Source organism: Spermophilus citellus, assembly GCF_964194105.1.
Source record: "Spermophilus citellus genome assembly, chromosome: 1".
NCBI lineage: Eukaryota > Metazoa > Chordata > Mammalia > Rodentia > Sciuridae > Spermophilus > Spermophilus citellus.
The window spans coordinates 191,283,510-191,569,935 of NC_138182.1; the positions used below are offsets into that span (position 1 = coordinate 191,283,510).

The 286,426-nt window shown below is 42.2% G+C and overlaps 11 protein-coding genes and 1 long non-coding RNA gene across 49 annotated transcripts; 8 read left to right on the plus strand and 4 right to left on the minus strand.

The window, feature by feature from the left end:
- Positions 1 to 36,503: 36,503 nt before the first annotated feature.
- On the plus strand, positions 36,504 to 44,286 carry STING1 (stimulator of interferon response cGAMP interactor 1). Of its 4 annotated transcripts, XM_081290404.1 has the most exons (8): positions 37,131 to 37,263; positions 38,102 to 38,200; positions 38,859 to 39,085; positions 39,212 to 39,395; positions 39,595 to 39,703; positions 41,477 to 41,715; positions 42,422 to 42,608; positions 43,135 to 44,279. In XM_081290404.1, the coding sequence occupies exons 3-8, from the start codon at positions 38,859 to 38,861 to the stop codon at positions 43,326 to 43,328; spliced, it is 1,140 nt and encodes a 379-aa protein (XP_081146530.1). In that variant the 5' UTR covers positions 37,131 to 37,263; positions 38,102 to 38,200; the 3' UTR covers positions 43,329 to 44,279. The 4 variants fall into 4 exon arrangements, with proteins under 4 accessions (XP_081146532.1, XP_081146530.1, XP_081146533.1 ...); XM_081290407.1 differs by lacking the exon at positions 39,212 to 39,395 and having other exon boundaries at positions 43,135 to 44,281; XM_081290405.1 differs by lacking the exon at positions 38,102 to 38,200 and having other exon boundaries at positions 37,137 to 37,263; positions 43,135 to 44,281.
- Positions 44,287 to 44,856: 570 nt separating this feature from the next.
- On the minus strand, positions 44,857 to 118,622 carry SMIM33 (small integral membrane protein 33; the record flags this gene model as incomplete). 24 transcript variants are annotated; one of them, XR_014021518.1, is made up of 4 exons in its annotated part: positions 66,671 to 66,832; positions 67,869 to 67,932; positions 116,760 to 116,851; positions 118,391 to 118,437. XR_014021518.1 is itself a non-coding variant. In XM_081290493.1 (3 exons), the coding sequence occupies one exon, from the start codon at positions 46,994 to 46,996 to the stop codon at positions 46,619 to 46,621; it is 378 nt and encodes a 125-aa protein (XP_081146619.1). In that variant the 3' UTR covers positions 44,857 to 46,618. The 24 variants fall into 24 exon arrangements, 9 of the variants coding, with proteins under 9 accessions (XP_081146619.1, XP_081146620.1, XP_081146614.1 ...); XR_014021520.1 differs by having other exon boundaries at positions 116,760 to 116,846; positions 118,391 to 118,435; XR_014021522.1 differs by lacking the exon at positions 118,391 to 118,437 and adding an exon at positions 117,440 to 118,366 and having other exon boundaries at positions 116,760 to 116,846.
- On the plus strand, positions 57,671 to 66,906 carry ECSCR (endothelial cell surface expressed chemotaxis and apoptosis regulator). 3 transcript variants are annotated; one of them, XM_081290458.1, is made up of 10 exons: positions 57,688 to 58,049; positions 62,064 to 62,114; positions 62,273 to 62,332; positions 62,809 to 62,940; positions 63,234 to 63,347; positions 63,953 to 64,066; positions 64,449 to 64,547; positions 64,748 to 64,784; positions 66,297 to 66,393; positions 66,574 to 66,906. In XM_081290458.1, the coding sequence occupies exons 1-10, from the start codon at positions 57,989 to 57,991 to the stop codon at positions 66,580 to 66,582; spliced, it is 774 nt and encodes a 257-aa protein (XP_081146584.1). In that variant the 5' UTR covers positions 57,688 to 57,988; the 3' UTR covers positions 66,583 to 66,906. The 3 variants fall into 3 exon arrangements, with proteins under 3 accessions (XP_081146585.1, XP_081146584.1, XP_081146586.1); XM_081290460.1 differs by having other exon boundaries at positions 57,712 to 58,049; positions 63,288 to 63,347; XM_081290459.1 differs by lacking the exon at positions 62,064 to 62,114 and having other exon boundaries at positions 57,671 to 58,049.
- Positions 74,011 to 103,272, plus strand: DNAJC18 (DnaJ heat shock protein family (Hsp40) member C18). The gene is made up of 8 exons (XM_081290446.1): positions 74,011 to 74,143; positions 76,079 to 76,265; positions 85,075 to 85,220; positions 87,683 to 87,868; positions 89,371 to 89,480; positions 91,538 to 91,647; positions 92,378 to 92,550; positions 99,190 to 103,272. The coding sequence occupies exons 1-8, from the start codon at positions 74,104 to 74,106 to the stop codon at positions 99,312 to 99,314; spliced, it is 1,077 nt and encodes a 358-aa protein (XP_081146572.1). The 5' UTR covers positions 74,011 to 74,103; the 3' UTR covers positions 99,315 to 103,272.
- Positions 110,806 to 116,753, plus strand: SPATA24 (spermatogenesis associated 24). Of its 2 annotated transcripts, none has more exons than XM_081290621.1 (6): positions 110,806 to 110,991; positions 112,319 to 112,384; positions 112,602 to 112,732; positions 112,821 to 112,891; positions 116,400 to 116,502; positions 116,584 to 116,753. In XM_081290621.1, exons 1-6 carry the CDS (start codon positions 110,875 to 110,877, stop codon positions 116,741 to 116,743), a joined length of 648 nt encoding a protein of 215 aa, XP_081146747.1. In that variant the 5' UTR covers positions 110,806 to 110,874; the 3' UTR covers positions 116,744 to 116,753. The 2 variants fall into 2 exon arrangements, with proteins under 2 accessions (XP_081146747.1, XP_081146748.1); XM_081290622.1 differs by having other exon boundaries at positions 110,808 to 110,991; positions 116,614 to 116,752.
- Positions 118,621 to 123,377, plus strand: PROB1 (proline rich basic protein 1; the record flags this gene model as incomplete). The annotated part of the gene is made up of 1 exon (XM_081290401.1): positions 118,621 to 123,377. One exon carries the CDS (start codon positions 118,621 to 118,623, stop codon positions 121,651 to 121,653), a length of 3,033 nt encoding a protein of 1,010 aa, XP_081146527.1. The 3' UTR covers positions 121,654 to 123,377.
- Positions 123,378 to 123,531: 154 nt separating this feature from the next.
- Positions 123,532 to 126,164, plus strand: MZB1 (marginal zone B and B1 cell specific protein). Its single transcript, XM_081290643.1, has 4 exons — positions 123,532 to 124,206; positions 125,035 to 125,159; positions 125,484 to 125,594; positions 125,699 to 126,164. Exons 1-4 carry the CDS (start codon positions 124,006 to 124,008, stop codon positions 125,853 to 125,855), a joined length of 594 nt encoding a protein of 197 aa, XP_081146769.1. The 5' UTR covers positions 123,532 to 124,005; the 3' UTR covers positions 125,856 to 126,164.
- Positions 126,165 to 127,891: 1,727 nt separating this feature from the next.
- SLC23A1 (solute carrier family 23 member 1) lies at positions 127,892 to 159,253 on the plus strand (the record flags this gene model as incomplete). 2 transcript variants are annotated; one of them, XM_081306993.1, is made up of 16 exons in its annotated part: positions 127,892 to 127,973; positions 129,576 to 129,637; positions 130,262 to 130,396; positions 130,802 to 130,959; positions 132,007 to 132,095; positions 132,250 to 132,317; positions 132,475 to 132,656; positions 132,793 to 132,913; positions 133,170 to 133,326; positions 133,749 to 133,896; positions 134,419 to 134,524; positions 134,757 to 134,886; positions 134,990 to 135,133; positions 136,140 to 136,235; positions 142,512 to 142,777; positions 159,138 to 159,253. In XM_081306993.1, 15 exons carry the CDS (start codon positions 127,892 to 127,894, stop codon positions 142,757 to 142,759), a joined length of 1,926 nt encoding a protein of 641 aa, XP_081163119.1. In that variant the 3' UTR covers positions 142,760 to 142,777; positions 159,138 to 159,253. The 2 variants fall into 2 exon arrangements, with proteins under 2 accessions (XP_081163119.1, XP_081163118.1); XM_081306992.1 differs by lacking the exon at positions 159,138 to 159,253 and having other exon boundaries at positions 142,512 to 143,617.
- LOC308653712 (small nuclear ribonucleoprotein G-like) lies at positions 139,450 to 140,904 on the plus strand. Its single transcript, XM_081302383.1, has one exon. It carries the CDS (start codon positions 140,481 to 140,483, stop codon positions 140,709 to 140,711), a length of 231 nt encoding a protein of 76 aa, XP_081158509.1. The 5' UTR covers positions 139,450 to 140,480; the 3' UTR covers positions 140,712 to 140,904.
- Positions 147,652 to 164,838, minus strand: PAIP2 (poly(A) binding protein interacting protein 2). Of its 2 annotated transcripts, none has more exons than XM_081307017.1 (4): positions 164,681 to 164,838; positions 152,944 to 153,107; positions 150,377 to 150,556; positions 147,652 to 148,009 (listed from the first exon to the last, which is right to left on the minus strand). In XM_081307017.1, exons 2-4 carry the CDS (start codon positions 153,079 to 153,081, stop codon positions 147,953 to 147,955), a joined length of 375 nt encoding a protein of 124 aa, XP_081163143.1. In that variant the 5' UTR covers positions 153,082 to 153,107; positions 164,681 to 164,838; the 3' UTR covers positions 147,652 to 147,952. The 2 variants fall into 2 exon arrangements, with proteins under 2 accessions (XP_081163143.1, XP_081163144.1); XM_081307018.1 differs by having other exon boundaries at positions 164,647 to 164,800.
- Positions 164,839 to 185,812: 20,974 nt separating this feature from the next.
- Positions 185,813 to 218,979, minus strand: MATR3 (matrin 3). Of its 7 annotated transcripts, none has more exons than XM_081306923.1 (15): positions 218,804 to 218,962; positions 207,109 to 208,195; positions 202,019 to 202,080; positions 200,846 to 200,887; positions 200,447 to 200,559; positions 200,067 to 200,119; positions 198,712 to 198,837; positions 198,087 to 198,212; positions 197,777 to 197,944; positions 195,355 to 195,486; positions 194,781 to 194,824; positions 194,310 to 194,685; positions 191,447 to 191,813; positions 190,838 to 190,959; positions 185,814 to 187,293 (listed from the first exon to the last, which is right to left on the minus strand). In XM_081306923.1, exons 2-15 carry the CDS (start codon positions 208,018 to 208,020, stop codon positions 187,243 to 187,245), a joined length of 2,694 nt encoding a protein of 897 aa, XP_081163049.1. In that variant the 5' UTR covers positions 208,021 to 208,195; positions 218,804 to 218,962; the 3' UTR covers positions 185,814 to 187,242. The 7 variants fall into 7 exon arrangements, with proteins under 7 accessions (XP_081163055.1, XP_081163049.1, XP_081163051.1 ...); XM_081306925.1 differs by having other exon boundaries at positions 218,837 to 218,908; XM_081306924.1 differs by lacking the exon at positions 218,804 to 218,962 and adding an exon at positions 218,573 to 218,722.
- A 12,013-nt stretch (positions 218,980 to 230,992) lies between these two features.
- On the minus strand, positions 230,993 to 237,553 carry LOC308656203. The gene is made up of 5 exons (XR_014023626.1): positions 237,063 to 237,553; positions 234,990 to 235,097; positions 234,414 to 234,451; positions 232,635 to 232,732; positions 230,993 to 231,361 (listed from the first exon to the last, which is right to left on the minus strand). It is a non-coding gene; the product is annotated as an uncharacterized lncRNA (long non-coding RNA).
- Between the last annotated feature and the right edge of the window lie 48,873 nt (positions 237,554 to 286,426).

Consider the following 286,426-nt stretch of genomic DNA (forward strand, 5'->3'; position numbering starts at 1 on the left):
CATATCTCCTCTCAAGAATGCCAAGAGAACCTGGGTCCATGTGTCAGCTCCCTTTTCTGTAGCCTCAAGGACCCACTCTTCTCTGCTGGGGTTTTTGAGTTCCACCTGTACCATCCAGGGCAACTGGAGATGGCATCATTAAAATTCAACAGTACCTTGTCTTTATTTTTTTTATATATCAGAGAAAAACTGACCTCAGTTTAGTCAAATGACTCATTATACCCTCAATAAAGCCACAGGTCAGGTTCAGGTAGCAGAGCCAGTTCCTGCCCAACCCACAGGCAAGGTGCTAGAAAATCAGCCAGCAGATGGCCCTCTGGAGCCAACACAGACCACTGATGTGTCCTGGGCATTCCCTGACCTCCACCCTCAGGGATGTCTCCATTATAGTTAAGGATTGTGGAAAGGACTCAAATTGAGTCTTAACTAGAATAACAATTCTAATAGCAGCTATGGTTCTTATCTTTCTCCTTCTTCTTCTTCAGTACTAGAGATTGAGCCCAGGGATGCTTTACCATTGAGCTACATCCTGAGTCCTTTTTATTTTTTATTTTGGGACAGGATCTCACTAAGTTGCTTAGGTCTTTGCTAAATTGCTGAGACTGGTCTCAAATTTAGGATCCTCTCATGTCAGCCTTGAACTGCTGGGATTACAGGCATGTGCCACTGGATCTGGCACAGCTATGGTTTCTATTGAATGCACACTGTGTGCCAAACATCACTTTAAGTACTTGACATCTCTTACACTTCAAAAGAAACTGAGATTCTGAGAGGTTTCGTCAGCCCATTCACTTGGAGGGATGGGTACAAAGAGAGTGATTGGGAGGGGGGACCTGTGTGGAGACACACACTCCGTTTAGGGTAGACAGAAGTGCAGTTCTTCAGTTCCAAGCAAAGGATGTACAGAGGAGTCTGTGATGATTACACTCCCTGACTGCCAGGTGGAGGTGCTATGCTGGTTCCTCTAGGCTCCATACCAATTGCTCCTTTCCTCTGTGTTTCTGTCTTAGGGTGTTGAATGCTGTGGTCCAAGGCAGTAAAGCTGGGAGTTCTGGCCCTGCTATAGTCTAACTGTTGGAAATTAGGCAGATTCTTGCCCTCTCTGGACCTAAGTCATCTTCTATTTATTTATTTCCTGTGGTGTTGGGGTTTGAACCCATGGCCTTGGACATGAGAGGCAAACACTCAACCAACTGAGCTATATCCTCAGCCCCTAAATGTCTTCTTTATGAACCACATCTCCAGCCCTATTTTGTATTTTATTCAGAGACAGGGTCTCACTGAGTTGCTTGGCACCTCGCTTTTGCTGAGGCTGGCTTTGAACTCGCAATTCTCCCGTGTCAGTCTCTTGAACCACTGGTATTATAGGTGTATGCCAACGCTCCTGTTTTTGATGCTGAATATTAAACTCAGGGCCTTGTTCGTGCTGTGCATGTGTTCTACTGAGCTACACCCTCAGTATTCTCTTTCTGAAGGGAGGGCTGCTCAGGTATTTCCAGCCCAGCTCACTGGTCTCTCTCCATTCATAACTTCAGAGCAGGATTAAACCCAGATGCAGGAACAGCTTTGACTTTAGCCCTTTTCCCCAAATAACTTCTTCTCCTGCTTCACAGGTGCCATTAAATACAAAACAAAGAAGCAAGAGTTAGGAACAAGCAAGCAGATCCCCTCCTGTCTGTACATCCCTCAGTAGATGAATTGTCTAGTCTCTCCTGAAGTCCTGGTCAGTACTCTTGGTGGGTCCCCAGGCCCAGACAAACAACTACTCCTTCTCCTTTCTCCAGTCATTCAGTCAGGCATTGTACTAGGTCCTGGAATACAGACATGAACCAGATGGATAACTATCTCTCTTAGTCTACTGGCCACCAGGTGTCACTAGTGCCAGACACATGGCCTCTCATAGGCTTGAGAAAAGATGGGCTGGGATGGAGAAGTGTTCATGAGTGAACTTGACCTTCTCTGCTCAGCCAGCCTGAATCAGAAGCAAGTTCCTTAAGTGAAGAAAAAAAAAAAATCATCCAAATCTCCCTCTCGCCCACCACAAAGACACCCTGGCGACCTCCTCAACAGTCCAGGTGTCCTGGGACCTTGGGACTTCATGACGGGGGATCAGTTTGGCATTCTTTGTGCAGGACTACCCTCGCAGAGAGTCCACGTGTTTTACAAACTCCTTCACTGAAGGCAAAATACCAAAACAGGGACAGACCTCATAGATCAGTGATGCTTTTTATTACGCAGCAGAGGGGCACATTTTCAGGAGAGAAAATGGTGGTAGGATACAACAAGGGTTTGAGTTTTATAGGGTTTAGCAGAGCCAGGTCATGGGATGAGTTGGTTGCCTATTTTTGGCAGGCTAATTTAGGGTGGGACAGGAGGGTAGGTAGGGAGGTTCCCTGGGGCCTGTTGTATTTGGGTCAGCCAGTTCAACGCAGGCATGTGTGTATGTGTGTGTGTGTGTGTGTGTCTCCTCAGGTGTGAGTTCCTTTTTATGTTCTCTCCATTTTCCCTTCCTGCCTTCCCTCTGGCTGAAGCCTGGGCTTCTAAATAACAAAAGCTCCAATTTACCACAGACATCTCCTGCGCCCATGAGTGCGCGTGCTCTTGCACACACACACACACACACACACACACACACACACACATAAGGCAGGCAGGAAGGTGGATGGGGGAACAACTCTAAATAGGGGAAGTGTCCTGGAGTTTATTCTCCATGTCCTTCATTTTAGACTCTGAAAGTGGTATAATGACTTGAGGTGACATCATCATATCTGTCTACTTCATACTGAGAAAGAGCATAGCTGGGGCATCTTCTAGAGTCTGAAAGAGGAACATAGTTTTCAGGTGGCCCTGGAGATGGTGGGGATACATTCTGTTAGAAACTTTTGGAAAAGATCAATGAAACATGGAGGAGGGAGAGAGATAAGATAATCAGGAGAATGGGGGTCACAATGGGCCAAATCTAGGTTGGGAGTCTTCCCCTTCCCATCATCCAGGGGAGGAGGAGGTGGTTGCTAGGTTAATGGCTTAGTTTTTATTTTATTTTGTTTTTATTTTTATTTATTTATTTTTTGGTACTGGGGATTGAACTCAGGGGCACTCGACCAGCCTATTTTTTTGTATTTTATCTGGAAACAGGGTCTCACTGAGTAGCTTAGTGCTTTGCCATTGCTGAGGTTGGTTTTGAACTCATGATCCTTCTGCCTCAGCCACTCAAACCACTGGGATTACAGGTATGTGCAACTGTGCCAGGCGGCTTGTTATTTTAGATATTTTTTTTTCTTTAAATCTTATCTTTTACTATTCCTGACTTATTAACAGAAAGGACTTCCTTTTTCCATGAGAATTAAATCTAAGCCTTTCTGTTTTTGAAGGACAGCAGCAGCCAGAGAGTCCAGTTGATCTTGGATGTCATTAATTTGGGAAGCTATATGGTCAGGTAATTCCCTAACTGCTCTGGAAAATTGCTCATATTTGTCTAAAGATACCCCAAGACCAGCTGCTCCTGTGGCCGCCCCATGAGTGTTTCAAGAACTGCAAGGATGGGAATCAGGCCTGGGTTCTGCTGGCTGCAATAGAGAAAATGTGTAGTAGAGATAGGGAATGATGAAGGTGTCCAGGTATAAGATAAAGGGGGAGCTGCAAATGCTAGGGTGCAGATTCCTTCCAATTGGAGGGAAGTCATAAGTAGGCCCAATCCATCATATGAAGAATACTCCCTGCTTAGATTCCAGGCATCCCCAGGAGGTGACAGAGAAGTAGTTCTACTGAAGGACATGGAGAGTAGGCCCCAGGGCACTTTCCTTATCTCAGCTGTTCCCCCTATCCTCCTTCCTGCCTTGCACCCTGGGTAGGAAGATGTCTGTGGTAAATTGGAGCCTTTGCCCTTCAGAAACCCAGGCTCCAGCCAGAAGGAAGACATGGAAAGAAAAATGGGGAGAACACAAAAGACACTCACACCTGACCCCCACCTGACTGAACTTCTGACCCCAGTACAATAGGCCCCAAGGAAACTCCTTTCCTGCCCTCCTGTCCCACCCTAAATGAGCCTGCCCAAAGTAGGTAACCAACTCATCCCATGACCTGGCTCTGCTAAACCCTATAAAACTCAGACCCTTGTTGTATCCTGCCACCATTTTCTCTCCTGAAAATGTGCCCCTCTGCCGCTTAATAAAAAGCAGCACTGATCTGTGAAGTTTGTCCCTGTTTCAGTTATTTTTGCTTTCATTTTGGTGCCAAAACCCAGGAATGGGATTTTCTGGGGTTCCTTTGACCCCTCCCCGTTCCAACAAACCTCCATCCTCCACCTCTTTTGCCTTTTCACTGGACAGTCATGTTAAAATTGTGTCTGAGACCTGAGAAGTGACCACTGATTGTCCGGTGCTCCTATGATTCTCTGAGGTCAGGGAAGCCCCCAGCGACGGCTCATGTGGCCACAGCTGAATTCCCATATTGTCTTCTACTCCCTTTTCTTCCCACCTTTTAGAAGGAGACCCTTCACACTGTCTGAAGTGCACTTTGCCTAAATGGCAGCTGGTATTCATCCCAAATCGGACCCCATTCTTGGGCTCAGATTTTGCTGTCTTATTGCTACATGGATGGAGCAAGGATCTGTATCAGGTCCTTTATTGGTGTTGGAGGCATCCTCCTTCTAAACCTCTCCTTTCCAATCTCTCTTTGTTCTTAGACCTCTTCCCTGCACCTAAGACCTCCAGATCAGAGACTGCTTTCTGCCATTTTGTTCCTGCATGCAACATGGGCCTTCTCATTCTTCCAAGAGTTAAGATCCCTTCTGGTCTCTTGTAGAGGTGCCCTCCCTGAGACCCTCAACTTTTGGCACATCTAACTTCAGGAGTCCTCCACCTGGGGTTGTTGTAGGGACAGATGAGGCAAAGCACCGAAGATAGCAGGAAACGGTTTTATTTGGCTGCAACCAGGTTCAGAGGGCACAGGTTTTGCTGTAATCAATTAATCCCCTGAATTCCAAGTTCAGGTATTTTCAGAGTTTTATACCTAGCATGAAATAGGAGGGGCTCAGAAGTTCACAGTCTGTAGAAGTTCACATAAAAGCAGCTTTTTTTGGGGACTGGGGATGTGGCTCAAGCGGTAGCGCGCTCGCCTGGCATGCATGCGGCCCGGGTTCAATCCTCAGCACCACATACCAACAAAGATGTTGTGTCCGCTGAGAACTAAAAAAAAAAAAAAAAAGCAGCTTTTTTCTTTCATTGTTTTGGGCAAGTTAACCTTTCAAGGATAACACCTGAGAAGGGGAGAGCTTTTCTCCCCTTTATTTCCTCCCCCTGCCAGCTGTTACCATGAAGCCCAATTGGTAACTTCTCTAAACAATGTAGACATTTCTGTGAAGCCCAGCTCAAGGCCAGAGGCCTTGTTTGCACATTTCTACAAACTACTATATTGGATATGTTTGTGAAAAACTAGTAAGGGGTGTCTAGTGTGGGAGGCCATCCTCGCATGTGATTTGAGTTACCTCCCTGGCTGGGTGAGAGGCGCTTAGACACAGCTGTGTCAGAGCTTTCCCCACCCATCTCCAGGTCCAAGAGCTTGTCCGTGCAGAGGTGTGTCTGGCCACTGCCCGGAAGACCCAATTGTCGCCCCTGACCTTGGGATGCTGTCCCCCTTAATCTTCATTTGATGGGATTTTCCCCAGAATTTCTTGTTCCCCAATAAAAGTCTACTCCCTGGCGTGTTCTCTCTCTCACACTAGCCTCTTCAGTAAACCTCGCTACCGCATTAGGTGGTTGGAGGCTGGAGCTAGGAGAAGCCGTCCTAGAGCTGGTTTTAAAGGTAATTAGAGTCTTGTCTCTTTAATTTAAAACTCCCTAGCATTTTCTCACGATTCAATCCTTCTTTCATGAAGCCAGCGCAGGTCGTGGGCTAGAGTCCAGCACCTGGAGTGCTGATTTTTTTCTCGGCCAGTGGCCAAGTAAGATAGGACAATGTGAAAATAGGAAGTTTATCTACATTGAACTCTTTTGTAGAGACTCTTTTGCTGACAGTCCTAAAATCAGCCATGGTGAAGATTTCTGGAGAAGCCCAGTTAGGACTTTTCTGTGTAGAAAAGGGGTGCCACTTCAGGGTCAGATTGTAGAAGAGGATGTCCTCTCATTCTCCTGTGGAGCTCTGTCTGTTGACAAGAGATGTCAAGGGATACCTTGATCTCGACTGCCACCCTGGCCAAACTTCTCCAACATGGGGCCTAACAAGTCTGTCCCACAGGACTCCTTCCTAGGTTGTCTCATTAAAAACTCAAAATCCCTCACCTCCAAGATGAACTCAAAAGCAAACTCCTCATTAGGCTTAGTACTCTGATCTGGACACAATATTTATACAATCTGCATTGGTGACCTGAATTCAGGACCTTTGATCAAAAAATTCTCCAAGATTTGGACAATTTCCTCCAACAAAATGGCAAATGGCAAATGGTCTGAGGTTCTCTACCTCTAAGCTTTCTTTTACCTTTGCTCAAAGCCTTAATTATGTCAGCCCTGCTCCACAAATAATCCTTGTGGACTTACAACTTTCTCATTCACTGCCCCTGAAATACCAGGCAAACTATAGACCCTAGGGTCCCTGTGCTCCCTCATCCCATCCCCTTCCTCAAATCCCACACCCACACTTCCCCTACCCCTTGCCATCACCTTCCCTTACATAATCTAAAATTCTTCCAATGAAATACATGTTCCCTTTCCTGGAGTTGGCAGGGGCTGAAGGGATGATCAAAGTTCATGTTTCCGTTTCTATGACAGATATGTCCCATATGGAGGACAAATTAGTTTCATTTTCTGAAAATCTTACTGCTGAGGCTATTACCAAATATATCATCCTAGACCTCAATACTCCCGCTGGTATTCTCTTTCTCCATGTTTATCGGCAGATCTGTACCTGATACCCATTAAAAAACTTAAAACAGAAAAGCATCCCAAGACTCATCAGTAGCAATTTCTAAATGCTGCTTTCAAAGTCTTTAACAATCAGGAGGATGAGACAAAAAAAAAAAAAAAAAAAGGAGAAAGGAAAGCATCTCAAAGCTCAATATCAACTTCTGTCCTCAGCCATCCATAACCCTAAAAAGCCCCCGCTGCTCATGGCCCCACCAGAACCTCTAATACACTCTTAGGGCCTATTTCCAATGTGGGTAGACAGGGCACTGGGAAAAAGCCTGCCATAGCTCAAGGCCCCTTACCAAGCCCTGTCCCAACTATGGACAATGGGGACACTAGAAGTAGAGCTGTTCCCAGAGAAAGACACCCCTCCCCTCAGTACAATCTACTTTCCAAGCCCTATATACTGAATTACTGGAATTGGGGGGCCCAAAATCCACTGCCCCATCACCTCATGTGATATATCCGAGGATCCCCAAGTTACAAGGATGGTAATTTCCAACATTGCTTAACACCGTCTCCCTAGTCAAGTCTAACTAAAAGACCCCACGAAAACCTGGTCTGATTACCAACTGGGGAATAAAATTGGTCTCTAGGGTAAACATAAATTACAGGACCACACCTAAAGAGACTGATCTTAGATAGGAAAAGTGGTTGAAATGCCCTAGGCATGAGGTTTAGCTTAAACAGCAGATTCTCTTGGCTTCTGCCAGATCTCTATCTTGCCAAGACTTGCATTGTAATGTAAATTTCAGAGGCCTCCCAAGCTTATAGGACTTGGGAACAGAGGGAAAAAAATGTACCCCTTTTAAAACTAAGCCACTTGTGGCTGGGTATCTGACCAAGGAAAATCTGAGGGAAAATGAAATTGTCAATTCTTCTTTACCTTGAGAATCCTTATCTAAGTACAGAGCTCTCTCTTATTCTTTCAATATCTGAACTCACGATTAGAGTAAGCCAAAAATAAACTCTGATCTGATAAATATATTCTGAATACTCCTCTACAAATTATAGCCATATTATTATTATTATTTTTTCTAGGACTCTTGTTTTTTAAAATTCTGTCTTTTTGGACTCATGGTTTTATGGTGAATTCACATTTGATCCTGCATGCCTAAATTCTAATCAGTCTTATTTCATCTAATAAGGTTTTACACTGTTTTTTTCTAAGGCCCAATTTTCAGGGGCTAGCTCTCAATCTGATAGAGGCTTTAATAAATATCTGTAGCATTGCAATGCTGATCTACCTATAAAAAGCTACAAGATCTTTGTTTCTTGTTTTTTTTTGGTGTGTGTGTGTGTGTGTGTGTGTGTGCACACCTGTTGTCATTTCTACGTGGGCTTGTGTCCCTATATCATGTATATAATATCAAAATTGGCATATAGATAAATGAGCACTCATAAATTAAAATTTAAAAGAAAAATGGATCCAAATACCTTTTAGTTTACATGATTTAAAAGGTTCAATTTAGCTGGTGCATGCCTATATCCCCAGCGGGGAGGCTAAGCAGGAGAATCCTGAGTTCAAAGCCAGCTTCAGCATATGTGAGGCACTAAGCAACTCAGTGAGACCCTGTCTCTAAATAAAAATACAAAATAGGGCTAGGGATGTGGCTCAGTGGTCAAGTGCCCCTGATCCCTGGTACCAAAAAAAAGGTTCAATTTAAGTTAGGTAAACAGATGAGAATAACTATTCTTTAAAATTACTAACTCATAAGTTTTTCTAGGTGATCAGACAATAGATAGTTGTCGGGAACTGCCCTGGATGCAGACGCCTTCAAGTCCTGGTGCACCGGGGTTCTGAACATTTATTGCCTTTATTCTGGCAGAGTAGTGCCAGGTCACAGTGACTTGGGTGTTCCCCCAGCTCAGATAACAAGGCGTGGCTCCAGGAGAAGGTATCACCCACTGGGGTTGAGTTACACTCACCGGTTCCTATGTAATCCTACCTCTTTGCCTTTTTTGGAATAGAATGTTCCATGGAAGCTCCCCTTATGTGTCCCCTATATAAGAATAAAGAATTCCAGTGGCTCTTTCTCTTTCCATGGACCCTTATGGTCAAAGAGCTGTCACAGATTTTGAAAAGTTACTTCTATGTATTTGCATGCTTTCTTTGTCATTTTCTTAAGTTATTTAAATAGTCAGATTTTGTGAATCCAGCATTAAGTCACCAGCTAGGATAGATGGTGATGGATTGTTAATTTCTATAAAATGTCTAAAATGTAATATTCATTGTTTCTAGGATTTTTTTCAACAAGGAAGAGATGGCTACTGCTGTTAAAAATACTTGTCTGATGTCTTGGTTTTTATAGTTAGGAATAAATAAATTAGATTAAACATAAATGGGATTAATCTTCATAAATTTGCTTGTTAGAAACATCTGATTAATTTACAAAGTTAAGGGCTGGGGTTGTGGCTCAGTGGTAGACAATTTGCCTAGCATGTGTGAGGCACTGGGTTCAATTCTCAGCACCGCATATAACTAAATAAAGTCCACTGACAACTAAGAAAATATTTAAAACAACAACAACAAATTTATAAAGTTAAAGTGCTAAAACATCAACTGCTAAATATAAAATCAAGTACTCTTGACCTCTTAAGTTTGATAAGGTAATATATTTAAACATTATATGTGTTTTCATAAATGGGTAAATGGAAAAAGGTTCAAGATTGTCTTATGTCTGTTTTTTCACTAAAACAAGATTACTAAGAGTCCAGATTCTATCAGATGTAATTTATATGCAGAGAGAATAAGAGGTTTCAGTTGGGCTTCAATTAAAGTACCATAAAAACAAAGTATTTCATCTTATTAAAGGGTAATAATTTGTCTAAATTCAGAAATAAGGATTGTTTCAGAATGTGAATTAAGAAAAGGGTGAATAATCACTAAAGAGATAGAAGAAGGTTCTAGATATGGAAATATATTTTAGGTATTGAAAGTGGAAAGAAAATAAATGTTTCTGGATAAGAACGTCTTTTGTATGGTAAAGTAAAATGTCTAAGCAAAAGTGTTGTGGAGGGCAAATTTCAAAAAGTTTGTGTGTAACTAAGTTAGTTATATATATAATTAGCATAATCAGTTAAGACTATTCAAGGTTTTTTCCCTATGGTCAAATAATAATGTACTTATATAAACCAAAGTTTAATCCTCTATGGGTTAAAGTAACAAAGATTTCTTAAAACATTAATCTACTCTTATCTTTTTTTTTTTTTTAAAGAGAGAGTGAGAGAGGAGAGAGAGAGAGAATTTTTTTAATATTTATTTTTTAGTTCTCAGCGGACACAACATCTTTGTTGGTATGTGGTGCTGAGGATCGAACCCGGGCCACACGCATGCCAGGTGAGCGCGCTACCGCTTGAGCCACATCCCCAGCCCCTAATCTACTCTTATCTATCAATATAATTTCTTGGGTCTGTTAAGTTTTTATTCTTTAGAGGAATTAGTCTTAAAGTAATTAGAGTTTGTACAACTCTGGTTAAACAACAACTACTATTCTATAGTATTACACTATATTACTGAGTCAAAGTTTTTCTTTAAAAGCTAAACTTGGTTAATATGAGAATATCAGTGTAATCAGAGTGTAAAAGAGAATTTTACCAAGCTGGTGTTTTTCAAGCTAAAGTTTAAAGTACAGGTTTGGGATTATACATTTATATTTCTTAGTTCACAGTTATTATACAAACTTAATGTTTTTACTCTTGTTAATTTCATTTTGTATTTTCCTTGTGAACTTTAACTGTTGTCTGTTAGTGCCTTATGGAACTATAACATTTAATAAAACAAAATCTACATTAATTTGAGGTAATAGGCCATTATCTATAGACAGGATGTAAGGCTAACTTTCAGTAATAATAGAGGCTCTAATTAAATAAAAGAGATAAATAACTGTAAAGTTATAGACATGAAAGTTAAAACCCAGTATTCTTACTTTAAGACTGTTAAACTGGCTTAGTGTATGTTTAAGATCTAAACTTGGAGATTAAAGTTAAGGAAGTAAAAAGTTCAAGGAAAAAAAATAGCCAATATTTAGTTTTTGACTTCTGAATCAGCTTGAACCCAGGGAATAAGGGGACTTCTCTAAGGTCTTTGCAACTCTGGGCCACAGGACCTCTTTATCAAAGGATCACCGAGACCCTGGAGAACAGAATGCCAGTGTACATGCTGCAAATGATGAGGATCATTGGAGAAGGTAGACATTCCTGATGCTTCTAAGGGAAGCCACATCATCAGTAAGACCTTGACCTATCCTGCAGATGTGACTAAAGGAGCTAAAAGGATGCTCTCAAGTTCCCCAAGAGTGATCCCTTGATGGAACTCAGCTGACTCTTCATAGATAGGAACAAGACCATTTTGACCAACATGGTCTTGAACACCCAGCAAAACAGTTATAACAAAAGTACAGTCATACCTGGGTTTAAAAGAAAAGACAATAGTTCTTTAATAGAACTTAAGACTACACTTGTGTTAGCCCCACAACCTGGGTGCCTTCCCCAAAATTCTGAGGCATTTTTTTCCTTTATGAGTTTCATATTTACCCCTGCCTACCAAAATTTGTACTGGCCTCTGTACTTTTAGTCTTCCTTATTCCTCAAATTTATGTTTTACCTAACAACCAAAGTTTGCCTATCCTGGTAATGGTGCACATCAGATATAAGAGAGCCCTTCAGTTTATTCCCTTACTCATAAGACTAGAGATATCTGCCAGGATTGGCACAGAAGCAGCAGGATTAGGAACCACTATTCACTACTATAAAAAGTTGTCAGAAAAGGCTATTGAAGATATTCATAGTTCACCAATTCAGATAAATTTACAAGATCAATTGGATTCCTGGCATCTGTCATCCTACAAAGTTGTCAGGGTCTAGTTCTCCTTACTGCTGAACAAGGTGGCCTCTGCCTCTTCCTCAGGGAAGAATGTTTCTTTTATGTCAATCAATCAGGACTGGTAAAGGGATAAAGTTAAATAATTACAGGACTGGGGCTGGGGCTGGGGCTCAGCAGTAGAGCGCTTGCTAGCACGTGTGAAGCCCTGGGTTCGATCCTCAGTACCACATAAAAATAAATAAAATAAAGATATTGTGTCCAACTACAACTAAAAAATAAACATTAAAAAAAATAATTACAGTACTGATTGGAACAACAGAGGCAAGAACTCGCTGGTGGTCCTCATTAGAGTATCAAAATGGTGGACTCCCTAGTCACGCCCTCCTTTTATCTCCTTCAATATTCATCTTCCTCATAATAACATGTCTTCCCTATATCCTTAACGTCATACAACATCAAACTGCTTCCCAGGGACACATCAAAGCCATTCTCATCCTGCATTTAAGACTGTATTCCCAGAAACCACCATGAGACAAGATATCCTGCATTAACCACTTTAGCCACAATTGCCAGAGTCTCTGTATCCTCTTCCAGGATTCTGAAAGGGAATTTCTCCACAACTTTGCCCCTTCTCAGCAGGAAGTAGCAGATATTATGACATCATCCCAACTCATTATACCCCTATCAGAGTCTAAAATGAAGGATATGGAGCATAGGCTCCACTTCCCCTATCTATAACTATTTTCCTACAGGCCTTTCTGCCCATGTGGGTGGGTAAACTGGAGCTTTTGTTATTCAGAAGCCCAGGCCTCAGCCAGAGGGAAGGCAGGAAGGGAAAATGAGGAGAACACAAATTGAACTCTCACCTGACCCCCCCACCTGACTGAACCTGCTGATTCCAGTCCAATAGGCCCCAGGGAACTTCCCTACCTTCTCTCCTGTCCCACTCTAAATGAGCCCAACTTTTGTTGGGCTGACCAGGATAGGGCTATAGCTCAGTTGGTAGAGTGCTTGCTGAGCATGCACAAGGCCCTGGGTTTAATTCCCAGCATCACCAAAAAGAAAACAAACAAAACAAAAGTAACAGACCAATTCATCCCATGACCTTGCTTTGCTAAATCCTATAAAACTCAGACCCTTGTTGTGTCCTGCTGCCATTTTTTTTTCCTTGAAAATGTGCCCCTCTGCTGTTTAGTAAAAAGCATTGCTGATCTGTCAAGGTCTTCACCATTTCAGTTATTTTTGCTTTCATACTTAATCTGCAGGCAACTCATGGTGATAAACTAGCAGGGTGGTGCTTAGATGTGCTGCTGTAAGTGGTTGTAGTTTGGTGTTTGCAGTGAAGGGAATAGGGTGTTCAGAGGCAAGTCTTCCCATGTTTTAGTGGAGAAAGAAGCAGTAAGGGAAAGAGGTGGGAAGCCCTACACAATCATTGTTTTGAAAAGATTTCGTGTAGGATAACCCATAAAGTGAGATCTCCTGGTTTGTGGGGGCTCGACTTGACAGAAGGCTGATATTGTAGATGTGGTTGGCCCTGATGTAACCTGAAATTAGGTGTTTTGAAGTGGGTAAATGGGTGTTATTTGCAGCCATCCAGCTTGAGATCCTCCTGTAGTGATAGAATAGAAGTTCTTAAGGGTAGAGGAAGTGGGAATAGTTATGGTGAGAGAGCAGTTTAGGTAAGCACTCAGGATGTTTCCTCCCAGAAATGAAGACTGAGAGATGCAGAGTGGGGTTTGTGATTGAGGAAGACATCAAGTGATTATGGCTGAAAGCAGGGAGCTTCATCTGGAGAGTGAACAAATGGAGGGAAAGAGAGGAAGGAACGAGAGATGGGTAAATAAGAAATGAAAGGCTGACGGCTGGGGATGTGGCTCAAGCGGTATCTCGCTCTCCTGGCATTCATGCGGCCCGGGTTTGATCTTCAGCACCACATACAAAGATGTTGTGTCTGCCGAAAAAACTAAAAAATCAATATTAAAAAAAAAAAAAAGAAATGAAAAGCAGAGACCAGGCAGAGATACACACACACGAGAGTTTATTTGTCAGAGCTGACAAATAAAGGCCATCTCTCTATAGCAGAGAGAGGCAAAACAGGGTTGGGTTCCAGGACTTTTATGGGGCAGGTTCAGGAATCAGAGCCAGGCAGGTCCTAATTCGGGTGGTTAAGGGTTGGGTTGGTAAGAGGAAGTGGTGAGCCTTTCTCAGAAATGCCCTTGGGCGGGAAAGTTAAACTTTTTTCTTAAAATGGCAGCTGTCACTTAAGGTGGCTGTTCAGATGCTAAGCAAGGACCTTATAACAAGTATGAGTTAAGTTGCTGGGTGAAGATCTGGAGAGCAATGTTGGCCATTTTAGGGGCATTATATTGGAATTCTCTTGAAGAGAATACAGAACCCTTAGATTGATGGTGATAGAGCCTCATAGAACTTGTAGCCCAAACATGGGGGGTGAGGGGTGAAAAGCCATTTGTTGGAAGGGGCCTGGGCTCACATCCAACAGGTTGACCACTCTGGGTTAGCCTCAAAGAGGAGGGTGGCTGAGGAGTTGAGGAAGGGTAAGAGAGAGTTCATAGCTGCAGCCACAGAGCCAGGGTGAGGGGTGTGGATGAAGCTCATCCAAGTAGAGGATAAGAATGAGACAGAAGGAAAAGAAAGTAATTGGGGGGAGAAAAGAGAGAGAGTTCCTTGGAACCATAAATCTGTAATCCAGGACTGAAGAGATGTAATGAAGTAGGATGTCCTTTGAAGAGTCGGGAGAGGAAAAGAGATTAGATCCATATGAATGGCAGTTAAAGAGTAGTGGAATTCTTAAAAGTGAGAGCATTTAATTGTTGGCTTCTTCCTGTTCAAGTATGGGGGGAAGATTTCCTGTTTCCTTGAAGAGTTTGAAGCTTAGCCTGTGGGAATAGATTGGCAGTTAAAATGGGCTAATCATGGGAGTGGGCATATTTCCAGAGGGTGGTCCTGAGGTGGGTTAGGAGGAGATCCAGGACATCAGGAGGAGTGTTTGGTGATTGTGGTTGAAAGGTGGGTGGGACAAGAGGTTGTCCATAGAGGAGTTCAAATGGGCTAATCATGGCAGGGTTCTTGAGTAGAGCCCTGATTCAGAGGAAAGCCAAGGGGAAGAACTTAATCCAAACTAGATGAGTTTCTATGGATAATTTGGTTAGGGTTGTCTTTAGAGTTCTGTTTGTCTATTCGACCTTCCCTGAGGATATTAGGGAATGTGGAAGTTCTATATTATATGTAAAAGTCTAGTTAATTCTTGGGTAATAGAGGAAGTAAAAATCAGGGCCATTGTCAGACTGCAGTGAGATAGGTAAGCCAAAGCATGGGATTATTTCTCAGAAAAGTAAGGTTGCATCTGTTGAAGCCCTTTTATTTGGTGTTGGAAAGGCCTCAATCCATCTAGTAAAAGTGTCCACCAGGACAAGGAGTTATTTAGTTTTCTATATAGGAGGCATTTGAGTGAATTCCAGCTGCCAGTCCATGGCCAGAAGGACTCCTCTAGCTTGGTGTGTGGGGAATAGAGGCAGTCAAAGTTGGAGTTGGGAATTCGTTTTAAGACAGGTAGCACAAGACTGGGAGATTTGTTGGAGGTGAAGTAAATCAGAGACAGATTTATGAATTCTTTTTTATAAATATTTTTTAGTGTTGATGGACCTTTATTTTATTCATTTATTTGCATGTGGTGCTGAGAATTGAACCCAGTACCTCACACATGTGAGGCAAGCACTCTACCACTGATCCACAACCCCAGCCCCAATTTATGAATTCTTTAGGAAGACGTGAAGGGAATGAAGATTGGGGTGAAAGAGATTGTGGAGCTATGACAATAGAGGTTTGGTTTTATCAGGAAGAAGATGAAGTTTTGTGAGGGTGGAATATAGGACCCGACTTGGGTATTTGATGATTGGCAGTGGTGACCAGAGAAAGCAATTTGTTTGACTAGTTGGTCAGCTTCATTGTTACCTAAGGAAATGTATTGTTTATTGCTTTGATGTTCTCAGCAGTGAAGAATAGCTGCCTACGGGCTGGGGATGTGGCTCAAGCGGTAGCGCGCTCGCCTGGTATGCGTGCGGCCCGGGTTCGAGCCTCAGCACCACATACAAAGATGTTGAGTCCACCGAAAACTAAAAATTAAATAAATAAATAGTTAAAAAAAAAAAAAAAAGAATAGCTGCCGGTCTCTACTAATCTTTTATATAGCTCGCATTGAGAATTGGTGTTCCCTTCTGATTGAGGAAACCTCATTATCTCCAAATCAGGATGTTAGAAAGAATGATGTTATAGGTATATTTGGAATCTGTAAAAATGTTGATTGATTCATCCCTGGCTAATGATAAAGCCTGAGGACTACTCTTTGGCCTGTTGGGAGGTTATGCCTGGGGGTAGGGGGGAGTCTTCAATTATTTGGGTTACAGTGAAGGGGGAATTTTTTTTTTTAATATTTATTCTTGGGCTGGGGATGTGGCTCAAGCGGTAGCGCGCTCGCCTCGCCTCGCATGCCTGCGGCCAGGGTTCGATCCTCAGCACCACATACCAACAAAGATGTTGTGTCCGCCGAGAACTAAAAAATAAATATTAAAAATTCTTTCTCTCTCACTCTCTCTCCTCTCTCTCTCTCTCTCTCTCTCTCTCTCTAAAAAAAAAAATTTATTCTTAAGGTTTTTTTTTAGGTGGACACAATATCTTTATTTTACATTTATGTGGTGCTGGGGATCTAACCCAGTGCCTCGTGCATGCTAGGCGAGCACTCTACCACTGAGCCAAAACCCCAGGCCCCAAGTGAAGGGAGAATTGAGAGTAGTTTTATCTTGGATTATCCAGAACCTGTGAGGTAAGGGGGCTATTTTTGGAAGCTTCTGTCAGTAAAACAATCTGAGGAGTCGAGAAGTAGTTGGTCAGTTATATGTAAAAAGGCATTCATTAAGAAGTTAAGGGTATCAGGACAGGAGTGCGAAACCGCAGGAGCAGAAGTTTTGTTTTTTTGTTTTTTGTTTTTTTTTGCCAGGAGAAGAGTAAGGGGTTTAATGAGGAATCTTGCTGGAAGAAAGTCAGGCATCCAGGAGGTGTGCGTGCAGTAATCAGATTCTGGCTGGGGGAAGGGAGAGGATTGAGTGATGACTGAGGAGGTCTGAGAGCAGGTATATGGTAAGAACAGTGATAGGTTAATACAGAGCAAATTTGTGGGCTTCAGGGATGAGGAGAGTTGCTGTAGCTAAAATCTTGAGGCACTGGCACCTGCTGATAGACTGAGTCTAGTTGTTTGGATAGGAAAGCAATGGGATGGGGGGTATTGTAAGCACATGGCCCACAAATGATGGAGGCAAGAGACGGGAAGCAAACCTCAGATCAGCAAGCTTTCCTTTATTCTGCAGCAAAGTCAATCCAACAGCCATTTCCCAGGTTATGGCCCCCAGGTTACAGAAGGAGTTGGGGTTTTATAGTTTGCAATGAGGGTGAATTAATCATTAGAGACTATGATGTGCAGTTTGGACAGTCAGGGAACTAGTGGTGCAAGTTAAAATTTTAACTCAGGAAGGCAGTTGTAAAAAGTTTGAAACTCCTTGTCACTGGGAAAAGCTCACAACTTGGTGTTCATTGATTATCTTCCTTCCTCTGAGACCCATTGTTAAGAGCTCCTCTATTTGCTTTTCTCCTCCTAGGATTCATTTGCAACGGGGAAGGGTGAAACCCCAGGGCCCAGTGTTTCAGTGTTTGCCTCCTTCCTTCAGGACCCATTGTGGTTAAAAGCGGTAAATTTTTTTTTTTTTTTTTTTTTTTTTTGGTGGATGTCGGGAACCATCCGTGGGCTGTGTGTGTGAGCTATGCGCATTTGAGAGGTATGAGGTGAAAGGAAAATGAAAAAGCAAGAGATGGCGAGTGGGAAATGAAGAATGGAGACCAAGCAGAGATCCACATGAGGGTTTATTTGTCAAAGCTGACAAACAAGGCCATCTCTCTAAGAGTGATCAGATTTCTCGGAAGCCACCTCCCAGGCCAGGAAAGTGAAATTTATCTCATTTGATGGCAGCCTAACATTTAAGATGGCCGTCAGATGCTAAGTTAGGTCCCTATATGAGGGGACTGGCCTGATATTGCTGCCTGATTGGGCTGTGCAAGGTATGTGTGCCTTTTCTATCACTCTGATCCCACGCAGCACCTGAGGTGGGTGTGGCCTTCCAAGATGTCAATCAACCTACTGACCACAAGACATCACCAAGAAAGACTCCACCCTTTGAAACCCAATCCCTTGCCTTATTTGGGTGGAATGTTCTATGAATGGCTTTTCCCCAATAAATAGGGGGGTTTCAGGCGTGCTTTCTCTTTTGCATGCCTCTCTTGCTCCCCTTGCCTTCTTCCCAGCATGGCAGCTGATCTTTGAGGTTGCAGAGCCATCCTGATCCCAGCAATTGAGAAAAAGGTATATTCATGTTTGTATGGTTTTTTTCGTTGCCAGCCCAATTCACTTGGAGTGGCCTTACTTCCATCACCGAGTTGGATGAGGGCGACAGGTGAAGATGCTGGGGATGAACCCGGGAAAGGATGAAAGTTTGCTTTTTCCTCAGGGCCCATTATTACAAGAAAAGGCTATATTGGGAGAGATTTAGTGTTTGGCTAATTTCCCTCTGTCCTCCTGAGCCACACTGTCCCTCTGTTTTTCTTGGAGAGTTATCTTGCAGAATATTATTTTCCAAAATAATAGGACTCCTACGGCTTGGCCATGTTCTTTTCTGGACAGGAAGAAAGGCTTTTGCAGTGTTTGTAGATGAAGAGTTCAGGATTTGAGAAGAGAGTTTTGAAGAATGGAAATAGTAGAGGAAAAGGAGCAGGAAGACAGAAGAGGTTCAGAAAGATCCCCTTTTGAGGCTTCACATAGAGGCTTAGCTATAAGAGAGAATTTGGGGATCCAGATACGAAAGTAATTGAAAAGGCCTAAGAGGGAAGGCATATCTTTTTTAGAGGAAGTGAAGTGGCACCTGCTTTCTCCACAGAAAATCTTAACTGGGCTTCTCCAGACATCTTCACCATGGCTGATTTTAGGACTATCAGCAAAAGAGTCTCTACAAAAGATTTCAATGTAGATAAACTTCCAATTTTCATGTTGCCCTGTTTTACTTGGCCACTGGCCGAGAAGAAATCAGCACTCCAGGTGCTGGACACTCCCTTACTAGTTTCTCAGAAACATGTATCCAGTATAGTAGTTTGTAAAAAGTGCAAACAAGGCCTCTGGCCTTGAGCTGGGCTTCACAGAAATGTCTACATTCCTAAGACAAGAGAAGTCTACCAATTGGGCTCCATGGTAACAGCTGGCAGGGGGAGGAAATAAAGGGGAGAAGAAGCTTTCCCCTTCTCAGGTGTTGTCCTTGAAAGGTTAACTTGCCCAGAACAGTAAAAGAAAAAGCTGCTTTTATGTGAACTCTTGCAGACTGTGAACTTCTGAACCCCTTCCCTTACATGCTGAGTATAAAATTCTGAAACTAGGGCTGGGGATGTGGCTCAGCGGTAGCGCGCTCGCCTGGCATGCGTGTGGCCCGGGTTCGATCCTCAGCACCACATACAAACAAAGATGTTGTGTCCGCCGATAACTAAAAAATAAAAAATATTAAAAAAAAATTCTGAAACTACCTGAACCCGGGGTTCAGGAGATTAATTGATTACAGCAAAACCTGTGCCCTCTGAACCTGGCTATAGCCAAATAAAACTGTTTCCTGCTATTTTTGGGGCCCTGCCTTGTTTGTCCCTGTAACAAAAGGTAAAGGAATATCCTTTAGAACCTGAAGTCTTTCTGGGGGTATGGTATGGTGGTGGGGGTTAAGAGGGTGCCTAGGGCTGGGGATGTGGCTCAAGCGGTAGCGCGCTCACCTGGCATGCGTGCGGCCCGGGTTGGATCCTCAGCACCACATACAAACAAGGATGTTGTGTCCACCGAAAACTAAAAAATAAATATTATAAATATTAAAAAATTCTCTCTCTCTCTTAAAAAAAAAGAGGGTGCCTAAATATTGCACCTGAGGGTACTGAGCTGGGCTTTAGATTGAGAGACCCAGTATCCCCAGGAGGCTAGGGAATTGAGGAGAATTATACTATGATGTTTCAAGAATTCTAGTAAGGGGCTACAGAGTAGAGGGAGTATATTACCAACATACTGTATAAGGTGGCTAGCAAACAAATCCAGGGTGAACAGACAGTGCTGGAGAGGTTGGCCAAAGTAATAGAGGCTGTCTTGGAAACCTTGCAGGAGGACAGTCCAGATGAGTTCTTGAGAGAACTTAGTGTCAGGGCCAGTCCAGGTAAAGGCAAAAAGAGGGTGTGAAGTGGGATGGAGATGGAGGGTAAAGAAGGCATCTTCTAGGTCTAATACTGAGAAATGGGTGGTGGAGGAGGGGATATAAGAAAGAAGAGTATAGGGATTGGGTACTGTCAGGTAGGTGGGGACAATTGCCTCATTGATTTTTTTCAGAGGTCCTGACTAGCTGAAATTGTCCATTAGATTTTTTGGCCCTAGATGGGAGAGTTGTCAGGGGAGTGGTTGGTGTGAGAAGATGAGCCTATAATAAGTGGGAGATAATGGGCTTTAAACCCTTGAGAGTCAAGGAAGTTAGAGGATATTTGGAAACGGTAACATAGTGAATGTTAGAGAGTGTGCAAGAATCACAAACCACCATGCATGTTAAGCCAAATTGAAAGGGAAAAAAGGTCCTTTAATGAGCATGCCAGGCAAGCAGCTGGGAGAAGGCTAATGCCTCAAAGAACTCCCCAGCACCTGAATTTTGGAAGTACAGAATTTATAAAGGCAAAATTCACAAGAACAATTGGGGTACATGTAGGTCAGAAAGAAACTATTGAGACAGATATTCCAATTACATGAGAGAATTGTTTTGATTATATATTTCAGAGTCATTTTGTTATGTATCAGGGTGGTAGTCAGGGACATAGGAAGGTTCTACTGTACTGTCAACATAAATACAGCTCAGGAGGCTGAAAAGAAAACATTTTACAAAGGAGTCAGGTCAGAACAAAATGGCTTTACTTTGTTTCTTTTTTTGAGTATGGATTTTTAAAAAAAAACATTTTTAGTTGTAGATGGACACGATACTATTTATTTATTTATTTATTTATTTATTTATTTATTTATATGTGATGCTGAGGATTGAACCCAGTGCCTCACACACATTAGGCAAGTGCTCTACTTCTGAGCTACAACCCCAGCCCAAGTATGGTCTTTTAATTGGATTTGGATAGGGTGATGGTGCTTACCAATGTTGGGCTGAGATTAACTGTGGGGTTGATCCCAGTTAGTAAGGGATGATCAGGAGGCTTAAGGGGTATAGGAAGTAGGTCCAAGCTGGAATGTACTAGACAGATAGTGGTAGATTGTAAAGGGGGAATGGAGATGAAAACCTTCAGTTAGTGAAGGAGGTCTCAGCTCAATAGGGGGATGGGGCAATTTGGCATGACAATGAAAGAGTGGGATAGTGAGAGAGATCCAAATGCACAAAAGAAGGGAGGTGTCTTTAGAGGACATACAGGGGTCCCAGAGTCTGCCATAAAATGAATATTTGTTTTAAAAGTAGGTCCATGCCATTGTATCAGAAGGGAAACACTAACCCACTGTCAGCCACAAAAGCCTGGCTATTCACCATCCCTGTAGCCCAGGGCTCCTGGAATGTATCACATGAGGGGCAGTGGAGTCAAGGTCCCCTCATTCCATTGACTCAATGTATGGGGCTTGAGAAGCAGGATGTACCAAGGGGAGGGGTGTCCTTCCCTGGGGACAGTGCATCTTCCTATGTCCCCATTGTCCACATTTGGGACAGGGCTTGGTAGGGGGCCTTGAGTTAGGGCAGGCTTTTGCTCAGTGTCCCATCTACCCAAGTCAGAAGCAGGCCCTAGGAGGTAAATTAGAGGATTTGGTGGGGCTATGAGCAGTGTGACCTTTTTAGGGTTAAGGATGGCTGAGGCCAGAAGTTGATATTTAGCTTTAAGATGATTTTCTTTGTGCCTTTAGCCTCATCTTTCTTATTGTTAAAGTCTTTGAAAGCAGCATCTAAAAGTTGCTGCTGGGGAGTTTTTGGGACCCTTTTCTAATTGAGATTTTTTTCAAATGTGAAGGGCAGAACCACTGATGAATTGAATACGGAGAAAAAGAGTATTGATGGGGGTGTTTGAGATCTAGGGTTGTATATTTGGTAATGACCTCATTAAGTTGGGCCAAAAACAGGGCAAGGTTTTCATCTGGGCCTTGAGTGATTTCCCTAATTTTGTTCTAGTTAACCTGAGTATGACAGTTTTTTTGTCATGCCTTCAAGGAGGCAAAAAATCGTGAGTTGGAGTCTAGTAACCCTGGGGTCTTGAGGTTGGTATGTCTAATTAAATTCAGCCACAGGGAGGTCAGTACCTGCTCCAGGATTAGTATGGGGGTTTGGGGTATTGAGGAGGTCAGCATGTTCTCTAGCTACTTGCCAAATGCATGCTCATTCATCAGAGTCAGAGTAGAAGTGAGAATATAGTAAACATCTACCCAAATAAGTTGATGGGCCTGAGACAGATGTATGAACTCCTTCCTAAATATAGTAGGATTTTCCTTAATGTGTCCTTAATTCAGGACACATCTGTCAAAGAGAAGGGAACATGGACTCAGACTGTCCCTACAGCCCTGGCCACCTCCTGAAGGGGAAACATGTACTTTGGAAGAAGACCATGTGGTGGGAAGTGAAGGTATGGGGGATGGGAAACAGGAATTTAAGGCTTGGGGAGGGGGCTGAGATGAGGAGGCAGAAGGCCCCTGGGACTTGTAAGTGGTGGTGGTGGGGGTTATCTGCTGTTTCAGGGGCAGCAAAATGAGGAAGAAGGCTGGGGGATCAGGACTTGATCTAGGGGCTTATGGAGAAGGATGTTGGCGAGAATTAATTGTACAGCAGAGCAGTGCTGACATAATGAGGCTTTTGAGCAGAGGTGAAAGAAAGCTTACAGATAGGAAACCTCGGGCCATTTGCCATTTTGTTGGAGGAAATTGTCTAAATCCTAGAGAATTTTTGGGTCAAAGGTCCCTTTTTGGGCCATCAATTTAGGCTAATTTATATTGCAGCTAGATCTGGGTACTCAGCCTAATAAGGTATTTGCTTTTTTAAAATAACTTTTATTTATTTATTTATTTTTATGTGGTGTTGAGGATCGAACCCAGGACCTTGCATGTGTGAGGTGAGTGCTCTACTGCTGAGCCATAACCCCAGCCCCTGCTTTTTTTTTAATATTTATTTTTTAGTTATAGATGGACGCAATATCTTTATTTTATTTTTATGTGGTGCTAAGGATCGAACCTAGTGCTTCACCCGCACTAGGTGAGCGCTCTACCACTGAGCCATAGCTCCAGCCCCAAGGTATTTGCTTTTGAGGTTAGATTTGGAGGTGGAGGATTCTGAGATTTTTAATGAGATAATCTAAGAGGGAGTCCCGTGGGATGGACTGGTTAACCCCCATGTTGGAGAGGTTTGACCAGGGTGGCAGTCATAATCAAGGTGTCCCTTGACATCTCCTGTCACCAGACAGAGTTCCATGGGAGACTGAGAGGGCATCCCCTTCTATAATCTCTATGGTGGAGGATTCCGAGTACAGATGAGCCAAAAGGCGAGGGTCTCAGGCAGGGCACCTCTGCAAGAGACCCAAAGGGATCCTTACCTCTCCAAAGAATGAGAAGGCCAGTTTTGAATACAGGAACAAAATGGCAGAAAGCAGCCTCTGATTTGGAGGTCTTAAATGCTGGGAAGAGTTCTAAGTACAGGCAGGGATTGGAGAGGAGAGGGTTAGAAGGAGGATGCCTCCAACACCAATAAAGGACCTGATACAGATCCTTGCTCCGTCCATGTAGCAATAAGACAGCAAAATCTGAGCCCAAGAATGGGGTCCAATTTGGGTTACAAACCAGCTGCCATTTAACCAAAGTGGACTTTGGAGAGTGTGAAGGGTCTCCTTCTATAAGAGAGGAAGGAGGCATGGGAAGGAAAGTCTGGGAATTCAGTTGTGGCCACATGAGCCATGGCTAGGGCTCTCTTGACCTCAAAAAATCATAGAGCACTGAACAATCAGTGGTTATTGCCCAGGTCTCATCAGCTTTTTTACATGACTCTTGGGTGAAAAGGTGAAAGTGGGGTGGGAAGGGAGGTTCATTGGAATGGGGAAGGGTAAAAAGAACCTCCAAAACTCCCATTCCTTTTTTTTTTGGGGGGGTACTGGGGATTGAATTCAGGGGCACTCGACCACTGAGCCACATCCCCAGCCCTATTTTGTATTTTATTAGGGCAGGGTCTCACTGAGTTGCTTAGTGCCTTGCTAAATTGCTGAGGCTGGCTTTGAACTTGCAATCCTTTAGCCTCCACCTCCCGAGCTGCTGGGATTACAGGTGTATGCCACTACACCCAGTCTCATTCCTAGGTTTTGATACCAAAATGAAAGCAAATGTAACCGAAATAGGGACAGACATCCACGGATCAGTGATGTTTTTTTTTTTTTTTTTTTTTTTTTTTTTTTTTTTTTTTTTTTTTTTTTTAAAGAGAGAGTGAGAGAGGAGAGAGAAAGAGAGAATTTTTAATATTTATTTTTTAGTTCTCGGCGGACACAACATCTTTGTTGGTATGTGGTGCTGAGGATCGAACCCAGGCCGCATGCATGCCAGGCGAGCGCGCTACTGCTTGAGCCACATCCCCAGCTCCAGTGATGTTTTTTTATTAAGCACCAGAGGGGCCCACTTTTGGAAGAGAATATGGAGGAAGGATACAAGGGTCTGAGTTTTATAGGCTTTAGCAGAGCCAGGTCATGGCATGAGTTGGTCACCTATTTTGGTGGGCTCATTAAGGGTGGGACAGGAGGGAAGATAGGGAGGTTCCCTGGGGCCTATTGTATTGGGGTCAGCAGGTTCAGCCAGGTGGGGGTCAGGTGAGAGTTCCTTTTGTGTTCTCTCCATTTTCCCTTCCTGCCTTTCCTCTGGCTGAGGCCTGGGCTTCTAAATAACAAAAGCACCAGTTTACTAGACATCTCTCCCCTCCTCCCAACACACACACACACACACACACACACACACACACACACACACACACATATGCAGGAAGGTGGGTAGCCAAACAGCTGCACATAAGGGAAGTGCCCTGAGGTTTATTCTCCATGTCCTCTAACCACTGTATACTTCTTCAGTAGGCAGCCTATGTTATTAGAAGATTCTTCCTGATTTCAATCCAAAGTTTGACACTCACTTTGACTTGTCCTACTTCTGCCCTTTGCGGCTAAAAAGAGGAAGGCTCATATCACCCACACAGCCCTTCAGACATTCGAAGAGATGGCTCAGGTCCCCTGAATTTGTTTGTTTGTTCATATACTTTGTTAGTTTGTTCACTCATTTTTGACTTTGTAAGTGCATTTGCTGTGTGTCAGTCTTGGGGCCACAGCAGAGAGCAAACAAGGTTGCTCTTCTGTGACCAAGAAGCCAACAACCAAACTGGTAGGAATAATGACTCATGCACCAGACCAAACAGGAGAGATGGGTCTGGCCTGGAGCAGGAAGCCAGGCCAGTCCTCCTGGGCATAGGGCCTGGGAAGGCTTTCTGGGGCTTTCTCTTTATGGTCAGTTAGACAGTAAGTAACTCAGCTCTGTTCAAATATCATTTTTAAGACAAACTGAAAGGACTGGGAATATAGCTTAGTTGCTAGTGAAAGGCGAGTGACTCACCCGAGATGGAGATTCAACCAAGAGATTTTACTGCGGGGAGGGGTGTGCCCGAAGGGGAAGAAAAGGAGAGGAAGAGAGCAGACAGCAGAGGAAAAGAGCAGAGAGCAGAGAGCGTGAGCTTGCAAGCTTTACCTTAAGAAGGGTTGCTTGGAGACTTGGCAGGTGCTGATGTGTCCCGCGGGGATTGACTTTGACGCCCTTTGGAGAGGAAGGGGAGGGTTAAGGGATTAAGTGATGTTCTTCTTATGAAAAGGAAACTTAACTTCAGTGAGGAGAAACTGTTGGGGGAAATAAAACTAAAATGCAAGGCTCCCACACACCCAACAGCTAGAACACTTGCCTAGCATGCACAAGCACTGGGATCAATCCCCAGCACAACAAAAAAGAAGAAGTGAAAGGTGCCCTGAGCTTATTCTGCTCACTGTGAAATATAGGATCATGGGTAGTCGGTATGTTTGGGGGATAGAAGAAAGACAGAAGAGCCACCTAAGGAATGAGAGAGAGCATGGAGTGTCTTGCTGGAGTGTATGACTGACGAAGGGCTGTGAGGCAAGATGCCCCAGAGTGAAGGAAGGTGCATCTTCCAGCCCTTGAGACCTTCTGGACACTAGTGTTCAGTGCTTAGCGGTTGTGTGCTGTAGGTCATGTTGGGACCACAAGGTCACTTCCCTTGATGTAGAGACTACATTCCCACCAACATGATCCAGAAAACAATCAACCTTTGGATGATGATGACTTGCAGTGCATTTGTGACATTCTAAAGCCTGTAAAAATTCTTTTAGGGGGTCAGGTGTGGTGGCCCACACTTACAATCCCAGTGGAAGGCAGACTGAGGCAGGAAGGATCTCAGGTTCAGCAACTCAGTGAGGCTGTAAATATAAGGTCCTTGCTTAGCATCTGGATGGCCATCTTAAATGACTGCCATTTTAAGGAAAAAGTTTCGCTTTCTCGCCCAAGGGTATCTGTGAGAAAGGCTCAACACTCCCTCATACCAACCCATCCCTAGCCACCCATATTAGAACCCCGCTCTTATACCTGAGCCTCCCCCATAAAAGTTCGAGAACCCAAGCCTGTTTTGCCTCTCTCCGCTTTAGAGAGATGTGCCTTTATTTTTCAGCTCTGACAAATAAACTCTTGTATCTATCTCTACCTGGTCACTGTCTTTCATTTCTTGCTTACCCGTCTCTCGTTCCTCACTTTCCCTTCATTTTGGTGCTAAAACCCAATCCCATCTTCGAGGGTCACTGAGCACCCCTGGGCCCCAATCCAAATTCTATCGTGGGACCCAGCCCTCCATTCTGACGAATGCCCTCTCTGCATCCACCACTAGACATTCCAGGTAAGACCCCTGTCTCCAGTCGGCCTGAACAACCTACAGGTCCCAGGAAATGACCATTGAATGTCCGGCATTCCCAGGGTTACTGTTTGGTTGGGACACCTCCAGCCACAGCTTTTACAGCTACGGCTGATCCCTACTGTTGGCCAACTCTACAGGTGGTCTTTTATTTGGGTCCTGGATTTTGAGAAAAAGCCACAGAGGGTGATGGGGAGTTTTTCCTGGTGATACCTCTTAGCCTTGGGTTAATCTCTACAGGCTTCTGCCCCTTCTACAGGCTTCTGTACCTACTACTAGTCCTGGCTGGTTGCCCAAGTGCCTCTATAGGCTCCTGCACCGATGTTTACCCAGCAGTGGTGATGACCCCCTGAGTGTAACTGTCCTCTTGAGAAGGTGATACTAGAGACTGGGGGATGCCCCACCTCTAACCTTACCTTCCATAGCTCATCTCATCCATTCCCTCCCATAGTACCCTAGGCTGCCTCCTGGCTAACCTAGTGTCTCTCTCTCACACCCTGGACCTAAACCCTGAAAAACTTATTTACTTGTGCAATCTGGCCTCATTATCCTTTGGATAATGACTCTAAATGGCCGCTTAATGGCACTCTAGATCCCAATATCATCAGGGATCTTTTCAACTACTGTGAGCATTTGGGAAAATGGAATGAGTTATCTATCATACCTTCAGGCCTTCTCTTCTCTGTGTTCTAAGCCCTCTCTCTGCAAGTCTTGCTCTCCTGCAGGAGTCCTCTTAGCTTTCATCTCTCCTGCTTCCAAAGGGATAGAAGATCCTATCCAAGACTCCTCTTGCTTCCACCCAGAAGATGAGCCTCCTCTATACCACATTCTCTGATGAAACCACCATAGCAACTGTCCTCTCAGACCCTCCACCCTTCTCTCCTCCTGCCACACACTCATGGACGCATCTCTGTGTCCTCTACTCGAGGTGACTGGGGTAGATGGTGTAATCAGGGTTCATGTGCTTTTCTCTTTATCAGATCTTTCCCAGATAGAAAAGTGACTTGAGTCCTATACTTCAAGTCCCACCACATATATCAAAGAGTTTCAATATCTGACTCAATCATATGATTTGATCTTCCACAAAGTCCATATGATCTTGTCTAACACCCCCCTGCCTGTGGAGTGCAGGTGAGTTTGGGAGCAAGCTAGAAAATATGCTGATGAGGTACATCAGACCTCCCCTGCCCATCCAATTGGCACTGAAGTGGTCCCTGATCAAGACCCCAATTGGGATTATAATTCGCCTGGAGGAGTCACTAGTAGGAACCAATTCACTACTTGCCTCATGGCAGGACTTAGAAAGGCAACCCATAAAGCTATCAGTTATGAAAAGCTCCAGGAAATCATCCAAGATAAGAATGAAACCCTTCAGCATTTTTAGACTGCCTGCCCAAGGCTTTATTACTAATCTGGACCCTGAGACTCCAGATGGGAGACAACTACTAATGACCTACTTTTGTTACAGGAATACCAATCCCTCACCAAAATTGGGCCTCTGGAGGTAGCATTCCAATTACATCCTAAACCTCTAAGGAGGGATTCAAACACTGCCCCTTCCCAGCAGGAAGCAGTTACAGAAGATTGACCTATGTCTCTGTTCCCTAAGGGGCCCAATAAAAACAAAAGAGGGGGGAGAATATAAGGTCCTTGCTTAGCATCTGGATGGCCATCTTAAGTGACAGACACCATTTTAAGGAAAAAGTTTCGCTTTCCGCCCAAGGGCGTTTCTGAGAAAGGCTCACCACTCCCTCATACCAACCCAACCTCTTAACCACCAGAATTAGCACCCAATCGGCTCTGATTCCTGAGCCTGCCCCCCAAAAGTTCCAGAACCTAAGCCTGTTTTGCCTTTCTCTGATATAGAGATATGTGCCTTTATTTGTCAGCTCTGACAAATAAATAATAATATCTCTGCCTGGTCTCCATCTTTCATTTCTCACTTACCCATCTCTTGTTCCTCGCTTTCCCTTCAGTAAACAAACTAGTGAGACCCTGTTTCAAAATAAAAAATAAAAAGGGCTGGGGATATGGCTCAGTGGTTAACTGTCCTCGGGGTCAATCCCTGCTACCAAAAAACAAACAAAAACAAAAACAATTCTTTTAGGCATTGGGGTTGAGCCCAGGACCTTGCCTGTGCTAGGAAAGGGCTACAAGGATTTTTTGTTCAAAGTACATAAGCATCCTCATGTAGGGATCACACAACTGGGCTAATGAGCCTCAGGCTAAGTTTTATTTCCATTTTTCTCTTAGTCTTTTCCTTTTCTCTCAGGCTTTTTTGTTTTTTTGGTTTTGTTTTTGCAGTGCTGGGAATCAAATCCAGGACCTTACTTATGTTAGGCAGGTACTCTACCACTAAATAACACCCCAGTCCTTTTTATTTTAATTTTGAGACAAAGGCTCACTAAGTTGCCCACTCTGACTTTAAACATACAGTCCTCCTACCTCAGCCTCCCAAGTAGCTGGGATTACAGGTTTATGCCACTGTTCCCATTTCCATATATATTCGTTTTAACAAAATATTTAAAATGCAATAAACAAAATTAAAATCTCTAATTACTATATATAATTTATTTATTGTTGTGTAACAAATTATTCTAAAACTTAGCAGCTTTAAACAATAAGTATTCATTACCTCACAGTTTCTCAGATTCAACAATTTTATTTATCTATTTATTTATGGTACTGGAGATTGAACCCAAGGTGCTTTTTTTTTTTTTTTTTTTTGAGACAGGATCTTGCTAAATTGCTTAGAACTTCACTAACTTGCTCAGGCTGGCAATCGTGCGTTCTAGTTGTTGTGATTAGAGGCCAGGATAACCACACCTGGCTCAGATTCAACAATTTAAGACAGGCTTGAATTGTTCTGGCTCAGGGTTTGTCACAAGATTGCAACCAGGATGTCAGCCAGAGCTGCAATCTGAAAGTCTAACTGAGGTTGGGGTTTTCCTGCCAAGGTGACTGATTCATACACCTGGCAAGATATTGCTGATTATTGGTAGTGACCTCTTTATATGGTTGCTTGAGTGGCTTCATGACATGGCAACTGACTGTCCCCAGAGCAGGTAACCCAATAGAGAACAAAGATGAAGCTGCAATGCCTTTTATGATCTATTTACATCTGGGAGAGGAATTAGGCTCCACCTTTTGAAGGGAGGAGTATCCAAGATTTTATGGCATCTTTTTTTTTTTCATTTTCTTTCTTTTTTCTCTTTCTTTCTTTCTTTCTTTCTTTCTTTCTTTCTTTCTTTCTTTCTTTCTTTCTTTTTCTTTCTTTTTTTTTTTTTGAGATGGAATCTCACTAAGTTGTCCAGCTGGCCTCAAACTCCAGATCCTCTTGCCTCAGGCTCTCAAATACTTGGGATTATAGACATGCATCACTATGTCCAGCATTTTTAATCATAATTTTAGAGTATAATCCTACTTCTTAAAATATTTACTATAAAACATGTGCTAAGTTATAACAATATCAGCCTCTTACATCTCATTTATGCCTTCTCTTGATTGTATAATTTTCTCCCATTATTTATTTATTTATTTTTGTTTGTTTTTTTTTGTTTGTTTGTTTATTGTACCAGGAATTGAACCCAGGGGTGCTTAACCACTGTGCAACATCCCCAACCCTCTTTCATATTTGATTTTGAGACAGGGGCTGACTAAGTTGCTGAGGCTGGCTTTGAACTCACGATCCTTCTGCCTCAGCCTCCCGAGTTGCTGGAATTACAGTTGTACACCAACACACCCAGCTTTTCTCCCATTTTTTAAATTTAATCTCATGTTTTGTTCATCATGGCTTCAATGTGTAAAAAATTCACTACCAGGGGCTGGAGTTGTGGCTCAGTAGAAGAGCGCTTGCCTAGCATGGATGAGGCACTGGGTTTCATTCTCAGGACCACTTATAAATAAATGAATAAAATAAAGATCCATTAACATCTAAATTTTTTTTTAAAAAATTCACTACCAAAGTCAGGCAAAGACCATTTTGAGTGATTAACCTGGAAATTGAATTAGAAATAATTAAAGACTACAAAAGGCTGGGTGTGGTGGTGCAAGCCTATAATCCAGCAACTTGGGAGGCTGTGATTGGAGGATCACAAGTTCAAGGTCAGCCTAAGCAACTTAGTAAGACCCTGTCTCAAAAATAAAGACTACAAAAGTAGAAAATAGTGATGGTCATTGCTAATCAGACAGGTGTATTTCCTTCCACATAGCTATGATCTTGAAGAACAAAAATAAAATGATGAACCTGTTAAAGATTCTGCTTCATTGAACACAGTGAGACTAACAAAACTTTGGGAAGGGAGGTATGAATAAACTTATAATGTCCTGGATTGGAGACTAGACACAGAAGATTGGAGACTAGACACTAATGCCTTTCATTACTATGATAATCACTGCCAAAGGAAAAAAAAATGTGTCACTAGGGATTGAACCCAGAACCTCACATATGTGAGGCAAGTACTCTACCACTGAACTACACCCTCAGCCCAAAGCAAAGTCCTTGTGATATTGAAAGAAAAGGCTGATCTTGCCTCCCATACTGAATTTTCTTCTAGCTTTAGGTCGTTTGAATAACTCAAAAATCATTATTCATTATATGATGTGAGAGTAAGTGAGAGTAAGTGGTGAGTCTGCAAATGCTGATGTGAAGGCAGCTGAAGAATTTTGGGAAACTCTAGATAAGCTGATTGCAGAGGAAAATTACTTGCCAAAGCAACTCTTCCATATGGATGAAAACTTGTTATTCTGGAAATAGATGCCTGAATGGACTTTCATGTATAAGGAGGTCAAGTCAATGTCAAGTTTCAAGGCTTTTATTTATTTAAAAAATTTTTATTTTTTTTAAGAGAGAGTGAGAGAGAGAATTTTTAATATTTATTTTTTAGTTTTTGGCGGACACAACATCTTTGTTGGTATGTGGTGCTGAGGATCGAACCCGGGCCGCATGCATGCCAGGCGAGCGCGCTACTGCTTGAGCCACATCCCCAGCCCTATTTTTTAATTTTTTTGTGTGGTATTGGGCATACAACCTCGAGGTTAAACTGAGCCACACTCCTAGCCTTTTTTTCCCCCTTTCTTTATTCTCTTCCTCTCTCTCTCTCTCTCTCTCTCTCTCTCTCTCTCTCTCTCGGTACTGGGGATTGAACCCAGGGTTCCTTAACCACTGAGTCACATCCTCAGATCTTTTTTATGTTTTATTTTGAGACAGGGCCTCACTAATCCTCCTGCCTCAGCCTCCTGGATACCTGGGACTACAGACTTGAGACACCATTCCCAGCTGCTTTCAAAGCTTTTAGGGATAGAATAATAATCTTGCTTGGAAGATTATTATTACAAATAATACAAATTGAAACCCTTCATGATCTGGCATGGTGAAACCCCAAGGTCTTCAGGTACAGCAATAAAACACAGTGCCAGTCTACTACAGGAGCAATAAGAAGTCACATATGACCCAACTCCTCTTCCAAGATATCCTTCTTAACTGCTATGACAGAGAAATGGAGAGGTGCTGTTTAGAGAATAAGAAACTTTTAATATTTTGCTTAATGTTGGTAATGCTCTTGCACACCCTTCCTTTATTGGTGATCTCTCTCTCTCTCTCTCTCTCTCTCTCTCTCTCTCTCTCTCTCTGTCTCTTTTTAAAATATTTTTAGTTGTAGAGGGACATAATACCTTTATTTTGCTTATTTACATGTGGTACTGAGGATTGAATCCAGGGCCTCACACATGCTAGGCAAGTGCTCTACCCCCAAACTCCTTTATTGGTGATCTTAATCTCAATAGTGAAGTGCTGTTTCTCCTTCCACCTCTTCAATTCAACCAAAGAATTTAGAGTAGCTTCTAAGGCCTACTACCTGAAGAGGGCCTCACCAGTGTATTGCTACACATAGGAACACACTGATGTAATTCTGGGAAAAGTGTAATGTCTATGACTGCATCAAGAACTTTGCTCTGGGGCTGAGAGATAGCTCAGTGGTAAAGCATGTTTAGCATATGCAAAACCCTGGGTTCAATCCCCAGCATTTGGAGAATTTTTTTTTTTTTTTGCCTGGGCTTGGTGTTCATGTGTCACCAAGGAATATATGAATGATATCTGGGAGAAGATACTCAAGAACTTCATCCGTGTCTTCAAAGGATTTACCAAGGATGAGGAAGTTGCAAAAGTCAACAAGTTTGTTATTAAGATCGTAAACAATTTTAACCTGTGGATGAGGATGACATTGAGGATCTCCTAAGAGTGGTTCTGAGAAACAGACTAATAGGAGTTCGAACTTGTACAGGAAGGCATAGCTGAAAAAAGGAAAGAGAAAGGGAAATTGCAGGAGAAGAAAAAGAACCCTGGGAAAATTTACAGAGAAAGGTTTGGAAGAAGGTTTGCAGACTTTAATAAGCTCCTTAAAAAGTTTGAATATAGAGAAGGACATGTAATCCCAGCAACCTGGGAGGCTACAAATTCAAGACCAGCCTTAGCAATTTAGTGAGACCCTGTCTCAAAAACAAACAAACAAAAAACTGGGGATGTGACTCAGTGGTTAAGTGCCTCTGGGTTCAATCCCTGGTACCAAATAAATAAACAAAATAAATAAATAAATAAATAAAATAGCAGGAGGCAGAGTGGTACATGCCTATAATCCCAGCAGCTCAGGAGGCAAAGGCAGGAGGATCATGAGTTCAAAGCCAGCCTCAGCAACTTAGTGAGGTCCTAAGCAGCTCAGTGAGACACTGTCTCTAAATAAAATACAAAAAAAAAAAAAAAAGGCTGGGGATGTGGCTCAATGTTTAAGTGCCTGGGTTCAATCCCTAATACTAAAATAAAATAAAATAAAAAAGGGTGAAGCATGAAGCTTGGTGGTAATTGCCCTAGGATTTAATCCCCAATACTGTCCAAAAAAAGAGAGAGAGAGAGAAAAAAATGCTCACTATCTCCATTTAAGTATGAGAAAACTGGGACTCAAAGAGGTTAAATAACCAGGCCAATATCACATAGCTAGGAGATGCCGAAGCCAGACTGGATCACAAGTCTACTGTAGATAACTGGTACTTAAATCCCCCAATGTCCTGTTCTAACAAGATTAAGGGATATGAGGTTGTGGGCAAAAAAGGGGCTCTAAGTGACCAAAGGCCTCCCTTCACACCCTGTCCAGGGCCCAGTTCTCCTAAATGAGTGTGTGGAGCTTATTAATTTTCCAGGAACACTGATGACTGGTACCAGAGAAGACAAGGAACTGTAAATGGGCTGGAAATAGAAATAAGAGACTGCCCAGACCAGCACTTCTGGGGTATCTGGAGGGAAGAAGTAACTACTGGGACTTTGGCCTGAAAATAGCAGCCTGGAAGCCAGGCAGCCTGCAACTTGGACCTAACTTCCCTCCATGGCCCTCAGCTTCTTCCTGGATGACCAGATGGTCAATCTGGAAGAGCTTCAGGCAACTTGCCTGTTATAGAGCTGGTCTGAGTGTTGAGAAGAATCCCATGCAAGCAGCTGTCATGATGCTTCCCAGGCTCTGAGGCCCTGGCCACATCTGACAAGCGTCCCACTCATTCTTCAGTCCCCTCCTTATATCACTGGCCTTGTTAGGGATTGAATTGTGTCCCCCCAAAAAATATGCTAAAGTCCTAACCTCCAGTACCTATATCTTAGTATGTTTCTGTTACAAATAATACAATACCATAAGCTGAGTAAGTTATAAAGAAAATAGGTTTATTTTACTCATGACTCTGGCCCAAGTTTGCAGGGCCTCATTTATTGATAGCTTTCTTGCTCACAGAGTCCCAAGGTGGTGCAGGGCATTACATATCAAGAAAGAAGGAGCCTGTATGTATCTCCACCAGTTTTTCTCCTTCTTATAAAGCCACCAGGATTCAATCATAGGAATTCCACCCTGATCACTTTATCTAATTCTAAGGATTTCCTAGAGGATTCATCTCTAAACACTATAATTGGATTAAATTACTAACCTCTTAATACCTCACAATGGGTATTAAACTCCAACATGAATTTCAGAGAGAATAAACCATATTCAAATCATAGCAACCTAATCCCAGCTATTTGGGAGGCAGATGCAGGAGGATCACAAGTTTGAGGCCAGCTTAGGCAACCTGGCAAGATCTTTTCTCAAAATATAAAACAATTTTAAAAGACTTGGGGTGTAGCTCAGTGGTAGATCATTTCTGGGCTCAATCCCCAATGCCACACACACACAAAAGTCCAATACCCCCCAAAATCTCACTCTTGAGTGCCTATTCTCCTCCTTCCTTTCTTTGAATGCATATCCTGCTCCATTGCTTGCTTTCCTAAATAAATCTCTTGTGCCTCTTTTGACACATCCTGAAATTTCTTTCTGTGGCACAAATCAAGAACCTTCCAGGAGCTGGGTGTGGTGGCACATGCTTGTAATCCTCGAGATTCAGCAGGCTGAGGCAGGAGGCTCACAAGTTCAAGATCAACCTTGGCAAGAGAATGAGACCTTGTCTCAAAATAAAAAATAAAGAACTGGGGATATAGCTCAGTGGTAGAGCACCTCTGGGTTCAATTCCCAGGAGCCCAATCCAGTGACAAGCTTAAATGGCACACTTTCAAGGAAAGCTGGACTTTTATATTCCAATTTCCCCCTCTCAGTTGCAAGCTCAATGTATCCTTCATAGCCTTCATCCCATCTGTATTAATTACTTATTTGGATACTAATGTTATATCCGTTTCCCCAACTGAAAGCACCATGATCACAAGGCCTGGCCTGTGATACATTCACCAACAATCCTATCCCATGCCTAGCACAGTCCTAGCACAAAGGAGAAAGACAGGACATGTGTGCATGGCATGCATGGATAAAGTCTGTGCAGAAGAAACTCCCCACCTGACATTTAAAAGACCCAGACAGTGGGGCTTCTGTCCCCTCAGAGACCTTCTCTCTCTTGCCTTCTCTACAGGACTTTTTCTCCAGTCAGGCTAGCTCATGAACTGGCCCACCCATCAGGCTCTGGCTGGCCTCCCTGATTACTTGGTCTCCATCATCTCTATTCCTGACATCCAGGTTACAACTTGCTCTTTCTGGCCCCAGTGCCTTCTGTGTCTTCAAGGCCTCCATTAGAAAAAGTCCAAACAGGGAAATGATTCAGAGAAACAGGGGACAGGAGCAGAGGGGAGAGAGGACAGAGGTAGGGGAAGGCATTCCCAAGGTAGACACAATATTGAGGTTTTCTCTTTTTAGTGCACACTTTAAACATTAAACAACATAGGTTCAATATAATGAGCAAAAGGGGGAAAATAAAATAAAAATCACCCAGATTCCTACTGCTTAGAGTAATCATTTGTCATCTATCCTTCCAGACTTTTATGTAGCCAATTATACAGAAGAAAAAGCAAAGGGAATTCCCTATAGTCTTATTAAGTAATTTTCAGAAACCAGGGAGTTTCTAGGAAGCTAAATTGCACCTTGGGAAAGCAAAGGTAAGACTTTTCCTATGTCTGCTTCTTCTTCTTTTTTTTTTTTTTTTTTTTGGTATAGGGGATTGAACCCAGGGATGCTCACTGAGCCACATCCCTGGCTCTTATTTTAATATTTTATTTAGAGACAGGGTCTTGCTAAGTTGCTTAAGACCTCGCTAAGTTCCTGAAGCTGGCTTTGAACTCATGATCCTCCTGCCTCAGCCTCCCAAGCCTCTGGGATTACAGGAGTGTGCCACCAAGCCCTGCCTGTGTCTGCTTTTGATATGGGGAAGGTCTAGGTAAGGCCTCTGACCTGGACAGGAATGACTATTGCTGCTCTGTGGGTACTACATTAACCCAACTCCCCAGGCCTGCCCCCATCCTCAAATCTAGCAGCTTGCCTGGCAGCAGCCAGGGTCTCTCCCTACACCAAGAGAAGCATGAATGAAACTTGATTCTGGTATTTTCCATCCCCACCAACCTCCCGCTCTTGAAATCAAGGCACAGAGCAAGCTGAGCTTTGGAGCAACTCACCAGACTCAAGTCCTTACTCCCTCACTCAGGCAAGTTATTTCACCTCCCAGGGCCTTAGATCACTCATCTGTGACCCAGGGATAGAATAATAGGTACCTGACAAGGTAGCAGGGAGGACTAAGGGACATGATACACATAGCACTTGGCTGCAACGGGGCAAACGCTTCAGCACTGTTACTATCCACGTGTGGCTTTTCTGAGCACTTTCTGAGAATTCACAGGCGTGGCCACTTCTGTGCAGAGCAAAAAAAATCACTTTTTTCTGTCTGCAGGCCTCTCTCACCAAGCCCTTTGCTAAGAAGGAAGTAACTGTACTCATTTCCCCGCCCCTTCCTGATGTCCCAGTCTTCAGAAAAAAAAGGATCTACAACTGGAAATCTGCTTTAAACAATTAACCAGCAATGCGTGTGTTGCCTTTGGCCCTTGTGTGGAGTCCTGCTGGGTGTTTTGGATCCTGGGGACTTGAGAGGAACCTGGTGTTCAGGGTTGTGGCTACAGGTGCGTGTCTTTCTTTCTTTCCTTCTTTTCTTTCTTTCTTCCTTTCTTTCTGGCCAGACTGCGGTGGCATACACCTGTAATCCCAGAGGCTCAGGAGGCTGAGGCAGGAGGATCGCAAGTTCAGAGCCAGCCTCAGCAAAAGCAAGGCGCTAAGCAAGTCAGAGAGATTCTGTCTATAAATAAAATGCAAAATAGGGCTGGAGATGTGGCTCAGTGGTTGAGTGCCCCTGAGTTCAATCCCCGGTACCCCCCCAAAAAAAATCTTTCTTTTTAAATATTTATTTTTCAGTTGTAGTTGGACACGATACCTTTATTTATTTACTTACTTATTTATTTTTATGTGGTGCTGAGGATCGAACCCAGGGCCTCACACATGTTAGGTGAGTGCTCTACCACTGAGCCCACAACCCCAGCCACCAAAACTTTCTTTCTATGCTGGGGATTGAAACCAGGAGTTACACTCCTAGTTCTTTTTATTTTTTACTTTGAGACAGGGTTTTACTACATTGTTGAGGCTGGTCTTGAGCTTGTGATTCTTCTGCCTTAGCCTCTTAAGTCACTGGTTTTACAGTTTTGTGCACCACCGGCCCCCACGAGTGAGTGATTTTTTGAACCCACTCAGTTTTGGGATATCAAGACTATCAAAGGAGTTTTCTCAAACCTTACCCCCACTCTAAGACTCAGAACTGGCTCATCAGATCTTTGGGCACAGGGTTCTTCCTCCCTTCCGGAGGGCAGGAAATACCCTACACCCCCTCCTAAAGCTAAAGTCTGGCAAGGTGCCCAACTTTGGGCGTTGCTGAGAAAGTTTCAGTTATTTTGAACATTTGTTTTTTAGGCTGTACCCAGACAGGTTTCATTGGCTGCTGGTAGTCGCTGTGCCTGCCCTTCAACGTCTGTCATCTACCAGAAAGGACCTGTGTGTAGGAGGCAGAAGGTAGGATAAGGAGTGGCCCAGCCAGAGCCCCAAGGCTGGGGTCCTGGATCCCAGATATGAGACCCAAAGGTCACCCTCACTACCTGAGCTCTGGTGTTCTACTTTACTGATTAAGGTCTTCCCTGGCGTGCGTTCTTGGTACAAGAAAGCCCAAGTCCCCAAAGGTCCTCCGGTGGGTTGGGCAGCTCATGTCACTTTTGAGTCTGGATCTGGGGATAGTTACTCCCTGCTTCCTTCCTTTTCTTTTTTCTTCTCTCTCTCTCTCTCTCTCTCACTCTTTTAGACAGGACCTTGCTAGTTTGCTGAAGCTGCCCTCAAATTTACAATCCTTGTGTCTCAGCCTCCTGAACCCCTGGGATTACAAGCATGCACCACTGCACCCAGCTTCTGCCTGGTCTCTTTTCCACACCTGTGGTCTCACTGGGGCTGGGTGGAGTGTTTGTGTGCAGGCCTTGGTCTGTTCGCCACAAATCTGTCCTAGACAATAGCTGTGGAGTGCTGTGTGCCTGAGCTATCCCCTAGAGATATCTTTAAGACAAATCTGTGAGAATGACTGGGCGCCAGGAATGGGGACACTAGAGGAGGTGCCATCCAGGGCCTTAGTCTCAGAAGGGCAGGAGAGTGACAGAGCATGTCATGGATTTCTTGGTGCCCACAGATGCCATGCTCCAGACTGCATCCATCCATCCCATATCCCAGGGGTCACCGGGCCCAGCAGATGGCCTTGATCCTGCTGGGGGCCTGCCTGGTGGCCCTTTGGGGACTTGGAAATTCTCCAGACCATACTCTTCAGTACCTGATATTCTACTTAGCCTCTCTGCAGTTGGGACTGCTGTTAAAAGGGATCTGCTGTCTGGCCGAGGAGCTACGCCACATCCAGTCCAGGTGACTTCCTATAATCCTTGTGGCAATTGGGTTCCCCACCAGTGTCACTCCCTTGACTTCCAATCCCCTCCTTGAACATCTCTGGCTGAACTGGGCTTGGGTCTGGGTCTGGGATGTCCTCTGCAGGTACCAGGGTAGCTACTGGAAGGCTGTGAGGGCCTGTGTGGATTGTCCCATCCGCCGTGGAGCTGTGCTGCTGCTGTCCTGCTATTTCTACTGCTCCCTCCCAAACCCCACTGGCCAGCCCCTCAGCTCGATGCTGGCCTTCCTGGGCCTCTCACAGGCCCTGAGCATCCTTCTGGGTCTCCAGGTATGGTGCAGAGGGAGATAGAAGGTCTGGTCGAATTAGGGCATGGTCTTGTGGGATCTGCCTAAGCTTAGAGCTGGGAGTGGAGTCTGTAATGTCCTGGGATGGTAGGTTCAGTGGTGTCAGAGAAGTGAGCAAGTCATCAGCAGGTTGGAAAGCTTCTTGGAAGAGGAGAGCTCTGATCCCATCTTGCTGCCTACAGGGCCTGGCCCCAGCTGAAGTCTCTGCAGTCTGCGAAAAAAGGAACTTCAACGTTGCCCAAGGACTGGCATGGTCATATTATGTTGGATACCTGCGGCTGATCCTGCCAGGTAGGCTGCTTTCTGTGCACTCATTCCTAGACACCATAAGACACATAGCCTCTTGTGTTCCTAGAATGCACTATATTTTTCAAAGCATTTTTATGTCTATCAAATCATTGGATTCCCAAAGCATCCTTGTCAGCCTGAACAATGTTGTTACTATGCCTGTTTGGCAGTGAGGAATGTGAAGCCGGAAGCCATTCGGTGACTTGCCTAAGGTCATCTGTGAATGTTTTTTTTTTTTTTTTTTTTGATAAATATTTACCCTATGCCTTGTGCTTTTCCTTTTTTAACTCATATCTATGAGGAAGAGATAGTTATCATCCCTGTTTTTTTTTCTTTCTCTCTCTCTCTTTTTTTTTTTTTTTTTTTGTATTGGGGATTGAACCCAGGGATGCTTAATCACCAAACCACATCCATCCCCAGCCCTTTATATTTTTTGTTTTGAGACAGGGTCTTTTTAAATTGCTGAGACTGGCTTCTAGCTTGTGATCCTCCTGCTTCAGCCTCCCAAGTAGCTGGGCTTAGAGGTGTGAGTCACTGCACCAGGTTTATCCCTATTTTAGAGATAGGAAAAGTGTGATTCTGAGAGATTAGTGACTTGTCCAGTGTTATACAGCTTAGTGGGCTTAGTGAGAGGAGGAGATAGGACTTGACCCCAGCTCTGTCCAGATCTGAACCCTTGACCCATTCACTGTGGAGCCATAAGTCTCATTCCTTTGACGTGCAGGCCAAGCCTGCAGCTCTTCCACGTCTTATGGCTGCCTGCCTTTCGCCCTAGGGCTTCTCCTAGGAGATGGTTCTGAAGTTAGAGGCGTGGCTCTCTGTCAGAAAATGTTGGCAATTTCACCTCCCAGAGCTCTGGCCACTTCTGAGAGCTCTGAAAGCTGTGATGGGAAGGGGAAGAACTGGCACTGAAGTCTGTGAAAAGGAGAAGGAGAAACAGGATGGTGGGTTTAGGAAGAAGACCACTAGGTACTCTTCTCTACCGTTCACTGGCCTCCTATACTATGAGATTGGACTTGAACTGGACATGGTGGAATGGCTGTAATTCCAGCAACTCAGGAGGCTGAGGTAGGAGGATTACAAGTTTGAGGCCAGCCTCAGCAATTTAGTGAGATCCTATCTCAAAATAAGAAAATAAAAAGGGCTGGGCCTGGCATGGTGGCACATGCCTGTAATCCCAGTGACTTGAGAGGCTGAGGCAGGAGGATATCAAGTTCAAAGCCAGCCTCAGCAAAAAGTGAAGCACTAAGCAACCAAGTGAGACCCTGTCTCTAAATAAAAATATAAAATAGGACTGGGGATGAGGCTCATTGGTCAAGTGCCCTGAATTCAATCCCTGGTACCAAAAAAAGGGAGTGTGGGGGCTGGGACCGAGCATGGTGGTGCACACCTTTAATCCCAGCAGTTTAGGAGGCTAAGGCAGGAGAATCGTGAGTTCAAAGCCAGTCTCAGCAATTTAGTGAGGTCCTAAGCAACTCAGTGAGGCCCTATCTCTATATAAAATACAAAAAAGGGCTGGGGATGTGGCTTAGTGATTAAGTACCCCTGAGTTCAATCCCCAGTACCGAAAACAAAACATACGGCTGAGGATGTCACACAGTGGCAAAGAGCCTCTAGGTTCAACCTCTAGTCCCAAAGCAAACACACAATGAGAGTGGACTAGACCCTCAATTCTCTTGTACCCATAGACTAAGGGGGGACAATGGCCTTGGTATTAGTCCCGGATTTCATGGGATGCAGGGTTTACAGAGATGACTTCTTGACTTCCCTACCCAGGACTCCGGGCCCGGATCCAAACTTATAACCAGTTCCACAACAACATGCTACGAGGTGCAGGGAGCCAACGGCTGTATATCCTCTTCCCGCTGGAGTGTGGGGTGCCTGATGACCTGAGTGTAGCTGACCCCAACATTCGCTTCCTGCATACGCTGCCCCAGCAGAGTGCTGACCGTGCTGGCATCAAGGGTCGGGTTTACTCCAACAGCATCTATGAGCTTCTGGAGAATGGGAAGCCGGTAAGCTCACAAGGAGGTAGGGGGTCCCTGGAAGATCCCTAGGACCCTGGGCTCTGACCAAGCACTGATAAAAATTCAAGATGCTTCTCTGAGCCTCGGTTGGTCCCAGGGCTAGCAAGATTCAGTTCTGAATGGTAATAGTAAATAACATTTCTTAAGCATTTACAGCATGCCAGGTGCCATTCTGAGTGGATCATATTACCATTCCATTGAAACTCACCATGTCTCTGGGGATAGGGACTGTTACGATGCCTACCTTACAAAAAAAAAGAAACTGAGGCTCAGAGACAGTGAAAAAGTGGATGATTTCAGCTTGAGTATAGTATGCTCTTGATCACCAAGCTGCCCTAAATGCAGGCTGTGAGACCATCTGAAGAGTTTCCTGTAGGTATGGAGAAACCCAGACCATAGTTGGAGCCCAGAGCCCCGCACCCAGACTCCACTTCCAGCTGGAGCAGCTGCTGTAGGTCTTGCCCTGGGATCTTAGAAGGATCTGTGAAGGATAAGATTTGCCCACCCTAGTCCTGATTTCAGGAGGGAGGTGTCAGGTGAAGGCAGATCAGAGAGCACAGACAGCATCAGTGGCCACCTCCCAGAACTCAGTCTCTGCAGACTGAGGGAACGGGGCTTCAGCCCAAAGCACTGCAGTCCAGAGTCTGTCTGCCTAGACAGAAACTCAATCTGTTCTTTCTTTCACCTCCTCCAGGCAGGTACCTGTGTCCTGGAGTATGCCACCCCCTTGCAGACCTTGTTTGCCATGTCACAGGATGGCAGAGCTGGCTTTAGCCGGGAGGATCGGCTTGAACAGGCCAAACTCTTCTGTCGAACACTTGAGGACATCCTGGCAGAAGTCCCTGAGTGTCAGAACAACTGTCGCCTCATTGTCTACCAGGGTGAGGGGGTGATAGACTGGGGGGCAGGAGGAGTCAGGGTCTGTAGAGAGTCAGAAGGCAGCAGTGTTTCCTGAGCCATCTCAAGTGGTCAGGGAGGTCAAACCCTGCCCCTTTCTTCTGTGGGAAAGGTTCCCCTACCAACCTGGGACACTAGATTGCTTTCTGAGGTTTTTGGCTATAGACACTGGGTGGAGCCTGAAGAGGTGGGTTCTGGGAGTCCCTTGTTTTATCTAGGAATGCCATAGGAAGCAGAAAAGTCCTTGGCTAGAGAATAGGGAGCACAAGAGAAGAGGGCTGCAGCCTCAGCTCTACCTTGACTGTGTGACCTTTTGTAGCATCATCTCTAAGACCAAGAGAATGGAATTCCATGACCTCTAAAACCACTTCTAACTAGGATTCCATTGAGCCTCTAGCCCCAGAGGCTGTGGGTGGGTGGGAAGAGGGGGTAGGGAGGAATGGGGGATCTTCTCTAAGTATGTTCCAGTGGGTTTAGGATCCTAACTCCTGTCCCATGACCCCACTCCAGAATCTGCAGAGGGGAGCAGCTTCTTGCTGTCACAGGAAGTTCTCCGGCACATGCGGCAGGAGGAAAAAGAGGAGGTTACTTTGAGCAGCATGGGGACCTCAGTGGTGCCCAGTTCCTCCACCCTGTCCCAAGAGCCCAAGCTCCTCATCAGTGATATGGAACAGCCTCTCCCACTCCGCACTGATGTCTTCTGAGGCCCAGGGTCATCTTGCCTGAGCCTTTGAGAATCAAAACTGGAGCTTGCTTCAACTGCTGGATGTTCAGCAGAGCCATGCCTCCCAAAGAGGACTTTACAGAGAAAGTTTCTGGACTTGACATCTCCAGATGAGTCCTGTATCCATGGGCAAGCCGTAATCTCTTCTACAAAATGGGATTATTATTGCCCTACCTCACAGGGTTGTTGTGAGGACTGTGCATATGTAGAAGTTTTGTCTAAGCTCTAAGTACCAGGTAAACTTAAGGGGTATGCCAGTTATTTTCCATTAGACCCTCTAGTGCCCAGGGACAGATTTGTCTGGGTGGCACAACAGACTCCCTTGTCCTTGGATTTCTGGTCATGTTTGGTCAATGGGGAGCTTCAGCAGGAGAATGGAGGGAGGAAGAGGTTGGGGTGTTTATCCCAGCTCCCTCCTGGCAGTTCAGAAGTTGAGTGGGCTCTCTTGACAAGTGACCCTCCTGGCAAACCTGTCCATCTCCAGGTTTTGGGAACTGCCTCCTCTCCTTACCCCTGGCAGTGGCATTGGCTCTCCAGTAGAGGCCTCACCCTCACTTGTGGTTTCCTTATGTCCTGCCCTTTCTCAATGTCCTTTTTTATTTGAAGTGGTGGTGGTGGTGTGTGTGTGTTGGGGTGGGGGGCGTGTACCAGGAATAGAACCCAGGGGCACTGGACCACTGAGCCACATTCCCAGCCCTATTTCATATTTTATTTTGAGACAGGGTCTCACTGAGTTGCTTAGTGCCTCCCAATTGCTGAGCCTGGTTTTGAACTTGCAATTCTCCTGTTTCAGCCCCGCAAGCCTCTGGGATTACAGGCCTGCGCCACCACACCTGACTCTCAATAGTCATTTCTCTAGTCCTTTTTTGAGCTCAGATTACCTACTTTGAGTATGTCATCATTTTGCTGTTAGACTTTGCCAGATTAAAAAAAAATGTGTTTATCTGCTCTGATGTTCAGACCTAAGTCCAAGCATGCTTCCACGCACCTCTCATCCTGTACAGGGCAGTGTGGGGTGGGTGCCACTTCAGTCTGGGCAGAGCCTACCAGTTGGCAAAGAGCATAGAGTCAGGCAGTATCCCCCTAACCTCTCTGCCTTTTCAATGCCCTTTCAGTATCTCCGGTGAGTGGCTTGGGGAGCAGGGGCCAGAGGATAGGCTGAACCAGCACACAGATGCCATGAGTGGCATCCTGGGAAAAGGAGCAGGGCCCACTGAATAAATGTCCCCAGATGAGAGAGCCTGTGATAGGATCAAAGAGGAAGAGTTTGTGTGAGAAGATGGAACATCCCCTGGGATGTCTTGGACAACACAGCTAGTCATCATGCCATATGTTATAGCATCATCCTCAGAACGGAGCCACTGTGGTGGCACAGTTGCCCCTCACTGGGGGGGAAGGCAGCCTGTTTCTACTAGTTCCATCTGGGATGACTTGCTCCCTCCCTCCTACCTTTGTTGCTTTTCCAACTTTGTTTTTTGATTCATAGGGTTTTTGTTGTTTGTTTTTTTGGTACTAGGGATTGGACCCAGGGGTGCTTTACCCCTGGACCACAATTCCAGCCATTTTTATTATTACATTTTTTTAAATTTTGAGATAGCATGTCTTTAATTTGCTTAGGGCCTTGCTAAATTGCTGAGGCTGGCCTTGAATTTGTGATCCTCCTGCCTCAGCCTTCTGAGCCGCTGAGATTACAGACATGCCACGGCACCCAGCTCCACCTTTGTTTTTAAATTTTTTTTTTTCATTTGTAGATGAACACCATATCTTTATTTTATTTATTTGTTTTTATATGGTGCTAAGGATCAAACCCTTTGCCTCACACATGCTAGGCAAGTGCTCTACCACTTAGCTACAACCCCTGCCCCTCCACCTTTTTATTTTTATCACAAATGCTCAATAAGCATTTCTGAGTAAAGCATCACTTTGAAGAAATGTTCCGCACAGAGAAAACCAGCTACTCCTATGGACAACAGAGTCAAGGGAATCAAGGGGGAAACTATCCCCTTGCTCAGCTGTTCCAGCCATATTCCTTCCAAGACCTGAGATTCTTCCATCATGTCAGTTACTCTTACACCAGAAACCAGTCCAGAATCAAGGGCCTCGGACTTGACCTTGCTCCACCCATCAGCGCCCAGCATGGTGGCCAGTTTGTAGAGCTTAATGGCCCCAAGTCCAAACCCTGACTCCAGGTCAAGGATGTGGCTCAGTATACAGTGCTTGCCTAGCATGTATGAGGTCCTGGGTCCCATCCCTACCCAGTACTATAAAACAGGTAAATAGATATAATGTCCTGACTCTACCACTTGGTATTTGCATCTGTCTGGGTGTTTCTTGTTTGTTCGTTTGTTTTGTTTTGTTTTAGTACTGGGAATTGAACCCAGTTGCTCTACCACTGAGCTATACTCCTAGCCCTTTTTTATTTTTTATTCTGAGATGGACTCTCTAAATTGTGCCGACTGACCTCAAACTTGCAATCTTCCTGCCTCAGCCTCCCAAGTAGCTAAGATTGTGCCATTGTGCCTGGGTAGGAAATGTTTTGGGTAAATTCTAGGCTTATTTCTACAGGTCCATGTGGATAGAAAGTGGGAGATGATGAGAATCCCCAAATTCCCCCATCACATCCTAAGAAGGCAAGACAGAGTCAGTGGGGTCCATTCAAAGGCAATCTTTGAACTATAAATGGTGCTTGGGATTTCCAAAGGCTTTAGACATTGTCAACAAAACCTAGGCCCTGCACCAAGATTTGCTCCATCATGGGTGAAAGGCAACCTTTCCTTCCTTGAGTCCTCAGAGTCTCAGAAAAGGCAGATCAAGGGTTCTTTGCTGTGGCTGTCCCTGACTGGACTTTAATAGGATCTGGGCACTCTATGGAGCATCTGACATTCCTGATTAGAATTGAGGTGGGTGGTGGAATCTTTCACAGTGGATTCACTTTACCCCAAAAGGGAAGGAGATTAAGGGTGATGGTGTGGGCAGGGACTCAGAGCTTAAGGGTCAGGAGCTCTGTGAAGGGAGGTAAGTCTTCATAAACCTTAGACCCTGGGGACACCCACAGCAGCAGGCCTCTGCGCAGGGCCCTGCTCTCAAGCTTCTTTCATTTTTCCTGTCCATCAAGAGCTCTTTTCAGAAACATTTGGAGAGGGCAGCTCCTGCTCAGTCCAGTATACCCATCTACAGCTCTGATGCTTAGGCTCCAATTTGCTTTTGCTCTAATTCTCAGTCCAGTTTCTTGTGCTGAGCCAGATCAGATTAACTTCCCAAATCTCCCTCTTACAGATATGTTACTTCATCAATACTGGGCCTGGGCCCTTCTGGAGTAGGATCAGATCCAGGGATTGGAGGTCCCTGCTGGTCTTCTTTATGACTGTCCTGGGGGCCCAGCAGCCTCCAGTGGATGAGGTAGATGCCATACTCTGGCTTTGGGGCTGGTGGCTCTGTGGAGAGAGTAGCATGGCCTTGGTGCAGCCTTGGCCCAAAGTGGACTGCCACCACAATACAGACCGCAAGCAGGACAAAGGCGGCAACAATGATGGTGAGTGGTGGCAGCCCGTCTCCTTGAAGTGGTTCCCAGGCTCCACCCAGCACCTCTGGAAGCTGCCTCTGGTGCTCCTGCCCCAATGAACCATTCACAGCTGGAGGAGGAGTCATCAGTCTGGGAAGGAGGAGAAAAGAGAGGCTGAAGTAGGCATGTACACACAGAAAAAGGCCAAAATGGAGTTGGGAGTGATGGTGCATGCCTGTAATCCTGGCAACTCAGGAGGCTGAGTCAGGAGGATTGCAAGTTCAAGACCTGCCTCAGCAATTTAGCAGGAAATTAAAAAACAAAAGGGGCTTGAGAGGGCTGGGATTGTGGCTCAGAGAAAGAGCGCTTGCCTCGCATGTGTGAGGCACTGGGTTTGATCCTCAGCACCACATAAAAATAAAATAAAGAGACTGTGTTCATCTATAACTAAAAAGTATTTTTTTAAAGAGCTGGATGTATCTCAGAAGTAAAGCGCCCCTGGGTTCAATCCCTAGTGACCCCCTCCAAAGAAAAAGACCAAAATAGAAAGAGATTGACACCCAAAGGAAACAGAGAGAGAAACTCAGAGAGGAAAACACACACACACACACACACACACACACACACACACACACACGAGACAGAGAAACAGAGATAATCACACACATAAACAGAAAATAAAAGACAAAGACAAAAGACAGAGGGGGATACAGAGAGAAAGATACACATGGGAAAAGGAAAAGAAAAGGAGATAAAGATGGAGACTGAAATAAAGATGAAGACAGAGACAAAGAAATGGAAAGACAGCAAGTTAAAGTTGCTCAGAAAAGGGCGAAGAGAAGGACATCATTATAATCTGGCCAATAGTTTGGTCCCAAGTCCCTTCCCACTGCCTGCCTGCTTTCCCCAGGACTTAGCAAGATTCCTAAATAGGTCCTGTGTCCTGGGTCAAGAATCTGAGCATGCTATGGGCTGCTGTCCCACGTCCTGGGCAGTGGGCAGTGAACAGCTGCTTCTTAAAGTCCTGGAGAAAGGGAATCATTGTCTGGCCTCTTAGGCTCCCCTACTCCCACTCACTGGAAGGCAAAAAGGTGTTCCTCTGAGGGAGGAAAGGGAGAGCATAAAGAACCCCAGAAGCTTGGGGTGAGGCGGGGAGGCCTCATTCTATACTATGTGCCCCTGCTCCCAGGCCTCAGGGTCAAGTTCTGGAGGCTTGAGGGGGCAGTATCCACGGTGTATTCCTGGCTCTGCCAAGGACAAACAGGAGATTCAGTGCCAGTCCCCCCCTGTCAGGATCTCTGGGTTCTACCAAAAGCATGGGGACATAATCCCCACCTATCTCTCTCCACCCTGATGGATGGTAGTGAAGGAAACAAAGCTCAAAATTGTAATCCCCAGAGTGAGGTCATCACAAGCCTTCCCCTTCCCAGCAGGACCATGCTACAGACCCTAGGGGGAGGGGCACCCTTCTAGCCTTCAGCCCTGCCCTCCTCGTGGGTAGGCAACTGGGGCTCAGGAATGGCTTGCCCCAACTGTCTTCTGTCACACTGTCCTTTCTATCCCATCTCCCTTTGCATAATGTGGAAAGCCCAATACTCACCGCCCCTCCTTGAGTTTTCAGGGACCAGCCATAGGGCTTCCAGGGCAGAGGACAGGAAAGCAGCACCGGATGTAGGGGGTTGGTGGGGAAGCCCAGGACTGGGAAAGGCTTGGGGCCCCTGCAGCGAGTCAGGCCAGGCTGGCAGGAAGGGATGAGCAAGAGTCTACCTGGTTCATTGTCCGGGACTGGTGCAGGGCTCCCGTGGGATTCGAGGCCAGGTAGGCAAAGGCGAGTTGGCTGCCCCCGCTCAGCCCCTACCCGGAGCTGCCACGTCTGCAGGGCTCATGGGGCACACACCCTCTGCACACAATTTTACTACTCTTTCCCGCGCTTGCACTTCCGGGAACATTTGAGCTACCCTGGGCCAGTCGTTAACTCGGATAGTTGATCTTCCTCCTTGGCCCCTCCTTTCTGGCTGCCTGCCAACTTCAGGAGCTGGGTCAGCCCGTCCACCCCTCCTCCACCAGATCTCAGCCCCTGCCAGGCTCCCCCTCTCCCGCACCAGGATATGCACTCCCTACCGCCACCTATTTCCTGAAGTTACAGTCCTTTGATCTTCTTTTTATATATTATACTTCAAACTCAAAGGAAAATGTAGGTTAACATACACTCCCTATGTAACATATTGTATATATAATAAATCTCTATCTATGGCCCAACCTCCGGCTCTGTTCCTTTCTTATTAGTTTTCTGATATTTATTTATAAAATGTTAAGAATTAAAGTTTATTTTAAAAATCTATTTTTACTTCACGCCTGTAATCCCAGCACTCAGGAGGCTGAGTCAGGAGGATCACAAGTTCAAGGCCAGCCTCAGCAATTTAGCAAGACCATAAGCAACTTAGTGAGACCCTGCCTCAAAATATAAAATAAAGAAAAGGTGGGCTGGGGATGTGGCTCAAGCGGTAGCACGCTTGCCTGGCGTGCGTGCGGCCCGGGTTCGAGCCTCAGCACCACATACCAACAAAGATGTTGTCTCCGCCGAGAACTAAAAAATAAATATTTAAAATTCTCTCTCTCTCTCTCTCCTCTCTCACTCTCTCTTTAAAAAAAAAAAAAAAGGTCTGGGGATGTGATTCAGTGGTTACACACCCCTGGGTTCAATCCCCAAGAGAAAAAAAAAAATCAATTTTTACTTTTAGTTAATTTGGTGTGCGGTGGTGCATGCCTATCATCCCAGCTACTCAAGTGGCTGAGGCAGAAAGATCCCAACTTCAAAGCCAGCCTCAGCTATTTAGCTAGACCCTGCCTCAAAAAAAAAAAAAAAAAAAAAAAAAGAGCTGGGTACATAGTTTAGTGTGAGAGCACCCCTGTGTTTAATTCCCAGTACTGCAAAAAGAAAATCCATTTTCGCTTTTTATTTATTATTATTGTTGTTGTTATTATTATGCAAATAATACTGGGAATTGAACACACACGTGAGGTAAGGGCTCTATCACTCAGCTACTTCCCAGCCCTTTTACTATTTATTTATTTATTACATTTTTTGGTACTGGGGATTTAACCCAGAGGCACTACTGCTGAGCTACAATCTCCAGCCCTTTTTGTTTTTTATTTTGAGACAGGGTCTCACCAAGTTGCTTAGGGAATCGCTAAATTGCTGAGTCTGGTTTTGAATTTGCAATCCTCTTCCCTCTGTCTGGAGTTGCTGGGATTACAGGCATGTGCCATGGCATCCAGCAAAAAAAAAAACAAACAAAAAAAAAAACAAACCCAAACATTCCTTTTCTTTTGGGTTCTCTCTCTCTCTCTCTCTCTCTCTCTCTCTCTCTCTGGTAGTTGTAGATGGACAGAATGCCTTTATTTTATTTGTTTATTTTTATGTGGTGCTGAGGATCAAACGCAGTGCCTCACTCATGCTAGGCAAGCGCTCTGCCTCTGAGCAATAGCCCCAGCCCTGGTTTTTACAAATATGAATTTTATATCTCTTTGTATTTATTTGAATGTAACTTCAATTGCAAAAGTGTTTTATTTAATGTGTCAAAGTCACAAAAAGTGTCCAACAGAGTGCTCTCTAGTTAGTTATTTGTTGTTTTTATTTTATTTTATTTTTTAAAGAGAGAGAGGTAGAGAGAGAGAGAATTTTAATATTTATTATTTACTTATCGGTGGGTATAGCATCTTTTTTTTTTTTTAAAGAGAGAGTGAGAGAGGAGAGAGGGAGAGAGAGAATTTTTTTAATATTTATTTTTTAGTTCTTGGCGGACACAACATCTTTGTTGGTATGTGGTACTGAGGATCGAACCCGGGCCACTTGAGCCACATCCCCAGCCCCAGTTGTTTGTTGTTTGTTTGTTTGTTCCAGGACTGGGGATTCAACTCAGGGGCACTGAGTCACATTCCCAATCCTTTTTTATTTTTTATTTTAACACAGGGTCTCGATAAATTGCTGAGGCTGGCCTTGAGGTTGTGATCCTCCTGCCTCAGACTCCCGAGTCCCTGGGATTAACAGGTGCATGCCATGCACCCAGTTCAGAGACAGTTTTTACAAGATTTTTTTTTTTTTTCTGGCTGGCTTCACGGGACCAGCCATTCTTCATCCTGCCACCTGATGCACATGCATTATTACCAGAGAATATAGGTCACTGGAAGAGGGTTTCCAAAGTGTTCCCAGAGAGGGCAGAACAAGTTCCTGAGTCAAGCAAGCTCAGGATAAGTGGGGTCCTTGGTATATGTGACAGAAAAGAATTTCAGTACACATCAATACTTACACGGAGATTTATTAAGAAAAACAAGTAATGCACATTCAAGGAGAATGCAGAGAGACACAGTTCTGGGTTCTCTGACTCTTCTTTTAAAGGAAACTTGGTGAGGGGTGGACATGAGTGGGTATGCTAGGATGGCATCAGTTTGGTTCTTCTCAGTGTTCTTAGGCTGTCCAGGTCTTCATTATCTCATCAGTAGAAAATATTGGAAAGTCCTCTAAGTTGTACGTTTCTATTTATTGGGCTAATTAACAGCGTGAAAGGTAATTTTCCTAAGTGAGTCAATTTACAGTAAATTTAAGATTTACAGATTTCCCAGAAATTTGGGAGGGACCTGCCTGGGAGAGAGAGTGGCTCAGAGAGTGACAGGCCTGGAAAGGTATGTCAAACCTCAGATCAAAATTATATTTCCTCATTGGACGCAGTGGTGAACTCCTATAACCCCAGTGACTCAGGAGGCTAAGACAGGAAGATTGAAAGTTCAAGACCAGCCTGGGCAATTTAGAAAGACCCTGTCTCAAACTGAAAAATAAAAAGGATTAGGATTGTAGTTCAGAGGTAAAGCACCCCTAGGTTCAATTTCCAATACCAAAAAAAAATGTTTTTGAAAAGAGGAAATGTTTCCTTTTCCTTTTTTTAAAAAAATATGTTTTTAGTTGTTGATGGACCTTTATTTTATTCACTTATTTATAGGCTCAGAATTGAACCCAGTGCCTCACACGTGCTAGGCAAGTGCTCCCTCACTGAGTTACAACCCCAGCCCCTCCTTGTCCTTTCTTTTATATATATATATATATTTTTTTTTAGTTGTAGTTGGACACAACACCTTTATTTTTATTTATTTATTTTTTATGTGGTGCTGAGGATCAAACTCAGTGCCTCATGCATACTAGGAGAGCGCTGTACTGCTGAGCCACAACCCCATCCCTCCTTGATGTCTCCTTTCTACTTTTTTTTTTTTAATTGTACTGAGATTAAACCCAGGGACCAACTGAGCTACATCCCCAGCCCTTTTTATTTATTGTAGAGGCTGGCCTCAAGCTTATGATCCTCCTCCCTCAGACTTCAGAGTTGCTGGGATTGATTCCAGGCTAGTGCCACAGCACCCAGCTGTCTACCTATTTTTTATGTCTTTTATCCAACTCCAACCTCAGCACCACTCTGTCTTTCAGATGGGAGACCAGGAACGCCCCCCTTACCCAGTGACTTGATGAAACAGGGTATAACCTCTTGGTTCCTTGTCTCTTAGCCAAACAGCCTACACCCTGACATGCAGGGAGTCCACTGAGCCCTCCATGATCACTTGAGCCCAGGTACCTTGAGCTGAACTGACCCTTGAATTACATGAGCATGGTTGCTGGTTGATTCTGAAGCCTCTGGTTAGCACTTGCCCATGCAATTAAGGGCTCTGGTCATCCTCTGCCTCCTACTCTGATCCACTTAGACATTAGCCAGTGGGAATCTGGAGTGTGTCCCAAGTCCAAGGTTTTAACCACTGCTTCTTGCCTCCCCCCTACATGTGACAATGCTCTTATAGGCACCTTCACTGGGGCCTTGGGTCAAAAAGCTCAATTTATAATCCTTCTGATGGATATATATATATATATATATATATATATATATATATATATATATATATATTTATTTATTTATTTATTTATTTATTTATTTATTTCATCAATACTGGATCTGTCTCTTAAAGGGGTCCATGGAGGATAAGAAGGTGGAACTTCTCCACCACTTTCCTATCTCCACACTCAGTATTGTGAATTGCCTTTCCCCATTCCTACCCTCTAAACCTTAACCATCAATATGGCTTAATTCTAGTGTCACCTCCTTCCAGAATGTATTCTACCACCCATTATACTTGAGTAGCCTTCTTTCTTTTTCTTTTCTTTCTTTCCTCTCAGTACTCCCTAGTACCAGGGACACTTTATCACTGAGCTACATATCCAGCCCTTTTTTTATTCTTTGTTTTGACATAGGCTCTCACCTCTAACTAAATTTTTGAAAGTCTCACTAAATTGCTGAGGATGACCTCGAACATGTGATTCTCCTACCTCAGCCTCCTGAGTTGCTGGGATTACAGGCATGTACCACCATGCCTGGCACCTTCTTTCTTTTCTTTAAACCCTATAGTAGTTGGTTTCTCATCAGCTTTTAATATTTGTTACATTTTTATTATTTGGTACTGGGATTGAACCCAGGGGCACTTAACCACTGAGTAACAGCACCAGCCCTTTTTAAATTTTTTTATTTAAAGACAGCATCTCGGGCTGGGGATGTGGCTCAACTGGTAGCGCGCTCGCCTGGAGTGCGTGCGGCCAGGGTTCGATCCTCAGCACCACATACCAACAAAGATGTTGTGTCCGCCGAGAACTAAAAAATAAATATTAAAAATAAAAAAATAAATAAATAAAAAATAAAGACAGCATCTCACTAAATTGCTTAGGGCCTCACTATGTTGCTGAGGCTAGGGGATCACATGTTGCAATCCTCCTGTCTCAGCCTCCTAAGACACTGAGATTACAGGCATGCATCACCATGCCTGGCCATTTTATTTTTATTTTAAGACAGGATCTTACTAAATTACTGAGGCTGGTCTCAAACTTCAATCTCCTGCCTTGGCCTCTAGAGTCACTGGGAGCAGAGGTATATGCCATTATGACCTTCTCACTCTGCAGGAGGTGTGGGATTTCTTTTGGGGGTAATAAAAATATTCTAAAATTTATTTTAGATGTGATGGTTACACAAGTATCTGAATATACTAGTGCCACTGAATTGTACATTCTATTTTATTTTATTTTTTGATACTGAGGATTGAACCCAAGGGCGCTTTACTACTGAGCTACGTCCCCTGTTCTATTTATTTATTTATTTAGGGGAAGTACCAGGGATTGAACCACTGAGCCACATCCCCAGCCCTATTTTGTATTTTATTTAGAGACAGGGTCTCACTGAGTTGCTTAGCGCCTCACTTTTGCTGAGGCTGGCTTTGAACTCAAAATCCTCCTGCCTCAGCCTCCCGAGCTGCTGGTAGTATAGGTGTGAGCCACCATACTGGGCTTATTTTTAAGTTTGAGACAGGGTCTCACTAAATTGCTGAGGCTATCTTTGAATTTGAGATCTTGCTGCCTCAGACTCCTGAGTTGCTGGGATTACATGAGCCACCATAACCAACTCTGAATTACACTTTGACTGAGGATGATTGAAGGTGATGAAGGTATCCATACAGTGGTGGGATGTCTAGCACCTGAGTGGGATGAGGAAGGCATCGATGAGGCAGGGTGTGGAAACAGAGACTGTAGAGTGGTTACTGAAAAGGAAGTGATCAAATAAATAAACATATCAAGAATATGTGAGGGCTGGGGTTGTGGCCCAGCGGTAGAGCGCTCGCCTAAGCATGTGCAAGATCTTGGGTTCTATCCTTAGCACTACATAAAAAACAAACAAATAGGGCTGGGGTTGTGGTTCAGTGGTAGAGTCCTTGCCTAGCATGCATGAGGCACTGGGTTCGATCCTCAGCACCATATAAAAATAAAATAAAGATATTGTGTCCACCTAAAAACTAAAAAATAGATATTTTTTAAAAAATAAATAAAATAGAGTTATTGTGTCCAACTACAACTAAAAAACAAAATATTTTTTTAAAAAAGAATATGTGGGGCTGGGGTTGTGGCTTAGTGGTAGAGCACTCGCCTAGTGTGTGCGGGGCGCTTGATTCAATCCTCAGCACATCTATAAAAAAAAAAAATAAAGGTATTGTGTCCAACTATAACTAAAATAAAACATTAAAAAAAAAGTATGTGAGCCAGTTGGGCAGTGGTGCACACCTGTAATCCCAGTGACTTGGGAGACTGAGGCAGGAGAATTCCAAGTTTGAAGACAGTCAGGGCAACTTAGAGAAATCCTATCTTAAAATAAAAAACAAAAACAAAAACAAAAAACCTGGGATTGTAGCTCAGTTGTAGAGCGCATCTGGGTTCAATCCTCAATATTACATACACACACAAAAAGGATATGTGAGTGGGTCTGCAGTGGCATACACAGCTCCAGAGGCTGACACAGGGGGATCACGATTTCAAAGATAGCCTCAGCAACTTAACATCTAAGGAACTCTTGGAGACCCTGTCTCAAAAGAAGGGGCTGAGGATGTTGCTCAGTGGTTAAGTACACCTAGGTACGGGCTGGGGATGTGGCTCAAGCGGTAGCGCGCTCGCCTGGCGTGTGTGTGGCCCGGGTTCGATCCTCAGCACCACATACAAACAAAGATGTTGTGTCTGCCGAGAACTAAGAAAAAATAAATAAATATTAAAATTCTCTCTCTCTCTCTCTCTCTCTCTCTCTGTCCCCCTCTCTCTCACTCTCTCTAAAAAAAATAATAATAAAATAAAAAAAATAAAAATAAAATAAGTACACCTAGGTTCAATCACTGGTACAAAAAAAAAAAAAAGATGCATGAGTCAGATTTCAGAGAATGGCCTGGGAGAAGCTACCAGTTTCACCATCTGCTTGTAAAAGGAACTAAGTTTCCTTGGAGAAATTGCTGATTCCAAGACTAGGCAGGTTACACAATAAACTTGGAAGATCTCATTAAGCTAGGAAGTAAAAACAGTGCTCACGATGGAGCTTTGTCAGAAGGACTCAGAAACCAGCTTGAAGGGGCTCCCACTGGCCAAAAAGGGATCAATTGGAGCAGCAAAATCATAAATTATTATGATATATTATAATCCATTGAATAAAACAGGAATGACTTCATACAAATATGAATTTAAAAATAAAGTTGAAAATTTGTTGAAGAGTGAAATATTTAGATAGTTTCTAAGTATCTCCCCACAAAATACCCACTAATGATACAAAGGAGAAAAGTATAACTTTAGTATAGAGAAAACCAGCTGATTAGTGACCTCCACCCTCACTCCTCACACTCCCTTCCCTACCGAAAGATATAACCCTTAGAATTTGTGAATGTTACTTCTTTGGAAAAAAAAAGAGCCTTTGCAGATGTAATTAAGCCATGGTCCTTGAACTGAGATGATCATCTTAAATATGCAGATGAGTCCTAAATTCAATGGCAAATGTCCTTCTAAGAGACACACAGAAAACAGGGAGGAGAAGGAGATGTAAAGACATAGGCACAGATTAAAGTGATGTGGCATAAGCCAAGGAGTTCCAAGGAAAGACCAACAGCCACCAGAAGCTGGAAGAAGGCAAGGAAGGTTCTTTCCTAGAGCTTTCAGGGTAGAATGGCCTTGCTGACATCTTGATTTCAACTTCTGGCCTCCAGAATTGTGAGTGGTGCTGGGGATTGAACCCATGAGTTCTCTACCACTGAGCTACATTCCCAGACTGTTTGATTGATTGATTGATTGATTGATTGATTGACAGGGTCTCGATAAATTGCCAAGGCTGTCCTGGAACTTAGGCTCCTCCTGCCTCAGCCTCCCAAATCAGTGGAATTACAGATGGATACCACTGCACCTGATAATTTCTGTTGTTTAAAGCCATCGCTGTGTGGTAATTTGTTAAGAAGACACAGAAAATGGATATAGTGGTAGACACCATCTCGAGCAAGTGATCAATGTGAACACCCTCAGTAATGGAACAAATCAAAATCATGCATCACTAAGTAGAATATGAAGGCAGGACACAGCACTGCTTCTGTGATACTCCTGCCAAAGACATAAACCTAAATCTGATCATGAGGACACATATTGAGGGACAGTCAACAAAATAACCAGATCAAAATCTTCAAAAGTGTAAAGGTCTTAGAAGTCAAGGAAAGCTGGGCACAGTAGTACACACCTATAACCCCAGCAACTAGGGAGGCTGAGGCAGGAGGATCACAAGTTCAAGGCTAGCCTTAGCAACTTGTGAGACCCTTCCTTTAAAAAGGGAGGTGGTGGTGGTGGGAGGAGGTCTCAAAATATAAAAGAAAAAGGGCTGGGGATGTGGCTCAGTGGTAGAGTTCCCTGGCTTCAATCCCCAGTTCTACAAAAAGAAAAAAAAAAGCAAAAAATATTTCTATTTTTAATTTTTTAAATAAATGGTGTAGGGTTGAACCAATGCTCCTAAAATTGTTGCGTTTACTTCAGTAACCTGCCATATGGGAGGCATTATGCCAGGTCCTAGGGGTACTGAAAAAAGTAACCATGCTGGTCTATAGTCTGCAGGAGAGAATATCATGGGATGCAGATGAGTGATAGATGGAGGCTAAGGACAGGGTCCTGCCAGAGCACAGGGAGCACCTAACTCCAATGGGGTCAGGAGGCAGAGGGAGGGATGCTTAGCACGTGGTGTTCTTGCTTTTCTATTAGGAAAAATAATAATATTTATAAATTCTCCTTGAAAGATGTTGGGAGTCCTGTCTGGATTGGGAGCCCTGAGGAGGAGAGGAATGTGGAGAATTCAGAGTCTACAGAGCATGGGCGGCTAGTGGGCTCAGCCTCAAGCTCGATCCTGGGAGAGGAAAACCTGGTCTGAAACAGCCTGCTCCAGGAAAACCTCCAAGTAATATATGGAAGGACTTAAAGGACTCCCTAGGCAAGGAAGGCAGAGATGTGACCAGATTGCTATCATTGCTCATCGGGCCCTAGAGCCAACCGGAGGCACACTGGCCACAGTCACTGCTGCTCAGCATCACATCCTCATCTGGGCTGCTTGCTGAACAGGGCCCCTGGAGCCGGTCCCAATCTGTTTCCTTCTATTCTTTGACAGGAAGCTCCTGGAGAGCCAACCCCCACCCCACACCCCGCCCCACTACTCCCTTTCTCTTCTCCACTATGGATAGAGTCTCCACAGAGCAGCTGCCTGCTGGCCACCTACCCAGCTGACATGGGGACCATAGGAGCCAGGCAGCTGTGCTGGGCGATCCTGGGCTTGCTCTTCCTCCAAGGTAAGGAGCGCTTGCCACTTTCCCTTAGTAATTCCCACTCATCCCTCCCCTGGGACACGCCACACATGCTCTGCATCCATGGATCTGCCTGAGGGAGGGAAATTCCAGACTCTTTCCACAATGGGGATCAGTCCGACTAGGGGGTGGGTTAGGCATTACCAGGCAGGGACAAAACAGAGATACTATTAAATCCATTTGTGGAAAATTTTTCAGGGAGAACTGGGTCCCTCATAGAGGTAGGCCCCCTGAAATGTGAGAAGCAACTGGCTTGGCTTGAGCTTGAGGCTGGAAAGCTCCTTCCAGAAGGTACACAGGCAAGAAGAAGCCTGCAGCTGTTCCATCCAACCTTTTTCTTGGGTCTGGGTGCTATGGTCACCCTATAGATTGTTGGAGTACAAAATTGTGTCCGGGCCTTTACAGATCACCTTTCTCTTTTTTTTCTTTTCTTTCTTCTCCTTCTTCTTCTTTTTTTTTTTTCCTTGCTGGTGAGAAGTAAGAACCTAGGATTTCTAAAAGCTCAAATCACAGCAAGAAGGCCTAAGGTTAGACACAAAGAACTATTTACCAAAGCAGTTGTGTATAACATTCTCACCCAGGGGGCTAGATGAGATGACTTTCAGAAGCAACGCCTCTCAGACAGGTCTCTTGCCAGCTCATGAAGGAGCTCTAATTAGGGAGCAGTTGCTGGTAACCGTGAGAAGTCCAGGACACTCTGATTCACAGGGCAGCAACTTCCCTTTGGTCAATCCACCCCCCTCCCCACCTCCCAAGTCCTCTATGGAAGATTTAGGAGGTTGTGTTCAAAGCAGCAGAAAGAGAGAGTGCAAGAGCACTTTGATAGAGAGAGGTGACTGCCCTGATTGGTGGTAGGATGAGAGGGCCTGAGTACCAGAATATTCTGCCTCCTAGAGATATCCGACATTTTTCTGAAAGCCACTGGCTGGGAATAAAACTCTAACCAGGCCTCTCTGCCCACATAGGACAGAGTCAGAGATTTGATCTGGGGCTGAAGGGGAGGCTGTAACAGAAACTGCAGGGGGAGACTCATGAGGCATTTTCTTTCTTTCTTTTTTTTTTTTAAAGAGAGAGTGAGAGAGGAGAGAGAGAGAATTTTTAATATTTATTTTTTAGTTCTCGGCGGACACAACATCTTTGTTGGTATGTGGTGCTGAGGATCGAACCCGGGCCGCACGCATGCCAGGCGAGCGCGCTGCTGCTTGAGCCACATCCCCAGCCCTCATGAGGCATTTTCAAGGGCCTAGACTTCTCCCAGTTTTCTGACCCACTGCCCTGTCCCAGGCACATACCCAGGCTTTATATACACTCTACCTAAGTGACTAGCCTCCTTGGGTTCCCTAAACCTCTCATCCTCAGAGCTCTGGGCATTTGCTGTCTCCTTCATTTTGGTAAACCGAGGAATCCTTTTGAGCATATTCATGCCCACAAAGAGACTTGACTGTGGCTACAGAGTCAGGGCCGACTTGTAACTCAGAGGATTTGAGAAAGTGGGGCAAAAATTAAAATGTCTAGCGTTGATTGAGCATGTACTGTCAGGCACCGTGTTAAGTGTTGAACATGTGTTTTCTTTTCCTTGCAACAACTTATACGATACTAACATCTCATGGTTTTTTTTTGTGTGTGTGTTTATTTATTAATTAGTTAATTTTGGCCCTGGGGATTGAATCCAGGACTTTGCCCATGCTAAGCAAATGAGCCCCACCACTGAGCCACACCCCTATCCCCTCATAAAAATTGCATTTTAAAGAAAACTGAGTCCGATGTCAGACAGTGAGTGAGTGACAAAGGCAGGATTTGAACCCAAGCTTGTCAGACTGTAAAATCCATGATTTTACCTACTAAACATGCAGCTCTGAGGAAAACAGAGGGATAGGGAAGTGGTAGATTGGGAGGAAATGAAGCAGGGAGGGGTTAGGGAATGGAGACCAGGAAAATCAGAAATTCCCTTGGCCACAGTTCTTTGGGTGTCTACATGCCGAGTGATCAGAGGTACCTGGCCTGATGAAAAAAACCTGACTCTAGTTCCTCCCTTAATTGCAAGTGAATCTTTGCAGGTGAATCTTTACAGGTGACAAGTTGAGGGAGCAGAAGGGGACAGGAGTCAAAGAGAAGGCAGGCAAATGAGACTTGAAGCTTGTGACTTTGGAACTCCTTCCAAGATGCTAGACAGGTTTCTTTCTAGGTAAATGCTGAAGTTGGTGCACCGTGACCACTTCTTGCAGCACTTCGATGATATGTAAGATACGCTGGATCAGTAACTGATAGTGTTAAGGTGCGCTATGGGTTGAAAGTCTTCCCCAAGTTATCCCCAGCTAGAAAGGCTTCTTTCTAGCCTGGGGTTTCTATAAGTTTTAACTCCTCTCTCTATCCTTCACCCACAAAGGAATGGGGTTGTCAGATTGTGCCCTGATAATACATGGCCTAGGGTTTGGGCAAGCTTGGGCTTGGAAACAATTAATTCCACACTCTCTAAGTGATAGCCCCATGGAGGAAGGCAGTGGCTTAAGAAAAATAAACAAACCAGCAGGCTGCCACAGGCGGGGGTGGGCTCCTGGCACCCAGCCGCCTCCATCCACCCAGGTTTGGGCTGTTGCTTCCCTGATGATGATAGGCCATGGGAGCAGAAGGCCCAGGCTGAGTAAAGGGACGGGAACCCAGCTGGGCGGCTCCACTTCCCCACGTTGTTTTCCTTTCACATTGTTCACAGGTTTCAAGAATGATTTCATTATGGAAAGTGAGCAAACCCAACTGACCCTTGAGGGCCCATATCCACAGCAGGATACAGATAGGGGACCATAAGCACACACACATCTGTAATAAAAAACTCACAGACACACACATAAATGTACTAAATGGCTAATGAGGGCTTCTGACCCGGGACTCCTAGTAACTGACTCCTCTCTGGGTTTGGTCAATAATGACCATTTCCAAAGAAGCCTCTGCCTGTGAAAGTAAACTGGTAGGTAGCTCCTTATAGAGCTTCTTTGCCTCCTGTACACACCTCAGAACCTGCTTCCTGTGCAGGCCCCTACCACTGGCTGGGAAGAGGGGAGAGAAAGAGAGAGAGAGAGAGAGAGAGAGAGAGAGAGAGAGAGAGAGAGAGAGAGAGAGAGAGAGACCCTAATATAAGCATTATATCTCTGTGCCCTTCTCTTCTTCTCTATATCTGGCATTTTCTGGTCTTTCTTCCTACCCATTTCATTCATTCACCTTCCCATCTCCTCCCCTTGGGAGAACAATCTTCACAGAGGAAAATGAATGGCCTGAGCAGTAGTATAGGGTGCACATTAGCCTAGAGACCTGGAATCCTGGGTCCTTGTCCAGTCATGCCAGGCTACTGACTCTCTCTCTTTGAACATGCCATTAGTTTAAAGTAACCTTCCTCTGGGCTGGGTAGAGTGCTTTCCTAGCATGCATGAGATTGGGTTCAATCCCCAGTACCACAAAAAACAAAACCAAAAAATCCTTCCCCTGATCTTGTGTGAGGTTGGTACCGTACCCATAGATTAGTCAAGAGCCAGGAAAGGACTCTGGGACTCTGGACCATGAGGTGGTGGTAATGATGCAATTGAGTCCCATTTCTAATGGAAGCCAACACCATGAGCTGGAGACCTATCCTTTAGCCCTCTGCCATGTGCACCTTCCTTCCAGTCCATGAAAATCCAGACTGCTCAGGGTAGGATCCAACTTGTGGGTCCTATTCTAGCATCTGGGCCTAGAAGCTTAGGAAAAGTGAGAGGAGCGCTAGGCCAGTTTAGCACTGACCCCAGGGCTCTGGGGCTGGGGCCACAGTTCTCAGTGGCTCATCTAAGGCTGAGCTCACAGAGGGATATTTTTCACTTGGCCCAGCCTAACATGTCTTGAAAGAGGGGAGAAATGAAGGGGGTGGAGGACAGGTAGGAAGAAAGACCAGAAAATGCCAAATATAGAGAATAAGAGAAGGGCACAGAGAGCTAGGAGGTAGCAGACCCTTCAACCTCAGATGATCTGTTTCAGGACCCTTTAGCAGTTTAAGTCTGGTCACGGAGCCAACTTCTCCCAATACAGGTGAGTGAGTGTGCTTGCCTGGGGGCCTTCCCTCTCCCCATCCCCTTCCCCAGCCATTCAAACCTGTTTAAAGCTCCAGAGTTCTTGGATGGGCAAGGGATTGGGGTGTCACCAAACCTGCCTAACCCCCAACTCTCCATCTGCCTCCATCCTTGCAGGAGAAAAATCTTCCTCCGAGTTTGGCAGCCCAAGGCTTCTTTTCAGCTCCAGTATCCCAGGTACTCGGCCTTTGATACCACAAATGCTATCCAGGGAAGAACTGGGGAGGACCCAGACACTGCATCTTCTCTACAGGAGACTATAGACCAGTGGGAGAAGGGACAAGCCTACAAAGCCTCACACTAGCAATTTTTATGAAGCAGGGGGAAAGTTCATGGGCAAGAGTAAAAAATGCTGTAGAGGCCAGACAAATATCAGCCTTCAGACTTGGGGTGCCAGGGATGATTCCCAGAGGCATTGGCCTCCAAAACTGACCCAAGAAGGAGTTATGAATAGGTGAAGGTGGTGAGGTGGAGGATGATGGGGTATGTGCCAGGCAGAATGAACATCAAGGGTACAGGCCCAGAGGTGAACCAGAGAATGGCCGCTTCTGGAGTTGTAAGCAGTAAAGAAGAGGATTTTGGACTAACAAGCCCTCTCTGTGCATGGGCTGCCTGAGGCCCTGAGCAGGCCATTTGTGTTTCCTAATGCACAGCAACTTCACAGAAGACCCCACAAAGCCCCCTGGGATCCAGGAACCCTGTAACAGGGAGATCAAGCGTCACAGATGGGCACTCCTTTAAGAACCTGACTCAGGCCCAGGCACAGAAGCACACAGCGGAACTTAGTGAGTACCCAGGGTGGGAGGGGCAGGGGGTGAAGAACCCTGGGTTACATCTGGGTGGGGTCCTTCTTCCCCTCCTTGGGAGGCACAGGTGTGGGGGTCTTGAGGCCAGGAGCCGCATCAGTTGCACCTTAGTTTGGAAATAATGAAAGAGATCTGGAGAGGAGTTGAGACAGGAAGTTAGGCCTGGCCACAGAGAAGGCAAAATGAGACTGGACCTGGGACCAAGAAAGGCATAGATGAAGAGAAGAAGGGGCTGGAGGGCAGAAAAGGTCGAGAAAGGCTATGCTTCTCAGACAAGGCTGGGGAGGGTGGACACCCTCTGTTGTGGCCACCTGTTTCCTGCACAGGCACTGGAGCTCCACACAGCAGTAGCAGCAGTGGCGGAGGCGGCAGCAGCGCAAGGGGAGGTATGTCCTGCATGGCAAAGAGGGGGGTTGGAGATGTCCTGTGGCCCTTTCTCTCAAGCTGTCCCGTGGCTCTTGGATATTTTACTCTCCAGACTTATTTGGGAGGGGGGTGAGGAGAGATAAGGAAATGGAACAACAGTCTGGCCTGAGATACAATTAGTTGAACAGGGGAGGAGTGGAGTGACATGCCACTTTTTAAGAGGGCCCAACACCTGTACTGTCTCCTTAACTGACAACCCAATTTGTTGAATCATTTCCAATCCTTGGCAAAACACAGACAACTCTACCTAGCCTGATCTGGCTTCCTAGCTCTAAAGCATAAATCCTTTTCCTGTGGGCTCCAAAGAGTAGTGGGAAACATCCTGAACCTTCTGGAATCCTCTGAAACCAGTAACGTGAGCAACTAGCAGTGCTGTTCAGATGAGCCCACATCTTCACAGTGCACATTTCCAACCTCTATCCCCATGAGATCTGGCCAGAGCGGCAAAGAAGTCTTGTAGGGTGTGGCTCTGTAGCCTTGTATATGGGGAGCAGGAGAGAAGCTAGCTGTCTTTGGTAGCTGTGTCAGCACCCTTCACTGATACATCAAACCCACTCTGTTTCAGAAACATCTCAAAATGATACTTCTAATTCAGTCACCATGGACTCAAGTATGATGGAAGACTTGACCATCCTGCCTAGCCCCACATTAGCAACCGTGCTCACTGTGGCTGCCTTTGGTGAGAAAGGAAGGGAAGATTAGGATGTGGGGGTAGGATCTGGGTCTGAGCACACAAATTCAAATCTTACCCATTTGTTCCAGGAGGGATTGGCTAATGAGCAAGGCACTGATGGAAGAAAGATTCCATTGGCCCTCTAGCCAGCTCTTTTTGGCTGTGCTGGACTCCATGTTCTTATGACAGGAGGGAGCTAGGCTGTAAAGCCCACTCCAGCCAGGGACAGCAGGCTGATAGCTCCTTTGTTCAGCAGAGAAGTGAAATTCACTTTGTTCCCCAAGCCTGTCTATATAGTACTTAGCCAGGAAGGGTATTCTGGACTCTTGTTGCCCCCTCTTGTCCCCTGTCATCATCTTTCCTTAACCCCATTCTTTTCCCTGTTCAGGTGTGATCAGCTTCATTGTCATCTTGGTGGTTGTGGTGATCATCCTAGTCGGTGTGGTCAGTCTAAGGTTTAAGTGTCGGAAGAACAAGGATTCAGAAGGTATATGTCTTTCCCCTGTGCTGGGGGACCTGGAGCCCAAGGCCAAAGTGGACACCCAGTTCAGGCTGAGGGAAGGAATGGCACAAGCCTATAAGCCCCATGGATGAGTTGGAAAGATCCCCTTGGGTGGGCTTTGAGGGGAGGGCTGAACTTCTGAATTATAGCATGTGACCCTAATGTATGTCCTTGCATTTTTATAGATCCCCAGAAACCAGGGAGTTCAGGACTATCTGAAAGGTAAGACTGTCAGAAGTTCAAGGGAGGCATCTTCTATCTGACCCCCTTTTTCTCTACTCCAAAAGGAAAACACTTCCTGCCTCACACACACATGCGTGCACACACACACACACACCACATCACACGCCACACACCACGCATCACGTACACCTCACACATATATATATACACCCCATACACACTCACCATACAAATCACACATCACACACCACTGACACACACACACCATAATCCTGCCGCCTTTACTGAGGCCTGGGGTAGGTGTAGGAAGGCCAGTGGCAGACCTGAAAAGAAACAACCAAGTGACACGAGATGGATGGGAACTCTTCTTTTTTGATACCAGGAATTGAACCCAGTGCTTAACCACTGAGCCCCGTCCCCAGTCTGTTTTATGTTTTATTTTGAGACAGGGTCTCCCTAAGTTTCTTAGGGCCTCGCTAAGTTGCTAAGGCTGGCTTTGAACCTGTGATACTCCTGTCTCATCCTCCTAACCTGCTGGGATTCTGGGAAAATGCCATGCCGCCCCCCCCCCGCCCCCCCACGGAACTCTTCAGCTCCAGGGCTAAGCCCTTAATGATAATTATAGGAATGCAGATTCTAAGATAAGACCTCTCCTCTAAGTTTAGGAACCTCTTATTGACTGGGCCACTCGTAATAGTATGTAATGTGCAATAGGAGCTCAAATCCTTTCAACAATTCTCCAAGGTAAATATAACTTCATTTTATATAATTAAAAAACTGAGGGGGTCAGCTGTGGTGGCACATTCCTATAATCTGAGCTACTTGGGAGGTTGAGGCAGCAATTTAGCAAGACCCTGTCTCAAATTTAAAAAATAAAAAGGGCTGGGGTGTAGCTGGGGGTGTATCTCAGTGGTAGAGTGCCCTGGGTCCAATCTCCAATACCAAATATAAAAAATAAAATTTAAAATTGAGGCTGTAGGGAAGTTGTAACTTGATCAAGATCAAATCAGTAATGGGTAGTAAATGCAAGTCTTTGAAGCTTCAAAGCTCACTCTTTTTTTTTTTTTTTTAAGAGAGTGAGAGAGGAGAGAGAGTGAGAGAGAGAGAGAGAGAATTTTTAATATTTATTTTTTTAGTTCTCAGCGGACACAACATCTTTGTTAGTATGTGGTGCTGAGGATCGAACCCAGGCCGCACGCATGCGAGGCAAGCGCGCTACCGCTTGAGCCACATCCCCAGCCCCAAAGCTCACTCTTTTTTTTTAAAAAAAATTTTATTTATTTTTTCGTTGTAGTTGGACACAATACCTTTATTCCATTCATTTAGTTTTACGTAGTGCTGAGGATTGAACCCAGGGCCCCACGCATGCTAGGCAAGCGCCCTACCACTGAGCCACAATATCAGCCCCTCAAAGCTCACTCTTGGTTCACTATGGTACACCCCCTAAATATAGATGTTTTTGAAGCGCACCCCCCCTGCCCCTGCTGGGTTCCTTGCCTCTCATTGCCCTTCCAGATTCTTTCTGTAACACAAAGTTCCTTCCTGTCCCAGCTGCTCCACAGCCAATGGAGAAAAAGACAGCATCACCCTCATTTCCATGAAGAATATCAACATGAATAACAGCAAAGGCTGCCCCTCAGCAGAGAAGGTACATTTATCTATTTCCTTCCTTCTCCAAATTCATATTTCCCTCCTCCTGCTCCTATTTTCAGGCTCTGGTTCTTGGTCAGCAAGGAAATACTTCCAAAGACCCATGTTCTTCTGCCCTTTCCCCTTCCCTCCCCTTCCTAAGAAGTTCACCCTTCCTCATTATGTATTCATTTTGCAGGTTCTTTAAAAGTGACTTTGGTCCCCATGGGTCCAAGGATGATGCAGCTGTTCCATGACAATAAGGAGGAAGAGATGAAATTGATAGAGGCAATAAACCATATATAAATTATTTTATTGTTTTGTGTCTGCTCCTGGATCTAAAGGACACTGGCACTCCTCCAGATCTGGCAGCAAGCTTCCAGCATGAGAGACTGCTTCCCACACAGACAGAAATATGGCCTGGTCCTCTTCTTTCTAGAGTCATATGAAGGAGCAGCCTATAAAGCATGAAGAAGGAAAAATACCGCAGTGGATTGATCCTTTATACTTGCATTAAAATTATTTTCTAGTCTGCAGTTCAATTTCTTTTAAGGTCTATGTTTCTATGCACATTTCTTCCTCTTTGTGTGTGTGGTACAAATACAGGACCTCATACTTTCAAGCACTTTATCACTGAGCTACATCCCCAGTCCTTTTTGTGTTTTGAGACAGGATCTCCCTAAAATGCCCTGGCTGGCCTTGAACTTGTAATCCTCCTGTATCAGCCTCCTGAGTTGCTGGGATTACAAGTGTGCACCACCATGCCTGGCTCCCTTGTACATTTTTTAACATTCCAGAAGCTTTCCAGCTTTCTTTGCTAGGCCAAGCATGCATACCTCTTTCTGCTTCTGTGGGAAGCTCTCTGAGAAATGTGGGAGAGGAACTTTTTATTCAGTCTGCCTTTGTTCACCTATTTTATTAAGTGGGGTTGAGGTAACTGACTGACCTACTCAACAGAAATGAGACACAAGGGACTGTAAACAGAGACCAATCATCACCAATAAAAAGGTTGTTTTTTGAAGTGCTGGGGATTGAACAGTCACCTTACCACTGAGCCACATTCTCAGCCCAGGCAATACAAAGTTTTAAATCTGTAGAATAAAAACAAGGGAAGCACAATCCATTTTGACTAAGAAACTCCAGGAGTGAAAGCTGAATGAAATTCAAGTGTCCTCTGCCAGCATGGATACACTTCATTTTGGCTCTGAGCATGAGATGAGGCACTGGGAAGATTTACTTCAAGGATAGGTCTTTAAGGTCCAAAAACCCACACATTTGACCTTTGACTGACATTGTGTTTGTGTCCTAGAAACATAATAAAGGATTGCAGACATACTGTGAAGTCATTAAAAAGAAAGGAAATATCTGTTTTCTTAGTAATAGTCATGTCTACCATGTCATTGGTTTGGAAATGAATCAAGACAAGTCATCTGTGTGTATCTAATCTACTGCTAATCGGCAGTTTAGGACACAGGGAGAATGGAGCTTACTCACCTGCAGGAACAGTATGCTATTTTCTTCTGGCTTTGACTTCATAAAGTGGTATGAGACAGAATGTCTAGAACAAAAAGTTTTGTTTTATTTGTCTCAGTTAAACTATAAAATACTAGGCATGGTGGTACATGCCTATAATCCCAGGAACTCAGGAGGCTGAAGCAGAAGGATTGCAAGTTCAAAGTCAGCCTCAGCAATTCATATAGGCTCTCATCAAGTTAGCAAGGCCCTGTGTCAAAATAAAAAATAAAAAGGACAGGGGGTGTAGCTCAGTAAGGTGCCACTGGATTCAATCCCTAGTGCCCAAAACCCCTCCAAAAAACTATTAAAGTGGGCTAGGCACGGTGGCACACACCCATTGTCTCAGTGGTTCTGGAGGTTGAGGGAGGGTGGAGGGAGATACTAAAGAGAGCTTGTTGGGGACTAAAGGTGTGTAGCTCAGTGGTACAGCATCTGCTTTGCATGTACAAGGCTGTAAGTTCAATCGTTAGCACCAAAAATAAATAATAAAGTGAGGTGGCTGGACTACTTGGCTTTCACTAACTTCTTTTGTTTTATATCCCACAGTTCTGTGAACTCTAGATCTAAGAAAAAAAAAAAAATGAATGAATGAATGAAATGAATCTGTTGAGCAGAGTTTACTCTGGTGGGAGCCAGAGACACAACCTAGGTGTCACTGGCAAGTCTTTAACATTCTTAGGAATTCCTTCTCTCCTCACAAGCTACTGGGTAGGTAAAATGAAATAACAAGTGGAGATACTTGGGAAGTAAAGTACTCATCAGCAATTGTAGCAGACAGTCTAAAGCAGTACCACCCAGGTCCCACTTCAGGACTAAGATATTTGTTCCCCAATTGCAGCAGTGTGCTGGCCGCAGAGAGCTTTTGGCTGCTTGATGGCTGGCTGGTGGGGGTGAGGGGAGGGATGAAAACCTGGACCCCTTGCCTCAATTTTCCCCCCTACTCAATCCTGTTCGTCTTACTCTTCACAACTGTAGTTTTCAGAAGCATCACCAATAAACCCTCAGTAGGCAAATCTCAGCATTTCAGTCATTTCCTAGAGGATCCAACCTATGTAGCAATACTACAGCATTTTTTAAAAAATAATTCACATACATTTGATTTATACCACACTGCAAAAGGCACATGACTTACTAGTCAGTTCCAATACAAAAATTATCACTGGGATAGAACCCTCCAGGTGACATAACAATGTATAAAAAAGTCTTGGATTCTGTTTAGGGCACTTATTCAAATGCTTAGCATACTGAACTAATTGGTCAAGTGTGTGGGTCTCACTCTAGATAATTCAGTCAGCGTCTCCATTATAAGGCCACAGATTTCTCCTGACTCTGGACAATGTCCTGCAAATATGAGCTGTTAGTCATAAGGTATTTATTTGTGTGGGAGAAGGGGTGAACTGGTATTAATATCTTTGGGTTTAAAAGTCTCTTACCCTACTGCTGAAACTGCAGTACCACATTAGCCATGTTGATTTTCCTGCTGCTAAGTAAACTTTATACTTTGGGAAGGGGTTGAGGATGAACTCAATGCTGAATTCTGCTCTTGAGCAAACTATGTTAGAGGGGGTTATTTGGGAGGATACTTTTATTTATGCAAATACAAGACCCCACCTCTGACAGGAAATCCGAGTGTAGCCTTCTGCTGCCCTTGCAGCTTCCCTAAGACCACATCTCCTCCTTGTTGTCTAGACAACAGGATGGTGGCTATTTACAAATGACTTCCTCCCTTTTCTGATATAGGACTACATGGTCCTAAAGCAGGAGCAAGTGGTGGGGTGGGGAGACTTATGTAAAGTGTCCTCTCATTTATTCCCCAATCCTATGGGAGGGCAACCAATACACCAGCTCAGGCACACAGGCCCCATGGACGGGAGGACTGTTTTCCCAGTATCTTTCTTTCAGGCCTGGATGGGGCAGAACTCAGTCTTACAGGGCACATCGAAAACCTCTGGATCAACAGGAAAAATTCACTACAATTCAACAAGTATTTTTTTAAAGTAAGTGTAGAAAATGGGAAAACCTGGCTGCAGGCCTCCTTGGCCTAACTTTGGCACACAATTTCCCAAAATCAGGCTATTCCTAAAAAATTCTATGTGAATCTGTCGGAAAACATTTATGACTCTTTTTACCAGTCTTTCCTGGGTTTGTGGATATCCTCCTTTTTATTTTATTACTAGGGGTTAAACCCAGGGCTTTGCACATTCTAGGAAAGTGCTCTACCACTGAGCTATATTCCCAGGACTTTTTATTTTGAGACAGGGTCTCACTAAGTTGCCAGAACAGCCAAAACTTGCAATCCTCCTGCCTCAGCTTTCCCAGTACCTGGAATTACAGGTGTGTACCACTATACCCAGCCTTTCTTCCAGTACCTGGATTCTGCTCCTAACTAGTTTCTTTATTCATGGTACCCCTTCTCAATCCTGCACTCCCCCTCTCAGCCAGATACCCATGACTTCATGATATTGAGACATCTCTGAGTACCTGTAGACTTTAACCATGTGATTCTGGCTCCAAGTTGCAGTCCATCTCAGCTGGCCATCTTCTCAAGCAGGCTGTCTACCCTCCCAGCACCAAAAAAAAAAAAACTTCCTTATATACAACCACCTGCTGGATGTTACTGATTAGGTTCCTGAGCCACAGATCACAAGTAGCTCCTTCAGGATCTAGATTTCTGTAATCACGCTGCTGCCTGGAATATATAAGCTGGTCATAGGCCCAGGGTCCCAGCATAGAGCCTTTGACTCATCTTATGGTTTGGGTACCTCCCTTGCCACTCAAGAGTATAACAATCTAATTTTTTTTTTAAAGAAAGAGTGAGAAAGAGAGAGAGAGAGAGAGAGAGAGAGAGAGAGAGAGAGAGAGAGAGAGAATTTTTTTAATATTTATTATTTTTTAGTTCTCAGCGGACACAACATCTTTGTTGGTATGTGGTGCTGAGGATCGAACCCGGGCTGCACGCATGCCAGGCGAGCGCGCTACCGCTTGAGCCACATCCCCAGCCCCACAATCTAATTGTGATGGACATTTCTTCTCATATTTTTGTCATCTTCTGCTCTTTCTGAAATATGGGATAATCACTGGCTTTGGCTGCTGGTTCAGTGGTTAGGGTGAAGGGAAAAGCAGCTTTCCCGCCATTCTTGGTAGTGTTATGCTCTTTCCTACTTGTAGTAATTTTGCCACATATATATGTTCAGGAGTCCAGTTAGTCATAACCATGACCTTATGACATACTCCAGTATAGACATGCCCAGTATACACTCCTACATTTAAAAAAATATTCTTCTTTAGTTGTAGATGGACACAATGACTTTATTTATTTATTTTTAGGTGGCATTGAGGATCAAATCCAGTACCTCACCTGTGTTAGGTGAGCACTGTACCACTGAGCCACAACCCCAACCCTACATCCCTACTGTTAATTTGCTATAACAAAACACACCAAAAAATGATTTCTTGCTGGGCACAGTGGCACACACACCTGTAATCCCAGCTACTCAGGAGGCATGAGGATCATAAGTTTGAGGCCAGCCTGGACAATTTAGTGAAGCCCTATCTCAAAATAAAATTTAAAAAGGGGCTAGGGCTTGGCTCACACTTGTAATCCCAGAGGCTCTGGATGCTGAGGTAGGACTATTGTGAGTTCAAAGCCAGCCTCAACAAAAGTGAAGCACTAACAACTCAGTGAAACCCTGTCTCTAAATAAAAAATATAAAATAGGGCTGAGGATGAGCTCAGTGGTCAAGTGCTCCTGTTTCAATCCCCAGTATCCCCTACCCCCCCCAAAAAAAAAGGGCTGGGGAAGTAGCTCAGTGGTAGAGCATCTACTATCATATACGAGGTCCTGGATTCAACCCCCAGAACCACACACAAACACACACAAACACACACAAACGTTTCTCTTTCACCAAGCTAGTTCATAATGGTTGGCTACAATGTATTAAACACATACTACATGCAATATAAGATACTAAATACAAACACTCTTATTATATTCCATAACAATCTTATTCAGATCTCTCAACAACTATGCTAATTCTCCCTGCTCAGTCAAATGAAAATGATCCAATATCAGTGCTTATTGGGATTGGGGGCACTGCAGAGCATTATCTTAAGGACTTGTTTTGTAATTGATGCTACAAATGACACAAGCATTTAGTGGTCAATTAGTTTGGTAGTTTTCAAATAGTGGGTTTTTTTTTTTTTCCTTTAGTAGACCACAAAATGTAAGCCAGAAAAAAAGCAGAGCTACTTTGATTGAAGAAGCAAAGAAAGGTAAGATGCTAGAGCCTTCCCTGATGTGCCTTCCTTCCCCTTCCCACTCTCTATATAAGATCCCAGAGACAGGGTTGGGGATGTAGCTCAGTGGTAGAGCACTTGTCCAGTACTGCAAGGCCCTAGGTTCAATTTCCTGCACTGCAAAATAAAATAGATAGATAGATAGATAGATAGATAGATAGATAAAATTAAAACCACCAATCTAATCTAATCTAACCTCATACGTGAGATGTATGTGAGGACTTGGGTTCAAACCCCAATATAATTCCCATCCAAAAAATTCTATAAGGTGGAAATCATCTTACAGGTAAGAAAACTGAGGCCAAAGGAGAAGAAGGGAGTTGGCCAGGGCCACACAATGATTTGTTGCAGGGAATTGCTGAAATTGCATGCCATTTGGGACTTTTCCTCTTCCAGTTCCTATCCAGGGTTATCCATCATCACCACACCTACCCCACTCCCCCAAAAGCCTAAGTAGCTGCTGCTATCATAATTGATTTAGTCTTCTTGGGTGAAGCTCTGAATGAATTCCAGTTTTTTTTTTTTTTCAGGTGTATTTTTGTTTGTTTTTGAGATGACAGTTTTGCCATTTCCTAGATCTGATCTTTGGACATTCCAACCCACCCACATCTTCCTGCGTGCATGAGTCAGTGAATGAGGATACTGTAGCCAATAGAGCCATCCAGACCTTTTTCTTTTTTTTCTTTCTCTCTTTCCTTCTCTCTCTCTCTCTCTCTCTCTCTCTCTCTCTCTCTCTCTCTCTCTCTCTCATATTTATCTTTTAGTTGTAGTTGGACACAATACCTTTGTTTTATTTATTTTTATGTTGTGCTCAGGATAGAACCCAGGACCTTGCATGTGCTAGGCGAGTGCTCTACTGCTGAGCCACAACCCTAGCGCCTCTCTATCTAGCGCGCTCGCGCGCTCTCTCTCTCTCTCTCTCTCTCTCTCTCTCTCTCTCTCTCTCTCCGGGGATTGAACCCACTTGCTTTACCACTGAGTCACATCCCAGCCTTTTTTAAAAATTTTATTCGTTTATCTTTGTTGTTGTTGTGTTGTTTATGTTTTTTGGTACCAGGGATTGAACACATGGGCGCTTAAACGCTGAGCCACATCCCCAGCCTTTTTTATTTTTTTGAGACAGGGGTCTTGCTAAATTGCTTAGGGCCTCACTAAATTGAAGCCGGCCTTGAACTTGCAATCCTCCTGCTTTAGCCTCTGCAATAGCTGGGATTACGTGTGAGGCCCTGGGTTCGATCCTCAGCACCAGATTTGGTACTTCAGAAAAGGAACCGGCCAAAGAAACGCCTGCGTGGGAGAAAAGTCTCGAGCACTGGGTTCGATCATTAGCACCACGTAAAAATACACAAATAAAATAAAGGTATGCTGTCCATCTACAACTACAAGCGCGTTTCTACTTCATTTTTCTAATTCTAATTTCGTGGCTCTTAAGCTCCCCCAGAACTGGAGTGTGCACCCCACAAACCATCTCTAAATCTCTGGGGCCCAACACAGACTTCACACTGAACAGGAATTGGTGTATTTTAAAAAGGACATCCTGAAGAGTAGAGTCAAATTGACACCCTCTACCCTATAGATTGCGAAGCTCTTCGCAGGCAGGACGCTCAGTTGCGCCTCCTTGGATGCACTGAGGTAAAGGCAGGGCAGAAGCCGCTACTCGTCTCTACAGGTGAGGAAGTGTCGGTAGCTGCGCAGTGGTCGTTTAGCCGCACCCGCGCTATTCTCTAGGTCGAGCCCCTTGGTCAGTTTGCACCTCCGCAGACCTTTCTCGTGAGGCCTGCCGGGAATTGTAGTCCGGTGCCCCCTGTAGCCCATACAGACAACTACAATGACCAGCGTGCCCCGCGCTCCGTGCCCCCCTTCTCTTTCAGCCTCGGGCGCCCAGGAGGCTGCAAGCATCTGCTGACTGGGAACGGATATGGCGGCCACTCTGGGCAGCGGGGAGCGCTGGACCGAAGGTACCAGGTCCTGGCTTGAGGGTGGGATAAGGTGGCATTCCGGAGAAATCAGGGATGGGGCTCCTGAAAGAGCATAAAGGTTGAGATCCTGAGCTCGAGATGAAGGATGGAGGCCTGTAAGAAGATGCTAAGCTTAAGCAGCATTCCGAAAAGGGTGGAGGACCGCCCAGGATACAGGCCAGAATCCCGGAACGGGAACTCTGGCCTGAGCTAGGGCCCCGGCGGGAACTTAGAGTCACCGGTGACGATTTGTTGCCTCCGGCCCCCCAGCCCCGCCCTGTCCCGTGCCCCGCCCAGGGCCCCCGCGGCCATCCTGCCCCTCCTTCACCAGGGTAACTGGAGGGTCCCCGGGTGCTGCTGCTGCGGTCTCCTGCAGCTTGCTATCTTAACCTTATCTATTACCCCATCAAACTGGGCCGCACGACCCTCAGTCCTGGTTTGATCTTGCCCCTGCAATATGAATCAGGACCTATAGGCTGCCCTTTTCCATCCTATAGCCAAGCAAAAAGTATTGATCCATTACTTACTGTGTTGAACCTATAATGGGGATTTGACAGACATGGGCCTCTGAGCCAACAGAACTGTAGGCTCAATGAGAGAGTTTGAAGGGTTATCTACTAATTACAAAACAAGCCCAGTAAGCCTTGGGCTAACATAGCAAGGTTGGGGGTTTGAAGAACACTGATAAGGCCCAGCATAGCCCTGAGTGTCAAGGGAGGCTTCTTGAAGTAAATGTTACAAATGATGGTATGAAGGATTCATTGGAGTTAGGCCCACTTATAGGAGGAGTGTCAGGGAGCAATGGGTAGTCACTGAAGGATGTTAAGCAAGAAATGATGTTTTTAAAGCCTTTCCCGGATTCTCCAGACAAGACTATGAGGCTCTGCTCTCTTTGAATTCATGAAACTCTCTTTACATTCTGCTGGTGTTATGATTTATTGAATCCTCTCCTATTAAACTAACCTCTTTGTGGTTAGAGTAGGTCTTATTCCTACATTCCCCCCTGAACTATCTAGCCAAGTTTCTTGGTATATATAATTGTTAGTTTAAAATAATTGAATTTCTCTCTACTTTAAATCTTAGAAGTAAGAGGCATTGCAACAAAAAGTTTCATTTTCTGAGCAATGTTGCTTCTGACCATGGAGCAGAGAGAAATAAATTTCCCCCTGTATTGCACTAGAAGCAGGGTTTTGAGTAGATGCCCCCTTTTCTGACTTTATTTGATGATTGACCATTGTTAAGTATGGTAGACTTTCTATACTTCATGTTTCTTTTCTTTGTTCCTCTTTTTCCCTTTGTAGTACTGGGGATTGAATCCAGGGGCACTTTATTACTGGCCTACATCCACAGCCCTATTTATTTATTTACTTTTTAGTTGTTGATAGACCTTTATTTTATTTATTCATATGTGGTTCTGAGAATCGTACCCAGTGCCTCACACATGCCAGGCAAATGTGCTACCCCTGAGCCACAGCCCCAGCCCTGCCCTTTTTATTTTAAGGCAGGGTCTCACTAAGTTGCAGAGGCTAGCCTGGAACTTGTGATCCTCCTGCAGACTCCCAAGTTGCTGGGAATATAGGCTGTGCTTCATATTTCTAGCATTTCTAAGTTTTTCTCAGCTGCTTTCTCATATTTTCTGTAATAGTTTTCCAGGAAAGATGTTTATTCAGCTTTGTGTAGATACTCAAAAGTCAGCATGTTGGGTATATAGCTTATATAAAGCATTTGCCTAGCGTGCTCAAGGCCCTAGGTTCACTCCCTAGGACCACTCCCCTGCAAAAAAAAAAAAAAAAAAAAGTCGGCATAATGTCCTTTGCCTCTTCCTAATACCTTCCTTCTCTTGTCTCCAAGCAACCTCTAAAAGAGTTAAGGCATATAGCAAAGTTGATTTGCAGAGTCAGGCAGAGGCCTTATTGAGAAGCTATTACTTTGCAGCTTATATTGATGCAGTTAGAAGAAACAAATACCCAGAAGACAAACCTCCTGAGAGTCATGACCCCTGTGGTTGCTGTAACTGCATGAAGGCACAGAAGGAAAAGAAGTTCGAGAATGAGTGGAATCAGAATCGACAGGGTGAAGGGAGCTCCACTTATACTGAGGAACAACTGCTTGGGGTACAAAGGTAAGCATGTGGTGAGATGAAATGAATGATTGTATGTAAAGTGCTTAGAAGAATGCCTGGCACAAAGGATGTTCTGTGTAAGTATTGACATTATTATTTCTATTTTTAAAGCACAATAGCTTCTTGATCTCATAGGAAAGACTGGGTAGAAGAGGAATATTGAATATCGGGTATAATGTGAGCTGTCTGCCCTGCTATGGCTTTAAGAAAGGCAGAGGAAACCAGCTAGACATTACAGATATCTATTAGAACATTTTATCTAACAACCAGAGAATACACATTCTTTTCAAGGATACATGGGATTATTCTTCGGAATGGACCATATCTTAGGTCAAAACAAATCTCGATAAATGTTAAAAGATTGAAATCATAAGCCATGATTTCATGGTGGTGGGATGCACACCTGTAATCCCGGTTGCTCAGGAGACAGAGGCAGGAGGATCGGTGGTTGAGTGCCCCTGGGTCAATTCCTGGTGCAAAAAAAAAAAAAAGGAAAAAAGAAAGAAAGAAATCATACAGTGTTTATGCTGCGAAATTGATAACAAAAGGAAATTTGGTATACTTACAACCAGTGGAAATTAAACCACAAAGTCCCCAAAAACAATTATGTCATGGCAGATTAAAAAATCCCTGTTTTGGGGGGTGTGGTACTAGGGATTGAACCCAAGGTCTTGAGCATGCTAGGCATGTTGTACCACTGAGCTACACACCCAGCCCCTAGAAAATGCTTTAAGATGAATGAAAATGAAAATACAATATACCAAAACTATGGGATGCAACTAAAATACTGCTTACAAGGAAATTTATGACTATAAAATTATGAGTTTTGTTTTTTAGTTGCAGTTGGACACAATACCTTTATTTTTTTTTACTTTTATATGGTGCTGAGGATCGAACCCAGGTCCTAGAATGCGCTAAGTGAGCGCTCTACTGCTGAGCCACAACCCCAGCCCCTACTTATGTGTTTTTTTAAAAAGACCATAAATCAGTAACCTAATCTTCTACCTTAAGAAACTAGAAACAGAACAAACTAAACACACACAAGCAGGATAAATAGAATAATGTAACATAGAAATAAATGAAGTAGAGAATGGAAAAACAATAGAGAAAGTCAATAAAATCACAAGGTAGTTCTTTGAAAATATCAACAAAATTGACACATCTTTGGATAGACTGGCCAAGAAAAAAAGAGAGATGGCTCAGATAACTAAAATCAGTAATAAAACAGGGGACATCACTACTACTACAAAAATAAAAAGGATTTTTTTTTTTTTTTTTGGTACCAGGGATTGAACCCAAGGGCACTTAACCACTGAGCCACATCCCCAACGCTTTTTATTTCTTTATTTTGAGACAGGGTCTCACTAGGTTGCTTACAGCCTCACTAAATTGCTGAGGCTAGCTTTGAACCTTCAGTCCTCCTGCCTGAGCCTCTTGAGTCACTGGGATTAGAGGTGAGCACCACCACTCCTGGCTAAAAAGGATTATAAGAGAATACTATGAACAACAAATTAGATAACCTAGATGAAATACACAAATTCTTCTGTCTGGATTGAGAAATAATGGAGGAGAGGGTGCCAGGAAGGGTGGGCACTATTAAAACACAATATGTGCATGTATGAAAAACATCACAGTGAGCCAGGTCTGGTAGTGCATGCCTATGTATCCAGCAACTCAGGAAGCTAAGACAGTAGGATCACAAGTTTGAGGACAGTCTCAGCAACTTATTGAGACCCTGTCTCAAAATAAAAAGGGCTGGGGGTATAGCTCAGTGGTAAAACACCTCTGGGTTTTATCTCCAGTACCACAAAAAGAAAGAAAGAAAGAAAATGTCATTGTGAAACCTGTTAATTTATATGATTAATATTGGTTAGTATGTATTTTTTAAAAAATTAGAAAAATTAGCTTGGTGTAGTGGTACATGCCTATAATTCCAGCTACTTGGAAGGCTGAGGCAGGAAGATCACAAGTTCAAGGCCAGCTTGTGCAACTTAGTGAGACCCTGTCTCAAAATAAAAAATAAAATGAGCTGGGAATTATCATGTGTGAGGCCTTGAATTCAGCTGACTTCACTGGTAATTCTACCAAACATTATTTATTTATTTATTAGTACTAGGGATTGAATTTAGTGGTGCTTAACCACTAAGCCATATCCTTAGTCCTTTTTATTTTTTATTTTGAAACAGCATCTCACTAAATTCCTAACCACTAAATTGCTGAGGCTGGTCTTGAACTTGTAATCCTCCACCTCAGCTTCCCAAGTGTATGGGATTACAGGTGTGTGCAACCATATCCAGTTCTACCAAACATTTGAAGAATTAATCCTTCATAAACTCTTACAAAAAAATTATGAAGTTAATACTTACAAACTCATTCTGTGAGGCTAATGTTACCCAAACCAGACAACACACACACACACACACACACACACACACAAATAAAACCACTGGGGCTGAGGGTATAGTTCAGTGATAGAACCCTTGTCTAACACACATGAGGCTCTGGGTTTTATCCCCACCACAAAAGGGGAAAAAAAGGAAAGAAAGCAAATCTATTAATCATTATCCCTTTAGATATAGTTCCAGAAATCTTTAATAAAATACTAGCAAGCCAAATACAGCATTTTGTAAAAAGAATTATGCACCTTGACCAACTGGAATTCATCCCTGTTTAGAAACATTACATAACACAAAAATCAATCAGTGTAATATACTGTTAATAGAATAAACAACCAAAAAAAAATGCACACTCATTTCAATATTACAGAAAAAAATATTTGACAGACTGGGTATAGTGGTGCATGCCTGTGATCCCAGCTACTCAGGAGGCCCAGGGAGGAGAATTGCAAGTTTGAAGCTACTCAAACTGTACAATTTAGGGAGATCCTGTCTCCCTAAGGGAATGTAGCTCACAAATAGAGTGCTTGCCTAGTATATGCAAGATTCTGGGTCCATTTCCTACTACTCCACTTCCCACACAAACACAAAAGCATTTGACATGATAAAAGCTCTCATATTAAGAGAACTTCCTCAATCTGATAACAGTCATCTACAAAAAATCCATAGCAATATTATATTTAATGTTAAAAATCTCTGTTTTCCCACTATGATTAAGAAAAAAGACAGGTAAGATCTACCCATTACCACTTCTTTTTTTTTTTTTTTAAGAGAAAGCAAGAGTGAGAGGGCAGATGGGGGCCACACTCACTTTTTTTTTTTTTTTAAGAGAGAGTGAGAGAGGAGAGAGAGAGAGAGAGAATTTTTAATATTTATTTTTTAGTTCTCGGGGGACACAACATCTTTGTTGGTATGTGGTGCTGAGGATCGAAGCCGGGCCGCACGCATGCCAGGCGAGCGCGCTACCGCTTGAGCCACATCCCCAGCCCCCCCCCCTTACCACTTCTATTCAGCTTTTTTTTAGAGGTACAGGCCAGGGCATTTAAGCAAGAAAAAGAAATAAAAGCCAACCAAATTGGAATGAACAGTAAAATTATGTCTGTAGATAACAATATCTTGTGTATAGGAATCCTAAGGAATTGCATACACATAAAAATACTATTAGAACTAATAAGTTAAGCAAAGGTGTTAAGATATAAGATCAATATGCAAAATTAATTGTTTTTTATATACTGGCAATAAATAATCTAAAAATTAAGTTAAAATAATTTCATTTATAAATGCATTAAAAAAAACCAAAATGCTGGCCAGGAGTGGTGATGCACACCTCCAATTCCAGCAATTTAGAAGGCTAAAGCAGGAGGATCAAAGGTTTGAGGTCAGCTTCAGCAATGTGGTGTGGCCCTACACAACTTAGCAAGACCCTGTCTTGAAATTTTAAAAAAGGGCTGGGGCGGGGCGGGCTGGGGATGTGGCTCAAGCGGTAGCGCGCTCGCCTGGCATGCGGGCGGCCCGGGTTCGATCCTCAGCACCACATACCAACAAAGATGTTGTGTCCGCCGAGAACTAAAAAAATAAATAAATATTTAAAAAATTCTCTCTCTCCTCTCTCACTCTCTCTTTAAAAAAAAAAAAAAGGGCTGGGGTATAGCTCAGTGGTGGAGTACCCTGGGTTCATCCCCTATACTAAAAACTTTAAATAAAATAAATAAATAAATAGATATATAAGACTTGTACATTATGAACTATAAGACTTCATTAAAGAAATTAAAGAAGACCTGAATAAAGTAGAAGATATATTTTCAGAAATTAGAAGGCTTAACATTGGTAATATGAAGATAAGCACCATGGCTCATATCTATAATCCTAGCAGGTCTGTAGACTGACGCAGGAGGATCTCAAGTCAAAGTCAGCCAGCCTCAGCAACTTAGCAAGGTCCTATGCCCTTAGTGAGACTCTGTTTCAAAAAATAAATAAATGAACAAACAAACAAACAAACAATTAAAAAGGGCTGGAAATGTGGTTCAGTTGGTTAAGTGCCCTGGGTTTAATTCCCAATACCAAAATAAAATTTTGATAATATGATAATATTCCTCAAATTGATTTACAGATTCAATACAATTCCTATCAAAATCCTAGCTGTCCTTCTTTTTAAATATGTTTGAGTTGTTGATGGACCTTTATTTTATTTGCTTATTTATACACAGTGCTGAGAATCAAACCCAGTGCCTCACACATGTGAAGCAACGCTACAACTCCAGCCCCTAGCTGTCTTTTTTAATTTTTGTTTTTGGTAGTATTGGGGTTTGAACCCAGGGACTCACACATTTACTAAGCAAGAATTCTACCACTGTGCTACATCCCCAGTCCCTTTTAAATTATTTTTTTGAGGTGGAGTCTCACTAAATTGCCCAGGCTAGCCTTGAATTTGCAATCCTTCTGCCTCTGCCTCCTGAAAAGCTGAGATTACAGGGGTGCCACCACACCCAGCTCTATCTGTATTTTATTGAGAAAATTGACAAGCTGATTCTAAAATTCATAAGGAAATGCAAGGGACCCAGAACAGACAAAACTATTTTGAAAAAGTGGAACAAAATTGAAGGACATATGCTTCCTGATTCAAATCTTAGCACAAAGCTACAATAATGAAGACCATGCAGACTGATATAAAGAGAGACATATACATCAATGGAATAGAAGTGAGAGTCCAGAAATAAACTTTCATATTGATTTGGTGGGGGTGGGGGGGTGGGACGGCACTCAACCACTGAGTCACATCTCCAGCCCTTTTTGTATTTTATTTAAGGTTTCACTGAGTTGCTTAGTGCCTCAGCAACTGGCTTTGAACTCTAGATCCTCCTGCCTCAACCTCCTGAGCCATTGGCATTACAGGCATGCACCACTGTACCTAGATGGACCATTGATTTTTTTTTTAAGTTGTTGATAGACCTTTATTTTATTTATTTAAATGTGGTGCTGAGAATCGAATCCTGTGCCTCACACATGCCAGGCAAGTACACTACAGCTGAGCCCCAGCCCCAGCCCACTGATTTTTTTTTTAAATATTTCTTTTAGTTGTTGATAGACCTTTATTTTATTTATTTATATGCGGTGCTGAGACTCAAACCCAGTGCCTCACACATGCCAGGCAAGTGTGCTACTGCTGAGCCACAGCTCCAGCCCCTTGGACCATTCATTTTTCACAAGAGTGCTAAGACATTCTCATGGAGAAAAGAGTAGTATTCAACAATATTGTTGGAGCACCTGGATATCCACTTGCAAAAGAATGAATTTGGATTCCTACCTTGAACCATATACTTAAATTAACTCAAAGACCTTAAGACCTAAATATAAAAGCTGAAACTATACAACTCTTAGAAGAAAATATAAATGTAAGTCTTTATGTCATTGGATTAGGGAGTGGTTTTTAGATATGACAACCAAACCTAAGTGACAAAAGAAAAAAAAATAAATTAGATTTCATCAAAATTTTAAAACTTTTGGACCTGGGGATGTAGCTTTGGAGTAGAGTACTTGCCTAGCATGTATGAGGCCCTGGGGTTCAATTATCAGACATGGGGGGGGGAACTAAAGCTTCAAAGGATGCTAATTTAAAATTAATATTTCATCTTTTTTTTTTTAAAGAGAGAGTGAGAGAGGAGAGAGAGTGAGAGAGAGAGAGAGAATTTTTAATATTTATTTTTTAGCTCTCGGCGGACACAACATCTTTGTTGGTATGTGGTGCTGAGGATCGAACCCGGGCCGCACGCATGCCAGGCGAGCGCGCTACCGCTTGAGCCACATCCCCAGCCCCAAAAAATTAATATTTCAAAGAATGTTATCAATCAAAGCCATAGCTGGGTGTGGTGTCACAGGCGTATAATCCTAGCAATTTGGGAGGCTGAAGCAGGAAGATTGCAAGTTTGAGGCCAATTTAGCAGGGCCCTATCTCAAAATAAAATAAAAACGGTGGGGGATGAAGCTCAGTGGTAGAAGACCCTGGGTTCAATCCCCAGTAACAAACAAACAAACAAACAAACAAATAAATAAATAAGAAATTTGGAGTCCTGGGTTCAATCCCTAGTAATCAATCAATCAATCAATCAATAATTTGGAATAAGCAAATCTACAGGTACGGAAAGTAGATAAGTGGTTGCCAGGGGTTAAAGGAAGGGAAGATGATGTGTTATAGTCCAGCCTATTACTGATTTACTATGCATCCCTCAACAAAATTGTGGGCCTCTGCATACCTAAGTGAATTATATAGTAGCCAAAGATTAGAGGCATTTTAAATGCTTGTGATTATGGGCTGGGGATGTGGCTCAGGTGGTGGCGCGCTCCCCTGGCATGGATGCAGCCCGGGTTCGATCCTCAGCACCACATACAAACAAAGATGTTGTGTCTGCCGAAAACTAAAATGTAAATTAAAAAAACAAAACAAAACAGTGTTTTAAAAAAAAAATAAATGTTCATGAATAGGGATGTATATGCATCCATACTATACAAAAAGATGGATTAATGCTTTTTTTCTGTACCTGGGATTGAACCCAGGGGTGCTTAACCACTGGGCCACATCCCCAGCCCATTTTTTGTATTTTATTTAGAGACAGGGTCTCACTGAGTAGCTAAGTGCCTCGCCAAATTGCTAAGCCTGGCTTTGAATTTTCAATCCTCCTGCCTCAGCCTCCTGAGTTGCTGGGATTACAGGCATGTGCCACCTCACCCAGTTGACTAATGCTTTTTGAAAGAATGAGGTAGGGGCTAGGGTTGTGGCTGAGTGGTAGAACACTCACATAGCACTTGCGGAGCTGGGTTCAATCCTCAGCACCAAGTAAAAATAAAATAAAATAAAATAAACGTATTGTGTCTAACTACAACTAAAAATATATATATTGAAAAAAAGAATGAGTAGATATATAATACTTAATGTTTAATATTAGATGCTATTAATCACTTTGATAAATGCTTTATTTAATCATAGCACTAACTCTCTGAAATATGAGTATAATTTTAGTTCATTTTGGAAGGCAGCACTAAGGTACACAGGTTAAATATACAGGAGGATCAGATTCAAACCAAAGTATTTTGACCTTAAGTTCATATTCTAGTCCAGTAGTTCTCAAAGCATGGCTTGGGAACTCCCAAGACCTTTCCAGGGTGTTCTGTACATTTAAGACTATTTTTATAATGCAAACGTGTTACTTTTCTTTTTTACTCTTATTTTCTTATGATTATACAGGGAAGCTTTTGAAAGTCTATATGGCATAATTATATCATCACTCTATTTTTAAATATTTGTTTTCAGCCAGACACAGTGGCTCACTTCTATAATCCCAGTGATTCGGGAGGATGAGGCAAAAGGATTACAAGTTCTAGCTGGATGCAGTGGTGCATACCTGTAATCTCAGCTACGTAGGAGGCTGAGGCAGGAGGATTGTAAGTTTGAAGCCAGCCTCAGCAATTTAGTGAGGCCCTAAGCAACTAGCAAGACTCTCTCAAAATACAAAAGACTGAGGATATGGCTCAGGGTTTAAGCACCCCTGGATTTAATTCCCAGTACCAAAAAAGGGGAGTGGTGTGCTAGGGGTGTAGCTCAGTGGCAAAGTGCCCAGTATTTTTTTTTTAAGAGAGAGAGAGAGAGAGAATTTTTTAATATTTAATTTTTAGTTCTCGGCGGACACAACATCTTTGTTGGTATGTGGTGCTGAGGATCGAACCCGGGCCGCCCGCATGCCAGGCAAGCGCGCTACCGCTTGAGCCACATCTCCAGCCCAATCCCCAGTATTTAAAAAAAAAAATACCCTGCAAGATGAAAAAAGTGATGATGTTTCCTTTAGGCAAGAAAAAATGGGGTGGTTTAGTTGCATATTCTCTCTGTACATAGAAGTCACAAAAAACATCTAATGGTGGTTTTCCCTAAAGTGGGGTACAAGGGAACCAGAAATGAGGGAGCAGGAAGATTTTTCATTGTATATACTTTAGTACTGGTGGCTATTTTTTTTTTCTGTGTGTATATATTAACTTTTTACAAACACAGTTTAAATAGATAGCCATAAGGGAAATGAGAGAAGGGACCTAAATAAATAAATAGGGTAGTTAGCTATTTCTTCTTGCTTTGAAATCCAGTGGTTCATCTCTTAAAATCTGAGCCTGAACTTTGATGTAAGGATTAGTATTCTTGTTCTATCCACTCACAGGAATATAGGGAAAATAAAATACTAGATTTAAAAGTACTTTGAAAGGCATTAAAGCCTGGATGGGAGGATTTGAATGTGTCATTAATGAGTTCACTAATTTTCTTTTAAGTCTGTTTTGAGTCTCACAGATTGAAGGAGGATTAATGTATTATTTTGCAGCTAATAATATAAAAATGCCCTTTGTAAACATATTTCTGATTATTTCTCTTTTTATAGGATCAAGAAATGCAGAAATTACTATGAAATTCTGGGAGTTTCTCGAAATGCCAGTGACGAAGAGCTTAAGAAAGCTTATAGAAAACTTGCTCTGAAATTTCACCCTGATAAGAACTGTGCTCCAGGAGCAACAGATGCTTTCAAAGGTTTGATTCTGAGCTGATGCTGAATTTTTCCCTTGTTATGGTTTCTCATAGCCAGTTGTTTTCAACCTTCCCTGCAGTTGTTTTATAAGACCTTAAGCAGGTTTTTTTTCTTGCCACACTTCGTACGTAGTGATTATCAGCAAAGCTTTCTCCTGCCTTCATCCATGTAACCTTAATTTGTTTTGAAAATAAAGTATTTGGTTTCTTTTCCTTATTTTTGTGATACTGGGAATTGAACTCAGGTCCTCATACATGTTAGGCAGGTTTTCTCTCAGAGCTACATCCCCAGCCCTTTTTATTTTATTTTGAGACAGTGTCTTGGTAAGTTGCTGAGGCCAAGAGTTGCTAAGGCTGGCCTCAAATTGAAGATTCTCCTAACTCAGTTACTCAAGTCGCTGGGATTATATATATGTGCCACCACACTTAGCTCAGGGAAAAAAAAAAGAAAAAAATATATATATTTTTAGTTGTCAATGGATCTTTATTTACTTATATGCAGTGCTGAGAATTGAGCCTAGTGCCTCACACATGCTAGGCCAAGTGCTGTACCCCAGCCCTGAAATATATTCTTTTTTTTTTTTTTTTAAGAGAGAGAGAGATTTTTTAATATTTATTTTTTAGTTCTCGGCAGACAAAACATCTTTGTATGTGGTGCTGAGGATTGAACCTGGGCCGCACACATGCCAGGCGAGCGTACTACCGCTTGAGCCGCATCCCCAGCCCCAGAAATATATTCTTAAAAAAAATATTTTGGGTTTGGCACAGTGATGCACACCTGTGATCCTAGTGACTTGGGAGGCTGAGGAAGGAGAATCCTAAATTCAAGGCCAGTCTGATTATTTATTTTTGTATTGTGGATTGAACCCAGGAATGTTTTTACGTTACTCAGGTACATCCCCAGTCTTTTATTTTGAGAAAGGGGCCCCCTAAGTTGCAGAGGCCCTATGAAACTTAGTAAAAACCCAGTCTCAAAATAACAAAGGGCTGGAGGGGCTGGGGATATAGCTTAGTTGGGAGAGTGCTTGCCTCACATGCACAAAGCCATGGGTTCGATCCCCCTAGCACCACAAAAAAAAAAAAAAAAAAAAGAGGGAGGAGGGGGTTGGAGATTTATTTCAATGGTAAAGTACTCTGGTTTCAAACCCCAGTTTTGGGGAAAAACATTTTTTTTTTGGCCAACATATGAATAAAAACTTAAGAGCATGATTCACAATGAAGTCATTGATTAATGTAAGACTCATCAGTAGATGCTAAAACTATTGGATGATAAATTGTTGTTCCATGAACTTAAAGTTTTATCCCACAGAATACTTACTGATTACAAAGGGGAAAAATTCCTCTATAATGGAGAGACCTGGGTGTCACCACTATAACCAAGTGATCCAACTTAGCATTACTAATACTAGGACAACCTAACATGATAGAGCACCTGTATGGTATCTTGTCAATTTTTTTTTTCCTTTTTTTGATACTGGGGATTTAACAGGAGTGCTTACCCACTGTGCTACATTCCCCAGCCCTTTTTATTTTGGATAAGGATCCAAAAGGGTCTAGTTAAGTTACTTAGGACCTTGCTAAATTGCTGGGGCTGGTCTCAAACTTGCAATCCTCCTGCCTCAGCCTGCTGAGTCACTGGGATTACAAATATGTGCTACTGTGTCCAACCAAGAACATATTTTTGATACATGAGTGTTGGACAATTGGAAGACATTTCCCCAACATGTCTGAGACTTGCAGTGATTGGCAATCTGAACTGAGGCACTTGGGTCCCAATTTTCAGGACAGCTATGATGATGTAAGAACTTTTTTATTTTTTATTTTTTGGTGTTACTGGGGATTAAACCCAGGGCCTTTGCATGCTAGGCAAATGTACTCTACCAATGAGCTGCATTTCCAACCCTTTTAAAATTTTTTTATTTTATTTTTGAGACAGGGTCTCACTGAGTTGTCCAGGCTGGCCTCAAACTTATGATCCTTCTGCCCTAGCCTCCCCCAGTGGCCCACCAGGACCAGTTTCAATAAGTTTTTTTTTTTTTTTTTTGGTATCAGGGATTGAACCCAGCGGCACTTAACCACTGAGCCACACCTCCAGTCCTCCCTAAATTGTTTAGGGCCTCGATAAGTTGCTGGAGCTGGCTTTGAACTTGGAGTCCTTCTCCCTCATCCTCCTTAGCTGCTGGGATTATAGGCGAGGGCCACTGCGCCTGACAAGAATTGATTAAGAGTTAACTCTCACATCAGCACTTTTTATTTGTCTGATTTCAGCATTGTTATTTCTGGCTTACCAAACTAGATCACAAGCTATCACAAGCACTTTGGGGAAATTTGAAGGCCAAAGATCCTCTCCTTGGGCCCTTGGAAAGTTGTCTAACACCAATCAACTCTGGGCTCCTCATTGCTACTGCTGTGATTACCCTCAACCACAGTAAAGACTGTGCTCATGTGCTTCTTCTTGGTTGCAGCAATAGGAAATGCCTTTGCAGTTCTGAGCAATCCTGATAAGAGACTCCGCTATGATGAATATGGAGATGAACAGGTGACTTTCACTGCACCTCAAGCCAGACCTTATAATTATTACAGGGACTTTGAAGCTGACATCACTCCAGAAGAGCTATTCAATGTCTTCTTTGGAGGCCATTTTCCTACAGGTTAGTAACCCAAAGCTATGATTCTTTTTTTTTTTTTTTTTTGCCAGGAATTGAGGCCAGGATTGCTCTACCACTGACCTACATCCCCAGCCCTTGTTTTATGTTTCGTTTTGTTTAATTTTGAGATTTCTTTTTTTAAGGTGCCCAAGCTGGCCTTGAACTTGTAATCCTTCTGCCTCAGTCTCCCAAATCACTGGGATTATAGGTATGTGCCACTGCGCCTGACCAATGTTATGATTCTTAAAAATATTTCTTTATTTATGGCTTGTAACAAGCTCCTGTTTGAAGATCTAAATAAAAGGACAGTGGTTTGATGGAAACAACAGGAATTTCAAATCAGTTGCACAGGAATTTGAAGCAAATCTCAAGCCTCTAGTTGTGGATAATTTTGACCAGTATTTAGCATTTCTCATTATCTAGTTCCTCACCCAAAAAATGGGGATGATCATAATGTCTACTTTGCAAGTTGCTATGAGGATTAGATAAATATATTTAAGTGTTTTATAAATGAATAGAAAAAATACTATTATCATTATAAAAATAGCAGTTATAAATATATTAGAAAATTACCCCGTCAGCACATGGCTGTAATTCCCACAACTCTGGAGGCTGAGGCCAGACAATTAGAAGTTTGAGGCCAGCCTCAGCAACTTAGTGAGACACTGAATAACCCGGTGAGACCCTATCTATCTCCAAATAAAAAGGGTTGGGGATATAACTTTGTGGCAAAGACCTGGGTTCAATCTCCAGTACACATACACAAACACACAAAAAGCAAAAGAAAAGAACACAGGCCCAGTGGTATGTGCCAGCTACTCAGAAGTCTAAGACAGCAGGATCACCTAAGTGTACAGGTTCAAGAGTAGCTTAGAGCCAGGTGCAGTGGCACACACCTATAATCCCAGCTAGTTCGATATCTTTCTGTTTCAAAGTGAAAAAGTAAAAAGGGATTGGATATAGCTCGGTGGTAGAGTGCCACTGGGTTCCATCCTTGATTCTGCAAAAAAAAAAAAAAAAAAAAAAAAAAAAAAAAAAAAAAACTAGCCAGGAACATAGCAAGATCCCATCTCTAAAAAACAAAAAAGATTGACCAATGAGCATCCAATTCAGTGTTAAAATATTTTAAAAAGTATCTTCTAAGTGTGTTAGAAATTGAGATAATTCAATATACAGGAAATAAATGGAAAAATTTTTGTGGTACCAGTGACACAATCTGATTTTAGTCACAGAAGTAGTCCTAGGATTCATGGCCCAAATGTACTTTCTCTCTCTCAGAGCCTTTCAGTGTTCTCTCCCTTATTAGTTGCAAAAGACTATTTAAACCAAGTCAGAAGAGCTAAGCACCATCTGTCTCCAGCTGACTTATGTCTTACCTATTCTCTTCTACTGGGTAAAATAGGGCAATACTGTATCCTTAAAGAACTTAGTTTGGAGTAAATATCTTGAAAGAAAGGAATGTTTGCCATATCCTCTATTAAGTGGCTATTTTCTTTCTTTTCCAGGAAATATTCATATGTTTTCAAATGTGACAGATGACACTCACTATTATCGACGGCGGCATCGACATGAGAAAACACAGACACGGAAAGAAGAGGAAGACGATAAACCTCAGGTGCCTAGGGAAGAAAGGAGAGCTGCTTTTCATAAACAGTTGTACTGAGCCCAACTTTATTGTGCATGATCAAGTTCTAGAAGTTAAACTTGAGATATGTTGCCAAAGTGTCCTTTAGGGAAGCAGAGGCAATAGTGTGAAGAGCTGAAGCATTGGCCCAAGTAGGCCAGAATGGTAACCCCATCCTGCCCACCTAGTTTTTGTGACTCTCTCAGTATTTCAGACTCTGCCAGTATTTCAGTCTTCCTGTGGGGATGGTTTCTTCTTCTTCTTCTCCTTTTTCTTCTTCTTCTTCTTCTTCTTCTTCTTCTTTTTCTTCTTTCTTCTTTCTTCTTTCTTCTTTCTTCTTCTCCTTTCTTCTTTCTTCTTCTTCTTTCTTCTTTTTCTTTCTTCTTCCTTCCAGGGACTGAACCCAGGGACACTTAATCACTGAGCCACATGCCCAGCCCTTTTTATTTTATTTTTTATTTTGAGACAGGGTCTTATAAATTGCTTAGGGCCTTGCTAAGTTGCTGAGTTTGGCTTTGAACTTGCAGCCCTCCTGCCATAGCCTCCTAAACTGCTGGGATTATAGGCATGTGTCACCAAACCTGGCAAGGAGGTTTTTTTTTTTTTTAATTCTTTTACACAATACCTTTATTTTATTTATTTATTTTTATGTGTTGCTGAGGATCAAACCCAGTGCCTCTCATGTGCTAGGCAAGCGCTCTGCCGCTGAACTACAACCCCAGCCCCATGGCGCTATATCTTGATCAAGGTTTTCATGACTACAGAAAATAGGACCCTCCTTTGAAATATGCAGAACTAGTCAGGAGTGGTGGCACATGCCTGTAATCCCAGCAATTCAGGAGGCTGAGACAGGAGAATTGCCAATTCAGTGCTAGCCAGGGCAATTTAACAAGATTCTATCTCAGAATAAAAAGAGCTGGGAATATAACTCAGTGGTGAAATATCCCTGTATTTAATCCCCGGTATTGCAACAAGCAAAAAAATTAAATTAAATTAAATTAAATTAAAAGGGATGGTAATATAGTTCAATGGTAGAGTGCCCTTGAGTTAACTCCCAGTACTACAAAAAACAGAACTAAGAGGTTAACCCAACCAAGGGAGTCTCATGAAATTCAATGGCAAGAAGCACAGCTGGGCCTCCTGACAGATAGGAACCACGAACTGGGTGCTGGCAGGCTTCCAGGCAGTTAAGCTCACCAAAATTTTTTTTTTTTTTTTTTTTTTTTTTTTTTTTTTTTGGTACTGGTGATTAACCCCAGGAGCACTTTGTCACTGAGCTACATCCCCAGCCCTTTTTATTTTTTATTTTGAGACAGGATCTCGCTAAATTGCTTAGGGTCTTGCTAAGTTGCTGAAACTATCCTTGAACTTGAAATCCTTCTTCCTCAGTCTCCTGAGTCTCTAGAATTACAGGCATGCATCACCACACCCGGCTCACCATGTTTTTTTTAGGGCCAAATTATCTCCAGTTTTCCTACCACTCTGCCTCTCTTTTGTTCTTTCTAGCAGTCTAACTTGTTCTACTTCCTCTTTCAAATGGCTGGTTCACAGCTTGTAAGAGTGAGTATGTATCCTTTTTTCAAATGCCTAGCAGCAAAGGGTGATGAATCTCAACCCCAAATTCCCCCCAAGGAGGAAGAACGTGGTTATCCCTGCTAGAGTTAGATGTCTCCCAGTTCAGTCAGCTGTGGCCAAGGCAAGAGTTGCCTCATATTAATATGGCTTCTAAAGTCCCAGTGCTGTGAGAGTCACAGCCTGGGAAGACCTTAGTTAAAGGTGTCTGCTTCATCGGTCTAGGGCTGCAGGAAGATTGCTGGGAGTCAGTCCAGTTTGTGGGTAGGCCTCCTTCATCCTTCTCAGCAAAAAGTATAAATAAGGTTGCATGGTACTTCTCAGTTGCTGGTACAGCCTTGCCAGAAAAGCCTTGGGCATTATGGACTCTGTGCAGTGCTTTGATAATTTGTATTTTCTTTGAGACTTCTTTGCATTTGTATTTTTTTATATTGAGAAAGGAAACTTCTACTAAATATTTTTTTCTTTATTTTTAGACCACGTATTCTGCGTTTATTCAGTTACTTCCAGTTCTTGTGATTGTGATTGTATCTGTCATTACTCAGCTGCTGGCTGCTAATCCTCCATATAGTCTATTCTATAAATCGTAAGTCAAATACTTATAAATCTTCATTAATAATAGTCTGGTGAATGAAAGTCTTGAAGGTTTTGCTGATATATTACTAACGCTTTGTTTCACCTTTCACTGTAGAAAACACTGATTTTATATTTAAAGTAGTCATAGTGCAGACTCAAATGCTGTAAGCAGTCTCACGTGTGCCTTATGAGATAGAGTTTGTTGTTCTACAGTGACATCATCTGGTCAGCTGCAGAACAGCAACCAGTGGTTTCTGAAGGATCAATAGAATTCTGAAGAGTTTTATTGAAGAAAGTCCTTCTCTCACCATGGTGGAGTTAGAAAGGACACTAATGAATCTTTAAAGAGAATAAACTATATATGCTGAAGCTGAATTTACAATATGAACGTGTTCATGTTAATATTGATAATGCAGGCTTTTTGCTTTCTACTTTAATAGGGAAATAAGAAGTTTTGAGTATATTATAAAAATGGTATCTGCCTCTGGACCTGGGGTTGTGGCTCAGTGACAGAACGCTCGCCTAGTGTGTGTGAGGCACTGGGTTTGATTCTCAGCACTGCATATAAATAAATTAATTAAATAAAGATTCATTGACAACTAAAATATATATATATATAAAACTGGTATCTGCTTCTGCCCTGTGAGGAGGTGATGGTGACATGGAGTCTACGAGGCTAGAGCTAAGAGTGACATTGCCAAATACTGCAAACTCTCCAAGCCTTTCACTCTTTGTTTCAGGACCTTGGGCTACACCATTTCCAGAGAAACTCAGAACCTGCAGGTGCCTTACTTCGTGGATAAAAACTTTGACAAGGCCTATAGAGGGGCTTCTTTGCATGACCTGGAGAAGACGATAGAGAAGGATTACATCGATTACATCCAGACAAGTTGTTGGAAGGAGAAACAGCAAAGTAAGATCTGTCAAAGGGGCTTTCACTAATGGCCAGACTCCCAGCATAAGGTGGACCCAGCTTCCTGATCCCTTCTCTCTTGTTGTTGGGGTTATATATTTATGTAAACAGAGACAGAGGCCCATTCGGGATGCAAAAAGGGAGGAAATTATTGACAGGATTCATGTGCTCAGGACTTAGAAATTGTAGAAACTTAGGCAGTGCTTATTGCCTGTCTCTCTTTGGGTCTCTGCCTCTCTCTGCCCATCTGCTGCACTGTCCTCTCTGCCATCTGCCTTTTATCTCCTCAAACATCTCTCCTTCATAACTGTTGCTACCCTCCTTGTTGCTCTCCCAGCTTCCAAATCCCACCTGTCATTGGCCCATTTCTTCATTACAAGCTCCCTCGTGAAGCTCTTAATGCTAGTCCATAGTTTTGGTCCATAATTTCCAAATTCCACATTCCCCAGAGGGAAATCTGATTGAGCTAGCCTAACTTTTTGAATCAAGCCAAATGTTTAGATGTTACTCCTATTGAGTCAGGTGTCCCCTACCCTCACACAGAATAAAAATAACCCTCTGATTCTGCCTCTTCAATATGGGTGAATATGAGCAAGTCCTGCACACTCTTTTCTTCTCTGGAGACAGTGAGAGTGACAATATCTGCCACTTGGCTTACAACTCCAGTTGTTACTAGGGAGAGCTGGCAGCTGGGCTAGCCCAACCTCAGCCAGCAGCTTCCCTTTGTATTCCACTTGAATTACACACACACACACACACACACACACACACACACACACACACACACAAACCATTAGGAATTGTATATTATAAAACTAGGCTTTGGTTAATTTTTTTTTCAAAGTAAATGCTAAGTCATCTTTTAAACCTTATTACTGGGTATAGTTAAACATCTAACAGTGTCTGTTAAAATTAGTTACTTGGTCATAGCTAAGGCCTCACTGACCCATCACACACTCCCAACCCCAACCCCCAGTTCATCTGTCCTTCCTGTATGATCTTAAACCACTTTGTTCTTCCTGTTAGCATAGTACTGATTACATACTATTAATGTTCCATGGGTACCTGTCAATCTGACGTGCAGGACTATTGGTTCTCCAAAGATAAGACGATGTCTTAACTAATTTTAATGTCACAAGCTGCTGGCACAGTCCTTGCTTCAAAACAGGTGCTCAACAAATGTCTTTGGAGGGTGCATTCTCAGGAGTGGAAAGGAATGGAAATGCTGAGGATTATGAATAACAGATCAGGGCTAATGTCTATTCCTGATCTTTATGGGTCTCTTATTTCTGTATAGCAGAACTCAGCCGCCCTCTCAAGGTACATTAATTGGTGGGCAGTGACTCTAGGACATAATGGGCAATTCAACAGGAGGAGGAAGTTGATTTTTTTTAATGAAAAAATGGATAAGCTGTATGCAGTGGCACACTCCTGTAATCCCAGCAACTAGGTAGGCTGAGGCGGGAGGATTGCAAAGTCAAGGCCAACCTCAGCAACCTAGTAAGACTGAAAATAAAAAATAAAAAGGGCTGCTGGTGTACCTAAGAAGTAAAGTGCCCGTGGATTCAATCCATTGTACGAGAAAGAAAATGAGAAAGAAAGGCAGGGACAGAGGGAGAAAGGAAGGAAGAATTTGGGGAATAAGATAAAGGCCTGGGGCTAAAAGACTTTATAAAGATGGATCCAAAACAAGTGAAAGCCATTGAATTCCTAAACATCTCTATTATTCTGGACACTAGGAGGGTCTTGAATATGTTGCTCAATGCAAGAATTGAATGGAAAAAAATCTAAATTTCATATCTTTAAAACACACATATACCCCCACATCCTACACACACACACACACACACACACACACACACACACACATACACACACACCCCTTCTTCTGTGGCATTAAAATGTTAGAACTATACAAAAAGTTCTGGTAGAAATTGCAGTGAAGGTGGCTTCTAAACTTTTGTTCCCATCTACTTGAGGCCTAGTTTTAGAGCTTTGGCACAAGTAAAAATCCAACGAGTAAGTGGGCTTCGTGCACTCACAGACTCTGAACAGGGGTTCATATCACGTACCCCTTAAAAATCTATTTCTGGCATTTAAGTACAATGGCTGAATGGAGCCTCCACACTGCTCAAGTGCCATTTGAGAACAGGCAGCATCTGCCTTCTGAATCCAGCAGCAAATGCAGCCAACAAGTTTAAATTTAGCACTTGGAGGTTGTAAAAATAAACCCACTTGAGTACAGAGTTCACTCTTGGCAAAATACAAATGGAAACTGTTTTTATCAAAACAAAGTTAGCCATTGTCTTTTTGAGTCTTATTTCTGTTCTCTGCTATTCCTTAGAATACTTAATCTGGATTAATTTTTATGAGTTATTCTTTTTTTTAATATTTTTTAGATGTTGATGGACCTTTTTTTTCATTTATTTATTTATTTATTCATTTTTTAAGAGAGAGTGAGAGAGGGAGAGAGAATTTTAATATTTATTTTTTAGTTATTGGCAGACACAACATCTTTGTTTGTATGTGGTGCTGAGAATTGAACCCAGGCCGCACGCATGCCAGGCGAGCGCGCTACCGCTTGAACCACATCCCCAGCCCCTGAGTTATTCTTTACTATGAACACTGATTGCCCTGTTGTCTCTGCCACTGGGCGGGGCGGAACAAAAGTAACAGTTGGGAACTGCATCCTGGCCTACTTGAGCTGACTGAGACCCTGACCCAGACCCTGCACTGACAGAGGCGCACTTCTTAACATGCCCTTGAACAGGTTAATGAGTGGGTAGAGGCAGAGGCTTTGAAAATGGGAATTAACTTCCTCCTGGAAAAGGGTATATGGAGTATAGGAGATTGTGAGGGTATAACTCAGCACAGTGCCTGGCATATAAATGCCTGATTCCTGGTGGAGTTCAGGTTTTTGCATGGCCTTGCACTGTAGACTGGTGGCAACAATATCTCATGGGGCTGGATCCTGAGGGTAGTTGGGATTTGTTGGGACCTTCCAGCTGTCAAGCTCCAATCTGGGCTCTTGCACAGACTATTCTTGAGAGAGGCTCTGGGATTTGCTTTGCTTGGCAATTTGCCAGAGTCAGTTTACCTTCAAGGCTCAGTGCTCTGTCCATCTGTTATACTGGCATTAGGGGCAAAGAGGAACATTTTGTTAAGAAAAGATGTTCTCTTGATCCTCCCCTCCCAAAGATTTTTTTTCAGCTACTTAAAAGTTACTGAATATTAACAAAATTCATCAAAATAACATTCTTTGAGTTGACCCTTTGCACATGTAAGAGTGAAGGGATTCACCTATAGCTTGGAGAGGTTTCTCAAGAGTGTGGTAGAGAGGGTGTGGGACACCACTCCTTGAAATGCTGACCTTATGCCAGGTCATCACTTTGGAGCAGGGGTCCCTGACCCAATTTCAATAGTTTTATGAAAAGAATGTGATGTTTTGAGAAAAGCATTCACACATGTACAGTTATCTTTCATCAGCTTGTTAACAGTGTTCTCCAATGTGGAAAATATGAGGAATCAGTAGCCTTTAGTGTTTTCTGGAATGAAAATTCAGGGAATGAGGCATTGTAAAAAGGCTAGTAACCAAAAAACCTAAGGAAATAATGTCCATGAAAAGCAAAACCACAGAATCTATTCTATATACTGGTGTAACTGTGATTCTGAAGGACCAAAAGCATAGACTGATTTCATGGAAGATTCCTGATTAGGTTTCCCACATGCCAGAGAAGCTGGAGAAATAGTGCTGAGTTCTGGGTAGGACACAGGAACAGAGGACTTTTCATTTGGGTGCCGCACATGATCCTCTATGAAGCGCCATCACCTGCAAGGCTGACTCTGCCAAGGCAAGCTCTAGCTTGCTGGCGCTGCAGGCACCCTCCCCACGGGGTGAGAGCGCATTGTCCTAGAGCCTAGGGGACTCGCTGCTTGCCAAGTCACTGCTGGGCTAGAGCCCAGGCTCTGCAGCTCCATTGTAGAGGGAGGGTTTTCATGCATATCCATCCCTCACCCTGGAGTCCTGCACTTAATCGCACTTTGAGTCCTATGCGGTGCAAATAGAATTATTGTGAACAGAAATACCAGCAAGTGCTTTATTTTGATAGAAACTTATTCAGAAAGCAATGGCCATTGTTTCTCCTGGCTAAATATTAATTCCTGTTTCCAGGCAGTTTGCTGATTAATCAGACAGGTGCCTCTTGTTCCCCCAAGAAAAGCAAAATCTGTCACCAAGATGATTAAGAATGATTAGATATATTTCCAAATGATTAAGATAGTATTTTCACAAGTGTGGTCCTTTAAATATGAAGTAGCTGCCTGCTGTAGGAGGCTCTATGAAGCCATACGCCATCCAGGCATGCCCTCCTATTAATGTGTCCTATTGGGCATACCTCTGAAGATGCTTTTTAGGCCTTCCTCAATTAGAATATTTCTGAAACCTCACAAAAGAATAAAAAGTCAAGAGAGCCAAACCACCATAGGGTCAGGGAACACAGCAGAGATTATATTCTAGTTAAAAATAGAATGACCTTCTCTATCATGAAGAGAAAATGAAATTCATTTAGCCAAGGAGACAAAGGTCACCAAATCCAGATGATTTCATTTTAAGAGTCTCATTCTCTACTGACTGAGCTAGTTGGACACTATGATTTCACTTTTTTTTTTTAAGAGAGAGTGAGAGGAGAGAGAGAGAGAGAGAGAGAGAGAGAGAATTTTTAATATTTATTTTTTAGTTCTCGGCGGACACAACATCTTTGTTGGTATGTGGTGCTGAGGATCGAACCCGGGCCGCACGCATGCCAGGCGAGCGCGCTACCGCTTGAGCCACATCCCCAGCCCCTATGATTTCACTTTTAAAAGAGCCCAGTTGGGCTTGACTGGCATGCGTGCAGCCGGGGTTTGATCCTCAGCACCACATACAGACAAAGATGTTGTGTCCGCCAAATACTAAAAAATAAATATTGAAATACTCTCTCTCTCTCCCTCTCTCTCACTCTTTCTTTAAAAAAAAAAAAAAAAAGAGCCCAGTTGCCTTTGGCCTTTAAGTTGGGGACCCCACATGTAGAGAGAGAGAGAGGCAGTAAAGAAAGCCACTAGCATCCTGGCCTTCTGTAGACACTTCCCAACAGAGATAGGCCCTGTGTCATGTGAGTTATGATCCATCAAGGCCAGAGAAAGAATGAAGCAGCTGTCTTTGTTTCAGATGTCAGGAACAGGCCATTGGACTTCAGTCTCTCCAACTGCCATCTGAATACCATTGGTGGGAAGGTGGTGACAGTCTCCTCTTACTGCACACGTGCATATTTCCTAAGTCTGGTGCCAAATGTTTTATAGATAAGAACTACATCCAGTGCTTTTATAATAGAGCACAGATACTGTAGGACAGCAGGATCACAGGTGTCCTTTAATCCTCAGCACCTGGTCTAGTGCTAGAACATGTTTCTTGAATAAATGAGTAAACGTTGCTTAAGTTTATTTTATTTTTTTATTTTTATTTGCATTTATTTTATGCTGAATTTATTCTTGTGCCATGAGTTTCTGTTTGTTCAGTTTCTTTTAGAATATCTTTTCCTTCTGTGCAACCTCCTTTTCTGGTTTAGGAACAGTTTGTTCCTTTTCAGTGAGAATCATCTCAATGTGGCATGGTTTATCTGACCATGAGCTCTGTAAATACAGCAGCGCATCTTGGTGCTTTGTTCATTTGGATATGTTCAGTGATCAGAGAATCTCTGTCTAAACCCTTAAGTTCATTACTCTCTGCATTTTTAAGCATGAGCAGCAAAAATTCAGCATTCTTTTTGGGCCACCAACCCTATGACCAGCTCCACTCTTTGGCCTGGCATACCTCCCAATTCCACCATTATAACTCCAGAATGGCACACATTATTTCTTTAAAGTAACATCTTTGCTTCGGGAGGTGGAAACAGAAGAATCACGAGTTCAAAGCCAGCCTCAGCAAAAGTGAGGCACTAAGCAACTCAGTGAGACCCTGTCTGAAGGTGCTTTTTATTTTTAGGCTTAAACTAAAAAATAGGGCTGGGGATGTGGCTCAGTGGTCAAGTGCCCCTGAGTTCAATCCCCTGTACACCCACCCCCCCAAAAAATGTGACATCTTTCAGGTACTTGGTATCTTTTCACCTATGCATGTCCCTGATGGCCTATGCAGTTTCATGGGTGTTCTTAAACTGAACTTGAGAACCTCTTGATTTACATCATTTTGTGGGGTTTTTCGGGTCAACAGAGTAGGGAATCATTTTCACAGATCACCTCAGGCAGATTACAGGAAGAGCTGTTGCTTAAATTTAAAGGAAAAGAAAAGCATTAAAATAAAAGGCACTTTGGCTGGGCATGGTGGCGCATGCCTGTAATCCCAGCAGCTTAGGAGGCAAGGCAGGAGTATCTCAAGTTCAAAGCCAGCCTCAGCAAAAGTGGGCTACAAGTAACTCAGCTGAGACCCTGTCTCTAAATAAAATACAAAATAGGACTAAGGATGTGGCTCAGTGGTTGAGTGCCCCTGAGTTCAATCCCTGGTACCCCAAATAAATAAATAAATAAATGGCACTTTGATTCTAGAAATGTTGAAATGAAACAAGCTCAACACTTGATGAATTTGTTATTTTTTTTTTTATCTTTCAGAATCGGAGTTGACAAATTTAGCAGGATTATACAGAGATGAACGATTAAAACAGAAAGCAGAGTCACTCAAACTTGAAAACTGTGAAAAACTTTCCAAACTTATTGGCCTCCGCAGAGGTGGTTGAGAGAATGATGGTCCAGGGCAGGGTTGGGGTTTTGTTACTTGTTACTATTTATGTTCCTAATTCCATTTTATAATACAAAATTAGGAAATGACAAACATTTTACAATTTACTAACTTTGTTTACTGAGCAGAATTAAGAGCTTGAGCATGGAGCCAGACTTGTCATCACAGATTCCTTCCCAGGGAGTGGCTCCCAGGACAGGAACATTCCTAAGTGACATGAATGGCAAAGCGTTTCACTGAGCCCCCTTGCGCCAGGCCTACCCTGCCTCTGTGAATGTAGTTAAGGGCATCCCAGAGAAGATCTACATTTTTTCCCTTCCCTTCTTCAGTGAATTTTCATTACCTAGGTACCCCTGGACTTATCCAAAGCAGCTTTATATTACTTACAATGTCTGAAAAATTACACCTCGCCTTGCATTAGAGACATCATCTCCCCTAAGATTCAGCCTTCAGAACTTGTTACTGTTCAACTTTCCATTTTCTAAGGGGAATATGGAGACATTTAAACTATTTAACCAATAGTTATTTGTTATCCTAGTCTCTGTTCAGTCAGGGGCAATAACAAACTGAATGATTTGAGGTTCTTTTATTTTCCGTACTCCTCCCTCCCGTAGAGGGGCCAGAAATTAGAAACTGTTGAGCTGTGATACAGTTCCACTGACAACTCAGCAGCAGGAAGCAAGGACTGAGGGAGAAGATAAAATGCAAGACAAAGTTTCAGCTCCTCAGCGCACATTCTCAAGTATTTATCACACAACTAGAGAATGTTCTTTTTGTCATTTCCCCTTGGTATCATCATTTTTGAGCCAAGTCCCTACACCCCACAGAGGAACAGTGATCAGACCTAAGAGGAGGCATTCCAGCCAGGCTATGGCTCATGCCTAGAGACGGAAGGGGAAGATTGCCTCTGTGTCCATCAGGGGCTAGCATTGGCCCCAGCAGTCATTTTGTTTTACCCTCGAGTTTGTGGTATAAAATGGTTTTCATTCATTCAACATTTATTGAGTGCCTGCTATAAAATACAGGCTCTCACATATATTTTTTTAGTGAAGCTTCCTCACAACTCTGTGAAGTAGGTGTATTATCTTTGCTTTTATGAATGAGAACCTTGACCAGAGAGGATGGTTGACCTTGGTTATACAACTGGCAGTGGCAGAGCTGGTTGGTAGGTGGATTATCAGTGGAAAATGTGAGAGCTCATCCTCATTTCTCAGGTGATTCAAGCCAGACTGGCAAAGCAGCATCTTTCCCAAGGATGCCTCTGTTGCCCACAACTCACTCCTCTGTTCTTTTTATGGCAGTCCTGCATTCCTGTTGTTCATTGGAAGCAGGACCACATGAATAAATTATGTATACAAAGTAAGAGTTTCCTTAAAGGCAGGCAGCCCTTCCCACTGGTGACAAGGAAGAAATAAGTCGCTGCCTAGACTATGTGGTTCTACGCTTTTCCTATGGAAGGGAGCGACTTGGAATGCACTGCCCAGATTATTATGAGCCTCTGAAATTGAAAGGACCAGGAAGATGACCATAGTCTACATTCTTCTCTGGATTTGGAAGAAGAGTTCCTATTGAAAGGAGGGTCTACATTAAGTCTGAGTTCCAAAGTAAAGTTTCTCCATTCCGATGTCTAGCACTGTTCATATGTGCACATTCCATAGGGACAGGAGATGAGTTCTTAGGTAAAGAATGGGGGCTTTGGGCCTGATATGGTGGCATACATCTGTAATCCCAGAGTCTTAGGAGGCTGAGACAGGAGGATTGCAAGTTCAAAGCTAGCCTCAGTAATTTAAGGAGGCCCTGAGCAACTTAGCAAGTCCCTGACTCAAAATAAAACATAAAAAGGACTGGGGATGTGGTTCAGTGGTAAAGTGGGTTCAATCCAAGGTGCCAGAAAAAAGGCAGGGGTCGGGGTGGGGGAGGGCTGGTGACTGGTAGTGACAAATGTTCAGTTATAGGAAGGAGAAACAGTTCTGGATATAGCCAGATTTTGCTGCCCAGCTAGGTCTATTCTGGGTTTTGTTGGGTCTTCCTGATCTCTGAGTGACAGAGGATTTACACTATAAAATTGTTGCCATGAGTCAAACAGTCTTATGGAAAGCTCTTACACACAAAAAAATCAAAGCTCTCCTCAATCTCTGCTAGAAAGTGAACCATATCTGGTTACAGTTGTGCACACCTATAATCCCAGCCACTCTCCAGCCTCCACCTCTGCCAGAAAATAAGCCATAGCTGAATATCGTGGTACACACCTGTAATCCTAATCCCTTGGGAAGCAGGCAGATTGTAAATTCAAGGCCAGCTTTGACAATTTAGTGAGATCCTGGATCAAAATAAAAAGGGCTGGGGGTATAGCTCAGTAGTAGAGTGCTTGTCTAGCATGCATGAGGCCCTAGGTTCAATCTCCAGTACTGCAAAAAAAGAAAAAAAAAACACCACAGTGGAAACAGTGATAGGTTAAAAGGCAAAAGACCCTGCCCTAGAAGATATCCACAAATAGTGTTGTCAAACATTTTATGGATTTCATGGTAGTGATTAATTAAATGTGATGCTACTAAATAGAGACAATACTAACTCCATTAAATATCACACTAATTGTTTTTATAGCATTAATAGTATTGTTTTATTTGTTACTACTGGACCACAATACCCACATCTGGTTTTTCTCAAGGGAACCATATTTGCTTTTGGTTGACAGATAATTTAATCTATTTGGTACTATCAAGAATAATGTTAAACAAATATCCTTGGCTGTATTGTAGATGGGTTGCCTGCATGGTGGTAAAATAAGATTTTCCTTCTTGCCTAAATTCTTTGGAAGATTTTTACTGGTATGTAAACTCTTTAGGGAAGGCTATTCTCATTGTTGGAACTTGGCACACAGCTCAAGACTACTTGTTGGAGGGCTACTACAGATTGGACCCTGGTGTTGGGAGTGAGGCTAAGAAAGAGGGCTTGAAGCTCACATAGAAACAAGCTCTCATTCAAGTGAAGATGCTCTCCTGCACTGCTTGATCAGAACTAAGGAGGGAAGAATGAAAATCCTTCTCACAAAGAAACTTGCAGCTTGAAGGAACCCATGTACCCAGGTCAGTAGACCTGGAGTTCATCTGCTCAAACCCAGAAAACTTTTAAACTTCCTTAACAGGCCTCATGGCTTAAGAGTGAGAAAATAATGTTGCACTGAGTGCAGTGGTTTATGCCTGTAATCCCTGTAACTTGGGAAGCTGAGACAGGAGGATCACAAGTTCAAGGCCAGCCTCAGCAACTTAATGAAAACTTGTCTCAAAAAAATAAAATTTAAAAAGGGCTGTGGATATAGCTCAGAGGCAGAATGCTCCTGGGTTCAATCCCCAGTATCAAAAAGAAAAAAAAAATAAAGAACATTGCTGTGCTCTCTGGAAACCATTAGAAATTACAGTAACTCCAGACCTCACCAGAACATGAGATTTCAGCAGCTTGGCCAAGCTATGTACTCCTTATTTTTATCCTCACACTCAGGACAACACTGTGAGGAAGCATGTTGGAATTCCAGAAGCTTTCTGTTAATAACTGGCCATACAATCAAGTCTCTGCATGCACTGCTCCTCACAGGAGCTAGCAATTTGCATTTATTTTGGACTAATTAAGGTGTTCGCTTAGTGTCTTAATTATTTTTGGAGATAGACAAGTTACTATACATCGTATATTTTGAGGCTGCATTGTTGATACCTTGTGCAGTGGCCACTACGTAATTATATACCCATGTGTTAGGTACTGATTACATCATTTGCATCATATTCTGTACACAGATTTATAGATGTGAATGTTCTGTGACCAGAGTCAGGGAGGACACAGATGAAATCAGCTCCTGGTGGAGTTCAAATCCTGAACACTCTGTTCACCTGATCTACTGCATCTAGATTGAGTGTATTTTAACAAAGAAAACATTAAAAGATTTTATGTAAAAAGAATGGCTTTTTTTTTTCCCCTTTATTATTTTAAGACCAAATTGGAGCTCAGTCTAGTGGACGAGTCAGAAAATACTTTTAAGTAAAACACACAAATTCCCCATGGTATCCTTGGGCACTGCACATGCTTGACTTCCTTATGGTATTTCAGGCTACAGAAGCTGTTGTCCTCTGCTTCAGTCATGGGTGGAATTATTTGTGTTTACAACAGTAGATAGTATCTATGGCATCATGGAGTCCATATTTTCTATCACATAACAGCAGCTGCAGCATATCATAGTCAATCTACAGATGAAGACAAGATTGAGCATCAGAAAAATCAGGTATAGTCCATGTTCCTTGTTGGCTTCTTCCCAGTGCCCCATGTTTAGGAAAGTCGATTTAAAAATACAATGCATGGTATTTACATAAGCCCAGATTGTCATATCTTTCAGTTTAAAAAAAATGGACATGAGATTCAATTCAGCAAAGTTTGAGAACTTGCTATGTGACATATGGTCTGCATTTTTGGGATAGGGGTCAGGGAACAAGTGAGACCTAGGTCCAAAACTCTTGAAGTGAACATTTAGCAGGGAAGCCAGACTTTAGACAATGCTCTCAGTGGGATGAATGTCAAAGGGAAGACCTAAGGGAGCAAGGAATCCATAACTGGGACTTAACCCAATCTGAAGGATCAGTGAAAGCAACTCCTCAGAGAGAGAGTTTCAATTCAGACTTGCAACAAAATCATCTTCTTCCTACAGAGATGAATTTGTTTAAATGTAGGAGCATGGAAGCCACACCTAGGGCTTCCATTCCCATGAACAGCATCACTCTCTATCCAAGTACAAAAGTCAGAATCCCAGGAGGGATTCTGTATGGTCACTGAATTTGGTGTTCCCCAATAGACCACATATCTTCATGCTCTTGTGTAGTCCCCATTCTAAATCTGAGTTGGTTGTTGATCTTCAACTGATAGAATATGGCAAAACTGGCAGTTTCCATTTTTGCACTTTGGGGGATGCCAGTTACCATATGAATCCAACTACCTGAGACTGCTATTCAACCACATAGAAAAGCCATGCAGAAGAGACCCAAGGAACAGCTGACAGCAAAAATCCCAGTTGGGTGAGGTGACACATGCCTATAATCCCAACTGAGGCAGGAAGTTCCTAAGCTCAAGGCCAACCTCAGCAATTTAGCAAGACCCTGTCTCAAAAAATAAAAAGGGCTCGCAGTGTAGCTCCTGGTAAAGTGCCCATGGGTTCAATCTGCTGTGCCAGCAAATAAATAAAACATTTCAAGTAGCTTTCCTTTGCCTCTGGGATGAAAATTGTCAGTCTTCAGAATAGCCTGCCATGGTTTGGCAAAGCTCTGCCAAATTCCTGGCTTCTACTCACTGTCCTAGAGATTTTTTAGTTTTCTAACATAATAATCTTTTACTTTCTACCCTCTGCCAACACCTTTTGCCTCAGAGATTTTGTGTATACTGTTCTCTTTCTAGAATCCTTTTCTACTCACCTGTCCCTACCTCCTTTGCTAAGTACCTCCTGGTTATCTTTGTAGATTTAAGCAAGAAAATCACTTCCTTACAGATGCTTTTCCTTCCACAGATAGGGCTAAATCTCCCTTGAAATTCCTCTCATTCCTTTCTTTCTTAGCACTTGTCTTAGGTATAATATTCATTTGAACGATGGCATCATTTGGAATTTGTGTGTTTTACTTAAAAGTATTTTCTGACTCGTCCACTAGACTGAGCTCCAATTTGGTCTTATGCGAGATCAACCTTTGAGGGAGTAACATACCATCTGTGATGGAGCAGCCAAATTCTTTGATGCTACTCCCATTGATGGGGGTGGGGGGTGGTGAGGGTGTCCCTTCAAATCTGACTCCATGATCCTTGACTAAAAGAGTACAGCAGTGGGTGCAGAGGATATAGCTCAGTTGGTAGAGTGCTTGCCTCATTAAGACACTGGCACTTTCTGTTTTCTGTCAATTTGGATGCTTTCTCTTTAGCTCAACTACTATGCTATGAGAAAGCTCAGGCAGTCCATGAAGAGAACCAAGACCTTGGTCCTCAGTTCTAGCTGAGACCCAACATGCCAGTCATAAGAGTGAACCATCTTAGAAGTGGCACTTCTGACCCCAAGTTAAACCATTCCAGCTGACACTGTATGAAACAGAGAGCAGCTCGCATCCTTGAACTCTCCCCATAATGCAGATTCATGAACAAAATTAGTATTAGTACTATAAATTTTGGGGTAGTGAGGATGGGGCCCAGGAGCATTCTGCTTCTGAGCTACATCCACAGCCCTTTTTAAAAATTTTATTTTGAGATAAGTTTTTACTAATTTGCCTAGGCTGTCCTTGAACTTGGAATCCTCCTGCCTTAGCCTCCCAAATTGCTGGGATTACAGGCATGTCCCACTGTGCCCAGCTTAGCAAAATGATTTTTTTTAATATTTTTTAATTTTAGGTGGACACAATATCTTTATTTTATTTTTATGTGGTGCTGAGGATAGAACCCAGTGCCTCACGCATGCTAGGTGAGCGTGCTACCATTTGAGACACATCCCCAGCCCCAGCAAAATTATTTTTAAGTGATTTACAAAAAAATTGGGAATAGTTTGTTATAAAACAATAGATAACCTGAATATCAATTAGGATGACAAACCTTTCATGGGGCAGGATCACAGGCTATTTGTGATGTCATGTCATCCTGAGTCTCACTGAGCCTTGGTTGGCCAAAAATCTGAGTGCTTTTGACTTATAAAGTAGGAGTCTGTGGTGGGCCCCAACCAGGGTGACCACCCCTCATGTCCATGCTGGAACACAGATGTAGACTTGGATCCAAGGTTCTCTCTTCTCATAACCTCCCATCCCAGGGAACTGGCTGCTAGAGTCTACTGCTCTCCAGGGTTTTGTCCCAAATACCTGAAGAACAGCCTCTTCCAGCTGGTGGGGTGAACATGGACAAGAGAAAACAAGCTGTACCTCATAAAAGATTCTAGGAAGGGAACACAGTTCATGGGGACGATTCAGGGATCACTGTCCAAGAGGAATGTGCAGCTTTGTCCAGGGTGATCTGGGTGAACAAAATTCTGAGAAGGCTTAATGCTGACACACAAAACCTACACAGTAACTTCTAGGCCCAAATTGTCCAATACAGTAGCCACTAGCCATGTATGCTTATTAAAATTTAAATTGTTGGGGCTGGGGATGTGGCGCAAACTGTAGCGCACTCGCCTGGCATGTGTGGGGTGCTGGGTTCCATCCTCAGCACTATATACAAATAAAATAAAGATGTTGTATCCACCGAAAACTAAAAAATATTTAAAAAAATTTTTAATTGTTGGGCTGGTGACGTAGCTCAGTATATGGCACTTGTCTAGTATGTACAAGGCACCAAGTTTGATCTACAGCATGCAAAAATAAACAAGTATAAATTGCCACTAACATATTTTTTTTTAATTTGCAGTACTGGGGATTGAACCCAGGGGTGTTCTACCACTGAGCTACATCCCCAGCCCTTTTTATTTTATGAGACAGGTTCTTTCTATATTGCTGAAGCTCATCTGGAACTTGTAATCCTCCTGCCTCCTAAGCAGCTGGGATTACAGTCAGGTGCCACCATGCCCAGCAAATGTTTTTAGAATTTAGAAAGCACTGGGACACAGTGGTGCACACCTGTAATAAGAGCAACTCAGGAGGCTAAGACGGGGATCACAAGTTCAAGACTAGCCTCAGCAACTTGAGACCCTCTCTCAAAAAAAAAAAAAAAAAAAAAAAAGGCTGGGAATGTGGCTCAGTGGCAAAAGTGCCCCTGAGTTAAATCCCAGGTCCAAAAAAGGCTATTCCTCAGGCACACAAGACACATTTCAAGTACTAAACAGTCATGTGTAACTAGTAGCTCCCTATGGGACATGCAGATGTAGAACATTTCCATCACTGATATTCTATTGAACTATGCTGTTTTAGGGCATTTAACAGAAATCAACAGAGATGGCCTTGACCCCAAGGAATGAGAATGGGTGCAAGAAATAAGGAAAAACAAAACAAGAGCTACCGCCATGAAACCCATAGCAATGGCAAAGTTTGTCAGCCCACACCATCCATCACAAGAGGCCCTTGCAGAGCTCCAGGGAACAGAGTGGCTTACCTGAACTTTACACTTCACTTAGTGGACACGGTTTCATTTTTTTCCCAAATTCATTTTTAACTTAGTCACTTCCTGCTTGTGGGGTATCAAATTCCATAACTTTATTATCCACTTTGTTCAATAAAAATGCATCCATAAAGCAGGGTGTGGTGGCACATGCACACCTGTATACCCAGTGACTCAGGTGGGAAGCTGAGGAAGGAGGATTGCAAATTCGAGGTCAGCCTCGGCAACTTCATGAGACCCTGTCTCAAAAAATAAAAAGGGGGGCTGGGTTTGTGGCTCAGAGGTTGAGTGCTTGCCTATCTCGCATGAGGCTCTGGGTTTGATCCTCAGCACCACATTAAAAATAAAATATTGTGTCCACCTACAATTAAAAAATAAATAAATAAATAAATAAAAAGGACTGGAAGTGTAGCTCAATGATGAAGGCTCTCTGGGTTTAATCTCTAATACCAAAAAAAAAAAAAAAAAAAAGGGCGGGCTGGGGATGTGGCTCAAGCGGTAGCGCGCGTGGGGCCCAGGTTCGATCCTCAGCACCACGTACAAACAAAGATGCTGTGTCTGCCGAAAACTAAAGAATAAATATTAAAATTCTCTCTCTCTCTTTAAAAAAAAAATGGCAACACAGCATCACAATTAAGCGCATGGACTCTGGAATAAACCTCTCATGGCAGAGCCCTGTTTCACAATTTACTAGCTTGTATGACCTTGAAAAATGGAACTCCAACCTCCTTGAACACAATAGTCCTTAGGAGGCCTAAGCCTATGCAATAAAGACAGAAAAAGAAAATGAGAAGACTTCACTCAGGATGAATCCTCATATCTCATACTCTGATATCAGGTTCTGTTTCTGCAAACCACATGGCCCCAGGCCCCAGGCCCCAGTTGTAAGAACAGAATCCAGTGATTTGATCTTGAAGCCCTGTACCAGTGAGCTGCATCCCCAGCCTGATATCAGGCTCCAGGCTCTAGACAGCCACTCCACTACACTAGAGTCCTATGCAACCATGTCCAGGAGTCATTACAGGACTCATTCTCACAGAGCTGCCATTTCATTTATAAAATGGGGAAAGTATAACCTACTTCACAAAACTATGAGTATCACACTGAGGTACAATAGAAAAAGCAAGAAATGGTAAAAAGGAGACACACAAGAAGGACAATAAAATGGTTAGAACTTCTGCATACTTTTCCAGGCCTGTCACCCATTAAACCTGTCCCTTTTCCAGACTTGTTACTACCAAATTCCTGAGAAATCTATAAATCTACCTGTGCACTGTTAAAAACAACAACAACAACAACAAAAAAACAATAACTAGATTAAGCAAAGAAATAAGATATCTTGAGGAAACTATAAGGGACTTTTTAAGCATTCTCTATTGATCAGATAATGAAGGCCACATTAACTTGAGATCACTGACTGATATCACTCCTATATACCTTCCCACCCCTCACAAAGTTTCCTTTAAAAGAAGAGCTGAGAACCTCCAAAATAAGACTCTCCCTGGATTTGGCCAGAATATTTCTCTCTCTCTCTCTCTCTCTCTCTCTCTCTCTCTCTCTCTCTCGCTCTCTCTGTACTGGGTATTAAACTCAGGGGCACTTGACCACTGAACCAAATCCCCAGCCCTATTTTGTATTTTATTTAGAGACAGGGTCTCACTGAGTTGCTTTGTGCCTCGCTTTTGCTGAGGCTGGCTTTGAACACACGATCTTCCTGCCTCAGCTTCCCCAGCCACTGGGATTACAGGCATGTGCCACCACGCCCCACAGCATTCTCTCTTGAAATGTGTGTTCCTTGGTATACCCTCTAAGGCAGCTTCTCTCTTTTGATGGTCCTCATTCTCTCTTCAATTTATATCTATTTTCCTAAATAAAGTTCTGTCTCTGCCTTTGACTGACACTTGCTAAATTTTTTTTCCCCATCACATATACCAAGAACCCCACTGTTTCTGAGCTGCATTCCCTCTAAGAACTCCTTAGACTTTTGGGAGAAACCTCTTCTCCAGGGACATCATGAAATAATATTCAGAAAGCATAACAGATGACTGAGGATGTAATTCAGTAGTAGACTGCTGCACTACTGTGCCTGAAGCCCTGAGTTCGATTCCTAATACTGGGGCAAGGGGGCAGGGACAATGATGCCATAAAATAGTGAACACTTAATTATATCAACTCTGAGTCTTCCCAAGTCTCATCTTATTGGGGCGGGGGTGGGGGATATAAAGAAAAAGAAAAAAAGCCTTTGGTGGGGATTTGGAAAATATGTGATCACTTTGTTCTTCCCTGCCTCCATTTTCTATTTTAGAGTATTTTTCCTTCACGCCCCACTTCAGCCTTCTTAATCTCTTCTGGCTCTTTAGGGCTTCCTGGTCATGGTTGCACATGGCTCTAGTGTGGCTGTCCAGAGCCTTATATCAGGCTAGAAATGTAGCTCAGTGGTAGAACACTTACCTAGCGTGTGCAAAGTCCTGAATTCAATCACACACACAGAAAGAGAGAGAGAGAGAGAGAGACAGAGAGAGAGACAGAGAGAGAGAGAGAGCGCCTGATATCAGTATGAGGATTCATCCTGGGTGAAGTCTTCTCGTTTATTTATTTATTTTTTCCCCTATCTTCATTGCATAGGTTTAGCCCTCCTAAGTACTGTGTGTGCTCCAGGAGGCTCATACTACAGGGGAAATTTGGAGATTAGGGTAGGGAAAAGAAATCTGTGAAGCAAAACACACAAGGGTGCCTAAAGTGACTGTTGCTTCCCCTTTTTGTAGTATAATAGGACCTGGAAGAAGGCTCAGGGTTGGTGTTTGAGTGCTGCCCACTCATTGACACTTAAAGGAAGTAGGGCCTGCCTGTCCTCAGGACTGATTGAGAAGTAGAAGATATAATAGAGGGGCTGGGGTTGTGGCTTATTGGCTGAAGCACTGAGTTCAATCCTCAGCACCACATAAAAATAAATAAACAAAATAAAGGTATTTGTAAATAATGATAATTATATGTGTATAATTTGCTTATCTAGTGTATATATGTATACATATGTATATCTAGTGTATATATGTGTATATGTGTGTACATATACATATACATATATATACACTAGATAAGCAAATTTCCTGTAAACTTAAATTCTCAAGAATTGTTGGGGGGCCGGGTTTGTAGCTCAGTGGTAGAGCGCTTGCCTAGCATTTGTGAGGCACTGGGTTCAATCCTCACCACCACATAAAAATAAACATTAAATAAAGGAATTAAAAATATTCTAAAAACTATGTTCTTTAAAATATTCTTAAAAAAGAGAGTTGATAGGATTCCCCTATCCCATGCGGCTCCTTTAAGAGGCGGGACCTACTCCTGCTAACAGAGGAAGTCCCCACCCCCTGTTGCCAGGGTGCTCTGTGGCGTCGCATTCTCATTGGTGGGCGCCGTAGTGAGGCGCCTGGCGGCAGCCATTTCCAACGAGCTGGCGGGGGCGAAAGATGGCGACGCCCCTCGGGTGGTCGCAGGGGGGGTCAGGATCTGTGTGTCTCGCCTTCGATCAACTGCGGGACGTGATTGAATCTCAGGAGGAACTAATCCACCAGCTGAGGAATGTGGTACGCAGCGGAAGAATTCTGGTAGAGGCTGGACTGAACGCCTCACTGGCGGGGGCGGGGCCAGACCCTGTTTCGATGCAAGGGGCGTGGCTAGGACACTACTAAAGGCGTCTTTGGGAAGGCAGAGACCGACTGGGACTTGGCTGGAAGGGGTGGAGCCAAAAGGGGGTGGGACCTTCCAGAATATTTACCAAGGAATTTAAATCTAAATTAAGTAACTCTCTCTGTACTCTGCGTTATTGCTGCAGGGCATAGTAAATAGTCACTGAGCTTCAGTTTCTCTATTTTTAGTGGAGACGACTTCACTGATTTCCCAGTGCCCTCACTTGCACGCAGAAAACATTGTATCATCTCTTCTATTATGTGTCAAATACATTGCCATAATGAGTGCAGTAAGCACAGATTTGGCCCTTGATCACGTTAACTCAAGAACCTCCAGCCCAGCCTGTGTGTCCCTTTGCTTTTGCCTTCTCAAATTCCAGCTAATAGATGCTAATTGGAGCCACAGATTACTTCCAGTGCTAGACAGCTGGAGTTCATAGTTTTTCTGGTTTTGCTTTTCTATCTTGGTAAGAATGTTCAGATGTATCTCCATCTCAGAAATAAAACTGGCTTCACATCTGTTTCTCACTCTAATGATTCTTAGACAACTTCTTCCCTTCTGGGAAGTTGGATGTGGGAGGAAGAAGCAAGACACATGCTCCCTTAGCTACCCTAATACCCTATTTCAACAAAATGTATGCAGCTCTAGGTACTGAATTACCTTCCATTCCCTGAAGGTATCCATATCTTTTTCTTGGCAGCTGGCCTTGGCATGTGTGTTCCAACCATCTGGAACACTTTTCTCTATGTCTCTTCTATCTTATTTAGCAATCAGATCTCAGAACTCATGTTACCTCTTCAAAAGCAAATCTAACCCTTCCCCAAGCTGGATCAGAAGCCCCTATGGGCACCACACCCCCTTGTGCTTTCCCATCACTGGCATTAAACACATCTGTGGAATGTCCCTCCTTGAGCCCGTTATTCCTTGAGGGCAGAACTTTTTTTTTTTAAGATGTTGATGGACCTTTATTTTATTCATTTATATGAGTGCTGAGAATAGAACCTAGTGCCTCACATGTGCTGGGCAAGTGCTCTACCACTGAGCCACAACTCCAGTCCAGAGGGCAGGACTTATAGATGGAATTCAGTGAATGTGTGGAATTGATTATCCCTTCCAAGGACCTGCCTCATCCTAGGTGCCCTGGGCATCATCCCATTATCCATCCTTTGTCCTGGTCCTAGAGGATACTCTGTGTACCCCTCCCTGAGCCAGGCTCTGTTGCAGATGATTCTCCAGGACGAAAATTTTGTCAGTAAAGAAGAGTTCCAGGCAGTGGAGAAGAAGCTGGTGGTGAGTAATCCCTCTGCGGGCTCCTAATCTCCATTTCCCAAGATCCCTGTGGTTGGGCAGAGTATTGGCTTTTGAGAACCTCCATCCCCCATAGTAAGGCAAGAATCTTTCTATACCCTGACTTCTGTGTGCCCATCTGAGAATGGGAGCTGCTTAATGGAGCCTAGGAGACCCAAAGTGGCTTGAGGTATTAAGGTGACTGCTGCTGCTCCTGCAGGAAGAGAAAGCTGCCCATGCTAAGACCAAGGTCCTCCTGGCCAAGGAAGAGGAGAAATTGCAGTTTGCCCTTGGTGAGGTGGAAGTATTGTCCAAGCAGCTGGAGAAAGAGAAGCTGGCCTTTGAAAAAGCGTGAGTGGGCCTCAGGATGGACTCTGGAGGGTGAGGGTCCCATTGCCTGCTGTCCTGCTCACCATCTTGTCTTATCCTCCCTACAAAGGCTCTCCAATGTCAAGAGTAGAGTCTTGCAGGAGTCCAGCAAGAAGGACCAGCTCATCACCAAGTGCAATGGTAGGCGGGAGGTTCGTACTCCCCACCACGCTATCATACACGGGCTCTTTCCTAACAGCCCAGCGCCTGTGTCAAAAACAGGGTTGCACCCCAACTTCTGTTCCCGGATGAGGATACAGGCATGCCCAGGCGGGCCATACCTTCGAAAAGGCCTTCAGGTACCAGGCAGGCCACGGAAATGAGGGAAGCAGTTGGTGTACAATATTCTTCTTGGCCATAAAAGAACGGGCTCGCTCCCACTTTTCTTGAAACATACAACCTTCTTAGTCCACCTTTTGTTTTCCCACTTTGGTAAGTTTTAGAAATAGTGTACTTTACTCATAACCCTTCTACAAGAACAACAGGGCAAGAACAGTCCTATTGAAGAGCTGACCGATAGTCTCAGAGTCAGTGGTGACATGGAGAGCTGAGGATCAAACCCAGGGCCTCACACATGCCAGGCAAGTGCTCTACCACTGAGCCACAACTCCAGCCCCAAGACCCTTTCTTAAAATAAAAAAAGGGCTGGGATGTAACCCAATGATAAAGTGCCCCTGGATTCAAGCCTTAGTACCAAGAACAAAAACAACAAAAAGCTAGAAACCAAGTTTTGTTTTATTGGTACCAGGGATTGAACCCAGGGGTGCTTTGCCACTAAGCCACATCCCCATCCTTTTATTTATATATATATTTTTTAATTTTGAGACAGCATCTCACTGAATTACTTAGGGCCTTGCTAAGTTGCTGAGGCTGCTTTGAACTTGTGATCCTTCTGCCTCAGCCTCCCAAGTCACTGGGATTAATAGGCTTGCGCTGTCATGCCCAGCTGAAACCAAGTTTTGTAGGGTTTTTTTTTTTTTTGGTACCAAGGTTTGTTTTTTTTTTAACCCAGGTGTGCTTAACCATGGAGCCACACACCAAGCCCTTTATATTTTTTTTTTTGAGACTAGGTCTCACTGAGTAGCTGGGATTATAGGCCTGTGCACCACACTTGGCTGAAACCAAGGGTTTTTGTTGTTGTTGTTGTTGTTCGTTTGTTTGTTTGTTTTTTAGTTGCTTATGGACCTTTATTTTATTCATTTATTTCTATGCAGTGCTTCACACATGCTAAGCAAGCGCTCTACCACTGACCCACAACTCCAGCCCTGAAACCAAGTTTTAATGAAAGCTTTTCTGATTTTTGTAGTATTTGCAAATAATTTAAAGATTTTTTAAAAATTATGGGAACCAATGACAATATGTCTGGGCCACCATTTTCAACTCTGCTCTACATACATACTTACAGCCACTTGCTGGCTCAGTTGATGCTGTGAGTTGAGGGGACTTTCAAAGTCAGCTACCCAGTGTCTTCAGGAACCTCTTTTTCCTGGAATGCTGAGCTACCCTTACCTAGCTTAAGAAATGGGTATAAATTCCATATGCAACATCTGTAGGGAGACCTCAAATAGGCCAGAAATCAGTCCAAGCCCCAAAGAGGGTCATGGTGTCCCCTCACACACGGCTCTAACCTCTGTCCCTACTGGTGAAAATTTTTACTGGGAAATGCCAGAAGGCTGCCATTTTGATCTAGTCAAACAGGCTGAAAGGCCTCAGTGATGTTTGAGCATTGGCACCCTCCTGGCCCCAACAAGTAGTCTCTGCCTTTATACCGAGGTTAAAGTTCCCCTCGTACTTTTCTCTCACTGGGCATCTCCCCTTCTTCCTCCAAAGGAACCTGGGGTTCTCCCCCACTACTTCCAGAGACATCTTTCCTCTGAGGCATTTCCTTCCAACTAAGATCAGCCCAGGCCATAGATTAACTCAGTATTTACTCATGTATCATAGGGACAGGGCTTGGCTGCCTGCCCCCAGAATGTCCTGAACCCCTCCAGTGGGTAATAACACCTTGCCTGACTCAGTCTGATATGAATCTTACCCTGACCCACTCCCATCCCCACCACTTCCCCCTTGTGAAGTTTCGGTTTGATTTTTACACTTAACATAGCTCTTTATTCTTATCAAAGGGATTTTCTAACCATTCTCATTTGGATACTACAGATTTTTATTTTAAGAGTCACACAAATTTTTAATCTTTGTTCCCAAAAGAACTTAATAACAATTAATCTGGAGCTGGTTGACCTTGGGAGGGAGATTCGGTAGTCCTGGTCCCATCACCCAGTGAGCTCATTTTCATTCTCTCCCTCCGCCTGTCTCTTTCCTCCTTTCCATGCTGTACCTTCACTTGGTACCAGATCTTCTCTCCTGAAAACCTACATGTGTCAGCATTTCTGTATTGTCAGAGCTGGGTGCTAGTTAATTCTGTCTGACATCTAAAAGCAGTGGGATTTTTTTCCTGTGTAAATCCAAATTTCCCAGGGCTCCATGAAGGGCAATTACATGAATAAAGCACCCCCAGGTTCCTGTAGCTCCTTGGATTTTGACCCAAAACACAAATTTTTGGGGTCTTCTCCACCCCACTACAGAAAAGAAACCATCTCTGTCCCCAATTTATGGAAGAAACACATCTGAAAAGGGAGATAACTGGCCCAAATGGTAACATTGCCTCATCAATATGAGCATTATTGGAATGTAGCCTTGTCCTGTTCTCTAATCAGTTTCTGACCCCCTTTTTTTTCCCTCCTGCGGTGCTGAGGGTATAAGCCAAGGCCTCATGCATGCAAGGCAAGTGCTCCACCACTGAGCTGTATACCAGCCCTCAGCTTCTGGGTCTTAATGTTCCTTTCAGGATCTGTCTCATGCCGGTAGGGATTCCACCTTCTCCCATTACCCCTGAAGCCCCAGCACACTGCTGGGCATCTAGTCAGCCCTCTTGGTGGGTACCTTGGGAAGTTGGGGAAGACTTTTTTTGGGGGAGGGTACTAGGGATAGGACCCCTACTAAGCGGCTTCTCTAATCCTTAGTGAGTCAGTTGGATGGAAATGGCTGATCAAGATGAGATTTCTAAGTCCTAGCCCCCCAGAGGATGTCCTGTTCATTCATGTCATAAATATACTTAGTATGTACCCACTACATGCTGTTAACTATTGTGAGCCTTAAGGATAAAGCAGTGAATGACATAAAAATCGCTGTCCTTGTGGACCTTATACACTAGAGAGAGAGAGAAAGAATGAAATTTATGGTGTGATAGATGCTTAAGGAAGAAAATGCAGCAGGAAAGGGGGATAGGTAGTATTAGGAATGATTGTAATTTTTAGTCTTAGGAGGGCCTCACCAAGGAGGTGACATCTGTAAATATCTGCAGGAATGAGGACAGGAGTCATTCATCCTCCTGCCTTTAGGATCATTTCTCCCAAGGGCCTTCATCTGCCTCAGCCGGGTGAGGTCCAGAATAGAGTTGTAAAGACACTGACACACTCATCAGACATTGTCCCTCTTCCCAAAACTCCATAATAAACTCATTCCTACTAAGGTATTAGTTGTTCCCAGAGAGGCCCTGGGTGGGGGGAACCAAGTTCTAAAAGTGGACTTAGCTCATGAAGGGGCTCTTGGGATGGGAACCACTCCTCCTCCCTGCCTCTCTCCCCCACAGAAATTGAGTCTCACATTATAAAGCAAGAAGATATACTTAATGGCAAAGAAAATGAGATTAAGGAGTTGCAGCAAGTTATCTGCCAGCAGAAACAGATATTCAGGTGAGGGCCCTGGGCCAGGCTGGGGGTTGTTGATGGAAGTGGGGAGCCTGACCTCTGGCCCCTATCCTGGGCTGTCTGCAGCCCACGACCAGCCAGCTGGCTCCATTGCAGGAATCACATGTCTGACTTCCGGATCCAGAAGCAGCAGGAAAACTACATGGCCCAGGTGCTGGACCAGAAGCTTAAGAAAACTTCAGGAATGCGTCAGGCCCGAAGGCACCAACGTCTCAGGGAAAAATAAAATGGTGGTCACCTACCTGTTCTTTGCCCAACCTATGCCTTCTCTGCTCTGGGGGATCCTCAACCCTTCCTTTCCCATTCTGGTGGGTCCAGTCACCCCAGGTCTGACCTCCAAGAAAGGGGCAAGAGAAGAGGCAACAGTCACTTCTGTCCGTCTGCCTCCTGGTCCTTGATGACCTGTAGTCAACAGGAATTGCTTGGGGTACATGCATTGAACCACTGCCTTCCAGGCTACTTCTGGGCTCCTGAGGGGATGCTCCTCAATCCTCCAACTCCTGAAAGCAGGGTGGGGGTGGGGTCCATGGGAGTCAGGGTTATAGCTAAGAGGGGAGCTGGGTCTTTGCTAGTTGGCACCATCTCTTACTTTTGGTATTTAATCCTTTCATATATATATAACATCTCACCCCACTCTCAGTACTCTTTAAATATTTCTCTGTGCATGAGAACCCCTGACCAGAGACTTCAAAGACAGCAGGTTCCAGGACCCCCAACAGATCTGAGAAACCAGTTGCTATCGCCTAACAAGAATATTATACCTGTGAATCACAGTTGTATCCTCTTCTACCTCCCCCAAACAGAAGCTCATCAGTCTTCACAAATGGATGCGGGAAAACCACAATGCTGTATCTTTTTCTTTTTAAATACTGGGGATTGAACCAAGGCCTCACACATGCTAGGCAAGTGTTCTATCACTGACCTGCATCTTTTTTTAAGGTGAGAAATCATCTGGGAAGGAGCAGCCACTTGCCCAAGTTGCACAGGTAGGGCTCAATGCAAAGGACAGGATATATCCTTTCAGAAGCCATCACTGAGTGTGCTCCAGGTGAACAAGGGGATACCCAGGCAGGGCACCCATGAGGCTGAGTCAGATTTGTCAAGTATAGCCTCTTCTGGGTCAATGTGAGGGTGAATATACAGGCCAGAGTTCTTGATCCAGGGCCAGCTGGGGCCTGAGTCATGGCAAGACCTTGAAGCCAGAATTGAAGGGCAAGTGGTGCCCATTGTCATAAGACAATGACAGGTGGTGGCAGCTCCCCCACCAATGCCTGTCCCTAGGGCAGGACCAAAGGTTGTGGGGGTTGGAATGAGGGCCTGTGAGGGCACACACATGCTTTTTTTTGCCTGGGGGCTTTAGAGGGGACCACACAAGTTTCCCAAGGGCATATCCAGGGCATCTTCTAGGCACTAAGGCAGTTTATAAAAAGTAAAGCTGTCCACTTCAGCCCTTTCCAAAGCCTCACTAAGGGCAATCTGTCTTGTGGTGATCAGAACCATCTTGAGGCCCCAGCACAACTTTTGTTGGAGCTGGGGGAGGCCTCTCATGATGCTCCACACTATGGAAGGTTGTTGGGGCAGGATGAGTGTGGTGGAGGAAATTGAAATTCATGACAGGGCAAGCCATGAGAGGGTGGGGGAGGGGTCTTGCCTTGCAAAATCAAGAAGCTTGGGACTGAGGGGAGGTGGCAATAGCAAGACCTGAGTTCTCTGGCCTGATGGTCTGATTTCCTGTTCAACTTGAATAGCACACGCGCTGCACACCACAGGCTTGACCTCAGACTACCCCCTGCTTGGCCCAGGTTCCCTCACTTGTATTAGGTGAAGTTCGATCTAGCTGCCTGCGCCAAAGGTGGGCCTGCCTTCCTCTCACCTGTCAGTCCAAACCTTGGAGTCCTACCCCGGAGTCTTGGAGAAAGGGGGAGGTTTGCCTTGGGGGCTTGAGGCTCACTTCTCTCCTGCTGCCAATGCCGCTGACTTGCGAGTGGACGCGGCCGCTTTAAGGCGCTTTGACCCCATCGCATCCTCCGGCGGGGCGGGGACAGTACCGGCGCCACCAGCAGAGGCACTGCGAGAGAGGTAGTGCGCGGTGTCCGGCCCACCATGCTGACCGCACTCGTCCGGCAAGAGCTGCCTGGGCTCCCGAGGTGGATGCCCGCGGCCCCCGCGCTTCGCCAGGATTCCTCAGGTTCATCTGGCTCCTACCACACAGCTCCGGATTCTCCAGAGCCCCCGGACTTTGGGCCGGACGCAGAAGGCCAGGAGAATTGGCCCTGCGTGGTACCTAGGCGGGGGGTGGATGCGCAGCCTCGCCTGTCTGTCAGCTCCCAGAATAGCAGCCAGCAGATCTGGTGCGGCTCGGGTTTCCCCCGAGGTCCGGGCTTCGGCCCGTCACCACCCCAGCCCCAGCTGCGCATGCTGCCGTCGGGGGAGATGGAAGTCATCTTCAGCGCCAGGCCTCTGTTCAGCAGCTCAGATGCCGAGGACTGCGAGGTGCAAGAGCTCATGGCGCCGGCTTTAAGCAAACCGTCGCTGCCGGAGCCAGCGTCACCCTCCCCTATGCAACTGCAGCCCCAGTCCCCCGACGGTGGCTCCCGCTGGGCCACCTATCTGGAGCTGCGGCCCGGTGGGCCAAGTCCTGTGGCCTCAGCACAGTTCGAGTGTGTGGAGGTGGCGCTGGAGGAGGAGCACACCGCTCCAGGCAGGCCCAGGACGGTGCCGAAGCGTCAGATCGAGCTTCGCCCCCGGCCAGCAAGTCCCTCGAGAACGGCTGGCGCGCCGCGCCCCCCACTGTTCCTACGCACCGGCTCCCTAGACGAGTCAATGGGACGCCTGCAGGCCGCTGCAGGCCTAGTGCAGACAGCATTGGCCAGAAAAATGGGCCCCACTGCCCCAGAGCCAAGCAGCACCACCTTTCGGCCCACTGAGCGGCCAGAACCTGAGACTCGGGAAACGTCCGGCAGCACCCACGTGGTCCTGGAAGAGGCTAAGTCTCGGCTACTTCGAGATCAAGATAATCTGGTCCGGGCGAGAGCCCCGCGGCCTTGGCCCAGCCTACGCGAGCGCGCGATTCGGCGCGACAAGCCCATGCCGGGCACCGAGCCTTTGGGTCCTGTTAGTTCCAGTATCTTCCTGCAATCGGAGGAAAAGATCCAGGAGGCACGAAACCATGAACCCAAGACTCGGTTCCCACGAGAGACCCCGAATCGAACTTTTCTTAGGGCACACAGTCCACCTTCTAAGTCTAGGGACCCCTCGGAGATTCCGAGTAGGTCTGTGAGGCCAAGGAGCCCTTCTCCATTGTGGCAGGCTCCAAATGGGGCCGAGGGGGGTCCCCACTGCTCGTTCCCACGGGATCAGACTGGACGGAGGGTGAGTAGCCCGTCTTTCCCTGAAGCATCCTCTGCTTGGGAAAATCAGAATCCCTCTGTGGAGGAAACTTCCAGCAGGAGGACCCCTTCCCCTCCAACTCTTTCCCACTGGAATCAGGGTGCTCCTGGAGTAAGGAGCTCACCCCCCGAAGTTCCTTCCCTGTGGGACGCTTCGCAACCAGCAGTAGGAGAGGCTGTAGGGCCGGGTACAAGCCGGTCTCCGTTGGCCTTGTTCCCTTGGGAGGCGGAAGATCATGCTGTTGGAACGCGGAGCCCATCGCCCCAAGGGACAGGGGGTCCCATGGTCCAGGGCTCGTCGACAGCGTTTACGCGGGAAGCTATGAATGGTTTAGCTGAGGAGTTGGCACCGCCTACACCAGCCGCACCCGGGACTCCAGAACTAACGGAGGTGCAGAGCACCCCCACGCGAGAGAGTCTGAATCCCGTCCTCACAAGCACGGAGCCATCGCCAAAGACAGAGGCCCCTGAGCCGCCCCTGAGCAGTCACGTCGTGAGGACCCTGGACACTGATGTGCGCCCAGAAGCTTTGTACTCTGAAGTGGCCTCTGGACGCTCACGCGTGGCCGTTCCGCGGCCGCGAGATGTGCGCAAGATAGTTAAGACCACGTACGCTCCAAGCTTCCCATCCGGAAGCCCAAGCTCAGGGCTACCTGGGCCTCCTTCGGATTCTAGCGGGGAGGAGGGCGATGCATCAAAGACGCCAGAGCATCAGGTGCTGGGATCCCCCGCACCAGCTCACTACACTTCCGTTTTTCTCAAGGATTTTCTGCCGGTCGTGCAGCACCCCTACGAGTCCCCTGAGCCATCCCTCGACACAGTCCCACGGGACGCCTCGCAGCCCAACGGGGTCTTGCGGCGGAGGGCAGAGAACAGCACAGCCAAACCCTTCGCGCGCACTGAAATCCGCTTGCCTGGTGCTCTGGCCTTGGGCGGGCGGCCAGAGAGGATCTCGAGAGTCCTAGTCCACAGTCCCGGCGGAGAGAATCCGGACGCCAAAACACAGCGCCTGGTTCCCGACGGCGAGGGTCGGACCAGCCCCCTAGGCGGCGCTCGCAGCTCACCCCAGCGGTCCTCTTTAGGACCCTCAGTGACCCGACTATCCTGCCCCGGCTCCCCTCAGGCATGCCCTAACTCGAGCCCTGGGATTGCACCCAAACTAGAGGCCCCTGCTGCGACCCCCGAATCCGCAGCTTCCCCCGCTCTGCGGGAGTCCCAGGCGTTGGCCAGCATGACAGCTCGGCCCCAGCCCCGCGCTGCTTCTGCACCTCCCATGGACCGGTCCCCTCAAGGCCTCTCCCAGGCAATGCGCAGGCCTCTGGGAGCCACGCACCCGGGGAAGGTCCTAGTGGACCCAGAGACCGGCCGCTACTACTTTGTGGAGGCGCCGCGGCAGCCGAGGCTGCGGCTGCTCTTCGACCCCGAGAGCGGGCAGTATGTGGAGGTTCTGCTACCGCACTCATCCCCCAGGCAGCCCAGCCACATCTACACCCCGCTATCTCTGGGGCCTGGCCTCTACCAGCCTGCCTATGGGTCTATTCCTGGCCTCTCACTCCCGCCATCCTCGGGCCTGCCAGCCCTCAGCAGCTCCCAGCTGCCCTGGGCCTCTGAGGCAGGACCCCTGGACGGGATGTACTACCTCCCCATGAGCGGGACTCCCAGTCCCGCTCCATCTCTGCTCCTCTGTGTCCCACCTGCCCGCTCGGATCCCACCCAGCCTAGCAAGGGCTCTGTGTTCCCGTTGTGAGGCCTTAGGGCCTGATCCACATGGAGTTGAGGCCCCCTAAGTGGTCTAGAGTTTCTGGCTTCCAATTCCCTGACCTTTCCTTCCATCACCTTTTTTGGTCTGTTCCAGCCAGTCTTCAGGCCAGAAGTCATTTTCAAAGAAGGTATGTGAGACCCCAGGTTGATGGAGCTGGAGTTCAGGAGGTAGCTGGCTTCTTCCTACCCCAACAAAAATGTATATCCCTTTCCCACCGCATTCCCAGGGTGTGGCGTGTTTGTGTATGTGTTTATGTTGGCAAGGAATGGGAGGAAACCAGCCTGAGGGGGTGTTCTCCAAAGGGCAGTGGGAATGAGATGTGCAGGAACAGGGTGGTCTCCAGAGGTGGTGAGCTGTCTGTCCTCTCCTGAAAATGGGCTTAGTTGATGTGGAGCAGACCAGTGGGCACTGTTGAGATGAAGAGGAAGGACTCTGGTCATCAAGTCTGTTTTTTGGAAAAGTAGCTGAGCTTTGGTCTGGGAGGCTGTGGGGGAAAGTGGCTAGCGCAGCCCCAGGCCAAGTTGGAACTAAGAAAGGGAGCTGTGCAGGTGGAGGTGGAGTGAGCAGGCAATGTGGGGGGGGGGGGAGTGGGGAGTCAGCCTGGAATTGGGGGTGAAAAGGCTGGAGTGAGGTAGGTCCAGGTGGCTGTGGCCCTCATTGGGGAGCCTAGCTTTTCCTTCCTCCCCTCAACTCCAGTCTCTGGTTCTCAGAGCCCTGGGAGCTGAGCTGGCTCATCTTAGAAGTGCAGGCATCAGCCATTTCCACTCAGGTAAGAACAGGTAAAATAAATCACCAAGGATTTACAAAGCTGGATGCAAAAGTTCAAGACCAGCCTCAGCAAATTAGTGAGACACTGTCTCAAAATAAATAAATTTTGGGGCTGGGGATATAGCTCAGTTGGTAGAGTGCTTGCCTCACATGCATGAGGCCTTGGGTTCAATCCCCAGCACCACAAAAATAAATAAATAAATAAAAATTTTAAAAAGGGCTGGGGATGTAGGTTAGTGCTAAAGGTTAAGTGCCCCTAGGTTCCATCCCCAACACAGAAAAAATAAAAATAAAAAACTTACAAGAGGAGGAAGTTGGGCTGTTGGCTTCCAGGGGAGGCTTTGACCCCTCTGAGTGGCTGGAAGGTGGGTTTGGGCTGGCAGTAGGAGGGGTGGGCCCTGTGTGAGGTAGACTGGAGAGGACAAAATTCTCAGTTTTTATCACACATGTGATAACAGTGCCCAGAGAGGAGCTGGATGGTCATAGCACAGGAAAGGACAGGACCCAGAACCTGTGCTCCAACTGTCCTGAGATTCTAGGAGCTTCTGAGAGATTCTAAGAGCCTCTGAGGAGGCTGAAGGAGCTGGAGGGGTGTGTGTGTGTATGCCTGGGGGTCTGTGTATGATTCCGAGCCTGAAATGACTGGGGTGTGAAGTGATGTGTTTGGGAAAAACAGTTCCCATTAGAAACAGTGTCAGAGATGGGAATCAATGCCTTCCTTGTTACAGACCTTGGGGCCCATATTCCTTGTGTTCCCGTCCCTTGCCCTGGACTGGAAGCTGAGTAGGTGAATTTTGAGTCAGAATAACCTGGACAGCTCTTGGCCAGGGACACAGGTCCTGATGGTATGGAAAACCTTGGGTCCCAGGCCACCTCTGGGCACCTTGCCTCATCCTGTTGTGCAATAAATAGCTGACCATGAGCCATGGTGGCTGAAATGATGATTGGTGTAAGGTGCCTAATTTCCTGCTTGGGCCTCTTAAGACCTCCCACAATGTCCTTTCATGCCTAGGTCTGCCCTAGGTTGAGGGGAACCCAGGGTTATGGAAGGACATATGCCTTTACACACTCTGACCTCCCTGCCTGGATGACCTTGCCTCCCAGGAAGGGAGACCTAAGTTGGCAACCACCCTTATGGCCACATTCATCTCAGTGGCTGAGGGGCCAGTGGACTTTGGGAGTCAATCAGGCTTGGATTCCAATCTCAACATGGCCTCTCTAGCTGGAGGATTTGTCACTTCTCTGTGAGCTTTCATGTCTTCAGGGGTAGAATAAAGATGACAGTAATCAACTACTTCCTCATGCAAGTGCCTGCCACTTGACCAGATCCCAGTGTGAGGTTGCAGCCAACCCCTATGTGTCCTTGCACAGGCACAGCCCCCCTATTTGCCTCATTTTTCCCTGACTATGAAATGGAGCTGAGTTGCCAGGGTCCTGCTGGAGGAAGAGCACACGTGGCATCTCTAGGGCCCTGGGGGAGGGGTGAGGTGTCAGTTCCCCATTGGTCTGGGACAGAGGCAGTTCCCACTGCACCCATGAGCACGTACATCTGCACCCCAACCACAGTGCATGCTCAGTGAGCTCACTCAGGAGGCCATGAGACTGTCACTGCCACTACTGCTGCTGTTAGGAACCTGGGCTGCGCCCAGGGGCCTTGGAGAAAAGGCCTGGCTCTCAGCCACTGCCCCACAGCTTGATGAGGAGGAGAAGTACTCAGCCCACATGCCTGCTCACCTGCGATGTGATGCTTGCAGGGCCGTGTCCTATCAGGTGAGTCCTTCCCCTCCAGCAGTTCCCCCTGTCCCTACCCAGACCCCTCTATCTACCTCAGATTCCACCACTGGCCTTTAATCCTCAACCCCCACCACCAGGCATCAAGCCCAGACCCAGCCTTACAAAAGATTGCAACCCCCACCTCACCTGAACCTCAGTTTACTCATCCGCCTGCCCAACAGAAAGCAGACTATCTGGGACGCCCCCACAGTATCCTGAGATACTGTTTAGCGAGGGAATTACTCATTTTCTTAGACTCCCTTTCAGACCCACCCTCAGGTCTGACTCCTTCCCCAAATCCACAGGGTGCCTTATATATGTATATGTGGGGTACATATGTTGTGTGGATACATGTACAAATATGTGTGTCTCAGTGCACACTTGCCTCGTTGAGCATACCAACATGCCTCTGTGTGTGTGTGTGTGTGTGCACGCATGCATGCGCATGCTTATACACATGGCTTAGGAGTATGTGTGTGTGTGTGTGTGTGTGTGTGTGTGTGTGTGTGTTTCTTTCTGCTTTCCTTGTTCTTGTGGTTTAAAATGGCATGTGCTTCTGGGCAGATGTGCCCAAGTGGCAGGCACAGTGCCTGGGCCTAAACTTCCATCTCAGTATTCCCATCCCCATCTCAGGGGAGTGGATGCTGCCTCCATTGGCCCAGTCCCAGCTTTGGGGACCTGGGGGATAAGTCCCGAAGCCTGCTTCACAGGTGCTTTCTGCTTGAACCGCTCCCTTGCCACATCATCCCCAGAGACTTGTGTTCCCCTCCTCCCCACCACTGACCTATAGCCAACCCCCTGGCTCCTAGCCCCTCCATGTTCTAGATGTGGCAACATCTGGCAAAGGCAGAGGCCAAGCTTCATCGTCCAGACTCCTGGGGGACACAGGGGCTGAGTGAGTCCATATACACAGACATCCTGGACCGATGCTGCTCCCAGAACTGGCAGGAGTGAGTTGTCAATTCGGCCCCTGCCTCCCTCCTTCAGGAATAGGGCTGGTGGGTGCAGATCCCCCTTTCCACTCCCACCACACCCATACTCCTTGGGGGCTCTGTCCTGGCTTGAGGGAGGGGGCTGGCTACCATGAACTCTGGGCTCTAGAGCTGGGAGCAAGTTCGAGACAAAAATGGCCAACAGAAAGTCTCTGTGCAACCTTGAGCCAGGGTCTTTCCCTCTCAGCTCAAATGCCCAAGTGCCCAGCCTGTTGTGGAAACAGGTCTCTCTCCCTGGTTTGACTCCCACCAATGGTTATCCTTCCCCTTCCTGCTGACCAGCTATGGTGTCCAAGAAGTGAACCAGGTGAAACATCTCACTGGCCCAGGTCTTAGCAAGGGGACAGAGCCAAGCATCAGTGTGATGATCACAGGAGGCCCCTGGCCCGTCAGGTGATGATGGGGTGGGGGATGGGGTGGGGCCATGGGAGCCTTGGTCTGCCCACGACTTCCTTGTGGGCTGGGCCGAGTCCAAGTCTCCTACTGGGCTCCCATAGGCTCTCTGAAACATGCTTTCACTACCTGGGAGAGTTTGGAGAAGACCAGATCTACAAAGCCCACCAACAAGGCCAAGGAGCTCTGGAGGCACTGCTGTGTGAGGGCTCCCAGGGGGCCTGTTTGGACAAGGAGACAGCCACAAGGAAAGAGCTCTAGTCCACCACTACTCCTATCCCTTAAAGAGAAGCTGGGACTGCCTCTGGACCTTTCCTGTTGCTTTCTGCAGGCTGCCAGAGGGCAGGGAGGTGCTGCTGCTCTTTCCTCCTGCACTCTGGGGCACTAGGGCCTGGTAGGGACATAGTCTTTCTCTGAACTCAAATAAAACCCAGTGATCTTGACTCCTGCCTGCAAAAGGTGTGTTGGGGGCTGGGAAGACAGACATTGGTATTTCTACCGGTGTTCCTTCTAGAAAAGGCCAAATAGACATCACTACAACTCCCTAGAGGTGTGAGAGCTGGCTTGCTGGAAATATGAGTAAGCTATGAAAGGCATATGGAACAGGGACAGCCCGGATCCTCAGCTTCAACAGGAGAGAAAGAAAATCAAGGAAACCACAGGCGGCCACCTTGTGGCCACATCTATGAATCTCGGCCATGCAATCTGCTGCTCCCGGAACATGTCTCCTGTCAGGTTTGGTGGCACACCTACGTAATCCCAGTGTCTCTGGAGGCTGAGGCAAGAGGATCTCAAAATTGAGGTCAGCCTCAGCAATTTTAGTAAGGCCCTAAGCAACTTAGTAAGACCCTATCTCAAAAAATAAAAAAGGTTGGGAATGTGTCTCAGAGATTAAGCACCCCTGGGTTCAATACCTGGTACCAAACAAACAAAAACAAAGACAACAGAATATGTCTCTTTGCTCTCTGCCTAGTGGCCCTTACTCTCTGCACTCTTCCATGGGCTGCAGCTGGGGTGATTGGGCCACAGTGCACACCTGGGTCAGGGCAGGATTCCCAGAACTAGCTGAGTCAGCACCTTGGCTCTCGTACAGCTCTCTCTAGAAATTCTGGCCAAGGGCCTTACCCTTCGGAAAGGAGCCCTGGGCCCCACCTGGGTATGGGAACCTGGGATCAGGTAGCAGTGGGACAATGGTCCACTTTATGCTTTGAATGTAGCCCTTGATGCTCTGCCACTGCAACTGATTCTGAAAAGGATGTTTCTTTCTCTTCCTCTCTCCCTGATCCTCCCTAATCCCTCTCTCTCCCCCATCTCAGGGGAAACAGGATTATCTTTCTTGTCCATCCTAGGCAGAGTTATCTGTCCGAGTACACACCCACTATAGGAACAGAAATTACTATCTCCCAAATTAACAAGTGAATTACAACTCTGATAACCCCTGATGGGCAGAATCACAATCTCTGGGACAGGAGTCCTCTGTGTTTCTCCTTTGCTAGCAAAGCAATAAAACTTCTTTTTCCTTTTTCTTAAAGCCATGTCCTTGTTATTGGATTGGCATCAGGGACAAGGACTGAGCTTTTAGTAATAGCACTACAACTTACAGTTTCCCTCATGTTTCTGACCCACTGATGTCCTGGAAGATGGGCAGAACACACTCTAATGTCCATTGACAGATGCAGAAACTGAGATTTAGACAACAGAGGTTCAGGCCAAGTCCCAGGCCTAGTAGTGGGGCTGTAAGGAGATTCAGATTTGGGGGGTAGGGTAAGCTCCACTCTAGAGGAATGGGGTGTCTCAGACACGCCCGACCACTCCAGTTGCCCTGTGAGCCTCTCTGGAGCCCCAGCTCCACACATCCCATCACCTCCTGGCCCTTACCCCAGAAGAGATGGAACCCCCAGGCACCGGTTCCAGAGCCCAAGGAACTGGTGGAGCCAACAAAAATATAAAATGTGAATGTGGGTGGTTGCCTCTGAGAGGTCTATGACCCTGTATTTTGGTAGGGACTGTGTGAGTCTGAGTGGTGTAGGGCCATCTGGGCTACTATGCCTCAGGACATAGACAATAGTCCCACCAGTCAGGTGCCTTGAGGTGTGGTATCAGTTAAATTGAGTGTCCAAGGAGCTGTGCCTGCAGGGGGTGGAGGTGGAAAGGCCAGTCCTAAGGAGTTGCAGAGGTTCCAAACTAGTCAGACGACTTTAGGAACCTGGGAGCAGGAGCCAAGAGGAAGAGAAGCAGCAAGGTGGACAAAGGAATAAACTGAAGGAAAGACAAACAACCAGACTCAGGGCTACAAGATGAAGCTTTTGCCCAGATGGAGAGCGGTGCTGCCTCTGGGCCCCTGGGGTCACGACTGGCCATGGGCACAGCAACCCCCAAGTAGGTGCAACCTGGGGTGGCTAGGGATGGAGCAGACCAGAGGGAAGTATATGGGGAACCCAGGCCCACTCCCTATCAGCTTGGGCTCTAAGCTGGCACACCCCGCTTCCTCTCTGGCAGTCCCTAGACTTTTGGCTGGGTTGGGCTAGAAGCTCAGAAGGGAAATAGGTTGGGCACAGGACTGGCTTATGGGGTTGTGTGACATGGGCACATGGGGCCCAGTCCTTACAAAGACCCCATGCTCAGTTTAATTATCTGTTGTTGCTATATTAAGATTCCTAATACTGGGAGTTGGGCGCAATGGCCCATACCACTATTTCCTGAGATTTGGGAGGCTGAGCCAGGAGGATCACAAGTTTGAGGTTAGGTTAGGAAGGCCTTCAGCTTTAAGGAGACCCTGTCTCAAAATAAAAAATAAAGAGGAACCAGACACGGTGGCATATGCTGAGGCAGGAGGATTGTAAGTTCAAAGCCAGCTTCAGCAACTTAGTGAGGCCCTAAGCAAGTTAGCTAGACTCTGTTTCAAAATAAAATATAAGAGGCTTGGGCTGGAGTTGTGGCTCAGTGGTAGAGTGCTCGCCTAGCACATTTGAGGCCCTGGGTTGGATCCTCAGCATCACATAAAAATAAATAGACTAAAGGTATTGTGTCCACCTACAATTAAAAAATAAATATTTAAAAAAAAGAGGCTGGAGTTGTGTTAGAGTTAGTGTTAGAGTGCTCACCTAACAGGTGCGAGGCACTGGGTTTGATCCTCAGCACCACATAAAAATAAATAATAAAATATATATATATATAAGGGCTGATGATGTGGCTCAGTAATTAAGTGCCCCTGGGTTCAATCCCCTGTACTATAGCTAAGTAAATAAATAAATAAATAGAATTGAGAGGACTGGGAATGTAGCTCAGTGGCAAAGCACCCCTAGGTTAAATCTCTAGTGCCAAAAAACACAGGCTGCACAGACCTGTCTGCTACTGCCTCAGGATCCCGAGTGATGAAGGGCTGTAGAGACTGGACAGCTTCAGTCAACCTGAATTTTAGGGCTTGTTTTCTGAAATCTAGCTACCTGTGTGGCCTTGGTCATATTACTCTCTTGTATCCTGAGCCATGAAAGGGTTAATACACTGAGCCCCAGGGCATTCACGTGACAGTGCATATATATAAAGGTATGGCTTGGCATGCAGTCATTCCTCAGTAATGAGAATGATTATGACAATGATGATAAGGGTTAACTTGTTATTAATTAATGGCAGAGCATGGCATCACAAGTGCCCATTTCCAATCCCTTTCCTCTCACCTCACCTGTGGTGAACTTCCAAGACTGTCCCCACCTCACCCCTCGACCCTGGCCCTCTCTGGGAAACAAGCACAGGTCTCGTGCCAGGCTCAGGTGTGGGCAGGGAGGGGAGGGCCCAGGAGGCAAACGTGGCAGAGACTTGGGTGGCCTTTACCACCTAGCCAGGGTTAATACCTTACCTCTGCCCAGATCCCCCTTTCGCAATCTGGAGCTAGGGACCTGGTTACAGATTTACTTCGAACAATGTCTGATGCATGGAGTAAAGTCCTCCTTGGCCTTCATAAAGTCATCCTCTTTTTCTCAGGAGCTTCTCAAACCTGTGCCCCAAACATGAGGGCTCAGACGGATCCTGAGGGCCAGACACAGGTGCTGGGGGACTGGGGAAGCTGGGCAGGGGCAGGGTGAGTGGGGGCTGGAGGACCTGTACAGGCCTCTCTGGGAGGGCAGGGACAGAAATTCTGATGAACTTGATAACAAGTGACAGTCCCAAGCTGAATGTGGCAATAGGGAGATGGGATGGGATGGAGGGGGAGGTGAAGGAGCCTTTAATTTTGTAACTGGCTGGCTTGAACTTGAGGGCCAGTAGGGACCCAACCTCATTGTCAGCCACACCCTTAAGGACCTCCAGGAGCAGTGGTGGGACCAGAGTTGTTTCTCCACAGTTTCTTGCCCTCTGGGCTCCCTCCCTAGTTCTTCAGGGGTCTTCTGACTTGGACCATCCCCCTGCTAAAATGTCCTTATCCTGAGGGCTCTCGGGGCCAGCACAGTGTATCCTGCCCCTGCAGGGAGCACTGTGACGAGGGGGCCAAGTGCATCTTGGCCAGGTGATAGTGGGATGAAAGGACTGTGGGGGAGGGTGGGGAAAGCCCAGGCCAGGGCCTCGCTCTACATTGCTGACAGGCCACTCAGGTTACCTGATTGATTCTGGGACAGCCTGAATCTTGCCCACCCCATTATTCCACCTTGAGCTGCTTCTCTTTACTGCCCCAGCATGAGTCTCCGGGCTCAACAGGAAATTCCACCAGGGATCCACAGATGCCCCTGCCCACGGAGCCCAAATTTGACATGTTGTACAAGATTGAGGATGTGCCACCTTGGTACCTGTGTATCCTGCTTGGATTCCAGGTAGGTTGTCCCCTCCCTGCCCTAGGGCCTCTCTGGCACTCCCCAAGTATCCCAGCCCCTCCCTGGCCAGCAAGGTTACCTTGGGTAAGAGGAAAAGAAAGCTAAGGTCAGCATGGTGACTGTCACCAAGCAGAAACACAGAAGACACAGAGAAGGCCTGGGAAAAGATTTTTGTGTCTACCAGGTTGAGAGTTGGTGGCAGAGAGGAGGGCCCAGACACAGAAACAACTTGGGGGAAGATTTAGTGACTCCCAGAGTGGGAATGCCTTGTGGGGAGTGTAATGGGGGTGCACTGCCAGGGCACCGGGGTTCAGGCCCTGTGAGAAAGGCATGAGAACCTAGGGTGGCCCTTTCCCCGTGAGCTCTGTAGGCCCTGCCTCATGATTCTTCTCTTGCCACTCACAGCATTACCTGACATGCTTTAGCGGTACCATCGCTGTTCCCTTCCTCCTGGCCGAGGCACTGTGTGTGGGCCAAGACCAGAACATGATCAGCCAGCTCATCGGCACCATCTTCGTATGTGTGGGTATCACCACTCTCATCCAGACCACACTGGGCATCCGGTAAGCTGCCTCGGCCCCCAACACACACACACACACACACACACACACACACACACACACACACACACTCTCTGTGACACACAGGACCAATTGGTCTCCCTCAGAGGGCTTTTATGGACCAAAAAAACCTAACCACTTCAGGCCCTACCTGCCACTCCTACCTCTGGGCCAGCCGCAGAGCCAGGCATCAGGGCTTCTACTCTGAATTTAGGGAACTTGCTCTGGGGCTCCTCAAGAACAGAGTCTGTAGGCTTAAGGAATGTGCCCTACCTGGGTTCACCTCCTCTTAGGCTCTACTTTGAATGCTCAGGACCACACACCTCTGTGTCCCAAGGGCATGAGCCGGCTTCGAGCTGCTGTGTGAGCTGGGAGCCTCTGTCCCAATGCATAGTCCTAGGCCAGGATGGCAAAAAGATGGCTGGGAGGGGGCTGGGGATGTGGCTCAAGCGGTATCACGCTCTCCTGGCATGCATGTGGCCCGGGTTCGATCCTCAGCACCACATACAAACAAAGATGTTGTGTCCGCCGAGAACTAAAAAATAAATAAATATTAGAAAAAAAAAAAAAAAAAAGATGGCTGGGAGGTGGCTGGGGGAAGGTGGTAAGTACATCTCTGATGCCAGAACTAAGATGTCCACTTCCGTCAGGCTGGCCCTCACAGTGAGGTGTAAGCTTGGAGCTGGGGGAGCCTGTTGTCTTTTTTCTTTGTTAGAGACTGTTAGTGGCCCACATCGAATCCCAGTTACTGGTGGTAGGGAGCTGAGGCAGGAGGATCATAAATTCAGGCCAATCTCAGCAACTTCATGAGACCCCATCTCAAAATAAAAATTAAAAGGGACTGGGGATGTTACTCAGTGGAAAAGCACCCCCAGGGTTGAATCTCCAGCAACATCCCCCTCCAAGAAAAGAAAAAAAATGTTAAAGTCCTGCATGGGGTCTCAATGACTTCCCTCTGCCCTCCCCTTTCCTTGTCCCTCTGTGTCCCTGGGCCTCTCTATGTCTCTCCTCCCACCCCACCTCACCCTTCTGCTCTGTTCTCTCCTCCAGGCTGCCACTGTTCCAGGCCAGTGCCTTTGCGTTTTTGGTTCCAGCCAAAGCCATCCTGGCCCTGGAGAAATGGAAATGTCCCCCAGAAGGTGGGCACATGTTTTGGATCTGGGTTGAAAGAGAGGGGAGGCCCAGGGATCTGGAAGTCTGAGCAAATGTCCTGAGTCCAGACACCAAGATGTGTTCATGGCAACATCTTCTTCCCCTGTCCATCTTTTGTCCGTGTCATGTCTCTGACCACAGAGGAGATCTACGGTAACTGGAGTCAGCCCTTGAACACCTCTCATATCTGGCACCCACGGATGCAAGAGGTGGGTAGAGGATGCCAGGACCTGGGGAGGGGGCTAGATGGCAGTGAGGGCCACTGCTATGTGGGGGATTTGAAGAGGTAATCTTGGAATTTTTGTCCTGCTGGTAGCCATGTCGTGACCTTTACATAATGACATATAGCTCATTTTGCCCTTCTAGGTCCAGGGTGCAATCATGGTGGCCAGTGTGGTGGAGGTGGTGATTGGGCTGATGGGGCTGCCTGGGGCCCTGCTCAGCTACATTGGGCCTCTCACAGTCACCCCTACTGTCTCACTCATTGGCCTGTCTGTCTTCCAAGCTGCTGGTGATCGAGCAGGCTCCCACTGGGGCATCTCAGCTTGGTGAGCAGGTGCCGGGGCCTGATCCTGTCCAAACCCAGCCCTCACCCTCCCACCCCTTTATGTCCTACTGCCTTAGTCCTGTCTCCTGGCCCCAGTGGAGCCTACCAACTTCCTCCTCCTTTGCCTCTGCCCCTAGCTCCATTCTCCTGATCATCCTCTTCTCCCAGTACCTGCGCAATGTCACCTTCCTGCTGCCCGTCTACCGCCGGGGCAAGGGCTTCACTCTCTTCCGAATCCAGATCTTCAAGATGTTTCCCGTAAGGAGGGGCTGGGACTAGAACAGGGGCTTGACCTGTGCCAGGGTCAAGGTGGGAGCAAAGCAGGAACAGTGTCGGCGCTAGAGCCAGAGCAGAGATGAGGTGCTACCCAGAGGCTGTAGCAGGTTTGGGGCCGAAGTCAGCAGGGGCTGGGCCTGGTGCTGGGCTGGGCTGGGCTGGGGCTAAAGTAGAAGCAGGTCAGCTTGGAGGGAGGTCTCCAGTTCCTGCAGTGAACCTCTTAACTTTCCTGTTTCAGATCGTGCTGGCCATCATGACCGTGTGGCTGCTCTGCTACGTGCTGACCCTGACAGATGTGCTGCCTAAAGACCCAACAGCCTATGGCTACCAGGCACGAACTGATGCCCGTGGAGACATCATGAGTATTTCACCCTGGATCCGCATTCCATACCCCTGTAAGCAACCCCACTTGGGCACCCTTTGCTTCCAACTCAGACACTTGTGAGCCCCCTGGTGATACTGATGGCACAAGCCACACGTTTATAGTGGACCAAGTAATGGTGTTTTTTTTTTTTTTTTTGTGTGTGTGTGTGTGTGTGTGCACGTGTATGTGCTGGGGGTTGAACCCAGGGCCTTGTGCATGCGATGCAAGTACTCTATCAACTGAACTATATCCCCAGCCCAGTAATGGTATTTGACTCAAAGCTTCACTGCAACTCCATGCATCTGGATGACCCAAATAAGCTCCGACATCTGTAGGCTCCTGTTCTTGCTTAAGACAACCCAGTGCTCCCTCTCCCTCTCAAGTACTGCCCTGTCCTGCCAACCCACCACAGGCTCCTCAGTGTATTCATCCTCCTGTCTTCCCGCAACCCAGGTCAGTGGGGCCTGCCTACAGTGACTGTGGCTGCTGTGTTGGGAATGTTCAGTGCCACACTGGCAGGCATCATCGAGTCCATTGGTGATTACTATGCTTGTGCCCGCCTGGCTGGTGCACCACCCCCTCCAGTACATGCTATCAATAGGTATGCTTATTGGTCTTCCTCAATGTCTGATGCTTCAAGGAGCCACTCAGGGTAGGGATGGGGTTGAGTCCCAGAGGTGCAGACTTGGGCAAGTCACTAATACCTCCAGACCTCATAGTCCTTGCTTATGAAATGGGAAAGAGCTCATCACCCAGTGATTGAGGAGATAAGGGAGTTCCAGGGAAACCACAGTCACTGACAACCTTCCGGTATGTTCAGCCCTCCATGTGCATGCTCTTATGTAATCTGTAACCATTCTGTGAGTCAGGGACCATTACCAAGTCCATGGTACCGATGAGGAAACTGAAGCCCAGAATTATCCAAGGGAATAAGCGCCAGGGCACTGGAACTAGCTCCTGTACCAGGGTTTCTAGTCTCCAGACTCCCTCTGGCCTGGAGTGGGGAGTACTATGGACAGATCCACAGCTCACAGCCCGGGGGTGGGGCGGGCAGCCGGCCCGTGTGATAAGAGGACACTGTTGAAGACGCTGGACCAAGTCTCCAATCGTCCTTTCCTTACAGGGGTATCTTCACCGAAGGCATCTGCTGCATTATCGCGGGGCTACTGGGCACAGGCAACGGGTCCACCTCGTCCAGTCCCAACATTGGCGTCCTAGGGATTACCAAGGTGCGGTACTACCCAGAACAGCCCAAAGCAGGCTTCTGGGTTCCTGGTGCCGGAAGCCCCGGCCCAAACCCGTCCCCACTTTGGCCTAGCCCCTCCCTATCCTTGAAAAGCCTCGCCCCCACGCCAAGACCCAGCCCATTTATGCCTAGTTCTTATAACAGGCCCCGCCCCCTGGACTAACCCCACCCCAGCCTCGCCCCCACGTCTAGCCTCGCCTCTGGATTCCTGGCAGGTGGGCAGCCGTCGCGTGGTGCAGTACGGTGCCGGTATCATGCTGGTCCTGGGTGCCATCGGAAAGTTCACAGCTCTCTTTGCCTCGCTCCCCGACCCTATCCTGGGGGGCATGTTCTGCACCCTTTTCGGTGAGTGCCCCGCGCGAGCCCCCGGGGCGTGGCGCGGGTGGCTAAGTGGTGGCACCCACTGAGGCGCGTGAGGCGCCTTTAGCTTTTTTACTGTGACCCCCAGGTATGATCACGGCTGTGGGGCTCTCCAACCTGCAGTTCGTGGACATGAACTCCTCCCGCAACCTCTTTGTGCTTGGATTTTCCATGTTCTTCGGGCTCACATTGCCCAACTATCTGGATTCCAACCCTGGCGCTATCGACACAGGTGCCTACAGGCTGTCTACTGACTCCAGAGGTGTGGGAAGGGGGTGGGCGCAAAACTCGGAGCACATGGGCTGGGAGTGTAGCTCAGTGTTAGAGTGCTTGCTTATCATGCACAAGGTTCTGGATTTGTTTCCCCAGCACAAGACAAAAAACAAAAACCTGTGAGCACAGCCCCCTCCCTCAAGGGCTCCACACAGGTAGAACCACAAATCAATCCTTTCCAACTCTGGATGCTAATCAGCAGCTGAGAGACTATTAGCAGCTGTCCCTGACTAAAACACTTTCTGTAGATAGGTATTGAGCTTTACATGTGCTCATTTAATTTTCAGAACGGCTCAAGACAGATACCACTATCATCTCTCTCTCTGCTTTACAGATGACAAACATGAGGCTCAAAGAGCTTTGGTTCCAAGTCAACAAATAGCAGCTAGCAGAACTGGGATTTTTTTTTTTTACATGTTGATGGGCCTTTATTTTATTCATGTATTTATATGTGGTGCTGAGAATCAAACCCAGTGCCTCACACATGCTATTTTTTTTTTAAAGAGAGAGTGAGAGAGATAGAGTCTAGAGAGAGAGAGAGAGAATTTTTTTTTTAATATTTATTTTTTAGTTCTCGGCGGACACAAGATCTTTGTATGTGGTGCTGAGGATGGAACCCGGGCCGCACGCATGCCATGCTATTTTTTTAAAATATTTTTATTTTTTTATTTTTATGTGTTGCTGAGGATCGAACCCAGTTCGAGGCAAGTGCTCCACCACTGAGCCACAACCCCAGCCCTCACACATGCTAATTTTTTTAAAAAATTATTTATTTATTTATTCAGAACTGGGATTTAAACCCAAAGATGGGAGAGATGGGTAAATATAGGCTTGAAAGTCAGGACTTTGTGCCATTCCAATGTCACAACTGCTCAAGGAAGTCAGTAGGGTGCAGAAGTAGGACACCCCGGGTTCTGCTCTCCAGAGGGGCCATAACACCCTTTGGTCCTTGGCCTATTCCACAGGCGTTCCTGAAATTGACCAGATTCTGACTGTGCTGCTGACCACCGAGATGTTTGTGGGCGGGTGCCTTGCTTTCATTCTGGACAACACAGTGCCAGGTATGGGTCAGCCCTGGGAGGGCAGTGCAGAATGCTAGACTCATACTTACTTCAACAGATGCCCCTGAGCCAAGAAGATGTAGCCAGGTCTGATGTCACACAAGCCCTGGAGGGAGTAGCAGGCACAGATGGTCTGGTGGACTGCCTGCTGGCTGAGAGGAGAGGAGGAGGCACAGACAAGGCTCATTGGCCTTGAAGAGGCCAAGGCCAGTTGTTATTTTTGGATCTTGCAAGTCTTTTCCTCATTATTTCTTTTTTTTTTTGGTGGGGGGGGTATACCCAGGATTGAACTTAGGGGCACTCGACCACTAAGCCACATCTCCAGCTCTATTTTGTATTTTATTTAGAGACAGCATCTCACTGAGTTGCTTAACACCTTGCCTTTGCTGAGGCTGGTTTTGAATTCATGATCCTCTTGTCTCAGCCTCCCGAGCCACTGGGATTATAGGAATGTACCACCATACCCAGCTCCTCACTATTTCTTGATAGCCCCTGGGCTGAGGCATGTCTTTGCTTTCATAGAGTTGGTGTAAATGCAGCATCCATTTTTAGCAGCCTTCCCCATGGGCTAATAGAGGAGCCCCCAACATGTCCCTTTGATCCCAGAGCTTTTGGCAGGGATTATGGAAACTTCATGGTATCCCTGTACACATGTACCCAGTAAATGTATTAAAAAAACTGAATGTCATCAGGTGCTGTAATAAGCACAGTTACAATTTAATGAACATCTACTATGTGTCAGGCATGTAATTAAATGTTTCATGTCATCCTTTAAAGATGTAACTGTGCCAGGCGTGGTGGAACACACCTATAATACCAGTGGCTCTGCAGGCTGAGGTAGGAAGTTCAAGACCAGCTTCAGCAATTTAGTGAGGCTCTAAGCACTTCATTGAGACCCTGTTTCAAAAGAAAAAAATAAAAAGGGCTGGGATGTGGCTCAGTGGGTTCAATCCCAGTACCAAAAAAAAAAAAAAAAAAAAAAAAAGGCACAGGTCCTGCCTGTCTCATCTCTCTGCAGACCCATTGGTAGCACATAGCAATCAGAGACTGTGCTTAGTTTGTGGGTCACAGGGGAGGGTGGGGGAAGGACCAAGGCTCCTCAGTGAATTTTGGGTAGAATCAGAGGGAGCTTTTGGTAGTAGCTGTCTGTCCCTTAGATAGATGGGCATGTACCTGACCATGACACTTCCCTTCCCATTCAGCAGACACTGGAGCAGCCCAGCCTGTGGTTCTGAGATAGTGAAATGGCAGCTTCCATGCCTAGGGAATCTAGGGAGATGGAGGGCCATTGGGTGGGCGGCTATACACATAGAGACTTTTTTCTTCTTCTTTTTTATATGATCTGGGTGGCTAAAGTTATCCAGATGTCTAACAATAGCTTCGGAACTGCCTCACACTCCAATCTTTCAACCAGCTGAACTTCAGCAACCATCCTTGCCAGGGATCATAGGCAATATGCCACATAATCTTCAATAGTTCTTCAATGTGCATTGATGAGGAATATGAAGCTTAGGGTGGTGAAGTCACTTGCCTGCAATCACAACCTGCATTCATAAACCCAGGTCTGCATGGCTCAGAACCCAATCCTTAATCATGGAAAAGCACAGCTTTCTCCAGTCCTTAATTTGCAGATGAGCCATCATGCATTCTCTCTCTCTCTCTCTCTCTCTCTCTCTCTCTTTTTTTTTTTTTTTTTTTTTTGGAGGTGCTGGGGATTAAACCCAGGGCCTTATGCATTTGAGGCAAACATTGTATCAACTGAGCTATGTCCCCAGCCCCATTTGCTTTCTCTTTATCTATCCACAATCCAACCTTAGAAGATATTGTAGTTTAGCAAATGCTGGTGGAGCTTAGCAGCTTGGCCTGAATCAGACAAAGGAGGATGTGCAGAACAATATTGAGTCACATTTTTTTAAATGTCCTAAAGATTCTTTTATTGAATTAATTAGAAAAAGAAATTAAGGAGTGCAAAATGAAAACAACCCTAGTTTATAATGGAGATTTTCATAAAAATGTGACTTTGGGCTGGGGCTGGGGCTCAGCGGTAGCGCACTTGCCTGGCATGTGCGAGGCACTGGGTTCGATTCTCAGCACCACATATAAATAAATAAAAATAAAGATCTATTAACAATTAAAAAAATTTTTAAAAATGTGACTTTGATGACCTCTTGAGTTGGTCAGAGGAAGAAACTTAACACAGGCTCTTCTATGTCAACTCCAAATTTATACTTTCTCAGTCTTTATTATTATTGGTGCATTATACATAGTATGGTATTGTGACATGTTCATACATGCACATAATTTGGTCAATTTAATTCCCCAGTATTTCCCATTTTCCTCTGCTCTTCCCACTTCCCAGTCCCCCACCCCGCCACTTCAATTTTCATGAGATTACCCCACTTTTTTTTTTTCTCTTTTTCTCTCTAGTTCTACCTAAGAGAAAACATTCAACCCTTGACTTCCTAAGTTTGGCTTATTTCACTTAATATAATACTCCCAAAATCTATCCATTTTCCTAAAATAACAAAAGACAATTTTGTTCTTACGGCTGAATATAATTGTGTATGTATGTGTGTGTGTATGTATATATATGTGTGTGTGTTTATGTATGTATGTGTATGTGTGTGTGTATATTTTTTATTCAATCATTTATTTTATCCATTCATCTATTGACACCTAGGCTGGCTCCATAAGTTGGCTGTTGTGAAATGCATTGCTATAAGCATGGGCTGCTAGTGGCTTCATTCATAGTCACAGTCTTTTTTTAATTTTGTTTTGTTTTACCCTTGAAGTACTAGGGATTGAACTCAGGATTTCATGTATGCTAGGCAAGTGCTTTACCATGCAGTCACATCCCTATTCTTTTGAGGAAGCTCCAAATTAATTTCCATAGTGATTATATTGGTTTACAATCCCATCAACAGTGTTTAAGTGTTCCTTTTATCCCACATCTTTGCCAGCATTTATTTGTATTCTTGTATTCTTTTTTTAAAATATTTTTTTAAATTTATTTTTTAGTTTTTGGTGGACACAATATCTTTATTTTTATGTGGTGTTGAGGATTGAACTCAGTGCCCCATGCATGCTAGGCGAGCACTCTACCACTGAGCCACAACCCCAGCCCCTTATTTGTATACTTAAAGATTGCCATTATAACTGGAATGAGATCTCAATTTAGTTTTTCTTTTTTTGGTACCAGGGTGCTTAACCACTGAGCCACATCCCCAGTTCTTTTTATTTTATATTTTGAGACAAGATCTCAATAGATTGCTTACAGCCTAGCTAAGTTGCTAACCCTGGCTCCGAACCTGCAATCCTCCTATCTCAACCTCCTGAGTTGCTGATTACAGGCATGCACCACCACACCTGACTCAATGTAGTTTTTCTTCTTTTTTTTAAAATATTTATTTTTTAGTTGTAGATGGACACAATACCTTTATTTTATTTTTTACTGCTGAGGATCAAACCCAGGGCCTTGCATGAGCTAGGCAAGTGCTCTACCGCTGAGCTACAACCCCAGAGCTTCAATGTGCATTTCCCTAATTGTTAGATGGTGAATTTTTTTCCTTTGTTTGTTGTATTTCTTCTTTCAAGAATCTGTTTAGTTCATTTACTCACTTGCTGATTGGGATTTTTTGGTGGTAAGTGTTTTGCGTTCTTTATATGTTCTGGATATTGTGTCAGAGGAATAACTGGGGAAGGTTGGTTTTCTCCCTTTCTATAGGCTTGCTCTTCATGTTTGTTTACTTTGCTATGCAGAAGCTGTGTGTGTGTGTGTGTGTGTGTGTGTGTATGGTACCAGGGATTGAACCTTGGAGTGCTTAACCACTGAGCGGCATCCCCAGACTTTTTATATATTTTATTTAGAGACAGAGTCTTGCTGATTTGCTGCTTAGGGCCTTGCTAAATTGCTGAGGCTGGCTTTGAACTCACGATCCTCCTGCCTCAGCCTCCTTAGGTGCTGGGATTACAGATGTGTGCCACTGAGCACAGCCAGTAGTTTAACTTGACACCATCCCATTAATTAATTCTTGGCATTATTTCCTAAGCTTTAGGGGACTTGCTAAGGAAGTCTTGCCTGTGTTTGTTGGGGGAGGGGCACAAAAGATCTCAGGTTTTACTGGGTACGATGGCACACACCTGTAATCCCAATGGATGGGGAAGTTGGGGCAGGATAGCAAGTTCAAAAGCCAGCCTCAAGCCAATTCCGTTTCAAAGCATCTCTGAGCCTGCAGAGTAGACAATATGAGCAAGGTTCATCCTCCCGAGCTGAAAAAATTTATGGACAAGAAGTTATCATTGAAATTAAATGGTGGTAGACATGTCCAAGGAATATTGCGAGGATTTGATCCTTTCATGAATCTTGTAATAGATGAATGTGTGGAGATGGCAACTAGTGGACAACAGAACAATACTGGAATGGTGGTAATACGAGGAAACAGTATCATCATGTTAGAAGCCTTAGAACGAGTATAAATAACGGCTGTTCAGAGAAATCCGTATCCTCCCTCCAGAAGCCCTATTTAATTATGACTTGAAAATTGGGTCATGTACATTTTCTTTTTTTTTTCCTTTTTCTTTTTGGGTCATGTACATTTTTCATATGAAACTTTTTGTTAAATAAACTTCAATAGCAAAAAAAAAAAAAAAAAGCCAGCCTCAGCAATTTAGCGAGGCACTTAGCAACTCAGTGAGACCCTGTCTCTAAATAAAATATATAAAAGGGCTTGGGATGGGGCTGGGGTTGTGGCTCAGTGGTAGGGTGCTTGCCCAAGATGTGTAAGGCACTGGGTTAGATTCTCAGCACTGCAAATAAATAAATGAATAAAATAAAGGTCCATCAACATCTAAAAAAAATGTTTTGTTTTGGAGGGTTTACCCTATTTTCTTTTTTTTTTTTTAAAGAGAGAGTGATAGAGGGGGAGAGAGAGAGAGAATTTTTTTTTAATATTTCTTTTTTTTTAGTTATTGGTGGACACAACATCGTTGTTTGTATGTGGTGCTGAGGATCGAACCCGGGCTGCACGCACGCCAGACGAGCGCGCTACTGCTTGAGCCACATCCCCAGCCCCCCCTATTTTCTTTTAGCAGTTGCAAAGGTCACAGTTTGTTTTGAGGAGCTCCTAACACAAGATGGGAGGTAAAACTGGATTAATTAAGCAATAATCAGTGAGGCTGGGCTGGAATCATTTGCAGGGACTTCTAGATAAGGGAAAAGAGCCCAGGAAAAGAGGTTGAAGCAGAAGAGAAGGCAGAGCAGTAAAGCAGTGGAGGAGGCTGACTAGTTTGTCAAGGGAGGGAGCTTCAGGCCCAGCCAGCTGTTAAGTGTCCTGCCAGGGGAGAAACATTGGGACCATTATCCTGTGCGTGCCTATGCCTCTTCTCTGGTCATCTGTGCTCTTTGTGCTTGTGCAGCCAGACCCAGTTCCAAAAGATCCTTCTCCTGGAAGTCTTTCCTGAACCCCAGCACTCCTTCAGAGCCCTTTCTGCCAATTTTGGGACACATCTGGTTTGTGACTTTATAGGTTATTCACAGTCTGGAGTGACCTCACTCTGTTGGCTAGATTTATAGTATTTCAGTTTTTGTCAGCCGCCAGCTCTTTTATGAAAACTTGAGATATCATGTGCCCCTCCCCCACAGGAGACTTCCTTAGTTGCAAATGCATCCCTAACCCCAATTAGATTTTGCTTAGTTTGACCTTCTGAAGTTTTTATGTAAAAAAAAGATTTTCCAAAAATGTGTAATCCTAAATTAATACTGATTATAGTATTTCAAAATATACTTCTCTACCCAAGAGTACTGCCTTAGCAACATCTGGTGAGGACCCAGCACACACCATCCCCATACTAACAGATGTAAGTTCACAATTATTTAACCTGTTTCTCCATCTTAAAAGTCTGTGTAACACTTTCTACATTTTGAAGAAATGAGATATGAAATTACAGCACTAAGCAAAGAGTTGGCACACTGTAGTTACATATTACTAACTAGCTTTAGCGATCTCAAGAGTTCTGGCAAAGCTTAGGAGCTCAGAAATCATGGATTTAGCAACGTTTTAGTATCGGAAGATCTGAAGGCTGAGGGTGTAGCTCAGTGGTAGAGTGCTTCCCTAGCATGTGCAAGGGCCTGGGTTCAATTCCAGCACCACGGGAACAGGGGGCATACAGACACATTCACATATTTGATTCACAAGGCTGACTTACTACTAGGTTATGGAAAGGGGAGGTAGTAGAGGGTTGCTGGCTGTGGTGAATGACCTTATTTTCCCTTTCTAGGGAGTCCAGAGGAACGAGGCCTGATACAGTGGAAAGCTGGGGCCCATGCCAACAGTGAGACATCTGCCAGCCTGAAGAGCTATGACTTTCCCATTGGGATGGGTACAGTAAAAAGGATTGCGTTTCTGAAATACATTCCTGTCTGCCCAGTCTTCAAAGGATTTTCTTCAAGGTCAAAAACTCAGTCTCGTGTTCCAGAAGACATTCCAGAAAATACAGAAACTGGGTCTGGGTGCACCAAGGTCTGAACATTACTTTGAAAAAAGGTAGGAAGTCTCTATGGTTTTTGTGGGAAGGTTGAACAAAACATTCTTATGTTTCAACAAAAGAAAACCCAAACTATTAAGTTCCCATTTTTATGACCTATTTGAGGATCTTCAAGGGAAAAGTGGACTAAAGTCAACATATGGGCTGGGCACAGTAGTTCATGCCTGTAATTCCAACAGCTCAGGAGGCTGAGGCAGAAAGATCACGAGTTCAAAGCCAGCCTCAGCAAAAGCCAGGTACTAAGCAACTCAATGAGACCCTGTCTCTAAATAAAATACAAAATAGGGCTGGGGATGTGGCTCAGTGGTCGAATGCCCCGGAGTTCAATCCCCTGTTTCCCCCCAAAAAATAAAGTCAATATATGGATTCTGGACCGAATTCCACGGCCATTTTGGGACTTCTCAACTTTTCTAGGTAATTAAGTTGATATAAGAATGCTGAAATATTAATCTTCCCACATACTTAGCAGAATTCTAGGCCAACTACAGTCCATGAGCCAACTGGACAGCCTCATTCTTGAACTCCAGTGAGCTAAACAAATACCTGACGTTTAACATGGGAAAGGCTGAAGTATTGAGAGAACAAACTGACAGGAAAAATCTTCTCATCTATTCTATCCTGTTTCAATACTGGTCATATAATTAAAACCATCTAAAAAGGATGATGTCAGCCTAAAACTATGCTAGTACAATCCCTAGTGAGGTTATCATTTGTCCCTAGGACTTGAAAATGTGTGGTAGCTGATACTCTGAAACTCTCTCTACCTGAAATGCAGATGTTAGGCTCTTATTTAATGGGCATGTTCCTTCATACTGACAAGCTGAGCCTAGACATTTTTTTTTTTTAAATATAGTGCTGGGGATGAACCTAGTCTTTGCACATGATATACCACTGAGCTACATCCACAGCCTTAGACTCTTTTAATTTTTTTTAGTTGTAGATGGACACAATACCTTTATCTTTATTTATTTTTATGTGGTGCCGGGGATTGAACCCAGAGCCTCAAGCATGGTAGACAAGCACTCTACCAAAGCATATTTAATAATCACTCACCAACTATGGTGGCACACAACTGCAAACTCAGTGACTTGGGAGGCTGAAGCAGGACTGCAAGTTCAAGGCCAGCCTGTGTGTTTTGCAAGACCCTGTCTCAAAAAAAAAAAAAAAAAAGAAGGCAGCTGGGGATGTAACTCAGCGGCAGAGCACTTGCCTACCATAAGCAAGGAATTAGGTTCCATCCCAGTGCCAAAAAATGAACAAAATAGTCACATAATCCAGAGAGATATTGTTATCCCAGATTGAGTATCTGAATTGTTTCAGATTGGGGTTTTTCAGATTCTGGAATATTTGCATCAAATTTTTTGGTTAAGACAGGTGAGGTGACACATGCCTGTAACACCAGTGGCTAGGGAGGCTGAGACAGGAGGATCTTGAGTTCAAAGCCAGACTCAGTAACAGAGAGGCGCTAAGCAACTCAGTGAGACCCTGTCTCTAAATAAAATACAGAATAGGGCTGGAGATGTGGCTCAGTGGTTGAGTGCCTATGAATTCAATCCCCACTACAAAACACACACACACATACACACACACACACACATACATATATTTATATATATGTATTTTTTCTTGGTTAAGCACCCCTCATCTGTAAATCTGAAATCCAAAATGCTCTGAAATCCAGAATCGCTTAATCCCCAACACCAAAAACCCAAAATGATTTGAAACCCCAACTTTTTAAGTGTCATGTCAGCATTTTAGAGACGTGGAAACAAGGTTACAGAAAGGTTAAATGATTTGCACATGATCACAGGATTTGCATCCACAAAGTACAGCCAGAATCTTTGTTGTTGTGGGGGGGAGGTTTGGAAGAACCGGCGATTGAGCCCAGGGACACTTTACCACAAGCTATATCCCCAATACTTTTTTACCTTTTTTTAAAAAAAATTTTATTTTTTAGTTGGTATTGCACGCAATACCTTTATTTTATTTATTTCTATGTGGTGCTGAGGATCCATCCCAGGGTCTTGCACATGCTAGGTGAGTGCTCTACTGCTGAGCCACAACCCCAGCCCCACTTTTTACTTTTTATTTTAAAACAGGGTTTTGCTGAGTTGCTTAAGGTGTCAAACCCGTGATCCTTTTGCCTCAGCCTCTACAGTTGCTGGAATTACTTACTGGTATGCACCACCATGAAGTAGAATTTTTTTTTTTTCTAATCATTAGGTTACAGTGCCTTTCTTTTTTCGATTTTTGGTGGTTTTTTTTGTTTGTTTTTGGGTTACAGTGCCTTTCTAATTGGTGCAGATTATACTGCACTGTAATAATTAGGAAGTATATGGAAATGAACTTACCTGCCCTTATCTAAGCTCAGAGACACAGGACTAGTACGATTTATGTATTTGGCAGGTAGCCATGCCTCTTATACTGAGTTGTTAAGAAACAGAGAGGACAGTTGTATCATGGCACCAAAAAGAAGTCAAGAATAATTACTTGTTTCAGAGGTTCTTCAAAAAACACCTGTTAGTTTATTAAGGTAACTACTAAGCCAGGAGCAGTAGTGCTCACCTATAATTCTAGCAACTTAAGAAACTAAGGCAGAAGGATCACAAGTTGAAGACCCACTTGGTAATTAAGTGACTGTCTGTCTCCAAACAAAAAAAATTAAAAGATCTTGGGATGTAGTTAAATGGTAAAATGCCTCTGGGTTCAAACCCTAGTCCTAACAAAAAAAGGAGTCATCAAAAATGCGACCCCAGGGCTGGGGATATGGCTTAAGCGGTAGCGCGCTCGCCTGGCATGCGTGCGGCCCGGGTTCGATCCTCAGCACCACATACCAACAAAGATGTTGTGTCCGCCGAGAACTAAAAAATAAATATTAAAAATTCTCTCTCTCCTCTCTCACTCTTAAAAAAAAAAAAAAAGCGACCCCAAGGCTAAAGGTATGGCTCAATGGTAGAGCACTTGCCTAGCATGTGTGAGGCACCGAGTTGGATTATCAAGCACACATAAAAATAACCACAAAGGTTCACTGGTAGTGGCACATGCATATAATCCCAGCAGCTCGGGAGACTGAGGCAGGAGGATCAAGAGTTCAAAGCCAGCCTCAGCAAAAGCCAGGTGCTAATCAACTCATAGAGATCCTGTCTCTAAATACAATACAAAATAGGGATGTTGAGGTGGGCTTAGGGGTTGAGTGCCCCTGAGTTTAATCCCCAGTACCAATAAAAATAAAGGTTCACCCACAGTTTTTGTTTCCCAATATCTTTGTCTTTATTCATTTTTATGTGGTGCTGAGGATCAAACCCAGTACCTCCTATGTGCAAGGCAATACTCTGCCACTGAGCACAACCCCAGCCCTCACCCACAGCTTAAACCCCCCACCCTTCGCGCGCTCACGCAGTGGTGCACACCTATAATCCCAGCAATTTGGGTGGTTAAAGCAGGAAGATCTCAAGTTTTGTAAGTTCAAGGTAAGCCTCAGCAATTTAGCAAAGTCCTAAGCAACTTAGCAAGACTCTGTGTCAAAAAAAAAATCAAAGGGGTGGAAATGTAGCTCAGTGGTTAAGTATTTCTGGTTTAAATCCACAGTACCCCCCCCCCCCCGCCAAAACAAAAACCCTCATTGGGGCTTTGAGTTTAGCTCAGTGAGAAGTGAAACCCCTAGGTTGTATCCCCAGCACTTCAGGGTGTGAGGAAAGATTACTGGTGCCTCTCCTCACAAAGAATATGAGCCAGACATGACTACATGGCCCTTCTTCCTAATTTCTGGTCCAATAATCTCAAGAAAATTTTTTTAGAAGGGTGTATGAGATTTACTGAGATTATACTATAGTAAGGTCACCACTGTATTGGTCAGTCATAATTCTTTTTGTGGTGCTGGGATTTGTGCCCTAGGCAATAACTCTACAATTGTACTACATCACCAGTCCAGTCATAGTTTCATTTTAAAATGGCTGCTTATGAATGTCTTTACATTGCAGTCTTGGGCAATAAAAAGCAAGGACAAGGCAATAGGGTTTATTTTAGTGCTATACTGACAGATATTTATATAGCAACATACTTGCTACTATGGATTCTAAAAAATCCTTCTCTAAGCACATTTTGCCGGCAGGGATGTCCTGAGATATTGAGATATTGGGCCCATACTCAAGTGACTATCACCACTGGAGAGTCTGCAGTCTAGCATCAATAAACACAAGCATCAGCTCAGTTCTACCATTATTTATTTTTTTAAATATTTTTGAAAAAATATAATTTTTTTACAATATTTTCAACTTAAACACTATTCACACTGAACACGTATGGCAGCTTAACCTACTCAAATATGAAGTTTAAGAAGCCAAAACTGTTCTAGCTTTGTTAAAAGAAAAGTTGTGCTGCAGACTATTGTCGTGATGGTTAACAAAGCAAGGAAAAGCACCACTCAAATTATGTTGCAAATCTCTTTGTTCGATTGGGTTATGGGTTTCTATTGGTCCTAAGTTAGACTTCACACAGGTATGAATGGCTGTGATGCAGTGACTCCTCAAGAGATGCAATTCTCAAATCACATACTTCCTCAAATATAACATTAGGAACAAAATTTGACATTTCTAACATGATAACATACCAGAAAAGCCAGGACTAACTCTTACCTGATCACTACCTTGTGTAAGCTTAGTCATTAAAGACACACTTGTCTCTAATGAACTATTTTTAAATTAACAGACCTTCTTTAGAAAAATTAGATTCTTTTTGATGACGACAAATAGAACTGAGAAATCTGCTTAGCAATTAGGACTTAATTTAAATTTACTCATTTTACAAACTATCAACATCAACAAATGTTAGTTAATCCTAAGGGACCAGTTTAGCCTCAAAGACAACAATTCAGTAAGATTTAGAGGTCATTTAATTTGGTGCTTTGTTACAACTTGACTGGTGCTTCTTTCCTTGCTGTCTTTACATTAAGCCATGGGGCCAATTCTATTTTTCAGTAAATGTTTGACAGGTTTTTACTTAATAACAGTCTCAGCACTTTTATTAAGCATGCAAGACTAACAAAAACTTTGGCAATGCATAAGTGTAACACAGTGACAAGAGAGAGCTTTTACAATTAAGTCTTCTAATACTGCCTTCACAGTGTGGAAATTGTGCTACATCCACCAAAAGAGGGCCCCGTCTACTCAAATATTTTAGTACTTCACCCCAGGAACAAACTCCTTTGCATTTGGATTCAGATTGCTCTTGACCTGGAAAAAAAGTACATAAAAAAAGCAAGTTCATTACAGATGGCTTCAGATACTCAGAATCATTCAGCCTAGCAGCAAAAGTATCTTCCAGAAAAATATAAAAAAGCAAGAACTAGAACAGTAAGGTTTAACAAATTGTATCAATTTTCTAAAGAGAAAGTAGCAACTGAAACTGTTTGCTTAAATGTAATCAGAAACCTACTACCTTCATATCTAAAGGAATAGAACTGATCAAGAAATTCTGTAAATTTAACTGAAACCTTTCTTAAAACACTTTTATATTATGCAAACATGTTAAGCTTTGAAATGATTAAAATAACCTAGGCATTGTTGATGGATTAATTTGACTTTCTGATCCTCACTGAAAACATGGAGTTGTCTTTCTACAATTGCTATCTTCTAATTCCCACAGGAAGTATGGTATATAACAGCAAAAGAAAACTACATGGGGGAGCCAGAAGACCTAAGTATGAAATCCCAGCTCTGCCTCTATCTAACTTCTTGTGTAAGCTTGGATAAATCACTGAGACTCCCATTTTTGCATCAGTTAAAAAAAAAAAAAAAAAAGGGAGGGAGGATCCTGGGGCTGGGGTAGTGGCTCAGTGGTAGAGTGCTTGCCTAGCATGTGTGAGGCCCTGGGTTCGATCCTCAGCACCACATATGAATAAACAAATAAAGTAAAAAAAAAAAAAAAATCCATTGGCAACTTAAAAATGTTAAAAAAAAAAAAAAGGGTGGAGTGGGCCAAAGTCTAAGAGCTGTAAAGACTTGTACTAACATTATGCTATGTTTTTTTTTTTTTTTTTTTTAGTACAAGTCTTTACTAAGCAGATGTATCTGTGTATAGGAAGAACAGCTGGAAATTCTTCTCTACCACATTTTGGATTCCAAGTAGATAAAAATAAAAAGAAGCCAGGACAGATTCCAAGACCTAAATATAGGCATGCTGGTAGAGTTTTACACTAATTTGAATTCACTTAGACCAAAACATAATATTAAACATCATACTGGAGCAATAATTTTAGTTTCATAATTTATACTTGAGCATCTGCTTAACATGCTCAAAGCCCTGGGTTTAACCCCCACACACATACACACACACACAAAAGTAGCAGTGTACAGTTTAAATTAGAACAAATTAATTTCAGGCTGAGTAAAACAAAACAGTTTCTATACTAAGGAATTACACGGGGTCCCAATTACAATTATATATTAAACCTGGCAAAGGGCTTTACTCATCAGGGCAATCAGGATTATCTGTGACTTGAATAATGTAGTCATAAGCAAGCATGTCCCAACAAAGTATAAGATCATACATGTGTTCAATTGGTTATCTTTATTTACTGCAACAAAATATGCCATAATGTAAATTTTAGTGTTCTCCAAACAGTCCTTTAGAAGAATAGTTTCTAAATGTCTGATGGGTAGAATAGCTGTATAATGAATTCTCTGGGGTGCTTCTAAAAAATTAACATGCCTAGAAGATTAATGCTCCCAAGCTTACAATGCACGAGAGGAACTGATTTTTAGTTTTGAAGCTTCATAAGTAATTATCAAGCACAGATTAGGAAACAAAGAAAGTGAAAGACAATTGCAAAAAACACTTCAGAGTCCACTGAGTAGGAGAAGCAACCAGATATTATAAATATGGACTAAAAGGCAAATATTCAAGTCAGGTGTGGGATGTACACCTGAAATCCCAGCTAGTCAGAGGCTCAGGAAGGAGGGTTGCAAGTTCTAAACCAGCTTCAGCATTAGCAAGACACTGTCTCAGTAAGGCTGGGGATGTGGCTCAGTGGTTGAGTGCCTCTGAGTTCAATCCCTGTACCGCACCCGCCCCCCAAAAAAGTCAACATTCAGACCTAGAGAAAATTGTTTGCTTTCAGAAAAAATCATTTATTTATTTTTAGCAAAGGACTCATAAATTTCTTCCTTAGTACTAATGTTATCATAATTCTTGAATAAACTTTTTACTGCAAATATATTAGCATAGATGAGACACTAGAAATACAACTGTATGTTCCTTTTCTGCCAAGAGCTTGTAAAATCCTTATAATATCACAGTTCTAATTAGGCTACTTTTGCAAAAGCAAGTCCCATGGTAATATCGTGTATTTTTCTAGATCAACTCTTAAAAGATCTTTAAATATTCTAGGGCAACATCATGACTTAAGAGCAGTTGTCAAGATGTCGGTTAATTGTCTAAGACTGGATAGTGTTACCAAAAGTCACTCCATGTCATATGTGACATGGGAGGCCTCTGTAAGGGGAAGATATGCAGAACTCTTCTTAAACAGATGATGGCCGGCTTTTCCACTTATGAGAAAGATGACCTAGGATCTAAAAAGATGAAAAAATAACTTTTACCACAAGATCTTCCAGAGAAGAGCCATCACTGATAACAAGGTCATTAAACTGGTCTTGGATTTGGTCCATTGTTTGTGGGAGATCTCGAGCTGGAATAAACCACTCGTGTTCCTCTTCCTCTTCCAGCATTTCCTGGAAACAGCGCTCAATAAATTCTTCTTCCCACAACTCCTCTTCTATCTAGATTTACAATAAATAAAGGATAATTTGTAGCACACTTGTTAAGTTTTAACTAGGAATGGCTTAAAATATCTTAACTAAGCTATTTAAAACCACAACGACACCAGGCATGGTGGTGTATGCCTGTTATTTCAGTGATGTTGGAGACTGTGGCAGGAGGACTGTAAGTTCGGGTTTAACCTTAGCAATTTGGCAAGACACTGCCTCCAAAAAAAGGGGACTGAGGATGTAGCTCAGTGTCCTTAGGTCCAATCCCCAGCACCATAAATAAACAAATAAATAAATAAATAGGGGTGGGAGTTGTGGCTCATTGGCACAGTATGTGTGAGACACTGGGTTCAATTCTTAACACCACATAACGAATAAAGTAAAGGATCTGTCCATCTACAACTACAAAAAATAATTTAAATAAAAATAAATAAATAGTTAACAATGTTTGGTGGGGGCAGACAACTCAGTGGTAGAGTACATGCTTAGAACGCACTAGGCCCTAGGTTCAATACACATACACACACACACACACACACACACAAACACACACACACAAAAGGTACTGGAGATTGAACCCAGGGATGCTTTACCATTGAGCTACATCCACAGTTCCACACTTTTTGAATTTTGAGACGGGGCTTGTTAAGTTGCTTAGGGCCTCTCTAGGTTGCTGAGGCTGGTCTTGAACTTTGATGCTCCTGCCTCAACTTCCTGAGTAGCTGGGATTACAGGCATGTAGTTTTTTTTTTTTTTTAATATAAAAATAAAAATAGTGTCATGCTTTCTACTCTACTTCTGTGCTAAAGAAAAATATATGCTTACCATAAATATCAAGAAGATCTGTTTAGGGTTTTTCTATGTCTTTACTTATATGACCAGAATACATTTTTCTTATTGAGGATGGCAGGTAAGAAATAAACAAGGGTTCTCTTGAGAAATATGTATCAGAGTTATCTGTGATATCTAAAACTATACAAACTCATACTACCCAATCTCTAGGGGTAGAGTCAGGGCATGGGTAATTAAAAAAACAAAACTGGGGGCTGGGGTTGTGGCTTAGTGGCTTGCACATGCGAGACCCTGGGTTCGATCCTCAGCACCACATAAAAATATATAAATAAAATAAAGGTATTGTGTCCAACTACAACTAAAAAAAATTAAAAAAAAAACAAACAACAACTGGGTGTGGACGTGCACATGCACACCTGTAATCCCAGCTACAGGGAGGCTGAGGCAAGAGGATTACAAATTGGAGACTCAATCTCAAAATTGAAGAATAGGGCTGGGCATGTGAATCAGTGGTAGAGGGCTTCTAGGTCAATCCCTACTACCCAGGATGGGGCAGGGTGACACTTCAACTGACCCTAGCATGTCTGAGGGCTGGGTCCCAGCATTAAAAAGAAAATTAAATACACCACCTGATACCTACTGAAATAATACTAAACTGTTTTACTCTGGAATGTCTATCAATGCCTATGGAGAAGCTAAGTTAGCTACTGATTACCAAAATCCCAATCAGGGGAGGAATGAAAAAGTAGGGGGCTGGGGATGTGGCTCAAGCGGTAGCACGCTCGCCTGGCATGCGTGTGGCCCGGGTTCAATCCTCAGCACAACATACAAACGAAGATGTTGTGTCCGCCAAAAACTAAAAAATAAATATTAATAAATAAATACCACAGTTTCAAAAAAAAAGAAAAAGTAGATGAGAAGAGATACCAGAGTATCAAAATAAAAGACAACATTTATCAACATATGAGAGTTCTCTAAAGAGAAAAGTGGGACTGGAGATGGTGGTGCACACCTGTGATCCCAGCAACTCAGGAGGCTGAGGCAGGAGTATCAGGGGTTCAAAACCAACCTCTCAGCAACATAGTGTTCCCCTAATCAAGTTTGCCAGATCCTGTCTCTAAGTACCCCAGCAAAAAAAAAAAAAAAAAAAAAAAAGAGAAAAGTGGTGCCAGATTTTTCAGGATGATCAGATAAGGGATCTCAGCTGAAATTTTGTACCCTAATATGTGTCCATTTGTTCTTGATTCCTGGATTTTTTTGCCTTGCAGTGTAATACAGCAATCTGGTGTAAGCCAGTGGTTTTAAAACTTGACTGCTCACTAGAATTGTCTGGAAGCTTTTGAAAAACAGGTTCCCAGGCTCTACCCTAATCCTCCTGAATCAGAATTTCCAGGGTGGAATACTGAAACATACATGCTCTCCAAGTAATACCAATGAAATATTAAGCCTGGTAGTAATCATAAGCTAATTAAAATAGGAGTAGTGAAAAAAAATCCACACATTTAATAAATGACAAGATAAACACATTTCAGTGATAGGCACAAATCAATCATATTTTACAGGCAATAATAGCTATGAAAAAGTACACATTTGTATACAAAACTAACTTGTCTGTTGAATTCTTCTTCATTTTCCATCCACATATACTCTGCAAATGGATTGTCATCTTCATGAGAATGACCGTTAATAATCACATCTTCATTGATGATGCTTGGGCTAGTACTGCTGCGACTTGGATCTTTCATGGTTGGCGTTAGTTGTCGTTTTTAACCTTAAAAGTAGAACAATACAATTAACTTAGTTATTCTTTCAATCTTAGCATCTATTATTACCTATTATTAGCTATTGTAGGTACATGATCTATTAAGTAACTGGAAAGCTTCCTATTTTTTCCCCCAAATGATCTTTTTTTTTTTTTTTTTAGAGAGAGAGAGAATTTTTAATATTTATTTTTTTAATTCTCGGCGGACACAACATCTTTGTTGGTATGTGGTGCTGAGGATTGAACCCGGGCTGCACGAATGCCAGGCGAGCGCGCTACTGCTTGAGCCACATCCCCAGCCCCCCAAATGATCTTAATGATTAAAATATCTGAGATGCCTAGTGCTGTGGCACATGCCTGTAATCTTGTTGGTTTGGGAGGCCAGGGCAGGAGGATGTTGAGTTCAAAGGCCAGCCTCAGTAACTTAGTAGGGCCATAAGCAACTGAGCGAGACCTTGTCTCAATAAATAAAAAGGGGGAGAAAAAAAGAAATAGCAGAAACTGGGTGCCATGGCACAAGCCTGTAATCACAGTGACTTGAGAGATTGAGGCAGGAGGACTGAAGGTTCAAGGCTAGCTATAGCAACTTGGTGAGGCCCTAAGCAACTTAGTGAGACCCTAAATTAAAAAAAAAAAAAAAAAAAAAAAAAAAGGCAGGAGATATAATCCAGTGGCAAAACATCCCTGGGTTTAATACCCAATACCCAAAACAAACAAAAAAATCACCTGTAATCACAGCTACTTGGGAGGCTGAGGTATGACTGCAAGTTTGAGGCCAGTCTCAGCAACTTAGTGAAGGCCTAGGCCCTGTCTCAAATTAAATAAATAAAAAGGGACTCGGTGGTTAATCAATCCCTAGGTAAACAAAAGAAAAATCAAAGTATTAAATTACTTATATAAAATCTCCAAATCATCCAATTTATTTTTCAATGTCCTCTGTTTATATTTCAAAAAAAGCACACCTGGAAGACTTAGTCTTAAAGTGATGAAAATCAAACTTTTTTTTTCCTTGATATCAGGGATTGAACTCAGGGGTACTAGACCACTGAGCCATATCCCCAGTCCTTTTCTCTAAAGAGACAGGGTCTGAGTTTTTAGCACCTCGCTTTTTGCTGAGGCTGGCTTTGAATTCATGATCCTCTTGCATCAGCCTCCTGAGCTGCTGGGATTACAGGCGTGCCCCACTAAAACCAAATTAATTTTAAAACTGATTTCAACAAGTCCACTGTCATTAAGTTTCTTCAGAGTCCACTGCCTTATTTGCTTTTTTCCAGGTCTACATTGAATTCCTCTGTGTCTGGATTTCACTGAAATACAATTTTAAGTTTTTAAAAAATCTTTTGGCAGGGGGTGGATATTAAGGATCGATTCCAGGCTATTTTGTACCACTGAGCTACACTGCTGGCTCTTTCTACATTTTCTGTTATTTCTAGAATCTGAAACATAATGCTTTAACTTTTAGCCTACAATGTATCAACTAGGTTACATCATGTTATCAGCTATTGAAGAGATTCTAAAAAACCCAGACCTACTATTTGATACTACTTTCACTCAAATAAAAATATATTAATGAGGCAGTGGCGGGATAGGGCAGTGTGTGGCCTATGCCTGTAATTCCAGTGGTTCAAAAGGCTGAGGCAGGGGTTTGAGGCCAGTCTGGACAACTTAGCAAAACTGTGTCTTGAGAAGGGTTGGGGAGATGCATTATTAGGTTTAATTTCTAGTAGTGGGGGGAGTGGGTGGGAGAGGCAGATTCAGACTGAGAGTCATGTGCCAGAGTGTCAGTAGAGTATTGCTAGGCTTGGTGGAACATGCCTATAATCCTAGCAACTCAGGAAGCTGAGACAGGAGGACACCAAGTTTCAGGCCAGCCCCAGCAATTTACCAAGACCTTGTTTCAAAATAAAAATAAAAGCCAGCCTCAGTAAAAAGCAAGATGCTAAGTACTCAGTGAGACCCTGTTTCTAAATAAAATACAAAATAAGGCTGGGGATGTGGCTCAGAGGTTGTGTGTCCCCGAGTTCAATTCCCAGTACCAAAAAAAGTTGAATGAAAGGGCTAGGGATATGGCTCAGTGACAGAGCACTTGCACAACATGCACCTTCCCCCCCAAAAATGTTTGGATGAAATAAACTATTTTGATGACAAGTTTGACTAAACAGCAATCAGTTCCTCTACAGAAAATTACTCACTCTTCTAAGTCAGGTTACCAAACACTTATTTATGTTCATCTTCAAATGAATTACATTTTAGATTTTCCTCAATAGCTATTAGTAACAGGGATTGACCTTGCTTTGCAATTTACTTAATTACATCTCAACCAACGATTAAGTTTAGCTATATTCTCTATTGTATAGTAGCTCTTCATTTATCATTTCCCAACTTGTATACTATCCCAACTTATATCCACTAAATCCTACCTTTCAAAAGACTACCATATCAATAAGTATTAGCATAAACCATCTTTTTTTTTCTTTAACCAGGGACTGAACTACTCAGGGACACACTTATATATTTTAATACACTTTTTAGTTGTAGATGGACATAATACCCTTTTTTTTTTTAATGTGGTGCTGAGGATCGAACCCAGAGCCTCACGTGTGCCAGGCAAGTGCTCTACCACTTAGCCCCTGCCCCAGCCCCTACGTCTAGTTTAGCACCAAGTATAGAATATTCAATATTGAGCTGGAATTAAAAAATTAAAAGTAGTAACTATATGTATAAAACATATACATGTAGAATAGTCCTAACTTGCTTTTAAAAAATGTTCTACCGGGGGTAGTGGCGCACACGTGCAATCCCAGCAGCTCGGCAGGCTGAAAAAGGGAGGCTAGTTCAAAGCTAGCCTCAGCAATTTAGCAAAGCGCTAAGCAACTCATTAAGAAACTGTCTCTAAATAAAATACAAAATAGGGCTAGTGATGTGGTTCAGTAGTAGAGTGCTTTTGAGTTCAATCTCTGGCACCCCTCCAAAAAAAATGTTCTAACTGCCAGGTATGGTGGCACAGGTGTGTAATCACAGCTATTGGTGGTGGAGGGGCTGAAGCAGAAGCAGCACAGTTCCATGCCAGCTTTGGCAATTTAGCAAGACCCTGTCTCAAAGTGAAAAATGAAGGGCCTGGGGATACAGCTCAGGTGGTAAAATGCTTGCCTAGCATGCACAAAGTCCTGGGTTCAATCTCTAGTACTACCAATAAATAAATAAAATAAAAAGAACCAGGGATATAATTCAGTGGTAGAATACCCTTGGATTTAATCCCCAGAACCAACCAACAAACAAACAAACAAAAGGCTTCCACTGACTAAAGTTTATCTAAATAAATACAAAAGCAATCTCTCTTTTTTAAGTTTGTACTAACAATAAAAATCTGACTCAGCAAATTCCAGAGTCAACAGGGAACTCCCTCCTTTCTTCTTTGATGCTCACCAGTAGAGAATTAAAATATAAACAGTAAGTAGCAGAGACTAATTCCCCCGCACTTGAGGTCAGATTTTTGCCTATCATCACCTCATCAAACAACCTGTGATTTCAGTATACATCCCAGTGAAAGATAATAATTAATAATAATCTGTCAAGCAATGCCTGGAAAACAAATCAAAATTGAAGTCATCAAAAATGATCTAAAGGGCTGGGGATATAGCTCAGTTGGTAGAGTGCTTGCCTTGCATGTGTGAGGCACTGGGTTCAAAATTCTCAGCACCACATATAAATACATAAATGAATAAAAATAAAGTAAGTACATAAAAAATAAAATAAAGGGCCACTGACAACTTAAAAAAAAAATCCCAACAGCTTAGAAGACTGAGACAGGAGGATCTTGAGTTCAAAGTCAGCCTCAGAAATTTAGTAAAGGCCCTAAGCAACTGAGACCAACCCTGTCTCTAAATAAAATATAACAAAAGGCTGGGAAGGCTGGGGATATGGCTCAGTTGGTAGAGTGCTTGCCTTGTATGCACAAGGCCCTGGGTTTAATCCCCAGCACCACAGGGATAAAAAAAAAAAAAAGCCCCCCCCCATGTGGCTCAATGATTAAGTACCCCTGGGTTCAATCCCTCATACCAAAACAAAGCAAAATCTAGAAACGAAGACACTTCCTATGGCTTCCATGTGGCAATGTGATTACAATCCCAGTAACTCGGGAGGCTGAGGCAGGAGGATCACAAGTTTGAGGCCAGCCTGGGCAACTTAGCAAGACTCTGTTTCAAAAATAAAAATAGCAGCAGGGGATGTGGTTCAGCAGTACACAGGGGTGGGGGGGGGGAGAGTCTCATTGATGGAGGCATTATGATCAAATTCATTTCAATAATGAAGAAACTTGGACTTAAGTGACCTGTTCTAGGTTACACATCAGTGAACCACAGAGATAGCAGGTACCTGGTCAAGTCAAATCAAGGCACCAGGTATTCAAGGCTTTTTTTTAATTATTATTATTTTTTTAGTTGTAGACGGACCTTTATTTTTATTTGTTCGTTTATATGACGTGCTGAGACTTGAACTCAGTGCCTCACACATACTAGACAAACCCTCTATCACTGAGCTACAACCCCAGCCCTCAAGGCTGCCTTTATACATATCATTTTTAAAAATATTTTTTAGTTGTACATGGGCACAATACCTTTATTTTATTTGTCTTGTTTTAAATGTGGTGCTGATGGGCTAGGAATGTAGCTCAGTTGGTAGAGTGCCTGCCTCGCATGCATAAGGCCCTGGGTTCAATCCCCAGCATCGCCAAAAAAAAAAAAAAAAAAAAAAGATTAATTGTGGTGCTGAGGATTGACCCCAGTGTCTCACACATGCCAGGCAAGTACTTTATGACTGGGCCACAACCCCAGCCCCTATACATATCACTTTTTAAAAATATTTTTTAATTGTAGATAGGTATAATACTTTATTTTTATATGATACTAAGGATGAAACCCAGTGTGTCTCACGTGCTAGGCAAGAGTTCTACCACTAAGCTACAACCTAGCCTCTATATATCATTTTGATTGAATTTGAATACTCATTAGAGTACTGAATTCAACTAGCCTGGAGCCAGGAATGGTTGTATGACTGCAATATCAGTATCTCAGGAGGTTGAGGGAGGAGGATCCCAAGTTTGAGACCAGTCTCAGCAACTCAGAGAGACCCTGTCTCAAAAAATAAAAAGGCCAAGCATAGTAGCCCAGGTCTGTAATCCCAGTGGTTCAAGAGGCCAAGACAAGAGGATTGTGAGTTCAAATCCATCCCCAGAAATTTAGCAAGGCACTAAGCAACTCAGCAAGACCCTGTCTCTAAATAAAAATATTAGAAAAGGGTTGGGGAAATGGCTCAGTGGCTAGGCACCCCTGGGTTCCAGTCCTCAGTACAAAAAATAAAGTCTGTAGTGGCTGAGTGGCAGCACTCACATATTTGTTGAAAACAAAAATAAGCCAGGAATCATCTCTAGTTCCATCCATTTCCCTGCAAATGACATAATTTCTGTTTTCTTCATGACTGAATAAAACTCTACTGTGTATATTAAAATAAATAAATAAATGCCAGGAACGGTGGCACACATCTATAATTCCAGCACCTTAGGCAGGAGGACTGCAATTTAGTGAGATCCTAAACAATGCCTGTAATACCAGTGCTTTAGGAGGCCGAGGCAGGAGGACTGCAAGTTCAAAGCCAGCCTCAGCAACTTAGTGGGGCCCTTAGCAAAAGGGCTGGGGATGTGGCTCTGCAGTTCAATGCCTTTGGATACAATCCCTGGTGCCTAAATAAATAAATGCAGCAGCACTATCATTTGGGGCAAGCAACAGACAAAGCAAATAAAATTTGGAGAAAAAAGCCAGTGAGGAAATAGTCTGAGCACAAGAGGTTTGGGAAACCTGAAATGCCATGGGCAAAAAAAAATCTGAGAAAACTCTACGCTCCCACCTCTGACTGACTTTCAGGTTCTGCACACGTGGGAAGTGAAGGCTGAGGCAGAGTTCTATACTGTCCAAGTGCTGAAACTGCCTCAACACATTGAGCCCATTTGTGAAGACTTGCAGAGTTTTGTTTTTTTGTTTTCAGGTATTTAAAGAAATCTCTTAAATCACTAAGCTGACTACTCTTCTAATGAAACAGAAACCTTGATGGCGAGACACACACAAAGAGGACAAAATTTGCAAAGCATTTCAGAAGGTCACTAAACAGACAACTACAAAAAGTAAGTAAGTAATCCTGGGAAGGGTAGAATATAATTTCCAGAGTTACCTCATTATAATATCCAAAATGTCATTGTCAACAAAAATTATGAGATGTGCAATGAAACAAGAAAGTATGTGCCAGGTATGGTGGTGCCTAAAGCAAAGGCAGGAGGATCACAGGTTCAAGGCCAATCTCAGCAATTCAGTGAGATCCTCAGCAATTTATTCAAGACTGTGTCTCAAAACAAAAACAAAACAACAGTAAGAACAAAGGGGCTAGGAATGTTACTCAATGGTAAAGCACCCCTGGGTTACCAAAATACAAACAAACAAACCCAAAACAAACCCAAAACCATTAAAACCGGGGCTGGGGATGTGGCTCAAGCATGCGTGCAGCCCAGGTTCGATCCTCAGCACCACATACCAACGAAGATGTTGGTGTCCGCCGAGAACTAAAAAATAAATATTACCTCCCCTATAATAGTATTATTTGACCCAGTGTACAAATCTTCACTAAATTGTTTAGACTGGGCCTTGAACTTGCAATCCTCCTGCTTCAGCCTCCTAAGTCACTGAGATTATAGGCATACACCACTGTGCCTAAAGTGTTTGTTTATTCATTTTTTGTGGAAAACTGAACCCAGGGGCATTCTACCACTGAGCCACATCCTAAGCTAATTTCATTTTGAGACAGAGTCTTGCTAAGTTACCCATGCTAGCCTGTATCTTATGATCCTCCTGCCTTAGCCTCTCAAGTATAGGACCACAGGCAAGTGCCACCTTGCCCAGCTGACTTTAATTTAAATGGAGCATTTCTTCAAAAGGTTACCTGCAGACATATATGTATAAGCCACTGCATGTCCAAAAATGCCTATATATTTGAATACAAATTTTAGCTTGATGAATTCTTCAACTTCTGTCCTTTAGGTCAATAATCAGCCTTTTTATATTATTCCAAGTTTCACTGCTGCAGAAAACCAGTTTTCTTTTCTTTGTAAACATCTTAAACAGAATTTAAACTTCCTTTTTTTGGGGGGGGGCGCGGGGGGTTGTACTTGGGATTGAACCCAACGGCACTGTACCACTAAGCTACATGCCTAGCCCTTTTTTAAAACTTTAAGATGGTATATCACTAAGTTTCTGAGGTTAGCCTCAAACTTGCAATCTTACTGCCCAAGCCTCCTGACTCACTGAGATCATAGGCATGTGCTACCATGCCTGGTGACAGCTAAGATGTTTTAACACTTAAAGAACAATTTTATCTCTATTAATGTTTCCTGAAAGCCAGCAAAACCTTTCAATTTACAAACTCAAGTCTTTACTAAATTTTCCCTACAAAAGTGGCTTTATTGGCATACTGGTTTCCAGCAGTGTCCTTTTATTCACTATAAAATTTCAAAACACAGCTTCAGCTCTTAAGAATTCTCGGGGGGGGGGGGGGGAGATATAGCTCAGTTGGTACAGTGCTTGCCTCAAATGCACAAGGGTTCAATCCCCAGCACAGACCCCCCCCAAAAAAAAACTCATTTGGGGCTGGGAATGTGGCTCAAGCAGTAGCGTGCTCACCTGGCATGCGCGGGGCACTGGGTTCAATCCTCAACACCACATAAAAATTTTAAAAATAAAGATATTGTGTCCATCTAAAACTAAATGTGGCTCAAGCGGTAGTGCGCTCGCCTGGCATGCGTGCGGCCCGGGTTCAGTCCTCAGCACCACATACAAACAAAGATGTTGTGTCCGTCGAAAAAACTAAAAAATAAATATTAAAAAATTCTCTCTCTTTAAAAAAAAAAATGTAATCCTATCTACTAGGGAGGCTGAAGCAGGATGATCACATGGTCAAGGTTAGCCTGGGCAATTCAGGTGAGATCCTGTCTCGAAAAATAAAAAAGGCTACGGGTGTACTCACTAGTAAAATCCCCAGGGTACCATCCCCAGTACCCCCCACCAAAAGAAAAAAATTCTCCTTAAAATTTGAATAGTTCCCTTCTGATTCTTTCATTAATTTGCCTTTATAGGCATCATGTTATTCTCTAGGACTCTACTTTGAACTATTGTGACTTTTTTAGTTACACACACACACACACACTTTTTTTTTTGGGGGGGGGGATCAGGGATTGAATCCCAGGGTGCATAACCACAGAGCCACATCCCCCTTTTTATTTTTTAGTTTCAAACAGGGTTTCTGAGGCTGGCCTCAACCTCATGATCCTCCTGCCTCAACCTCCCAAGTCACTGGGATTGTAGGCATGCACCACCGTGCTCAGTTTTTTGTTTTAATTTTGAGCAGTGTAAAATAACAGTTAAAAAAAACAAAACAAAACAAAAAAAAACTATGGATGCTGAGACCAGGTTGCCTTATTAGCTTTTATGACTATGGATGGGCAAGCTATTTAATCAGAGTCTGTTTCCTAACCTGAAAAATGAGCAATAATAAAAGTACTAAGGTAGAGCACCTGGCACATAATAAGTAGTACTGTCTATCTTGGTGTTTATTAAACATTTGTAGAAGTTAAAAGTTATAGAGTAAGGTGCAGGTAAAAGTCATAGGTATTAAATTCGTAGGAATGAAAAAATACCATAGACAAATCCTAGTCAGGCCTGGCATGGTGACACACATTTGTAACCCCAGCCACTTGAGAGGCTTAGGCAGGAAGATGTCAGGTTCAAGGTCAGTCTGGGCAACTTTGTGAGACATTATCTCAAAATAAAATTTGAAAAAAGGGGTGGGGATGTAGTTCAGTGGTAGAGTACTTGTGAAGCACATACAAAGGCCTTGAGTAGAATCCCCAATACTGCAGGGGGAAAAAAAAATCTTAAAGGCTATAACCCTAATTTCCACTGTAATATAACAAAAGGAGATTACGTGAAATGGCTCACCACTCCCACTGTCATTATTATTAGAAGCTCAAGCACATCATAAACACTATCCTAACTTATACAAACATATAAAAAATAAGCAGGGGGGGCTAGAGATATAGCTCAGTTGTTAGAATGCATGCCTCCCACACACAAGGCACTGGGTTCAATGCACAGCATCTCTCTCTCTCTCTCTCTCTCTCTCTCTCTTGCACAGCATCTCTCTCTCTCTCTCTCTCTCTCTCTCTCTCTCACACACACACACACACACACACACACACACACACACACAGCAGGAATTAAAACTCTCTCAATATAGCAGCCTAATTGTGTATAGCTATCTAAATGAATTAAAATTCAGCTGTTTAGCTGCAAGAGCCACATTTCAAGTGCTCAATAGCCACAAGTATGTAGTTAATAACTACTTTACTGAACAGAACTGTTGTAAACAACAAGGAAATTACAAAAAAAAAAAAGTTATCAGAACTGAACTTTTAGGCTGTATCAAATACGAAGTACTAATGCACCCATGAAATGGGTGGTCACAAAGGAAATGTCTTAGACAATCCTAATCTTGAACCAGAGTGAGAAGAACCAGATCCAAAGCCTATGCCTAACCTATGCCACTAGCCACCTACAGGATCTGCCATGTTACTAAATCATGGTGCAGTATAACAGGAGCACACACTATTCAGACTATGTGGTTTTAAAATCTAGCTCTTACTATCTGTGTGACATTGGGCCATACTTCACATCTCTTATTTGTTAGCTTTATTTTACAGTAGTGTCTATGACCTAGAGAAATTGAGAATTAGTTAATATTTGTAAAAGCACTTAAAACAAGGCCTGACATTACTAAGTGCTATGTATTTGCTAAATACAATAACCTCTCAATCTTCTATTTCCTCAGTTTCAAAATGGGCAATATAAAATTTGCTCTACCTATTTCACAGCTTTTCATGACAGTAAATATGAAAAGTTTATAAATTACTAAGAGTCATAAAGGGATACATGGACCTGAATAAGACTTATTGAAGGAAAAATCAGCAAAAAAAATATGTCCCATAGTGGGTGGAAATTACCTACTTCAATTTGAGTTCTCAAATAGTAATATGACCAGCCTTTTACTGTAATATAACATTTAATCTATTTAACTATTAAATCTCCATTCCCCCCCATACCCTTGAGAAACATAAACAGGCTATAATTTTCGGGAAAGTCACCTATCTTTATTTGTGAGAAAAAAGAAATTTGTTCAAAGTCACATCTAACAAATTACAGACTGATTTGGCCTAAATATTCTTTCACAAAACAGAAACAGACCTCAAAAGAGCAAACAGTGGGAGTCACATTAAAAATTCTTTGCCACCCTTTCTTTACCTGTTTACAAACATAACCTATAGTCGAAATTTCAAATGTCATTTAATGAAAATGAGTACCTGATTAGGTGCTCAAATGAAATTTGTGAAAAACAATGCCACCAAGGTACAAGAAAAGATTAGCTAGCACACTTAAAACAGGAATTTGTCTTTTGTTGAAATAAAAGTCAACGTCTATCAGCTATGTAGACCTTCTCCTAAGGCAAATTGGAAGCCAAATTCTCTCTACTTTGAGATTTCCCTGAGGAATGGGGCTGTAAAATCAGGAAAAGCAAAACAAAAGGAAGCAGGGCACCTTTTAGGAGTCATTAAAAAAAAAAAAAAAAAAAAAAAAAACCCTGCTGGCTACAGCAATAAATGTTTTCAAAATATTAACCACACCACAACTTCCCCACATCCCACTTTTTGGTTTTGGTGAGGGAAGAGAGCAAGTACATATTATTTAAAGGTAAGAGGAACAGAAACAAAGAATGTGAACCAGTTGGGCTCTTAAATTTATTAATCTCAAAGCCCTCCTAGAATAAGAATTCCCAGTAGCCTCAAAGATTATCCGATCTGGAGCATGCGACAAAATAAAACTAGGAGGCAGGGATGGTTAAGAAATGGGAGAAGAAATCAGAAAGGTAGAAGCCCGCCTATGGTTGCAGAGTGCAGCCTTAGGAAGCCTCTAGCCCGCCAGCCCGCGGGTCCCCCCGCCCCTCTCTCCAATCCTAGTCTCGGCAGGAACACGCACGCGCAGCGAATAGGGGCTGCGCGTGCGACGCGCAGGCGTAAAGTGGGTAGAAACAATGAGCTTCGTTGCCGAGGCGGTAGAGGGGGGCAGGGGAGAGGGTAAAACGGGTTGGGGGGAGGGACTGGGGGTTGAAGAACGGGAGAAAGTGCTATCCCGGCAACCCCCGCGCGCCACCGAGGACCCGGATAGAAAGCTTCGAGATCCAAATCATAAATGACAATGGGAAAAGAAGCGACGGCCATTTCTCAAAAAAAAAAAAAAAAAAAAAAAAAAGAAATGAAGTCGGCCCAATCTAATCCCTCAGACTAGGTGGACATAAAGCAGGGAACAACGAAGGCCATACAGGACTTGGTGGCTAACAACCCGGAGGACCCTTTAGGCCCCTCAGCAGTCGCCGAGGTGGACCGCCAGAGGCGACGCACCCTTCTTGCTGTTCCGCCCGAAGGGACCCCTCACCCAGTGCACGGCAGCGGGGACGGCAGCCAACGAATCCTGTCGGCCTCCGCGGATCTCCACAAGCAGCGCCGCTCCCCCGCTCGACGTGCGCTTCGCCCGCCGCCTCCCTTCTCCAGTCCAAACAAACACCCCAGCCCGGAAGTGACTTCACTTCCGCCGCCGGCGGCCCCGCCCTCTCGTTCTGTCAGCGTTGCCCTCCTTAGGCCGCTAGAGAGCGCACCGGAGAACGCGCGCCTGCAAAGGTCTCTTGGTCTCTTGAGCCACTCACGTGTGCGTGTGCAACCGCGAGGGACCTCAGGGTTTTATGAATAGTCCTGTCGCATTCTCTCTGGGAGGCAGGACTGGAGAGAAGCCACTGTCCCATACCTGCCCAACCTTCGAGAATGGATACAGAGAGTGGAGGAGCTGGGGACTAAGATGCACAGATGTGGACTCTACAGACCTCAAACACAAGACGAAGAACAGCTAGTTAACCCAGCAAACACACCCACCCAGACACACACACTGAAAGTAATACACAGTGTCACAATGAGTGACATATACCGACGTCACATCGAGATCCTTACACAGAAAAATAATAAAGACACTGACAGAAGAATAGTAACTGATCACAAAGCTGTATGTGCAAGCGCACCACAACTTCTAAGTTGGACTTATGCAGACAAAGTATATCAGTAAGTGGTTCCCAGCCTGTGGAGCTGCCTTTGAGTCTGAGAGAGAAAATGCCTAGGGTAGAAGGGTTCAAGAATTTCCTAGTCCACGATCCTTGGTGAATTGGGACCTATGCATTATTGTTAAGCATGCTTCCTTGCTATCATCGTTGGTAAGCTCCAAGATATATTTCTAGTAAATATATATAAAGAACATAAATGATAAATAAAAGACCAATGATAGGTAAAGAGAAGTACCTGTGATAACAAACAAAAAAATGGATGTTCAGATATGTATACTCCATACTAATTTCTTCCCTCTGGGGAGGGAAAATGAACTAGGGAATGAATACAAAGAATTATATTTTTTACTCTCATAAACTTTGAATATTTCAAAAATCATATGCTTGACTGGGAAAAGTGGCACATACCTGTAATCCCAGCATCTTGGGAGGCTAAGGCAGGAAGATTGAGAGTTCAAAGCCAGCCTCAGCAACTTAATAAGGCCCTGTCTCTAAAATATGAGAAGCCAGGTACAGTGGTATCCACCTATAATCCTAGCAGCTCAGCAGTCTGAAACAGGAAGATTGCGAGTTCAAAACCAGCCTCAGCAACTCAATGAGACCCAGTCTCTAAAAAGAAAAAAGAAAAAATATAAAATTGGGCTTGTGGTTGTGGCTCAGTGGTGGAGTGCCCCCAAGTTCAATCCTGGGACCAAAATAAATAAACTAAAACAAAAATCAGATGCCGGTGCCAGGTACAAGTGCACATGCCTGTAATCCTAGAGATTTGGGAGGTTGTGACTTAAGGATCACAAATTCCAGGCCACCCTCAGCAATTTAGTAAGGCTTTAAGCAACTTAGCAAGGCTCTTTCTCAAAATTAAAAAAAAGGTTGTAGCTCAGTGATAAAGTGCCCCTGGGTTTAAACCCAGTACCAAAAAAAAGTAATAAAATAAAAAATAGAAACGTTTATAATATCCACTTAAATTTTAAAAAAATCTCCAGAGGAAAACTTGAATCCAGAAACAAGTTTATTTCTCCTCAGGGCAATTTTTATTCATTGAAAAATGCTCTGGTCCAGCCCACAGCCTCCCAAAATCAATACAGGTATTATGCTCTAACCCCTGGTTCAACCATTTTGTCCACATTTACAGATCTATATCCTAAACTGGGAATGAAAAGAAAGCTAGGAACTGGGAGAAGGTGAGCGAGAAATGAAAGATGGAGACCAGGCAGAGATACACAGGAGAGTTTATTTGTCAGAGCTGACAAATAAAGGCACATCTCTCAATAGACCGAGAGAGGCAAAACAGGCTTGAGGTTCAGAACTTTCATGGGGCAGACTCAGGGATTAGAGCCGGGCGAGTCCTAATGCTGGTGGTTAAGGATGAGGTTGGTATGAAGGAGTGATGAGCCTTTGTCAGAAATGCCTTTAGGCAGGAAATTTAAGAGAAATTTTTCTTAAAATGGTGGCTGTCACTTAAGATGGCTGTTCAAATACTAAGCAAGGAACTTATATGGAGGAAAGGTTTGACTTTGTTGCCTGCTGAGCAAAAGAGATGGTGCTGTTTTGACAGTCTGTGGTATATGATTCATTCAAAGGGGGCTGGTGAGGAATCTGGAAGGTAGGCAATCAATCTGAGACTAGAAGAGGTATAAAGAGAACAAAAATCAAGGTAGATATTTAAATAATTTGTAGTTGACCCAGATACTCTTAGAGGCTAATCACGAGGTTACTGAACTCATTATTTAGTAACACAAACCTCTTAATTTATTATAATGGTAATATTTTAAAAATTTGCTAGGGGCTGGGGATGTGGCTCAAGTGGTAGTGTGCTCACCTAGCATGCGTGAGGCACTGGATTTGATTCTCAGCACCACATAAAAATAAAGATATTGGGCTGGGGATGTGGCTCAAGCGGTAGCACACTCACCTGGCATGCTTGCGGCCTGGGTTTGATTCTCAGCACCACATACAAAACAAAGATGTTTTGTTCCCCAATCACTAAAAAATAAATATTAAAAAAATAAAAATAAAGATATTGTGTCCACCTAAAACTAAAAAATAAATATTAAAAAAAAATGCTAAACCCTGGTTTAGTTTCAAGTGAACAAGTCAAAGAACTATGCTATTTAAACCCATACAAAGGGAGTTATAATATCAATTCCCTGATCACAGAGCTCACCATCATGATTGAGAAAGTTTGATGGACCCGGTTATCCTTTGGCATCTTCCAGACATGAAGAGCCTCTGATGGCTTGCAAGATGGACTTTAATACAGTGATGCTGTCAGGTGTGGTAGTACACACCTGCACTCCCAGCAATTTGGAAGGCCAAAGTAGGAGGATTACAAATTCAAGGCCAGCCTCAGCAAAATTTGGTGAGACCCTAAGCAACTTAGCAAGACCCTGTCTCAAAATTTAAAAAGGGAATGCTGGTGGTGATGATCTATGAATGAAAAACACCGTCAAAAGCTGGGCATGGTGGCTTTCCCCTATAATCCCAGCTACTTGGAGGCTGAGGCAGGAGGATCACAAATTCAGGGACAGCCTGGGCAATTTAGCCAGGCCCTGTCTCAAAACAAAAAGTTGAAGATGGAGATGTAGCTAAGTGCTAAAGAGCTGGCGTAGGAGGCATGTAGCCCTGGGTTCAATCACCAGTACCACACACACAAAGACCAAAGGCTAAGAAGTTCACTAATGATGAGGACAGACACTGCAATCAGACTAGCAGAGATCAAGCTTGAAGATAATGTAAAGCCAGCTGGGTGCAGTAGAGAACCCCTGTATTCCCAGAAGTTTGGGAGGCTGAAACAAGAGGATATTGAGTTCAAAGCCAGCGTCAGTGACGGTGAGGTGTTAAGCAACTCAGTGAGACCCTGTCTCTAAATTTAAAAAAATAAATTAAATAGGGCTGGGGAGGTGGTTCGGTGCCCCTAAGTTCAATCCACAGTATCCCCCCGAAAAAAAAAAAGATAATGTAGAATTTACCTGTTTGGTTCATATAGTAACAATCTTAAGATGGAAGTTTAAAGGCTGGGGCTTAGCTCAGTGGCAGAGTGCTTGCCTAGCCTGTGTGAGGCAATGGGTTCAATCATCAGCACCACATAAAAATAAACAAAATAAAGCCATTCTGTCCATCCACAACTACAAAAAAAATTTTTTGTAATGATGGAAGTTTAAGTAGGAATCAGAAGAGGATGGTGATGAGGATCCAAGATGGCTGTGATTAGGCTCATGCTGTACACTAACCACCTTTCTTTTTTTTTTTTTTTTTTTAAAGAGAGAGTGAGAGGGGAGAGAGAGAGAATTTTTAATATTTATTTTTTAGTTCTCGGCGGACACAACATCTTTGTTGGTATGTGGTGCTGAGGATCAAACCCGGGCCGCACGCATGCCAGGCGAGCGCGCTACCGCTTGAGCCACATCCCCAGCCCCCACTAACCACCTTTCTGCAGATCTGTTTATTAATATGTAAGAAGTATTTTCTTCCAGGCGCGGTGGTGCATGCCTGTAATGTCAGTGGCTCAGGAGGCTGAGGCAGGAGGATCACAAGTTCAATGCCAGCTTCAGCAACAGTGAGGTGCTAAGCAACTCAATGAGACACTGTCTCTAAATAAAATATAAAATAAGGCTGGGGATGTGGCTCAGTGGTTGAATACCCCCAAGTTCAATCCCCAGTACCCCCCAAAAAAGTATTTTCTCACCCAAACACTTCACATATAGGAATCTACCTAAAGATACTGGACATGTGTAAAGATTTGTTAGTCAAGCAATGTCATAAATAACCAGAAAACTGAAAAGTCTATCAATAGGGAACTGCTTATATTACTGTGTTAATAGAATCATATAGTTGTTACAAAAATGTATATCCATTGAAATACAAGGTTTTTTTTATTTTAAAAGGCTGAAAAACAGCATGTATAATTTTCTAATATATGTAAACATGGGCATGCATGGGTATAAATGCCAAGTTATCAGAATGGTCACCAAAAAGAAGTTATATTTGGTACTAGGTATCAAATCCAGGACCTCATACATGCTGGGTCAAGTGTTATATCACTAAACTATACCTCCAACCCTCATCAAAATGTTAATAGCACTATCTCTAGGTAGTAATGTTTGGAAGGATCTACTATTTCCTATACTTTTTTGTTGAGAGCAACAGCCAAAGGGGCCCCAGCAAACTTCCAGCTGCCAGCAAACTTCCAGCTGCCGGCTGATGATTGGTTCACAGCAGCCCCAGCAACATCTAGCTGATTGGCTCCTCTGTGGTGATGTTCATTGGGCTGTTTCCCCGCCCTTCAGACTGCCAGCTGATGATTGGCTCACAGCGGCCCCAGCAACATCTAGCTGATTGGCTCCTCTGTGGTGATGTTCATTGGGCTGTTCCCTGCCCTTTTAGACCACGGAGCTGCTCATTGGGGGACTTTCTTTGGCTCCGCCCACGCAACCCAGTCAATCAGCCCCAAGAGCAGAAGTATTGTGGGAGGTGGTGAGGCTTGTGTGGGTGAGAGGCTTGTGGGAAGCCGGTGGTGGCAGTTGGTCTCTGAGGGTTTTTTCCTGAGGAGCTGTTTTGTTTGGTGTTTGTAGTTCTAAAAATAAAGTTCGTTTCTTTTGACAAGTGGCTCCTGAATTGTGCCCAGCCAGACTGCGGCATTTGGTGGCTCGCACGGGGAGCGACTGAGGGTAAATAAACTGCTCACCCCTGAGGGCAGGGCGAGAGGATGGGTGCCATTCTAAGTTTCCTCTTTTGTTTTGCTTCATTTTTGTTTTAAGTTGCCTGTCCCTGGAGATGAGTGAGACGGAAGAAAAACTGCTCACATCTGAGGAAAAACTATTTATGTCTGAGGAACAGATAGGGAGAAAGGATGGATGCACATGTCAGGAGGATAGAAAGGCTATAATGAATTTTTATTGTTCCCTTTTTGTTTCATTCTGTCTCGGTTTTGTTTGGTGTTATCTTGTTGGGTTGTATTATAGTAGAAATACGGGAACAGAAATTAGTACAAAACAAACCGAAAGACTGTTAAGTAAATTGTTAGAGGAAGGAGGCATCCCAGTAAAATCAAGAGCAGTCAGGGCATACATTGATACAATACAAAAATGTAGTCCATGACTTTTTAAGGAGGAGTTGTTAAATATATCACAGTGGGACCATCATGGTGAAAATTTAAAAAGAATAGAAAAGAAGAGCCCAGGGACTCTGCCAGTTGGCACATTGCCATTGTGGGCGTTGGTATCTGGTTTGCTTAGTCCAAAGCCTTCAGTTCAGACAATGGTAGAGGAAGGAGAAGACATATTGATTCAAGTAAAAGAGAAGGTCTCTCAAGTTAGTCAGACAGAGGAAAAGATTCAAGTAAAAGAGAAGGTCTTTCGAACTAGTCAGACAGAGGAAGAAAGTGTAAAGCAGAAAAAGCCATCAGGGGAAAAGTTACAACAGGAGACTGCTAATAACACCTTTCTATCAGAGAGCGTAAGTGTCCAACCAACAGCACCACCTCTACAGGAGACTGCTACTAACAGCATTCTATCACCAGAGGGCATAAGTGTCCAATCAACAGCACCACCTCCATATGCTAGGAGGCTCCCAACCCCCGCAGTTGATAGTTGGGATCCTGAGACAGGATCTCAAGTATTAACATGCCCTGTATTTGAGGTAGGAGGGCAGCGAATTTACCAGGGTTTAAATTTCAAAACAGTGAAGGAGCTAAAAGAGGCTCTAACAACCTATGGTCCTCAAGCACCCTTCACTGTAACCTTGGTCAAATCCATTAACAACTTGAACATGACGCCAGCAGATTGGGCTAATATGTGTAAAGCTGTGCTAAATGGAGGCCAATACCTGTTATGGAAGGTTGCCAATGAGGAATTTTGTAAGGAGACGGCTAAGCAAAATGCAGCAGCTGGTTATCCTCAGAGAAATCTAGATATGTTGTTAGGAAAGGGACCTTATGAGGATCAGCAGCAACAAATTGCATATGATCCTGGCGTATACTCACAAATTGCTGCAGAGGCGATTAGGACATGGAAGACTTTACAAGGACATGGAGGTTTACAAGGTCAATTATCTAAGGTAATACAAGGAGCTAATGAACCTTATGCTGAATTTGTAGATAGGCTTATTCAAACAGCTACCAGAATTTTTGGGAATACAGAACAAGCAATGCCATTAATAAAACAACTGGCTTATGACCAAGAGAATTGTTGGTGCAGAGATATCATTAGACCATGGAAACAGGAAGATTTAAACACATATATTAAATTATGTAGAGACATTAATGAACAAGAGCAAGTCATGGCAGCTGCAGTAAAACAGGCTTTAGATGCCAGAGACATTAATGAACAAGGGCAAATTGTGGCAACTGCAGTAAAACAGGCTTTATATGCCAGGCCAAGAACATGCTACAATTGTCAACAAATAGGACATTTTAAAAGGAATTGCCCCATAGGAGGAGGGTTTAACAAAACTAGGTATCAAAGGAGTAGAATACCGGGTATTTGCCCACGATGCCGTAGAGGAAAACATTGGGCTAATGAATGCCATTCTCAAACCACCATAGAGGGTACTCCATTACATTGGGCTAATGAATGCCATTCTCAAACCACCATAGAGGGTACTCCATTATCAAAAAACGAACAAGGACAAGGTGTTTATCCACAATATCGTGGACAAAGGCATCAGGCTCTGTTGCCAAAAAATGAACAGGGGGCCCCAATGCTCCGGGGCCCCAAACCACAAATATACGGAGCACGGGAGGAACCCAGCAACCCCATCAGGGTAGTGCCCAGGACACATTGTCCATCAGATCCCTCATCAGACAAACCAGAGGGAGCGCAGGGTTGGACATCTGCGCCTCCGCCAGATCAGTACTAACTCCAGAGATGGGAGTTCAAATCATTCCCACAGGGGTAAAAGGACCTCTTTCCAAAGGAACAGTAGGCTTATTATTGGGACGCAGCTCTTCTACTCTAAAAGGACTTTTGATAAGTCCTGGGGTAATTGATCCCGATTATGAAGGTGAAATAAAAATTATAGCCAGTACTCCAAAGGGTATATCAGTAATTTCACCAGGAGATAGAATAGCACAGTTACTAATAATACCAAGCCTACATGATAAATTTTCCAGTCATGCTGTAGAAAGAGGTTCCAAGGGATTAGGCTCCACAGGTGTACATTGGGCTATGCTTTCTTTAAATTTAGATTCTCGCCCCATGATAAAACTAAATATTCAAGGACATGAATTTAATGGGCTACTGGATACAGGTGGAGACCTTCTCTCGTCAAGAATGGCCAAAACATTGGCCATTACAACAAGCCACTCAAAAGCTTTGAGGCCTAGGAGTGGCGACTAATCCCCATAGAAGTGCAATGGTATTAGATTGGAAGGATCCTGAAGGATGTGAAGGAACTATACAACCATATGTATTGGATCATCTTCCTGTAAATTTATGGGGACGAGATGTCTTAGATCAATTAGGTTTGACATTAACAAATAATATCAAAATGCACCCACTAGGGCTGGGGATGTGGCTCAAGTGGTAGCGCGCTCGCCTGGCATGCATGCGGCCCGGGTTCGATCCTCAGCACCACATACCAACAAAGATGTTGTGTCCACCGAGAACTAAAAAATAAATATTAAAAAAATTCTCTCTCTCTCTCTCCTCTCTCACTCTCTCTTAAAAAAAATGCACCCACTATTATGGCTAGACAAGGTTTTAGGAAAGGAAAAAGATTAGAAAAACAAGAACAAGGTATAGCAGCACCAATACAAATAGATCAAGGAACAGACAGACATGGGTTGGAATTTCACAAAGGGCCACTGAGACAATAAAAATTACATGGAAATCAGAAAGACCAGTATGGGTTCCTCAGTGGCCCTTGACTAAAGAAAAGATACAAGTAAACCATGATCTGGTCAAACAACAATTAGCGGAAGGACATATACAACCTTCTGTATCTCCCCATAATACTCCCATTTTTGTCATCAAAAAGAAATCTGGGGCTGGGGATGTGGCTCAAGCGGTAGCGCAATCGCCTGGCATGCGTGCGGCCCGGGTTTGATCCTCAGCACCACATACCAACAAAGATGTTGTGTCCGCCGAGAACTAAAAAATAAATATTAAAAATTCTCTCTCTCTCTCTCTCTCTCTCTCTCTCTCTCTCTTTAAAAAAAAAAAAAAGAAATCTGGTAAATGGAGATTATTGCAAGATTTAAGAGCCATTAATAATGAAATGGTCATTATGGGACCTGCTCAATCGGGGATTCCTCAATTGTCTGCTTTGCCAAAAACTTGGTATGTTTTAGTTATAGATATTAAAGATTGTTTTTTTTTTCAATTCCAATTCATCCTGAGGATAGTCCACGTTTTGTATTTACTATCCCTGCACTGAATCATGAAGGTCCTGATCAGAGATATGAATGGAAAGTACTCCCTCAAGGGATGGCTAACAGCCCAACTATGTGTCAAATTTATGTTAACAAAGTAATCCAGCCACTTAGAAATCAAAATCCTGAACTACAAATATTTCACTATATGGATGATGTATTATTAGCACACAAAGCTAAAAACACATTGCTAGAATGTTATGCCACACTTACAAACTTATTAAATTATAATCTAGAGATAGCAATAGATAAAGTACAATTAAATTTTCCAATTAATTATTTAGGAGTTCTATTATCCTGAACCATGGTCCATCCACCAAAAATTCAAATACGAATAGATCAACTCAAATCACTTAATGACTTTCAAAAGTTATTAGGAGACATAAATTGGATAAGGCCTTATCTAGGTATTCCAACAGGAGAATTGGGACCTTTATTTGATATCCTAAAAGGTCCATCAGATCCAAATTCACCCCGAATGTTAACGCCTGAAGCAAGAAAGGCATTAAAAATCATTGAAACATATATGGAAAATATGCATTTGGATAGAATTGATATAAGTTTGCCTTTATTATTTATTGTACTACCAACAAAAAATATTCCTACAGGAGTATTTTGGCAAGAAGGTCCATTATTATGGATACATTTATCTTATTCTCCTAACACTATTCTTACTAGGTATCCTGAGGCTGTAGGACAATTAATACTCAAAGGAAAAAAACAGCAAAGGGAGTATTTGGAATTTCTCCCAATAAAATTATTACTCCATATACTATGAATCAAATTGATGAATTAGCTAATGAGTTAAATACTTGGGCAATAATCATGTGCAAATCTAATGTTTCATTTGATAACCACTTACCATCTAATCCTTTATTGTCTTTTTGGTCATCGCATCCTATAATTTTTCCAAAAATGACAAGAAAAACACCTATCATGAATGCTCCAAATATATTCACTGATGGGTCAAATAATGGTACAGTAGCAATAGTTACACCTGATCAAACTTTTACATTTTTAGTACCCAAACAATCAGCACAAAAGGTAGAGCTTAATGCAGTATTACAAGCTTTTGTGATGTTTAAAGATTCTGTATTTAATTTATTTTCTGATAGTCAGTATATAGTTAATGCTATAGTATCCCTTGAAGATGCTGGTAGGATTTCCCCTTCTTCTACTGTTTTCTCTTTGTTTTCCACTATACAAAGTTTAATCTGGGACAGAAAAGATGCATTCTTTATAGGACATATCAGGGCACATACAGGATTGCCTGGAGCCCTTAGTTTGGGCAATGATTTAGCAGATAAAACTACACATGACATACATATTTTCTCTACACTAGAAGAAGCTATAAATTTTCATAAAAGGTTCTATGTCAATGCTAATACTTTACAAAAGCGTTTTAAAATAACTAAGGAACAAGCTAGACAAATAATAAAACAATGTCAAAATTGTGTGACCTTTTTCCCACAAGTTAATCTTGGAGTCAATCCTAGAGGATTGATACCTAACCATATTTGGCAGATGGATGTCACACATTTGCCAGAATTTGGAAAATTAAAATATTTGCATGTTACAGTTGATACTTCTTCTGGATTTTTGATGGGCTCCCTTCATGCCGGAAAAAAAAACTAAGGATGTTATAGCTCATTGCTTACAAAATTTTGCCACTGTGGGCATTCCAAAACAGTTAAAAACAGATAATGCCCCTGGTTATATTTCTACCTCTTTTAAACAATTTTGCTCATCATTTGGCATTACTCATATAACAGGAATCCCATACAATCCACAGGGACAAGGCATAGTTGAAAGAGCTCATCAAACTATTAAAATGTACTTATTAAAGCAAAAAAACGGAATTGGGAAAGGGTATATATTCCCCAAAGATAAACTTAAAATAACCCTTTTTACTCTAAACTTTTTAAATTTGGATTCATCAGGACTTAGTGCTGCAGAAAGACATATGTGTCCAAAAAATGTACATAAGCCCAAGGTACTTTGGAAAGATATTCTAACAGGACAATGGAAAGGTCCTGACCCAGTAATTGTCTGGAGTCGGGGGTCTGTTTGTGTGTTTCCACAGGAAGAACAGCAGCCGATTTGGATTCCAGAGGGATTAACCAAGGTCCTGACCCAGTGATTGTCTGGAGTCGGGGGCCTGTTTGTGTGTTTCCACAGGGAGAACAACAGCCGATTTGGATTCCAGAGAGATTAACTAAAGCGATTTCTACAGACCAAAAAGAAGATGATTTGGCTCAAATCCATAACAGCTGATATCCAAAACTCCAGTTTGGCTATTCTTACATCTGCAACAGAACCAGGATGCTTTTTTCAATATCTATTTTATTATTGCCCTTTCCCATATCATGAAGTTCTAAGTTTGTTTTTTGAGCTCATACAGACCTAGGTTAATATTTTGCTGATCAGTTCTATTTTTTGACTATAGAGTTTTTAAACATTGCAATGGAGATTTCACCTGTAAAAAGTTATAAGGCCTTTACTATTATGTGTTGTATGTATTATATCATGTGTGCACACTTGTGTTTTGTGTTATATGTTTGAATGTACGTATGTCCATATATCATATATGATGAGTGCTCATGAAAAAATGGATCCAAATTTTTTTTTATTCACGTGATTTAAATGGTTTAATTTAAATTGGGTAAATAACTGTTAAGGATTGTTTTAATATGTAAACAAAAAAGGAGGTTAACAGATCTGTTTACTTTCACCTTTCCTTTTCATTATATTTAATAATTCTCACCTTTCCTTTTCATTATATTTAATAATTCTCTTCAAGATAATGTAAATTGTTAAGAAAATTGTTTTCTTTTAGTGCCTTCTGGAATGTTACATAATTTTTTCTTTAACCATTATTGCCAGAATTCCTATCTTCATCCCAGTGCCAGTGAAGACAAAGATAAAACTAATCTACAGCTTCTGCAATAGCCATCACTGAACTGCTTGCAGAACTTGCCTAGACTATGTGCAGAACTTGCAGAACTTGCCTAGACTTGCCTAGACTATGCATTGTGAACTATCTGTTGGTGCAGCGACTTGTGGTAGTGTTGGGGTATTTTTGCTGATGATTTCATTGGTGGTACAATTTTTCCAACAAGAGCCGTCAATTGGCTTGGTGTATCTTCCTCCCTTCTGCTTGTCATGACAAAGACTTCTCCACAGGTGTGGCTGTATACTGGACCGGTAGTCAATGACGGGTAAGATCCAATTACAATGGTACCAACCTAAGACAGGAGGCTGACGCCCTGAGGTCAGCTCATCCGAAGACGACGGGTAAGGACCATATGTAGTATTGGACAACCTAAGGCAGGCACGGTCCCTAAGCCACATGCTTGTTGTTTAAACAGAGAGGGGGAGATTTTGAGAGCCACAGCCAAAGGGGCCCCAGCAAACTTCCAGCTGCCAGCAAACTTCCAGCTGCCGGCTGATGATTGGTTCACAGCGGCCCCAGCAACATCTAGCTGATTGGCTCCTCTGAGGTGATGTTCATTGGGCTGTTTCCCCGCCCTTCAGACTGCCAGCTGATGATTGGCTCACAGCGGCCCCAGCAACATCTAGCTGATTGGCTCCTCTGTGGTGATGTTCATTGGGCTGTTCCCTGCCCTTTTAGACCACGGAGCTGCTCATTGGGGGACTTTCTTTGGCTCCGCCCACGCGACCCAGGCAATCAGCCCCAAGAGCAGAAGTATTGTGGGAGGTGGTGAGGCTTGTGTGGGTGAGAGGCTTGTGGGAAGCCGGTGGTGGCAGTTGGTCTCTGAGGGTTTTTTCCTGAGGAGCTGTTTTGTTTGGTGTTTGTAGTTCTAAAAATAAAGTTCGTTTCTTTTGACAAGTGGCTCCTGAATTGTGCCCAGCCAGACTGCGGCACTTTTTTTTTGGGGGGGGGAGGTTATGGGAAATTGAAGAGTATGGTGATGAGGATCCAAGATGGCTGTGATTAGGCTCATGCTGTACACTAACCACCTGTTTAACCACTGAGCCACAAACCTAGCCCCTTTTCCTTTTTTTAAAAATATATATATTTTATTTAGAGACAGGGTCTCACTGAGTTCCTTAGAGCCTTGCTAAATTGCTGAGGCTGGTTTTGAACTTGCAATCCTCCTGCCTCAGCCTTGGAAGATGCTGGGATTACAGGTGTGTGCGACCGCACCTGGCTTCCTATAATTTTTAATATGGTCTAATTTTATAAAAACTTGCCTGCATTTATAAACAGGGGGAAAATCCAGTCACCAAATAAAAACCAACATATGCTCTTATGGTAACTTAGTAATGAATGGCCTTAGCCCAATGCTTAATTTGTATCATGTGGAAGCTAAACAGACAATGTACCCTAGTATGAACTTGTTGAATAAGTTTCTACCACTGTGAGGATAAACAAAGTTCTCTACTCTGATTAACAGCTGAGAGGAGGGGCTGGGGATGTGGCTCAAGCGGTAGCGCTCTCGCCTGGCGTGCGTGCGGCCTGGGTTCGATCCTCAGCACCACATACCAACAAAGATGTTGTGTCTGCCGATACTAAAAAATAAATTTAAAAAATTCTCTTTCTCTTTTTTTTTTAAAGAGAGAGAGAGGGAGAGAGAGAGAGAGAATTTTTTTAATATTTATTTTTCAGTTATCGGCGGACACAACATTGTTGTTTGTATGTGGTGCTGAGGATCGAACCTGGGCCGCACGCATGCCAGGCGAGCGCGCTACCGCTTGAGCCACATCCCCAGCCTCTCTCACTCTCTCTTAAAAAAAAAAAAAAAACAGCTGAGAGGAGGCATTAGTAGTAATACATTCTCTCTCTTTCTCTTTCTCTCTCTCCTTCCCTCCCTCTTTCGAAATAGAGCCCAGGGTGCTTTACCATGGAGCCATAGTCCTACTCCTTTTTATTTTCTATTTTTGATGCAGGGTCTCACTAAATTGCCAAGGCTAGTCTTGAACTTTCTATATTCCTGCCTTAGACTCCCATGTTTCTGGGATTACAGGCATGTTCCACGGCATCTGTCTAGTCAATACTGACCCAACTAGTCAATCCCATTTATTTATTTTTGTATTAGGGATTGAACCCAGTGGTGCTTAACTGAGTCAGCCCTTTTATTTATTTATTTTTAATGTGTGTGTGTGTGTGTGTGTGTGTGTGTGTTTAGTTATACATGGACATAATATCTTTGTTTATGTGGTGCTGAGGATCGAACCCAGTACCTCATACGAGCAAGGCAAGCGCTCTGTCACTGAGCCACAACCCCAGCCCCCCATTTTTTATTTTTTTAAGATGATCTTGCTGAGTTGTGTAGGGCCTCACTAAATGGCTGAGGCTGGCTTTGAAATTTCAATCCTCCTGCCTCAGCCACCCAAGATGTTGGGTGTGTGCCACCGTGCCTGGCTAGTCAATACATTTTTAATGCCTACTATACCATCACTGTTCTAGGCACTGAAGATACACAGGCAATAGAGTGACATGAGTTTTTCCTAGAAAAGCTTTTCATCTGGGCATAGTGGTACAAGCCTGTAATCCCAGTGATTCAGGAAGCTGAGACAGGAGGATCTGAAGTTAGAGGCCAGCCTGGACAACATAGATCCAGTTTCAAAATAAAATAGGCTGAGGGCTGGGGCTGTAGCTCAGTGGCAGAGAGTTTGCCTAGCATGTGTGAGGCACTGGGTTCGATCCTCAGCACCACATAAAAATGAAAAAATAAAGGCATTCTGTCCATCTACAAAAAGAAAGTTTAAAAAAATTAAAAAATAAAATCAAGGTGCTGAGGATATAGCTCAGTTGCCTGTCATGACAAGGCCCTGGGTTCAATCCAATAAATAAATAAATAAATAAATGTAAATAAATGTATATATAAATAAATGTAAATAAATGATTGAAAATAAAAAGAAGGGCCAAAACTGTAGAGGTCTACTAGGCAGGGCAAGCAGGATTTGGAAAATAAGGTGTAGATGGGGAATAGGTAAACATTTTTGCAGAAGAGTGATGATGAGTTTATACTTGTCAGTACTAGAAAGGCAGAAGCAATTCTTCTTCTCCAGCCTGGGCTGGGCAAGTGGTCAAACCCTTTCCTGCTGTCTTTCAAATAAGATGGGTCAGGGCTGGGCTGTAGCTCAGTAGTAGTGCACTTGCGTAGCATGTGTGAGACACTGTGCCCTAGCACCACACAAAAATAAATAAAGGCATTCTGTTCATCTACAACTACCAAAAAAATAAAAATAAAAAAAAGGGTCAGATACATTTGGTTCTTGTGAGCTGCAGCCGCAATCAGGAAAATGAAATTAGGAGGTATCTTTTGAGTCTCAATTCATCCTATCAATCATCATTCAAGCCACAATCCCTTTCCACAAGCTCTCATGACTTTGCTAGAATTTTCATTTTTGGTGCTGAATACATGCTAGGCAAGGACAACCACTGAGATACATCCCCATCCTTTCTCTGTAGAAGTGGACCCAACTTAAAAAGGAATCTCATGTAGAACTCGAAAGTTCCCAAGAAATTAGCTGGAATGAATTGCTTTTCATATTTATAGCCATTATTTTATTTTTGAGAGAGAGAAAGAGAGGGAGAGAGAGAGAGAGAGAGAGAGAGAGAGAGAGAGAGAGAGAGAGAGAGAGAGAGAGAGTTTTTTTAATATATATATATTTTTTTAGTTTTCAGCAGACACAACATCTTTGTATATGGTGCTGAGGATCGAACCCGGGCCGCATGCATGCCAGGCGAGCGCTTGAGCCACATCCCCGGCCCCATTATTTTATTTTTTTATTATTTTTTGGTATTAAGGATAGAACCTAAGGTTGCTTTAAAAGATCACTGAGCTACATCCCCAAGCCATCTTTTTTTTTTTTTTTTTTTGGGCAGGTGAGGGGGGAGTCGGGTGTACTGAACTCAAAGGCACTTAACCACTGAGCCACATCACCAGCCCTTTTTGTGTTTTATTTAGAGACAGGGTCTAACTGAGATGCTTAGCACCTCGCTTTTTGCTGAGGCTGGCTTTGAACTCAAGATCCTCCTGTCTCAGCCTCCTGAGTTGCTGGGATTACAAACCTGTGATACTACACCTATTTTAATTGAGATAGGGTCTATTGCCCAGACTGCTCTCAAAGTCATGTTATACACCTGCCTTAGCCTCCCAACTAGCTGGGACTATATGGCTAACCTTCAATCAAATAGCCAATGAGTACCCATCACTCCTGACAAAATTGAGCAAACAGACATTGGTACTGCTGTTTAATAGGCAGGGGGAAAGAGTGAAACACAAACAGCATTGATTCCTAATTAAAAGTAAGACTTACACTAGGGTTAATCCCCAATATCATGAAAGGAAAAAATGAAAGAAAAACTGCTCTTGGTATATCCTCACTTGCAGTACATCCTTAGGAGCAACTAATTAAAAAACTACCATGTATAAAGCATGGTATCACGCTTTTGAAGAAAGGCTATCCAACCTCTACTCAGTGACAGTAATTTTTTTCTTTTATCTTTATTTTTTTAAAATTTATTTTTATGTGGTGTGAGGATTGAACCCAGGGCCCACGCTCATGCTAGGCGAGCACTCTACCACTGAGCCACAATCCTGGCCCCCAGTGACAGTAATTTTCAACTCCAGTGTACATATCCTTCTAAGGTAGGGAAGAGCATTGGCTTAAAAAAAAAAACAAACAAAAAAAAACATTGGAGTTGAACCCAGGGGCATTTTTCCATTGAGATACATCCCTCCCCCGCCCTACCCTCGCCGAAGCCGGCTTAAGATTTTTTTTTTTTTTTTTTGTACCAGGTTTGAACCCAGGGGCTCTGAACCACTGTTTCACATCTCCAGCCCTTTTTATTTTTATTTAGAGACAGGGTCTCTCTGAATTGCTTAGCTCCTCCCTGTTGCTGAGGCTGGCATTGAACTTGCGATCCTCCTGTCTCAGCCTGCCAAGCAGCTGAATTACAGGCCAAGCTCCCCAGACCCTCTCCACCATTCTTAGAACTCTGAATTGTATCCACTTCTGAGGTAAAAGTTCAAGGAGAGGCCAGGGCTGGGAACACAAAAGTAAATACTTAAATGTTTGTGTATTCTTTTGGGAAACTTTTCCAATGATTGTTATCTTCAAATTTTGCCCAATTACTAGTGCTGCCTTCTTTTTTTGCTGCTGTGTACATGAACCCAAAGCCTCAAGCATGCTGGTAAAATGTTCTACCACTGAGATCCCCACAATTGTTAGTGCCATAACTGAGTTCTAGCCAGTGCCAACAATATATTAATATGTATCAACAGAACTGAGGGTATAGCTCAGTAATAAAGCATATGCCTAGCATGTGCAAGGCCCTGGATTGGATCTCTAGTAGCATTGGAAAAAGATGGTATTAAAAAAAAAAGGAAAAGGAGAAGAATACATGGCAGGAATAACAGCAAATCCCTGAAAACTTCTCTCTGCCCTACTTACCTTGATATTTCTGAAAGTTCCTATAAAATTATAAAACTTTGTACAAAAAAAACCCCAGCCAGACCCGACAAAGCGTCTGAAAAAGGCTCTCTCCTATGATTTTTAAAAATGCTTTGTATTGGACAGGAGTCCAAATGGTTAGTCTTCCCTTTAGTTTTAGCATTTTGTTTGGGGAAAGTATTGCACAAGGAACCCAGGAGCGCTGTTCCACTGAACTGCATGTGCTTGAGACAACTGTCTTGCTTGCCAAATTGCCTTAGCCTATCAAATCGCTGGGATTACCACATCGGAATAGTTTATTTTTTTTAGAATTTTTAGTTGTAGATGGACACAATACCTTTATCTATTTTTATGTGGTGCTAAGGATTGAATACATCACTATCACATGGAAACCCATTTAAAATGCAAAAATTACTGCCAGACACAGAGGCACATACCTCTAATTCCACCTGCCAGGAAAGTGCTCTACCACTGAACCATAACTGCAGCCCCTGGTTTTAGCTTTTTCAAGTAAGGAATCTAGTATTATATAACTGTTAACCAACCATTCCAGGCATCTGGTTACAAATGCCAAGCACAAACTGTATTTTGGGTCCTGGGGATTTAACCCAGGGGTACTTTACTACTGAAGTATACCCCAGATTATTTTGACAGGATCTCCCCAAGTTGCTGAGGCTGGCCTCAAACCTGCAATAATCCTGCCTCAGCCTCCAAAATTGTGCCTGGGAAAAAACTAATTATTCCTTTTTGTACCAAGGATTGAACACAGGGGCATTTAACCACAATTCCCAGTCCTTTTCGAGACAAGTTCTCACTAAATTGCTTAGAGCCAAATTGCTGAAGCTAGCCTCAAACTTGTGATACTCTTGCCTCCACCTAAAGAGTGGCTGGGATTACAGGAGTGCACTAGCACACCAACACTATAAACACTTCTTTAGATGTAGGTACAGCAATAGATCTCTGGATGGTCCCTAATCCTTTACATCACCATCACATGGAAACCCATTTAAAATGCAAATTATTGCCAGACACAGAGGCACATACCTGTAATTCCAGCTGTTTGGAGGCTGAAGCAGGAGGATCAGAAGTTTAAGGCCAGCCTGGGCAACTTTTAGAAAAACCCATCTCAAAATTTAAAAGGGCTTGGAGATGTAACACAGTGGTAGAGTGCTCCTGGGTTCCAAAATGCAAATTATCAGTATTCCAAACTCAACAAATTAACTCTGGGTCATGCACTGTTCACACAGCCAGGTAATTTTGATGTATATTAACATTTGAAAACCACTGGTACTAAGAAAAGAGTTCACACACCACTTTCTTGAGTCTAATAAACCTCCAATGGTTGTAAAAACTTTCATCAGTGGATGGGTCCTTTAAATAGAGAAAGGCTGGGGGTTGTGGCTCAGCGGTAGAACACTTTTTTTCTCGCATACATGCAAGGCCCAGGGTTCCATCCTCAGGACCACATAAAAATAAACAAAATAAAGGTATTGTGCCCAACTTAAAAAAAATTATATATATTTAGCTCAAAAATTGGCTCAGGGTCCTTTGTCAGTGAATACAATCTCAAACCCAAAAACATTAAACACTTGAACTAGCTTTCAAGTTATACTGAACTACATACTAGGATTCAACCCAGGGGCACTCAACAACTGAACTATGGCCCAAGTTTTTTCAGACAGGACTTGACCTTGAATGTGGTATCCTCTTGCCTCACCTCCCAAGTATCTGGGATTACAGGAACACCACCATACCAGATCATAGTAAAATTTACAGTGCATGAGCTTTTATCAATTAACATGCAAAAAACAATGCTCAATAAATTACATAGTTTTACATTCTTCTTTTCTAACCATACTACCTGCCACATCACCTTAATGAAAGGGCCAGAGGTATCTCTTCCTCTTAGGAAATCCAGACAAGGGATTTTTTTTTTTTTTTTTTTTTTTTAGAAACAGGGCATAGTGGCACACACCTTTAAACCTACTTCCTTGGGAATCTGGGGCAGGAGGGTCACAAGCTAGAGGCCAGCTGGGAGATGCCCCTCCTTCTTCTGGTAAAAAGTTCCTTAAACTCATTTTAAAATCCAGGTGCTGGTGGTGTATACCATGTTCACAAATTCATCTTCCTGAATAGCAAGTTATCTTCAGAAAAAAACTTCAAACAGGATTATGCTGCCCATGCTGGACTTAAACTCGGGCTTAAGTGATCACACCTTCCTAGCCTCCCAAATGGCTGTGACTGCAAGTACAAAATGTTGTGCCCAACAAAATGGAATCATACTATAGCTACAACTGAACTGAAGCCTCATCACCGAGGACACTTGGTATCCCAATTTAACCAGCTATGAATTTAAGGGAAAAAAAAAATCATGTTTTTTTGGTACAACAATTTAAACCCAGGGGCGCTTTAGCACCGTTTCCCTTAATCTGCCAGATAGGGTCATGCTAAATTGCTGAGGCTGGCTTTTGTTTAAAATTATTTTTTTTATAGTAGATGGACACAATACCTTATTTGTTTTTTGGCGGATACAACATCTTTGTATGTGGTGCTAAGGATCGAACCCAGGCCACACGCATGCCAGGTGAGCGCGCTACCGCTTGAGCCACATCCCCACCCCCAATACCTTAATTTTTAAATTTTATTTTTATGTGGTGCCGAGGATTGAACCCAGTGCCTCACATGTGCTAGGCAAGCACTCTACCAACTGAACTATAACCCCAGCTCATGAGGCTGGCTTTGAACTTGTGACCCTCCCGCTTCAGCCTCCTTGGTCACTGAGATCACAGGCATATGCCACTGTGCTTAGCTAAACCCAGGGTATTTCTAAAAGCTTTCATCCATTTCCAAATAAGACTGAAATCATGACAGGGAAACTGTTCTTAAACTGTACAACCAGAAGGTTTAAGTGGACATGTGCCAGTCTGATCTGATAAATAGGTATTAGAAATGTACATTACTAGCAGCTTGTTTATGAAAATTTAGGAATTCTAAATGTTATTAGAAAAAAACTAAACATCTTTAAATCTAACAAAATCTACAATGTTGTACATAATGCTTTCTTCAGCTGCTGTTAGTTAAAAATGGAATAAAACAAGAGGGTAATTAGTAAAAGATAAAATTTAAATTGAAGTGAACTGGCAAGGATTTTTTGTGCATGTTACATCAAAATAGTAATCTACCCTTCAACCAAGGATACTGTAAAAAAATAAAGAAAAATTTAAAGGGGGGGAGGGCTGGGATTGTGGCTCAGCAGTAGAGCCCTTGCCCAGCATGGGCGGGAGCCGGGTTCGAACCTCAGCACCACATAAAAATAAAGGCATTATATTGTGTCCATCTACACCTAAAAAATAAATATTTAAAAAAATAAAAAATAAATAAATGGGGGTGAATGAGAACTGGAGATTGAACCCAGGAGCACTTTATCACTGAGCTACATATATCCCCAGTCCTTTTTTTAAAAAATTATGAGAAAATAAAAACTTTAGGCTTTCATTAAGTCACCAATTTTTGAGGCTGGCCTCAAACTCCTCATACTTCTGTCTCCCAAGTTACCAGGATTTGGGATTTTCAAGCATGTGCTGCTGCATCCACCTGAAAACCATAAAATTTTACCCAATAATTTGAAATATTGTTTAATATACTTCAGCTAGGAGTTTCAAATAATCACTACAGGTTTTATTTTTAAAAATTAAAAAAAAACTTTAGACAACAGATAATTCAAGACCAAGAATTCCTACATAACTATACTGAAAGGCTAGCAGAAGTAATTCTTGTTACTTCATGTCCCAATTCTATAAAGGTATGGACATGACTAAACAAACTTTGCAATTTCTTCACCCTTAATGCTTTAAACCATCCCTCTTAAAAAAAAAAAAAAAAAAAAACCCAAAATACATTGTAGTTATGTAACAGGAACAAGAAATCCACCAGCACCAAAAAGTTTAAAATTCAGATCTTTAGTAGCAGTCTTTAGAACACTCACTCTAGATTAAAAAAGTAATAATTTGTTAAAGCATGCACAAAAGTGTAACAGTGAATAAAAATCACAACTGACAAATATATTGGTTAACATTCCAAACATGTATAACCAATGAACATGGCCTAGGATTTTTTTATTGGTATTCACTTCAGTAACTTGAATCCACAGATATAAGCAGTAAATAACCAGAGTTACAAGTAAACACAGATTATACATGCAAATTTTTGTTCACAAAGATCACATGTGCAGGTACATGAATTAGAAGCGTGCGTCTAGAATTATGGCCAAACTTTAAAATGCAGAAATGTTGAAATTACATCTTGAAAATATGAAGAGATGGTCTACACACTTCAAAAATCAAATATTGCTTATACCAGCGATGTATGACAGCTATAGGATTCAAGTGACAAGCAGTAGATCTCAAGAAATTAATACTGGTCAAAGAGAACGGGAATATTTTTACATTTCACTGAAAATACATTGACTACTAGAATACAAAACCTAGCAGGAACTCAGGGAAAAATTACAAAATCTAAAGCCAATTACTTAATATTTCTTATTACCTAAACAGCATGACATTAAAAGAAAACTGCACCTGCATTTGAATTGCCAATTTCACATGTTCTCTAAAAATGAATGCAACCAAAACAGCTTCAAACTCCAAATGAAAAGTCTGCAAGGCTCAGATTAAAATGTGGAATGTTTCAGATGAAAGTAATAAAAATACAATTGTTTTTGTTCTTTATTGAATGGAATCAAAAATTGACATTTCTTTGAAGCTTGGAACGAGTAAATTTCATTTCTCTGAACGGTTCTATGTTATCTTTTACTTAGTGGTGCAAGTTGTCTTAACGTAGCTTATGGAGTCAGTCTCTACAAAGTACTTCTGTATGTTGCCATTCTGATGAAACAAAAACTATTCTTCATTAACTTAACCGTATGTGTATTTTTTTTTGCTATAACACTTAACACATGAACAGACATCTATTATTTTTCCACTAAAACAAAAGAGTACAATAGTTTTCTTCTAACTATCAGTATTGTATTTAAAAAAGGTTAACATTAAAAACAAAGAACCATTGTTTTCTTTGAAATTAAGCTTCTTGAACATATTAAGCCTCCTTCTTCTGCCTGCGTTCTTCTGCCAATTTATTCAGAAATTTCTGAGAAGAAAAAAAAATTATAGAAATTAAGGCATGAAGAAAAATATTAACATACATTAATTCTAAAACATTCCATCCAAGCTTAGGGACCTGAGTAAAATTTAAACTAGAAATTTATTAATACTTCAAGAACGAGTTTATTCTTAAGTATACAAAACTCAACTGGTTCAGAGGACACCACAAATAAGGCATGGGGGAAAAAATGATAAATGTGAAAAATGGACACTTCAATTATGCAATTAACCCTAACTTTTATAGATGAAAATACAAACAGTCACATAGAATTGGTGCTACTCCAAGAACATAGATTAATTAAAATGGCATGCATTTATTCAATGGTCTTAATTGTTATCAAATGTTTTCAAAGGAATGGTAATAAATATATAAGGCTTGTGGAGCACCAGGTCTTTGTTGCAACTAGTGCTCAACTAAAGCAGTCACAAACAATACTTAATACTTATTTTATTTTCAAGAGTAGGCACCTGGGCCACAAATATAGCTTGATGAGCCACCACTAAACGTGAGACACTTCTAGAGTTCCTAGACATGAGCTCTACTGCTGAAGACACCAATTCAAGCACAGAAATAATTTAAAAATCTAATCTAAAATACCAAAAGTTGGGATGGGGATGTGGCTCAAGTGGTAGCGTGCTCGCCTGCCATGCATGCGGCCTGGGTTCAATCCTCAGCACCACAAACAAACAAAGATGTTGTGTCCACCGAAAACTAAAAAGAAAAATATATTAAAAAATTCTCTAAAAAAAATATAAATAAATATAAAAAAGATGAAAGCCATAATGTGTGGCTTTCCTTTTAAAAATAAATAAATAAAATACCAAAAGTTTCTTAACTTCTTTTGTCGAAATGTGTCAACTCTGGTTACTGCAAATTGACGGGAAGCTTATAAGCTATTATATCCTTAAAGAGAAAATGAACACCAATAACCCCCGCCCCACAAAACACCCAATTATCAATTTATCATATATTAGCAAGGTACTATATTTCCTAATAGTTGACAATTTCTTTTTCTTTTTTTTGGTATTAGGGATTGAACCAAGGGTTGCTTTACCACTGAGCCACATCCTCCAGCCCTTTTTTTACTTAGACAGGATCTTACTGAATTGCTTAGGGTCTCACTAAGTTGCTGAGGCTGATTTTGAACTCATAATCCTCCTGCATCAGCCTCCCAAGCCACTGTGATTACAGGCATGTGCCACCATGCCCAGATGACAAAATTTCTTTATTTGTAGTGCTGGAGAGTGAACCCAGGGCACTGTGCATAAGAGGCAAGCACTCAACCAACTGAGGTATATTCCCAGCCTGACAAAGTTTCCTTTAGATGAATAAAATACATTTCATTTATTTATTTTTTTAATGTGGTGCTGAGGATCAAACCCAGTGCCTCACACATGCAAGGCAAGCACTCTACCACTGAGCCACAACCCCAGCCCTGACTGGGGCTTTTTTTTATTAAAAAGTTTCTTTTTAATAGAAGGAAACAATGAAATGAGCTACCTCCAACAGACCAAATATGAGCACCTAGAAACCACTTTCATATTATTCCTATACTAATTTAATAAAAAACAAAAATCCCAGTGGCTTGGGAGTCTAGGAGGAGAATTTTGAGTTCAAAGCCAGCCTTAGGAACTTAGTAATGCCCTGTCTGGTGCTGAGACTCGAACCCAGTGCCTCACACATGCAGGGCAAGAGTGCTTCCACTTAGTTTTCTAACCCTGAACAGCTTAAAATCAAAGAAAGCAACAATATTACACAGGTTCAGTGGTACAGCACATGCTTTTAACGTGCAGGAGGGTCCTGGGTTAAATCCCCACTATACACATACATGCACAAACACAACTGCAGTTACTGCTGAGAATAAACACCATACTTTTGTCATATCCATAATTTTGAGAGACATATAGGTAGCAAGAATAGTTATATTCGGGCTTGGGTTGTAGCTCAATGGTAGAGCACTTGCCTAGCAAGTGCCTAGCACATTAAATATAAATTAATAGTTATATTAAAAAGAAACAAAAGTGATGTAGGCAGGAACAATAATTCTAAATAATTATCCATCTAGTCAACATAGAAAATGTTTTTGATAACTGACTGCTATACAGGTTGAATGTCCCTTACCTGGACAGGTCCTAGGGATTACAAGTATTTTGAATTTCAGATTTTTGAATGTGTGCAAAAGCGTAAGGAGATATTATGCACTGTACAAGACCCAAGTCTAAATAAAAAATTAATTTATATTTTATTTTATGAATACCTTATGCACATAGCCTGAAGGCAATTTCTTTTTACTGTATGGTGCTGGAAATTGAATCCAGAGATTCATTCATGCTACTCAAGTGTTCTGTCGCTGAGCTCTAGCTCCAGCTCCTGAAAGTACTTTTATATAATATTTTTAGAATACCTTTGACAATGATCTATTACATGAGGTCAGGAGTGGAATTTTATACTTATAGCATCATGTTGGTTCTCAAAAGTTTGATGTTGGATTTCCATATTAGGGACACTCAACATGTTGAGGGCTGTAGCTCAGAGGTAGAGTGCTCACCTTGTATGAGAAAGGCACTGGGCTTTCATCCTTAGCACCACATAAAAATAAAAAGGTACTGTACATCTACAACTTAAAAATAACTGAAGAGTAGGCTGGGGTTGTGGCTCAGTGGGAGAGTGCTCGTTTAGCATGAAGGAGGCACTGGGTTTGATCCTCAGCACCACACAAATGTAAAATATAAAGACATTGTGTCCACCTAAAACTTAAGAATAAATATTTTTTTAAAAAATGGAAGAGTGTCATTACTAGGAAATAATGTTGGTAAAAAAATTACATAGGGACATGGCATTGTACAAAGTTGATAAAGCCTTACATCATCTCACTTGGAATTTAGACCTCTAGCATCTACACATATTACCATGTGTGTGTGTTGTTTTTTTTTTTTAATTTTTAATATTTATTTTTCAGTTTTCGGCGGACACAACATCTTTGTTTGTATGTGGTGCTGAGGATCGAACCCGGGCCGCATGTATGCCAGGTGAGCGCGCTACTGCTTGGGCCACATCCCCAGCCCGTGTTTATTTTTGGGTACCAAGGATGAAATCAAGGGTATCAAAACCACTGAGCCACATCGGGTCTGTTGTCTTCTTTTAAATTTTGAGATAAGGTCTCCTTAAGTTGCTGAGGCTGGCTTTGAACTTGTGATCCTCTCCTGCCTCCCTGGGAGTATAGGTATGTGCCAAAAGGCCCAGCACATTTGGGTATTTTTAATTATATCAGATAATTTATAATATCACTAGATATTACTAAATTTTCTTTATTTAATTGGAGTGAACTATGAAAAGAGGCTCAATAGATGTTTCTAGAATCCATTAAACTGCTTAAAGCCAATCAACTGAAAGAAAATATCTTCAGGCTAAAGCACTGCACTGGGTCCAGAAACACAACACATTTATTTTACTTATCTCATTTTAATTCTGTAACTTAAATGATGTTAGTTTTCACCAAAGAGCTCTCCTCTTTTAGATTCAGCCTTACCTTTAATTTCTGATAATGAGGAAGGCTGCTGCAATGAGTATTCTTTGCAACTTCTTCATTTGTATAAAAGAGTGAACACAGCTTACAGTAAAACCCTGTTTTAGGTATCACATAGTCTATACCTAGAAACACAAACATACATTCTTACAAATTAAGTAAATTGAGTAGTCTCAAGTTGTTTCTCCTATCAATATAACTTGAATCAGACAACGTAACTGTGGGAAGTTCCATATGTCCTAAGCTATAAGCAAAATAAACCCAAACCCACAATATTAATAGTTTAAGATCCCACCTAACTGTACTCTTAAAAAATAAAAGACAGAAATATAACACAGAAACACTAAACAAAAAGCAATGAGTAATTTTCTGAAAACTATGAGCAGAGAGAACACTGTGGAATAATAACATAATACAAAATCAAGAGACATGTGGAAGAAGAAAAGAGAATATTATTACTTAGGTGTATGAACTATTCCCCACTGGAATAAATCAAAAAACCCACAACAAGCTAGTTTAACATACTATCAAAGCTTATATTATATAAAAGCAAAATTTACATATTATTTTAGTAAGGGGGATAAGAGGGAATAACAAAGCCTTAAAGCTCACCAACAGGAACATTGGGCTGGTATGGTCCAATTCTATACTCATCTGGGATTGTATAGTCTTCCTTGTTTTCTTCACTTTGGCCATCTGCATTTTCACTTGTATCTTTGTTGGGGTCATCAGCAGTCTCAGCAGATTCAGCACCTGGTTCTGTATTTTCCTCATTTTTTATTCCATTTTCCAACGCAGCTTCATTTTCTTGATCAAGTTCCTCGATCTTGTCCACCTTAATTTCAACCAAACCATCATCATTTTTGTCACCAGATTTAAATGCCATGCCCGATTTACGAAGTTTCTGAAGTTCCGAATCTTCCTCATCACCAACCTCATCTAGAGTGACAAAACCTTCCATACTCCCTGGGAAACGACGCTGTTAAGAAAGACAAATTTACTCTGCAACAATTATCCTGCAGCATCCCTTCCATTTGTTTTACTTGAACGGAAAGGGATAGCGCGTCTTGTCTTTATTCAATTCTCTCAAAATGCTAACCTTTTCCTTTCACTCCCCCCAAATCACGTGTAACTTTTTTTTTTTTTTTTTGTGGTACTGGGGATCAAACTAACTCAGGGACACTATATCAATGAGTCATATCTGCAGCTTTTTATTAGGGATGGGGTACCAGGTTAGATTAAACTCAGGAACACTCAACTACTGAGCCACTATTTTGTATTTTATGTAGAGACAGGGCCTGAAATTCTTAGCACCCCACTTTTGCTGAGGCTGGATTCGAACTCAAGATCCTGTCCCAAGTCTTCTGAGCTGCAGGGATTACAGGAGTGTGCCATTATGCCTCCCTGCAGCGTATTTGAGATTTATTTTTTATTTTGAGGGGTTCTGCTAAGCTGCCAAGGCTGGCCTCAAACTTGGGATCCTCCTGCCTCAGCCTCTGGAGTTGTTGGGATTGCACCATTGTTCTTGGCACTGATGACTTTTATGACAATTTAGTTTGTTTCAAATTTAAATAATGGGGCTGGGATGGGTTTTAATGGTAGTGCTCTTGCCCAGCATGTGAGAATCCTTGGACTTGATTGTAAGTACTGGAAAATAATAAAGAATAGGGCTGGGGATGTAACTCAATGGCAGTGAGTACTTCCATCAATAGATGTGCCAAGTCCTGGATTTCATCCCCAGCACAAAAACCAAAAACTAATGAAAGGCCTGACTCATACAAAGAAAGTAATTGATATAAGACTATTCATTTCCACACTTTCTGAGACTATTATGCTGCTAAGACATGTGTCACAGAACCAATTTGATAAAAGCAGTTGAGTAACATTATCTGCAAGACAATACCTTGCAATACAACTTTTGTTGAGAAAACCCCTCAAGTTTGATACAATGTAATCATTAAGAAAACAAGTTCTGCTGCATGACTATTTAGGTTTAAATTTTGGATCTACTATTTAGAAGCAGTACAAACTATGACAAGTTATTGAACTTCTCCAGAATTCAATTCCCTAAATTTAGAAATGGAAAAGGGCTGGAGAGCATAGCTCAGTGACAGAGTGTTTAGCTAGTGTCCATGAGGTACCAGGGATTCAATCCCCAGTACCACAAAAACAAAAACCCTGATTTATGGAAAGGGGTTTAATAATGGTACCTACTGAATGTTTACTGTGAGGATTTAAATGCACATATATAAAGAGCTTAGAAAAATTTATGGCATTTATTAGTGCTCAATCATTAACTTTCTACAAGGGTAAACATTATTACACAATGACCATATACTTCAGGCAGAATAATAAACTAATATATAAGCTGTGTAACCAAGCCATTAAAACTTACAGGTTAAAAGGAAATATTAACTCTTCTTTCATTTTTGGTACTGGGGAATTGAACCTGTGAGTGCTTAAGCACCAAGCCACATCCCCATCCTTTTTTATTTTGATACAGGGTCTTGCCAAGTTGTTAGGATTATGAACTTGCAATCCTCCTGCCTCAGCCTCAGAGTCACTGGAACTATGGGCATGTACCACCATACCTGGCAGTATTTCTTTTCTTTTTTTTTTAAGAGAGTGAGAGAGGGAGAGAGAGAGAGAGAGAGAGAATTTTAATATTTATTTTTTAGTTATTGGCGGACACAACATCTTTGTTTGTATGTGGTGCTGAGAATCGAACCCGGGCCGCACGCATGCCAGGTGAGCGCGCTACTGCTTGAGCCACATCCCCAGCCCCTTCTTTTATTTTTTTGAGATGGGAAACTCAATGTTGCCTAGGCTAGCTTCAAACTAAAGATCCTTCTGCCTCAGCCTCATTCCCAAGCACCAGGAATTACAGGCATGATACCACACCACACCTATCTTAAGCCTCATTTCACCATGTCATCATTTTATCACATTTTACCTCAACATGCCAGGGTTGTGGTACTGGGGATCATTTTACTTTTTAGCATGTAATAAATTTTTATATTTATATCCTTATATATAACTTTTCTAGTAAAATTGTTTTTAAATCAAAGTACCTACACTAAGCCCACATTTCTCAAATAGGATAAATTCTTTAAATTATGTTTGGTCAGTTAACCTACTGCAAACTCAAAACCCATCTTTTTTTAATATAAGCTGTACTCTAAGGACGTCCTACGAGTACTTTTATATGACCACTATAATACAGAAGAATATGTAAGTTATAACTCATTACTAAGAAGTTCTCTTTTCAAATTAGCTGCTTCTTTGTTAGAACTACAATAAAATGTTCTATTTATTTATTGCAGAGATTTTACTTAAATGTTTTTATATCTTTTTGTTTTGTTTTTCTGATACTAGTAACACACTCTCATTATTGGGCCCTGCTTCAGTAAGTAATCTGAAAAAATTATATATTTTTTTTCTATAAAAACAATTCAATATAAAATATCTTATTTACCTTTTTAAGCTTTTTCTTTGCTGCTGCTGAAGCACTTGCATTTGCATCTTTTTTTACAGCTTTATCTGAAGGTTCCTTCTTCCCATCAGAAGTCACATCACCTAAATTAGCAAGATCAGTCTCATCTCCCACAGAACTGCCACTTTCTAGAAGTGCTGCTGCTTCTTCTTCATCTACAAGTAGCTCATCTTCAGATTCCAGAAGCATATTAGGTTCCTGTTCTGTCTGGTCATCCTTTGTATCTTTCTCACCATCTTCACCTGACTTCTCTTCTTGTTCTTTACCTTCAGTTGTACTTTCAGTCTTCTGAGAACCATCAGTTTTAGATTTCTTATCACTTGGAGATTCTTTGCCATCTGGAGAATAAGATCTCTTTCTGAAATTAAAAAGATGCACCACAATGAATTTTGGGGGTTTGGAAAAATAAATTTAACATACTAATGCATATAAAAATATAAAAAATGAAATTACCGGGATTTGTCTTTTTTCAGTAAGTCAATACCTCGGTTGGGAATCTAAAAAGAGAAGAAACATTTTGCAGATGTGAAATAACTGCATCAACATATACTCATTTATAGAATATATGATCATCCATATACTAATTTATAGAATATACGATCATCCATTAACATTTGGTGGCCATCCTTACATAATTAACTCATTCAATCCCTGTTACCATGCCCAAGAACTCAAACTGAGGATACTCAGTTCATCAAAATCACCAAACAAGAGTGTATAATAAACATTCTGGTAACAAGCTGTTCAATCAAAATTTTAGTTATAAAGACACTTCTGCTACTAGAGAAAAACCAGAAAAAAGGGTGTTGTCTTTCAATAATCAAATCTTATAAAAAAATCTGAACAAGAATGCTGTGGTATCAGTTGGCTGGGCACAGTAACATGCACAAGTAGCCCCTTCTTGGGACTAAGGTTGAGGCACAAGGACTACATGAGTCCAGGAGTTAGGGGCCAGATTGTGCAATACAGCCAGAGTCTGTCACTTAATAAAAGTTTTTTTAATGATGAGAAATCAAGCAGTACATACCCTCAGTACTAGTTTTTTATATTTCTCAGAAAGGTCAACCTTAACACATCTCCCCTGAAACCAAAGGGCTTTTTTCAGACAATGGTCAACCATTGCCATTGCATCTTCTCTGGTCTCCATCTCAATAAAGGCCTAAAATAAAAAGAAAACCCATTAAGGATATCAATTCTCAGAATTGTACAGTAATATTTGTTCTATTCTCATTAGGAAAACTTAATCGTTTTTTTTTTTAATATTTATTTTCTAGTTCCCGGCGGAAACAACATCTTTGTTGGTATGTGGTGCTGAGGTTCGAACCCGGGCCGCACGCATGCCAGGCGAGCGCGCTACCACTTGAGCCACATCCCCAGCCCCGAAAACCTTAATCGTTAACATAGCAACACTTTAAAAAAAAAACCACTGAGCCACAATGAAAAAAGGCAATGGACAACCTATCAGGTTTATGAAGTCCCTAAAGTCACTATAGCATCAAGCAAAACCATTTTTAAACTGGGTGCAGTACCTTGGGAGGCTGAGACAAGAGGATCACGAGTTGAAAGCCAGCCTCAGCAAAGTCGAAGCACTAAGCAACTCAGTGAGACCTTGTCTCTACGTAAAACACAAAAAGGGCTGGGGATGTGGCTCAGTGGTTAAGTGCCCCTGGGTTCAATCCCTAGTACCAAAACCAAACAAACATAAAACCATTTTTATGCAGTCTTTCTGCAAAAGAAATTAAAAATAAATAAATAAACAGTAGATATTAACACAAATAAGAAAAATTTAAAAAAAAAATCTAGAAAACTCAGAATGTTGAGCTAGAAAGCAGTAGAAAGACACTCCAATTTTTTTTTCTTGGAGGGGGGCTACTGGGCATTGAACCAAGGGTTGTCTTCTAGTGAACTGACTTCAAACCTCTGAAAAAAAAAAATTTTTTTTTTGGGGGGGGAGAATACCAGGGCTTGAACCCAGGGACACTTAAGCATGCATGGCACCACATCCCCAGTCCTTTTATTATTTTTGGTGATGGGAATTAACTCAGGGGCACTGGACCACTGAGCCACATCCCTAGTCCCATTTTGTATTTTATTTAGAGACAGGGTCTCATTGAATTGCTTATTGTCTTGCTAAGTTGCCAGAGGGTGGCTTTGAACTTTCGATCCTCCCATCTCAGACTTCAGAGCTGCTGGGATTACAGGTTTGTGCCACCATACTGTGCCATGACTGTGCCATGGCTATCCCCGGCCCTTTTAAAAAATATTTTATTAGAGCGGCTGGGGCTATGGTTAAGTGGAAGCACACTTGCCCTGCATGTGTGAGGCACTGGGTTCGAGTCTCAGCACCACATAAAGGCCTGCCAACAACGAATAAATAAACAAACAAGCAAGCGAATGGATGAATATATTAGAGACGGGGCATTACTAAGTTGCTAAGGCTGGCTTTGAACTCAAAATTCTCCTTCTAGAGTCCCAAGCCACTGGGATTATAGGATGTGTCATTGCCCCTGGCTATCAAATCTCTGGAATACAAGCATGGGATAATTTAGCCATTTTTTTCAGATTTGGAAAAGCCTATCATATAGAGTACTTATAAAACACTCTTAATGAGACAGGAGCAATAGAGAGGTGCTAAGCAACTCGGTGAGACCCTGTCTCTACAAATAAAATAGAGCTGAGGATGTGGCTCAGTGGCGGAGTTCCCCTGAGTTCAATTCTAGTACCAAAACAAACAATAAAAGAAAAACCTCCAAAACAAACAACAAAACACCACACCTTCAAACAACGTTAGTTTGATTAGAAGTGGGTGTTATCAATTTGGTAACATAAAACAAAAAGTCAAACTGCAGCCTGAAATTGCTGGGATTACAGAATCTCAGCAAACCTGGAGACTGAAGCAGGAGTATCACACTTTGAGGCCAGCCCCAGTTAACTTAGCAAGACCCTATCTCAAAATACAAAAATAAAAAGGGCTGTGGGTACAGGGGATGTAGCTCAGTGGTAGAGTTCCCCGAGTTCAAAACCAGGACTACACAAAACAAAAACTAAAAGCTTTTTATTATCAGAATTTATTCAAGGGCTGGGGATGTGGCTCAAGTGGTAGCGCGCTCGCCAGGCATGCGCGCGGCCCGGGTTCGATCCTCAGTACCACATACAAAGATGTTGTGTCTGCCAAAAACTAAAAAAATAAATAAATATTTTTTAAAAAAAGATCACCTCCTTAATTATCAGGTGAATTTAAAAAACAAGAATTTATTCAATGCTTTGTATGCATACCTACTATGGGGAAAAAAAATCTCAGTCATTATATGGCTAAGAAGACTCATATGTATTTTCTTTTTGGTACTGGGAGTCGAATCTAGAAACTTACACATTACACAATGGCGCAACCACTAAGCTATATTCTCAGCCAAATGAATATCTTAAAAAGTAATTTATGTATTTATTACCTGACTTTTCATCCTCATCAATATATAATTCTTTATTTTCCCATACGGCTCAGCAAGCTTAAGGACAGCACTATCAGAATAGCCAGAATGGGGTAAATTGCTGAGGTGTATCACACGTCCAAGCTCTTGCTTTTGATCAAACTTCTGATCTGGCTTCCCTTCAGGTTTCTTTAAAAGGGGAAAAAGGTAAACTGTTGGTCAATCCTATTTTTTTAAAACAGCAATTTAAAATAGACAAAGTTAATAAAATGATGTATTGAGAGGTTACCTATACATAACCTGGAGGGTTAGGGGAGAGGGGAGAGGATACCTTTATTCTTTTATACTTCTGGGATAAATGAACTCTCACTGGTTTGCCAAATACTAATGCTGGTGTGGTTGTATAATAATCCACTGCAGCCTGAGCATCTTCTGTTGTTGCCATTTCAATAAATGCCTAAAATTGTTAAAAAAAAAAAAAAAAATTTTTTTTCAGTAAGATGATATTTCCCCAACATTTCTAGATGTTACATTTCATCACTGAATAGGAAGCACTTTCAAGAAATGTAAACAAAAGACTTGTGTTGACAATTTGCTGTTTTATTAAAAGTTACCGGAAACTATATTCATGGTATTAAAACTATCATTTACTATGCTCATTGCTGAAAAATGATTTAGCATCATTTGACATAGGTCTAAAAGTTTTCCAAAGAATTTTACTTTTACTGCCTTTATAGTAGTATAATAACAACACTACTACTTACAGATCACAATATACAAAGTTTCTAATAATCAATTACTACTAGAATATTATTTGAGATATTCAACTACTGGCTTTTCCTTTATTACATTCCCAGTCCATGATTTATATACATGGATTTCATTCCTTTTCTGATTCAATAAATTCAGAAAATACCTTAATGGTATTAGTAAACAATGCTTATTTCAATTCATACCTCATTAATTTTATTTAGAATCAGATGATTTGAAATGACTCCAAAAGGTTCCACCAGCTGCAACAGTTGGTACCTCAAGTTTTTCCCTCGTTGAAAATCCATGATGTGAACAACTCGGCTAGTTTCCTATTCATTGGGGAGAAAACTCAAGTCAATCTGTGTGTGTGTGTGTGTGTGTGTGTGTGTGTGTGTGTATATTTTATATATGGTACTGGGGACTGAATCCAGGCACAGAGCCACATCCTCAGCCCTTTTTACATATTTTATTTAGAGACAAAGTCTCAATGAGTTGCTTAGGGCCTTGGTAACTTGCTAAGGCTGGTTAACCACTCAAGACATCAAGTTGCTTGAACTTGTGATCCTCTTGCCTCAGCTTCCTGAGCTGCTGGGATTACAGGTGTGCCCCGCTATAAGTTTTTAAAAAGCCAACAAGAACCAGGTGCAGTGGTAGACTGCTGTAATCCCAGAGACTTGGGAAGTTTAAGTAGAGGCAGAGGCAAGAGGATTACAAGTTCAAAACCAGCCCCAGCAAGCTAGCAAGACTCTTGTCTCAGAATAAAAACCTGGAAGTGACCCAGTGGTTAAGAACTCTTGGGTTTAATCTCCAGTACATATAAAAAACAGAAACAAAAAACAAGCAGCCAGGTGTGGTGGCGCATGCTTATAATCCCAGCAGCTTGCAAGGCTGAAGCAGGAGGATCATGAGTTCAAAGCAAAAAGGAGGTGCTAAGCAACTCAGTGAGACCCTGTCTCTAAATAAAACACAAAATAGGGCTGGGGATGTGGTTCAGTGGTTGAGTGTCCCCAAGTTTAAAAAAATCCCCAGTACCGACAAACAAAAAAAGATAAGAAGAGGGGACTGGAGTTGTAGCACAATGGCTAGTATAGAGCACAGACTTAGCAAGCTCAAGGTTCTGGAGACTGAAGAAGTCAAAGTAACATGAAACACATCATCCATTAGAATTTTATAGTCTAATTAACCACAAAAGTATTTAATGTTCCAGAATTTTAAACCTTCATAGCAATTAAATTTGTCACTGTAATAAATTCTTTCTGCTTAAATCCAAGTGGTTATAATGATCACCAAGGTTTTCAGTCTCTATTGTCTTTTAAATAGAATGTTGTATACATAACTCAGTAGCAAGTTCCTTAGATGCTAATTCAAGGTGAGATTTTTTTTTTTAAGACTGTGTGGTATACCAGTCATTTAAAAATCTAATGATTTTCAAACTATTTTGACACTCTTCCTATAGTAAGAACCACAATGAAAATTAAGTTAGTAAGTATTTACGTTAAACTACACACTCACCCCCAAACAGAAAATAAAAATAAAAAGCAATGGCTACGTTACTGACCACTCTGCCTTTTTGCATGTGTCTAGGTCCTTGCAGATTTCCGTTTCCAGCACCTTTGGGGGAGGTGGGAAGAAAGTTTATAGTAAGTACACTTTCTATACCAAGCCATTTTAATGAAAAAGTATACATAATTTCCATCAGAAATTAAAAAACATTGGAGACATGAATATAGTTCACTAGCAGAATGTTTGCCTCACATGCAGAAGGCCCTGGGTTTGATTCCCAGTACTATTTAAAAACAAACACCCCCCCCCCCAAATATTACAAATACCTGGCTGTTTTTTCATGCTGTTATTTTTTTGAACAATATTTGAACTTAAATTTTATGACCAAAAAGTAATATGAAAAAAGTTAATATGAATTTCATTTCATATAATTACCCAGATTTCCTCTTGGCCCAACTGCTGGTCCCCCAAGATGAAAGGAGGGGGGTGGAGGTCCCAAAATTCCTGGTGCCGGGTTTGTAGACTGCTGCAACATGAATGGATCACCCCTAGTAATGTGAAGAAAATATGAAAAACAATAAAGAGGTGCATCAGAAGTAAGATTTACAAGCATCCTTTGTACAACTATGACAACTTTATTTGAGGGCTTTATATGACATAACTAGGGGAAAATCCATAATAAAATAAAAGTTACTACACAATTTTAAGACAGCGATTTTTAATCTCTCAAAGTCAGCAATGAAATTCTAAAATATTTATGAATATTGAAAGTTAAACCTGGATTCCTTACATTGATCTCCTGTACAAACAATAGCTTAAAATTTTTTAACTTACATTGTGTGTCCTGTATCATTGTCAGGATTCCATTCTGGGTAGCTTTAAAAAGACCAGAAAATTAACTTTAAAATAAAACTGTCCTTTTCACAAAGTAACCTTGTTTGGCCTCTAAAATAGAGATAATTTATTAGTAAAGTTATCTGAGAGTCTAAATGTTAGAAACATTACAGTTTTAAAGTATGTAATATATTTCAAAAGAACTTCAAAACAGTCCAAACCAATGTGAATCAACTTGTCTGGTATTGCTTGCAAATGTAGGCAATGTATATTGAAACTAAATGATCCCTGTATTTGTTAAATTAAGAGGAAGAAAAATGTTGAACAAAGAATTAGAAAAACAAGAACAGACTGCCAGGTTTTGCTTCTCTAATATTGAGTCTCAAGAACATATATGAGTTGTGACAATAGAAAGAACAGCCTCAAGTGAGTGAGGCATATATAAAAATTTCAACTTCAGTGAACAATGGGCATGATGCCGTTTTAGGCAGTTTCTTTATGAATTGAACATTGCTATAGCAGCCTAAACTTAGAAACTTAGGTGTTTCAAAAGGAAAAAAAAAAAAACAAAAAACATGAGGGATTTGCATGATAAACTAGTAACTTTTAATTAGTCATATCATCTATATTTTTAGAGCACATATTCACTATTATTTTAAAATGCTATCATGAATCTTCTAAGTTTCAAAGGCTTTCATTTAGTTCATTAAAAATTCCACCTGTTGCTGGGCATGGTGGCACAGGCCTGTAATCCCAGCAGCTCAGGAGGCTGAGACAGGAGGATGGAGATTTCAAAGCCAGCCTCAGCAAAATCGAGGCAACATAATGAGACCCTGTCTCTAAATAAAATACAAAAAATAGCTGAGAATGTGGCTCAGTGGTTGAGGATCCCCATATTTAATACCCAGTACCAACCCCCCACAAAAAAATCCACTTGTATAAAAATGCCCAATATGTATTTACCTTAGAAATAAAATCAAACCATGAAGTGTCACCATTATGCATCTAATAATCAATGTAAGATTACAGACTTAGATATGTTTTCTGTAATTAGTATTGCCCACACAGTATCAATTATGTCGCTATTACAAGTAATATGGTAAACTACCCAAAACCAATAAAGGTTGTTTCTGATTCAGGATAGGATGCTTTAAAGGTATTTCAAACTCCTACATTTCAAGAAGAAGCTGGCATCGGCGACTGTGACTTGCTCCATTGATATGTTGACTCCACTCCTGCAGCAAAGTAAATTAGTAGAATTAACAAAAATAAAGCTTAAAATATTTTCATCTGAACCATTCAAACTCTAGGATGTTAATGCCTATGCAGTTTCATAGGCTATCCAAACACTCGATTCATTAAATCACACTGATTTAATTTAAAGCCATTATTGAGTCCTTGAAACTTGATCCTGCCCTCAAATACGCTATGCACATTCTTGGAAAAACTGGATTAATATTAACTTGGTCAACATACTTAAGAATACTGACACAGAAAAGATATAGAATTTAAAAAGATCAAGAACACTGACCTTGAGATCAGTTAAACATATTAACTTCTGTTGTAGACCAAACAGAAATATTCACTATTAGAACTGCTACTTTACAACATTCTAAATGATAAAATATCCATGTTTGTAAACACCTTTTAGAAAATGTATAAATGTGAATAATTAAATATAAAATCTTTAGTTCCACCCAGGTTTGAGGCATGCATGTAGTGAAAAATGCACAATAATTTACATTGCCTTAAAAAGGTAACATTATTTAACAGAAATGTATTCTCTAGAAAATGCTCCCCATTTACCCCAAAATCAAGTAACCATATTTCCCAAAAATAGAAAAGCAATTTTAAGTAAAGTCTGGGTCCAAATTTTAAACAGGGAAACATGATGTTTTTATTAACATTTGCTCCACTGAGGCTTTTTTAAAATTAAAGGAACTAAATTCATTTTTATTTTTGGTACCAGAGATTGAAGCCAGTGGTGCATTTAACCACATTCCTAGCCCGTTTACTATTTTTTTTTGAGACATGGTCTAGTCAAGTTGCTGAAGCTGGCTTTGAACTCGCAATCCTCTTATATCAGCCTCCCAAACTGCTGGGATTACAGGCATGCGCCACTGCGCTCAGCTCTAAATTTGTATTTAATAAATGTTCCTGTCCTTAGGGGGGGAAAATTCAGTTACCTTTTTAGCCATTATGAGAGGCAAAAAACTGATGTCTGCTGCCAAATTGCCTAGGTTCCACTCCTAAATTGCATGTGACTAGATGTTATTTCTTAGTCCAAAGCTATTTAAATTCATTGTGACAATATTCTCATAGGGATGTTGTGAAAAACAAATGAGTTAATAAAAGGCAAACTGCTTCAGAACACTGGGAAGCACATGGCAAGTGCTCTCGAGGAAAACAGGGTGATTATCATTGTACTGCTCATAAATCCATCTCATTTTACAACTTACTGACTATTCCCAAATTCCCACAATGAGGCAATTTCTGTAACACCTTTTATACCTACACAGTTATAAGGGGGATATAAATGTAGTCAGGCAATGTGTTTTTATACCTAAATCGAGGAAGGATAGGAGGTCTCAGCTAAACAAAAACATGGTACCAGATTTTTAAGATACAGAGTTATGAAAAACTTCATAATATTTTATAGATGGAACTTTTAACTTTTAAAGAGTAGTTTACAATAATTACCACAGTTTATGTACATTCCTATGCCCCAAGGGAATTAACTTAAACCCTGTGAAAGAACTAAGATGGTATCCAAACAAAATGTGGGGAGCTGCTAATTACTATTCCCACGACTATAAAAACTTACATTGCCTTTTAAAAATAATGGCTAATAAATAGGAACTTAAGATTTCTCTAGCTCTACAATCAGATATTTGGGATATGTAAGATGTCTCACAGCAAAGCAACAGACCATTGATTTGCTGGAGGCCACTTTAAAAATGGCTGTAAGGAAGAGGTGTTATAGGTGAAGTTCACAAAATTCAGAAGAGGGATTAAATACATTTTTCTAAACTGAAAAGTATTTATATTTTATTTTTAAAAAATAGAAAAATAAATGGTACTCTATTAGGTAAATTTCTAGTTCACAGGAAATGGAAAAGGTACATAGCTGAACAGAATTCTATCCAATCCCCTAGGTTCCTTAAAGGTTCAAACTTCATCATAAAAATGTAGTTGGTCTTGGGGCTGGGGCTGAGCGAGAATGCACTTGCCTTGCACTTGTGAGGCACTGGGTTCAATTCTCAGCACCACATATAAACAAAATATAACTAAAAAAATATTTTTTAAAAAATGTGGTTGGTCTTTCAAAATGCTGGAAAGGTCAAAATCAGAAAATTAGTCAAGTACTGCCAAAACTCACCCATTTCTAAATCTGCATTTGTTACCTGATCTCTTCCTGTGCGGTTTAAGGTGCAAACTAAGAGTCAAAGGGTTTTTTGTTTTGCTTTGAATCTGTATCCTTAGATTCTATACTAAGGCAATCTTAAGATATCTGAGATCAATAAAGAATAACTTTTAGAATTCAGAAATTTCTGTAGGAAAACTACATTCACCTTGATATCCTTGAGATATCTTAAGTTACATGAAGAATAATTTGGGAAGCACTTCCAGAATGGTAGAATATAGAACAATTTAAGGGCTTCTAAAGTAATACAAAGGAAAAATATGAACTCAAATGACAAGAGAGCAAAAGGGCTTTAGTGGGCAATTTTCCTTAAGTGAAAGGAACTTGAAGGAAGTTTGAGATTGTGTAGAAAAGCAACTTGATGTTCTAAAATGACCTAGAAAGAAATAAAAGACCATCACTTAAAGTAACACCAAAACATAAAAAAACAAAGACACGCCATGATGACAAATTAAGAGTCTGTTTTTCACTTAAGTTTCTTATTTCATAGCAAGAAGAACTTGTGAGCATGTAAGCTAGTTAACATTACTATTAGTGGAAATAACAGATTTTCCAAGTTATGCAGCAATACCAGAGAGCAGGATTAAATGCTTAAAAATTTTTCAAAATCTACTTCCACCATAGGAATTTTCTCTACCATCATTCCATGTCAGTTATAAAATCAAGGATCCACCGCTAAAGTGAGTATTTAATTTTTTTTAGTGATGCACAGAAAATATCAGATACATTTGTTTAGGCAAGTAGAAAACATTGAGAAAATCCATATTTAAACTTCATAAAATTGGTTAAAATATAAATATTGTAAATCGAACAATTAAAACAATTAAAGGCCTTTAAAATAGTTCTTAAATATATTCAATACTTTGACAGAATATCAAAACTAGATAGGACCTAAGCATTTTTTAATAGGCTAAAAAGTACCTCTTGCACTAGAGTAGGGTATCTTACTCTTGAATCCAAAGTTTCATCAAATATTTAAAAACTGTTCTTTTGTTAATTTAGATCCATTTAAATTATTAGCCTTCTTCAGGAACTAGAAAGTAGCAAAATTTGGAGAAAAATAATAATCATATACAAAAGCAAACTTTTATCTTGTAAGTCCTCTTATAGTTCCCTTTTATGTTTCCTTTTTTTGATATCCCAACAACTTTATGACTCCAGTGGCAACAATTTTTAAGTCCCTTCAGATCACTTTCATTTAAGACACTATAACTACATTCCTTGAAATACAGAGATCTTTTTTGGAGAACACTGGTCCCAAGACCATGTCCACTATTATATCTTTGTAAACAAAGCAAGAAGTAATGTAGAAAAAAAATTGGAGTCAACAAAGTTAATGCAGCTTTTCATTATATTAATTCACATCGGACCTAAACCTTGAAGTTTAGTACAGAAAACTAAAATTCCATGATATATTTAGCACATCCAACAAAACTGGAAAAAGATAACACTAAAAACACATATCAAATAAAATTTGCTGAGTTTGGGGTTCTATTTCTTAAACAAAAATAAATCTATGAACCTAAATTTAGCCTTTACATTAACTTGTTTTGGTATGCACTAACAATTAAAGACAAAAATGCTAAGATCCAAACAGGAAAGGGAGTGATTGATAATACTCTTTTAACAGCATATTAAAAACAAATTCTCTATCCATATAGTTTAAGTCTACTCAAAAATCCATACTCACTAAAAAATGCACTTCAAAGGAATAGATATATGAAAAGAAAATGAGCCTTCCAGATGTTACTGTAAAGAAAAACCCTGTAACAGTAACCATCAAATCAGTTTCATGGCAGCAACTTGAATAATCCAGTTAAGCAGAAAACTATACAGCACATCAGGAAAAATGGATGGTCACAGATTATAGATCAAGCTAGTGGGGTACTATATAATGTTGACTTTAAGTCAACTGCAATATACATTGGGGGGAAAAAAACCCAGTGAGAATGAACAACACTGAAAAAGTTCAAAGAGAAAGGACAACGTATTTAAAAGGGCATTTTTGAAAAAGTCCCCATTTTGCCAGATGTGATAATTAAAGTAAAGGAGAATTAGATTTTTTTTCCAAATGACTATACCAGAAGTCTAATAAGCCTAAGTCAGAAAAAGAATTTGCTTATGAGGAACACAGAGCAGGATACTGTAGTAGTTGATTTATTCAAGTCTCTAAAGGGACAGATGCAATATGGGATAATAAAAAGTGAGTTTTGAAGTATGTTTAAGAAAGTTGTGGAAAAGGAGAAAAAAAATGATGAAAAATTTCAGTCATAGTATGAGAGTTTGTGTTAAAGGGAAATTAAAAAAGAAGAATGAACTAATCTAAAATATGAAACATACGGAAACAAACACCAGGGCTCTACATTAACTCTTTCCCTGTAGCCACAGATAAGGAAAAAAAGAGAATTGTTCAAGAATACATCTTTACTACATACAAATCAGCAATCAAGACAGATGGAGAGCTGAAATCTAGCATCCTAAATGGCAGAGCTCATTGACTGTGAAAAAAATTCTTAATTCAACAATTCAACAAAGCAGACAAAAAACCTGCTTAAATATATGATTAAGAAGAACATATTGATGCCAAAAACCAACAAGATAATTCCAGTGGATGACAGCTTTGTGGCCAGAAGTAATCTAGGCAGATTTTATTAATGTAAAGCCCTGGTTTAAAATGCTCAAAAACAATTACCTTTCAAATAAAGTAAGTGTTCTCAAAAGTATAAAAATTCTTGATCAACTCGGGGTCATCAGACTATAGAATTAGAGTAAAAGATATAAATACAGAATAGGCACTACAATGTAAAAGAAATTAGAAGCATCTGTTGCATTAACTCACCTTATTAGAATGAACTGGCAAATCACATATAGAGCACAGATGGGGATAACCCTTCGGTAAGAGTCCATGGAAGTCTTCAATATTGCTACTTGGAGGAGCGCCCCTCTTTTTCTCAAAGAGAGATCTCTCTTGTAAGGGGCCAGGACCACGTCCCATTCTCTCATACTCACTGTCAAATTTATGATAGTTATGCGAGGTCTCACCAAAAAAGGAATCATCCCTACACCTTTCTCCATCTCTTAATCTGTCATCTTCATAATCCATTCTGTCATAATAACCAGATTCTTGAGAACGACTTCCATGGTCATAATCAAGCACTGGGTTGAGACTAGGACCACGATCATCAAAACTATCTCTTCTAAAGTGCCTTTTTTCTTCCCAATCATCCCTAGGTACTCTGTATGGTGGCTCCCGTGTAGCAGATCTGCCATCTCTACCATAACTCAATGTAGGGCCTTCTTCAGTTCTCCTCCTTTTAAGCTGCAGAAGGATTTGGGGCAAATTCTCAGGAGTAATCTTGTCCTCTGGATAACGACTCAGTTCATCTAAGTCTCTAGCAGACAGACCAAAGCTGGCCAAAATGTTACTGGCCTGGTCTGCATCTCCACGGTGTTGAGAAGACAAAGGGAGTGGACCTCTACTTCCAATGTTAAATATAGACTGCAAATTATGGGAAGAAGTACTAGCAGAAGACAGTGCACTATGAGCTCCTTGTTGATTCAATGAAGAACTCATTCCAAGATTCATTAAACTAGCAAGGCGTGCAGTACCCTGGTTCATCCTTCCAAGAGATGCTGGCATACTTAAAGACTGGGTAGCAGCAGCAAGAAGGCCTATTCCTGCTGCAGACAGGTCACGCCCATGACCCTGTGAGTCCCTACCGAGAGATGACTGCTGGAATGACTTGGACATTGTAGAACTATCTCTTGTCTATTTTATAGATCGAAAAAAAAATTTTTAAAGATGGCCAAAAAGAAAGCTCAAACTAGAAAGCTAGGTTAACTTTGCTTCAAAAAATGGTAACGCCAAGAAAAAGGATCAATAAGGACTGTAGAATCTTCTTCAAGCTGAGAACCAGCAGACAACTCTGTAGAAAAATAAGCAATTTTAGTCATAAATCCCTTTAAGTAGATGCCGTTTTTTTTAAGAAAAAAAAAACTTACGCATCATGTTGATTAAAAAAAACATTTAAGATCTCAAACTTACAAGGAATTTATTACATATCTTAAACAGATTCCAGATGTATGCAGAGCCTGCATATAGATACTTAAAAAGTAGTTTTTCATGCTAAAATTTAACTATTAAAAGGGAATTTCATACTGAGTTTAAAAACATTTAAACTGAAGGGCTAGATGTCTGAACACATCAAAATTTCAGTCAAAACATAGATGGGTTTCTTCTTTTAGAAGAATAAAAACGCACCCTATAGTATGATGTTTAAGTTTCAGAAGACTTTTAAAAATAAAAATAAAAATTAAAAAATCAAGTTCAGCAAGTCAGAGATGAATCAGTTGTATTCTGCTTTGGAAAACGAGATCTATTATCTCTATCAGAAAGAAACAAGTAAAATAACAAGTAAATGAAGCTTAAAGGTCAAGTACCTAATATAAGATCTAAGACCAAACAATAGTTGAGACCTTCATGCAACAAAATCAATTTGAGGTGAAGACAGATGTGAAAAAGAACAATAAGTAATTTCCTACAGTTTTAAGGATTTCTGCACAAACTTGAGCCATACAACGAATTGCCTTCTCACTGACCATCCTAGATCAGGCAATGCTTACTTCATATCTACTCTTATAAGGTAAGGAGAGCCAACTCTGGTCAATGTAGATATGAGACCTCCCAAGAAAAAACCCAGGTATAGGAAACAGGCGATTTAAAGAAGGAAAACACCCCAAGTTAGCATCCATCAGTACTAATTTAATGCTCAGGGATACTGCACCTCTAGAGCTCAAAACAGGTAAAAATGAAAATGAAACCTTGGTTACACAGATTTTTGCAAACTTTTCACAAGAACAATCCAATCACCTGAAACACTTTAATTGTGATTATGGTCCGCCAAGATGCATTTCTAGATGAAACCGTTTTCATTTTCTTTCTTAAATCATTACGTGTCTCAAAAATTGTCACATAAGAATATGCAAAACATTTACATGATTCTCATTAAATATTAGTTAAAAAGATGTACATAATAAATGTCTGAAGGGAAAACAGTTTTATAATCACAACCACATACATAGGTAAATCTGATGCTACTTACTACAGAATTTTATTTCAAGGCATTGCTTATTAAAATTTTATGTCTGATCACCCACACACCTAAGCACTTGTAGTTCAATATGCTAAACTTTACTACAGAAAAAACTAACAATATCAAATAACAGTTATATATCTAGTATGGAACCAACTTCAAAGACAGATTGAAGCAAGGATAAACTGTACAAATACAGTGGCAGAGTTAGTATAAAAAAAGATTTAGATTAGATTTTTTTAAGTAGATGTAATAAATTAAAATGATAGAAATGCTGTCAAAGGTGGCTGGAGTTCCAGATGTTTTTGCAAACCAAGAAAGGTGAATCTGAGAAAAGACAAAGAAACTAGTTCTACATGAGATCCACTATGTAAAGTCCTTGAGTTTTAAGACAAAATTAGTAAAGACAAGAGTAAGTAAACTTTGGATGAAAGTTTAATATCTTAAAAATGACATAGAATGCAGCTTAAATTCTATGTATATTGGTATTGATAAAACTAAGTCTTCATGGATACTTTTTTTTTTTTTTTTTAAATCAATGCCTTTAGGGGGCTGGGGATGTAGCTCAGTTGGTAGAGCAGTTGTCTACCATGTATGAAGCCTGGGTTCAACAAAAACAAGTTGAACCAACAAAAACAAACAAATTGGGTGTGGTAGCCCATGGCTATAAGCCCAGAAACTCAGAAGGCTGAGGCCTTAACCAACTCAAAGACCAACCTAACCAAATCAAAAAATAAAAGGCATGGGGATGTTCCTCAGTGGTTAAACACCCCTGGGTTTGATCCTAGGTACAAAACAATAAGAAAATAAAAATATAAAAAAATTAAAAACCACTTAGAGATATCTTCAATGTTTTAAGTATCAGAAGTATTAATATAGCTCTGACTTTCATATTATAGACAAACAAATTAACTACTGAAAAAACAAGTCTTTGCAAAGAGCTCTTCCCTTAATTGAGCTACATCCTCATCCCTTTTTATTTTTTGAGGCAGGGTTCCACTAAGTTGCTGAGACTGGCCTCAAAACTTGCAATTGCGATCCTCCTGCCTCAGCCTCCCAAGTCAATGGGATCACAGGTGTATACCACACCTGACTGTGTAAAAAAAAATTTAATGACATTATTTTATGAAAAATATGTTGTTAAATTACAGACATATCAATTACACTTTTAGCATCTTAATACTAAAATAGTGGATCTATATATGGATAAAGATGACAATACAAAACAGATGTCAGGAAAAAAGGGAGCAAGACAATGTAAATCCCATGACACTATAATTCCATGAGGACAAACTTAATATCTTAAAGATAAACTGAATTTCAATCTAAAACACAACTCCATAAAGAACATTATAGAGTAATATCAATGAAGAGAATTTAAGTTGAACTTTTTATTCCAACAAATACTCAAAAATGTTTTTATTAGGGTTCTGGGGTTGTAGCTCAGTGGTAGAGCACTTTGCCTAGCATGTGTGAGGCATTGGGTTCGATTCTCAGCACCACATATAAATAAAGGTCCACTGACAACCAAAAAGATATTTTAAAAAATATTTTCATTAGGGGGCTGGGGTTGTGGCTCAGTGGTAGAGTGCATGCCTCGCACATATGCGGCCCTGGGTTCGATCCTCAGCACCACATACGTATAAATAAAATGAAGGAATTGGGGCCAACTACAACTAAAAAATATTTTTTAAAAATGTTTTTACTGGGGGGGGGGGGACCAACAAGATAAACCAGACATTGTAGCACTGCTTACAAAGCATTCATCAAAGCAGTTTTTCAAGTATCTTTTTTGGGGGAAGTGGGGAGAGGGATTGGGAATTAAGCCCAGGAGCACTTAACCACTGAGCTATATCCTAGCTTTTTTTTTTTTTTTTAACTGAGTCAGGGTCTTGCCGAGTTGCTGGGGGCTGGCTTTGAGTTTCCAGTCCTCCTGCCTCAGCCTCCCAAGTCACTGGGATCACAGGCATGCATGGCGTCTTTGATCAATGTTGAACATAAAGATGTATAAGCTATTTTTACATGGAACCTGCTGGCCATGGGTAGTCAGCACAACCTCAAGACATTTACTGAAAAACTAGGGACTGAGTTCAGGGATGTGTTATCAATGAGCTACATCTTCAATTCTATTTATTTACTTAGAGACAGGGTCTTGCCAAGTTATGGAGGGTGGCCTTGAACTTGCTATCTTCCTACCTCAGCCTCTCTAGTCCCTGGGATTACAGGTATGCTACCGTGCTTGCCTTTTCCCTCTAATTACCAGAATTGTCTTTTCATAAATTACACTAAGTTCTAAATGCCCTCCAATGTAGAACCTTTCACGTTCAAAAAAGGAATGCACCACGAGGCAGTGGCGCCCGCCTATAATCCCAGCAGGTCAGGAGGCTCAGAAAGGAGAATCACAAGTTCACCAGCCTCAGCAACAGTGAGGCACCAAGTACTTGACTCCATGAGACCCTGTCTCTAAATAAAATACAAAACAAGGCTGGGCTGGGGATGTGGCTCAGTGGAGAAGTGCCCCTTAGTTAAATCCTCAGTACCAAAAAAAGGAGGGGGGGCACCCTACCCCCCCCAAAAAAAACAGGGTGGGGAAGCCCCAAACAGCAACCAACATTACTTATATAACTTTATTTTGTAAATGCAGTTTGCTGGCTGTGGGGTGAAGTAAATACTTGCCCAGTATACATGAGGCCCCGGATTTGATCTCCAGCACGGCCAAAAAAAAAAAAAAAAAAAAAAAAGCAGTCTACTACTACATGGTATTCAAATTCTTAGCAAATGGGCTTATGGACAACTCCAAAGAATTAACCTGAAATTTTAGTCTATTTCATGATACACTTCACCATTATCCTAAAAATGTAAGCTTCACAAATTCAAATCTGAACAAACACCATTCTTATGTATGCTAAAGAAATGTTTCAGTTAATATTTTTACCACTCCTATTCCATGAGTTGATATTGTTTATTGAATTTATTTTCTTCTTTAATTAAAAATATAATACTAGGAGTTGGGACTACAGTTCAGTGGTAGAGCGCTTGCCATTTTATAATTTCTAGCCCCACTTTGAAATTTTACACTCTCTGATGGGCATGGGAACACACATCTGTAATCCCAACCACTTGGGAGACTGAAGCAGAAAGATCACAAGCTTGAGGCCAGTTTCAGCAATTTAGTGAAACCCTGACCCAAAATAAAAACAGGGCTGGGGATGTTGTCCAGTGGCAAAGTGTCCTTGGGTCCAATTCCCAGTATCAATAAATTATCACTCAGAATGTGTCTGGCACTGTGGTGACCATCTATTTTTTTTGCAATTTGGTCTTTTACAAAGAGACATAAGGCAAAATTTATATTTATTTAGTTTTAGTTGAGAAACTTTAGAGGTAAAAGGATCGACCCAGGAACGTATGAATAGTCACAATTTTTCTCTTCTACTAAACTCTCTATTTCACATATCAACCTTTTAAATTTGTTGTGGGTAGCAGTGAGGATTACAGGGCCTTGGGCATGCAGATTAGCACTGAACCAATTGAGCTACATCCCCAGCCCTTTTAACACACACACACACACACACACACACACACACACACACGTATATCTTTTTATTTAGATGTAGCTGTACACAATAACTTTATTTATTTATTTATTCTTTAATGTGGTGCTAAGGATCCAACCCAGGGCCTCCCACATGCTAGGTGCTGAGTCACAATCCCAGCCCCATCCCCAGCCCCTTTTAATTTTTACTTTGAGACAAGATCTCCCTAACTTGCTGAGGCTAGCTTTGAATTTGAGATCCTCCTGCCTCAATGTCCCAAACCGCTGGGATTACAGGAATGTTCCACCATGCTCAGTTTCTTTTCTTTTTTTCCCGGGGATTGAACTCAGGGACACTGCACCAGAGCCACATCCCCAGCCCTATTCTGTATCTTATTTAGAATACAGTGAGATACTCAGTGTCTCACTGAGTTGCTTAGAGCTTCGCTAAATTGCTGAGGCTGGCTTTGAACTTGCAATCCTCCTTTCTCAGCCTCCAGAGCTGCTGGGATTACAGGAATGGTGCTACAGCACCTGGCTCTCATTTGCTTTTCACACATGTTAAACCTACACTTTCACTGCAAGAGTTACCATTAAGCAAGCACATATAACAAGAACAAATAATAATGAATTCTTCAGATGATGGATTCCTAAAGTGTTTCTTTTTAAAAGATAATTATAGATGGACACAATACCTTTACTTTGTTTTTTTTATATGATGCTGAGGATTGAACCCAATGCCTCATGCATGCTAGGCAAGTGCTCTTCCATGGAGCCACAAACCCAGCCCCCTAAGCTGTTTCAAAATACAGACACAGTAAAGTACTAAAACTGGTACCAAGGGCTGGGGGTATGGCAAAGTGTTAGAGTGCTTGCCTAGAAGTGTGAGCCTCTGGGTTTGATGCCCAACCACACCAAAATTAAAAACTAAATAAAATAAAACTTGTTCTATACCGTTTCACAGAATATGTTGAGTTTTTCCCCCTTTCCTTTGTGAAGCTGGGGATCAAAACGGGGGTATCGGAGCAGCTATCGGAGCTGCTCTTTTAAATGAGCTACACTCACAGCCTTTCAAAAAATTTATTTGATTGATAATGTTCTTTCTGAGCTACTTTTTAAAAAATATTTATTTTTTAGGTGTAGATGGACACAACACAAAACCTTTATTTTTATATAGTGCTGAGGATCGAACCCCTAGGCGAGGAGGGCTCTACTGCTGAGCCACAATCCCAGCCCCATACTTCCTTTTTTTTAATTTAAAAAAAAAATTTCAGTTGTAGATGACACAATACCTTTATTTTATTTGTTTTTATGTGGTGACGGGGATCAAACCCAGTGCCTCACTCATGCTAGGCAAGCATTGTACCACTGAGCCACAACCCCAGTCCCTCTAAGATACTTCTTGAGTTAGGTGTCCAAATACTTGACTTTTAATTTTTCATATATGGTATAGATTCCTTTCTTACTGTACCAAAGAGGGGGCGGGGTGACTAATGTACTCATAAGTAGGAAAAAAACACAGATTAATTTGAAAAGTTATGAGTCCCTACATAATGATACTTCAAATCAAAGACCCTATTTAAACCCTAGCATCAACTAGATGACTACATTCTTCTATATCTGCTACATATTACTGCAGCCCACTAAGACACCTAGCACAGGTATTTTTTTTCCCCCCTCTTTGCTCTTATCCAACAATAGTAGCTAGAAAGAACTACCTCCCCCCATAAGTACACTGTTTTCCTGTTAGCCTGTTACTGCTTGAAAATGCTACCAATAGCCTCAGTTTAGTAGAACTGTAGAGAATACCAAATAGGCCATTTAAAAAAGCTTGTCAAAAGAAAAAAATATATTTTATAACCATCTTTTAACTTTGAAATGGCTTCAAAAACTTTTGATAGTCTTAAAGGTGTTGTTTTGTTTAAGTTATAAACAGTCTTGAGCCTTATCTATACTGAGGACATTAGGGCTTGGCATGCAAATAAAAACTACCGAAGCTACATTACATCACAGGCACTCTGCACTCCAGTCATAGATCTGCTACAATAATAAACCACACTCAGCCCAAGACAGTATAGCACTTTATCATATAAAGTCTAGGTTTACAATAGAAATGAACTGAATAAATTAAAACCCAAGGTTATACTCAATTTTTAGAATCATGTTTAAAAACTCCTTAAAGGCAATATATCTAAAATTTTATCAATCCACAGGCTTGTTCTCTCTGTATTACTTTTAATTAGTCACTAAAATTTTCTACATATAAACTATTTCACCAAGAATTTTAGAACCCTTGACCATAATGTTCCAATGAGGAAGGCTTACTACATACCCAAGAATAATCAACTGCAGCACTTTATTTCCTACAGTGTTAGTCTTGGAATAATTAAAAAGTATGTATGTTAAAAAATATATACACACACACACATAAAAAAAATAAAACTACACACCACCCAACAAACCTAGTACAGTCTATCCCGGATGTTAAGCCAGCCACCCATTTTTGAACCTAGACAGTTTTACGTAATTCTAACTATAGATGGCATTAAGAACAAAGAAAAAAATATTCTTAGCTAACAAAACCTAAGAAACCATTATTCAATTTTTAAAATATTTATTTTTTAGTTGTACATAATACCTTTATTTTGTTTATTTGTTTTTATGTGGTGCATGCTGAGGATCAAACCCAGGGGCTCAGATGTGCTGGGTGAGCACTCTACTGCTGAGCCACAACCCCAGCCCCCATTATTCAATTTTTGATCTTAACACAACAAGTACTAGTTTTTATGCTCCGATCTTTAGGCTTCAACAAGGTAGTTCACTTTTTTTTTTTTAATGGATACAATACCTTCATATTGTTTTTATTTTTATGTGGTGCCAGAAATCAAACCCAATGCCTCCTGTGTGCTAGGCAAGAGCTCTGCCACTGAGGCACAGCCAGGGCCTGCTAGTTCACTTTTAAAATTTCAGAAAATGCTAAATAAAAAACAGATTTTGATCTGTTAAGCACTACTAGCATTTATAAAAAAATAAAATAAAATCCCTATTTTTTCTCATTATAAAGTAAATGTAGTTTCTTGGGAGATTTCAGAAAAACACCAGGAAGGAAATACAAGTCACCTGTAATATGAACATACAGGGGTAACATTTATGGGTGTATCTCTATTTTTTATGTTTTTTTTTTTTAAACACATTCTTAAAAATCAAAATAAGGCAGGAACAGTGGCACAAATCTGTAATCCCAGCTACTTGGGAGGCTAAAACAAGAGGATCACAAGTTGGAGCTCAATTTAGGGAGACCCTGTCTTAAAATAAAAAGGAGAGGCTGGGGTTGTGGCTCAGAGATAGAGTGCTCCCCTGGCACATGCAAGGCCCTGGGTTCAATCCTCAGCACCACATATAAATAAGTAAAATAAAGATATTGTGTCCAACTGCAACTAAAAAATAAAAAATAAATAAAAATTTTAAAAAGGATAAGATTATAGCCCAATAGTAGAGGGCTTGCCTAGCCTGCATGAGGCCCCAGGTTTACATCCCCAGTACCACCAAAACAATATATAAACATATATCTAAATAATCAAATTTGAAACCAGTAGTTTTATGATTTCCTTTCCAGTTAAAAGTGTATATATAGCATCATCATTTTCTCATTTCTCTCCTCTTAAAACACTGTTTTAAGTGGCTCTATAGGATTCCATTTCCACAAAAAAATTAGCAGATCCCTCAAAGCTGAATCTTTTAGATTTTAAGTAGCAACTTATTTTTAACTTTCCCTTCCTTCCTTGGGATGGAAGCCAGGGCCCTCCCCTCTGCTAGGCAAGCACTCATCGCTAAGCTACATCTCCAGCCTAAATCTTGCAGACTTTTAGCATGTTTAATAACTACATTAACACTTATGAACACCAATCTTTGACACACTGTTTCCTTAGGATAAATTCCTGTGTACAGCTTTTCTATTTTAAGCCTATTTATTAAATCCCCTGAATTAAGGGCCAAAGGCTTGTAGTCCACACTGACAGCACTTGCACAGATAAACTATAAAACCTCTAGAATTCAATCTTCTCTTCTACTAAATTAGGGATTTGAACTATGATACTTTTCTGGTGAATCTTTTCCAACTCTCCTCCCCCCAAATACAACACTGGGAATTGAACTCAGGAAGAAACACATGCTAGGCAAATGCTCTATCACTACTGGGTTATGTCTCTTATGTTCTTTCTGATACAGGGTCTCCCTAAATTGCACAGCCTTGCCTCGAACTCGCGATCCTCCTGCCTCAGCCTTCCGGAGTAGCCAAGATTATAGACGTGCGCCATCGCGCCCGGCTCTTTTTCAAATCTTATATAACCAAACAGAAGAAATTTTCATGTAGTATTTCGATGGCCTTTAATTTCGAGCATGCAAAAACATTCCATTTAAGAGCAAAAATCAACGTCAGATCTTTTTTGGAACAACGACAACAACAACAAAAAATGCCTCCACCACTCTTCTTGATATCCAAATACCAAAATTATGTCGATAGACTGCGTAGATAGTCTACTAACGAGCCGTTAGTAAAATAATAAGCTTTTAAAGGGAAATTTTATTTTGGTATAAATATGGAAACAGCCTAAAGTATCTTTGTCCTCATAAGATATGCTTAATTACTTACTTTAAAACCTTTACCAAAGCTTTAATACACAAAACAAAAATTCCATGAATATTACCTACGAAACCAATGACTCACATTATTCCAGCACACAAGACTAGAAATTTCAGAACCATCTCCATAACCGTTCTGGAAATATCTGGCTGAAAAACTGTAACTGATCCAATAGGAATATTCCACAGAAGAGGCCGTTCCACAAGACAGAATCACAGGGCAGTGTAAACACCTAAGGCATATTCATCTACGACAAATGTAGAACACAGAACACGGCACAGCGCTAGCAATGGAAAGAACAACAATGCGGCGTCTACACCACGGTACTCCAAACCCTTTGTCTGGAAACCGGAAGGTCCCACAACACGCCATCCTCTCCAGAGGAACCTGGTCTAACAGTATTTTAATTAAAAGGGATGTGAGGTGACTGACTAAATAAGAGCAAATCGGCTGCCTCGCAGGGTACTGCAGAAGGCTTTATGCACGACGCAATACGAAAAACAAGCGTTAACGTTTCATTTTTCGGCCATTTTTACGCGATGGGGTGGGGGGTGGGGAGGAATTGTTCTAGATGTCTGGCTAAAATCGCGCGCGTGTGTGGGCGGGGGACAAGGGAGTTTTAGGGGACGCTAAGCAGCGATGCGCGAGGAACGGCGCGACACCGGGAAAATTAAGAAACGCTTAAAACAGCTAAGCCTTTCACAGTCTACGAAATCCTCCATTTTGGGACACATTTACAGAGAAAAAAAAAGGCAAACACATCATTTGGGGCTGGCGCTACCCAAGGACTTTGCTATCTTAACTCTACTCCCCAAACGGCAGGCCCCCAATGGACAGTCGGTCCCTCAGGCCTTGAACGCTCCTCCCTCATCATCAGCGCGGCGGCCCGCGTGTAACGGGCTAGTCGTCCCGCCCCCGCCCACAGACAAACGAGGACGCGGAAAGCTCGGCCGAACAGCAGACCTCGGGACCCCCGACTCTCCCGCTGCACCCCAAAACCCTAGCTGAACGCGTGTCTGTCTCTGGGACCGCTCACCTCCGACGCCCGAGGAGACTGGTTGCGCCGCCACTGCGCTCCTAACATGGCGGCCGCCGATCAGGCGGCTCACATACGCAGCGCGGAGGGAGGCAGAGCCGGCGAGCGGGAGCGAGCAAGAAAGGCGCGCCGCCGGTTCCCCACGGCCCTAGTCGCCGTCGCTGCCCCCTCCCGGCGGACGCGAAGAGCCCCGGGCCACCCCACCCCGACTCTTACCCGCTTCACGCCTACCTTAGGGAAAGGGAGAGGGAAAAGGAGAGGTACCTCTCTCCCAGCGAGCGGGACGCGGAGGCTCCCACAATCCCCCGCAGCAACGGCGCTGGTAAGAGGTGGCGGCAGCGGCAGCAGCCCAAGAACTAACCCACTCTCGCGAGAGAGCTCGTTCCCACCGCCTCGGGTCCCGATTCGGCGCGCGCTAAGCCCCTCCCCCTTTCCGGCGCGCGCGTACCGCTCGCGCCTACAGCTGCGGTCGTTGTTTCTTAATCCCCGAGTCCAACTGTCCCTGTTCAGCTGAGGCGGGAAATGGAGGAAAAACTACGGTTTACGAGTTCGAGTCCCATTATCAAAAAAAATTCTTTTTAAAATCCAATCCATAAATAGCACAGTGTAGAACTTAAGTAGAGGGCTGGGTTAGCACGTGCGAGGCAATGTGTTAGATCCTCAATACCACATAAAAAGGTATTGTGTCTATCTACAACTAAAAAAATATTAAAAAGTAGGGTATCCGTTAGTAACCATTCGCAGGAGTCCCTATCTTAAACCTATCTTCGCTCTTCCAATTACCTGGCGAAGAATGGAGGGAAACGCCAGAAAATGGCACCACAGAGGAGAACTGGAACCCAGACCTACAATTTGCTTTTTTTTTTGGTAGGGGGTGGATACCGGGGACCGAACTCTGAGTCACATCCCCAGCCCTATAGCGCCTTGCCTTTACAAATGCTGGCTTTGAACTCGGAGATCCTCCTGTCTCAGCCTCCCAAGCCTTTGGATTACACGTGCGCCCCCGCTCACGGAAATTTGGTTTTTAACCTCAACAAATAACCACGCCAAAAGGTCACTGGGTGGGAGACGAGCCCTTTCTCCCAAAGACCGCCATCGCCATTTGGGGAACTTGATTGAATGCCAAACAGCGTTGGGGCTGAGATCCTGGTTCCAAATCCCTGCCTAAGATTTGAGATCTGGTTCTCAGAATCTAAGGATACCTGATCTGGTTGCCCTTCTCCCTAACCCTTCTCACAGAACTCTCACAGCAGTGAATTTTCCAGCACAACTGATAACAATTATGGAATGCTTACTATGGAGTGGGCAACGACACTTAAGAAACCTTTTAAAAACCAGTTTATAGCTGGGCGCAGTGGCTCACGCCTGTAACCCCCAGCGGCTCGAGAGAGGCTGAGGTAGGAGGATTGTGAATTCAAAGGCAGTCTCAGCAACTTAGGGAGCCCCAAGCAACTAAGTGAGACCCTGTCTCTAAATAAAATACAAAAAAAGGGTTGGGCATATGGCTTAGTGGTTAAGTGCCTGAGTTTAATCCCGGGCACCTGCCCCCCTCAAAAAAAAAAAAGTAATTAATAACCTTATAATTACCCTGAGAGGTGGCTAGGGTTATCCCATTTAATAGATGAGAAAACAGACACAACAAGTATACATAAATTAAGTAACAGTGAAAAAGCTAGTAGACTCCTGGAAACTAAATCAGGCATTTGCTAAAATAGTATACCCATAAAAATGAGGTTAACCTGTTGGACCAGGGACATTTGCTCTATTGACAAAATATGCTGCAAACACCTGGCTCACAATATTAGTCCACCTAAATCTAATTAAATGATAGAAGAACTTAGAGAGTGTCTCCTGCATTTTGTTAGGCCTCAAGGAATCAGTAAACTTAGGCAAAACTGATATTTGTCCTCATTGAGGACCATAAAAATGAGTGTTTATAAGCAGCTAGTTGAGTAATTAAAGAATGGCAAATTTTCCTAGGAAACCAAACTAATATCTGATGAGTAGGTTGTTAACCAAGTGATGGAAAGAAAGCAATTCCCAGGCAGAAGGAACAATGTGTGGTAAAAGACATACTTTCATAGACTAGGAGAAATTGCACAAATAAGGCTGAAAAAGTTGGAAATGTCATTTCCCTGGGGTTACAAATGCAGTGTCAGGTTAGGGGTGGTAGCACTGGCCTGTAATCCCAGCAAGCCTGAAGCAGGATGATCACCAAGTTTGAGGTCAACCTCAGCAATTTAGTAGGCTCTAAGCATATAGCAAGACTCTGTCTCAAAAAGTAAAAAAGGGGTGGTGGGCCGCTAGGGCTGGGGCTCAGTGGCAGAGAGCTTGCCTAGCACCTGTGAGGCCCTGGGTTCAATCCTCAATACCACATAAAAATAACCAAATAATGAGCTGAGGTTGTGGCTTAGTGGTAAAGCACTCGCCTAGCATATGCAAGGCTCTGTATTCGATCCTCAGCAACACATAAAAATAAAAACAAATAAAATAAAGGTACTGTGTCCAACTACAACTAAAAAAATAAAAAATAAATAAAATAAAAAACAAGGGGCTGGGGTTGTGGCTCAGTAGTAGAGCCTAGCACATAGGAGGCCCTGGTTTCAGTCCTCAGCACCACATAAAAATAAATACAATGAAGGTTAAAAAAATAAAAAAATAAATACATAAAGGCTTGTTGTCCATCTACAACTACAAAAAAAAAAATTAAAAAGACAAAAAGGCCGAGTACAATGGCACATGCCTGTAATCCAGCAACTGGGGAGGCTGAGGCAGGAGGATGGCGAGTTCAAAGTCAGCCTCGGCAACAGTGAGGTGCTAACCAACTCAGTGAGACACTGTCTCTAAATAAAACACAAACAGGACTGGGGATGTGGCTCAGTGGCTGAATGCCCCCAAGTTCAATCCCTGATACCTGCTCTCACAAATAATTTTAGCTGGTTTCAGTGGTGTAAACCTGTAATCCCAGTGATTTGGCAGACTAATGCAGGAGAATTCCAAATTCAAGGCCAGCCTCCAAATGAGATCCTGGCTCAAAATAAAAATGGGTTCCAGTGGTAGAGTACCCCTAGGTTAAATCCCCAGTACTACAAAATAATTTTAAAAGCATGCTAAATCAGATTTTGCATTTATGAAAAAATCGTTCTGCTTCCACAGTGAAGACAATGGAGGGGGCAAAAGATAGAGAACAGAGGATAGTAAACAAATTGTAAAGATATTATAGGAGGACAAAACCCCAAGTCTTGTTAATTTTGGAATGGATATAAGGGAGAGAAGTGGTGTGAATGACACATAACACTGTTTATTAATATAAGGAACACTGAAAATGTATCAGATGCAGAGACAAGATGACAAGTTTAATTGGGATACGTGCATTTTATTTTTATTTATTTTTACGTGGTGCCAGGTATTAAACCTAGTGCCTCACACATGCTAGGCAATCGCTTTACCACAACCCCAGTCCAGGGATACACAAATTTTAAAATGAGTGCTATATATGGGTTTTGAGCTCAGGGGAAAGTTATGGGTTAGCAACAAATTTGTGACAATATAAATGAACAGGAATTGAAGGATATGCTACAGAATACAGTGATGAGTGGCCTGAGGACCAAGTCTTGAGAAATTGTAACCAAGTATAGCATAGGAGATCTATTGAACAGAAATGTATATTTTGGAATCAGGAGGGTTTAAGTTTATGTGTAAATGTATGAAAAATATGGGGAAAGTGAGGAAAGCATAGAAATTTTATTGCTTTGAAAATGAAAATCCTTCAAGGACAGTGATCAACAGGATCAAATGCTAGCAAGAGGTCAAGATGAAAGCTTAAAACAAGACTTAGCAACATGGACATCATTAGTAACATTGAGAGTTGCTTCCAGTAAAGTGGGGAAAGCAATGAAGGTAGAATGTTTTAAAAGAAGGGAAAAACTACTGAATGAGAACATGGACACTATAGCCAGGTGACTTCAATTTTTGTGACAAATTCATATGTTGAGGGCTGGAGTTGCAATGGAAAAATTTTAAAAAGTCATTGTGGAAAGTGGACCTGCAATCTCATTTATATGTATGTATGCAGATTTTCTATAGTTAGAGAAAGCATTCAGTAGGGTTCATCAAGGATTGGGGGCTATCATATAGCTAGGTTTTTTTTTTTTAAGACAACTTCTTGTAAAGGATCCTAATTCTTCAGTCAACCTTGGGGTCTTGCTTCCACTTTAAACCTGTGCTTTCTACTTCTTCAGCCTGATTCCAAATGTCATGCTAAAGCCTTCCCGATAAGTGGTCCTCAACACTTTTTTTTTTTTTTAGAGAGAAGAGAGAGAATTTTTTTAATATTTATTTTTCAGTTTTCGGTGGACCCAACATCTTTATTTTTTATGTGGTGCTAAGGATCGAACCCAGCGCCCTGCGCACGCCAGGCAAGCGTGTTACTGCTTGAGCCACATCCCCAGCCCTGGTCCTCAACAAGAGGCCCTGGTTCTCTGACAGACAGAAACATGATTACCTATCAAATCTCTGTTCATATATACATTTACCCATATGTTTGCATAACCTTCCAATGCCATCTGGTGATTGTGTGAAGAAAAGTCAAGCTTTTTAAATTGAGTATTTATTGAGGAACTGCATAATGATGTGGGAAATTCAAAGGAATTACCAATGCTTAGAGGCTCATCAACAAAACAACAACAAACCCCAGTGCTGGATTTCTATTCTGGACTAAAAGATGCAGGGGTCACTCCAGGTGAACTGGGCTAACTGGGCTGCGCAAAATAACCACACAAGAGATACAAATACCTTTTCCTTTGGGGTGGCTGTGATGGCTCCTCTGACCTTAAGGGTCCGCAGGAAGAGAGAGCACACATGCGCTGACCCCTTTTATTGAGGAGAAGCTATTCAAATGAGGCAAGGGGTCAGGTTTCAGGGGGCTGAGTATCTTCATGATGTCCACTGTCAGCAGGTTGACTGACATCTGGGTAGGCCACACCCAGGGGCACAGCAAGAGAAGGGGACACACACAATGAAGTTCCAGGTTATATTACAAAGAAACAAGTGAGCATAGCTCCACCCATGGGGTTGTAGGAAGCCACGCCCAGGCACGAAGACAGGGTCACTTGAACCCTAGAAGAGTGGAGCAGTCTAGCAGCATGGGTGCCTATGTCACATCGCCCAGTGGGGGAGTTAACTCAAGTTACTTGCGAGATTGGTGTCCCACACCCCAGAAAAACAAAGATAACAGGAATTCATTCACCAAATGCTTATTTCATGAAGAACATTCTACAAGGTTGGGAATACAATGATGAAAAAGACAAAATTGCAAGCCCTAGAGGACCTTGGTCTGACGAAGTATACTGAAGGAGCCTGGCAGTGAGCAGAGTTACTATTAGATCAAGTTCTATTCACATTTGGGTTATTTGGGACTGGAAGTAATATGTACCAGGAATGGTAAAGAATGAGACCTTCAAAGCAATAATTGCTGTTGAGAATGAACAGTATAAATGACAACTTTGGTACAGCTAAATGATGAAACTTTTAATGCCAAGATAACATCTGTATTTGAGCTGAGAAGAAAATAAACATACATGAAGGACAAAATCCATTAAAACACACAAATTAGGTAAATATAGGAAGTCATCAGAAATACATGTTTGTACGTACATCTATATGTTGTTTTTGGTGCTGGACTCAGTGAAGGTCCTGGTGCATGCTAATAAGCATGTACTTTATCTATGAGCTACCACCTTAGCCCTAAATACCCCCCACACTCTCCCTGCCACTTTGGGGATCAAATCCAACGTCTCATGCATTCTAAGCAAGGACTTTACCATTAAGCTACACCCCAAGCCCAATAATATTTTTCTTAAATTTTGAAAGAATTAAACTAGATAAAGTAAAAAAGATTACATAATGGTATCCATACCCTTTAAGGTCAATCATTTCTCCATTTAGCAGTCAATATTTATTTGTTTGTTTTGGTACTGGGGATTTAACTTAGGGGCATTCAACCAACCTCTGAGCCACATCCCCAGCCCTATTTTGTTTTATTTAGAGACAGGGTCTCACTGAGTTGCTAAGTGCCTCACCATTGCTGAGGCTGGGTTTTAACTCTAAATCCTCCTGTCTCAGCCTCCCAAGTCACTGAGATTACAGGTGTGCACCACTGCACCCTGCTAGCAGTCAATATTTGAGACTAATATTATGTCCCATGCATTTGCTTGTAAATGGGAAACAAAGTATGATGTGTTCTAAAATTAGTTGCAGATGGACACAATACCTTAATTTATTTATGTGGTGCTGAGGATTGAACCCAGTGCTCTATATATGTATGAGGCAAGTGCTCTACCACTGAGCCACAACCCCAGTCCATGTGTGCTTAACATGTACAAGGTTTGACCCACAGCACAGGGGGCGGGGAGGACTGCTTGCCTATGGTCACAGAGACAAAGCCAGAGCTTATGCAATATTGTGTTCAGCAGAATACCAGCCTCAGAATCTTCTATTGGGATAGATTTGAATGCCCTGGGACTGTCTTTTTTTTGGTACCAGGAATTGAATCCAGAGGCACTTATCCACATGCCCAGACCTTTTACATTAAAAAAAAAAAAAAAAAAAAAAAATTCAGACAGGGTCTCCCAATGTTGCTTAAGGCCTTGCCAAGTTGCTGAATCCTCTGCCTTGGTTTCCCAAGCCACTGGGGTTACAGGTGCATACCACGTGACCAGCACCTCCATACCTTTTTGAGAAAGGGTCTTGTCAAACTGCTAAAGCTGGGCAAGAACCGCAATCCTTTTGCTTCGGCCTCCAGAGTTGCTGGGATGCTTTGCCTTCTGAGTGTTTGATTATAACTTGTCTCAGCAATGATTTCTTAATATTTAATCTATTTGGAGTTCATCTCCCTCTCCAAATTTGGGAACTTTATATTCTATAACGAAAATCTGCAACTTTTGTTTTGCATCTTCCAAAGCACCCATAATGCATATAATTCATTTGTTTGGCTTTTACTTCCCCTAGGTAGGAATTTCAAATGACTGAGATGGGGTCTTATTAATGCCCTGGCTGGCCTTAAGGGACCCTCTTGTCTAAGCCTCCCAAGATATCACCATTCCAGGATTCATCATCTTTTTAAAAGTCTGCTAAAGCTCTTTATTTTTATGGTACTGGGGACTGAATATAGGGCCTTTGCTTGCTAACATACGCTACCAGCTTCATCCTGTCATTTTCAAGACAAGTCCTTTGTAGGTTAGGCACACACAATCCTCTTGCTTTAGTCTCCCAAGTGCTAGGGAGTACAGGTGTGGTAGAAATAGTCACTGTGTTCTTCAGGTCCAGAATTTGGAGCATCTCAAGCTTATTTTGGATTGCTAGGCAACTTGTAAATCTCCATTTCTCTGGAGTAGGGGATACTTCTTTTGGTAGGCTCATGTTTCCCTGGCTGTTAATGACCCCTATGGCTATTGTGTTGGTGTTGCGCATTTTTAAGAAAAAAATTTTAAACATTTTTAAATTTTAATTGTAGTTGGACACATCAAACCCAGAGCTTCACAAGTGCTAAGAAAGTGCTCTACTGCTGAGCCAAAACCCAGCCCTGGCATTTCACATTTTTGAGTGGACTCAGGTGAGAAGCCCTTCACCTGCTAGCTTATCCAGACATTGTGGGAAGGCCATAGTGTAAATCTGTAGGTGAGTTAAGCTTGTACCCTTCAGATGTGAACCTAAAGCCTACTTTGTGTGTGTGTGTGTGGTGCTGGGGATTGAACCCAGGGCCCTGTGCACTCTACCAACTGAGCTATATACCAAGCCCACCTGAAGCATATTTTCTGAAGTCTGCATCTACAGGTGTTGGTCAGGAGCCTGAGGATGTTGGTCCTTGGGGACCGGGCTGGACGATGGGGCCATACTGGCCAGTCACGAGGTTTGCAGTAGGGCTGTTATTGGGGTCCAGTGAAATTCTGCAAACTTCACTCCTTCCAAAATTATATGAAGTATGCTGTCTGGGGTTAGAGGATAAGTGATATAGGTCTGTTACTTTCTGTAAGGCAATGAGACCCCTACTGTCCTATTTGACCACCTTCCTGACAACCTCTATTCCCCTACATTAAAAAAGGCAACTATTATCAACTACTTCTTATATATTCTACACTTTCTATACAAAAAACTATTTCACATACACATCACTCCAGAAATGTGAAATAAAAACAATTCCTTATTTTCTAGAGCCACGCTCTTTAATAGCCATAGCTACTTTGTGTTTCCCCTATTTTAGCAAGTGAACAGTCACATCATAATAGGAGCTATTCTAGAGAGGTTGGCAAAAATTTCTGTAGTCAAAAGGTCTCTGCCAAACTCTGGCCTTGTTCACACCAAGAATATGGTACACTAGGCTACATCTCTGGCCCCAGAATTTCATATAATTTTCACATTATATTTTAATCTCATGAATTAAAGGCTTGGTCACCATATTGACATTACTAATAGTTGTTTTCAGGTCAATGTAGGCATGTCCTGAAAGAGACATTTGGACAGGGGTCCCTTCCTCCTTTATACTTTGTGGTTATGAAGTATTTTTTTTATGTGGTGCTGAGGATCAAACCCAGTGCCTCACGTCTAGGGGAGTACTCCACCACTGAACCACAACCCCAGCCCCAAATGTGCTTTTTTTAAGTTAACAAACTTGCTGCTAATTTCTTCTGTAGACATGTTGGGTTGTTATATTTGACTTAGAGTGACTGAAAAGGACTCCTGGGTTCAATCCCCAGTACAAAAACTAATAAGCAACAATTGGCAAACATCTTTACCAGTTTGTGCCTCCAGTTATTTTTTTTTCATACAGAATTTGCAATAATCTAGTCATTTACCATTCATTTTGTTTTTAACTTAGAAGGCAAACTTACTGTAAGAGTATATATATATATATATATAAAAATTTTTTTTTTAAAGGCACTTTCTGGGGCTGGGGCTCAAGTGGTAGCGTGCTCGCCTGGCATGCGTGCGGCCCGGGTTCAATCCTCAGCACCACATACCAACAAAGATGTTGTGTCTGCCGAGAACTAAAAAAAAAATATTAAAAAATTCTCACTCTCTCTCTCTTTGAAAAAAAAAAGGCACTTTCTTCGTTCTTCTCAAATTTAATTTCTGTATATAAATCTGTGCCACAAAATTCCAATGGGATTTTTTTCCTCACAGTTTTCAAGTTGTCCCAACGCTTTCATAATGTTTTTAAACATATTCCTCACAAATGCTAGGCAAGCTCAGCCCTGCATATAATGAATAAAATAAAGGTCCATCAACAACTTAAAAAAAAAAAAAAAAAGAAAACTTCACAGTATCTTAATGTCTAATTTTGGACTTCCTTATCTGCTAAATTGATATGTATTTCATTCTGTTTGTAATGTTGTGACTAATTTTACAGATTATTTTCCCATATGAATGTTAAAGTAAAATAGCTTTAATTTTTATTAGGATTCTTATAAATACTATTCTTCCAAGAGAAGCATAACATTCTTTTTTTAATAAAAGATTTTTTTTTAGTAGTAGATGGACACAATACCTTTTTTTAAAAATGCAGTGCTAAGGATTGAATCCAGTGCCTCACATGTTCTAGGCAAGCATGCTACCATTGAGCTACACCCCCAGCCCTGTAATATGGTATACTTACTGGGATCCTAAAACAAAAGGACTTTAGGTTAAAAAAAAAAAAAAAAAAAAAAAAAAAAAAAAAAAAAAAAAAAAAAACCTTCGGAGGAGCTGTAGGTATAACTCAGTGGAAGAATATGTGCTTAGCTTGCTCAGGGTCCTGAATTTGAGGTCCAGTACCACAAAACAAAAAAAACTAAGAAAACCCAAATAAAATATTGACTTAAATACTAATGAATCAATATTAGCCTATTCATTGCAACAATCATAACACACTAATGTAAGATGTTTTTAGGGGAAAATGGGTATGTGTTTCACTGGAAGTATTCTAAAATAAATTCCATTCCATGTCCATGATGCTACCCCTTTCCTGAGGAGTAGTAAAGTTATCCTTAACATGCAGCAGGGAACACTCTCTCGCGTCAAAGGAGCTTTACTGAAGGACAAGGAAGGCCAAATAAATAGGGGTTCCTTTGAATCAGGCATTAGGCTACAGAATTGACAAATATATAACCCAGCAAGTTGGCTTATATATACTCCTAAATAGTAGTTAGTAGAAACACATTGCTGAGCTGAAATTTTAAGTATTACAATTAATTTGTTAATTCAGTGAAATTGTGTATATTGACAAGTCCATCAACTAGAGCTGCTCATAAAGCCCTAATTAAGCAATAAGATTCACAGGAGTCATTCTCACTCTTTTCAAGTTCTTAATTAATTAATTGCTCTTAGCTGGTTGTTTTCCTTTGTGTGAATTCCTAAGTACTTAGCCACCTTTTTGCATCCCTTTGAGGTTTACAGAGTTACCCCTCTGGGCTTTGTTTTCCCCATTGAAATCTGAGACAGGATCCAAAATTTCAATGTAAAAAACCCCCAGAAAACCACTTTCATTAGTTTCTTTGAACTTAGCAAGAAGAACATAAAATAATGATAGGTGTCTGAGATAACACTTATTATAATTATAGTCCCCTACTTACCTCTTAATATGGTATAGGTTTGGGACCTAAAACCTGGCGAGTACTTGTGTTTATTGCTACCTATAACAGTTAGCAGCTTGGATATTCACAGACAAATAACCCTGGCAATCTAATTCCACTGTCCATTGAAGCATGGGAAAAGAATAAAAAGAGAAAAGAAAGGGATTTAAAAAAACAAAAACACCCCCCCCAGAAAAAACTATTCAAATGTTTTACTTCATCTTCTTAAGACAACAGGACATAAATTTGCTGGAAAAAAAGAGAAACAACTGTTATCAATTAGGAAATCTGTGCATGATTATGTCATTAAAACCTCTTGGGAGGGCTGGGGATGTGGCTCAAGCGGTAGCGCGCTCGCCTGGAATGCGTGCAGCCCGGGTTCGATCCTCAGCACCACATACCAACAAAGATGTTGTGTCCGCCGAGAACTAAAAAATAAATAAATAAATAAATATTAAAAAATCTCTCTCCTCTCTCTTTAAAAAAAAAAAAAAAAAAAAAAAAAAAAAACCTCTTGGGATATTATTACAGGTCCACAAACACCAAATTATCCCTTTTTAAGTGGTGACTTAGGAACCTCTTCTCTGTACATGGGTAGCCCTATCTGTGGTCAGGAATTGAGACTCCACATTTAAAGGCCTACAGACGACTAATAGCTCAGGGGCAGAGCACAGCCCTAGGTTCAATCTCCAGGACCCCCACCCCCACCATCAACAAAAACCACCCAAATCCTATGGAGCTATCAATGACATAAAGCTTTTCTTTTTCTATTTCACTACCTAGGACAAAGTTCATGATCAAAGGCTCTGCTGGCAACTGAAGACTGTTATTTTCTTCCTTAACATCTCCCCAATGGGCTGGGGATGTGGCTCAAGCGGTAGCGCGCTCGCCTGGCGTGCGTGCGACCCGGGTTCGATCCTCAGCACCACATACCAACAAAGATGTTGTGTCCGCCGAGAACTAAAAAAAAAAATTAAAAAATCTCTCTCTCCCCTCTCTCACTCTTTAAAAAAAAAAAAAAAAAAAAAGATCTCCCCAAGACATGCATTAAAAACGGAGAGAACCACTATGATAAAAGTATGCCCAAACAATTCCCAACAAAAGAAACAAGAACTAATTTACTTCAATTACCTTTGTCCTCTAAGAGATGAAAAAAGAGTGTATGGATATAGGAAAAAAAGTACTGCTAACATGGAATTTTAAGTGGGACACATTGGTAATGCTGAACCCGTCACTAATGAGCTATTTGACTCAAGGCCCAAATAATCTACAGAACAGGGTCACCAAACCATATCCCACAGGCCAATTCTAGCTTGCGGCCTACAGGGTTTTGTTGTCTGTGGTACTAGGAATTAAACCCAGGGTACTTTATCACTTGAGCTATATCCTCAGACCTTTTTATTTTTTTGAGGCAGTCTCACCAAGTTGCCCAGACTGACCTTGAATTTGTAATCCTCTTGACTCAGTATCCTGAGTAGCTGAAACTGTGCATGTCTAGGCTACAACCTAATTTTTAAATTATTTTTTCTTGTGATTCTGCCAAGGCCTCCCAAGCCACCACACCCTGTATAACCTGTTTTTGAATGGCCGCCAAAAATAAGAATGGAAAAAATGTGACACTCTATTTTTATGAAATTCCAAGTCCAGTGCTCATAAATAAAATTTGCTGAAACATACCCATGTTTGTTTGTTGCTTTCACACTACAATTGCAAAGTAGTTACAAAGACCACATGGCTGCACAAGCCTAAAATATTTATGATCTGGCCCATTTCAGGAGGTTTGTAGATCTCTGCTCTAAGAGTATACAATAAACTTTTTGTATTGGTGAAATGTCCTAGCTGTCCAATATGGTAGTCACTAGTCAAACAGATACTGAGATTGAAAAACTGGTTTATTTCATTTTTACAACTTAACTAGCCATATGTATTGTACAGCACATCTCTAAAAAAATGACAGTTGGATTTTAAGTTTCTACCCAGTGCCTCACACATACTAGGCAAGTACTCTACTACTGAGCCACAACCCCAATTCCCTCCATAATTTTAAGCTCTTCCACCCATCTGAGCTGAAATATATAACAAAAAGGACTATATGCATTACTTGCCTTGGTGTGCACAAAGTTGTCAGATGTCTGAGGTCCTGATGAAGACAGGGTTCTCATTCTCATTCAGGTTAAAGTATCTAGGATTCAAAGGTAAAGGACGACATGTTTTTCTTTAAGACTATCCCTTGGGTGCTGAGGCCCTGCACATGTTAGGCAAGTGCTCTAGCACTGAGCTAACATTCCCAGCCCCAGGGTACTTTTCTAACTAAAAAAAGTTGTTCGCACCCAGACTAGGACCAACTCCACAAGAGGAGTCATTCCACTCTCAGAGGTGCAGAACACTGCCTGAAGGTACTTAGCTACAACACCAAAACAGTGCTTGGAGCCAAACCTCAATAAAGACAGTGCTTGCTCTTCCAACAGTGTAACACAATCACAGGCACCACACTAGCCTGGATAGCTGACAACCGCTGGATTGTTTCTGAAACAAATTTCTCATCCTTACAGCCTCTACCCTCATAGAAGACAGAGTTACAGTATCAGTAGTAGCTGGAAGGAGGAAAGGAAGCACTTTCCATGCTTCAAAAAAAAAAAAAAAATTTCAATTTTTTTACTTGTAGCTGGACACAATGCCTTTATTTATTTTTATGTGATGCTGAGGATTGAACCCAGAGCCTCGCACATGCCAGGCAAAGGCTCTACCTCTGAGCTATAACCCCAGCCTGCTTTGGGGTATTTTATCCAACATTCAAGGAGTTCCTGCCATGTGCTAGGGGCTGAAATTGGGATCTAGCAGTGAACGAAGATACACTACCCTTTCCCTCAAAAAATTTACAATCTCCCTGTAAATACCCCAGATGGAATGACACAGCAAATCTGCAAGGTCCTACATATTTTCACCCAAACCACCAAAATCCTACTTTAATTGCTTGGAGACTGAATTTATTGGGGACAGTGAATTTCATCCCAATTATTTCTCTTTCTTTCTGTACTGGAGATTGAACCCAGGGGCAATTGACCACTGAGTTATATCTGCAGCCCTTTTTATTTTTAATTTGAGACAGGGTCTCAGTAAGTTGCTTAGAGGGACTTGCTAAATCGCTGAGGCTAGCCTCAAACTCGCAATCCTCTTGCCTCAGCCTTTGGAGACTGAGATTATAGGTATGTGCCACCATGCCTGGCACAGAGGAGGTCAACAACTCTATGAACAGGGATTTTTATCTGAAAACTCCACATGTACACTGTCCACCCATCACTATTTCCTCTCTTCTGGAGGGTGAAGAATATCACAATTTCAAGTCATCCTAAAAAGGCAGGCAAGTAAGATTTAATGATCTATTATACATAACAGTGACTATAATAACAATGCCTTATACATTTCAAAATTGCTAATATGAGAAATTCACTCACCTGCCGCCCAATGCCAAAGAATGGACTCAGACAGGAGGTACAAAAGTGAGGCGCTAATGGCAGTCTTGCAAGATCCAGTGTCTGGTGACCATGCATCCCTAGAACAGTTACATCGAGCATTTTATTCCCTAAAATGCAGTTTCCCTCCCCTGGTTCCTCACAGTACTATGGGGTTATAATCTTCCTGAAAGTTGCCTAAGTTTCCTTATAGGTTTCTCCCTTTTTGGTTGTTTCCCAAACCAAATTTAGGCGTATGGGCTGGGGTTGTGGCTCAGCGGTACAGCGCTCGCCTAGCATGTGTGAGGCCCTGGGTTCAACCCTCAGCACTATATATAAATAAAATAAATTTATATGTATAAAAAATTTAGGTGTATATATTTGAAAAAGAGCATGCGTGGGCTAACTTTGGGCCAATCAAATCTAGGTGTACACTCAAGCCTGCACTAAGGTGGGAAGTGCAGGGTGAGGGTACGGGAGTTTATTCCTGATGTTCTGTTAGTGCCAAGGATATACTGACAGCATGCGGGTGATTTTGTGCGTTGAGGTGGTCATATCAAGCTGCTGTGCAAACTGGTTATCAATGATCCTCCACTCCATGCTAAGCCTCTTTCATACTCTTACTTTGAACAAACCAACAATATTGCCTGCCATTTATGATTTATCATGGTGTCTATACCTTTTAATATTTTTATCTCCTATTATTTGCTTTTCCTGCCTATGAGTGCCATAAAGCTAACCATCCCCCATAGTCTTAAGATCCCATATGTAAAAGGCTATTCATGATAAACATTTGAGGCAGTCACAACTAAATCCTCAGCATTTAGTTGGAGAATCCTTTAAGGGAAAGCCAACTGATGGAACAAAACAACTTTGATAACTTAGCTTCCCTCTCCCAAACATCCTCACCAGTTCCTCATGTGGAAATTAGGATGTTACTTTTCAAAGAAGCAGTAACTAAATCAGCTCTATTGGACAATCCCAGAATCACCGTATGTGATGTTTGCCTAGGAGAGGCATCTCTTCTGAGAAAACACTTTGAAGGGATTCAATACTTAACTACTCTATAAAGGGACAACAACTCTATAATAATTATTACTAGTTCCCAGAGCCCTTCAATTTTTTTTCTTTTTGAGATGGGATCTCACTAGTTTGCTCAAACTGGCCTGAACTCACTATCTTTCTGTCTGAACCTAAGTAGCTGAATTACTGGTGTGTCACCATGCCTGGCAATATTTTCATGCATGGGTTTTTGCTTTGATTTCAGTGAAATCAGTAAAATTTCCATTGACTTCTGTCCTGCATCACTTGCTTAGGTACAAGGTTACAGCCTACAACTGGGTCCAAAGGACTATTGTGTTATACTCACCTGGGGTCACAAGTACTTTTGAATACTTCACAGGCACTAAAAAATTAAATGTGACTTCTCCCCTCTATTTACACATCCCTCCCTGGCTTGATTACTTGCATTTTATTTCCAAAGTATGAGTCAAGCAACTTAATACTAGCCAAACCTGTTAGACCAGTACCTACATAGGAAGGTCTGGATTTCAGGTTTCTCCCTGCAAAAAAATCATGCTTACAGATTTAACCTTGATGTATAAACAATTATGCTGACATCCTGGTATAGTTAACAGTACAGGGTCAGCATGAACCGAGACCAGAATGCCAACCAGCTATTGGCTGCTGTTCTCCCAGCAGTGTAACACTTGCCTAGGTACAAGGCAACCTAGGCAGCTGCCTACAGCTGGGGCCAAAGGAGGACAATGTTATCATTCTTACCTGGGGTCATATCTGCCTTAAGTCCATAGCTGGCCACTCTGCAATCAAAACAAACCAAGTTATAGTCAGCCTACAGTTAGTGAACACGTGTGCAGATTAGAGGCCCTGTAACTTAAGAGGCCAAACAATGGTGGACAATAAAACAGCCTATCCCTGGTTAGCTTTGTTTTCACATTATTTAAAATTATTATTTTGTGTGTGCAACTGGAATGCTCTACCACTGAGTTACATCCCCAGCCCTTTTATTTTTACACAGGATCTAAGTTGCTGAAGCTGACTTCAAACTTGGAATCTTCCTTCTTCAGCTTCCAGTGCTGTTGGGATTACAGGTGTGTGCCACTATGCCTGGCTCAAATCATATTTACTAATGTACCACAGCAGTTCAACAGCAACCAAAATAATGGCCCAGTCAACAATTATCGAGAGCATGGCTCTTCCACCTAATGCCAAACCACACTGGGCAAGTAACTTTGAACCTCAGTCTCCTCATTTGGAGAATGGGGATATTATTAACAGTGCTCTGCACATAGATTTAAATGGAATATAGGTTAAACCCACAGGATATGTAGAACTTACCTTCCAGGAAGAGATCTAGGATTGGGCTGGGGATATAGCTCAAGCGGTAGCGCAAGGCCCAGGTTCGATCCTCAGCACCACATACAAAGATGTTGTGTCTGCCAAAAACTAAAAATAAATATTAAAAAAAAATTTTTCTCTTTCTCTTAAAAAAAAAAAAAAGAGATCTAGGATTGTTAGAGATTTGGGGCCTCTGAGAAACTGAGGTAGTGCAAAGACCACCCCACTTCAAACCCCCAATTCAAGTCAAGAGAGATTTCAGATATATTGCTCAGCAATAGGAGTGAGTTTATTGAAAGGACAGGGAAAGGGAAAACCCTCAAGGGAGAGTGGATTCACTCAGAGAGGGACAGTGCACCTCTCCTAAACTCCAGTTTTTTTTTTTAAAGAGAGAGTGAGAGAGGAGAGAGAGAGAGAGAGAGAGAGAGAGAGAGAATTTTTTTTTTAAATATTTATTTATTTTTTTTTAGTTCTCGGCGGACACAACATCTTTGTTCGTATGTGGTGCTGAGGATCGAACCCGGGCTGCACGCATGCCAGGCGAGCGCGCTACCACTTGAGCCACATCCCCAGCCCCTAAACTCCAGTTTTATTGGGGATCTCAGAGAATCCTGCCCAGGTTCACCTCTTGACTTTTATTTTTATTTATTTTTTTTAAAGGGGGGGGGGCGTTTAATATTTATTTTTTAGTTTTCAGCGGACACAACATCTTTGTATGTGGTGCTGAGGATCGAACCCGGCCGCATGTGTGCCAGGCGAGCGGGGACCGCTTGAGCCACATCCCCAGCCCACCTCTTGACTTTTTTCAGTGGTTCAAAGTCTGATATCAGCAATACCAGACTTTCAACCACTGACTCACATTCCCAGCCCCATTTTGTATTTTATTTAGAGACAGGATCTCTCTGAGTTGCTTAAGCGCCTCGCAATTGCTGAGGCTGTCTTTGAACTCCCGATCCTCCTGAGGAGCTAGGATTACAGTTGTGCACCACCATGCCTGGCCAGTTGACTCATTTTATAGTTATTCCCTAACCTCAGGTTCCTACCATTCACAAATGTTTGTACCCTAACATTATGAGTAAGGGAAGGTTGTCCAGGAAGAATGGGCAGTGAAAACTAGAAAGGCTGGCTAGGTACAATGGTGCTGCCCAGGCCTGTAATTAATCCCAGAGACTGACTGGTAGGAAGGCTGAGGCAGAAGTATCCCAAGTTCAAGGCAGACTCGGCAATTTAGTGAGAATCTTTCTCAATAAATAAAAATAAATTGGAAAGCTGGGGATGTGGCTCTGTGGTTAAGGATCCCTGGGTTCAATCCCAGTTGCCTAGTACCACATAAAATAGATGTTTGCAAAGACGTTAACAAATATTTCTACACGCTCGCCATTATAATTTGTTTTTATAAAGTGAGTTTATCTAAGTCCATACCTTTTTTCCAGCCATTCTCAATTTCACATCTAACCTCCTCAGGAGAAACAGGAATGCATGGAAAACTCAATGTTGGGGTCTGAAAAGGAACCTAGGTGGGCGCAGTGGCGGAAGCCAGTCATGGGGGAAGTGGGGGGGGTACACAGAAGGACTACAAATTCGAGGCCAGCCTCAGCAACTTAGCAAGGCCCTAAGCAACTGTCTCAAATTAAAAAAAAAAAAAAATTAAAAGTCTGGGGATGTAGCTCATTGGTAAAGCGCCCCGGCTTCAATCCCCAATACCAAACTAAACAAAACCCACGAATCTCAAACTAGACTGCCTCTTTCGGGGCCTCTGATTGCAGAAGCTGCCCCAGTTCCACCCGACACGTGCTCCTCACGATCTTCCCAAGCTCTCTGCCCATGGCGGCGCCGGGAGAGCGAGGCTTCCAGGGTCAGGCTCCTGGCGACTCTCCAGTGAGATCCGCAGAACATAGCGGGCGGTTCTGAGGCTACGATTTCCCAGCGTCTTTTCAAAAAAGCCCTCCAAGCCTGGGATCACCAGGGAACAAACCCCAATTCCGTCCCGTGCCCTGGCAGAAGCCTCCCCACACTCCATCTCGCCTCAGGCGAGTAAACCCCCAGACTGCTGCTCACCCGGCCTTCACTCACCCGCACGTGTCCGGAGCTCCGCAGCGGGTGCTACTCCGTGCAGAGGCCGCAGGGGAAAGGGCAGCCGAGGGCTGAAGGGAGCCCCGCCCCGGAGCGGCCGCAGGGCGGGACGTCGGGGCGGGGCTTGAAGTCCCGCCCAGGAAAGGCCGATTTAAAAAAAAAAAAACAAAAAACGCGAGGGTGGTGGTGCAGGTGAGGCCCCGCGGGAGAAAGGACTGAGGTCCTAATCGTGGCTACGTTTGTTGGACTCCCAACCCATGTCTTACTTATGGGTAGAAGGGGAGCTGGGTTAGGAGCTGCTAAAGAGGGTACCTACGTCTTAGTGGGACCAGGCTGGCTGCCTGCCCACATCGAATGCGCTAGGGATGCTGATTTCTCTCCCGTGCCTGGCACATTTTGGTTGCTGCCGGTGTAGCTCGCGCTTTTGCACCTTCTACAAAGATCCTCTTACTGACTTGCTGCAGCAGGGCTGTCACTCGGTTAATAGATCTCCCACCCACACAGGTCACCTTGGTCTGGTCTTCGGGATCTCTCCAGGTTTTCCAATACATAGGCCCTTCATTCCTATAGGCTAACCCTGCAAGCCACATCCCTAGTGCCCTGCAATAGGATCCTTAGCTGGGCTGCTGAAGAACACTGGCTTTCTCTGCCAGGCTTGCTCTGCTTGCGTGACAAAATCAGCCACAGATGTCATGTCCTTGATCTGGACAGCCTGCAGCCATACCAGGATTTCTTTTGAATACTAAATTTCCTTTCTCCCTTGGAGTCATTATGATGACTCCAAGTGGTGAGTGATGCTGGGGTCCAGAGGGACAAGACCCACCAGCAGTAATACATGAATTCTAGAGCTGCTCTTTTCTTTTCTTTTCCTTTCTTTTCTTTCTCTTTCTTTCTTTCTTTCTTTCTTCTTTCTTTCTTTCTTTCTTTCTTTCTAATATATAGTTCTAGTTGTTGATGGACATTTATTTTATTTATTTATTCATATGTGGTGCTGAGAATCGAACCCCGTGCCTCACACATGCTAGGCAAGCCTAGTACTTCTGAGTTACAACCTCAGCCCTAGAGCTGCTCCCTTTCTGATCCCCTTCTCCTTCCGCTTCAAAAGCATCCTCTACTGAGCTATTGCACCTGGCGCGATTGTGACGCTAGTCCCTGGAAATCAGCCACTGCCCTTGGCATCTGCCAACATGTTTTACTATTTCCTCAGTTCTTACCTAATGAAATAAAAGAAGTGCTTTCTGTGCACCCAACACTTGCAGACATCTACTGAAAAAGCTCAGAACCCCAAATTGATTTCAACAAGAGACTGTAGGCTACGGGGCTAAAGAACCATGGAGAAATGGACAAGTGGCAAGCACAAATCCTCCTCAATTTTGATGGAGTTGGACACAGACTAGTTAGGAAAAGGCTTACATAAATCCAGTAATTTAAAAAGTCACATGACCAGCGTTGTGCTCCTAGGCAGGAGCTCTGCTTTAGGCTTAAAGAGGAATGTGGCTGAAGACTGCTGCCATAATCAGTGCTGCCACATCCAGCTGTCACAGTGTGTTCATAAAGGAGGATTATGAGAGCTATAAAACCAAGCAGATTGGGTGGGTAATTGTCCTGTGGAGCTCTGCTAAAGGAGAAATTGAATTGGCATCTCATATATTTTACTATCTTTCCTTCTAAACACACAAAGTGGAGAATGCAGAGTTACCCTGAGGATTCATGAAAAGGAAAGATGAGAGGTGTGTGTGTGTGTGTGTGTGTGTGTGTGTGTGTGTGTGTGTGTGAGAGAGAGAGAGAGAGAGAGAGAGAGAGAGAGGGAGAGAGAGAGAGACAGATAGAGGGAGAGAAAACATGCACATGTGTGATTTCAGAAAGGAGACAGGAAGTAATTGAACAGTGGAGATCTGAAGGCCCTTGGGGAAGAAGGGACCAACAACCTGGTAATGATTGGACTCAGATTAGTCCAGGTACAAGGTAGGGCTTATGTGGAAGAAAGGCCAGACATTATGAGTAAGGCTGTGAGGCAAGCCACATTGAAAATGTGGTCACCTTTTTTAGGTCTAGGAAATTCAGTGTCCTGTGGAGGAAAACCTTGATTTTGATTTCTTCTTTTCTTAATTAAAAAATCCTTCAAACTCAACCTTCTTGACCTCCCTCCTTTTAAATTCCAAATTCACAGTGGTGGCTTGATTTATGCATTCTTTTATCTGTGATGTCAACATTTTTCTGTACTTTTGTTTCCTATACCTGCAAAGATAAAATTGTTAGGAATAATAACAAAAAATAAAGGGGGGATTTCTAGAAAAACTGTGTCAGATGGAAGGCAAAAAATGAGGGCAAGTCCATTTGCTCTGAGTTTGACCTCATAACTAAAAGTAGCCCCAAATGATACCAGATACCCAAGTTTCTCATCTATCTTATTTCTCTTCTTTTTGCTATCCTCTTCTTTTTGCTTTCTTCCTTGAAAACTTTTGCTCTTAGGACTGATTTTTTTCCTTTCCTTCTTGAACAGGAAACACCAGTAGAGTACTATTTAAAATGTGTTCCATCAGTCAATCAGCACTTACTGAGCATCTAGCATGTGTCAGATCCTCTTCAGATGTTTCAGATAAAGTCAGAGCAATAGGGATTCCTTTTCACCTAAAGCTTATAGTCTAGTGGGGAAGAATGACAAAGACTATGGGCATCCTTGGGCATGGATCAGGGGCAGCTTACTTGGTCTGGGGTCAGGGAAAATTCTAGAGATCACTGATCATAATGGCTTAGAGTAAAGGGGTACTACTCCTTTATCCCTGTGCTCTTTTTATTGACATGTAATAGCAATCCAAGTTAGATAGGGCTCTACAGGAGGCTGAGTCTGGTTGAATGCAAGTTCAATGCCAGCCTGGGCAATTTAGCAAGACCCTGTATCAAAATAAAAAATAAAAAGAACAGGGGATAAGATGGTAGAGCACTCTAGGGTTCAATCCCCAATACCAGGGGTGGGAGAGAACATTGTTAGATTGGCAAGGATATGGAGAAATCAGAGTCTTTATATGCTGCTGGTAAGAAAGTAAAGTAGTACTGCTGCTCTGGGAGGGAGGAAGGAAGAAAAGGAGTAAGGAAGGAAGGAAGGAAGATAACAGTTCCTCAAATAATTAACCATATAATTACTTTTTGACCCAATGATACCATTCCTAGGTACCAAAAGAAAAGAAAATAAGTCCACATAAAAATCTCTACATGAGGGCTGGGGATGTGGCTCAAGCAGTAGCGCGCTCACCTGGCATGCGTGCGGCCCCCATTCGATCCTCAGCACTACATACAAACAAAGATGTTGTGTCCCCCGAAAACTAAAAAATAAATATTAAAAAAATTCTCTCTCTCTCTCTCTCTCTCTCTCTCTCTCTTAAAAAAAAATCTCTACATGAATTTCACAGCAGCAGTATTCATAATACTCAAAAAGTTTTTTAAAAATCCAGTGTCAGCCGGGCATCGTGGAACACATCTGTAATCCCAGTGGCTTGGGAGTCTGAAGCAGGAGGAATGCAAGTTCAAAATAAAAATAATTAAAAAAAATGCGCTGGGGACCTGGCTTAGTGGTTTAGTGCCCCTGGGTTCAATCTCTGGTACAAACAACAACAACAACAGCAACAATAAAACCAGTATCCATTAACTGATGAGTAGATAAATAAAATGTTGTTGTTTGTACCAGAGATTGAACCCAGGGGCACTTAACCACTTTCATAAAAAGAAAAGAAGTACTAATTCATGCTATAAAGTTCATGGACAAATCTTGAAACATTACATTCAGTTAAAGTACCCAGTTTAAAAAAAAAAGTGATGTATTGTTTGATTCTATTTATATGTGCTATGGTTTAGATACGGTTTATCTCCCAAAGGTTCATGTACTAGAGACTTGATCCATGTGGCAGCACTCAAGTAGTGGAAACTTTAAGAAATGGGGCCTTGGCTAATCCTGGTGCTCTGTGCCTGTAATCCCAGCCACTTGGGAGGCTGAGGCAGGAGGATTGCAAGTTTGAGGATAGCCTCGGCAATTTAGCAAGACCCTGTCTTGGCTTGAACCCAATGCCTCACATGTGCTAAGTGAGCATTCTACCACTGAGTCACAGCCCCAGCCTCTCAGGTATTTTGTAATAGCAACAAAAAATGGACTAAGACAACATGAAAGTTCAAAATGGGAAAATCTATAGAGACAGAAAGTAGATTAAGGGTTGCTTAGGGCTAAGAGTGGTCAAGGTGATAGCTAAAGGGTTTAGAGAGTTTCTTTTTTATCTTTTTTCTTTCTTGTTTTGTTGTACTGGGGTACTTTACCAATAAACTACCTCCCCAACCCTTTTAATTTTTTATTCTTGAGTCAGGGTGTCACCAAGTTGCTCAGGCTGATTTTGCTTGAAATTGTGAGCTGTGTGGTCACTCAGAGAACTGTGTGGCCTCTGAGAACTCCTTCCTCAGTCTATAAGTTTGGGTCAGCAGCACAAGTAAAAAAGGGTCCATCATGCACTCTCAGTCTTACCCTCCCTAACTCACTTCCCTCATAATGACTAAGTGCAATACTTATGGCATACCTACCATGTAGAAGGCATGTGGGACCTGAAAAATTCACAGTCTCTTTATTCTCTCTGATGTTTAAAATTAAATTACTACTATAGTTCTCTCTGTAAAAACAAATGCAACTCTTTAGACAATAGGCAGCTTTATACAAAGAAGAATCATAAGAAACCCTGGTCTTCTGGGCTCTTTATATGGCGCATGTAGGAAAACATGATTACATCAGCTACAGCAAGTCCAATTTCCACTCCTTCTTGGAGTTGAACAAATTCTTCCAGGACTTGACTCCCTCCTCACATGCCTCCAATCACCCCTTCATTTGGTTGCTAGACTCAATTTGATAGTCTATTTTCATACCCCTCATTTTCTCACCAACCCTACCCCCACGATGTCCAAATTGGCCCTCCAATACTGAAACCATTTGCCGGAAACTCATTTAACTGAACACATGGGAAATTACAGAGGAGATTTCGCTTGTCACTTAGGCTCAAATAAAGAAAGTAATTTTAAAAGGACAGTGGTGATAGGCTATTTTTATCTTGCTTGTTTGTGCTGAGTTTTCTTATCTTGCTGTCTCTTCTTCTCTTCCTGGCTACCTCTCTTTATCCTTGCTTCTTCTTTAAACTAAAAAATTGGCCTTTTAATTCTTTGTCCCAGTTTTCTCTTATCTTGCTATTTTAGCCGGGGCATTTTGGGGATAGAACCTAGGGAACTCTATCACTGAGCTAATCCCCAGCCCTTTCAAATTTTTATTTTCAAACAGGATCTCACTAAGTTGCCCAGGTTGGCCTTGAACTTGAAATCCTCCAGCCTCAGCCTCCCAAGTCGCTAGGATTACAGGTGCATGCACTTCATCTGACCTCTTATCTCTTATCTTGCTTTTTATAGTCTGTTTCTGACTTCATCATTCACTTATTCATTTAACATATGTTGAGTATTTACCCTGCACTAGGCCCTATGCTGGGATTTGGTGAAGAATAAAACACTTAATTCTTATCATTATGGAGATTACAGTGTGATGGAGGAGGTGGACCTCAAGTATAGTGAATTCAGATTTGGTCACAGGAAAGCCAGGAAGACTAAGGGCTGGGGATCTTACATCTTTCTGATATTAAGTTTATCATGGAGTAAATGGGGATGTAAGAACACTAACATGTTTATTAGGGAATAGACCAATATTTCACAAGGGATGTCAGAAAACTAAAGACCTAGGTTTCTGTGTGATGTATGCAAGTCTCCAGGTAAAGAAAACATGGATTTGGGAGTCATATATGATTCTGACTCCAACAATTTATCTGTCCCATACACATAAGCTATTTGATTTGTAGGTAAGTGACTTCTGGATTTCAGTTCCCTTGCCTAGAAAATAGGAATAGTAGCCAGATGCAATGATATGTTCCTGTAGTCCCTACTCAGGAGCCTGAGGCAGGAGGATCACTTGAACCCAGGACTTAGAAGCCAGTCACCTGGGCAATATAGCAAGACCTCATCTTCTAGATTTTTTTAAAACTTAAAAATAGAGAAATCTCCACCTTTTAATGCTATTGTGAGGATTAAATGTAACATCATGTATAATGAGCCAGGTATATCTCATATATAATGAGATACCCAATGTATCTCACTAACTTTCCATTATTTCCCTGTCTTATCCTTTTTTCTTTTCTTTCTTTCTTTCTTTTTTTTTTAATGATACTGGGGATTTAACCCAGGGACACTTTAACACTAAGCTGTCCCTGCTGCCCCTGCTCTTTTTTTTTTTTAAAGAGAGAGAGAGAGAGAGAGAGAGAGAGAGAGAGAGAGAGAGAATTTTAATATTTATTTATTTATTTTTTAGTTATCGGCGGACACAACATCTTTGTTTGTATGTGGTGCTGAGGATCAAACCCGGGCTGTACGCATGCCAGGCGAGCGCGCTACCGCTTGAGCCACATCCCCAGCACCCCCTGCTCTTTTTAATTTCATTTTGAGACAGGATCTCTCCATGTTTCCCAGGCTGGCCTTGAACTTGCAAACCTCCTACCTCAGCTTCCAGAATTTCTGGGATCACAGGTGTGTGCACTGGGCTCCTCTTTTACCCTTGAATCCCACAATTAAAAATAAATAAATGATCCCACTGATAAATTTGGCTGGCTTTAAAATAAATAAAGCCTAGTCTCCCAATTGGAAATGAGGATTCTCAAATAGTATTACATTAGTCATGTTCAAAGAGATAGGTTGCTAGCCAGGAGGTGGCCTACAACCTGTAATTCCAGAAACTCAGGAGGCTGAGATAGAGGATGTCAAATTCAAGGCTAGCATTGGCAATTTAGCAAGGACTCCAACAATTTATCAAGACCCTGCCTCAAAATAAAAAATAAAAGGTCTGGGGATCTAGCTCAGAGTTAGAGCATCCTGGGTTTAATTCCCAGTTGAGAAAAAAGAAAAGAGAGAGAGAAGAGAGGAGAGAGGGAGGTGTTGCTACTTGATTGGTTATTATAATTGCATGCTAATTATGATAGCCCCGTCAGTCCCTTGTTTTGAGGAAAGAGAAAGGCATTTAAAAAATGAAATTATGAGAAAAAGACTGAAACAAGATATAATGAAGAGCTGGCCTCCGTGGCACATGCCTGTAATCTCAGCAGATTCAGAGGCTGAGGCAGGAGGATTGTGAGTTCAAAGCCAGCCTCAGCAATTTAGTGAGGCCCTAAGCAACATAGTAAGACCCTGTCTCAAAATAAAATATAAAGGGCTGGGGATGTGGCTCAAGCGGTGGCACGCTCGCTTGGCATGCGTGCGGCCCGGGTTCGATCCTCAGCACCACATACAAACAAAGATGTTGTGTCCGCCGAAAACTAAAAAATAAATATTAAAAAATTCTCTCTCTCTCTCTCCCCCCCTCCCTCCCTCTCTTAAAAAAATAAAATATAAAAAGGGCTGTGGATGTGGCTCAGTGGTTAAGTGCCCCTGGTTTCAATCCTTAGTACCAAAAAAAAAAAAAAAAAAAAGATATAATGAAGAATATCTTCCTCATTTTGAGGCCTGGGTGAGTAGATGCCTGAGAGAGCTACGGAACTGCTTTCCTAAGAGCATCTGTTGGACAGGGCCAGAGCAGCCCTACCTGAAGATTGACAATTAACCTGTTTAGCCTAAGAGTATCCTTGTGGGAGGTATTACTCTTCCTCTGCCTTTTCTAAGCCAGGTGTGCCCTGGGGAGCTGAATGCTGCCATAAGGCTTATTGCTCACAAGAAAAGGAAAAATGGCAGCTGCCATTTCAGATACTTAATAAGAACACTAAATTAAGAAACTGCTGATTTGGTTTACCTGCTCTTTCTCCTTGATAAAGAAGAAATCTCTTCAATCAGAGGTTCCTTGAAGCTGAAAAGGAAGCCTGAGCTCCAACTGCAGAAATAGGCAGAGGCAGTTCTCAAAGGAATAAGCAGGGCTTAGCGGGCAGCACTAGAATTCCAGGATTCCCTCTCCTGTCTCTGCCCCCATCCATAGGAAATTTCAGGTTGCTTTTGTTCTATTTAAGTTATTTGCAAAGGTGATTAATTTAGTCATCCTTTTCTCCACTCACCATCATTTTTCTTTCTTCTTCCTTCTGCTTTTCCTCATTCTTGTTTTCCTACTCTCTTCTTTTATACCTTCTCCTTTTCTGTTTCCTCCTCCTCCCTCCTCCCAATTTCCCTTTCAGCTGTTGGATCTCCTCACTCACCTCAGCAAGATCTGTTCCAAGAACTTAAAGCATTCCCTCTTGATCTAAAATAACAATGTAAAGGTAAAATTTCTAAGCTGATTCTAAGCTGCAAAGCTTGAGTTAAAGTGTAAAAGACTGGGCATTGTAAAGTTTCTAAATTGCAAGGCCTGGGCTAAAAAGTAATAGACCAGGTATTGTTAAAATTCCTCTGCTACCCCCGGAACCTGTAATCCCTGTAGCTGTTAGGACAATACCTGAACTGCCCAGTAAATATTTCTCCTGGTCCCCTGGTTGTTTAATAGCTAAGGGCTCTAAGTAGCTCGGCACGAAAGCATCCAGGCCCCAAAACCAATCAGTTTATTTATTTATTTATTTTTTTAATTTTTTTTTTTTTAGAGAGAGAGAGAGGAGAGAGAGAGAGAGAGAGAGAGAGAGAGAGAGAGAGAGAGAGAGAGAATTTTTTAATATTTATTTTTTAGTTATCGGCAGACACAACATCTTTGTTGGTATGTGGTGCTGAGGATCGAACCCGGGCCGCACGCATGCCAGGCGAGCGCGCTACCGCTTGAGCCACATCCCCAGCCCTTGAGCCACATCCCCAGCCCAAAAAACCAATCAGTTTAAATGTGTACCCCGCTTAGGAGTGACCAATCACCCCTGCCTAGACTGTTCCCGCCAATGAATGGACTAATCATGTCTCAGAGTTGTTGTTCAATTTTCCCACGCCTCATGATGATTTGTTCTGATGTATGCAAAACCCCCCGCCCTCTCCAAAAAGTGTACTTAAGCTCTGCTTGACCTCTGCTCTGGGCTCTGGGCTGCTCTATCTTCCTGAGTGAGCCTGGAACCTCAGCATGCTGAATTAATAAATCCCCTATGCCAACTGCATGAAGCCAGTCTCTTGTGTGGTCTCTCCCTCCGACGCTTCGCCGGGCCCTTACAACAACACTATTCTGATCATGCAAGGTACTCTGTATTTGTAGAAAACAAGATTTCTCAACATGTAGTCAGGTACATTGGAGGAAGAACTTTAGGCACAGGATTTTTAGAAACTTTCATAGGCTAATATGAGTTGTAAATATCCACAAGGGGCTAGTATACTAGAATCCACATTGCTCAAACCTCTTTGACCTTTTTTTTTCTTTACATATCTTAGCCTATGGTCTTTGGAACACATTTCAAAAACACTTATGTCATGTATTAAATTTTTCTTAAATGCTGTAACACTCATTATCTCTTTTGATCCCTATAATTCGCTATGATACCCAATGATAGGACAGGGAAATTGTATTAGTCTCACTTTACAGATGAGTAAAAACTGAGACCTGGTCATAGTCACATAGTTAGCTAGCAAGTAATAAGCTTGGTTTTCTTATTTGTGACCCTAGTCTGTGTACTGCCTTGAACTGCATTTAAATATGACACATATATGAGCTGGCCATGGTGGCATGCCTGTAATCCCAGCAGCTCAGAAGGTTTAAGCAGGAGGATTGCAAGTTCAAAGCCAGTTTCAGCAATTTAGCAAGGCCCTAAGTAACTTAGCAAGGCTCTGTCTCTCAATAAAATATAAAAAGGGCTGGGGATGTGGCTAGGTGGTTAAATGTCCCTGGGTTCCATCTCCAGCACCCCCCTCCACACACAAAAAAGTATAACATATATGTGACCTAATGTAATATAGCACATGATATATAATGTGAGAACTAAAAGACATACTACAATTACAATTTTTTAACCATACAATTTATTTTTATTTTTTTTAGTCATACATGACAGCAGAATGTATTTTGACATATAATACATACATGGAATGTACATACATCAATCATATTGTCTATTCTATTCTGCTGTCCTTCCTATCCTCCCTACTCCTCCCTTCCTCTCCCATCCTTTCTCTCTATACAATTACAAATTTAAAATAGTTAACAACATTGGCAAAAATCACCAATTCTTGCTTTCATGGAGCTCTTACATTCTAGTGGAGAGGGGGGAGAGAAAAATTACAAGATAAATATGTAAAACATGTTTTATTATATATGTTACATAATTACAAAATATAAGAATAAAAATACTGTAGGGAAAAGAATAGGAAGATATGGCAGTTGCAATTTAAGAGAGAGGAGATTAAGAAAGGCTATACTGAAAAGGTGACATTTGAATAAAGACCTGAAGGAGACAAGGGAATGACCTACAGAGATTCTCAGACTGAGGCAGGAGGATTGTGTATGCGGATGGAAGGGGGTTCCAGTGGAGAAAAAAAGCAAATGCAAAGTGCCTAAGGCAGGACTAAGCCAAGGGTGAGGATGAACTGAGGAGGAGGCAGGATAAAAGATAAGGTTAGAGAGACTGAAGGGGTGAACTCAAGATGCCAGATTTATAAGAAAACCAAGTGAAATAATGCAGACGACATGAGATAATACAATCATTTTTATTTTTTATTTTTGTAATGGGGATTGAACCCAGGGGTACTTAACTTCTAGTCACATCCCCAGCCCCCCCCCCTTTTTTGTATTCTATTTAGAGAAAGTTCTCACTGGCTTGCTTAAGGCCTTGCTAAATTGCTGAGGCTGGCTTTAAATTCACAATCCTCCTGTTTTAGCCTCTCAAGACGTTGGGATTACAAGCGTGTGCTACCATGCCTGGTGCCATGATAGAATCATAACATTAAGAAACTGCTGATTTGGTTTACCTGCTTCTTTCTTTTTGATAAAGAAGAAATCTATTATGTTGCTCCAGAACAAATCATCCCGAAATTTTAACAACTTAAAACAACATCTATCTCACACAGTTTCTGAGGGGCAAGAGCTCAGCTGAGGTGGCTCAGAATCACTCATGATGTTGTAGTGAGGCTATCTGGTAGGGCTATAGTCAGTCCTCTGAAACCTTGACCATGGCTAGAGGATCTCCTTCAAGATCATCCATGTGGCTGTTGACATAGCCTCTCTCATAGGGCTGATCACAACATAACAACTGAATTCCCCTGGAACAAGTGATGAGACAGAGAGAGAACAACAGAGAGTGACCAAGAAAGAAACTATTATTTCTTTGATACCTAATCTTGGAAATTACATACAAATATGTCTGCCACACTGTACTGGTAACACAGTGTGCCATGTGGGAGGGAACTATAAGTGAATGAATATCAGGAGTTGGGGATCATTGTTGGTCATTTTGGAGGCTGACTACTACAACTGGTTTGCAGAAGAATTTCTCTAACCATCTCTTCAACAAATAAGAACAATACCAAGAGGGGGACCTTCAGAAAGCTGCTGAGAATCTACAGGTCTTATGTCAGTTGTGCATGAGTATGCTTATTTCTTCAAAGTCCTCTTCCTCTAGGCCTGGCCTCATTATTTCATTCATCCAAATTAAGTCAATTTGGAATAATCTTAGTTAAACTTGCAAAGAAAAAAAAAATCACTTTGAGGAAAGCTATAGAACTTCAAAGGCAGTTTGGACTCCTCTGGGGTAATTTAACCTTGAGATGACACTAGACTTTTATGAAGGATAGAGCAGACCCACGTATCCCTCCAGAATCCCTAGCTACCTTCTGGTGAAAGAGAGGCATCCTGCCTAATCTAAGAAGAATGATTAAGGACAGGGATCAGAGATTTTGCTTCATCCCTGAGGGCTAGTATTAGACATGCTCTCCTGGGGCTCAGAGGGCTTCCTGCTCAACCCCCACTCCCTCCCAGGGCCAGACCTCAGCTCTGCAACCAGATCAGACCAGTTTCCTAAAATGAGCAGCAGATGGCATCACAGCCTCAGGAGCGAGCTGCTGAGATCGCTGGCAAGAGCAGCAGCATTGTAAGGATCTCAGGCTGCTGGCTTGGCATCTGGGGATCCTGGGGCAGGGCCCCCTGCCTTTCCACATCTCAGCTCAATTAATTTTTTTCTCTGCGCTGCAAATTAAGATACTGTCAGGCCTGTATCTCAGAAAGCAGGGCCTGAGACCCCAGTGAAACACAGAGTGAACAGTGTCTTTTCTATGATCTTTTCTAAGAAAGATGAAAATCAATGGCTGCTGTTTCAAGAGAGACTGTATTTCTTTTGCTGGTTATGAGGAGTCTGCAGGGAGTATATTCAGGTTTAGGGGCTGGCAGGTCCCTGGAATAAGCCTCCTGAGAAGGCCAGATGGGGCCAGAAATGATTTGAGCAATCAGTGGGTCCTGGAAAGCATCTAGGGAATTCCACTGGTTCAAAACTGAATTATCTTTTCCCCCATAGTGACTGAAAGGAGGAGTTACACCCTAGAGCTGCCTGTCAGTAATGAACACAGGACTCAGTCCCGCAGGCCTTCTGTCTGTGCCTCAGTCTCCCTCCCTTTCCTTAGGTTTTTTTTTTTGTTGTTTGTTTTTTAAAGAGAGAGAGAGAGAATGAATATTTTTTAATATTTATTTTTCAGTTTTTGGTGGACACAACATCTTTATTTTATTTTATGTGGTGCTGAGGATCAAACCCCATGCCCCGCGCATGCCAGGCGAGCACGTTACCGCTTGAGCCACATCCCCAGCCCCTCTCCTTAGGTTTTTGATTCTTCCCTCCTTTCCCTCCTTCCCCCGCCATGGTCCTTTTTTCTCTCCTTCACTTTTCCTCTGTCATCTCTATCTCTTAATCTTTCCCGCTGTGGATCCATTTCTTTTTTCTACTCCAGTGAAGGAAAGAAAGTTGGTTACCAAACTTCTCTAGCAAAGTGGCCACGGGCACTGAGTCACAACACTATTGTCTTTAGGGACCCTCTTCACTCAGCCCTCCTTTCCTCCCAGCCTCATACTCTCCCTTCCTGCTGCTGTTAGTCTCAAGGGGGCCTGGACAAAGGGAGGTTCAGAAGTCATCAAAAGAAATCTACTTTAATCTTCAGCAATTTCCGGAGGCCCTAAGCAACAGAGAGAGACCTTGTCTCTAAATAAAATGTAAAAAGGGATGGGAATGTGACTCAGAGGTTAAACGCCCCTGGGTTCAATTCCTGGTATCCAAAAAAAAAAAAAAAAAAAAAAATTAAGAATCTACTTTCCTCCCCCTCTTCTGGTACTCTCTGCTTTGCTGCTTTGTATTTCTAGACAGGAAAGACCCTGGGGGCTTCCCAGTAGGACTGAGATCCCTTCAACCTCATGCTTGCTTGCTGAGCACCCATTTTATGCCATGGGAATGAGTTCGAGGGCAGGGTCCTGTCTACTTGTTCACAGCTGCATCGACAGTATCTAGCACATAATAGACTTTCAATAATTATTTAAAAATGCATGGGTCAGTGGAAGGATGAATGCAGAACTTGGTATTAGGCATTAGGGGTACTGCTGAGGGCCATTGCCAAGTAGGAATGACGCATCAAAATTTCCTTGCTAGCGTACCCCATGTTAAATGGATTTCGCTGTTGACATTGCATGTAAGGTGACCTTGCTCAAGGACCAAGGTGGATCCGGGTTTAGAGCTGATCAGGTTTGAGGAAGTATGCCGGTCCTTGGGTTTAGGGCGTTCCCGGTTTAAGACAATAGGGGTTTTAGGGAAGTTGGAGGTTGAAGATTATTGCTGCCGGGATTAGGGTGTTCCTGCTGCTTGTTCCCGTTGAGTTCTCGTGAGATTCAAATGGGATATTGGAAAAAAAGCCTCGTGGAGTAGGTGAATTGGGCGGAGGAGAACTGGGATTGCCCCAGAGCGTGTGTGGAGGCCGGTGTGAGTTCGGGAATAAAGAATTGCTGTTTGAATCTACAAAGCTGTGTGGTGGCTCGTGATTCTGTGCCCAGCCAAGACATTGGCAGGGTACAAACATTACAAGTGCAATTGAAATCCATAAAGAGGAACACCCAGCAAATCACCTATTATCTGGAACAGTAATAGGCAGATAGTGGTAGAAGCTGCAGTGGCACCTGAGTCTGTACTGTGAAGACAAAGAGGACATTGTTCACTCACTTATTTAAAAATTGTTCAGGGGGAGTCTATTAGCTTCTGGGTTAGAGAAGGGAATAAGACATGTCCTTTGCCCTCAGCAAGCTCTCGGTTGGGTGTGAGAGACATAAGAGGGAATAAACCAGCAGTAACAAAATCAGTGCTGTGTTGGGGTAAATACTGGGCAATGGGAGCAGAAAGCAGAGGTAGTATGCCTAGTCTAGGGGCTTTGAAAGGTTTTCTGGTGAAGAGAGTTTAGGCCAAGACTGGCCTGAAGGGTCAGTAGAAGATAGTAGGGGAAAGAGAGTTCCAGATCAAAGGGGTATCATATTGTCAAAGGAGAGCACTCAAGTTACAAGGAACTGAGCAAATGTGTCAGAAATTCTGGCTAGAATACCAGTAGAGTGTCAGGTGGGACCAGAAGGTTAAGGAAGAAAATTGGGTGGGAGTGGTATAGAATAGCCTAAAAATATGTTAAGGAATGTGAATTTACCTTTAGGACATGGAAAGATTTTGAGGATTTCAAGTAGGGCAGTGATAAGATCAAGTTTACATTTTGGAAAGATTACTCTGGAAGGTTAATGGAAAATGGATGGGGTGAGGTCAGAGAGGCATCTTGGAGACATTCAGGGAGAAGTCAAGCCAAGACAGATGGACTGAGTGAATGATGATGTCAGTGGGATAGGTTATATAGAGTTGAGATGGAGGATAATTATGAATTTTCCTGATCCAGAAAAAAAGGGAGTAGGGAGAATAGGAAGAGACTTTGCCAAGCATAGAGAAGGGAGCAAGGCTAAGTGAGATCAGCCCCATCAGAATCTGGAAATCCCGTTCTAGAATTGTCTAGCCTCTGTACTCATTCTGATCTCTTTTGCCTGCAGACATCAAAGGTGTCATGCAGATATCTTTAATTTTTTTCTCCAAATGAAAGATTTAGAATAGGGTAGAGAATGTGAATCAGTTAAAGTAATGGTTAAGAAATTGGACTCTGCTTCTTCCTTGATTTCTGACTTAGGGCAAATAACTTAATGAAGCTATTTTTTTTCCCCTTGATGATGTTGAAAGCTTTAAATGAGGTAATGTGGACAGAAAATGTAGATAGTGAAAAAATCTCAATAAATATTTGGTGTTCCTAGGATATTGGTATGAGCCAAATGAGGAAGGGGATGTAGGATAGAAAAGATAGCAAGGGATGTAAGAAAGGAGGGCTGAGTGGAAGGGAAATGTTTCAATGTATTGGAATTCTTTAGTGGTTTCCATAGTCTGTGAGGCAAAATCCTCCAGAACTATGAAAAATAAATCCTTATATATTACCCAGTCTGAGATACTCTGTTACAGCAACAAAATAGACTAAGACATCAACCAGGATTGGTTCCTGCCTACTGCCCTGACTCATTTCCCATCTCACTTTACAGACTAAACATGATACAACCATTATGATTCCAAAAACATATCAGGTTCTTCAACATACCAAGATTCCAAGCCTTTAAAGTTGGGCAAAGTGGCACATTCCTATAATTCCAGCAGGAAGGTAAGGGAGGAGGATGTCAAATTTGAGGTCAGCCTTAGCAAATTGAAAGAACCTGTCTCAAAGTAAAAAATAAGCCAGGCACAGCACAGCAGCACACATCTATAATCCCAGTGGTGCAGGAGGCTGAGGCAGGAGGAGTTCAAAGCCAGCCTTGGCAATTTAGTGAAGCCCTAAATGACTTAGCAAGACCGTGTCTCAAAAAAGGGGGGGGGGGGCTAGGGATATGGCTCAGTGGTTAAGCACCCCTAAGTTCAATCCCTGGTACTAAAAATAAATAAATAAATAAATAAATAAATAAATAAATAAAAGGACTGGGGTTGTAGTTTAGTGGTAAAGCAACCATGGGTTCAATTCTCAGTACCAAGGGAAAAAAATTGCACAAAGTGTTCTTTTAGAGAGAAAGTGGCCCCTCAAACCTGTCTTCATACCAAATATGAGAAAGTCTCTAGAGACCTCGAGCAGGTGTTAGGAAGGAACTCAGAGCATGTGCATTGCAAAAGGGCCATGGTGTACTAAGGAGAAAGAGGTTCAGAAGACAGCCAATATGGCTCAAATAAACAACATTTGACAGAGTGGTTTGGTGAGACAGAGGGGCAGGCCGGTTGATGGGGCTACTTCTTTTGTCAATGTGACTAAGATTATAGAAGAAAAAAGGGAAAAGTCTTAATAGAACCCTAGCATAACCCTGGACATCTACCTCATCTCCTCTTTTCTCCCTGTCACTGCATAACAAATCACTCTAAAACCTAAAACATAAATATTTATTATCTCACAGTTTCTGAGCATCAGAAATTCAGGAGTGGCTTAGCTTTGTTGTTCTGATTCAAAGTCTCTCTCTGTCTCTCTCTCTCTTTTTTTTTTTTTTTTTTTTTTGGTATCGGGTACTGAACTCAGGGGCACTCAACCACTGAGCCACATCCCCAGCTCTATTTTGTATTTTATCATTTTATTTATTTATTTATTTATTTATTTATTTATTTATTTATTTTCAGTTGTCAATGGACCTTTATTGTATTTATTGATACATGGTGCTGAGAATCGAATCCAGTGCCTCACACATGCCACGCAAGCGCTCTGCCACTGAGCCACAACCCCAGCCCCCTATTTTGTATTTTATATAGACACAGGGTCTCACTGAATTACTTAGTGCCTCGCTAAGTTTTTGAGACTGGCTTTGAAGAGATCCTCCTCTCTCAGGCTCCTGAGCTGCTGGGATTCCAGGTATGTGTGCCACCACACCCTCACCTCAGGGTCTCTCTTGATCCTTAGGGCTGACAGATGTTTCCAAGATGATTCACTCACATGGCTGTTGGTTGGAGGCCTCAGTTGCTACCATGTGGCCCTCCTGATAGAACTGTTTGAGTGTCCTCACAACACAGCAGCATGCGGCCAAAGAAAGAACATGTAGGAAGACGCAGAACTTTTTATTTTTTATTTTTATTTATTTATTTATTTATTTATATGTGGTGCTTAGGATCGAACCCAGGGCCTCACACATGCCAGGCAAGTGCTCTACCTCTGAGCTACTACTCCAGCCCCGCAGAACTTTTTATAACTTTCTGTTTGGGGATAATTTTAGATTTGTAGAAAACTTGTTTAGAGTTCCCCTAGGTCCATGTATATATAATGATATATAATCACCCAACTGCCTCTAATGTTAATATCTTACATAATCATAGTATATTTGTTAAAACTAAGGAATTAACACTGGTGTACTACTAGTAACTACAGACTTTTTATAGGTTTCATCTTCTGCTAATACCATTTTTCTGTTCCAGTATCCAATCCAGGATATCACATTTTATTTAGTCATCATGTTTCCTTAGTCTCCTTCAATCTATGGCAGTTTCCAATCTGTCTTTGTTTTTCATGACCTTGACAATTTTGAAGACTATTGATCTATTTTGAAGAATGTTCCTCAGTCTGTGTTAGTCTGATGTTTTCTCATGATCACCCTAGGGTAATCATAATGCTTTTGATGACTTCATCTTAGGAGTGACATGTTACTTCTACTATATTCTGTTCTTCACAAAGGAGTCACTAAGCCAGGCAAAGTGGCACATACCTGTAATCCCGGAAACTTGCAAGGCTAAGGCAGAAGGATGCCAAGTTTGAGGTCAACCTCAGCAACTTAGCAAGACCCTTTCTGAAAATAAAAAATAAAAAAGGGGCTGGGGTTGTGGCTCAGCAGTAGAGTGCTCGCCTTGCATGTGTAAGACCCTGGGTTCAATCCTCAGCACCACATAAAAATAAATATAAGTGAAACAAAGGTATTGTGTCCAACGACAACTAAAAAATAAATATTAAAAAAATAAAAATAAAAAGGGTTGGAGATGTACCTCAGTGGTAAAGCATCCCTGCATGCAATCACCAGTATAGAGAAAGAGAGAGAGAAGGAGAGGGGAGAGGAGGGGAGGGGAAGAGAGAGAGAGAGAGAGAGAGAGATAGAGAGAGAGGAGATACTAAGTCTAGACAATGGTCAAGGAAAGGGGAATTAGTTCTAGCTCTTGAAGACAACAGGAATATTAACTAATTTGTGGGAATATTTTTTTTTATTGGTTGTTCACAACATTACAAAGCTCTTGACATATCATATTTCATACATTAGACTGAAGTGGGTTATGAACCCCCAATTTTACCCCAAATGCCCCTACTATCCCCCCTCCCCTCCCCTCCCAACTTCTCTCTCTACCCCATCTACTGTAATTCATTTCTCTCCTTGTTTATTTTCCCATTCCCCTCACAACCTCTTATATGTAATTTTGTATAGCAATGAGGGTCTCCCTTCATTTCCATGCAATTTCCCTTTTCTCTCCCTTTCCCTCCCATCTCATGTCTCTGTTTAATGTTAATCTTTTCTTCCTACTCTTCCTCCCTGCTCTGTTTATAGTTGCTCTCATTATATCAAAGAAGACATTTGGTATTTGTTTTTTAGGGATTGGCTAGCTTCACTTAGCATAATCTGCTCTAGTGCCATCCATTTCCCTGCAAATTCCATGATTTTGTCATTTTTTAGTGCTGCATAGTACTCCATTGTGTATAGATGCCACATTTTTTTTTTTATCCATTCATCTATTGAAGGGCATCTGGGTTGGTTCCACAGTCTAGCTATTGTGAATTGTGCTGCTATGAACATCGATGTGGCAGTATCCCTGTAGCATGCTCTTTTAAGGTCTTCAGGGAATAGTCCGAGAAGGACAATAGCAGGGTCAAATGGTGGTTCCATTCCCAGCTTTCCCAGGAATCTCCAAACTGCTTTCCAAATTGGCCGCACCAATTTGCAGTCCCACCAGCAATGTACAAGTGTACCCTTTTCTCCACATCCTCGCCAGCACTTGTTGTTGTTTGAATTCATAGTGGCTGCCAATCTTACTGGAGTGAGATGGTATCTTAGGGTGGTTTTGATTTGCATTTCTCTGACTGCTAGAGATGGTGAGCATTTTTTCATGTACTTGTTGATTGATTGTATATCCTCCTCTGAGAAGTGTCTGTTCAGGTCCTTGGCCCATTTGTTGATTGGGTTATTTGTTATCTTATTGTCTAATTTTTTGAGTTCTTTGTATACTCTGGATATTAGGGCTCTATCTGAAGTGTGAGGAGTAAAAATTTGTTCCCAGGATGTAGGCTCCCTATTTACCTCTCTTATTGTTTCTTTTGCTGAGAAAAAAATTTTAAGTTTAATTAAGTCCCATTTGTTGATTCTAGTTGTTAACTCTTGTGCTATGGGTGTCCTATTAAGGAATTTGGAGCCTGACCCCACAATCTGTAGATCGGAGCCAACTTTTTCTTCTATCAGACGCAGAGTTTCTGATTTGATATCAAGCTCCTTGATCCATTTTGAGTTAACTTTTGTGCATGGCAAGAGAAAGGGATTCAGTTTCATTTTGTTGCATATGGATTTCCAGTTTTCCCAACACCATTTGTTGAAGATGCTATCCTTCCTCCATTGCATGCTTATAGCCCCTTTATCAAATATAAGATAGTTGTAACTTTGTGGGTTAGTCTCTGTGTCCTCTATTCTATACCATTGGTCCACCCGCCTGTTTTGGTACCAGTACCATGCTGTTTTTGTCACTATTGCTCTGTAATATAGTTTGAAATCTGGTATCGCTATACCGCCTGATTCACACTTTCTGCTTAGAATTGCTTTTGCTATTCTGGGTCTTTTATTTTTCCATATGAATTTCATGATTGCTTTATCTATTTCTACAAGAAATGCCATTGGGATTTTGATTGGCATTGCATTAAATCTATAGAGAACTTTTGGTAATATCGCCATTTTGATGATGTTAGTTCTGCCTATCCATGAACAGGGTATATTTTTCCATCTTCTAAGATCTTCTTCTACTTCTCTCTTTAGGGTTCTGTAGTTTTCATTGTATAAATCTTTCACCTCTTTTGTTAGGTTGATTATGTGGGAATATTTTTATTTATTTATTTATTTAATTTTTTAAAATATATTTTTAGTTGCCGATGACCTTTATTTTTTATTTTTTTATATGTGGTGCTGAGAATTGAATCCAGTGCCTCACACATGCCAGGCAAGTGCTCTACCACTCAGCCACAGACCCAGCCCCATGGGAATATTTTTAAATCACCACAGTGGCCACCTCAATGAAGTGACATTTGAACAAACACTTGAAGTAAGCAAAAGAACAAACTCCAGGATATCATAGGTAAAAATTTGTTGGCATAGGGGACAGCGAGTGCAAAGGACCTAGGGCAGAACTGTGTAGCAATATTTGAGGGATAGTCAGGAAGCTGGTATGGTTTGTGAGAAAAAGTGGTAGGGCATGAGGTAGTGAAGTTTGTGGGTTGAGGGCTAGGAAGATCTGTAAGGCCTTGTAGGCATGGTAAGAATTTTTTATTTTATGCTGAATGAAATAGGGAATCATTAAAGTGTTGTGAGAAGAGAAGTGGCATGATTTTAAAGAGATCACTCTATCCCTGGGGATATAGCTTTGTGGTAGAATATATGTGTAGCACGGGTGAGGCCCTTTTCCTTCCAACATCAGGAGGGAAAAAAAAAAGGATCATCCTGGTGGCTGTATTGTGGCAAGGGTGAAAGTTGGGAGTCAGATGAGGAAGAATTCAGTTTTCTTCCAGAAGGTGGCTCTTCTTATATCTAGAGAAGAGATAATGCTTATTGTCTCATTTAATCTATGGCCATTATGAGGACATAATCTCAGCAACTTGAGATGCTGAGGTAGAATTGAAAGTTTGAGACCAAGCTCAGCCTCAGCAAAGCCCTAAGGAACTTAGCAAGACTCTGTCTCAAAATAAAAAAAAATAAAAAGGGCTGGGGGTATAGCTCAGTGGTAGAATACGTCTGGGTTCAATCCCCAGTGCCGCAAAAAAGTAAAATAACACATTTAGGGTGCCTAGTACATAGTAATTGCTCAATATAACGAAGCCTGAAGGAGCAATAGAGTTTAGGGGAGTAAGATGAGTGCCTGTGCACTGGACAAGCTCAGTAAGTGGCTTGGCTCTGGAGATAAGAGGAAGAAAAATTTTGGTTTTTGACTTTGAGGAGCTCAGAGTCCAGTGGGTTGAACATTCCTGCAAGAAACAATTCCAACATGATTGGCAAAGTAGTAAAATTGGTTTGGCATGGGACTCTGAGGGTTCTGGCACTTTGGGAAAAGTGCCAAAGAGGACACTTTTCACATTAGCTAGATGGAGAAGAAAGAGAGAGACTTGTAGGCAGAAAGAACGGCATATGCAAAAGCCCAGAGGCCCCACAGAGGGCAGTGTGTTTCTGTGCCTATTTTAATAGCAACCATAAGTATGCATATGTAGCTCAGTGGTAGAGCAGTTGCCTAGCATGTGTGAGGCCTTGGGTTTGATCCTCAGCACTCTAAAAAAAAAGAAGAAGGAAGAAGAAGAAGAAAAAAGTAAAACCCCAGTAATTATTCTTCTATGAGGTGGCAGAGCCAGGTTTCAAACTCAGAGATGTCTGAATCTTTTTTATTTTTTAATATTTTTTTTTAGTTGTAGATGGACACAATATCTTTATTTCATTTATTATTATTATTTTTTTTTTTGTGGTGCTGGGGATCAAACCCAGGGTCTTGTGCATGCAAGGCAAGTACTCTACCAACTGAGATATATCCCCAGCCCTATTTGATTTATTTTTAAGAGGTGCTGAGGATCAAACCCAGTGCCTTATACTGCTAAGCAAGTGCTCTCTACCACTGAGCCACAACCCCAGCTCAGCTGTCTGAATCTTGAGGCCCCCCCCCCAATCTCAATCACTCCTGAATACCACTGGCCTTGTAGTGACATGGTCTTGACAGTTAAATCCACAACAGGGCCCTGTTATGCAATGAATTGAGAAACTCTCAAAACTCTGAAGACAGAGGGAAAATAAGGCTTTTAATTCTTTGATTTATAAGAGCCCATATGGAAGTAGAGGAAATAGGTCTCTGTTGGGGCCTAGGGCTCCTGTGGCTGAGGCTTTGGTGAGACTTCTTTGAGTGAGGATGTGGAAGGTCATTGCTGTGAACCTGAGATTCCTCCCTATCAGGCACACTAGCACTGATTCAAAAAAACCCTGTGAAAATAGACCCATTTTACAGAGGGAGAAAAGTATCCTCTGCAGGGAGAAGACTTTGGTTCAAGATGGAACTTCCTCTTGGCCTTGGAAAACCATGATAAACTAGTGATATCCAAGTGGGTGAACTTTCTCTCAAGATAGGCATGAAGAGAAACCAAAAAGCAGGGAAGCCAAAAGGACAAGAATGAGAGTAAGACAGAAACTGAGGACAAATAGAGGATGTAGAGTTAATCAGGGGAGAGAAATGGGAAGACTGTTTAAGAGGAATTAAAAAAAAAAACCAGCTGGCTGCATAGAGTGGTGCATGCCTGTAATCCCAGTGGCTCAGGAGGCTGAGTCAGGAGGGCTTCAAAGCCCTCCTCAAAAACTTATCAAAGCCCCAAGCAATTTAGCAAGGCCCTGTCCCACAACAAAATATAAAAAGGGCTGGGGATGTGGCTCAGTGGTTAAGTTCCCCTAGTTCAATCATCAGTATTAAAACAACAACAACAACAAAATAAGTAAGTAAATTAATCAATCAATAAATAACAGCTGAAAAGAGGGAAATAAATGTCAGCTGATAATTGTCCCCAGTTTCTAAGGCATGATGCAATATCTGCAGCACCTGCTTCACCATCACAGGGTGATGGTGGCAGGGTGGTCCTCACTTTCCACCAGCTTCTCATCCCTTCCTTCCTTCCTTCCCTCAACAAGTATTTAAGAACTATTTGGGATCAGAGACTGTTCAAGGTGCTGAAGATAAAGCTGTGAACAGATAATAAATGTGTAAGTTAATAGTCCACTTTAGATAGGAGTACATGCAATGAAGAAAAGAAAACAGTTAAGGTTTGGGGTGTGTCAAGGAGGCTGTCCCCGCTAGGGTGTTCTTATCTGTGCAGTGGGCATGGTGATGGGACATCCCTCACTGGGTGCTGGAGAACTCCAGGAGTTAATATGCCAATATATGGTGCATAATCTGTAAATATTTGTTGGATGAATAAAATAAATTCCCATTTCATCAATAGAGAATCAATGCTGAGAATTCAGAGGATGAAAACCATCTAGTTAAATTAGTGGCAGAGCCCAAGCCTCTGTTATCAGAAGAACTTTAGGTCTGGGGCTTCTTAGAGTTCAGTCCTCATGCCCCTAGAACCCACTTGTTCTCTGGATAAAGACTGGCAGGGAGTGGAGGGATGTGGTGGGACAAGATCCCAAGAGGCCTTTGATACCATCTCAGAAGTGGGCTTAAACTAGGCCTGGTGGTACACACATGTAATCTCAGCTACTCTAGAGGCCGAGGCAGAAGGATCCCAAGCTTGAAGCCAGCCTGGGCAAGTTAGCCAGATCCTATTAAAAAAAAAATAGAAAAAAAGGACTGTGGCTGTAGCTCAGTGGTTAAAGCACTCACTCCCACGTTCAATTCAAAACAGTGGGCTTAAAAAGAGCCCTGTGTTGTGCTGGGGATGTGGCTCAAGCGGTAGCATACTCGCCTGGCATGCGTGCGGCCTGGGTTGGATCCTCAGCACCACATACAAAGATGTTGTGTCCGCCGAAAACTAAAAAATAAATATTAAAAATTCTCTCCCCCCCCCCCCTCTCTCTCTCTCTTAAAAAAAAAGAGTCCTGTGCCCTTGACCCTCTGCCCTTATTCTCTCAACCTTCCCTGACCAATGACAAAATTGAGAACCTGGCACACCCGGAAAGACCTCTGAATCTTTCTTATCCTTGCGACAGTGGGAAGCTCTCCACCAGCCAGTCACACATCTGCAGACCATCCTGTTCCTTCCACCACTAAATCTTGGCTGTGGAGACAGTTCTCTTCTTGCTTTCTACCCCTTCCTTTTGCCTACCTTGCCTATAGCTCTCCTTGTCCTTCTGTCTCTTCCCCTCAATTCATTCCTCTCTTTTCAGCTCTCTGATCTTTGTTCCTCCCTTTCTTTCCCTCCCCTCCCTCCCTCCCCTCATAAAGCAATAACTTTGCTCTTTCCTCCCTAAATTGAAGGGCAGTAGTGTAGTAAAACAAATCGCTGTCAACAAAAATACATTTCTACTGTATTCATCCCCATGCAAGAAGATTTATCAGGGTCTCTCACCCTGAACTGTTATGTAAATGTGGTAATCCAATGGAAATATGATGTCTATGGAGTCTGAGGATAAAGTCACCATTAAAACTATCAATTACCCACAGGGGCTTCAGTTTTGTTAACCCACTCACTGCCTTGCCTGACTCCTGCCTCCCTCTTTTCGGGGGAGAGCTTGACAGGTCGTGACAGCTTATAAAAGATGCTTTCTGTCTCCTTGGGTTCCAGGAGGTCATCTGGAGGATCAAATATTTGTACAGTGTTTGAGAAATTATAAAGTGCTACATAATTCAAAGGTATTATTATTTCTTCTGTCATGTGGGCCGTCTCTGTGCCTCTTTGATTTGATAGATGTCAGTTCTGTCTGCAAACCTGGGTCATCCCCACTCTTGGGTGCCTGTAGCTTCCTTTTGGCTGCAATGCTCCTTCTTTCCCTTCTTTTAGATAGCTCCTGGGCACCCCAGGATAGTCCCCAGGGCAGCTGTACTGAATACCCCTGAGTGTGCTCAAAGACACCTGCACGGCAACAAGTTCCCAAGACAAGCTGGAGTGCCTGGTGCCCAAAGTTTCAGGATGTAAGTCCCAGGATTGAGTCCCAGCTCTGCTACTTTCCAATCAGTTCCCTCTTTTCTCATTTGCAAAATGCCACTGATAATAGTGTCTGATTCATAGAATTTTTGTAAAGAGATACAGCCTATGAAGAGCTTAGCATGTAGTAAAGCAATTCTGTTGTTGTTTAAGGGTCAATCAGAGTTCTTTCTAGATCATGAGACTTGCCTGAGACTTGGCAATGGGGAGACAGACCTTGACTGATCATCCTCCCCAAGAGAGGACCTCCAAGGTCTGAGTTGTACCTGATTCTCTTGGGATCAGGCTGTGTCATCCTGCAGCCCCTGGGGGCTGGAATTGAGGGACTGAAGGATGCAATAGAAAGACAAGAAGAGTTTTGGTGGAGGTGGGTGTCTCTTATGCAGAAATGTCAAGAGTCAGAGCTGGAAGTAAGGGAGGTGGCGGGGGTGGAGGGAGGAGGGAAGAGTATAGGATGTCTCTAAGTTGCCAGAATCCCGATGGAGTTGCAGCTCTGGGGCCCTGGCACTTCCTGCCACCCCGAGTCTCGGGAATGAGTCACTAGAGGGAGGAGTGATGGAGGCGTCATGCTCTGCCCACAGAGCATCGGGTTCTGTTCCCCAAAAGAGGACTGGTGGGAGGCAGAAGGAGATCTAGAGCTTAGGGACTTAGGGGAGCTATGCCCAAGGGGAGCAAAGAGAAGCTCCTAAGCTTCAGCTCACCTACTGTGCCAGGAGCAAGTCCTGCCTTTCACCTCCTGTGCTGACTCAGTGCCTACCACAACTTTGAAAAATTAGCCCACAATTGCTCCTCTGACTTCTACCTCTGGCTGCCCAGTTTTCTCCAGAAGGGGTCCTTTGTATCCTTCTGATCAAGGGGAGGGGACAAGAGTCCACTTTTCTCTTTTCCACCTGGCCAACTCAAGTCTCCTTCCTTGCAAAAGTCTTTCCCCCCGTGTCTGAGTAACTGGTTCATGACTGTGTTTGGTACTTGGCTCTCACATGCCCCAGAATGCCTAATTTCTCAGTCTTCCAGATCCTCAAAATTAAGGTCTTTATTATGTCCCTAGAGCCTATCCAAATGTTTTTTTTAAGAGAGAGTGTGAGAGAGAGAGAGAGAGAGAGAGAATTTTTAATATTTATTTTTTAGTTCTCGGTGGATACAACATCTTTGTTTGTATGTGGTGCTGAGGATCGAACCTGGGCCGCACACATGCCAGGCGAGCACGCTACCGCTTGAGCCACATCCCCAGCCCCTAGCCAAATGCTAAGACATCAATGTATTGATGTGGACAGGTTTTTCTCCTTTAGTTACTAATTACTGTTTTTCTCCTTTAGTTTCTCCTTTAGTTCACTGACATTTCTTTACCATTTCTATTTACTGAGCACCTATTATGTGACAAGTGTCTTTTTTTTTTTTTGTATCAGGGATTGAACCTGGGATGCTTAACCACTGAGTCACATCCCCAGCTCTTCTTATTTTTAAATTTTGGAAGGGTCTTGCCAAGTTTTTTAGGGCCTTACTAAGTTGCTGAGGTTGGCTTTGAACTTGCAATCCTCCTAAACTGCTGGAATTACAGTTGTGCACCACTGTGCCCAGCTGTCAAGTGTCTTTTTACACATTAATTCATTTAATCTTCATAATGATCTAATGCCCATTTTATAGATGAGAAAAGTGAGCTCAGTGAGGTCAAATGACTGGTTTGAGGAAACAGAGTCAGCAGGTGGCAAAACAGATTTGACAACAAAGCTCTCACATTTTTTTGTTGTTATTTTAAAGAATATTTTTTATTACTATTTTTAAATCCCCAAACCAGACCTCTTAGTTATAACAATTTTATATAGTTTTTAGTGAATTTGTGGGTTGTCTATTGCTTTATTGAGATCTACTTTACATACTATATATAATTCACCATTTAAAGTATATAATTCATTGGTTTTTAGTATATTTACAGAGTTCTGTAACCATCATCTCAATCTAAGAACATTTTTATCACACCAAAAAGAAATCCTTGGGGGGCTGGGGATATAGCTCAGTTGGTAGAGTGCTTGCTTGCCTCCCATGCACAAAGCCCTGGGTTCAATCCCCAGCACCACCAAAAAAAAAAAAAAAAAAAAAAAAAAGAAATCCTATACCCATTTGTATGTACTTCCTGTATCCTCTTACTCCCCTAATGCTGGGTAACGCTAGTCAATTTTCCATCACTATAGATTTGTCTATAGCCTAGACATTTTTTTTTTAAGAGAGGGTGAGAGAGGAGGGAGGGAGAGAGAGAGAGAGAGAGAGAGAGAGAGAGAGAGAGAATTTTTAATATTTATTTTTTAGTTCTCGGCGGACACAACATCTTTGTTTGTATGTGGTGCTGAGGATCGAACCCGGGCCGCACGCATGCCAGGCGAGCGTGCTACCGCTTGAGCCACATCCCCAGCCCTAGCCTAGACATTTTATATAAATAGAATTATACAAGATGTGATCTTCTGTAACTGGCTTCTTAGCATAATGTTGTCAAAGTTTATCCATAGTGCAGCATGTATCAACACTTTGTTTATTTTTATTGCTGAATAATATTTCATTGTATGGATATATACTACATTTCATCTATGCCCTTATCAGTTGATAAGAAATTATATTAGTTCCACTTTTTGGCTATGATGAAGAATATTGCTATGAACATTCATGTGTAAATTTTTCTGTAAACACATATTTTCAGTTTCATTGGGTATTTAGGTATAGAATAGCTGGGCAATATGGTAGCTCTATGTTTAACCTTTTGAGGCACTGCAGGTGGTTTTCCAAAGCAGATGTATCAATTTGTAATTCCACTTCTTCTCCAACATTTATATTGTCTTTTCATTATAACCATTCTAGGACTGGGAACATAGCTCAGTAACACAGGATATTTCTAGCATGCTCAAGACCCTGGTTCAATCCTCTGTACTCCAAAAACAAACAAATAAAACCATCCTAGTGGTGAAAAGTAGTATCTCATTGTGGTTTTATTTCTTATTTCCCCAATAGCCAATGATATTGATCAGTTTTTTAAATGTGCTTATAGCTATTTTCAGATCTTCTTCAGTGAAATGTCTATTTGGAGCCTTTGTCCATTTTTAAACTGGATTATTTATATTATTACTATTGTTAGAATGCTAGGAATCAAACCCAGGGCCTTGCCCTGACAGCCCATTTTTTTAAATATTTTTTTAATTGGTTGTTCAAAACATTTCAAAGCTCTTGACATATCATATTTCATACATTAGATTCAAGTGGGTTATGAACTCCCATTTTTACCCAAAATACAGATTGCAGAATCACATCGGTTACACATCCACATTTTTACATAATGCCATATTAGTGACTGTTGTATTCTGCTACCTTTCCTATCCTCAACTATCCCCCCTTCCCTCCCCTCCCCTCCCATCTTCTCTCTCTACCCCATCTACTGTAATTCATTTCTCTCCTTGTTTATTTTCCCATTCCCCTCACAACCTCTTATATGTAATTTTGTATAACAATGAGGGTCTCCTTCCATTTCCATGCAATATCCCTTTTCTCTCCCTTTCCCTCCCACCTCATGTCTCTATTTAATGTTAATCTTTTCCTCCTGCTCTTCCTCCCTGCTCTGTTCTTAGTTGCTCTCATTATATCAAAGAAGAAATTTGGCATTTGTTTTTTAGGGATTGGCTAGCTTCACTTAGCATAATCTGCTCTAGTGCCATCCATTTCCCTGCAAATTCCATGATTTTGTCATTTTTTAGTCCTGCATAGTACTCCATTGTGTATAGATGCCACATTTTTTTTATCCATTCATCTATTGAAGGGCATCTGGGTTGGTTCCACAGTCTAGCTATTGTGAATTGTGCTGCTATGAACATCGATGTGGCAGTATCCCTGTAGCATGCTCTTTTAAGGTCTTCAGGGAATAGTCCGAGAAGAGCAATAGCTGGGTCAAATGGTGGTTCCATTCCCAGCTTTCCCAGGAATCTCCATACTGCTTTCAAAATTGGCCACACCAATTTGCAGTCCCACCAGCAATGTACAAGAGTACCCTTTTCCCCACATCCTTGCCAGCACTTGTTGTTTGACTTCAGAATGGCTGCCAATCTTACTGGAGTGAGATGGTATCTTAGGGTGGTTTTGATTTGCATTTCTCTGACTGCTAGAGATGGTGAGCATTTTTTCATGTACTTGTTGATTGATTGTATATCCTCCTCTGAGAAGTGTCTGTTCAGGTCCTTGGCTCATTTGTTGATTGGGTTATTTGTTATCTTATTGTCTAATTTTTTGAGTTCTTTGTATACTCTGGATATTAGGGCTCTATCTGAAGTGTGAGGAGTAAAAATTTGTTCCCAGGATGTAGGCTCCCTATTTACCTCTCTTATTGTTTCTCTTGCTGAGAAAAAACTTTTTAGTTTAAGTAAGTCCCATTTGTTGATTCTTGTTATTAACTCTTGTGCTATGGGTGTCCTGTTAAGGAATTTGGAGCCCGACCCCACAATCTGTAGATCGGAGCCAACTTTTTCTTCTATCAGACGCAGAGTCTCTGATTTGATATCAAGGTCCTTGATCCATTTTGAGTTAACTTTTGTGCATGGCAAGAGGAGGGGATTCAGTTTCATTTTGTTGTATATGGATTTCCAGTTTTCCCAACACCATTTGTTGAAGATGCTATCCTTCCTCCATTGCATGCTTTTAGCCCCTTTATCAAATATAAGATAGTTGTAACTTTGTGGATTAGTCTCTGTGTCCTCTATTCTGTACCATTGGTCCACCCGCCTGTTTTGGTACCAGTACCATGCTGTTTTTGTTACTATTGCTCTGTAATATAGTTTGAAATCTGGTATCGCTATACCGCCTGATTTACACTTCCTGCTTAGAATTGCTTTTGCTATTCTGGGTCTTTTATTTTTCCAAATGAATTTCATGATTGCTTTATTTATTTCTACAAGAAATGCCATTGGGATTTTGATTGGCATTACATTAAACCTATAGAGAACTTTTGGTAATATCGCCATTTTGATGATGTTAGTTCTGCCTATCCATGAACAGGGTATATTTTTCCATCTTCTAAGATCTTCTTCTACTTCTCTCTTTAGGGTTCTGTAGTTTTCATTGTATAAATATTTCACCTCTTTTGTCAGGTTGATTCCCAAGTATTTTTTTTTTTTTGAGGATATTGTGAATGGAGTGTTTTTCCTCATTTCCGTTTCAGAAGTTTTGTCGCTGATATACAGAAATGCCTTTGATTTATGCGTGTTGATTTTATATCCTGCCACTTTGCTGAATTCATTTATTAGTCTAGTAGTTTCTTTGTAGACCCTTTTGGATCTTCTAGGTATAGAATCATGTCGTCCGCAAATAGTGATAATTTAAGTTCTTCTTTTCCTATTTTTTTTTTTTTAAAGAGAGAGTGAGAGAGGGAGAGAGAGGAGAGAGAGAGAATTTTAATATTTATTTATTTTTTATTTTATGGCGGACACAACATCTTTGTTTGTATGTGGTGCTCAGGATCGAACCCGGGCCGCACGCACGCCAGGCGAGCGCGCTACCGCTTGAGCCACATCCCCAGCCCCTTCTTTTCCTATTTTTATGCCTTTAATTTCTTTCGTCTGTCTAATTGCTCTGGCCAGTGTTTCGAGAACTATATTGAATAGAAGTGGTGATAGAGGGCATCCCTGTCTTGTTTCAGATTTTAGAGGGAATCCCTTCAATTTTTCTCCATTCAGAATGATGCTAGCCTGAGGCTTAGCATAGATAGCTTTTACAATGTTAAGGTAAGTTCCTGTTATCCCTAGTTTTTCTAATGTTTTGAACATAAAGGGATGCTGTACTTTGTCGAATGCTTTTTCTGCGTCTATCGAGATGATCATATGGTTCTTATCTTTAAGTCTATTGATGTGGTGAATAACATTTATTGATTTCCATATATTGAACCATCCTTGCATCCCAGGGATGAATCCTACTAGATCATGGTGCACAATTTTTTTGATGTGTTTTTGTATCCGATTCGCCAGAATTTTATTGAGGATTTTTGCATCTAGGTTCATTAGAGATATTGGTCTATAGTTTTCTTTCTTTGAGGTGTCTTTGTCTGGTTTCGGAATCAGGGTGATGTTGGCCTCATAGAATGAATTTGGAAGAGCTCCCTCTTTTTATATTTCCTGAAGTAACTTGAAAAGTATTGGTATCAATTCTTCTTTAAAGGTTTTGTAAAACTCCGCTGTATACCCATCTGGTCCTGGGCTTTTCTTGGTTGGTAGTCTTTTGATTGCTTCTTCTATTTCATCCATTGATATTGGTCTGTTCAAATTGTGTGTATCCTCCTGACTCAGTCTGGGCAAATCCTATGACTTAAGAAATTTATCGATGTCTTCACTATCTTCTATTTTATTGGAATATAGGTTTTCAAAATAATTTCTAATTGTCTTCTGTATTTCTGTAGCATCTGTTGTGGTATTGCCTTTTTTATCCCGTATATTAGTAATTTGAGTTCTCTCTCTTCTTCTCTTCGTTAGCATGGGACAGCCCATTTTTTCACATTTTTTTTTTTAATTTAATATCCGAGATTAAACCCAGGGGCACTTAACCACTGAGCCACATCCCCAGCCCTATTTTGTATTTTTAATTTACAGACAGAGTCTCTGAATGTTTATGGCCTTGCTAAGTTGTTGAGGCTAGCATACTTTTCCTCTGAAGCACTTAATTTTGACAAAGTCCATCTTATCTTCTTTTTCCTTTCATTTGGGCTTCTGTTGTCATATCTAAGAAGGTTTTACCCAACTCCAAATCATCGAGACTTACTCTTAAAATTTCTTTAGGAGATTTCTAGTTTTAGCTCTTACCATTTAAGACTGTGATTCATTTTGAGTTCACTTTTGTATATGGTATGAGAAAGGGATCCAAATTCTTATTTATTTTTTTTTTGCCTGTGGTTATCTAGTTGTCTCAGCATCATTTGTTGAAAAGACTATTCTTTCACCAGTAAATTGTCTTGGCGCTTTTTTAAAAAAATTTATTTTTAAAATTTATTTATTTATTTATTTTTTATTATTTCTTACATACATCACACAATGTCTTGGCACTTTTGTTGAAAATCAATTGTCCGTGAATTTGAAGGTTTGCTCTGGAGTCTACAATCTAATCCACTGATCTACATATCCATCTTTATGTGGTACCACACTGTCTTGATTGTTGTAGATTTGTTCTAAGTTTTTTTTTTTTTTTTTTTTAAAGATAGAGTGAGAGGAGGGAGAGAGAGAGAGAGAGAGAGAGAGAGAGAGAGAGAGAGAATTTTTAATATTTATTTTTTAGTTCTCGGGGGACACAACATCTTTGTTGGTATGTGGTGCTGAGGATCGAACCCGGGCCGCACGCATGCCAGGCGAGCGCGCTACCACTTGAGCCACATCCCCAGCCCATTGTTCTAAGTTTTGAAATCAGAAAGTCTTCGTCCTTGGGCTGGGGCTGGGGCTCATCGGTAGCACACTTGCTGGACATGTGTGAGGCACTGGGTTCAATTCTCAGCACCATGTATAAACAAATAAAATAAAGATCTATCACCAATTAAAAAGAAAGTATTTTTTAAAAAAAAGGAAGTCTGCATCCTTAAACTTTGTTCTTCTTTTTTTCAAGATTGCTCACTATTCTCAGTCCCTCGAATTTCCATATAGTTTAGGGATAATTTTGTCAATTTCTGCAAAGAATCAATTTGGGATTTTGATAGTTAGTTGACCCTGTAGATCTATTTGGGGAGATTCCAACTGTCTTGATCCACTTTTGCTGTCATAACAATATCTTAGGCTGGAAATTGAACCTGAGGCAATTATCAAATGCATTCCAGGCCTTTTTATTTTTTATTTACTTTTATTTTTATTTTTTATTTTGAGATAGGGTCTTTCTAAATCACTGAGGCTTGCAATTCTTCTGCTTCAGCCTTCTGGATTTTGGGGATTACAGACACACACCACTGCACCCAGCAGACTGGGTAATTCATAATGAACGGAAATGTATTAATTCACAATTTTGCAGGCTGGGAGGTCCAACATCAAGCTGTTGGCATCTGGTGAACGCTTTCTTGCTGCATCATCACACAGCAGAAGATGAGAGTGCTAGGAGAGAGAGCAAGAGAAGGGATGAACCCACTAGCACAATATCAGCTTTAGTTCATTCATACAGGTGGGACTCTCATGGCCTAAACACTTCTTAAATGTCCTACCTCTGAGTAAAGTCACAATGGCAAATACATTTTCAGATGAGGTTTGGAGGGAAATTCAATTCATAATGCTATTCAAAGCATAGTATCCTCACTGTTAAAATCAATCGTAATGCAAAAGGAGAAGTGAGGCACATACAAGAGTGTGGGGAGAGAAAGGACAGAAAGGAGGAGAAGGAAATACTCATCCATATGGAGCAAAACAGAAGTGAATTCAGATGTGGCAAGGCCCCGGGACAATCTTAGGAAAACTGAATTCTTCCTCACAACTTCAATTAACTGAGTTTCAGCCCATATGTCTGTCAGTAGATAGTCTGGCTCTTTCTCTCTCAAGATTCTTTCCCTCTTTCCCCTGGTGGTTTCTTCCAAATACCTCATAGTTACAGGAATGCCTTATATGCTTTGATTTATGGGATTTAATGAAAGCTCCCTGTTGAAAGGTCCCATGTTTTAATAATAGAATGAAATGAATTTCATTCCCACCCTCTTTCTCCAGTGAGAAGTATTATAATCCTTTCTTTTCTTTCTTTTTTTAAAGAGAGAGAGAGAATTTTAAATATTTTTTTTCGTTTTCAGCGGACACAACATCTTTGTTTGTATGTGGTGCTGAGGATCAAACTCGGGCCCCACGCTACCTCTTGGGCCACATCCCCAGCCCTATAATCCTTTCTTTCTTTTTTTTTTTTTAAAGAGAGAGTGAGAGAGGAGAGAGAGAGAGAGAGAGAGAGAATTTTCAATATTTATTTCTAGTTCTCGGCAGACACAACATCTTTGTTGGTATGTGGTGCTGAGGATCGAACCCGGGCCGCACGCATGCCAGGCGAGCGTGCTACCGCTTGAGCCACATCCCCAGCCCCCTATAATCCTTTCTTGATGAATACCAGGGGTCTTGGCCTGCTCTTGGGCCTCTGTTTGGAGATAGTATCATATGGAAAGTGCATGCACATGGACTTCCAACTGTGCTCTGGAGTATGCAGGGTGGGGACGGGAGCTATGATTTTCTTTTAGCCTCATGGTCTGCTGAACTCAGCTGTGCCCAAAATGTCTTGCTACAATCTCTACCTTCTGTACCTGAACCAGACCATCTTTCTGGCTAAAAGCTGGTGAGGGAATGAGGCTATGGGAGGTGGGGGTTTAGGCTAAAGGAGAATTGAGCTTAACTGCCTGCTATTGGATGGAGAAAGGATGATTGAAATTGCTCATTTAGCAAACGATTTAGCCAGCTGTAGAAAATCCTATTAAATGACAATTCTTATCTCAATCCTTTGCTCCTGGGAAGAGCAGCTCTGGGCTTTGTGTAGACCAGGGCATAGTCTCGTCTAAATCCGGTCAAACAATCATTACCAATAGAAGCTAAAAGCCAGAAAGACAGGCAAACTTTACCAGGTCTCCCAGACTTTTCCTACCTCTTCATCCTGGTCCTTCATATCATCTGTCAATTATCTGGTTAGTTGAGCCTTTCCTCTGCCCATTGTAATAAAAATAGCAAGCATTTTATGGGTCCCCATTAAGCAATGTGATCAGCATCAATTACCTAATGAGACTCTGGGAAGTTGTGATTTAAAATCCTGTCCTCAATTGTGACTGGGCTTGTCTGGAGCCAATGTGGTAATTGCAGTGACATCCAAACAAATTGTGCTCCAGATGTGGGATCTCTGCTCCCAGCATGGGTTTGGCTCTGAGGGAAATTTATCCACTGCCAAGGGGCCCTATCTCTGCACTTTGTTCTGAAAGGAACAGTTTTATATGTTCTCAGAAGACTTAGGAGGTAATGGGTAGATCTGTCCAATTCTGCTCTGTAGCCTCAGCGCCTCTGAGTGTGGAAGAAAAAGGATGAGCTTGGAGGACAGTATCACTCCCCATGGGCAGGAAGTTTTGTCTGTTTTATCCTCTGCTGTTTCTGTGGTCTCTATGGACTACCTGGCACATAAAAGGGGATCTGTAAATACCCAATAAATGAATGAATAGAATTCCAGGGTGGTCCCTTCAGCCAACAAGTCCATTTTGAAAGTCCCTTCTCCCCAATGGAGATTTATCTAGTAGGTTTTGGAGAAAATAAAACCTGGAGACTAAAGGATAGGGTTTGTTTGCTTGTTTGTTTTTAGACCTGTAGTTAGTTTAGGTTCAGTTTCCTGGAAGGAAAGGAGAGATTCAGTGATGATCCTTTTAGCCTGAAGTTTGAGTAATTGCCCTGTTTGGGCTGATGGCCTGAGACACAAGTATTTGATGTCAGTGATCTGGAGGGTTTCGTCATCTTTCTCTCTAAACAATCCCAATTTACCCTCAGACAGACATGTTAAGGATTCTGTTCTGGCTTTTTTCCAGAGCCACACAGGTGGTCCCTTTACTTAGCTCCTCTCTTGGACAAGAGGCAACTTGAAGGCACTTGCTGAATCTATTTGTCGATTTTCATTTGTCATTTACTCCGTCTCAGTGGCTTTTGACCTAGTTGATCACACTTTTCCTTTTGAAATATTTTCTTTTCTTAGTTTCCTGGGCACCAAAACTTTTCTGGTTTTCCTCCCGATTTCTTAGCAGTTCTTTTTCCTGTCTTCATGTCTTCTACGTGTTTAAGACCCCAGGAATCTGGTTTCTGTTTACACTCATTTCTAAGTGAGTTTACACTCATTTCCAGCATAGTCTTTAAATACTTTCTAGACCAATGACTCCAAATTTATGTTTCAAACTTGGCCCTCTCTTCTAAGCTCCAGATTCAGATATCTAATACATATCTGACATAATCCACTTATATGTCTAGTAAGTATCTCAAACTTGATATGGTCAAAAGAGAATTCTTTGTTGTTGTTGTTTTGTTTTGAGACAGGATCTTGCTATGTTGCCCAAGGTATCCTTAAATTCCTGGGTTCACAAGTGATCTTCCTGCTCTACCCCCACAAAGAGCTGAGATTATAGGTGCATGCCAAAAAAGGGAATTCTTAATACTTACCCTCCTTGTTCATAATCTCCCCACCTTCTTATGACGCAATTCTCTCTGAGTGGCATCTCCATTTACTATTTTACTCAAGCTAAATATCTAGGGATCAGCCTTGACTTCTGTCTTTTCCTTAGTTCCCATAGTTAATCTATCAGCTACTTCTGTAGATTATATCTTGAACATATTTTCTGCATCTGACTACCTTGCACCAATTTTATCATTATTACTTTGGTTCAAGTGGTCATGCTTTTTCACCTAGATTACTATAGTAGCTTTAGTTTTTCTTTTTTTTTTTTTTTTTTTTAATTTTTTCTATGTGGTGCTGAGGATGGAACCCAGGGCCTCGCACTTGCAAGGCAAGTGCTCTACTGCTGAGCCACAACCCCAGCCCCAATAGTAGCTCTCTTACTGGTCTCTTTACTGCCACCTTTGCTCCTTACCTAGCACCATTGGGGGAAAAAAAAAGATCAAATGTTGCCTCCCCTCTACTTAAAGTTGTCCAATGAGAAGCTGCTCAACATTGTTATTCATGAAGGAAAGGAAAACCAAATCCACATTGAGCTATCATTATATACCCATCAGAATGCCAAAACCAAGTGTAAGCAAGGGTGGAACAATTGGAACTCTGATCACTGTTAGTGGGAGAATAAACTGGTACATGTACTTAGGTTTATCTGAGTATTGCTACTAAAACTAAATATAACCTTCCCTATTGTCTAGTAATTCCATTTCTAAGTAAATACTCAAAATAAATGAGTGCATATATCTACAAAAAGATGTGTACAAGAATGTTCATAGAAAACTTATTTGTGGGGCTGGGGATGTAGCTCAGTGGTATCATGCTTACAAAGCATGTATGAGACCCTGGGTGTGATCCCCAGTACTGGAAAAAATAAAATAAAAAGCAAGAAAGGAAAGAAAAAATAAAAATAAAATAAATCTTATTTATTCATAATAGTTCCAAACTGGGAAAATTGAAATGTTCATCAACAAAGGTGTAGATCTATATATTTATATAGATATGTAGATCTATATATAGGTATTCAGAGATCTGCCTATCTAGATATATAGAGATCTATCTATCTATCTGTCTGTCTGTCTATATCAATGTTGAACATCTTGCTTCTAGAACCAAAGTTGTGTTAATCTGTTATGGCATCCCTAGGAAACTAATGCATTTACTATGGCTTAAAAGACTCCACATGAGCTGGGCGCGGTGGCACATGCCTGTAATCCCAGCAGGTTGGGAAGCGGAGAAAGGAGGACAGAAAGTTAAAATCCAGCCTTAGCAATTTAGCAAGGCTCCAAGCAACTTAGAAAGACCCTGTCTCAAGGGCTGGGGTTGTGGCTCAGCAGTAGAGCGCTTGCCTCGCACGTGCGAGACCCTGGGTTCAATTTTCAGCACTACATAAAAATAAAAAAGTAAAATAAAGGTATTGTGTTCAATTACAACTAAAAAGTAAATTAAAAAGAAAGAAAGAAAGAAAGACTGTCTCAAAATAAAAGGGCTGGGGCGCTGGGGCTGTAGCTCAGTGGAAGAGTGTTTGCTTAGCACGTGTGAGGGACCAGGTTTGATCCTTAGCACTGCATATAAATATAAAGAACAAATAAAATAAAGACATGCTGTCAATCTACAACTACAAAGAAGAAGAAGAAGAAGAAGAAGAAGAAGAAGAAGAAGAAGAAGAAGAAGAAGAAGAAGAAGAAGAAGAAGAAAGAAAGAAAGAAGAAGAAGAAGGGCTTGGGGATATGGATCAGTGGTTAAATGCCCCTGGGTTTAGTCCCTGGTACCAAAAGAGAAAAAAAAGAAATTCTCCCCATGATGGGTATAGAGTTTCAATTTTACAATATGAAAGAAGTTCTGGAGATTGGATGCTTATCAGTGTGAATATACTTAACATTATTGAGTTTAAAATTAAACTTAGAAACTGCAACTTAAAACTGGTTAGTATGATAAATTGTATTTATGTGTATTTTACCAAAATTAAGAAATAAAATAAACTAAAAATAAAGGCCCCATATGATCTGACTCCTTCCTACCTTTCCGAATAGCTTCCTCACTCCCTTTGCTCCAGGCTTACTGACTTTCAGTTTAGCAAACTTGTCCTAATCTCAAGAGTTTAGCATTTGTTGTCCCTCTGCGTGGTAAGCTCTTTCCCTTAATATCTGCATGGCTCATTTCCTCTCTTCATTCAGGCTCTGTTCTTATATCACTTTTGAGTGGCTTTCTTTGATCACCATATCTAAAACAGTCACATTTCTATCCAGTTCCCAGCTTTATTTTTCTTTAAAGAACTTTTTGTTTTGTTTGTTTTTGCAGTACTGGGGCTTGAACCAAAGGACACTCTACCACTGAGCTACATTCTCAGCCCTTTTTTGTTTTTTATTTTGACACAGGGTCTCCTTAAGTTGCTGAGGCTGGCCTCAAATGTGCAATCTTCCTGCTTCAGCCTTCAATCCACTACTTCCAAAGCACTTTGTTTTTTTTTTTTAAATTTTTTTAAATATTTATTTTTTAGTTCTCGGCGGACACAACATCTTTGTTGGTATGTGGTGCTGAGGATCGAACCCGGGCTGTACGCATGCCAGGCGAGCGCGCTACTGCTTGAGCCACATCCCCAGCCCTTCCAAAGCACTTTGGATCTTTCTATCTTAGTTTCAAATTTACAGAAATGTTGCAAAGACACTATAGATTTCCTCTATTTTGCACACCTAGTTTAATCCTCCCCCGGTGTTACCAATGTCTTGCCATGTCTGTCATAATTATTGAGCCATATTGTTATTAAAACCCATACCTTATTAAGATTTTTCTTGTTTCTGCGTAATGTCTTTCTTCTGTTCCAGGATGCCACATCACATTCAGTCATCATTATCTTCTTAGGCTCCTCTTGACTGTGAGAGTTTCTCATTCTTTCGCTGTTTTTGGTAACACTTTTGATTAGTACTGGTTATGTATTTTGTATAATTTTCCTCAGTTAGGATTTATCTAGGCTTTGTTCAGGATTAGACTGTAGTTACTGGTTTTCGTGGGGAAGACCACAAGGTAAAGCACCATTATCATCATTGTTTCCTGCGTTCCTTTGACATTAAGCAAGCAAGTATGTGTTTTTGTCTGAGTCCTTCCATCCTTCCTGATATTACAAATTCTCCAGGCTCATATTATGTATTTCCTGTCCCAACCTTAGAATCAACCATTTCTTTTTCTTTTTTCTTTTTTTTTTTTTTTAAAGAGAGAGAGAGAGAGAGAGAGAGAGAGAGAGAGAGAGAGAGAGAGAGAATTTTTAATATTTATTTTTTAGTTCTTGGCGGACACAACATCTTTGTTGGTATGTGGTCTGAGGATCGAACCCGGGCCGCACGCATGCCAGGCGAGCGCGCTACCGCTTGAGCCACATCCCCAGCCCCAGAATCAACCATTTCTGTAAGGAATCCTGATTCCTTTTATTATAGAGAAGTTTCTACCTGAAATTATATTATTTCTCTACATTTTGTCTATCTCCTGATAGAATATTATTATGTCCTTTAAACCAGGACCTTTTCTGTTTGTTCATTGCTCTATCTCTATTACCTAGAATAGTATCATAGATAGTATCATAGTATCTGCATATAGAAGGATATCAACAAAAATTTACTGAGGGAATAAATAAGGCTAAGCTTATACTTTTTTTTGCGGAGGGCTTCTTTTTAGTTATGCATGACAGTAGAGTCTATTTTGACATACTTATACAAAAAATGGAGTATATCTTATTCTGATTAGGATCCCAGCCTTGTGGATGTATACGATGTTGAAATTCACTGGGGTGTATTCATATACGTACATAGGAAAGTTATGTTGGATTCATTCCATTGTCGTTCCTACTCCTATCCCCCCTTCCCTTTGTCTAATCCACTGAACTTCCATTCTTCCCCTCTCCCCAAAGCTTATCTTTTTTTTTTAAATTTTCTTTAGTTGTAGATGGACACAATACCTTTATTTTTATGTGGTGCTAAGGGTTGAACCCACTGCCCCATACATCTCAGGCAAGTGCTCTACCACTGAGCCACAACCCCAGCTCTAAAGCTTTTATCTTTTTTTTTTTTTTTTTTTTTTTTTTTAGTTTTAGGTGGACACAATATCTTTATTTTTTTAATGTGGTGCTGAGGCTCGAACCAAGTGCCTCATGCATGCTAGGCGAGCACTTCGCCACTGAGCCACAAACCCAGCCCATAATACTTTTTATATATACATTCTTCATGGTGTTATGACAGACATAAGAATTTGATCAAAGGAAGCTGTATAGAGGATGGACACATGGATGTATGAATGGACAAATGAATGAATGAGTGACTAAATAGATGGATAGATTACTGGATGTCTGAATGAATTAAGAAGTGGATGAGGGCTGGGGTTGTAGCTCAGTGGTAGAGTGCTTGCCTAGCACATGTGAAGCACCGGGTTCAATCCTCAGAACCACATAAAAACAAATAAATAAAATAAAGGTATGGTGTCCATATACAACTAAAATTTTAAAAAAAAAAATTTTAAAGTTAAAAAAAAGAAAGTGGATGAAAGTTGGTGTCATTGCTATGCACTCTGATTATTTATGATAAAACTGGGTGGTGAGGAGCCGCATTCATTCTTGGTTCTCTACACTATTACCTCCCACGTTCACTCAAACACTACATCCTGCTAATTTTATATCTTTTTTTTTTTTTGGTACTAGGAATTGAACCCAGGGGCACTTAACCACCAAGCCACATCCTCAACCCTTTTTTATATTTTATTATATTTATATTTTATTACATTAACTCACTGAGTTGCTTAGGACCTCATCAAGTTGCTGAAGCTGGCTTTGAACTCACAATCTGCTCTTTTTTTAAATTCCTTTTTTTTTTTTTTTATTTTTTTTAGTTCTCGGCGGACACAACATCTTTGTTGGTATGTGGTGCTGAGATTCGAACCCGGGCCGCACGCATGCCAGACGAGCGCGCTACCGCTTGAGCCACATCCCCAGCCCTCTTTTTTTAAATTCTTGAGTTGGATTTTTTTTTTCAGCTTTTGTTTTTCTTATACAAGCATTTAAATCCATACAGCCTCCGGAGCCCCTGGGATTACAGGCACACACCAAGGCACTCAGCTCATTTTATATCTTAAATATTTCTCAAATCCATTTTCTTTTCTTCAACTGCCAATGCCCCAGTGCAGGCCCTCTTCCTCTCTTGCCCTGATGCTGCTACAGCCTCTTAAGTCACATCTCTGCCTTTTGCCTTATTCTTATTCCCACAGCCATCCACATGCCTGCCTGAATGATCATTCTAAAATACCACTTTCCTGCTTGAATCCTTGATGCCCTGGACTTTAGCCACCTCTCTAGCCTCTCCTCTTGCCGTTCTCTAACTTGCACTGATTGGTATGTCTGAGAAATACCAAGCTGCTGGTGGTTGCCACCAGAGATTATGCTACTTCTCTACTCTGTACGTTTTGATACAATCCCCTGTCTAAAATGCCCTCTCTTCATATCCATAGTTCAGAATTCTTACCAGCTTCAAGCTGTTGAAAGTATGCACTTTTGTAATTGTGGTTATGATTATTAGCGGTGCCAAGATCAGGGTACAAAATTTAAGGAGAGCTGTACAAGTCAGAGTACATGTTTATATCATGTGCCCTAGGTGCGCCATCTGACTCTTTCTAGTCCTCATCCTGGTCTCTTCTCCTAGACTGGGAGCTTCCTAAGGGCAAGAATTTTGTTCTTTATTCTTGTAATTTCTAGCACAGTGCATAGTCCCTAGTAGGTGCTTAGTAAATGTTTATGGGAGGGAGAGAGAAAGAATTAGAGGCTCATTGCCTTGGCCTTCAAACCCAGATTCTCTTACTAGCTATGGGAATTATTTTTCTGTCCCTCATTTTGGGTCACTGTGCCCAGCTAATCTGCTCTTTTTTTAACTTCTTGAGTTGGACTTTTTTTTTCAGCTTTTGTTTTTCTTATACAAGCATTTAAATCCATACATTTCTCTATAAGTATGACTTCCATGGCTATATTTCCTTTCTTTTTTCTGGTACTGGGGATTGAACCCAGGGCTTTGTGCGTGTTAAGCACATACTCTACCTCTGAGCTGCATCTCTAGCCCCATCTTTCATTTCTAAATATCTCCGTTTTGATTTCCTTTTTGTCCCATGAGTCTAGAAATGTTTTCAAATACATGAGGTCTTTGTTATCTTTCTGTCATAGAGTTCTAATTAATTTGAGAAATTGGTCTATTGATTTTTTGATATCTGATGAATGCACTCTGTGGCTTTTTTTTTTTTAATCAGTTTCTTTTCTTTCTTTTTTTTTTGTTATCAGTTTTTTTTTTTCAATGGTCCATTGATGCTTGAAAAGATCATTGTTGGCTGCTTCATGGTGTTACGATAAGGACAATATTAGGTAAAACCTACAAAACACTTAAAACAGTGGTTAGCACTTAGTAAAATCTCAAGAAATGATGGCTCTCGTTTTTGTTGTTATTATTATTGGTGGTGGATGACAGTCTCAGTCATTGCTCCATGTGTCACTAGGTGCCCTGGAAATTGAAAAAATTGATTCCTCTCCTGCAAATCACTGCTCTACCATAGGGTTAATGAACCTTTTGACATACATAAAAAGCATCAGTTATTTCGTTATAGTATAAAAAGATCAAAACACCAGTCTGACCCCAGCTGGAGCCCTGGTTTGGCCCCTCACTTGCTGTGAGACCCTTCCCGGACTTCCTTGTCCCAAACTCTACTTTCCTTACAGGTACGGTCCCAGATTTGCAGGGTTGTTGGGAGGAGTAATATGAAAGCCTTTAGCATAAGGCTGGGCACAAGGTAGACCTTGGAAGAGTATAGGTTTATTTCTCTTTGTTCCACTGAGCCTATTTCCCTTTCCTGCCACGGAGTCACTGAGTTACTCCCTGAGGGTCAGAGAAGAAGTGAAGTTAGAGATGTAAAGGTACAGCCATATCCTCTCTCCTTTCCTGGACTTCTTTCCTTAGAAAACCTCCTTCCTATTCCTATAAGACTGCACTTCTCTGATGCCTTTCCCCAGAGAGCAGCTTGAAACCAGCTGTGACTGAAGGAGAAAGGAGAGGATGTTGGCACATGCAAATCAGCACCCAGCCTCCTGCCGAGTTAGCATGACACCTGCTTAGACAGAATTTTTATTTTATCTCTTATCTGGAGCAGCCCAATTAATTTTTTCAGGCTACTAGTTACCATATTCTGCAGATGACAACTCCTCACATCCTAGGTGACAGCAGAGTCATCCTCCTTGGTGACCACACAAATTAGGGATTTGTTCCTGTGCCCCCCCCCCCTTTTTCTTTTGGTACTGGGGATTGAACCCCCAGAGGCACTCAACCACTGAGCCACATCTACAGCCCTTTTTAAAAAATAGTTTATTTAGAGACAGGTCTTGCTGAGTTGCTTATGACCTCGCTGGCTTCAAAGTTGCTGACGCTGGCTTTGAACTCATGATCCTCTTGCCTTAGCTTCCCAAGCTGCTGAAATCACAGGCATGTGCCACCCTTTCCCAGTGAGTTATTGCTCTTGATAAGGTCTTTACCAGCTTTTTATTAAGGACAGATTTTTTTTTCTTTTTTAAAGTTATTTAAAACCTCCCATGGGTTAGGCCTTGGAACTGAAGGGCCCTCTGTTTTCTTACTTATTCTGGGATTAAGAAATAGAAGCTGAATGCTCCAGAAAATAAAGGGGTGATGAATTTGGGGTTCCAGATTTTAAAAGATGAAGAATAAAGAGATTATAGTCAGTTGAGAGCAGGTTGATGGAATTGTGTCAATATAAGAGAATTGATATAGAATTGTCCAAATATAAGTTTTCAAGTAGAACCTTGTTGTGACCATGCCCCCCATTACTATACACATTTTCATTAATAACTTCTGAAGCCATGATGTGCAGTGTGACTCAATATCAGATGGACTAGTGAGGGGACCACAGGTATTATAAGGCTCACAGTGTGGACAGCCTCACATCTGCGTCACATACTGAATATTGAAGAGTCTCACTGATCTTTCTGTCTCTGGCCTTGTATCTCTTGCAATGCCCCACTCTGTATAGCTGCAGAGTGACATAAACCCACATCATTTCCCTGCTTAAATCCTTTAATGCTTTCCTAATCAGTGTTACACTATCTTGGGCTTTATGGATCCATGGGGATACATTCTCAGGTGTTTTTAGAAGTTTACTATTTGCTTTAATTTCAGGATTAATCTTTAAAAAATAATAATTTAAGTGTGGTCTATAATACCCAGATGGCCTTATAACTCAGAATTTTAAGGAGATTTTAGTGTCTTGGTTTGCACTATATTTATTGATTGGGTTGGTGCCAAAAGATCAGAAATGACAAATTTAACTTTTGTGGATTTTTTTTGGCAGTACTAGGAATTTAACCCTGGGGTTCTGTACACCACTGAGATATACCCCCAGCTCTATTTTATTTTGAGACAGGATCTTGCTAAATTACTGAGCTGCTTTGAATTGGAGATCCTCCTGTCTTAGCCCCCCAAGTTAAAGGGATGACAGGCATGCCACCACCCCTAGACCAAAATTTAACTTTTGATACTGTAATTATTTTATTTTATTTTATTTTTTTAAAGAGAGAGTGAGAGAGGAGAGAGAGAGAGAGAGAGAGAGAATTTTTAATATTTATTTCTTATTTCTCGGCGGACACAACATCTTTGTTGGTATGTGGTGCTGAAGATCGAACCCGGGCCGCAGCGCACGCATGCCAGGCGAGCGCTGCCACCGCCTGAGCCACATTCCCAGACCTATTTTATTTTATTGTTAACAGAAACATCCTCAGCACCTAGAACAGCAGTGCTTTGTACATTGTAGATGTTCAATAAAGATTTCTTGAGTAAATGAATGAATGAAATTTTCAAACTAGGTTCTGAGATCCTTGGAGATCTTCTATAGTTTGAAATCTCCTCAGAATGATATGGAAGGCTCTTCACAATCAGACTAAGAATACTCAAGCAGTAATTTTGCCAGACAGTCTGGGCAGGATGTGGGGGTGTAACCCTTTTTAGAAAATAAAAAAAGTGAAAGTATAAAGGATTTATGTACATTTTGACAGGGCAGACATGATATGCAAATTACTTGCAAATATAATGCAAATGATGTTCGACTACTCATGCAAATGAGCATCCTGTCTTTGGAATCAACTCTTAGGTATTCACTTATTTGTAGTACTGGCAGTAAATCTTTCAAAGCCTTGGAATGCTAGTTGCTTTGGTGGAGATGTGCATGTATTGTAGAGGAGGGGTTGGTGGGAAGGGGTCTCTAAAGGAGGAGTCAGTGTGGTATTGTAAGCCTGCAGCTTAGTATAGTATGAGGTTGAATATGGCATGTAACAATACAGGGTTATTCTGCTATGATTCTGGCCATTTGGGTATTGGCTGAGAATTAGTGGTGGGGTCAGGGGAGACAAGGAAATTTGACTTCTTATATTTCTTTAAATCTTTGACTATCTCTCATCTTTTATTTCCTGCCAGACCCCCACCTCCAACCTTGGACCATCTGGACTCTGTTCTACAGGAACAAAGAATGGAGAGCCAGAGATCCCTGGCTTCAGGTTCTCACCATGAAGATAAGAGAAGAGCAGGAGACAAGAGCTCTTGTAAATCATATCTGGAGGAGGCTAAGAGCATGATGTAGAGGTTTGCATTTGCCAATCTAATGACAAGCAGAATTCAGCTGAATTTCTAGGCCTGTTAGAAAAAGATGAATGGTTACAAGAAGGATGGGGATTTTCTGAGAAATATAACTGCTTAATCTCAATGCCAATGATGCAGTATCTGACAAAATTGGGAACCTTACTTGGAAATCTAAAGGAAAACAATGTCAATGGGTTTTTTCATTATAAAAATCTGCTAGCACCTACCCTTGGTGTAAAAGGAATTTTTCAGTTAGTGTGTAACCCTATTGATTATAAAGGTATTGAGAAACTTAAATAAAAGGCTTCTAGTAGATGTATTTTTTAGAAAATTGTTTTAGTCGTACATGGACACAATACCCTTATTTTATTTATTTATTTTTTATGTGGTGCTGAGGTTTGAATCCAGTGCATCACACGTGTTAGGCAAGTGCTCTACCACTGAGCTATAACTCCCGCCTATAGAAGTTTTTGTTTGTTTGTTTGTTTTTAATGTTTTAGACGTTGATGGGCCTTTATTTTATTCATTTATTTATATGCACTACTGAGAAAGTCTTCCTCTCTCTTCTCTCTTTTTTCTACTCTGCTGATCTACCTTTTATCTTTATGATATCAGATCCTCTTCCCCACCATCTTCTTTCCCTTATTTTCCTCTAGCTTCCACATTTTAGAGAAAACATTCTGCTCTTGATTTTCTGAGTCTGGATGATTTCATTTAGCATGATATTCTCCACTTCCATCCATTTACCAGTAAATATAATTATTTCATTCTTTTTTATGGCCAAGTAAAAACTACATTGTGTATATATACCTCATTGCTGTATTGGAGATGGAACCCAGGACTTCATGTACACTAAAAAAGTACTCAACCACTGAGCCACACTTCCAGGCCCAGGCACCACTCCCCATCCCATGATTGTTTGAGATAGGTCTAGCGATGTTGCTCAGGCTGGACTCCAACTTTGACTCACAATCCTCCTGCCTCAACCTTTAAGTAATTGGGATTATAGGAGCATGACTTTGCACCCAGTTTTTTAACTGACACACTAAGAATGCTTTTTTTACACTTTAAGATGGTTGTAAAACAGGTTGTAAAACCCAACCAAGCAAAAACCAAGATGAAAAAACAAACAAAAAAAAGTGTCAAGATGGTATATGGCCCTCAAAGCCTAAAATATTCACTATCTGGCCCTTTATAGAAAGAGTTTTCCACCCCATTGTTATAACTCGTGATTCTGTGGGCCAGGAACACAGGAAGGTTTGGCTGGGCAATTCTTTTGCTCTAGGTGATGTTGACTGGTATCTCTTCAGGGTGCTAAGTTGGAAGGATGATCTGGTCTGGGGGATCCAGGAAGATTTCAGTCACACGTCTGGTACATTGGCAGGATGGCCAGAAGGCTGGGCTTAGTTGGAGCCCTTCCCATTTGTATGATGTCTCTTCACCATGGTATTTGGATTTATTACAGAGTGGCTAAGACCTCTGAGAGAACAGACATGAAGCTCTCAAAGGCTAGGCTTATACCTGGTTAAGATTGCTTCTTCTGTATTTTATTGGTCACAGGTCAGCCTAGCCTAAATTCAAAGGGAGGGATAAATGGTTACAAGAAGGATGGGGATTTTCTGAGAAATATAACTGCCTAATCTCAATGCCAGTGATGCAGTATCTGACAAAATTGGGAACCTTACTTGGAAATCTAAAGGAAATTCAATGACAGGAGTGATAAAGAATTTGAGGCTCTCTTTACCTGATGAATCAGTTTGTTCACTCACAATCACATTCCCAGTTCATAGCACATCACATGGAACATGAATTCAATAAGCTTATTAACTAGCCAACACACTTTGATAATAGAATCTGATGTATGTTAATATAAAATATCAGATTTGGAGCTAAATTAAGGCCAAGGTCTACTTGGACCCTTAGGGAGCACTCCATACCATGCTTTCTATTTGGGGGCTGCCAAGCGCCTAGCACTGTGCTGTGCCAGCACATTGGAACTTCAGTTTCCATTTTGGCTAATAAGATGCAACAAAACCTCTACCCCATAGAATTAAATGGCATAAGGAATGTGAGAAAGCTTTATTAATTGCAATATTCTACTTAATGTTAAGTTATTACTTTTGTCATTGTTTCCTAAGGTGGGGAATGAATGAAGCCAGATCTCCCCTAGATCTCCTGCCCTCAGAAAAGGGCCCCTCAATCTAGCCCACTTTCCAGCTCTTACTCCTGCTATTCCTAAGGAGCAGGTGTGAAAAGAATGAGACAGTGTTCCTATGGCTCTACAATCAAGTTTCAGCCAAGGAAGATTTATTTCCCTGCGGTGGTTTTAATGATGGGACTCATAATTCCATAATGATCTTAGTGCCAGTGCCTCCCACCCTGGGCGTCTCTGTAGAGGCTATGGGGAAATGAAGAGCCACAGTGGCTAAACAAATAAGAATGATTAGTTGCATGTGGCCAGCCCCTTATCACCTGAGTTGGCCTATTGTGTACTCCAACATATGGAGCAATAAAGAGAAAACCCACATTCAACGGTCATCCTCACCCAGATCAAAGAATGCAGCATTCCTGGGGCTGGGGTTTGTGGCTCAGTGGTAGAGCACTCACCTAACCAGTGTGAGGTGCTGGGTTCGATCCTCAGCACAACATAAAAATAAATAAATAAAATAAAGGTATTCTGTCCATCTACAATTAAAAAGAATTAAAAAAAAAAAAAAAGAATACAGCATTCCCTTCCCCAGAAAAGCCCCGAAACCCTCTCTCCCAGAGACTCCCATTCTTCTTTTCCTATCTCTCTCTCTCTCTTTTTTTTTCTGGAGGGAAGGCTTGTCAACTTGAGTAATACCTCTTCTTCCAACCTTTCTACAAAACTCCCAGACAGCCTGGGCATGATGTATAACATATGGGTGGTGCCTGGAGGTCTTAGAGTGAGATCATTACCTGGAATGTTTTATACACACACACACACACACACACACACACACACACACACACATTTATTTATTTATTAGTGATAGGTGGACAAAATACCTTTATTTTATTTTTATGTGGTGTGAGGATTGAAGTGCCTCACGAGTGCTAGGCGAGTGCTCTACCTCTGAGCCACAACCCCAGCTCCCTACCTGGAATGTTAAGTAGATACATAAAGCAGGATCCCCTGTGTGAGCTTCCAAGTATCCACACATGCATTAATGCATGATTTAACTTTGCTCAGCCCCTAGCATGTTGTCTGCATAGCCAAGAGGCATGGAAAAGAATAGTACTAATCACTAAAATGTATTCAGCACTTACTGTGTGCTAGGTACAGAGTAGAGTGCTTTTTATGTATTCTCTCTCTTTCTCTCTCTTTTCTTTTTGAGATGGGGTCTAGCTGTGTTGCCAGATTGGTTTCTAACCCGTGGCCTCAAGAGATCCTCCATTCTCAACCTCCATAGTAGCTGTGATGTGATGACAAGTGTGTGCCACCATGCTGAGCTGTATCATCTCATTTAATCTCCATAACAATATTTGAGGTGAGACCTAAGTCCGTCTACATTTTATAGATATGGAAACTACCCTCTAAGGTTGGTTATAGTTATGCAACCTGCATGAGAGGCAGTCAGGACTCAAACTTAGTTTGGTCAGATTCCAAAATCTGTTCTTAACTAGGTACTCTACTGGTGATTTTTATTTGCCACAAGTAATCTCACAATGCTTTGGTGCTTGGGAACTCTGATGGTGTCAGAGGAGGAAAAG

What these genes read in the sequence shown, in the direction of transcription:
- STING1 (XM_081290404.1), top strand. Translation starts at nt 38,859, where the DNA reads ATGCCATGCTCCAGACTGCATCCATCCATCCCATATCCCAGGGGTCAC. An exon ending in CCTGCGGCTGATCCTGCCAG is followed by an intron (nt 39,704 to 41,476) that starts GTAGGCTGCTTT and finishes TTCCCTACCCAG; the next exon opens with GACTCCGGGCCCGGATCCAA. An exon ending in TCGCCTCATTGTCTACCAGG is followed by an intron (nt 42,609 to 43,134) that starts GTGAGGGGGTGA and finishes ACCCCACTCCAG; the next exon opens with AATCTGCAGAGGGGAGCAGC.
- ECSCR (XM_081290458.1), top strand. Translation starts at nt 57,989, where the DNA reads ATGGGGACCATAGGAGCCAGGCAGCTGTGCTGGGCGATCCTGGGCTTG. An exon ending in GCCAACTTCTCCCAATACAG is followed by an intron (nt 62,115 to 62,272) that starts GTGAGTGAGTGT and finishes CCATCCTTGCAG; the next exon opens with GAGAAAAATCTTCCTCCGAG. An exon ending in CGGCAGCAGCGCAAGGGGAG is followed by an intron (nt 63,348 to 63,952) that starts GTATGTCCTGCA and finishes ACTCTGTTTCAG; the next exon opens with AAACATCTCAAAATGATACT.
- DNAJC18 (XM_081290446.1), top strand. Translation starts at nt 74,104, where the DNA reads ATGGCGGCCACTCTGGGCAGCGGGGAGCGCTGGACCGAAG. An exon ending in CGGGGAGCGCTGGACCGAAG is followed by an intron (nt 74,144 to 76,078) that starts GTACCAGGTCCT and finishes ATTACTTTGCAG; the next exon opens with CTTATATTGATGCAGTTAGA. An exon ending in TTGGAAGGAGAAACAGCAAA is followed by an intron (nt 92,551 to 99,189) that starts GTAAGATCTGTC and finishes TTTATCTTTCAG; the next exon opens with AATCGGAGTTGACAAATTTA.
- SPATA24 (XM_081290621.1), top strand. Translation starts at nt 110,875, where the DNA reads ATGGCGACGCCCCTCGGGTGGTCGCAGGGGGGGTCAGGATCTGTGTGT. An exon ending in TCCACCAGCTGAGGAATGTG is followed by an intron (nt 110,992 to 112,318) that starts GTACGCAGCGGA and finishes GCTCTGTTGCAG; the next exon opens with ATGATTCTCCAGGACGAAAA. An exon ending in CAGTGGAGAAGAAGCTGGTG is followed by an intron (nt 112,385 to 112,601) that starts GTGAGTAATCCC and finishes CTGCTCCTGCAG; the next exon opens with GAAGAGAAAGCTGCCCATGC.
- MZB1 (XM_081290643.1), top strand. Translation starts at nt 124,006, where the DNA reads ATGCTCAGTGAGCTCACTCAGGAGGCCATGAGACTGTCACTGCCACTA. An exon ending in GCAGGGCCGTGTCCTATCAG is followed by an intron (nt 124,207 to 125,034) that starts GTGAGTCCTTCC and finishes TCCATGTTCTAG; the next exon opens with ATGTGGCAACATCTGGCAAA. An exon ending in TGCTCCCAGAACTGGCAGGA is followed by an intron (nt 125,160 to 125,483) that starts GTGAGTTGTCAA and finishes CCTGCTGACCAG; the next exon opens with CTATGGTGTCCAAGAAGTGA.
- LOC308653712 (XM_081302383.1), top strand. Translation starts at nt 140,481, where the DNA reads ATGAGCAAGGTTCATCCTCCCGAGCTGAAAAAATTTATGGACAAGAAG.
- PAIP2 (XM_081307017.1), bottom strand. Translation starts at nt 153,081, where the DNA reads ATGAAAGATCCAAGTCGCAGCAGTACTAGCCCAAGCATCATCAATGAA. An exon ending in AAGAAGAATTCAACAGACAA is followed by an intron (nt 150,557 to 152,943) that starts GTTAGTTTTGTA and finishes TTGTAAATCTAG; the next exon opens with ATAGAAGAGGAGTTGTGGGA. An exon ending in CTTCTCTGGAAGATCTTGTG is followed by an intron (nt 148,010 to 150,376) that starts GTAAAAGTTATT and finishes CTTTTTTTCCAG; the next exon opens with GTCAAGAGCAATCTGAATCC.
- MATR3 (XM_081306923.1), bottom strand. Translation starts at nt 208,020, where the DNA reads ATGTCCAAGTCATTCCAGCAGTCATCTCTCGGTAGGGACTCACAGGGT. An exon ending in TTCTAAATAAAATTAATGAG is followed by an intron (nt 198,213 to 198,711) that starts GTATGAATTGAA and finishes TAACAATTTTAG; the next exon opens with GCATTTATTGAAATGGCAAC. An exon ending in CCAGCCCAATGTTCCTGTTG is followed by an intron (nt 190,960 to 191,446) that starts GTGAGCTTTAAG and finishes TTGTGTTTCTAG; the next exon opens with GTATAGACTATGTGATACCT.